Source organism: Mangifera indica, chromosome 4 (genome assembly GCF_011075055.1).
Source record: "Mangifera indica cultivar Alphonso chromosome 4, CATAS_Mindica_2.1, whole genome shotgun sequence".
NCBI lineage: Eukaryota > Viridiplantae > Streptophyta > Magnoliopsida > Sapindales > Anacardiaceae > Mangifera > Mangifera indica.
This window is the reverse complement of record NC_058140.1, coordinates 16661177-16935530: the sequence shown is the minus strand read 5'-3', so window position 1 is coordinate 16935530 and position 274354 is coordinate 16661177. Positions and strand designations below refer to the sequence as shown.

Here is a 274354-nt window from a genome sequence, read left to right as displayed (position 1 = left end):
GAGGTTCGGTTTATTATATCTGAGCTGAAATCAATTTCAATGTAATGCCCGTCCAGAAATTTCCAGTCAGAGAAGGAAATGTCAATTTTCATGTGGACGAAACACCAGGCTACTCTTTCTTCTTTCTGTTTAACAGACTTTGACAGTTAAAAAAAAAAATTAGCAGCGGGCAACTGAACAAAAAGAATTGCACAACTAAAACAAAAAGAATTGTGCACCAACATAAGCATGTCTACACGCACAAAACTAAAACATAAGCATATTTGCACAACCAATATACAAGCTCGGTTGGTTTTACTGGCTCCGAAAGCAGAAGCAGCCATGCTTATGATGAGTGTGGACGTCAATGGCTTCAAGCATGGCAACCACTTCTTCCATCTCTGGTCTTTTGTTGGGGTCTGCGTCCCAGCATCGCCGCATCACTTGTGCTAGAGCTTCCGGGCAACTTTTGGGTATTTCTGGCCTCAAATTCTGAAGTTACAAATTTACATTTTTGTCAATTTTTTTCTCCGTAAAGTCTTGCCAAAAAGAATAAATACTTATGTACCTGATCCACCACAGCTGTTGTCAATTGGAAGTTGAAATTATAATAAGGCCTGTGACAACAATAAATCTCCCACAAGCAAATTCCAAAACTGTACACATCACATTTCCTGTCGTATGGTTCACTATTTAGAACCTGTGACATAAAATTTGATGTCAATCAATGTTGACAAAGGGTTAAAAAATTCTAATCCTTAATGGTTGATTTAATAATACCTCTGGAGCCATATACCCAATAGTTCCAGTATTGCCTGTCATGTCATTAGGATTTACAGCTTGAAATCGAGACACTCCAAAGTCAGTTATTTTGAGTGTATGATTCTTGTCAAGAAGCAAATTTTCTGTCTTTATATCTCTGTGGACAATCTTCTTGGAATGAAGGTAACTCAAGCTGTAAAAAATTTGGTACAAGTCAATATAATGAGCTTTATATATTGTATTGAAAAGGAAAATCAAAGTAATGATCAAATCACAAAGATAGAAGAAGGACCCTCTTGCAAGATCTAGACCCAATTGTTTGAAAATCTTGAAAGGCAATTTCTTTCTCCGGTTCTTTATCAAGTAAGACCTCAAAGTACCTCCAGGAAGATACTCAGAAACACAATACAAGTTATTACATGGAATTCTAATTTCATCATCAATCCGAGTATGAAGCTTTGATGCGCCCATCGTAGCACCTATGAACTGATTATCAGGACAAATAATCAATGAAATTCTCACACAAAATCCTTGTAAGTTAGGAGGAAGCTAAGGTTTTTATTACCTTTGTAATGTTAGGATGATTAAGATTATGCCAAAGAGAAACCTCCTGTTTGAAAGCCACCCTTAGTGATTCTATTTTGTCTTTCGTCCTTGGAACCTCCTCTCCCCAGTCAATAATTTTAACTGAGACAATTAAAAAAAATATATATATATATATATATATATATATATATATATATATATATATATATATATATATAAATTATGAAACTTAATTATTTTGACGTTGTAAAGATGACAAGTGATCACGTACCTGCAACTTCTTGGCCATTGTAATGGCCTCTGTGGACACAAGCATAGGCGCCTCGACCAATGACTTCTTCTATGATAAGTTTACTGGGATCAATTTCCCACTCTTCTTCGAGTTTCCCTTTCTGTCTAAACTCCTCCGAAATCTCTGTGCTTTTCTGTAGTTTCCATGGCGTTCGGTTATAAAGTCTTGAAAGCTGCTCATCCATCTTCTTCAGATCAATCTTCTCCATAGCTCTTTGTTTCTGGTTGGCTTTGTTTGTTCGTTTGTGGTATATTTGTACTGCGACTCAAATACCAGCAGTACAAGGTATCTGTTTCCAACTTAAACCGAGATTTGATTTTAGTCAATCAGAAAATCATTCGTTATATATTTTCATCCTATTCGAATTCCATGGATATTACAGTAACTTGAGAAAATTATAAAAATAAAAATAAAATCCATGCTGAAAAATATAATAACTTATGGAAGGCGTTTATAATTTATTTATGTAAAAAAAAAAAAAGCATATATTATTTATATATATAAATCTAGATGATGCTTTTATTATTATTATTTTGTACAGAAATTTGTTATTTAAAATTACTTAAAATTTGTATGAAGTTGTAAAGCCCAAAATAGAATAAAGTATAAAACCTAACGTAAATTATTTCCATAAAAAATTGAAGTTAGGTGGTGGGCGGATTATGATAAAAACTTAGAAATTTGATTAACGTACGTATCAAGTCTTTTGAATTAGAATTACCATTACAACAACGACGTAAAAGCCTTTTTCTCTTTATATTATTATTTCATAGAACAATATTTTAAATAATTGGCAAGTTGTACAAGGTTATTTTTGTACTTACACATCAGTGGTGTTCAAAATGACCATGCATCGTATATTTTATTATTATAATATTTTGGTAAAAGAGAGAATTAAATGTTGTTCACAGCGGTTTCACGTTAAAGCCAATATTTTTTTATTTTTCTAAATGAAAAGCATACTCATAAATTGGAAAATACATGGATTAAAAAAATAAGCCAGGCATCAAAGTTTTAGATGATATATCATACATATATGGGTTAATGCACAATCCCATAGCACTCATACGTACGCATATCACGTGTGTGTATATATACAATTCTTTAGTTTCTTTTTTTCAGTTTTTATGACAGTCAATGGCGAATATAATTAGTGCTTGTATGTATTTATACATTTACTTGGAGCTTCTCAAAGGCCTCTATAATCAATAATCAAGGAAGAAAATCAGTATATACTATAATCAAGGAAGATCTGTTGAGGAGAGGATCAGTTTACAAATATATTGTGGGAAATTAGGAAAAAATCAATTATAATTACTGGAAAATCAGTTTGTAATTATTTATTTTCTTTTCTATAGAAATGATGTTGTTATGTATAAACTGATACTAAACCAAGGGTAATTAATTAATATACACAATGAAACAAAGTTTTCTTCTTCTTACAATTTCTTCCCCTTAATATGTTACCGAGGAGCAATAGACTCTCTGCCCCTATTTTTTCTGGACGGCAAAGCTAAAGAATGATTGGCAGAGGGACCAAAATGAAGATAAGGATTTGTTTTTTGCCGCAAAACAAAACAACTACAAGATGAAGGCAACTAACTCATCAAGCCAATCTCCTATTACCGGACTGACAAAAGCGCAATATGATGAACTTCTCTCCCTTCTTAGGGTTAACACCATGTCTACTCACTCATTCGGCCAAATCTTGCTGGTGGTTCTTGGTTTGACTTACTAGTCAATATTCCGGTTCCCATTTTATTTCGAAGAAATACATTTTAAAATCATTTTCTGATTTAAGTTAATATTATGGTAAAATGTTCAATTACATGCAGGTTCTAGTAGTTTCAGAATTGCCCTTGCTCGTTAAATAAAGCCAAGAAAGATGTTTTAATAAATAAAAACCATACTCATGACCATACAACACCTACATGTTTAGAGAAGAAGTGAAAAATAAGCCAGACATCAATGTTATGTTATAGATGCACATAGATGAATATGTAGTAACAAACAAGCCCCTAGCAGACATATATGCATGTTAACATTCACTGAATTTATACACTTTCTATTGTTTTTTGTTTTCTTTTTTACTTTTCTTTGACAGTCCATGGTTCTATATGTATAGACTATAGAGTCTGTATATATTATTTATATTAAGCAAGGTAGACAAAGAATTGCAGCAATTATTTATAGTCGGCGTTTCTTCTTCTCAGGAGTATCATGCACCTGTGCTTTCATACCAAACATTTTTAACTGGAGATTCTCAAAGGCCTCAGAAACGGCTCCCACCTGTGTTGATAATTAAAATTCCTTCATTCATGGGAATAGTTAAGAATGTTAAGTAAATTGATATTATAACCATATAATTTAAATAATAATTTTTCACAAACCAGTTCGGGCTTCTTAGAGTATGCCCTCACAATCATGTCTTCGTAGCATGCAGGCAGCAAATGACTGATGTGATCATCCTGAATGGGAAACTTCTCATTGCAATCATAGTCCTGATTAAACAAAACAAAAGCTATTCAGATCTCCAAATTGTAATTAATATTTCACCTCTACTTTATTTCAGATTCAAAATGTTTTTTTAATTTTTAAACTCAGTCCTAAATATCACTAGTTCACATATATTTGTCAAACTCCCTGTCTATTTAAAAAAAGCAAGTTATTTGTCTCATTCATCGAAGAATTTTTTTTACAGTAGTCAACGCAATCTGTTCAGGATTGAGAAACTATTTTTTTACTTAAAAAAACTCCAGGTAATCCTTCTTTGTTGAAGTATGGTGATTTTATTATAGTATTTTGTAAACAACTACACTGTCATCTGCAAACAGAATGTAATGCAGAAAGGAAGTGAATGTGTACCTTGAAAAAATTGATGCTGCATAAAAATATACATACACAAAGGAGAGATCACAGTCAAAATCTATTAGCAGAGAAGCATATGGATCAAAAGGTTTAAGGAAAAATACTAGTCCTCCATCATGATTACTTTGTGTCTTCCTTTCTCATGTACCTTTCAAGGGGGTTCTTCCTTCCACGAGTCAAATTAATCCTAACATTGCTCACAGCAACATCTTCTTCTTTTAGTGAAACACCACCAGCTTTCTGATTGACAAATCACTCTTTGAGATACCGCGACTCCATGGGGCAAAAAATATATAAATACACAGAGTATGTCTACTACACCTGAGAACAAACAATATCTTGTGGAGTGATGCCTTTGAAGTGCTCTAGCTTGGCCTTTGGAACTGAAAATTCATTGCAGAACTGAAAAACATATAAATTGCTATGATTATACCGCATTTAAACCACGGTACAGCATGCTGAAAAGCTTCAAAGAAATAAATTACTTTTTTTTATTGACACAGATGAAAGACTTAACATCATACACTGTCCCGACAATAATACAAAGATACCTGGTATATTTCCCTTCTCCGAATACGAAGGATTAAATCTCTTGCTTTCTTGAGCTCTTGTCGGGGATCAATCAAAATTGTTTTCACTATTAAGTCATCTAACTGTACGTTGAGAAGAATAGTTAAGTGTTCACACAATCAGTATAAAGAAATTTTAAATTATTTCATGCTAAACCTTCCAAAATTCAGATGGCTGTTGAATTGAGGACGAAATGTCAAGATATTGATTTGCTTCTGACAGAGCATCAACAAGCATAAGTTCTACCGCCTGAAACCAGAAATATAGTCCAACACATTGCATTTACCATTCAAATGCAGATTAAAAATTTACTGACATTCATACCACCACTACATATGACAGAAAAGATAAACCAATTGAAAATAGGTACCTTTACTTTTGCATGTGTATAGACTGTCCGATGTAAATCAGCACGTGTGGAAAATAATTTGTGAACAGTAAGATCTGACCAGAATATCAAATTTTAGGTAATATAATACACTTACTTTTAATCAGATAAAATGTTTCAAATTATACTAACAATCCTTGGCTCGGTAACATATCTCATCACCCATGACTCGCATACTTTCCATTAACCTGCCAAATTGATTAAAAAAAGGTACAAAGATTTTATTTACAGTGCATGACAATAAAGCAAAAAGCTTGATTCCAACCTCTGGACGTTCACACACATCACGATAATTTGAACTTAAACTGAAGGATGAGCATTATCATGTATCTGCCATAAGGTTAAACCTCCAGAAGAAATTGAAACATACCTTTCAAACTGAAAATTGCAGCCAAGACCACAAGCCCGGGAATCACGTACAATGTAATCAAACCTATAAACAAATGAAGTGCAATGACTTTCTGTAGTCAAAACCATGTGGATCTATCAAAATAATTATCACAAAGAGATGAGAAAAATTAGTGGCCTCACTTGTCCACATCAATTCCATTTCGACCATTTGCAACAATATCATATAAAAACTGCTTTTCCTTTGTACTCTACATACATCAAAGGATAAGAATTTAGAACTACTAGCATAAGCCAAGTTAAAAAGGTTGGACAATTAGATGAATTACCCTGTCAGAAGTATGGCTAGCAACAATCATTTCCTGTTAAGAAATCAAATATATATCAGAGTCCATATTTCTACATGCAAATTCTTATTCATGTGTGCATAGAATGCTTGGATAAAAAACCTTCAGAAGTCATTGTAACCAAAAGATGCTAACATGAGAGGATATCAACATTTTGACAAACATACGAAAGCATACATTGGCCATGTCTAAGGGCATGATAGCTAGGATGCAAAAATGATAAGAAAATCATTCCAAATAAGACTGTCTGCCAGCTAGGTATTCTTGGAGCAACATGCTCGTAACATAAATATCCCAAAACATAATATAAAATTCTGCAACTTTCATCTTCTGTATCATGATGGAACTCCAATGGATAGAGGGGTGCTTATGAGTATGAGTTTATCGAGAGAAAAGTGAAAGAAGAAAATAGAAGGTTAAGTAATGTAACCTTTACTCTCTTGATGCTTTCAGAATCAATCTCAATATTGTGCTCATCAACAATGTAGTCTATCATCTTTGCAGACATGTCCTCATGAGACCTGACAATATTTAATTAGATTAATTACTCAAAAGCAATGTATTAAATCTCTAAGTACAAGGCCTATAAAAATTTCACAAGGGCAGCTCAGAAACGAAAAGAATATTATGTTTCATCAGCCTAAATAATACCACTTGATGGTAGAGAAGTTTTGCATTTTAGTATATAACACCTAGAAGAAAATCAAATTATCTTATTTCTTCTCAACCATGGAAATGTCTTTGAAAATCTTGTTAAAATATAACTACATAAATTATATCGAATACATATTGTGAAAGTAGAGAGCACTTGTATGAAAATTTGATAATTTTGTATGTCTAAGAAATATAGAGTTCTAAGATGGCATTCTAATAGATATTCAAAAAGTAGTCGTCTCAACTTACATGGTGAGAGAACAAACAGAAAATTACATGACTATTGAGGTCACCATACATTTGCTTCAATAGATATAAACAGTAATTTAAAAATGAAATCTTATTAATTAATGTAAGCTATGATTCTAAGATCTTTATTTGACGGTTGTCACCATTGTTACTTTATCCACTGACACCATTAATAGTATTAAGTTAAATCGAATTATGCTTTGGTTGTCTGTTGTGAAAGAGAACAAAACATATAATCTATTGAAGAAAGTTAATCACCAGTTGGATCCGTTAAGAACTCGCGGAAGAAACTCGCGCTCAAACGTGTGACTAAATGGTCCATGTCCAATGTCATGTAGAAGTCCTGCATAGAAAATAAACAAAAGAATAAGACAGATTCAAACTCACAACTAAAAGACAAAGAAAGTCTGCTGATGAACACAATTCATTACCAGCAAGTTTCACAGTCTGTATATCAGCACGATCAATATCAAACTCAGAGCCCTACAAGGATGGCATGCATATAAAGAAAGATTTCCATGTGATAGGTAGAATGAGGATAACCAGACAGAAAGAGAAGTTGTTACATGGAAAGCTTTAATTGTCCAAACAGCAGCGCCGGCCAGCCAATAAACCCCTAATGAATGTTCAAATCGAGAATGTACAGCTCCAGGGTAAACCAAGTATGCTAGACCTGGACAAAAAAAACTTTTAGGTTACACATTGATTTTGAGCCCACAGGCAGAAGTGCACTTGGAAGCACCTTGTCCACATGGAGAAAATATAAAGAATATTATGAATGTAGCACTCTTCAATTGATTAGACATATTGTTACACATTTATTCAGCATGCTGAACTTAATCAGGGTCAGAGGAACTCAAAATCACTTCTATCTTGGCTGTCAAAAACTACCGTACTAACAAAGTAAAATTCTTCATATCACAATATTTAGTTATGGTAACCGTTTACAGAAGCATATAACATAAATGTACATCCCACCATATTGGAATTCACAAGTGATGAAAGATAGACCAAAGTTCACTATTCTGCCGTAAACAATGCAGGGACCAAAGCAAATTCAGTGGTCATAAGTTTGATAAACCTTTAATTTTAAAGAAATTTCGGTAAAGTATCGCAAGATCATGAGATAGAATATTCTACAATATTAAACTATTATGAGGACCTCAATACTCACCAGGTTGAACCATATTAAATGACAAATTTCTTAGTAGTTTAGTCTAGAAAACGTCATTACTCACCAAGTTGCTTTAGATCGCGAAGTCTGTAAATTATAATAAAAGATTATCAGAAGACAATCTTAACACACAATAAAAAGTAAAGACACAGAAATCCTTTCAAATCATTGGACCCTTTAAAACTTGCCTCTGAAATTGTTCAGTATCAATAAACTTCAAAGACAGCTGCATTTAGAGAAAAGTACTAATTAAGTTTAAATTAGCAACATAATTGTACAACGATGAAATGCGTGCAAGGCACTTTAAGTGACATGATACGTCACATACAGTAAACAACCACTCAGCACTTTCCAGGATTGCACGGCAACGACCATGACGAACAATTATAATTAATGTTGTGAACTGTAAATCATTGTAACGTGCTCTGGTTTTTTTTTTCCTCTCTTTTTTAAAGTATTTCCTCATGTTTATCATCTTCTAAGGTCATATCTCCAACTTAAATTAATAAATAAATTATGGATCCAGAAAAAGAAAATTGAAGTCGAATTCAAATTCAGTTCTACTTGATTCAAATTTAAACTCAAATAACGCATAAATAATTCTTCTTTTTTTTGGTAAGTGCGTAAATAATTCTTCAAAGTTCTACAAAAAAAAAAAAAATTATGCAAATAAATTAAACGTTTCAATCAGGTAGCTACATCAAATTGCAAAAACACAAAGAAAATCATTTATAGAATCAAAATAACATATAATTCAAAAGAAGAAGAACAAAATAAATGTAGAATAGAAGCTATTACCTTATCTAGATAGATGTTGCCGTGAACATTATCATGAACATGCTTTGAGAAGCGGCGGTCACATAAAGGCTCCAAAGTGTGCAAGTACGAGAGCTGGTCATCCGCAGTAGTTCCCATTGTGAGCTCGATGAAACTCTGAACACGAAGAGTAGAAAAAAATAGAGAGAATGAACTTCCGAGAAAAAAGGAAAAAAGAGAAAGAAGTAGAGAATTGAAATTCGATACTCACAAGCTATAGCTTAGGGTTATAAAGAATGGTTAACGTGTAACGTGTGGGAAATGAGAGAGGGAAAAGGCAGTTATATAAAGGAATGCCGGGAGTTTGTGACGTGGAATGCACCAGGCGATAAGGAATAGAGCGTTACGTGGTGGTAAATTGTTGTAAATTCTGGAGGGGAGAAACGTTATGGAAGATGAATGGTTTAATATGAACATTTTATTAAGGCAGAAGCGAAAGAGAAAGTGATAGTTGAAACTTGAAAGCTTATGAAACTGCCAAAAATCAAATAATGAAGAAAAAAATGAAAGGGAACAAATATTATATTAATTTATAACTGTCAGTAGGACACATGTCTCCCTCTTCCCTTCTTCCTCTCCCTCTGTCGGTTGATGGATCAAAATGATCAATCATTACCGCAGTTATATTAATTTTGCACAGCAATTATTATGTTTACTGTTAGAATTAATTTGAGTATTAATGATTATTAAAAAAAAAAAAAGGCCAAACGGCTATTTCCCACCCCACCCAAGGTTTGATGATTTCTCAAGTTTTCACTTTTTAACTATGGAAACATCAAACACCTATTCATGATCGGTTAGATTTAACAAAATTCTAATGGTGGTAAATTTAATCTCGTTTTTCTCAGTAAAAGTTTAAAAATTAACATTTTTTTTTAAAGCTAAGTTTGAAAATACCTCATTTCCCCCCCCTAGGGTTTGAAAATATCTTATTTCCCCCCTAGGGTTTATCTCTCTGACGCCATCACCGGCCGTCTTCCCCTCCCGACGGTTTTTCTTCCACCGACGGCCGTCCTAAACTCTTGCACTACTCATCCGACGTAGAGATAAGTCGTCTGGGAAGAGAAATCGTCTTCCTAGACGACGAAGACGAGATCTCGTCTTCGACGACGATCGCAGTTGAAAGATGAAGATGAAGATTAAGTCCGATCGCAGTTGGAAGATGAAGACAACGACGACTGGGAAGACGAAGAACTTCGTCTTCCTCGACGAAGTTCTTCATCTTCCACGGCTTCTCCGACTCCGATGGGAGGTCCAAATGAGAGGAAAGAGATCGTCGGAAGGAGAGGATACTTCGGGAGGGAGAGACCGTAGGCAATGGAGCCGGAGATGTCGCTGGAAATTTCAAAAAGAAACCCTATGGTGAAACTACGATTTTTTAAAACTTAGACTGGGGGAAAGTTTTAGTTTTTAAAGTTTAGGGGGGTAAAATAGATTCTATTTAAGTTTATTTTTAATATTATAGAGAAAATGATGATTTTATCTTTATCACTGATAGAATTTTGTTAAATCTAACCAGCCATGAATGGGCATTTAGTGTTTTCCTAGTTAAAAGATGAAAACTTGAGAAAACATCAAACCTTAGGTGGGAAATAGTCATTTGGCCAAAAAAAAATGAAAGAAGTTTGGTCCACATGGAATGGAACGATGGATAATTACAAGGAATTTCACCACAGACTGGTGCCACCTGTTTAGATTGAGATGCTCTGTGACGTAAAGCAATCAACTCTTACCAAAAGGAAAAACAGAATCTTCTTCCACCACAAAAGAGAAAGTTAAGGCTTTAAACAAAGGAAAAAGTATTTCGCCAAATGATCCACGTGACCAAGAATATATATAAAAAAATTTAGGCCAAAAAGGTAAAGTAAAATCTCACCCTTTCATCCATTTGTTTTTTAAAACTCAAATATTTATTTAAAATTGATTAAACCTTTTCAATAAAATTAAAAATAAAACTATTATCTTTTTGATAATATTAAAAAATTATAATTTTATCATATTTCTTTTTTTAAATTTTAAAAACTAACAATTTTATCTCTAATTAAACATTTCAAGTTTTAAAAAATGATAATTTCTCTTCACTTAGGTTTTTCATATCAAAACCCTCCAATCACCACACCGTCACCGACGCCACTGTCTTCCCACCCTCACCATCAAAATCATCAAGAAGGTTATTCGACGATTCCAACAGTGAGGGCAAGAAGAGGTTGGCACCTATGATGGTGTGATGGTCAAAGAGTTTCAAAAAGAAAAACTTAGAGGGAAGGAATAATCATTTTTTAAAACTTAAAATATTTAGTAAGAAATAAAGTTGTTAGTTTTCATAAACTACGAGAGAAATAAGATAAAATTATAATTTTTTTAATATTATTAACAAAATAACAATTTTAATCTTGACTATAACAAAAAAATTTAATAAATTTTAAGTAACAAGTGAATATTTGAATTTTTGAAAATTTAAAGATGTGAATTTGGGATTTCACAATACCTTGGGTGGGAATAAGTCTTTTGGCCAAAAATTTGTTTCTCCGCCTCAGCTAAAATTAAAAAAAAATATACATCCATCCAATTTTAACTTAATTATATAAAATCCGAAAAAGATTTACACGTCTTCTGGTTCAAATGAAATGCTTGTGTCTCAAATTTGACATAGTCTGTCTTAGGTGATCATAAATCATAAAGATGTGTTTAAAGCCGTTTGAAATTGTTCGGGAACACGGAGTAGAGGGGCCTGTATTACACCAGGCTTTCCCAGCTGACCACATGCAGCCATCTGATCATCACCTCGACTGAGTCGCAAGAAAACAATGCACCCTGCCTCAGCAAGAACATTTCGAAACTCAATCATCTTCTCATAACTGGTTGGCCTAAACTGTGATCCAGAATGAGGATTGAATGAAATGAGGTTGATTTTACAAGGAATGCCCTGAACTAGATCAATAAGCCTCTTTGCATCATCCAAGCTGCAATATAATAGACACTGAAACTCAGTGACTCCAGATTTAAACATATTAAGTCTCTCACAAACAGATGAAAAAAGAAAATGGATCAAGGTCATGATTATAGCAGGTTAACATACAAACTACCAGCAAACTTTTTTCTACTATCAATGTGCCATAGATAATAAGAAAGGTTTATCTAACCTGTCGTTAACTCCTGCAAGCATTACATATTCAAACAAAACTTTGTAATTATGTTTATAACGTAGTTCCTCCCGAAGGGTCTCAAGAAGCAACCCGAGTTTATACTTTCGATTAATTGGCATGATCCAGTTTCTGACCTGCATATTTTGTCAAAAGGAGGTCAATCCTCTCTATCTGCCAATCAAGCTATCAATTATTTGTTTCAACCAAAATAAAGCTAGAAATATAATACCTCATCAGTTGTAGCATTCAAACTAACAGCCAAGGCACAATTGGACTCATGGAGAAATCGTTTCAGCTGGGGGACAAGCCCACTTGTAGAAACAGTGACCTTGCGAGGACTGAAGTGAAGGCCCTGCTCATGTACCATAATGTCGGATGCTTTTATGACATTTTCAACATTGTGAAGTGGCTCTCCCATTCCCTACATAAGAATTTTCATGCCAATAATTAGAATAGACCACATAATATAACCGGTCCATGCTAAGCAATAGAGAAGATGAAAATTTTAAAACCTCTGCTCAACAGTATATCAGCGTGTAATGATCAAAAAATGGTACAAAGTTACGACCAATTGGAAAAAAAAGCATGATAGTAGTGAATTATAAGACTATTTTTCTCATTTCTGTGTGTGTATAAGTGTTGTGCATGTCTGTGAGAAATTGCAGTCCTCCAAAAGGATTAACAAAGTACATATTAGAAAAAGCCAGACATACAAGAAAAAAAATTTACTGAAATCTAGTAAAAAGATATGCATAAACATCTTTTGGAAAACCATGCCAAAAAAAATAAAATAAAATTATCGATCGTTGCAAACTATATCTATGTCATAAATACAAAAACTGATTTTGTTTCCTTAACAACAGTTTCTGAGGAAATCATTGGGGTTAAAATTGAATAAACAGGGTATTAGAAATCAAAGTTTGGACATCTGTACATGAAAAATAACACATAACTTTTTTTCTAATATAAAAAGGAAAAAGTCATGAAACCACATTGAGCATGTTAATAGGGTCTATTGTTACAGGACCAGGAACAAAATATCGCTCCACTTGAAAAGCCCCAGTAGACTGAAAGGTTACTTCTGAATGTGCACTTACCATAAATACAACATTAGAAATTGAACCAACTTCATTTGAGAGCAGGCGCCGTGCAAATACAGCCTGCTCTACTATCTCAGCTGTGGTCAGATGTCTCTTCAAACCCATCCTGTAAAATGAAGACATCATGTTATGAACCTTAAATAAGGGAACAAAACCAAGACCAACATATATTGTGAAGCTTAGATGCAAAACATTATACTTGCCTGCCAGTGTAGCAGAACTGACAGTTCATGGCACATCCCACCTGACTTGAAACACAGACAGTCGTTCTACCTCTATCACATGGAATGATCACTGTTTCTATCACCAATCCATCATCCAGCACAAATAAAATCTGAAACCTCCTGTGAGTTTCAAAATCAATGAGAAGATTCTCAAAGTAATGCAATGTTCTAGTCTAAATGTGAAACATCAATGTCAAATATCTGGCACATAGACAATTACAAGGGATAGTAACTAATAAACATAACACAAACAAAAAAGATTATTTCTACCTTCTTAGTTCCATCAGATGCTGTGAAAATGTCTTTCAAAGATAATGCCTTGAATTCAGCATGTTCACTCAACATTTTCTTGAAATCCTTGTTCAAACCTACATGATGTACAATTCTTAAAACCCATATACAGGAAGGTACCCAATACAATCTCCCCACAAGAAGTTGAATAGCTGAATTTATGTGGTAAGTCTATGACAAATAAACTCCAACAACCAAATAATAGTACCTTCCATCTCGTCAATACAATGTGCCCAGATGTTGTTCCCATAAAGGCGCTTCCACAACATTAAAGCCTGACCTGATCTGAACCCATATGACTGAACCCATTGCTGTCAAAGCACACACTCATAATCATAACTTAAAAAATTGTGTATTTCATTCATCAAGCTAAAGCAAAAGATCCAAATCATCTGGTCTCATTAAAAAACACCGTTATATCACTTATAACAAGTTTAAAACTTGCAATGCAAAATAAGCTCATTAAGTGGGAAATAAATGATAAAAACTGTAAAAAGTTTATACATACTTGAAGCTCAGTGTATCTCATTCCCTTAAGAAGCACCTTCGAACCCTTCTTTTGTGGAAAAACATTCCCGTCAACACAGTTTCCTTAAGAAAAGCAAAGACTCGGTTAAATTTGACGCCATACATATGTAATAAAAGAAGAGATTACGAAAAGCTTACTGACCCGCATCCGAGCAAGACTCATCAAAGGAAATTACAGAATTCGGTGCAGAACGAGCAGAAGTAGAAAGGGGGCGACTAGTGGGAGAGAAAATGGAAAGAAAAGTAACAGGTGGAGATTTTAAGGATGGGGAAAAGGGAGGACGAAAATAATGACATGGAGTTGTGATTGTTATTTCAGCAGACGCAGAGAGCGTTGGAGGTTTCATGAGAAACATAGAGTTAGCTCCTGCTCGCATTCGCCTCATCCACATACACCCCCGTTTCTATATCGTCTATTTCTCTTAACCGAAACGAAAGAATCAAGTTGATAGAGCTTCCAGTAGAACGATTGAAACGACGGCGTTCTCTTATCAATTTAGGTTGTGCTAAATGGCTCAACGCCCACTATTATTTTGGCCAAATAACTATTTCCCACTTTAAGGTTTGGTGAAATCGATTATAACCCTTTAGTTTTTAAAAGTTATAGTGAATTTTGTTCCATGAAATAATTAAAAAAAAGATCGTTTTAATACAAACTTAAAAACATAAAACATAAAATTATCTAAACAATAAAATTATGTGTACCCACTTTAAGTACACAAATGTGTACACATTTATATATGTCATCATGTGATTGGATGATTATGAATTAAAAAAAAAATAATAATCAATCATACGATGACATATATGAATGTGTATATATTTATGTACCTAAAGTGGGTATACATAGTATTGCTCTTATCTAAAATGTATAATATTCGCCAATTCACAATTTTTTTATAATAAAAAAACGAATTATTATTTTGGAGGCTAAATACATATTCATTTTCTCATTTTTCTAATATTATTTCTTTTTCTTCTTTTACTCAAAATATGTCAATGTAACATCCCTCCCCAGAAGTACTACCCACCGAAGGAGAAATGTTACGAATTAATATTCGGAGCGTCTATGTATTTTTTTCTTTTTAAAAATACTTTAAAATAAACGCATCATTAAAAGTGTTTAGAAAGTATTCTAAGAAAACTGAAAATCTGGAAGCGAACAAAAGATGTATATACTCATATAAAAAAACTCATCTGAAAGCATCTGAAAACAGGGAGTAATCATATGCAACTATACCATAATCTCAAAAAGTCAAAAGTCGACAAGAACATGCCACTGTATGCATATAATATAAATCAGAGATAACCTGCTCCAGTCGGATCTACCTACGTTGACCTGACCTTGCCTCGTAGCTACCTCGATCACCTGTACCTGCAATCAGGAAAGAAAAGGGAGTGAGTGATAAGAACACTCAGTAAGGGGAAAGAATCAAGTAAACTATATCTTTTCCTGTTCTAACTCACTTTCGGGACTCAACCTCACATCCTAACCTCTATAATAAATTGAGGTGGTAATCTAGTTTATTCTTTACTATTTGGGTCATACTTTGTCCCATCTGGTGTCTATTTGATACTTTTTGGAAGCTAACTATAGGGATTTGACACTTTTCTAAGTTCAAGCTCTCTTTCTTTCACTATACTATTTCTGAATCTGAATTGAGCTCTACTGCGAGCGGACCCTACTAAGGGTCTATGTCCTACTACAGACGTGCCCTACTGCGGACGGTGTAGTGTAAAGTGCCCCCTCATAGTTTATAGCATGCATGTGGGTCTTATATCTTACAAATTTTGCTTCCATATAAATTTATTCATAACTCACCAGACATTACTCTTAGGATGACCCCTAAATCTTGAGCCCCAAATTTCTTTTCTTGCTTTTCTTTCTTTTTCTTTTCTTCTTTTCTCTTTTTCTTTCCTTTCCTTTCTTTCCTTTACTTTCCTTTCTTTTCTTTTCTTTCTTCTTCCTTTTCTTTCTTTCTTTCTTTCTTTTTTTCTTTCTTGCCCAGAACTACGAAAGTATTTCGCAGGGCAGCCTTCATTTTCATACAATTTAACAGCCCAAACAGTTTCTAATTCATACAAGCTATATATCATTAAAAAGATGATTCAAAGATCTTTCCAAAAAGCTATAATAGCACTCATAATTCAATAGATAAGACAGTCAAAACGTGAGATAAACTCAGTGACAAAAACTGTCTCCTCTGTTTATTTGGTAAAACAATCCTTGTGGTTCATGCAATATTTAACAATCCAAATGATTCTCAATTCATGCAAGCTTTATATCACTGAAAAGAGAATTCAAAGAGCTTTCCAACGAGATATAATAGCACTCATAATTCCATAGATAAGACAGTCAAAACGTGAGATAAACTCAATGACAAAACTGCCTCCTCTGTTTATTTAGTAAACCAGTCCTTTCGGTTCATACAAATCTTTAACAGTCCAAATGATCTCTAATTTATACAATCTATATATCATTGGAAAGAAGATTCAAAGAGCTTTCCAAAAAGATATAATAGCACTCATAATTCATCAGATAAGGCAGCCAAAACATGGGACGAACTCAGTGGCAAAAACTGTAAATATCATGCAACTTTCTGCCATAAACAAAATAACACACATAGACATCCCAAATGGCAAAACAACATTCCTCAACTTCAAAATCATTATTTATAACATAGATCCAAGGAACCAAAAGTCTAAAACATGCAACATATCAAGGATGATTCCCCTTACCTTGTTTCAAGCCAAATCTTTGCAAATTGACTTCCTTCTCTTTGTTTTGCTTCCTTTATCACCAAGACCACTTTAAATCAATACCAAAACACACTAATATATTCACATAACATACATATAAACATAGATAAAAGGGAAAGGAAGGAGATCTTTGGTTACCAAAGCTTCCAAGTGCTTCCTTTTTTTTTTCCTTCCTTATTTATCTTCCAAAAGCCTTCCAAATCACCAACTTTTCTTCAAATACACAGCAAAGAAAGGAAGAAATTGCCTCCTCTGGAAGAGACGGGAAAATGATCGAAAAAGCAAAGGTAAAGTTTCTTTCTTTCTTTCTTCTTTCTTTTATTGACTTTTGGAACATATATATTAACTTTTCTTTCTTTTATATATATATATATATATATATATATATATATATATCTAAAACACACACATATAATTGGAAATGTCTCCAAACAAGGTTAAAAGATGTAATTATCCTTGAAACATGCCTGAAGGTATTACAGTCAATCTCTTTCTCCCACTCATTTCTCATTACCTCTTCATCCTCTTCTCTCACTCATTTATTTTTAATAAAAATATCAAACTTTTTTTTTCTTTTTCTCACTAATATTTCATTATTGTCTCTTCTCTCTTATTCTCTCACTCATTTATTTTTTATAAAATGTAAATTTATTTTGTCGTCTTCTTTGTCCCACTCATTTCTCATTATCCTCTCTTCCTTTTTATTCTCTCCTTAATTTATTTAAAAGAAATCTCAATATATCTCTTCATCTTCTTGGTTTCACTCATTTTTTTTCAACTCAAGTAAATATTAATTTAGGGTTTTTGAAATTTGTTTCTAGGAAATCAAAATATGAAATAAATTGGTGAATATGATAGAAAGAGAAAGATGATCGGTGGCAAAAATGATTGAAGGATGTGTAATGGTTGGTTGTAAAGATGATTAGAAAAGATGAAGGATGTTGGCATGGTGTTGTTAGTGAAGATAAAAGGAGAAAAAGAATGGTTGATGGTGGGTGGTGAACATGACGGTAGGAGAAGAATAAAAGAAATAAAAAATAAAGAAAAAATATTTTTTTTTAAATGGGAAATAATAAATTATAATTAAAATTATTGGAAAATAAAATAATAAATTATATATGTTTAGAGGATAAACTGATCAATTAATCTATATGCTTGCCAAGGGTAATTTTGTAAAATTAAAAATATATTAATAATTAAAGTTTGTATTAAATGATAATAACATTTTCATTGTTATATTAATAAATGATAAAACAATAATTTATACTAAAATCACATAAAATTCACTAAAAAGATGTCGAGCCTTCGCTCTAGCCTTTTGATTCATCTAATTAATCTTTTTGTTTATCTGTAACCTTTTGAAGAAAATCCATCGAGAGGAATGAAGTAGACATAGATCTTGTGAAACAAAATTCAAATATGAATCAACGATCCATTGAATTATAAACTATGGGGGATGCAGAGGGATGAAGTAATAAAAAATGCTACCTATAAATACCTGAACATAATCCTCAAAGTACGCATAAGCAAAGTGTTAAATTATTACATGGAGGGAGGGGTTTGGTTGATTATATATAAAAATTATTTTATTTTTTTATTAGTAATAAAAAATTTTAGTAATATTTTATTATCAATAATGATATATCAAATAATTTAAAAGATATTTTTATTAGTATTTCCAACTTAGTATTTAAAATTATCAATGTATTATTAATTTTGTTATTACTTATTAATTTTTTAAAACAAAAATATTTTTATTTTTAATTAATATAATAAGAAAAATAAAATATATTTATAATAATTATATTCAAAGACATTTAAGTAAAATATTATACTGATATTATTTTATTACCTCAAATCAAATATAATAATAATTTATATCTATATATTTTTATTAAATTTTATCAAATATAATAAAAATAATTTATATTTAAAAATCTTATAAATAATTTATTTTTAAAATAATATTTTAATTTTAATAATAAAATACTATTCAAATAAGATACACCCAAAGGGAAATTGTAAACTCTAATTTGTTTTGGGAGCCCAAATGTTTAGGCCCATTGAAATTTATTATGACTCAGACAGGTGGTCCAGTTGGTACTCAGTGTCCCGGGCGGGCTGTAGCTTTGTGAAAAATTGTTATGTCCTCTTGAAGTTGTGTGTGATATGGTCTGGAGGTGTAAATGTATAGGGTGCCCATTGGGCCCTTGTACAGTTGAGTTGAAGGGACTAATTGGAATGCGTGGCTCTCGTTCACTGACAATATTGCTTCTCGGAAACCTGGAAGCAGACGTTCCCCACCGAAGGAGCTCCTAGTACCGGCATTAACACTGTCGTCCTTGAATACTCTCCCTTTTATCATCGCTGACATAGTTTCAACAGGACTGGGCCTCTCTTTTACTGGTGTACATTGATCAAAATCCAAAGGAGTTGGCTTCAGAACCATGGGAGATGAGAACCCAACAACCCCATTTTGTCCCCAGGAACCTCTTCTTTGACCTGAAACCTTTGAATCCTTTTAACAGTTAAAGAATCACCAAGAACAACGGTCAAACTCCAGATACAACCTAATAAGGATGAATTTCATGCATCATCTTTGTCGATGATGACGCCTAGGAGGGGAAGATGCCGCATGGTCGGAAAGAGGAGACGCCGGGGAGGAGAAGACATCGGTCTTCGCTGAAAAATTTAATCCGAAAGTTTAAAAACCCTAGGGGGGAATATTATTTTTGAAAACTTAGATTGAGATAAAATTGTTAGTTGTTAGGGTTTAGGGATAAAAAAAAGAATAAATATAAGTTTATTTTTAATATTACAGGTAAAATAAAGATTTTGCCCTTGAATCCGTTAATCTAGTTTTTTTTTAACAATTCATGGGTAGATAAATAGGCTTTTCAAAATTAACTGGGAGGAAATGTTAGAAAAAGCATAACTTGGGTGGGAAACAGTCGTTTGGCCGTAGAATAAACCTTCCGTGGGAATAAGTCTTTCGCCTAGTTATTTATGATGCAGTTAATTGGTGCATCAAGTTTGGGCTTTAAACATAATAATGACAAACACTCGCCATCATCAATTCAAAATTTCAAACGAAGGCAAGCGTGAATGGTAACTCAAAACTCGATAGAAAATTACAATAGCATTAAAGTCACTTCAAAGTTTTGGTGTTTGTGATTTTTCCGTAAACAAATGATATATACAAATTTCGATATTGCATAAATTAAACTATAGTAGTAATAATTAGAATTAATTAATTAATTATATTATTTATTATATAAGAGTAATAAATAATATATACAAATTGAATAAAAAAAAATTTTAACTTAGTTCAACTCATTATTTAAAAGTTTACACTCATATTTATATTATTGACAACTCTGACAAAATATTTTGACAAAGTATAAATTGAATTTAGAAGAACGATTATTCATAGAATGACTTGATATCGGAGAATTATGATAAACATGGTAATTAAAAGATTAAAAATTTAATATGGTGATTAAGAAGTATTACTTGTTAACAATATTCATTAATTTTCTTTGATTTAATGTATGTTATCGCCATTAAGTTTTCTTGCAGTGGTTCCTGTTATCCTGCAGCGGAGAAGAAAAGTTGAGTCCGAAGATTAAATGCATCCAACTAACCAAAGGCCTCAAGCCATCGAAAGTCCAAGCACTTGAGTTAATTATGTGGAAAAGATGTAATGTCATTCATTGCATGGTGCAAAATGACAAGAATAACTGTTAAAATATGTTTACAAAGTAACTAAACATGTTCTCAGTTGAAAAAGAACAGCTGTCTCAATTTTTGGTAGGAATAATTAACCTTAAATACATCAAAATTGTCCTGATCGTGTGTCCAAGTTTTTTCAAATACTGAAAAGGATTTTAGTAGGTGGCGGTACCTGCATGAGTTTCACGGCTCCGCTACAGATAAAAGAATCTCAGAGGATAAATCAGAGAGACATTCCATTACCATGTAGTTTAATATAACTTCCATCTTTCCTGCATGTATATTTTGTTCCAGTCAAGATTGGCAGCCGCCACTCCATTAATATTCTTCAAGACTTCATCATCCAATGTTTTTTTTACTTTATAATCTTGATTATAGAAGAAGAAAAAGTATACATCCTGACAATAACAAGACAAGCCGACGAGAGTGGTCGGTTTGGTGGTTATTATAGTTTACTACAAAGGCAGGCATATCTAAGAGTACGAAGGTGACAGCTAGCGGTAAACGGCTTCTTTCACATGGCGCCCGCGGCCAAAGTCCAAACCAACAATAAATTCATTCCGGACATAAGAGTGAATTATGGAAGCAATTCAATTCATTACATTAAAGGGGTGTTTGGTTTGGATAACAGCTAGCGGAAAACAGTTTCTTTCACATGGCGCCGCCGGCCAAAGTCCAAACCAACAATAAATTCATTCCGGACATAAGAGTGAATTATGGAAGCCATTCAATTCATTACATTAAATGGGTGTTTGGTTTGAGTAATATTTTATTACCAAAATAGAAAGATTATCTTGAAGATAGAGTATTTAAAAGATTACTGGGTATAAATGATCACTATGTTTAATAAAATTTGATAGGTATAAATAATTATTATATTTGATGAAAGATAATAAAAGATTATTAGTAAATTATTTTACTTAACTGCCATTGAATATAATTATTTTTAAGTATTTTTTATATTATTTGTCATATTAATTAAAAATAAATTTATTTTTGTCTTCAAAACTTAATAAATAATAATATAATTATAATAAAATCAAAATTATTTTGATAATCTTTAAATATCTAAGGTGAAGGTGGTAATCAGATTACCACCTATATTACCTACCACGTCAACATTGGTAATAGAAGATTATTGTAATATTTTATTACTGACAAACCAAATAAGAGAATAAAAAATAGATTACCAAGGTAATTTATCTTAACTGAAACCAAACGGCCCCTAAGGGGCATTTGGTTCAAGGGTTAGGATGATTACTGTGTTAGTTTATTTTTTATTAATTATATTATTTTATTTGATAAATAAGTAATAAAAAAATTTAATAATCTTCTATTATAAAGGGTGATGAGACAGGTAATATAAAGGTAATTTGATTATCATATTCACTTTAAGTATTAAATATTATCAATGTAATCTTGATTTTATTAAAATTATATTTTTATTTGTTAATTTTTTAGAGTAAAAGTAATCTCATTTTTAATTAATATAATAAATAACATAAAAAATATTTTAGAATAATTAAACCTAAGGACATTTAAGTAAAATAATATGTTAATATTTTTTATTATCTCTAACCAAATACAATAATTATTTATACTTACTTATTTTTTAAAATTTTATCAAATATAGTAATAATTTATATCCAATAATCTTTACGGTAATCTATCTTCAAAATAATTTTTTAATTTTGATAATAAAATATTATCTGAACCAAACCCCTCCTAAAAGTGGGTGAAATTTTTTAAATAAGTAATGTAACGAGTACTGATAGATGGTATTGATTTAGTGCACAAACTGATGTGGGAGGTGACATTTTATCTACCACATCGGTTAGAATATCAAAAAAATTATAAATTAAATATTTTATTTACATCAGTCCGTGCAGTGTATTGGTACCATCTATCGATATTTATATTATTATTTTTTAAATAAGCGTATACAATCTTTTTCTAATTTATAATAGGCAGAACACTCAAGGTTTGATGAAATGATAGGTACCTTTCTTTAAATTTGAAAAAATCATTTTTTCACCCTTTTGGTAATTTAATTATTAAAATCTGTTCAATTTTTTTTTATAAAATTGTTGAAAAGATTAAAAACTCTCAAGCTAAATAATGTTTTGCCTCCTAAATTTTATTAAATAATTTTTGTACATCTAATTTATATTATATTATTTTTAATAAAAAATAATAAAAAGTATAAATATAAATAGAGGTGTTAATAACATATAATAGCATGAGAGTGAACATAATTTTTGAAAATATTAGATGTATTAATATAAATTTGAAGAGGTTTTCGGAAATTCAATGAAGGCTATAAACAAATCACCACAAATTTGCAAAATATATAAGGGTGGATTTGACTTTGCCTACTAAATAAAACAAAAGTTTTGAAAAAAATTAAAAACCCTTTAACTTAAATATAATTAAAGAAAACATTTAAGAAAATAATAATAATAATAATAAATCAAGACTTAATTAGAAAGTTTTCCTCCATAGATGCATGCATACAGCTAGGGGCGAATCGAGGTGGGGTCAAGAGAGGTTGACACCTCTTAAATTTTAAAAAATTTTAATTTGATGTATACAAAATGTTATTGATTTCCTTAGATTTTGAAAATTTTTTTATTTATATATATAAAATATTAATATAATTATTAAAATTTTACATTAATTTTTTAAATTTATTTACTAATTTTAATATATTTTATTTTTATTTAACATTAACTCTTTTATTTTATTTGTGATTCACCACGGTATGCAGTGACGACAAAGGAATAAATCTGAGATTAAATAAGCTGGGAAAAGGTAACTAATATTATTGCTGATGGGTCATCTCTTTCAAATGTAGCAACTTAGTTAGCAGCCACATAGCTAAGCTAAGCTAACAATGACTTTCATTGTTGTTTAAATAGATATAATGCCGATGAAAAATCTCATCAGGCTTTTAATTGCACGTAATAATGGTTCCAACAAATGGTGGCGTTGGTAGGCCAATTCAAAGTAATATCTTATAATAATAATATAATAAAAATAATATATATTATAAAATATATAATAATTAATATGATAGGATAGATATATTATATAATATAATATATATTTTATAATACATATATATTATCAATATAAATCAATATATTTTTTAGTAAAAATAATGATATAATAAAAATGTATATAAAATTTTTGTTGATATTTTTTAAAATAATAATATATTAATTATATTTTTTAAAAATTTTATGGTATAATATAAAACGGCCTTCAATATAAAATACGGTACACGGTTTTAAAAAACAAGCCCACAGAGACGTAAGTTGATTGGACAAAACTTCGTATATTAATGCACCATGCAAAACATCTCTGTCACGTTGATTTGAATATATATGCCATAATTTCACGAGTTCAAGAATATTTGTTTCCACATTGACGGAAGAGCAAATTCGATCAGTTTTCCTCGTTGAGCGATGCTAGAAATATTCCGGTTCATTGAAAAAAATTTAGAATACTAGGGGTCATATTTATACATTTGTATTTTATTTTATTTTTTTTAATTCTTTTTTCTGTCATATATTTTTCTATTAAATATGATTACAAGTTATTGAATATAATAGCAACATAGCGATGCCAGTGTCTCAAGACAATAACTGTATTAATAATTATTGCTATATAATTATTAATATTATTTAATTTATTTATCTATTTCTATAACACTTTTTAATCTCATCTGTCTCCATTTCACATGGTTCTTCTCTTATTATTATTATTTTACAAGCTTAGAAAATTACATCAATAACGTCTTTTTTAATCAAGCAAGGAATAAAATTATATAATTATGTAAAAATTTTGTTGTTCTACTAATATCAGAGGAACCAATTTCAAATATATATATATATATATAGGGTTGGCAATTTTTTATTCGACTCATTTATAAGATACGATACGAAGTTAAGCAAATTAGGGTTGATGCTTAAAAAGATAATTTACAATCCAAAAAAAAAAACATTAGATCCGATTAAACACATGATAACCTGTTTAATTAAATGGGTTAACACATTAACCTAAATCTATTTAACCCGATTATATATAAAATGACCCATTTAACGGATTTAATATTTTTAAAAAACTAATTCATAATAATTATATTGTTAAAAAAAAAAAACTGTAACATTGTGTGATATTGTGATTCAAAGTTTTAGTGCTTCATTATAAGTATACAATATAGTTAGCTTTATCTTTTTGGGTGGGTAAACTAGCTTCACTAATAAAATTTAGAAGTAATAATAATATTAAAAGAGACCTAAGTGTTAATTAGTAATGATATTTTAAGGATTTTTGGTTCAAAGATCATAAAGGTAATTTATATTGAAAAGATTAAAATAGTTCATTAAGGCAATATCTTTCTAATGTAAAATGAAATTATTTTAATCCATTAACATGATATGATTTATATATCTAGTGAAAACCAGTTAACGTAAACAATTATAATACATCAACTATATCGTATTAATTATAATACATTTCATTATACGTATCATTTTTCATCTGTATCGTATAATATATAGAATATGTATTGTGTATCATAAGATATTGATAACTATAATTATATGTACAAGAAATTTTACTTAAAATACAAAATAATTTAAAAGGAAAATTTTTATAATTATAATATAAATAAATAAATCATATTAGTAATAAATTTCATCAATATATTTTATAAATATAATTAAAAGAAATACAAAAATATAAACAACCATTATTGAAAATAAATTTTGAAAAAAGGAAAAGAGTAGTTAAGACTCAAGAAATAGATAATATTTTGTCATAAATCATATTTTCATACAAAAATATTGATTAGTATGGTATATATTAATCATATTTTTTGGTAAATATAACTACATTGTAAACATTTTCTTAACTTACTTTTAAAGAATTTCAATTTCATAAATATATTATATTTAAAACTTTTTTTTTTTACCATATATAAAATGAAAATTTTTTATTTGATAAATTTCATAATTTTTGGGATATTTTATAAACTAAAGATATGTAACAATCATGTTGTGTTTTTAAACCATATGACCTGTCACATAATTAGAATTATTTACATTAATGTAAAAATTTTTAGATTTGATTAAAGTTGAGAAATTTTAATATAATTCTATTTTAAATTATGTTGTGATTGAAGGTTTTAGACTCAAAACCCGAACTCATATGATCGAATGATATAAATTATCATGTTAGAAAGTTATTTATTTATGTATTTAAATCTAGGTAGAAGCTGTAAATAAGTTAAACTAACTATTCCTACGTTAATTAATGTTTTAAGTAAGAATATAACAATAATTAATATTACTATGGTTATAACAAGCAGAAGAAGAAGCACTGTGCTGTTATGAAAGGATTGCTAAGCCGAAGAAGAAGATGCCATGAAAGGTCTGAAATACTTCAACTTCTTGTGCATGTTCTACATAGTTGAACGCATCATCCGCGAACTCACACAACATACATTTATTCTAAATTAAAACCAAGTTGATTTATCAACAGGTACCTAGTAATATCACTTTACAACTGATTATTTAGATTACAGAACACCAAGGAGCGGCAGGGTTCATCTTCTTTAAGACTTTTTGTTCCACAACTTCTGGCCTGATACATATCAGAAACATAGATCCTTTATTCTCTGACGAATTCTTGTAGTTTCCACTCCAATCCTTGGACTGATGGCCTGTAAATATGGAGATATATAGACAAAGCATTGAAACTTACATGAATATACTTTCATGGTAACTCATTTTCCTTTCTGGTAAACGGTGCATTTGACAAAACGCAACGTTTTGCTACTGAAGATATTTTAGATTGGGTTATTGAGTAAACCCTACCAGACTTGTCTTCTTCAGACAAGACACATCTCGGTCTTTCGTTTTCATTTTTCTTCTCCTTCTCTATCTCACAGTCAAGACTGGTTTTTTCATATCACTTTTCCAGTTATGGAAGGCTGATTTTGTGTGAAGATTCGACGTTTGTAGTAGGTGAAGTTTGATATTTTATGTTAACAACTGCAGACAGTCTATCATTTTTTGATCTTGTAACCTAAATCATTCTTTAATGAAAATAGAGGTATCATACAGAAATCTCTCTTAGTTTTCCGGTCTTTTTATCATTATTATGTAAATTATTTAAAGTTACAGAGATAAAACAAAGCACTAGGAAGCAAAATTAGCTAGTAATGACAACTCTTCACTTTATAATCTTATGAAAAAAAATGAATTGAAGGAGATATGCATGACATTTAAAAAGCTGGTAAAGAAAGAGATGAATATATATACCTGGGATTTAACTACGTATATGACTCTATCGCCTGTATTATACTGAGTAGAGCTGATGACTTCGGCTCCTTCTTGCTGAAGAATACTGATAATGTCATGCAACATGAAGTTCTTCTCCAACCCACAGATCAGATTTATTTCCAAACTAGAATCTGAACAACTTATGTTGAGCACAGGTATTCTTGATCCGCTTGCCTTCTTATTTTCATCACCACTAATCTCTTTCAGTAGTAATGCTCTTCGGCGCCTTCGCTCCTCAAGTCTTTCTTGCAGTTGCTTTATATGATTGGTGGCGTTCTCTAACAACTCAGTCGCTGAAACCTAAAATACAAAACACAGATATCTTCATAACTTCATCTGAAAGTAAAGAAACTAGAAATTAATTAAGGATACACACCTTAGAGGATTGTAGAGGAGTCAAGAAAGCAAGCTCGGAGAGAAGCTCCTTCATATGCTTTCTTCTGACTCTTTCCTTCATGTTTCGCTGAAGTCTAGATGCCCCTGATCCATTTCCATTGCCCCGTTCCATATATATTACTCTTTTCAAGCTTTCTCTGCCAAGCGATTCACACACACAAACAAGGACGCAAATGAGCCACGTCGAAACGAATAAATATATACCAGCTCCTCGACTAGTTATACCCAGAGAAATAAATTCTTCATAGATATTTTAGAATCATTGATAAAGACAGGTTACTGTGATAATTACTGCAAGAGAGAGAGAATTTCCTTTGAAAGAAGTTAGCTACCGTTGTGCTCATGTGCTACATGATTTTAGCATAGACTATACTATAACTACCAACATGAACAATCCCTGACTCCATACACAAACACAAAGTCTTCTCCTTTATGTTCAGATGGAAACAAACAGTATATATATATAAGGGTAAGTTTAACATTATTTTCTCTCCAGAATTTACAGGGATCCTGTTATGATGCAAATGCATGCATAACAAACTGTGAGTGATTTGACAAAGATTTACATCCAAAGAACGAAAGTTAAAGACAGAAAATTTTATTAATCAACAAAAAAGCTAGAAATTTATGATGTTTTCTAGTTCAAATTCCAGAAAACCTCGCAAATAAAGTATTATTATCATCACCTGACCTCGTTCCTCGCTTTTAAATAGTGAAAAATAGTGGGAATGATAATAAATAAATGATACATAAATGGAAACCTGATAACTACCCCCCAAAATATTAAATACTCTACTCTATGGAAAAATAATAATTAGATAATATTAAGGATGGTAATAAGAAAAGATCGGATAAGACAAATATATCTTTATCTTTGACTCATTTTTTATTAAAGAGATTTTTTTTGTTTTTATTTTTATTTTTATCAGAAAATTTTTTCTTCGTTAAGATCGAAAAAAATTTATAATCTCTAAATTCATTAGATCAAAATTATCATAATAAAACTTTTGATTTGATAAATGTTAAACCACTGAAATATTCTGTGGTGACAATGGATAGCAGACATATGGGCCTCGGTTTTAAACCGAAAATGAGAGAGAGAAAGAGAGATTCAAATGAATTAGTTGGGTCCTTGACACTGACCACTATCCAACTTCATGCCAATTGTAAGTCAAGAGTCAATATAAAAGATTGGCGACAGCACGCTTAACCAGTGCTCGCTGGGACCAGAACCGAGAAAAACACCCTAACGTGGCTACTGTTTTCATACCAAAATGTTAAAACAAAATAAATATCTTATTATAAGTTCCGTGTCTGAATGATCCTTCTGGTTTAAGTTCTTTCATGGGAAGCATATCACACATGTTTTTACTAGGTTTATTTGGATGTTTCCCTTGACAAACAAGCCACAAGTCAGATTTCTTTTCGAATAATTTTTGCAAAATAGCAGACAGATTGTTGCATAAAATAGTTGGAGTTAATTTTGTTAAACACAAGCCCATTTGCCTTTATCATACTAGCAATATTAAATATACAAACTTTTCTTTCTTTTATATAAATAATATATTATTATGTAATTAAATATTATTTTATATTTAATTTAAAATTATTAAATTACATAATAATATATTATTTATATGATCAAATTATATATAAAAAAATTTACCTTTCCATGTTTTCTTTGATTAAACAAAAAAACAAATGACAAGATAATAAAAACCTTTGGGTGTGGATGTCATCCCTTTCTCTGACCATACAATCATCAAAAGTTTGATTTTTCACACTAAAAAATGTGTGATTGTAAGCAATAATTAATATCAACCATAAAGGGTTTGAGTGTCTAAGTCAGAAGGTAAATTTTTCCTTTTTTTTTTTAGCTAGTGTGAAGTTTGATGAGTGTTGCTTTCACTCAGAAAAACCGGTAAATTTTCCAAATTTTATCAGGTATTTGAAGTTCTGAATTCAGTTGATACTGGAGTTGTTCTAAAGATCAGATTGATCAGACGGAATAAATATTGACTAAGGATAGTCATGTTGAGACAAAATTGATTAATCATGAGCCACAAGATGGTTAATAAAATGGTGGGTTGTTTAGCTGTTGTTCAAAACAAAGAGGAGGTTTTGGTGTTTTGCATAAAAAGAGTGAGTTTCAGCCAACACTCACCGTTTCATGCTAAAAGAAGAAAAAATTTAGAAAGGGATGTATTGTGGTCCATTTCTTCTCCTCTTTCTATGGAACGATCAATGTAAATTTCTGTATACGTCTTCTCGAAGAAGTATTCTAATAAAATAACCTTTTCTCGAAGAATTTTATTATAAAAATTATAAAAAAATTCATGGCCTGAGAAATCAGAGATGTTTGTGTAATTAATTATTTTATAATGCAAAAAATCTTGTCATGTGTTTCATGGGACGGGCGCTTCTGTGCATTAATTATTATTTCTTCAAAACTCTAAATACTTGTATTTTTTATATATATAAAAAGCAAGTGAAATAATCGTGCTTTTTGGCCAAATGAAGCACAATTTCATTTCAAAAATATATTGTTTAATATGTCTATTAAATTTGTTAAATTTTTTATAAATTATTAAAAAGATAAAGAAAATTCAACTAAATAATATTTTATTAAATATATTTTATCTTTAATTTATATTAATTTTAATTAAAAATAAAAAAAATAAAAATAAAATTAATTATTATTGATAACACTCATTTATTGACTATTTTGAAGATAATTATCACTGATGACAGTGACTTTTAAATTTGTTTTAAGTAAAATGAAAAAAAGAAAAAAAATAAAAAATTTAAAGTTAGATGTTATTTGTTTATATTATTAGAAATATAAATTAATGATTAATTTTTATAAATAGATGAAAAATTAAAAATTTCCAAATTAAAAAAAAAAAAGGATAAAATAGGAATTTAGCCTCCCAGACTAGTTGTTTGATGAAGAACTGAAGAAGTTTACAGAGAGCCAATCCAAGGCGTGTCGTGTCCGCTGGGGCGAAATTCTGATTCCTCAATCTAAGCATACGTCATTCTAGGATGCCTCATACATTTTATATATCAAATAAATGTCTTATTTTTATTATTATTATAATTAATAAATATATATATATATATTTGCATAAAATATGAAATAAATTAGAGGAATAATTAGAGAATTATATCGTTTTTCAATTGAAAGCGGTGGCCCATGATAATGAAAAATTCCAAATGTGAATAGGCAGAACATTTCAAACATATTAAATGCGTTTTGACTAAATGGGATTAATTCAATTGCCTCATGGAAGACTTTTTACATGCTATGCATAAATAATAATAATAATAATAATATTATTATTATTATAATATGCTAATTCATAAAATCATTTTGAATCGATTTAATTTACCAATGAGCAGGAGACAATGATTGTTTTTATTTTCTACATCATGCAACATTTTATTTGTGATATTTGAATTAATAGCTAATTTGACCACGTTACTTAAAAAGGACTTGCTATGACCATAACTCAGACTGAGCTGCGGTTACACCAAAGGTCGAGATCAAAGCGCATCACTCCGACAAATAGGGATTTGTTAAAATTGAAACTTGTTAATAGATGGACGATTGAATGAGCATAACAATTAACGACATAAATTTGGAAGGAGATGCATATACACTTTCTGATAACTTTGAATTCTATCGTATTGATTGAATAGATAAATCTAAAACATAATGATTAAATCTATAATCACTAAGATGAGATGGTTTAAACTATAAAATCAGATCGAACTATTTAAAAATTATAGTTTAATTTGATTTGTAAAATCGTTTAGTTTAAATTGAGAAATTCTTAAAAAATGGTTTTCAATTTTCAAACCATGTACGCCCATGGGATGAAGAGTCAATAAGATGAGGTGGAGACAGGTCTACTTCTCCTCTGGCTAATTGATGGTGAAAAATGTGACAGAATGGACAGTCAATATATTAACATGTGATCTTTCATTACTTAAGTGGGGTATTATTTATTGGAGGTGCTTGTATTTTATCTTATATATATTTTTTTTATAAGAGTTTTTCACCAGAACAATTCTATATATAATATATTTGAAAACCCACCAAACATTCCCTGTTCAAGCTTAAAGAATTCTTTAACACAACTGAGCATTATTAAAATTCAACAAAATGGTAATAAATTAAATAAATAAATAAATAAACCCATATACTGACAGGGAGCAATCTGGAAGAGATGACAAGCAACTGAAACCCTCAAACAAATGGTTTGTTTCTATGGGCTACCTCTACACAAGAGGCCCATTTCTTCTAAAACTATATACACCTCTTCATTTATTGGCCCGTTGTAGTCAATTATTTGGGCCTTCATAATTTCTACTACAGTTAGAAAATAGAATAAAATATGGGTCTTCGTAATACTTCATTATTTATACATAAAATTATATACATAGCATTGGAAAAATACTAATGAGGGCAGACTTGTCATTATAGTATATACTTGGTTATATCCGAATAAATCTGTTGGTTAAAATTGTACAAACGCGCTCCAATACAGCTAATCTAATCAATAGCCCAAGATTATACAACATATTGCTATGCAATAACACATATTTAATTATAAGTATAGTAATTGAATCGTATATTGTATTGTATATCAAAATTCTAATTTTCTATATTATATATTATATATTGAGTATCGTATCGTATGTTATAATTTTTAAAAAATAAAATAATAAAAAAATCTAATTGATATGTCATTATTTTAAAAAATATCACAAATAATTTTAAAAATTTAAAATTTTTCATTTACACTCATATTATATCATTATTTTATTCTAAAATTTATTAATTTATATTAGTAATATATATCGTATTGTATGATACATCTATTATATTATATTAATTTGATATATTTTATAATATATATTATTTTTTATTTGTATCATATCATATCATAAAATATTGATAAATATGATTATAAACAAATTATGTAGTCTGTATTGAAGTGATGAGATATAGAAATGCATGTACAACCATAAATTCTTTAACACGAATGGCCGCCAAGTATTTGTCGTATCTTATGAAACGTACTTTCACAGTTGTCCCGGGACCAGTCTTTTGAACACGCACAGTTGGAATGATTCAAAGCCATCTTCGTCCTCAAGGAAATTACACATCCCGTGAGAATGGCAGAATCCGTAATTTCATTTTGTTTTTTCCGCTAATGATAGGCTTGGCTTGCTTTCTTTCGGTTTTTAAGACTTGTTTCAACTTTGATTTTGTTTTAAGTTCGGTGATAATTCAGACAAAATCTATTATTACTTTTTTTTGACATAAATTTTTTTTAACATATCACAGCCTTTGTATTGTGCCCAGTGACTTCAAATTCAGTTTTAGTTCATCGGTTTATTTCTTTAAGAATTTAAGATTCAAATCAATTCACCCTCTGTCCTCCTTTGGCTGCTTGGTTATTGTTGCGTTTGAATGGAGTTTAATTGCATATAAGCAAACTCTATTTTCATGAAATAGAAGAGCCAAATGAGGAGGAGCCGTCATCAGCTAAGTTTATCTTAACAAACGGCTGGAACCCAGATGACCCAGACGACTACAATATAACCCACTTTAATCAGCAGTGGTCCAAGTCATATCGTTCTCAAAAATCCAATGGCAAACCTCAATTCGACCCGGACCCGAACCCAGAGCTAAGAATGCTCCATGGGTGGGGCTCCACGCCGACGTATCCAAATGACAGATGGCAACGCCTTGGTTGATCTTTGCCTTGAAGTTGGGATCTAGGATGCCAGCTTCGTACACCCGAACTTTTGGAACAGAGTGGCAGTAATAAAGCAAATAAGGGAACAAACTCTGGTGACAAGACACTGATTTAGTAATTTTACCACCGTTGATTCCTTTGACTGATCCTATCATTATCTTCTTCTTCGATCCATTCAAGTTCTCCGTCGTTCGGACCACCACGTTGCGGCCTAAGATTGAGGTTGCGAAGTCGATCATGTCCTCAACCGAACCTACACATCGCTTGGTCTCGCCGGAGCTGGGAGCCCTCTCGCATTCGCTCAAAGCGTCCTTAATTATCGTCTCCATGGCGGAATTATAAGTGGCGTGGAAGATATGCTTCAACCGTGAGATTTTAGAACTGGAAAATGGTAATTTCGAAACAATGGTTCGGGGCAAAAAGGACCTTTTGGGCATTTTATCTTTGATGTCCGGCATTGGCATTACAGTCCCTTTCTTCAGCATGGACTCTCTAAAGAATTTGCCTGGCTCCACCCATCTATTTACCAAACTGCCACTGGTGACTGCCATTTTAGGAGAAGTTGAAGAGCTACCATTGTTGTACTTGGCAAAAGTCACACCAGTTTTGGCGTAATCTTTGAAAGTGTTGTTAACTCCATACGTCTTGAATCCAACCGCTTGGCCTTTAGCGCCCTTGCCATATCCTTTAAAGATGTCTGTACCTTCATTAAACGACTTGCCATAATTCGAAAATTTGACTTTTGCAGAATTTGAATTCTTGGCGTAAGATTGAAACGAATCCTCACCGACATTGGATTCGTCTCTGTAACTGGAGAAACTTTCCACTGCGGCATTGCCGCCGTCGCCATAATTGTTAAACCTATTGGTCGGAACATTGCCTTCGTCACCGTAAGAAATGAAAGTGTCATTAGCCCCATTGCCTCGCTCGCCGTAACCCGAAAAACCCGAACCCATTGCATTTGATCCTTTTCCGTAACTGGAAAATACATTGGGGGATCCGCTGGACTTCTTTCCATAAGCGGTGAAGTCCTGATTGCCTGCGTTAGCGTTGTCGGTGTATGCGGTGAACTTATTGGTCCGGCCGACTGCATCGGCGGAGTAAGTAGTGAATCGGAGATTAGGGACATTGACATCCCCGCCGTAGCTGCTAAAATCACCGCTGCTACCGGTGGCGCCGGTTCCGTAGGTGTTGAAGCTCTGGTCTGCAACATTGGCGTACAGTGCATAACCAGAAAATCGATCCTCATGACCACTTGAATCCCGGCTGTATCGACGGAACGAGTCGACCGGAAGATTCTCTCCATCGGAGTAGTTCTTAAAGGAGTCAACTCCACCAGGACGAAGCGTACCGTAATTGGTAAAGTTCTTGTCGGAATAAACAGCAAAGTTGGCGCCAGTGTCATGCTTCTCGAGACTGGGAGATAAATCGGGGAAACAGAAGAGTTTAGCGGCAGAGCAAAAGGACGGAAGGACGGAAGAGAGAGTGTTGTGAGCAGCTAGTTTGGCAAAATGAGAGGAGTCGACAGCATTTAAAGGAGAAGCCTTAGAGAGAAGAAAGGTAGATTTTGGTAAATTGGTGTGGATCTCTTTGTCCCAGTATCTAAGCAGATAAGCTTTCGGTGTGAAAGGATTTTGTTTGGCAATAATTTCACTGGAAGAAGCCGAGAAATTGACCTGCATTGCGAAAGAAATCAAAGTAAGAATCCATTATTAAAAAAGAGAAGAAAAATGGGAAGATTAAGTATAAGTAACTTACATTGAAGAAGAGGAGGAGGAGGAGGAAGAGAGCAGGAGAGAAGAAGAAGAGATTAAGTTGTTTTTGTTTAAGCATTATTTATATTATTAATTTAAACACCGAGAGAATGTTGGCGAGCTTGTCTGTGGCTACATACAAGTATTTATAGACGAGAGGGAGAGCGAATGAGTTTGTGTTAAAGGTGATTAATGAGGCTTGCTGGCAACGCGAAAGCCTGAGTCAAATTTTGTTTTCGAGTATGAATCAATTAAATGAGTCATTTATTTATGGTATTTATTTCTGGGATTTGAGTCATTGTTTGAAGAGGGATAAAAGGAGAATTGGCAATTTGGCATGTCTTTCTTTGGTTTTGATTGACAGCCATGTCATGCAGAGGAGAGTTACGAGTTTAGCAATAATTATAGATGAATTAATTAGTAGATCCTTTTCCTGCATTGCATTCAACTTTGGTTTGGTTAGTCCTCTCTCTCTTTTCAAAATCTTACAACTCCACTACTCTTTTTTTGGTATTATATATAATTTAATTTCATTCCAAAAATAAAATCTTGATTGATGTTTATGAAGACTAATGTAATGTATATTAATTATTATATCAACACAGGGTTGCTAATTTCCAAGGACCTTCGTCCCCTTAGGCCTTCTCGGGTGATCCGAATGCTGTAGTTATAGTCATATAACAAAGCCTGTTCTTTGTTGTTCTCAGCCATGCCATGTGTCTCCACTCTAGTTTGGACATCCCCATTCCCCATGCCCCAAACCCACCCTTTGTTAGCTCACAACTTCCCCGTAAAAATTCAAAGCCCTATACTATATCATTCTCTCGCACATGTAGAATTTAACATGAGAAGTACTTCTTCAAAGCTCTGAATTATCAAAACCAATGACTAGGTAACGCTTTAGCTCACCCATATCAAACATCTGTCTAGAACTGATCATAGGTAGATTTTCTAATATAAAAAAACTTCTTTTTAGCAAAGAATTTGTTCAAAATCTTCTAGATATCCTCATTAGTAATGACAATAGGAAGCTATTTGCACCTTCCCAATCGAAATATTTTCAATATTGTAGAAATGCCTTTTAATTTAGCTAAAATAAAAAAAAAATCATTAGAATCTTATTTGAATAATTATGAATTCTCTAATTATCTTAAATTGAATGTAACTTCTCCTCGTCAACTCTATAAATATGAAAGACTATTCAAGGAACGGAGATCAAGAGATAATAATTAGAGAAAAAAACCTAGAGTCGAGTATTAGCATTCTAACACTCAAACTCGTATTGTTTATTGTATTAATCATTTATAAAATACACACCAGTTAACAATTATACTGTGGAAGTAAACATTTTAATCATCATATTAAAACACGTTAAAAATCTTGTTTTAATCTATTTTTTTGAAGTCAATTCAAATTCCAAATTGTGGTTATCTTAGTTTATCTCGTTTAAAGCTCTAAATTATATATTGTTGCTACCTTGATCCATCTTATTTAAAACTCTAAATTATATACTTAAATGGGTGACAAAAGATTGGATAAACACAAGAGGTATAATTAATGCACCAAATTAAGATAGGTTTACTCCTGCATCACGTGAAGGTCCTGTCATAGAAACTAAGAAATAAAAAATTGTCTCAATCAGTGAACAATTTTGGAGTGAATGCGATAAATGCATGATAATTATCGTGTGCCATTCATTTGTGCTTTCCCGCGTATTATCCAACTGTAGAATATGAAGATTTTTCTATTTTCTGGTATCTAATTTACATAGATCTACAAATTCATGCAACCAGCCAACTTCAGATGTGAATTCCAGGATTGCTCCTAATAATAACATGCTATTGCGCTGTGGTGGTTGATATGCTGCCTACCCCATTTTCGCCTCTCTTTCTATCATTGTCTTCCCTTCTTCCATCACCGACTCTGATGATTTCCCAAAAAGGAGAGATATGGTTCTTGTTTCTCAATATAGTTTGAATGGAGAATAATATCCTTACATAAATTGCCATTGCTGATTCATGCTTTTTTTAAGCCATTCGACCATCTTTCATGTCTGTAAACCATGTGAAGAATAATGCAATATTAAGTAAACCGCATGCCCAATTTTTTGATAAGTTTGAGAACCGACTTAACAAAAGATGCATCTTGTTCTGATAAGATCAAAATCCCAAATCGCGTTTTTATTTCTCTGTGCAAACTCTGTTCAATTCTGATCACATCCAGAATCTTTCTAGAATGTGCAGCAAAAAGAAGCAACTTGTTTTAGTCCCCAACCATTACAAGGCACCCTCATGACATCATTATAAAGTTAATTTGTTACTTAAACTAATTGATAATCGATGGTGATTGATGATAAACATAGGTTAAATGCGAATTTGCAGCAGGATGCTGAGCTTAATCATGTGTATTTTCAACATAAGAGTCTCAATGTTACAGGATTTTTTTTATGTAAATTTTCTGGAACAAAACGCGGTAGATAGCTATTGATTTCAAACTTCAAGTGGTTTCCTATGATCATGTGCTTCCACATTTGGACAGCCATTTTTTGCAAAGGTGGTAATTAAGTTAAAAAAAAAAATTAATTAAGATAAAATTTTAGAAAAATTCTACAAACTCCAGGAATTGTTCCCACATAAAAAATAGAAATATTTTTATTACACTTGGGTTTTCTGCAGAGTATCGCAGTGAGCTGATGTCATTTGTCAAAGGAAGGCACGTGTATGACAGACAGAAAGGGCAGGAGCCCACCCTTTTCTGTACTTTGATTCCTTCTTTGCAGGTTTCGGTTACTAGTTATAAAGCAAATATCTGGAGTTTTGTGACTGCCCATTACCAATGCGGCTTTAGCCTTCAATACAAAAGCAAAATCAGGTGCAGAAAATTTTCATGATGATGTTTTAGTGTAGGTGGCAGGAACTTTGGAATTGGAATGGCCAAACTTTTTAGGTTATTTTAATCAATTTTTTTTTATTAGGGCATTATGGATATTTGTTCTAGGCCTTTATTGATGTGTGTGCAGCCGGCAAATTTGATTTGATAGATAAGAGAAACATCAGCTTTGCAGTTGTTTTGGGGGGCCGGAAAGACTCAAAGAATTTTTGTGATTATAAACGACAGTCTTCAAGGGAGGAATAAATGACAAGTGTAATTGAATATTGGGCGGGTACTGACAGATTCCATATCAAATTTTGAATCCAATATTATCAGAAATCTTTTATCAGTTCAATAGAAATGATTCAAAGTGAAAGCATTTTCACAAAAAAGTGGACATAAAATAAAATAGATAGTTTAAGTGATAATAGAACAAATTTTATTAATAAAACAATATAGGTTAAAATCTTTTTCAAAGACATTAATTTGCCTTGGAACTTGTTATGCCATTGAAATTAACTTGCTCACTTGATTTCAGAACATCTATTTCTCTAAGCCTGTTCTCTGTCTTCTATATCCTATACTAGCATCTACAGCAAATGCATGAATTAGCTGTGGTATATGACCTCGACCACATTTTCAAAACACATATTTGTAGCTTTTACATCTAAATTAATTGGGCATATTAAAATGATTCTGTCATGAATTATTTGGATTCCCATTTCACCTGATCTTCGATTTCCAGTACTATATGCATAACAGTAATGGAGAGATAAGTAGACCATAAAAATAGATAACTTAAGCAGGCCCAGACCACACTTAATTATATAAAGTACAGAAACATACATTTCATGATATAAAATCTCTTCAAGCATGAAGCAATATTGAAACTCAGTCTAACTTCCAAAAATAAATAGGTCATAAACAAGCCAAAACCAGTTCTGAAAGCTGCTTTAACTCATCAACTTACAGCCATCACCACCTGTTTGGAGATCCAACCAAAAGGTTCAACTGGATCTGCTGCAAAGTTAGAAAGCAACTTGGGTACTACCAGCTTCCAGATTTCTTCTTCCTAACAGTAAAGCGTTTTGGACATGAGATGCCATATAGACAACAGTACTATGATACGCCGGTGTTATTTATTCTTTGGTCACAAGGTAGTAAGTGATCGCTCTCCAAAAAGTCACTCTTCTACAACATTCACAAGTTCATATTCAATCAGTGAGAGGTTGTTATCTTCCTTCACAGTGAAACTAGCAGGTTCAGTAACTTCAACCCGACCCCACTTGTCCACAGCAAGCCTCATTGACCCTTTAAACATGTCAATTTTTGCATTGCGCAGTACTACAGTACTACCCTCTTTCATCAAGTCCACTAACCAACAATGAACAACATTTATAAGATTTAACAGATATTAAGGAGTCCACAACAAATACCATAGTTTTGGTGGCTACTTTCACAACATAATGAAAGCAAGATGCATAAATATTAACTACATCTAGTATCAAGTTTTAAAATCATAAATAGGCACAGTTAACACTTCAAAACACGGACCAGACAACTTCAGATGTTTCAACCATTTGCATCTTGCAAAATGCATTTAACTTAAAATCACTCTTGGACAGAGTACCTAGTATGACTCAAGGGAAGTTCAAAACACAAGTCATTAACACTATTGTTCATATCAACAAGATTCATGAACCTCATTTATATGACTGTTAAATTGTGTGGTTATCCTGTTCAATGGTTGTACTGGTATAGCATTATTCCTTCTCTCATTCTTAATTTTAGCAACCCTGAGAAAAGCTGCAATATCCAATCCGACTGGATGCACTTTTAAAAATATTATAAAGTTCTGACATGATCAATGGATTTGACTAGAGTTTTCTTTTGTCATTACATAATATCCTATCTGTGCTGATAAGTAGCAAATCAACTTCAGATTTCCAAGGACATCATATATTCAATGGTCGTACTAGCATACCATTATTCCTTTTCCCAGTCCTCAGTCCTCATTTTAGCAATACTAAGATAAGAAGCACCATCCAATCAACTGCATGCACTTGTAAGAAGATTATAAAGTTCTCACATGACCAAACACATAATATCCTATTTGCACTATAGGATAGCAAATCAACTCCAAAGTTCCGAGGAAATCTTATATTCAACGCACAAGCATGATAAGCAGAAATGTAAGCTCCCAAGTTGAAATACAATTCATGAAACAGCAAAAAATAGCAATTGCAAAATAATACACAGAGCTATTAACTAAAATAAAAAAAGTAACTATTGATTGTCCCCCGTAATATTAATATTAGTCAAATGGTCAAGATTACATGTCACATGAGTTATTCACATTGCATATTAGTTTTCAAGTCAAATGTGTTCTCAAATGCTGAAGTTCAATTGGTCTAAAAGCTTCACAATTTGTGCATATGAACTTAACTAGAATTATCCCATTAATCTATACATACCCACACAAGTATAGGAGATACATACCTTGATCATTTCTAGCAGTGAAGATAACCATCGCAGTCTCATCTCCAACCAGGCATTCAGCAATTCTCATCTGACGTACTTGCGGACCATCAGCACGACCCTTCTGCAATACCATCTTGGTACTAACAACCTTAACAGTGAGAGTGTGCCCACTAGTGCCTGGACGAAGTTGCTCAACCTTAGTGAAAACTGGTTTCCTCAATCCTGGTTTTGATTCAGCCATGTTTAATGAAGCTATGAAACCTGTCAAATAAAAAGAATTAGTAACTAAAAAACAAATTCAAGAAGATGAACCAACAAATAACACAAGTCAGAGGGACCTAAACGGCTACACTATCTTCCATCCAATCAATGGGACACAAAACTTCAGAAAATAAATAACACAAATTTAGACAAATACAAAAAATAGGGAAAGTGCAAATCTCAAAATCCTTCCAATAAATATCTCAAAAGTTCCTTAAAACAGTAAACAAAACTCGTACTTCGGACACTTGGTTATTGTGGAAAACAAAATCCTATATAGGCTTTGCAACTTTTTTCAATTTCTTTACTTTCTCAAACTCACATTCTCTCATCAAAACAGAAATTCCAAGAAGGTCATGTTAAAATTAACTTATCCAAAAAAAGCATGAATGAAAACATATATTCATGGATCGAACATAGGGATTGTGTAAATCTCGTAATTATTTTAAGTCAACGTAGACATTGTAGATCACCATCTATTAAAAGACATAAAAATCCCTAAATTTCGTTCCATATGTTGTATATAAACTCCATATAAACAGATCAGAAGAAAGAATGATACATAAACACTCTCACACATAAAACATTTAAATTTCTAACAAAAATAATAAGCAACTAGCACAAAACAAGAATAGAAAATTAAAAAAAAAAAGCTGCGAATGAGATCGAAAAACTAGGGTTGAAAAAACCTTTCTTTGCAGAGAAGAGATGGCTTGAAAATTGAATGTGGAGAGGGTGAGTGAGTGAGACTTTATTGATTGAGAAACGTAGCCGTCAACTGTCAGTAGGGTGTTGATGGAGACAGATTGTATTCAATATAGACCGTCGATCTTGAATTTATTAAATTAATCTACTCTGTACACGTGCGTTTCGCCTGAAAATTGCTCGGGTAAGAGATAAAGTTTGCATGCTATTCGAACACGTGCTACTGGTTCTCTTAAAGTGACTCAAGAGTAATGAAACTGTTGACATTTTCTATGAACCAATCCCAGCGGGTCTAGGGTGTTCAAAACGGATAACCGAACCGGTCCTCTTTTTCTTTAACTGAACTGGAAATCGGGTTTGGAGCTGAACCGGTTTAAAATCCAATCAAATAAATTGAATAAAAGATAAGTTTTCATTCTAGTCGAACACGTGGCTGCTGCTTCAAAGGTGACACTGACACTGACACAGACTATCAAACGCTGCGTTTCGATAACTGATATTTGTGTGACACGTGGCGCTAGAAAATATGAAGTTGAAAGGCAAGACGAAGATAGCATAAGAGATAAGCTGCTGCAGGCACAACCGTTAGAACCAATGGAAACCATACTAGCATCAGCACCTTCTAAATTCACAAGCTTCCACTCATTTTCTCAGAGGTTCTCCCTCGCCTTCCGGGAAAATAGAAGGAAAAACGTTGTCAACGTTAACGGAGCGTCATCGTCTTACCTTCCTCTAAGAGTTAGAGCAAATTCACAAGCTGCTCCTGCATCCACTGAGGCCACCAAGGTGAGTAGTGTACCCAGTGAAATGAAAGCGTGGGTGTATGGAGAATATGGAGGAGTCGATGTATTGAAATTTGATGAGAAAGTTTCTGTGCCTCAAGTGAAGGAAGATCAGGTGTTGATCAAGGTTGTTGCTGCGGCTCTTAATCCTGTTGATGCTAAGCGAAGACAGGGCAAGTTCAAGGCCACCGATTCTCCCCTCCCGGTGTGTTAATATTTCTTCTGTAATGCGTATTTGAAGTAATTAGAGACAGTCATAGCAATATAGAGCTTGAGAATTTGGTATTTTTCATTTGTTATGTTGTAGCAATCTAGAGCTTTATCCTGTCATGTTAAATGCTTGTTGAGTAACTGGTGCTATAACATTATGTTGTGACAGATATTCTAGTATCTTTGATAACTGATATTAAAATAGATGTTAAGTTGATAAACAAGTATAATATGCATTCAAGGGTATATTGCTATTTTGTTTGCTAATGCGGTTCTTCTTTAACTTGGTTTCTTTATAGACTGTTCCAGGGTATGATGTAGCTGGTGTGGTGGTCAAGGTTGGCAGTCAAGTGAAGGAATTTAAGGAGGGAGATGAGGTATATGGGGACATAAATGAGAAGGCACTGGAAGGGCCGAAACAATTTGGCTCCTTAGCCGAGTACACCGCAGTTGAAGAAAAGTTATTGGCACTGAAACCAAAAAATTTGGATTTTGTTCAGGCTGCTGGCCTTCCTCTTGCTATTGAGACGGCCTATGAGGGTCTAGAAAGAACTGGGTTCTCTGCTGGTAAATCTATTCTTGTTTTGAATGGTTCTGGTGGTGTTGGAAGCTTGGTGATTCAGGTAAAATATATGTTGGCTAATGCTATGTGATTACAATTGAAACTATCAAAAAAAAATTTCCTGACTGATGACAAGTAACTCATTTGCATCAGTAATATCGGATAATTTCTTTGTAGTTAGATGATGTCTTCTGTCAACACCCATTTGCTCTAGATACAGGATTGAACAGTCTCACTCATTTTACATATGATATCCTCACCATTTTATTCCTTCATGTTCATTGCTATTTATGCTACATATTAATTTCTCAGATGGGTTCGGTTTCACTTTGTTAAGTTCATCTAACAACATTCCTCCATCTCTGGTAGTTATCAAAAGTTTTGATTCTTTTCATCTTCACCTGAATCTGGCTTCCCTTAACACATTCTGGGTTAACTTTCTCCTAGTTAGAGTTTGAAAGCATAACAATTGTGATGTCTTAAGTCTTTCATGTAAACCTAATGGATGGGAGTAGCTTATTGTGATATTCCACATCCAATTGTACCTCAGATTTTAATGAAAGATTGACTTATTGTATATGTAAATGATGATGAAACAATTAGTAAACTGGGGCAGTAAATTTAATTGGTTTTGCCTACTTTAAATGAGCAGTGAAGCATTTAGTTATCAAAATTTTTGAATGCAATATGGAAACATATATCCTATACTTTTTATATACCTTATTCAACTTATAATATTTTTTCTGATTGTCCAGCTAGCAAAACAAGTATTTGGTGCTTCAAAAGTTGCCGCAACTTCAGGAACCAGAAACTTGGAACTTTTGAAGAGCTTGGGTACTGATTTGGCTATTGACTACACCAAAGAAAATATTGAAGATTTGCCAGAAAAGTTTGATGTGGTCTATGATGCTATTGGTAAGAATTTTCACAAATTGCTTCTTGTTGGTGGGCAACAGCTTTACTTCTATCGGCAAGAGATTCTCAAAGTACTTGAGTTTTGAGTTTTCCCCTTGTTCTCTCTGGTTTTCTGTTAACTAGCTTGGTCATGAAACTGTAAACAATATAACAAATATGAGAACGAAGATTATAAGTACTCAAAGAATGAAGAAAGTCATGCCACCATATTTCAAGATTTTGAATATTGAATAAAGTGAATATAGTTGAACCAGTTACGATGTTCCCATTGCTAGAGTTAACCTATTATCTTATTTTAAAGACATCAACCTAAATCAGTCCTCAAAATGTATTTGTAATCTCTGTTATACTGCCTTAGATTTACTTTTGTTGTTCATCATTATATTAAGGTTTCCTTGTTGCAACAGTTGATTGAATATTTTCCTTTTATTCTAAAAAATGACAGGGCAATGTGATCGAGCAGTAAAGGTAGTGAAAGAAGGGGGTGCTGTGGTGGCCCTAACAGGTGCTGTAACACCTCCAGGCTTCAGATTTGTAGTTACTTCAAATGGAGCTGTTCTGAAAAAATTAAATGCATTTCTAGAGAGTGGAAAGGTAAAGCCTGTAATAGACCCCAAGGGGCCATTTCCTTTCAGCCAGGTTATTGAGGCTTTCTCTTACATTGAAACGAACAGAGCTACTGGAAAGGTGGTTATATACCCAATTCCTTAAAATGTCAGATAAGAAAAAAAACTCGGCCATTTTGTAATGTATATTATCCCTCATCGAAGAGTAGAAATCTGTAAGGATAGTGTACAACATATATGAGGTTCATTAGTGTTCATCATCTTCCTTCTTTACTGTGGGAAATAGTTTACAGTTACTAGTTACCTTTTGTAATTGACTATGCTATTTTAGAACCTCGAAGAACAAATGGAAGCACATACTTTCCAGTTGAGGGATGTAAAATTACTCTAACCTTCATGTTCTAGGAAATTAGCAAGGAATCAACTATCAGTTATGTGGTGAAAGGCCTATGGTTCCCCTAAATCAATGTTCCCATGTGCAGCATCTTCAGCTGAAATCATGGAGAATTGTCAAGTTTAGAATTATGTGGTTTGCTCCAGATTGTTGCATTTACAAATGAGCAATAGTAAAACTTGCTTTCTGCTAATCTGAAGTCAGAAAGGCTTCATGTTTTGTTTGCATTCTGGAGTGTGCAGTACATGTCTCACATAAACTCAAAATCTTACCGAGTTTGGCTTCTGGGAACAGTGCCCCTGGAACTTCCTGGTTGGTAGTTTTGCAATACCACAGTATTCTTCTTCCTCTTTACGCCTGAATGAAAATTGTTTCGCCAGCAAATAGTAAGTGAAAAATCTGGGGAAATTGCTAATAATGCATAAATTGCAACACATTCAAGATTTGTGGTCTCACATGTATGCATCGCAGGGATAACCATGGTCCAAATACCTTTGGTTTGTGGTCCAATTATGCATTTCTGGTCCCCTGACGGAGTCAGTCAGGGACTTTCTGTGGATTTTGCTGATGAAGCCACTTTCATATACAAAAATATTATAAGCATTTATGGTAATTAACTGGCCTGCAAACTTTGGCACAAAAGATTTGGGTTGTCGAAACTAGTAATGGTAACTAATTTTAGAAGAGGGGTGGCGAGAAACTATCACAAAAATTGTGAGGGCATTTAATGGTTGTAATTGCAGACATTGAAGATGTGAATGTAACAAATTTATTATTGATTTTTGTGGTAAAGGTTGCCTCTAAAATACTATGATTCATTTCTCTGAATCCTTTATAACTCAAAATACAAGCTTTTGGCTTAATGAAATAATAAAACTATACATGTTTATTTTGAGTACGTAAATAAATGCAGTTATGATGTGTGTTATCATATAATTGGATGATTTTGAATTAATATATGTATACTCAAAATAAATACGTATAATATTATTCTAATGGAAAATGACAATTGTTTTAGGATCACAACAAAGGGTTAGTCACTGGTTATATGTCATGCATAAGAAATCAAGAAAATCCAGCCAGTCGTACAAAGTTGTGGGCACTATTCCACTGATAAATCACCACCATGGCGGACATGGCAGGAGAACAATGACACCATATGTCATCTCTAAGTCACATGCATCCTCCCGATTAGGGGAAAGGGATAAATAAAGATTAAAGAGGAGCCCATTGAATAAAGAGAATATTAGGAAAAGGCACTTGAATGTTGATGTCATTGTCAAAAAAAATTTAACTCACTTTCAGGTAACCCTTGACATCTTTCACATTAAAATCTAATTATTTGAATGGCCATTGAAAAGCAACTTTACTATTTTCCACAGCTTTAACACAGTACACATTTGATAGTTTACTGGGTTGCTCACTTTGCTCGACGTTGAAGGCCAGTAAAAGCCAGCAAAGAAGACAGGTAGTCAGGATCGATGAGGCCGTGAGTGAATAAGGTGAAAAAAACAATGAAACAGCTTGTGTGCCATCTGTGCTGATAGCTACGCACAAGCAATAAGCCAAATTTAGAATTGAAAAGGCCAAAGGACTATGTCCCACCAAAGTATGCTGCATTCCCGTTTCCCCCTTTAACTTTGATAATTTCAAATACCCATCCATTAGCAGTTAAAATTAACGGAATCCTAACTTCTTAAAATTTTATCTATTTTTGCCCCCCTAAACTTTAAAAACTAAAAGTTTCTCCTAGCCTAAGTTTTAAAAAATGACAGTTTTCCCCTAGGGTTTCGTTTCGAGATCTCCGGTGCCATCTTCGACTCCATTGCTGGCACGTGCTTTCCTAAATCCATTTCACCGGGGTCGAGTGTTCTTTGCATGTCCTGAAGCTTCCTCTTCCTTTGACAATCTCTCTCCACCCATTTAGACCCCCTATCGGCGTCGGAGGAGTCGTAGAAGACGAAGAACTTCATTGAGAGAGACGAAGTTTTTCGTCCTCTCAGACGAAGACAAAGCTGTCATCTTCGTATGAGAAGACGAAGACGATTGTCTTCCCAAAAGAAGACCTTTAGGAAGACGACTGTCTTCCCAGACGAAGACGACCTTGGTCTTCGTCTGGGCTTCGTCTTCCCCAACGAAGCTCTTCGCCTTCCATGGATCTTTCAACACCGATCGAATGTCCAAATGGGAGGAGAGAGAGTACGCTTTGGGAGGGAGAGATCGCCAGCAATGGCACCGGAGATGACGTTGGAGATCTCGAAACGAAACCTTAGGGCGAAACTGTCATTTTTTAAAACTTAGGCTAGGGGAAACTTTTAGTTTTTAAAGTTTAGGGGGGCAGAAAGAGATTATATTTTAGTTTATTTTTAATATTATAGAAAAAATGATAATTTTACCTTTACTACCATTAATTTTAATTGCTAATAGGTGGGCATTTGAGATTATCAAAGTTAAAGAGACGAAACTTGGGAATGCAGCATACCTTGGGTGGGAAATAGTCCTTTGGCCAATTGAAAATATACTGAATGATTCAGTGCAAAATAAACAGCAGTTTTAGGAGGCAAATGAGTTGTTATTTTCACAAGGTTCACGAATTAAAAGGGAAAAATAAAAAGAATGTCCAATTTAATAGAGTAGAGAAAGGTGAGTGGTCGACAGGATTTCCACTTACAAGACGAGGATGATGCCAGGAGATCTATCTACCCAAGGGACATTGCCATAAATAATTGAGGTAGTATTCTTGTAGCTAGCTCTACAGGATAAAAAAAAATTAAGCATGCCCCAGGTGAAACTACCCAAAACTAAACAAAGAGTTAAAAAATCCCAGGGCCTTCCAAAGAGAGGAGAGCTAGTTGAGAACTCTCTGCCAGTGAAACTAAAGATGGTGGCAAGGAATGAGTATAAGAAAGGGCTATGGACAGAGGAGGAGGACAAGATTCTGCTTGAACACATAAGGCTGCATGGAAGAGGGCACTGGAATCGCATCCCTAAGCTGACTGGTAAGGAGTGTCAAGAAATGTCACATTTAATAAAGTTATGAACTTGAACTGTGTATGTTATTTAAAGTGCTGTAATATATGGAAGATATATAATCTCTGGTTTTTTTTTTTTGTTGATGGATATGTTACATGGGGAGAAGGTTTGAGGAGGTGTGGGAAGAGCTGCAGGTTAAGGTGGTTGAACTATCTGAGCCCCAATGTGAAACATGGAGATTTCTCTGAAGAAGAAGAAGACCTCATTATAAGACTCCATAAGCTCCTCGGAAATAGGTTTGTTCTTTTCCTCCTTTGTTCATCCAAAGTAAATAAATTACAAGTTTATTGTGTAGCATTACAGTCTAAAATAAGCTGTTAACCGATTAATAATGCTGTTCAGGTGGTCTCTGATCGCCGGGCGGGTGCCGGGACGAACAGATAATCAAGTAAAGAACCACTGGAACACTCACCTCCGCAAGAAACTTGGCATCAAAAAGCAAGTGAGCTCCTCGAAAACAGAGTCATTCCAGACAGAAGACACCCACAAAATTGAACATATGCAAAACACTGCTGAAATCGTGGAGAATCAAGATTCTACTGAGGCATCTAACTGGGAACCGGAAATGATGAACAACAACTGCTATAAAGAATCGCTGTTGTTTCCTACTGAGTTCTACTTAAATCTTTACAGCCCATGTTTTATGGAATTTCTAGATGAAAACCCTCTTGATCAATTTTTTCAAAACAACTAGAACTAGTTTCTTTCCAGGAACAAACTGGTTATTGTCATTAATTAATTTAATCTGATGGGTATTTGCATTTTATTTTTGTGGTTAGCATTACATATTGTTAAATTATCTTCATGGTCGCTTTCAACTATAAATAAAGACTATAAAAGTATTTCACATGCATCCTAAATTAGTCTGTATTTGGGTATTGTTTCCATTCACGTGAAACCTCAAATAATTTAAGCCAGAGTGAGACTCCAAATTTGTATTATCGTTTTCAAGGGTGGGCTGGTCAGTAACCTAGTTTCTTGATAAGAGAACTAGAAAGATGCTTGGATTTGTAAAGACCAATGCGGAAACCAGAACGTGTGTAATGAAATTCCCAAGACAGAGTACTCAATCCATGACCAGACACCCTGGTGGAATAGTTTGAATTACAAATAACAAAGTTTAATGTATAAAAGAATATAAAATTAAGTTTTTTTTAATGATATATTAAGATAAAATTTATTTATCTGATTCAATGATTATGAATTGATGAATGAACACTAAATTTATTTTGCTCTGTTAACGCTGGCGAAAATTTTCTTACTTTCCAGTCGGCAAATTTTTAAAAACAGTACAAGCAGGTAAAGACTAGAGGAAGCAGCCATGCCAAGATTTTATGTTGTCGCGAGAAGAGTATCATTAAATGGCCTTTGCTTTGCATTAAATGTCAATGACTCAAATTCGATACTTTTTGAAAGCTGCCTCTCCTGCTTTACAGAGAGAATGTGCCCTTTTGCTTCTTCTTCTTTTCATTTTCTCATGTTTCAACGGGCAAATTCATCTCTTGCTGCTGCTTTTAATTTTCTTATTTTCCAGTCGGCAAATTCATCTGTTGCTACCAAAGGATGATTTAATATCACCTTTACAACATGAATTTACACCAAATTATATACCTTCCTAAAGTGAAAAAAAGAAAAATTGCCTTGTGAGAAATTTAAAAATATTGGTTCCCGTCAGGGACCAAACCCTATCTGGAACCGACCATCTCGGCTCTAAATAAGAATTTAACCCTATCTGAAACCAACCATCTCGGCTCTAAATAAGAATTTATTATAAAAAGGTTTAGTTCCAATTCTTATTTTCAAGAAATGATTGATTTCGGTTTCGATTTCTATTTTCAGGAATAGACCGATTCCGATTCCGAGTCTTGTTCCTTAGTTTTTAATTAAATATTAAGAACTGCTCACCCCTAAATTTTACTATCCAACAACGGCGTACAAACATACATGTAGCAAAAAAATAAATAAATAAATAAATCCAATGGGATTGGAAACATGGAGAATGAAGACGTAACAGAGGTTTTTGGCACCATGTATCATATGGATTGTAATTGCGCCCTCAGACATTTAATTTCCTTGTCTTGGGACTGAAAAGGAATCTGCAAAGCAATGCGTGACACAATGTTATTATGAACTAACTTCACAACACTCTAATTTGACCAAAGAACTGTTTTCCACCCAAGGTTTAACGTAAAGACAAATATATATTCATAGAATTTTAAAAATTTAAATACTCATCGATGAAATAATTTTAAGGTCACTAATTTAACCTTAATGGAGCCATGTTCATACCCCTTATGATATATATAAAAAATGATTCGATTTTGAACATGAACCTTGCAAAAAGTTGATAAATATTTATAAGAGTTTATTTATCTAACTATGGGTGAGTATTAAATATCTAAATTTTGTATCTCTTTATCAATCTCAGTAATTACATTTGTAAATTCAAAATTAAATAATAACTTTATGAGGCATCGAAAAGTTTTTCTCATGAGACAACAAATCAATTGTATTCTCTAAATCAGGCATATCTATTTGCAAGTTGAGATGCAAACTACTTCTTCTGTAACTAGTCATTTCTCGGAAAGATACTTGGGCAATAGTGGTTTGCCGCATAACACTGGCAATTCTGAACTTGGACCAGCTCTATTACACCACCAGACATCATCTCGCTGAAAGAGCAACAAGTAAACAAAACTTGAAAGATTGCAATAAGATTTTTCCTTTTTAAAGTTACATTTGAAAGGGGAAAAGCATGCAATTATTCAAGGCAAATACAACCCAGCCTACTATCTTTATCTTTTGCACAACATTATTCAAGACGAAATGTACAGTAACACTGTAAGCAAGCTACGAAGTAATTTAGGGCAAAGACTACAATGTTGAATGCTCATGCGGCAGTAGTTGGTGAAATTTTGATGTCAAGATCCCAAAGCTCGAAACTTCCATGGACAAAATCGTAATGTGCACCCTTCAAAGCCAGGGTCTTCTTCACCACTCTGTCTCTCACAAATGGATATGTCAACAGGTTGCCTAATGATACATTCACAGCCTCCTGCATTTTGGTGGCATTTAAGCACAACATTAACACTGTAATAAAAAAGAATATGATAATGTTCAGATCAAATTCCCAACTTCATGGATCTCAAAACCAACAACTTTTTTTAATATTTTTTTGTCTTTTTAAGCTGTGAGGTACATATGCATGTGATCTTGTTTAGTGTTCCTTCTATCATGCCAAGTTGTAAATGAGATTCAGTCTTGTTCTACGTTCCACATGGCTTACTATCAACTGCAATGTCGAGAGAAATTAAATTCAAGCCAAGTTGTCGGTAGATTATTAGCAGTGAGAAACCAAAGCCCACAACTTAACTTAATTAAACTACTTTGGAACCCGTCTTCCAAGAAGCTTATACAGGGACCTAGACTAACATAAACCTAAATTCAAGATGGACAACATATACAGTCCAGTTTATAATGCAACTTACCTTTTCACAGTTTTTGCACTGCTCCTCAAAACTCAAATCGCTGCACTCTGTTTTCACCTTAGACTTTGCAGATGAACAGATTTTGACCCAATCCTCAATGAAATCACTGAAAATGTAACATATAGAGCAAATGTTAGTAAGTTTCTGAGCTCATGCTTAGGCTTTAGCCCCTATTTCTAGTTGAATCATTAACTTAAATTATCCTATAAAAAAGTTGGTTCCCAATGATGGGAATTCATATCTGCTAAACTCCATACAGCCATGTTAAGATGTTGATATTTGAAAAGAAATTTAGGCCTTCTTTGTCATTACTCTCGGAAAAGCACTTTCATTGTTAAAAAAGATTTGGTTAGGCGAAAAATAAAAATAAAGTGGTAGGTTGGCGCACCTCCAAAATTGCTTCTAACTACTAAATTAGGTGACAAAACAAAAGGGTAACAACTAATAAATAAGTTTAAGGCATGTCTCTAATATCTACAGGGCAACCAAACACAGTACAAAATATTTTCTTAAGTCTAAACTTGTTTATTATTAAGGCCAACTCAGTACCAAAAAGAAAACTAAAAAGAAAGATTACAATTTGTCTCCTTGCTTTAATTTGCTTTCTGGATGCCCCCAAGAATATGGTACCGCCATGCACAAAAAAATTGCTCTTATTCAACTTTAAACTAATGTCAAACATACTCATCAATTAATAATTAGTAGTCATGAATAGGGTGAACAACTTCACATGGGAATGCAAAAGCTTGCTCTGAAAGATCAACCTAAAATAAGAACTACTTGATTCTTTAATCCTTTCAAAATTACTATCATTTATTTTTCACATGAACCAACTAGGTTTGACAAGATGGAATAGAGTTGTTCTTACCTAGCAGTGGTCCCGTCATCTGGGATAGACATAAGCCCTTTTATACCACCGCAGCAACTGTGTCCAATGACCACAATATTCTCCACCTGGTGAGTACATCATACATTAATTCTCTTTTAAAACCAGTTGTAGACGGCAAAAATAAGAGAAAAAGAAAGCAGGAATATTCACAATATGTGGTCATTCTATAACTGAATGCACCATTTAGACGTTATTTTCAGCAATGAATTATCAATTTATCAATAGATAAGGTAGATCTATTGACCATCAAACTATAAACAAAGAAAAGAAGGTTGTTTTATATAAGTTTATCTTGATTACAAAGCCGTGTGGGGCATTCTTGATGAGTAGACATCACATTGCCTCCACCACTCACCGTCCAACTACCAAAAAGAGTCAACCCTCCTATATAAAAAAGCCAATAATGTGTAAACTTAGTTGAATACAATGGAAAATATAAGTATAATATATGAACCTTCAGATGCAACACCGCATACTCAATGGCCGCCCCCACTCCTGTGTATTTTTTCTGTAACAAGAACAAATTATTCCAGTTAACCAAACAGATCAGTAGGTGTGACCGCGTGATGCATGCGCATAAATTAAGTTGTTAAACCTGGTCATAAGGTGGGACCATGCTTGCAATGTTTCGAACCATAAATGCCTCCCCTGGTTCAAAATTAAGAACATGCGAGGGGCACACTCGGGAGTCTGAGCAAGCAAATACCATAAACTGTATACATATTGGAAACAAGTTAGCTCATCCATTGTCAAGGATTATAAAGTTAACCCATTATCAAAACGGGGTTTTTAAAGCAACATTTCTTTATAAAACGGCACGGACAAGTGAAAGTCTTTTCTTTCTCTATCAAAGGCAACTTTACATTGACCCACAAACCACAAAAGTGGTTGGCGTGTATGGTTTAAATTCTATGACATTTAGCTACCCCGTTAAAGCCACCAATTTTGGACCCCTCTAATGGCCAAATTATCAAACCACAAATAATTGTGATTTGCACGACGGACCATGGTCAACTTTAAGAATTGATTGGTAAATGTGAATATATGTTAGAAGACTTTCAACGGTCCGCTTGATATTAATTTTACAATTCATAAAGGAATGGCATGGGAAACGGAGACTACTTCTCCTCAATATCATTCAAAATGTGTAAAAGAATTTGTCAAACCATAGTTACCAACCTTGGGGCTCTGCCCTTTGGCAAGTTGAGCGAACAACTCGGGATTTTTCCTGTATATAGTATCACAACATCAGATTCTGAATATAAGCAGTACACGTGGCAAAGATCTACATAAATTTGGTAATTATTTTATTATTTTCACCTTCTGAAAATATTTGATATGTTTAAATAATATTTACGAAATTGTTCTCATTAATGAAAACACTGATAACCATTTTGGGAACACGAAAGGGTAATTACGGTAAAAACGTTCAAGTGAAAAAAAAGTTAAACAGCATATTCTGGGACCGGCGAAGAAGGTTCCGGATCCAGTACCAACGTATGTTACGTATCCACTTACTCATATTTCTCCTTCTTAAAGAGATTGAACCCGGTTTGAATCCTCTCATCCGGATTGAAACCATTCGAACCGACGGTCTCTAACTCCGCCGTTAACTGCTTGATTTTTGCGGCGGCGATGCCTTCGAGGTTGCTTTGTTCACTATAATTGACGAAAAATCAGAGCCGTCAGTCAACAACGATAACCAAGTAAAAAAGTTGAACTCCACATAAGAAACGGCTGATGATCAGCTACGCCCGGAGAGGACGTAAAGGACACGAATTATTCCGAATTTCCGAAGTAACAGTATGGTACCTGAGGAGCTTGCTCAGTGCTGCAATGGCCTCATCGTACGAGTCTTTCCCCATGTCTTTTGTCTGTGATTTATTAGAGATATATTAGTTCACTTTTCAATATAAAAAAACAGTTTAGACAATTTCTTTCACCAATCGATTTCCAAAAGAACTATTCTTCGAAATTTACCAGAGATGAGATAGATAATATAGCAAAAAGTTCAGATAACAACAATAGTTACTCACACGGTTGATGAAGGTTAATTGAAAGAGAGAGGTTAACTTTAAGAAGAAGAAGAAGATTGATCGTGAATGGAAAGAAAAGGAGAAAGTGTAATATTATATATACAGAATGATCAGAATCGGGATCGACGCAAAAGGAACCTTTTTTTCTCCGAGATTCGGCTGGCTTTGAGTTGTTGCTGAGAAATAACTAACCAGTTATGGCACTCCTTTTCACGAGCCCAAACAAAACTGAGTTTTGAGTGTAAAACCTATGTTGCGGAACAGCCCTATTTATATTGATGAAGTTGATCAGTTATGGCATGGAATGAGGACTCAATCTTCATTATTGCGGGTTGAATCCGGACAAGAGACTACTACTTCCTCAGGTTGTCTTCTGTCTAGACGTCCTAATTATATTTAATTAAAATTAAACTATAATTAATTTAAACTCGATTTAGCAATTAAGAAGGAAGTGGCCATTGGATTATGTTGTTGAGATGGGCACTCAATGTTTTAACCTCTCGGTTATTTAGGGGATTAAGTGAAGGTGTAACTGAAAATATAGAAAAACAAAACAGCAGACCCCATTTATGAGTTGTTAGCGGGGATTACGGCGTGCGATGGCCACGTGTTGAGATCTAAGCGGTGGCATGTGAAGATTGGCGTTGATTATTTCACGCATGACCTCCTTACCAAACAATCTATTAATGCATAGTTTCGGCTTCTGTCTTTTCCGGCACGTACGTGTGAGAAGAGGAGCGAAATATGAACTGTAAAGTCTCTTTATGGTAAGAGTAAAATTGATGAGAATTAGATATATTTGAGATTTCGTAATCTTGCTTGACTGATAGAATTTGATGATGTCCCTAATTTATACCAAGTTTAGATGGAGTTAGTGAAATTGTTGAACAAAGGGTGAGACTAAAGATGATAATGAAGAGAGTTGAGAAGAGACATATAAAATGTAAAATGTAAAGTATCTTTATTTTAAAAATAAAATTGATGAATTGAAAAAAAAAAGTTTAAGAGATAAAAAGAAAAAATTTCAAATATAAAATAGTATTAGATTTATCTGAGAATCTCCTATGATAGATAGAATTTAATTATGTCTCAATTTTTTACAAATGTTGAGATAGGGTTAGTGAAATTGTTGAGGACAGAAAATAGAAAAAAAATAAATAAAATAGATAAAATATGTAGGATGAAATTATATTTGTTTGTATTTATTAGAAAAATAATTTATTATGGTCTATAAAGTAATAAAATAAACTTTAATTATTAAAATTACTATGGTTGAATAAATAAATACTTTTTAATTTAAAAAAAAAAAAGAAAATGGTGATACAGTCATTTCTCCTTTTAATAAATGAATTCGCTTAAAATATTTTCAACATTTTCTGGCAAAAAGGAAGCAATGTAGAAAAGAGTGGTGCATTTTTACGCGTTTTGGCCCCAAAGACTGCTTCCGGATTGGAGAAAGTAGAAACAAGTCTCGGCAGCCAACATAGGCCGGTCCATTAAATGGGCAGTTCAGATTTTACCAGAGTTTGAGGTCCTGGTGAAGTTCCCATCCCAACCTTCACCATTCCCAATTAAAATAAAAGTGTTTTTTATATGAAAATTGTGCAATTTCTAGACATCATCAAGCAAAAAAGTCAATTAGGTCCCGCTAATACGTTTTAATTAATCATTAATTTTTTTGTTCTTATTTAAATTTCTTCTTCTGGGACCGGATGAGTTGACCACAACCCATTATCTTCAAATCAAATGCAATTAAAATCCATTAATTAAGGTAGCAGTTAGAGATGTTACCGGGGGCGAGGGCTTTCCTACGCAGCATAGCATCATACACCTGCTGAATTTTGAGGCCATCTTTCTCTTCTATATCCTTCCTTTTCACCTGTTCAACACACCAGAAATTCAACTCAGTAATAATCTTCACTAATGAGAGTTGGAGCTTGAGAAATATATATATATATATATATATATATATATATATATATATATATATATATATATATATATATATATATATATATATATATATATATATAAAAATATTATTTATTCTGTGGGAATAGAGAAAGAGGAGAGGAAAAAAGTGTACCGAAGTGGAAGCCAAAAATGGCTGGCCTTTGATGGATGGGCCAAAAATTGGTCACAGCCGTCATATTGGATAAGAATTTAACCGAAGAATTGAGAGGGTGAATGCGAACAGCACGTCGAGGATAAAGAAAGCGAAAGGTGTGTTAACAAGGGCTTTTAACTTGTAGATGGGAATCTCTTGCTGCAGGTTGAAGATTACTTCATCTTCTTCGTCGTCACCCTCACTCAAAATAAACTTCTTACTTACAATTTTAACAATTTATAATTTGAGAATTTCGGTAAAATCTTTAATTATGTTGCTAATTTATTTTTTATGTATTATTAAATTGACATGTCAAATAATAGGGGTAGTAAAATACATTTAGTTTGCATAGTTATTATTATAAAAAAATTAGAATAAATTAATTATAATATTATTATATATTAATTATAAAATTATTATTATATTTATTTAAATTAAAATATATAAATAATTATTACATTTAATTGAAGTAATAAAAAATATTAAAATATTATTTTATTTAAATACTTTTAAAAATTATTTTATGTATGTTTTAAAAATATTTTCTATGTTAATAATATATTAAATTTTTTTATATTATTTATTATTTTAATTAAAAACAATGAAATTTTTGTTATAAAAATTTAATAAATAAAGATTAACTTATAACAAAATTAAAATTATCAAATTGATTGGTAATAAAAATTTGTTACAAGTTTTATTACTAAAAGATATATTTTTTTTGGTAAGTCATTAAAAGATAGATTTTTGGGATAATTAAAAAATAAAGATGATTTCGAACCAAATGTATTCTAAAAGATTATTTAAGTAATATTAATATTATAATTTTTTTTAAGAACAAATAAGTTCTCTTATTCAATTAAATTATGATTATTTTACTCTTTCTCGAATAATTATTGAGTTGAAAGTACATTTATTTTAAATTAAAATTATCCTTCCACCGTTTCCATCACCACGCACTATCACTTGTCAACACTACCACCAAATTGCCACCACTAGCCAAAATTGTAGCCCACAACAATCTACTGACCACCACTTGCCACCACCTATCAACAGTCATGGCAAACGATGATAAAAAATCTCAAAATAGCCACCATAACCATTGTCAATTTGGTCTTGTATGATTTTTTCTTTTTTTGTTATTCTCACCCTTTCGTTTTTCCCCAAATCACCATTTTCATCCTAAATGTATCATTCTTTATCTAATCTTACCATCACATGTTTGAGATTAAGATTTTCAAATCATTTTTATTTAGTTATTGTGGATTCTTATTCGGTTCTTATGTTTATTTATATTTCAATGTTATTTTATTTTTATGAATTAAATATAAAAATTATTTATATACTAAATGAAGATCTTTCGGTTGGTCAGATGCATGATCAAGAATAGGCTAAGTAGGGCATTATTTATGGAACATTAGTTCAATCAACAGCTGATATTAATCTCTCTTCGTTGTCCGAAGTTGGAAAGATTTCATCATTCCAACATGTCATCAAGTACTTTGTTTCATGTTCCTAGTAAAATTAAATTGCCAATTAATTTTTAGAAAATTGAAATTTTTATCTTTTTTTTTTTACCGTGTATACATATATATCATTAATTTTAAAGTTTAAACAAAACAACTACAATAGTATAATATTTTTCTAAAATACCCTTATTGATATAACTCATACAGAAAGAGAGAATATCATCTCTCTTTTTTTCTTCACCCTTCCAGTAAAAAAGAAATCTATGTAGTATGGAAAAAAAAATTCTTCAACAAATAAAATATATGATTGAATAATAAAACTTATATGTTATGTGTTTTCTTTATGAATAATTGAAAATCAAATAATGTATGATTGATTCATGTGAAATTTAATTTTGTTGTGATTTTATGTTGTTAGATTATTTAATACTATTATTTTTATTGTTTAAAGTTGTTATAATATTATATTAATGATTATAAAATACAAAATTTTAAATTTGAAAAATTTTCAGACAAAGAAGGGGTTGGCGTCCCCAACCCCTTGGCGTTAATACGAACCCTTGGCGGCAATGCCAACACTTATTGACTTATGTTTTTTTAAAATTTAGTTCATTGTATAAAAGATTGAGTTCACGCCAACACCTATATAGTGAGTTCTATTGAATTTGAAGATTTTTTGATTCTCTTTCATATAATGGGGTTCACTGCATTTAAAAATTTTTTAATTTTCTTTCATAAAAATAATATTTCAACTTATATGACCTCATCATATAAAAAATACTCAAAAAATTTATAGCAGTAAAATAAAGGAGTTGGGGCGTCACCAACCCTTTTTAGTTTTACGAGGCCAACCCTTTTATTAATGACAGCCATTTTATTTTATAAAATGGCGGGCCCTTGCCAACCCTTTTTTAATTGAAGGGTTGGCCAACGCCAATCCTTTTTAATTTAATGTCAATGATTTTTTAAATTTTTCTATAACTTTTTTTTTTAATTAAACGTTAACTCTTCATTTCTTTCAATTAAATTCTATCAAATATCTTATTTTACTCATCATAATACAGTTTTAAGATTGTAAATAAAAAGAGAGAGGATCTCTTTGCACGAATCCTCATTTGAAAATTGAGGAAGAAGAGAGAATAAATTTTCAAAAAAAAAAAGAGAATCTCAATATAGATAATTTAAAGAGGGGTATTTTAGAAAAGTAAATTACTGTTGTGATATATTTGTTTAATTTTTAAAATGAGTGGTATATATGTATACACAAATTAAAATAACTGTAAAAATTTCAATTTCCCTTAATTTTTTATCCTGGAAGGAGAAAGCAATGAAGTAACTTAAAATTAGAGAGAACGGCAAAAAATTCTGTACTCCTTAAGAGAAAGCATGGTATTCTCCTTAGACTAAGATGGTCTTCTCTCTCTCTCTTTTTTTTTTTTTCTAATACAAAACATAATCTGCCCGATTTCAAGAGCCCTTGTTCGGCCCAGAGAAATTGTTAGTTGGGATATACCCGCCTTACACCGTACTTGAGGTGGGATCATACACCCAACAAAGCGTAGTTAGTTGCAGCAGTGTGTACGGGGCAGATGCTTACACCCCATCCCACTCATCTACCACCACAATCAAATATCTATCGACTAATCACTGTTTCAGGTATGAGTTTCTTTTTCTTCTCATGAGTCTCTGATGATTTTCTTACTCTTCGTTTATCCTTTTCCCTCTTGTTTTTTGTAACCAGATATCGTTGTCTTGTCCTAATGTCACGTGTCTGTTTTTCGTAGCAGTTGAGTCTGTGAATTGAACCGGCAAATTAACTTCTTTTATTATTAATTTTTCTTTTTCTGAAAGAAAATGAACCTATAAATGATTTCTGATTTCAACTCTGGCTTTTACATGCCATTAACTGAATTGTTCTTCTTCTCCAGGTCAGGGCTCAGTAACTCAGTCAATTCTACAAAACAGTGTTATTGTTACAAGGTATAATACTCCATATCCTGGTAGTACGTTTTAATGTTAAACGTCATGAAAGAATATAAAGGAGAAATTTGGAGTTCATTAGTATGCTGGAGACTTTACTCTATCTTATAATCACCTAATAAGTTTTCATTGGACAGAAAAAGAAAACTGCAAAGGAAACACAATTTTCAAATTAGAGTTTAAAATTGCTAAAACTAGAATATCTTGCCACATGATCACTGATGATTTTTATCAATCTTTGTTTAGTAGAGTATTGGCTCTTTTTTTCTTATTTTTGTGCGGATGGGTTATTTGAATAGTTGTAATTTTATATTTTTGTTCAGATGTACCAGTTAGTTAAAGAAAAGGAACCATCTGCTGGCAATGATGCAGGATCTCAGAAAGTTCATAATCATTTGGGTGTAACTAAGAGGAAGGTAAAAGTACACCTGTTGCTGTAGATTAGTTTTAACTGAATATTAATTACTTTTAGAAGTAATAAAAAAATGAATAACTTCAATGTTTTATGATATAATTAATCAAAGAAAACCATCGATCAATGGCTTAAATTCTTCCAATTTATTTTAATCTTTTGAGTTCCATATTATTTCATCAATTTTCCAATGTCTTTTTCTCTATAATCCTCATTTCTTGTAGTAGGTATGAACAACCTCATCTTTCTTTTGTCATTTATTTTTCTTGAATTTGATTGGATAAAATTATTTATTTCCAATGTCAAATGGTTTAAATTTTACGAAAGCATTTTCAAAATTGTTGTGCTAATTATGATTCTTTTGTACTTGTTCAAAATTCCTTTTTGCTGTCATCTCTACCCGTTCTAGAGGTCTGAACAACCTAACCTAATACTTAATCTTAATCAATTTTGGAATGTTGAGAGTTTCTTAGGGGTAATATTTCTTCATCTCTCATTCTTTTTAGATGTAAACAGACTACTCCTCGCTATGATTTGTAGGACTGTTTTTCAAAGTTTGGTTTATCACACAGGTTGAAAGTTGTGAGCTTGTGGATCTCAGATTTTTCATTTTCTGTGATTTATCACACAGGTTGAAAGTTGTGATACAGCTGAAACCACATGTCAAAGGTATTGCATGTCTCTTGTTCTAGATTTGTATGTCAACTTGCAGAAATTTAATGATTTCCTAAGTTGATTGCTGTGTAGAAGCTTCTTCATCTAGTAAACCAAATGTTCTGCTGTCCTTGTCTTCTTCTCAGCTTGAAGATTATAAATAATGATAAATCTGGGAGCACAAGGCAGAGAATCACTGTTCATGCTGTTACTCAGTCACATCCTTCTCCTGTACTTTCCCTTGTAGAGAGTGTACCTCAAGGTGCACACATTACACATATTAAAGTAGACAATTCGGATAAAAGGGCGCACAATGAGCCATCGTCATCTAAAGTCCTGCAAGATGTACATATAGTAAGAACTCAGGAACTTTACTTTTTACTCGACTTTTTTTAACATCACTGGTCTGGCATTTTAACTTGTTCTTCATGATGGTAGGTTTTATTCTAAACATTTTAACTTATCTACAATTTTACTTTTTTTATTTTCCAGCTCCATATGTTTCTTCCTAGAAAAGGAGCATCTGGAGTTCTGTATATTTTACTTCAAAAACTGATGGCTGATTAGCCAATATTATGTTTTTTTATCAGTCTGGACAGTTGATGGAAGATTTTCTTGAACTTGCAAAAGACAACACAGATAAGGATCTGGAAACCTGTGGGGTTCTCGGTGCTTTTCTTGTAAGAGACACACTTCCTCTTATGCAAATTTGAAATGAAGTTCATTATTTTATCTCATCAGTGTTGCATGCAGTATATTCTCAAAGAAAGCTTAAATATTGGCTCATTCATTCAATAAAAAAATTTATTTATAGAAGAAATGGATGCTTTTCTTGGCTAGGCTTAGGTAATAAGTCTGCTCGTGGTCTCTTTAATCATGATATTAATTTTGTAGATTTTACTTACAGTTTTAGAACGGTTGAAAATTTGACAAAGGCTTTCAAAAATAAAGGAATGTATAAGGATAATGAGTCAAGTAAGTAAACTAGTGTTAGCTGTTTCTCGTTGGATGCATTTTTGTTAACTAAAAGCTCAAATGATTTACTCCAACCCAAACATGAGAGGAAAAAAAAGTTTCAGATCAAGCCTTGAATCATGTCTGTGTAGAACTTTGTAATATGTAACATGGACCTGGATTGGCACTGATGTTATGCATACACTCTAATCTTCAGCTCAGCTTTCAACTCTGATTGATGTTATCATTGATGAGCCTTTACCTGAGTAAAATTTCCATGACCTGTATTGTATTAATCACTGATCTTAAGTACCTGATTTATAAATAATTCCAGTTTTCCTATGACCAGCATAACATCTAGGTGGCTTTGTTAAAATTATATACGGTGCCTACTCATTATCAGGGTTCTTAAATTTCTTGCCCTATGCAAATGAGTTTGTCCACCAAACAAAATAAGACTAGTTGTGGCCACGAGAGAGCAACTTCTATGTTTTTTGGCTTCCAATTACTCTAGTTCAATTAATTTGATGGTATGGATTATTTACATGAAACTACTACTTCATGTAACCAGGAAAACAGGACTTTCTATGTGACCACTCTGATAATACCAAAACAGGATTCAACTTCCAGTTCTGTGAGTACTTCAGAGCTTTTTCCTTATTTATATTGAGAAAATTTCACTGTCAGTGCTTTTAGATGACCTTAATCTCTATTCTGCTGGCTGCTAATTTAACTATGCTAAATGGCAGTGTCAAGCTGTTAATGAGGAGGAAGTTTTTGCCATACAAAATGAACGGTCTCTTTTTCCTGTGGGATGGATTCATGTATGCCTCTCTTTCTATATTTTTTTCCCCCATTTTTACATCTGATCCTTCCCATTTTGAACTTTACTGTCTTCTTTCAAATGCAAGATTCAGAAAACTGCCTCAACAGAGATGAACTCTTCTGTCTTTTTCATTTCTGTTTTTCAGACACATCCTTCTCAAAGTTGTTTTATGTCATCAATAGATCTGCACACTCAGTACTCATATCAGGTAACCAACCTCATCACAAATGATCCTTATCATTGATTAAGGAATTTCATATTGCTCATTTATCTCATCTTTTCCCTTTTTGAGTATCTCATCTTGTGAAAGGTTCCCATATATCAACATATAGAATATCAATTTGTAGGACAAAAAACTATTAATCCTCTATTTTCTGAATGCAAGTAACATTTAAAATGCAGATGATCTAGTAGTTATGACATGACACCAGTAATTTTCTAAATGACTTCTCTACTTATATTGAGTGTATGATCATTTGTTAATTTCACAGCAAGGTAACTGTTTTATGAACATTACTTCCTGAAGTGACTTTTTTCATTTCCTCTAATTTTAACTTTGTGGGAAATGACCGTGGTGTTGGAAGCAGCGCCTTGGAATAGACCTCTTCCTATTTATTGGAAGATGATAGCATAATCGGTAACTTTTAATGTTTAGTCTAAATTGTGGGTGGACATGGAAAGTGTGTGGGAGATTTATTAATATATACATCTGGGAATTCCAGAGTCACCTTGGTTGTTTACATATCAGTTAATTTGTCAATTAGTCAACTCATTTTTTGTTTTAATACTGAATCTTTATTTAGAAAATTTATCAGTACTTTGCATTTTGTCTGAAATAATAAACTACTGCCAGTGCAAGGTAAATTGAAACAGTAAACTTAAGACGTACACAATTTTAAGGTCTTGCAATGGACTAATTATAAAGATTCAGTTTCAGAATAGCTTTTCCTTTTAAGCTAATGAGCTAAATTTACATTTTTTTTCCTGTGATAATATATTTTTCCCTTTTGGTCCTTTCAGGCAATGGTACCTGAGGCTTTTGCTATTGTTGTGGCTCCAACTGATTCCTCAAGGTGCGCAACTGTTACACTGTAGTTCAGTAGCTATCAACTGTATCATTCATCTTTTATCTGCTTAAATCCCTAATGAGGCCATAGCTATGGATTGAAGGTCAAGCATGTTAGTTTTGTTGTTTCTGTTTTCACCGCTCTGAAGTGTCATATTTGAAATCCCCTTCAGTTTTGCTTTCTCAAAATATTATGTTCCAGTGATCACCCATTCATGCGATACCAAATTCAAGATTCTATTGACTGCTCAAATGCATTCAAATCTTTTTTCCTAGTACATGGTTTCTAATTTTCCTTTTACTAAAACTTTAATCTGCATTTCCCTCAGAAGCTCCGGAATATTTCGGCTTACTGATCCTTGTGGTATGAGTGTACTGAAAAACTGCCAAGAGGATGGATTTCATCCTCACAAAGAACCAGCTGATGGGAGCCCCATTTATGAGAACTGCTCAAATGTCTACACAAATTCAAATCTGAGGTTTGAGATCTTTGACTTGCGCTGATTCATTAACATGTCAACAAATGCAGGTGTGCTTGTAATATATACCATAGAAGATTAATCAATACAAGTGAACAGGGATTTGCCATAAGTTACTTCTGACCAAAGTTTGGTGGGGTATTGGTAATATCTTAATGGTGATGTATATAACTTGAAAACGAATAACTATGACGACACTCTGTGTTATGCCTAGTTTGCTTTGTAACTTCACCTGAAAACAGAGTCACTGGGGCTCGGTGTACTATATTTCTGATACACAAGTCTTGAGAGGAATAATGCTCTCTAGAAGTATTTGGGGAGAATGTAAATACAGGTGATCATCATGATAATAAAGAGGCTTCACATCTGTTGTTCAAGAATCAAGTTATTATGCCTGATTGCATTATAATTACCTTATCATGAGAGCATTCGAGTACTTGATGGTTAAAGTTGGGTCTTGTGCTTGTGCATGTAAGACCGCCAAATCATTGAGAGGTAACATAAACACCCACAGCTAATATGTAAACGGAGATTGAATATTATTTAGCTGACTGGAATCGACGTTGGATACATCTCTGCAGAATTTATGAAAGTTGACGAAAAGCAGAAAGATTTTACAATCCTAATGAAGAACATATTTCCATCCCAAGCAAACCAGAAAATTAACAATGGAAATGAAGGTGGAAACTGTAATATATGTTAATTGTGAGTTTAGTGACAAAAATACAAGAACCAGTTTATATTTTGACCAAGTTCAAGAATCTGATAGCCAGCTCTCTCTTGACAGACAAAAGCCTCCCTTAGAAAATTCTTAGCTGTAATCTTCCTCTTGTTAATTCACTCTTTTTATTCTCTTTTCCTTCTTAACTCTTAATTAATTTTTTTTACTCATTTGCTTGAGCTGTCTCATAAACTGCTGCTCCATATAGCCGGTGGTGGCCCATTTCCACAAACTCCGCAAGAAGTGTTTTTTAGAAGGGCCAAATTACAAATTCCCGTGTATTAACTTTAAAAAATTAAAATACTTACTCATATATTAAAATTTACTATTATAGTTAGAGGTAAAAATATTATGTAGCAAAACTACTTAAAAAAAACTAAAAATCTATCATATTCTCTTTATGTTTAAAAATCTCATAATTTTTTCTAACCCAAGATTTAAAAAGTGATTGAATCCCTCTTATAGTTTTCTTTTCCCTTCTCCGACAACCACCTTGATCTTGACCAACAACCAATCTTCATTGTATCATCCTCTCCCACCAGAGATTAGAAGAAAACATGCATTTTTGTTTTAGCCAAAGATTGGCATGCTTCAATTGAAGAAAAGGAGTTTAGAAAAACCGATCATCAAAAAAGGAAAAAGAAACCCTTAGGAGGGGATTCGATCATTTTTAAACTTTAGTTAAAAAAAAATTATTAATTTTTAAACTTATAAGAGAATTGTGATAAATTTTTAAATTTTTTATTTTAATTAAATAATATTTTTATTCTTAATTTTAATAAATTTTTAAAATTAACAAATGAAAATTTATCTCTTCATAAACCTGAGTGGGAAATAGTCCTTTAGCCTTTTAGAAGAGGTAACTAGGGCTGGATTTGAGCCGAGTCAACTCGAGCTCGAGCTCGGCTTGGCTCGGTTCGAGCCCGAAACGAGCCGGGCTCTGCTCGGCTCGATCGAGCTCGAGTTGGCTCGGGTTAGCTCGGTTGATTTTTTTTAAAATTTTTTATATAAAACGACGTCGTTTTGATTTATATATATATATATATATAAAACGATATCGTTTTGATATAAAAAATGAGCCGAACCGAACCGTAAACGAGCCGAGCCAAACTTGAGTCGAGCCGAGGTCAGCTTGAACCGAACTCGAACCGGCCATAAAAAAACCGAGCCGAGTCTGAACTGGTTGCGAGTCAAACTCAGCTCAACTCGAATCTAACCCTAGAGGTAACTCTTCTCTTTTATCTATTTGTTGCATTTGACAACTCCTTATTTGTTTTCGAAAAGGAGGAAGAAGAAACGAAGTTTCATCTTTCATGATTTGACTTGACATTCTTAAGTTTACACTGAAGCCGCCGCGCTTCATGCTTTTCATACGTCCATGGAACCAGCTTTCCCAAAAGCGCTTGCCGACACCTGACCTCAGCACCTTGGCTGCTATAAATGTCTCAGCAAAGCTCGAACAAAGTTTGAATACATTTCTTAAAATTGGTGGAAGAAAAATTAGACTTTTAGGCTTTTAACTTTCATGGAAATTGAGGGATTTCTTTATTTTTTATTTTATGTCTAACACGTCATACATCCACTTTCACCAAAAACCCCAAAATTCATACAATTAATTTGAGTAATTGCATAAAAATAAATAAATAAATAAATACATTTAAGTGCAAAATCTCCAGCTGACCCGTAAAAAGTACCGATCTATCTTATATATATATTAACAAATTTCCGTGTAAAAATCAAATAATAATAATAATAATATCCCCCAAAAAACAAAATTCCAAAATGCTTAATATGGATGAACGTTCTTGCTCAAGCCATTAACGGTGGTGAAAAAGCCAACCAGATCTTGTCGATACGGCGAAGACGATTTCCGTCTATCACCTTCTCTTTTCAAGTAATGCTTCTCGTACATTGACGACAACGGTTCCGCCTTCACCTTCTTCACTTTTTCATTTTTATTCGTTCCACTTGTTTTCTGATCCTTGGTTGTGCTCACTGAAGATTTCTCTTTCTCACCCTTTTCACTTGAATACTTACCGCTATCCAAAAAGACAAACGCGTCTTTACCATCACTGCTACTTCGAACAACGAGATCTCGGAACCTCCAAAGTTTAGAGAATCCTGTGGAGTTGCTCTTCTTGCAAGAATCCGGTGAAGCTTCCTTCACCGTTTTACTAGACCTCCATTCACAGAACGGACCGGCCGGTTCGGCCTCCGGATCAGACTGCTCTTCCACGAAAAGTTTCTTTAACGGAGGTCGTCGAGACGTGGATGAGCTGGTTTTTACTTCACCGTCATCATTAACGTAATCATAGAGCAGACTTTGATCAAATATCGGAAACATCGTCCGGATCTGGCCGTTAGAGAAAGCTTCATCCGCTGAAATTGGAGAATCAGGATTCACACAAACGAAAGAAAACTCCTCTTCATCTTCATCTGGTTCAGGGTGTTCTTCTCTCTGTTCAGTAGGGTTCATTTTTAACTTTTCGGCGAAATCTTCTGCAAACTGATCGGAAAGATTGGTGTTTTCTTGAGTGGAAAGGCGAACTTGCATCTTGCTTTGGTTTGGGAGAGAGAAAAGACTCATAAGAATCTGAAGTTTTAATCAGCCCTTTTCAATTTAACCGCCATTTATAGGCTCCGAGTCAAATTGGAGCTTTGAAAGCTGCGGTACTTGAAGAACAAGGAACACCAACAGGGACGCGTCAATCCTTGCTCATGAAATCCCCTATAAGCTGTACACGTGTGCGTGTTAGTTTTCATTTCTAGAAGGTCTCTTATCTTAATCTTAACGTCTAGAGAGTTGACGGTCCTTGTTTATTGATAGAATAATCGGGAATTGAGAGGGAGAGAGACATCATGGCTGATGTAATAATGGCTGTTTTGGGGTACAAGCAAGTCAATAAATTAAAATGTTGGCGAAGCTAATTTATTAAATTTTATATATATATATATATATATATGGTAAGAACGACATGATACAAACATTAGTTTTCCAATAACTGAAAGGCCAGATGACAATTTCTCACCCCTTGGTCGGTGCAAACTAAATTTTTTATCGGTTAAATATAAAAAATGTAAATAATTTTTTGTTGATTAAATTTTATTTTTATTATAAAAGATAAAATATTATTTAAAGATTTTATTTAAAAAATATTTTTATATTAATTTTAAAAATTAATAATTTTTTTTTAATTTTAAGATTTTAAATTTAAAAATTGACTTCTTCTTTCAAGTTTATAGTTTGTACACCCTCTATTTTATTATACTAAAACTACCCCCAACCTTTTAAAACATTTGGTTTTACCCCCACTTCACCTTCAAATTGTTGTTGACAGCTTTCTCCCTTTGTTTCTAACATCTCTATTATTGAGTATAAGTCATCAGTGTCCATCTCTCTATCATATCTCTGTAATTTAAAGTAAAAATTGATAAAAATCAAGTGAAATCTTTCGCTCAATTTTGCTTCAAATGGCAAAGATATAGTAAAAAGATGAACATCGATGGCTCATATTCGGTGGTAGAGGAAGAAGGTTGTTAACGACGATATGAAAATTTAAGATGAAGTGGGATGAAATTTAAATTTTTTATAAAGCTAAGGGCAGTTGCCAATGAAAAGAAATATGAAAGTTGGGCAAATCTTAGACTTGGAAGGGAAGGGGTGGAGAGAATCAATTTTTAAATTTAGAAAATTTGAGATCAAGAAAAAAATTATTAATTTTTAAAATTAAGATTAAATAAATTTTAAATAATAATTGTATTTTTAATAATAAAAAAATTTAATAAATTAATAAGTATTTAAATTTTTAATAATTAATGAGAAGTTTACATCAAATCCTCCGTGGTAAATAGTCAATTGGCTTAACTGAAAAACAGTACAATTATATGGCTCCAGTAGAATCAAATAAATAAATGAGATTGAATCATGTTGATGGGGTACTGCGTTGGAAGGTGGGCCACCAAAATTAATATGACTGGCAATAGTTCGTTGGCAAAGTCCTAATAAAATGTTGATAATAAAATACTTTAGGTTTATCTTACATAGTTTAGTTCACTTATAAAGTCATTACTTTTAAGAGCTTTATTCATTGATTCACCTACAAAAGTGAATAAACCTTTCACTTCAAAATAGCAATAGAAATCTCACCAGATGAAACATTTTCTTGATATCAATCAAAATCTCATCAGATAAAATATTTTCTTGATATCAATTGAAATCATATTTAAATTAGAAATATCTGAATTCTATTATTTAAATATAATTTATCCTTATTATCCTATAAATACAAAAAACTAGCAAAAAAAGAAAAAATAGAAGATATATTGTTTCAAATTCTTATTCAAAGTTACATCATTAGGGGGATTTCAATCATCATGTCAAATTACGTTAAAAAGTTTTAATCTCTTTTTATTATTTTTACATTTAATTTATCTTATACCCAATAGATATTAATTTTTTAGTTATCGATTGATTTTGTAGGTATGATAATCAGGTTATCGATTATTTTTTTTATTGACTTTTTAATAAGTGGTTATTTTATTTTATTTAATAAACGTGCTAATAGGATTATATTAGATTGTTATCTTGTTGAAACTTAATAAAAAAGAGTGGTAAACGCCCAGCTTCAAATGGATGGAGGTGGAGGTGGTGATATGTTACTCGGGAGGGAAGACTTTGAAGAGAAAATAATTTAAGTAGGAAGAAGAAGAAAAACGTGGGCAATCGTTTTGGTAAGCCATTAACAAGGAAATGATTGATCCGGTCTTTATTGTGTTTTGAGTGCAAAAGAAGAGCCAATGCCTAACTAAAATAATTGGAGTCCAGTCAAGCAAAGGCTAATCTAGAATGACGACGGGACTGAGTCACGTGTGATGCAATTGCAATGCAAGAGTTGACGTCGAATCAGAGTTTAATGTGAAAGACCGTTGGTGGATCCCACGTTCTTTCTAATTTGGTATGGAAATAAATATGGGTAGGTAGGCACCTAACGAAATCTGAAACTTCTTTTTTTTTTTTTTTCGATTTTAATTTAAATAAAAAATAAATTCCAAATTAATTTAAATATATTATTTAAATTTATAATTTATTAATAAAATAATATTATTTTATAATTATTTAATATAATTTAAATTAAATTATAAATTAAATTCAAACTAAATTAAATTATCTATTTAGTTTGTGAGTAGAATTAAACTAATTTCTTTTTAATTCAAATTTGTTTTGATATTAAAACAAACAAAATCTTTTAATTCAAATTTAATTTAAACTTAAATTAAATTTATTTGAATTAAGTTAAATCAATTTGATTTGGATCTAATACTATAAATAAAGATAAAAATAAAATAATATCATATATACATAATTTTTAATATATAATTAAATATATAAAAATGTGTTAAGATGATATTTTATTATTAATTAGATATTAACTAATCTAATAATAATGAAAATTAATTGTGTGTTTGAAAGGGAGTTTTGTCGTTTTGTCTTTGGTAGGTGGCTGAAATTCATCCCAGACCTTCCTCAATCTTTGACGGTCAAAACTAACATATGGTTTATTACCAAATCACTAAACCAATGGAATTGCAACAAACTCAGTTCCTCGGCCAATTGCTTTATTTTCTTTTCTTGGAAAATCATCTAAATTTTTCACAACGAAAAGTAAAACAAGAAACTTTCAAGTCAGATCGAAGCAAAATAACTGGAAACTTACCATGATTATTATTATTATTATTATTTTAAAGAAAAAGGCTGACTTCATTCAAAGTAAGCCCTTTCCAAACATTATCCCCACAATAACCATTAGATTAGAGACATAGCCGATAATTCATTTTCAGATAGATTAATACATTTTTTAAATATGCTTGAAAAATTATTATCACCCCTTTTTTAATATGACAAAATTGCAGTAATGGAAAAAGAATACATTAACACTATAGTATTAACTTCCATTCCATACGAGAGCTTATAAAAAAGAGTTTATTTGGCTAAAATTTATGAAAAATAGGTACATATAATTTTATTGTATGAAAAAATTGTTTGTTGTTGGGTTAATAGTGATGCACGGGGCACAGTTTGATTGGGCTCTCAAGCCCAACCAGGCTTTTGGGCCATTAAAGACGCTGTGTCAGTAGTCATGCTATGGTACTGATAAATTTCATTTCATCCAAAAACCAAACCATAACATGAGATGTGTGATTGTTGCAGGTGTGGCACTAACAGTAGGTGAAAACATGAGAATGTTGGTGGACTGAGGCGACGGTAGTGAGCGACATTGATGGTGCGTGACGTAGTTGGGAGCGGCGCACAATGGTGCGATGGTTGAGAGAAAAAGATGCAGAAGTTGAAAGGCAAATACGACGTGAAATGAAAGTCGAAAGTTGGGAAGTGAGAGGGGGAGAGATGGTTGGGGCCGGTGGTGGTGACTGTTTTGGAATTTGCCGCCGGTTGTCATGGCTACTGGACTGGGTCAATCACATATTTCTTGATTATTTTCATACACCTCCCTCAAAATATGGTATTGTATTTAGAGTTGGATTTAAGCTCGAACTCATCTTTAATAGTTTGAGAGGAGTTAAACTCATGTTCAGATTAAGTTTGATTTCGAATTGAATTTTAACTTAATTTGATACTAAAATAATATTATTTTGATATATATTAACTAAAATAAAATTATTTTAGTCGATTCGTATTAAATTGATAAGCTCACAAATTTGATAAATGAAAATTTTTAAAGCTCAAATTCGAGCTTGAAAACATTAAACTTTCAAACTACTCATTTCAAACTTATTCAAATCAAACTTGAATAAATTTGATTTGAAATTTGAAATGCTAATTCAGTGTGGTGGGAGACTGGTTGCTTATTGTGAATCAATGATCCACGTGGGTTATCAAAAATATATCCTAGTTATAAAATTGTTTATATGAATGGTTTTTTGAAGAAGAGGAGAATAATGTCAAAGGAGGGAAAATAAAATGAAGTGTTAATAGAGAAAAAGAAGAGATAGTTTACTTAGAGCCCAGTTTGATGTGGCGGGTAATGGGCTTTTTATTAACCCGAAATTGATCCACGTAACCCGGAAGTCAAGGAGGGAGAGGTAGTTAATTAACGGAAGCAGGTGATGCTACCTCAAATTGCAGGGTGGTTGTTTATTGTTGTCTATTTCTACGGTCTCTCTCCCTCCACCCAAAATTTCTCCGATTTGTCAACATCCAGGTTCCATTCTCTCATTCAACTCATTCCAGATTTATTTACTGTTTGTTTCTACGGCCATTTTGAAGAAACACAGAGACATTTTCTCTACCAGGAGGAACAACAGCTTGAAAAACAAAAGATAGAAGTTACAGAGAAGAAGAAGAATAATGTCAAACTCGGCGGAAGCGCCGGGTAAGGGAGATAACTCGCCGCCGGCATATTCAAAAGCACCTCCGCCGGGTAATAATAGGAATAATAATACTAGTAGTTCTAGCAATAGCAACAACAATAATAATAACGGTAACAACAATTCTCCGCCATCTCCTCAAAAAGAGAGCAATCAGTCACGATCTCCTAACAAGTCTTCATCTTCACCACAAAATTCTCCTCCTCGTCAGGAAAAAAATTCACCATCAAATGCGGCCCCATCGAATGGAAACGCTGAACCGGGAGGGACCAAATGGAGTCCGCCATCAGCACAAACTTCCCGTCCCTCTCCATCTTCATCAACTACTCCTGGAATCACTCAGCCGCTCACTGATTCATCACCAACTGCGCATAGTCATCCAACATCATCCGGCTCTCCTAACACCAAAACGACGCCAGCATCACCCTCAGACGGGCATTCTTCTTCCAGTTCCGAGACATCCAGCTCTTCATCAACAAGTTCAGTTGGTCATAGCACCATTGTTGATGCAACAGTAGCTGGTGCGTTTATGGTCGCATTTATTGCCATATTTTTTGTGGCGAGGCGGAAGAAAAGGAGACAAGACATTTATGCCGGCCATTACATGCCCCCTCCCAGTAACTTTCCTCAGAAACCAGGTAAAATATCTGCTTGTTTTGCATGTTTTCATTGCAGTATGATATGGTTTAATCGATTTTCTTCCTTTCAATATTTCTCATATAGACGGATATTACTATCCTCAGCCATACATGACGCCACATTCTGGACCAATGGATCCCTACTATGGCAATAAAACCCATCCATCTCCAATGGGAAGCTACGAAGGTCAAATAGGAACTGGTTACCCTGCAGGGGGATTGGACTCTGGTGTTTTCAGCGGATCGAAGAGCTTTTTCACCTATGAAGAAGTGATGGAAATAACAGATGGATTTGCTTGTCAAAATGTTATCGGCGAGGGAGGTTTTGGATGTGTTTATAAAGGAAAACTGCCAGATGGGAAAGAGGTGGCCGTCAAACAGCTCAAGGCAGGTAGTGGACAGGGGGAGAGAGAATTCAGGGCTGAAGTTGAGATTATCAGTCGTGTTCATCATCGACATTTGGTGTCTTTGGTGGGATATTCCATTGCTGATCGTAATAGATTGCTTATCTATGAGTTTGTTCCGAATAATACTTTAGAGCATCATTTGCTTGGTAACACAGTCTTTTCAACTTATCAAATTTGACGTTCTCATATAACTGGCTAAGTTAGATGTTGATTTGTGTTATCAGCTCAAACTGTGTTGGATTGGAGCAAAAGACTCAAGATTGCTATAGGGGCTGCAAAGGGTTTGGCATATTTACATGAAGATTGTATGTCTCTAAGTTTCCTTTGATTCTCTGTTTTCTATTTCATAGCAAATGTCTAACTATACCTGCCATGTTAATCATTCTTCCAGACTCACGAAATCATTTCCCACTCCATAAATCATATAGTAATGAAACTAGTATCTTTCTTTCTATGCTTGGATCTGTTAATCCGTTTGGTGGTGGGTCAATCGATGAAGACAGTTCAATTGTGCGCATAACTGTTACCTTTAATTTAATTCCCTAAATTTAGCTACAATGACATGACTAAGGTTTATTTTTAAAGCTTCGAGTTAACATAACTTCAAAATCTAAACTAGCAAAATATGTTCAATTGATTTGTAGGTCATCCGAAAATCATTCATAGGGACATTAAGTCAGCGAACATTCTGTTGGATAATGAGTTTGAAGCAAAGGTTAGTACTTAATCGTTTCTTTGTCAAATTATTTTCACTTTCTATGCTTCTAATGATGCTTCTTTTTAGGTTCTTCCTGTATAAAAAATTCTATGTTATAATGCGAGAATTGCTTCAAATATATAGGTTGCAGACTTTGGACTTGCTAAACTAAACGACACTACTCAGACCCATGTCTCAACTAGAGTGATGGGGACATTTGGGTAGGTTTAAATTGTAGATTATACATATTCTGTTTATTTGATGTCCTCTTCCCTCTGTTTTAGGGCACTTGGAGCTTTTTGCAACTGCTAATAACTAGTGCCAGCAATGGCAATAATTAATGGTAATTATAATTTTATCTGGGTTTCAGGTATTTAGCACCAGAGTATGCAGCAAGTGGAAAATTGACTGATAGATCAGATGTATTCTCATTTGGAGTCGTGCTCCTAGAACTTATAACTGGGCGTAGGCCAGTTGATCCGACTCAGCCTCTGGGGGAGGAGAGTTTAGTTGAATGGGTACGAATTATTTGGTTCTTTCATCATCTCTCTTGATTATTTTTGGTTTTCCGCAGGACTTTTATTTATTTAGCATGTAGAATGATGGTTATATTTTAGTTATGTTTATTTATGAAATTGTATTGTGATGATTTTGGCAGGCTCGTCCTGTACTTGCTCAGGCCCTTGAAACCGGTGATATTAGTGAATTAGTTGATCCAAGGCTTGAAAAACATTATGTGGAGGCTGAAGTGTTCAGAATGATCCGGACAGCTGCAGCCTGTGTCCGTCATTCTTCTCAAAAGAGGCCTCGCATGGTTCAGGTGAGTCTTATCTTTGTCTCCGCTATTTTTATTATGTTATGCTGAAGACATTCTTGTTTTGTCGATTCTCTTGTAGGTTGTGAGAGCATTGGACAGTGAAGGAGAAATGTCTGATCTAAGCAACGGGGCGAAATTTGGTCAAAGCACTATTTATGATTCTGGTCAATACAATCAAGACATGATGATGTTCAGGAAACTGGCACTTGGAGACAGTTCTGAATTCAGTGGAGATTACTCTTCCGGGGAAATGTCAGGAATAGCAAATTCAGGCATGAACAATACTGGAGAGTTTAAAAATAGTGGACCTCAGGGGCAATATGGTGGCCGGCTTTAATTCCAAGGGATTTCCTGATGTGTCACCAGATAAATTCCACTTCTAACTTCACTAATTTTCTGGTACATATACTGGGAAAGGCCGTATCAATTTGAGCTGCCTTTGACTGACTTGATTCGAATTAATCTACTTTCATGTGAAATAGTGTTGCATTCTTTAGTTCCTTAAAAGAATTTAGCACAGTATCTAGAATCTTGTAAAGTATGAGTCTAAATCTGGTTTTTTGGGTGATTAAATCTATAGGCGTTAGACAGGTCTTTCAGTTTGAACGACTTCTTGGGAAACTTCGGACTGTGATGTGAAGTTTGATTTGGCAACAACATGAGACTATTCATATTACTCCATTTATTTATCTTTTTCTTTAGGCCATTTCCTTCAAGCATACAGCAGTGGAAAATCTTTGCCCACACAACTCTTTTATCAGCCTGGCATATTCAAGGGTTTGCATTCTCAAATTATGGTAAAAAACAAGAAGGGAAATCTCAATATTACTCTCATTAATATTGGAATTGGTTAAGTGTCCCATCCCTAAAAAGCCAAAGAAGAGTATGAAATTGTTATTTCAGGTCAGATTGAGAATGCCCTGAACTTCTGAATAAATGAAAGGATAATAACAAACGTTGCATACCAGACCCAGATAATGAAATAATGCTCCTCAAGAAACCTACAAGAGGAATTAAAATCTACCAAAGTTCATCGACCCATTGTTTCAACAAATAAAATTTAAGTTGTGTTACATCAAAGTTGTGGGAGTGTTAAATATTTTAACTCGTATTTTAAAACGTATATTCTAGATATCTAATTGGTGTTCTAATATCAAAACTAAGTGTTTTGATGAGATGAATGAACATTTCACCTAAAACATTAGTTTTACATAAATTAAGTAATGATTAGATGAATAATTTTATTTCTGGTTTGAACGATTATAATATAGGGTCTCAAAATAAACAATTTCATTGAATGAAATAACTATTCCATCTTAAATGAACGTTCCATCAAATGAAATGGTTATTCTGTCGTGGATATAAATATTTACTGTTTACAAATTTTAGTTTTTACGAGAGAGACTTAAGTGAGTGGTTAGAGTTTTATAGTTTCACATTTAATAGTCAAAAGCGTTATCAATGTTCAACATTCATCTCGTAATTAAATTTTAATATAGTAAATTTCTCTATTCTTTAACTATAATTTTTTTTTTTTTGGATTTTCATGTAAATTTCTTTGTGTTCTCTCTCTTATTTTATTTGTGGTTTGTTTACTTGTTTTCTGAGTTTTCACATAAAAATTGGTATCATAACATATGTTTTAATGATGTCTATTTCAACTATGGTTAACAAAATCGGATTGGACCCTCCGACTCATTCGGCCGGACCGTGAACCAGTTTATAAAACGGATATTATAATTAAAAAACTATTTTAAATTTATATTCGGATTGAACCGTGACTATTGACGGTTTATCACTGGTTCACAATTTATTACAGTTCAAACAGATCCGGTTCATAAAATAATTATTAATTAAAGTGAAAAAAAAATTAAAAGACATTAAAACATAAAACACATTTGATTTCTTTTTCTAGAATTGTAGTTGCATCACGTCGTCGTTGTTGCTGCTGTGGCCTAAAGTAACCGAACCCAGACGAGTTGCTAATGACTAAAAGCTTCAACTTCGATGAGGTTTGACTGTTCTCTCTCACCACACACGAAGGCAAGTCGACGACAGAGGATAGCTTCTTCTTCAAGTTCAATTGTTTCTTTGATAGACGGCTGTTTCAAGTTCGGCTATTCTTCTCCAATCGACAACAGACGTCTGTTGTTTCTTTTTCTGTTCTTCAAGGCGAGTTGACGTTTGGTATATCTGAATTTGTTTTTTAACTTTTTACTTTTCAATGCTCATTCCATTACCCAATGTAATTTCATTCGCAGTTCATGAACATCCTGTATTATTAATTTATTATATTTATAATTTTTATTATATTATTATCTAATAAATTTATTATAATTTATTAATGGCCAAAGACTATTTCCCACGCAAGTTTAATTTTATGCATCTTGTTATATCATGTGAGTAATTTGTATTGTTTGCTCCAGTTTTAAGCATATTCTAGTTTAAGTATAATTTATTTGTGTTGTAACGATTATAATTAATTTATAATAGTATTTTACCGTGTGTTTTGCAGGGTTTAAATAAAAAATGTATAGATTTAAATTGGTGTATAAAAAATATATAATCGGACTAAATTTTTTTTACTCTTATACAAAACCGAAAATTCAGTTGAACTGGTTGGTCAAAACGGTCTATCCGATTCAACCAAAATCAAACTTTAAAACGGTTTATGATCCGATTCGATTTTTAAAACCTTGATTTCAACATCATCAATTAAGGTTGAAATTAAGAAGTTTGATGTTACAACTAATTTTGTAATTTGGTAAGTACCATGAAGTTGTATGTGTTTGTTTTATAGACTTAAGGAAGGTACCAACAAAGTTTGATGACAATATAGACCAAGGTACTAAGAAGGTGTTGCACGAAAAAGCAAAACAACCTGAGAATATGGACGAGATGATGGATGGATGGATGAACAAGCACTTTTTGTTAAACCAATTGGCTTTTCATACCAATGTAGCGGAAAAGACTGTTGCATATCCTTGGAGAGAAATTTGCACAGTGAAATTTTAATAACCCTCTTAAGCCTGATGAAACTTCAATAACCCCCATAATGTATAGTAAAATTACATTTAACCCCGGTTAAACATTGGCTTATTTGATTTATTTAATTAACGATGAGATTAGCCAATTAAGAATATAGTATATCAACCTAATAATTACAAGCACAATCAATCAACTAATGAATAACGAAATTTAAAGTTAAAAGTCATCTCAATTTCTTAATGTGATGATCTTTGTTACTTGATTTCGGATTTTATGTGAAAAATATTACCGACGAAGCTATATATTTGATAAGTTATGGTTTATTTATGATTTTATTGGAATGATAGATAAAAGCAATAATTAATTTAATTTTGTTATTTGATTAAATGGGTAAAAATGATTATTGGTTATCCATATATATATATATTTTGCGCAAGAGAGAAAATAGTTTTGCCTGGTTACGCAGCCAAAAACCTGGCAGAGGAGGATTGGAAATACGCATTAATCAATTCATAATTAATAAATAATTGCATAATACAAAGATAAATAGTTATACAATAACTACGTTTGATCTGAGGAGTTTAAATGAACTTGACACCATCGCAGTTACCCAAGCTAGCTCCTCATGACTCCATTATACGCCTCCAAGCTTGGGTTCAAACTTGATGTCTCCATTTCCAAACTGTTTGAAACCTCTGGTTTGTCCATTCCCAGCAGGTTTCGAAGCTGCAATATTTTTATCGAACCCAAACTCTATGTCTCTTTCCCTTTCTCTGGGACGAAAGCCGTGGCTTTGCTGCTTATGGAACTGTATGTTCCCCACTTGGCCTTCTTGTGGGTGAGAGTTGTGGCTTTGTTTGTGGGGTTTATGTTTGGGATGGCGTCGGTTGCAGAGACGCCCAAGACAACAAGCTACAGCTGATATAACAACAATAACAGCCAGAATGATGAACACCGTCCCAAACGATCCATCCGACGAGGGAGATGCAGGGGAATTGGGCGGCGGTCTTGTGACTGCGTTTGGGTAAACGACGCCGCCAACTGCAGGTTGTTGGGGTTGAGAGGACATTGACATGTTTTAGATTGTTTGAGAGAGTGGGGATGGTGGCGGTTGAAGCAGGGTTTTACTAAGAGTGTTGTTCTTTGAGTGCAGAGAAAGAGATGGTTTGGGAAAAACTCATGAAACAAGTAAGAGTTGCCTCCAAGGAGAAGTTATGTATAATGGGTTTAAGTTTTAACTGTGCTTAATTTTCCTTTTTGGTTCAATTCAAAAATTGAAAGAAGTTTCTTTATTAAAGAGACAATTAAAGATTATTCCTTGGGTGATTTTCTGAGGCAGAAGGGGCACTTGCATTTGCTTTGTATGGAGAGAAAGTAAGATTTTGGAGCTTTAGGACAGCATTATTTCATGGCCCTCAATAAAAAAGCAGAGTTCTAGTTTTTAGTACAACTACAAATTACAAGGCACTCCCATCCAATCAGACAAATCTGTCACCAATTCGAAAGCATCTGGTTAATTATTCAAAACTAATCAATGGCTAATAATTTTGTTCACAGGGGTCTGCACAGTAAGGTTGATTAAACAATGGAAAGCCTTTGCTTTCCCAGAAAATGAGATATTTCTGCAACTGTGTGTTGGATCTTAATGCGAGGAACTTTAGGAATAGTAACTGGTCAAAGTAATATGGCTGGCAGCAATTTTAAGAAGACAAGATATGGTTCAACTTAGGGATCTGTGTACCAAATATCTTACTCTGCATTTTCCTATGTTGGCCGAAGCTTATCAGTTTAATGGGGCCATTGTCTGCTTAATTGTCACCTTCTTTATTCCTTTCTTGCACAAAGAAGATTCTCCTATATTGGACCTTTTTATAATTAATGTTAATAGTAGAGAGAAACAAGACGTTTAGGGAAGCAAGCGGTTTCAGAATATTATCTGTGTTTGTCAATGTAAGACAATGTTAAGTCGTCTACAATAGGAAGGTATAACTAGCTCACTCTAGGACGCAATTCTACGAATATTGCCCAAGATTTATTTGTGGGACTCAAGAAAATTGGGTATCTAGGCAAGTTTAAAAAATTGGAATATTATTTAAAAAGTAACTTAAAAGAAACGAGATATCAAAGAGAATACTTATTTAATCGTAAGTTATGTTTTTATCACAAATCATGACAGATCTATCATAAAACTATTTTGTTGATGAGATTGCAAGCTTTATTACAGGTTGTCCCAAAACAAAGAAAGAGGTTTGGACTCAAATTAAACTAACATCAAAACACAACTTTAAACTCATTTATACCTACAAAATAACATCCTTTCAACACAATAACTATATAAACAAGTTCTATATTAATTCACTCATCAACCCATAAAAGGCTAGCTCAATTTTAGTTCATAAGCTAAAATGTGGGGTTCAATGCTATCTCAGCTATCACTCATTTTTATGCTTCTTCCATAGTTTCTAACAGGTGTTGCACCAATTGGAATATGTTATGGGAGGCTGGAGAACAACCTTTCACCATCACCTACCGTCATCAACCTTCTCTAATTCAATGGGGTAGGTTTAGATTATGCATTTTTCAAAAGCAAAGAAGCATTTGAAGATGGAGGTTTAACCTACCATAATCTTTTTGACGCAAGTGTCGACGAGTTCATGTATACAATGGAGAGAGAAGGGTTCAAAGGAGTTGTGATAGTGGTGACAGAGACGAGGTGGCCGGTGAGCAGTGGTGTGAAGGTGAGTGCAGAGAATGCATTGGTGTGTAATGAAAATGTGGTGAGAAGTGTTGTGGGTTGTGTTGGGATGCAGAAGAGGTTTGGCTAGAGAGTTGAAGTTCACTTGTTTGATCTTTTTGATGAGAATGGGAAGAGCAGGGAGGATTATTAGAAGCACTTTGGGATTTTCGAACTTGATGGATCACGAGTTTATGACATCAAATTTAATTGGTTTTATTATCATGAAATAATTAGGATTTTCTATTGGAGTGTTTGGCATGTAACCTACGGTGGACTAGAAAACATATTATGCATGTAATACATTAGCCTAGAATATTGAAATGCATTGATTTACAAGAAGAAATTAGAAAATTGAGGTCATAAGTTGAAGGTCACTCGTGTTTTAGATTATAGATGACAACATTTGAACGTGGGCTCTTGCTTCATGAACCAAATTTCTCTAAAACTTCATTAAAGAAGATTATAGATGACAACATCTGCACATGGGCCCTTGCTTCATGAACCAAATTTCTTTGAAACTTCATTTAAGATGTAATCTCAATCAGCGTATTAAATAAGAAGACAACCTCTCTCCCTCTAATGATTAGGTATAATTTAATAGGTTTTTCACTGACATTTTAGGTTTCTGAATTGTATATATTATTGTATTTGTCCTATATTATCAAATTTATGGCCTTGACTATGGTTTTGTAGATTTAGATATACAAGACCTTGGATAATCTAAGAACTTTGGTGTAGTTCAAGAAAAGATCAAAATTCTCTTAGATGGTCAAATAAAGGAATAGAAACACCTCTACGTGGGAAGATGCAAACAAGATATTGATTGGAATGTATGTATATAACTTAAGAACATTTCAAGTGTAAAGGTTTAACTTCTTATTAACATCTATTACCAGGCCAAAGTAAATGTCATACTACTTATGAATGTTTTTAAAAGTAAGGTAAATTGGTATGTTTATCCATTGGAATTCTTGAAGGCACTTGAACAAACAATTGATGTGTCAGCTCTCTAGTATTTAACGATGTTGACTATGACAAAGAGATGAATTCAACCATCTACCCTTGTTCCTAAATAGATTCATGTAGCTAGATCATCCCTTGTATTAGAAGTAGCAAAATCCAATGAACTAAATGTTGTCATATTTGATGTGAACAACATTTTAGATTGTGTTCAACAAATGTTGGCAAGTAAAATATACTTTTTTGTAACTTGATTAGCAAATTTCAAACACACTTTTAACACTCAGATAAGCAAGTTAGAGGATGTTGTCATAACCTTACAACATAATTGGACCAAAGGTTATGTAAGTTGTAATTCCATTTTGTCTATACTTAATATTCTTTCAATTTATATTCATTTTATACTAATATTATATCTTTTAACACTAATATTTAAAAAGAAATTTTAATTAAAAAATGAGATAATAAAATTTGTGAAAAATTAAAATATTTAGAAAGAAATCCTTAATTCGGATTTTTGTTACGTTTATAAAATTTTTTTAATTAATTACTTACCCAAAAACAAAATGTTAAAATTGAGTAACCACATTTTCAAGAGTAGACAACAAGCACACCGTGGGGCCATATTCAACTCTCAACAAGAATATGACCACAAATCCATATGAAATTTGGCCCAAATTTCTCTGAAACTTCCTTGAAAATGACGCAATCTCAATCTTTGTATTAAATTGTAGAGGTCAAGGCAAGCCTAAGTTTTTTGTCAAGTTGCATTTCTGTCCAAATTCAAAAAGATTCGTTTTCTTCGTAATGCTTTTAATTAATGTTGAGAGATTGGGATAATGATGACGACTATCTTTAAGTCAACAAATATCAAATTACCATTTTCCACCCAAAATTTTCCAGTTAACTTTATTCTGTTACGGGTATAACAGTAATTAAAAATGCTAACCGGCAATTAATCCATCAGTGGTGGGGGCATTTGGCCGTCATAATTGACCTAAAGAGAAAATTACAAAATAAAATTATAAAAAAAATATTTCACCATCCAATTTTTCTACCTTTCTACGGCTGTATAGCCCGGGTAGGGGAAGATAATGACCCGGAAAGTTTGAACTAGAAATTAAAAATAAATCATGATTTTATGATAATAAAGAATATAAGAACGCATTAAAATTCATTAAACCAGAAACAACAAAATCTTTGAAGATAATGGCTTAATTTATCATGATAATTTTAATGCAGGGTTTGGGGGAGTCCCTATGGCGGTGATGGAGACTGGACGGGCGTCCAACAGGTGTGAGAAGAGGGCTGACGAGGGAGTTGAACTTAACTTCTTGTTTGATTGTTTTTATGGTGGATCTCATTATTCAGATTATTAATAAATAAATTAGAAAATTGACGTCAAAATTGGAACGTCACATTCCGACATCATTTGAAAAGGGGCCTTGGTGAAATTTCAAAGAAACATCCTTGAAAGTCAATATTGGCGGAATGACTATGTCCCACCATAACTTTGATTATTTATTCCGCCCTTTAAAGTTCAAAATTTTCTTTTTACCCCCTATCTATTCCCATCAATGGAAACCATCACATAAAATAGTAGAAAAGTCATATTTCCTTTTCATCTCAATTTCTTCTCCTTATATAAAACATCTACCTGCTCTTCATTTTACTTTCACTTTTGCTTATAGTAGTTGCAAATTTTGTTTTCAACTCCATTATATTCTACTATTGTCAATAATTCTTTCTCATTTAAAACGTTATTATAGCGAATATCATTTTTTTAATACAAAATATTATCATTATTTATGTTTGAAGATGTCATTTTTCAAAATCCATCACTTAAACACAATCATTCCCATCACTTTTGTTAAAAAATATTATTGTTTTCAAAGCTATCACACTCTAAGACAAAAAAAATGTCATCTCTCATGCAATGGAAAAACCAAACATCTCCCATCACATTGAGATGCTTGATAGGATTTTCACTCACACTCAAATTTTGTAACTCAATGCTTCCATCTTTCTATTGAATTAATTCATTGTCCTATTTCGCAAATCATATGTTTTCATTTGAGATATGACGATGATTATTTCAAAATCATTAAACATTAAAGAAAAAGATTTTGTCAAGAGGTTTATGATCAAATTAAAAGAGAATTTATATTTGCTATGTGCACTCTTTTAGTGTTTTGTTTGGCTTCTACGAATTTGAACATTGACACCTTCAAAAGTTACATTGCCCAAGATGTTCACCGTTTTTGGAATTCTTTTGGTCTTAGTCTTGTATTAGTCCATTTTGGCAACAACATGGGAAGGAGTTGAGTAAGTTGAGAAATGAGGGGAGTGATTTGATAATACAATTATAGTAAATAAATATCAGAAAACGGTGAGCAAGATTCTTTGCCCAGTTGAATAGTAAATTGCCTTTAAATCCTCTTTGTACACGGTTGATGTATATTTTACCCTTTTGGTTTGCCATTCAAATGTTAGAAGTACCGTAGTGTTTATATTTAAAAATAATTAAAATCTAAAAACAGTATTCAAAATCTAAAATTTAATATTTCAGATGCGTTTGATTTATGTAATTTTTTATTATAAAAAATAATAATTATTACAAAAATAGATTATTTTAAAAATTATTTGATTTATTATTAGATTTAATAAAAATAATAAATATAAATAATTATTATATTTGTTTGATTATAAGTTAAGATATTATTTTACTTAAATATATTCAAATATAATTATTTTAAAATAATTTTTATATTATTTTATTTTAAATTAAAATAATAATATTTTTATTAATAAATGAAAATATAATTATAATAAAATCAAAATTAACTTAATTTCATATTAATTATCATATCACTATAATAAAAAATTACTAACATATTTTTTTATATGACAAAATTAAGGTAGTGATAAAAAAATAAATTATTAAAATAATTTTTGATAATCTTATCCAAACGCTGCATGAAACCAAAAGCCCATAAAAAAACCAGGACTGAGTTAAAACAAATTACGCCAAACTCAAAATGGGGTAAGTGCAGGGGTGTGCATGTAATTTACTTATAAAAGAACGGCAAAAAAAAAAAAAAAGCCCTAAGAAACTACCGACACGTTTCAAGTCTTATCTCTTTCGACGGACTCAAACTATTTTTGTTTTTTTAAAGTAAACCGGCTCAAACTAGTCTTGGTCTTGAGTCTTGATAGTTCATATAGGGCCAAACGACTATTTCCCACCCAAGGTTTAGCGTTTTCTCAAATGTCCCCCCTTTAACTATAGAAACACCAAACACCCACCCATGACCAGTTAGATTTAACAGAACCCTAACGCCTAAAAATTTAATCTTATTTTCCCTCCTAAAAGTTTAAAAACTAACACTTTTTCCCTAAGCTAAGTTTGAAAAGATTGCATTGTCCCCCCTAGGGTTTATTTCCAAACCCTTCTCCGTCGCTTTCTTCGGTGCCATCACCGGCCGTCTTCCCCTCCCAACGGTTTCTCTTCCACCGACGACCCCTCTAAACTCGACCTCAACGCATCCGATGCAGAGAGAAGCCGTCTGGGAAGAGAAATCGTCTTCCCAGACGACGAAGACGAGATCAATCGATCTCGTCTTCGTCGTCTAGGAAGATGATTGTCTTCCCAGATGAAGACGACTCGTCTTCCCAGAGGATGACGAGTCGTCTCGTCGTCTTGTCTTCGTCTGGGAAGACGTCGTCTTCCCAGACGACGACGACGACTGGGAAGACGAAGAACTTCATCTCCCCGACGAAGTTCTTCGTCTTTCACAGCTTCTCCGACTCCGATTGAAAGTCCAAATGGGAGGAAAGAAATCTCCGAAAGGTGAGGATGCTTTGGGAGAGAGAGACCGTCTGCAATGGAGCCGGAGACCATCGGCAATGCTTCGAGAGGGTGAAACTATGATTTTTTAAAACTTAGGCTGGGGGGAATTTTAGTTTTTAAAATTTAGGGGGACAAAATATATTCTATTTTAATTTATTTTTAATATTCTAGAGAAAATGACGATTTTACCCTTATCACCGTTAGAGTTTTGTTAAATCTAACCGGTCATGGGTGGGTGTTTGGTGTTTCCATAGTTAAAGGGGGGACATTTGAGAAAACGCTAAACCTTGGGTGGGAAATAGTCGTTTGGCCGTTCATATAGACTTGTAAAAGCAGGAGTGGGTCAGACGCATGTGAATAGCACAGACGCAATGCTATAAACTTTAATAATACATGGTACATGGGTGTAAAAATACAGATAACTTAATAATACGAGGGATACGTATGCGGAGACCTTGACTTGGCTCCTTCTATAAGTATACCCCTCCAGTTAATCCGATTCTCCAATTACTCAAAACAATCATCTCACTAGTTCAAACCAACAGAAAGTAGCTATGGCTGACACTCAATCTACTGATACCCAAGCAGTTTTTCACGATGTTCATGCCATCCTCTCATCTTCTGAGAGAGACTTTCTTGTTCGCAACGACGGTAACCAGGTAATGATTTCTTCAATTCTTTTTGTTTTTCTTCTGCAAGTAGATTAGGGGATTTTAGTTTTTTGTTTATTTAGGTTGTGATTTGTTGTGTGATTGAAAAGGGAATGAATAGTTTCTTTTTTTTTTCCTCGGGAATTTTTATTTTACAGGTTAAAATTGAGAGCTTGAAGGGAAAGAAGGTTGGATTGTATTTCTCAGCATCATGGTGTGGTCCGTGTAGGCAATTCACGCCGGCTTTAGTGGAGGTTTACGATGAACTCTCTTCAAAGGGTGATTTTGAGGTTGTTTTTGTTTCGCGTGATAAGGATGAAGAGGCATTCAAGGGCTACTTCTCAAAGATGCCTTGGCTCGCGATCCCATTCTCTGATTCAGAGGCGCGTGATAGCTTGAAGGAGTTGGTCAAGTTGAGGGTGATCCCTTACCTGGTGATTCTTGATGAAAATGGGAAAGTTTTGACTAATAGTGGAGTGGGGATCATTCGAGAGCATGGAGTGGAAGGGTACCCATTCACCCCTGAAAAGATTGCACAACTTGCTGAAATAGGGAAAGCGAAAGAGGCAACTTAAACCCTGGAATCAATTCTGGTTTCTGGGGATCTGGATTTTGTCATTCGGAAAGGTGTAAGCAAGGTATGATACTTTTGACATATTTAATGCTGCTACTACTAATATTGAAGCAAAAATTGAGGAAATGGCAATGTAAGATAGTGTTATGGGGTCTCTTCAAGGATGTCGACTACGATAGGAAGGTATAACTAGCTGACTAGACGCGATTCTACGAATTTTGCCCAAGATTTATTTGTGGGACTCAAGAAAATTGGGCATCTACGCTATGGAAGTTGAATTATGTACTATGTGTATCAAAACTCTTATTTTATGTGATATTATATGATGTAATATTTAAAGAATAAATTAATAAAATAATAAAAAATATAATTAACACGTTATTATTTTAGAAAATATTATAAGAATTTTTAAAATTTTAAAATTTTTCACATATATATTTATTACATCATTATTTTTTTACAAAGTGTATTGTTCTGTATAGTAGTATATATATATCGTATTATAGAATATGTATCGTATTATATGATATATTTATTGTATTGTATTAATTGTGATTATTTTTTGATACATATTGTTTTTTATTGTATCATATTATATTATATAATATATATTGTATATCGTAGGATACTAATAATAATGTTTTAAGAAAGTTTAAAAAATTTGAATGTTGTTTGAAAAGTGATCTAAAAGAAAAAAGACGTCAAAGAGAAAACTTGTTCAATATGAAGTTACCTTCTGAACGCAAACCATTCCAGATCCATAATGGAACCATTTTGTTGATGAGATTGCAGGCCTATAATAGGTTACACCAAAACAAAGAAAGAGCTTTGGAATCGAAACAAACCAACATCAAAACACAACTTTGAACCTATTTATACCTACAAGATAACATCTTTTTAACACAATAACTATATATACGAGTTCTACATTAATTCACTCATCAACCCATAAAAGGCTAGCTCAATTTTAGTCCATAAGTATGCTTCTTCCATAGTTTCAAACAACCGCTGCACCAATTGGAATATGTTATGGGCAACTAGAGAACAACCTTCTACCACCACCTACTGTTATTGACCTTCTCCAATTTAGTGGCAGATTAAAGTAAGTATGTTTAGATTACACATTTTTCAGAAGCAAAGAAGCATTTGAAGACAGAGGTTTAACCTATCGTAATCTTTTTAACACAAGCGTCAATGGGTTTGCTTATGATATGGAGAGAGAAGGGTTCGGGGGAGTTGCAATAGTGGTGATAGAGACAAGGTCACTGGTGAGCAGTGGTGTGGCAATGAGTGTAGAGAATGCATTGGTGTGTAATGAAAATGTGGTGAGAAGTGTTGTGCGCTGTGTTGGGATGCAGAAGAGGCCTGGCCAGAGAGTTGAAGTTCACTTATTTGATCTTTTTGATGAGAATGGGAAGAGTGAGGGGGATTATGAGAAGCCCTTTGGGATTTTCGAACTTGATGGATCACGAGTTTATGATATCAAACTTAATTAGTTTTATTATCATGAAATAATTAAGATTTTCTATTGGAGTTTTTGGCATGTAACCTATGGTGGATTAGAAAACATATTATACATGTAATGTGTTACTATGGAATATTGGAATGCATTGATTTACATGAAGAAATTAGAAAATTGAGGTCATAAGTTGAAGGTCACTCGTGTTTCAGATTATAGATGACAACATTTGAACATGGGCCCTTGCTTCATGAATCAAATTTCTTTGAAACTTTATTAAAGAATATTATAAATGATAACATTTGACATGGGCCTTTGCTTCATGAACCAAATTTCTTTGAAACTTCATTGAAGAAGATGTAATCTTAATCAACATATTAAATAAGAAAGCAACCTCCCTCCAATGATTAGGTATAATTTAATGGGTTTTTCACTGATATTTTAGGTTTTTGGATTGTATATATTATTTTATTTATCCTATATTATCAAATTTATGACCATGATTATGGTTCTGTAGATCTAGATATATAAGACCTTGGATAATCTAAGGAGTTTGGTGGAGTTTAAGAAAAGATCAAAATTCCCTTAGATAGTCAAATAAAGGAATAGAAACACCTTTACATGAGAAGATGCAAACAGGATATTGATTGAAATGTATGTAACTTAACAATATTTCAAGTGTAAAAGTTTAACTTCTCATTAACATCCATTACCAGGCCAAAGTAAATGTTACACTAGTTACGAATGCTTCTAAAAAGAAGGCAAATTGGTATGTTTATCAATTGGAATTCTTGAAGGAACTTGAACAAACGCTTGATGTGCCAGCTCTCTAGTGTTTAATGATACTAACCATGACAAAGAGTTGAATTCAACCATCTGCCCTTGTTCCTAAATAGATTCATGTAGCTAGATCATCCCTTGTATTAGAAGTAGCCAAACCCAATGACCTAAATGTTGTCAAATTTGATGCAAATAGGGTTGGATTCGAGCCGAGCTTGGCTCGACTCAAGCTCAAGCCCGAAACGACGTCGTTTTGATTAATATATATTAAAAATGATATCGTTTTGATAACGAAAAATGAACCGAACCGAGCTGAGCCGAGTCGAACACGAGCCTAAAAAGAGTCAGCCTTAGTCGAGCTCGAGCTGAACTCGAGTCGCTCATATATGAACAAAGCCGAGCTCAGCTCGGCTCGAATCCAACCTTAGATACGAACAACATTTTGGATTGTGTTTAACAAATGTTGGCAAGTTAAGCAAACCTTTTTGTAGCTTGATTAGCAAATTTCAAGCACGCTTTAACACCAGGTAAGCAAGGTAGAGGATGTTGTCACAACATTACAACATAATTGGGCCAAAGGTTATGTAAGATGTAATTCTATTTTGTTTATACATAATATTCTTTTATACTAATATTATGGCTTTTCCTAGTAGGAAATTGGGAATAATGTTAAGATTGACATTTGCAAAGAAAATTCAATAAAAAAAATGAGTTAGTAAAATTTGTGAAGTATTAAAATGTTTAGAAAAAAATTTTTAGTTCAAATTTTTGTCACATTTGCGAAATGTTTTTAATTAATTACTTACCAGAACAAAAAAAAGTTAAGATTGACTAATCTCCTTTTCAAGAGTAGACAACATATAAACCTTAGAGGGCGTTTGGTTTGAGTAATGTTTGATTACTAAAATAGAAAGATTACCTTGAAGATAGATTACTTAGAAGATTACTGAGTATAAATGATTACTATGTTTGATAAAATTTGATAGGTATAAATAATTATTGTGTTTGGTTAAAAGTAATAAAAGATTACTAGTAAATTATTTTACTTAAATGCCCTTGAATATAATTATTTTTAAATATTTTTTATATTATTTGTCATATTAATTAAAAATAGATTTATTTTTATCTTAAAAAATTAATAAATAATAATATAATTATAATAAACTCAAGATTACCTCAGTAATATTTAAATACCTAAGGTGAAGGTGGTAATCAGATTACCACCTATATTACTTGCCACGTTAGCATTAATAATAGAAGATTATTGTAATCTTTATTTTCTTTTTTAGTTTATCATTAATAAAAGATAGATTATCAAGATAATTTTAAAACCTCTAATCAAACGCCCCCTTACGATCATAAATTAAGAGGGTACGAAAGAAATAGACTAACAGAGGTTTTAAGAAGGATTATACACAACTCTCAGCAAGAATATGATCACAAATCCATTTGAAATTTGGCCCAAATTTCTCTGAAACTTCTTGAAAAAGATGCAACCTCAGTCTGCGTATTAAATTGTAAAGGTCAAGGCAAGCCTAAGTTTTTGTCGAGTTGTAATTCCATCTAAATTCAAAAAGATTTGTTTTCTTCGTAATGCGTTTCTCAAATTTTTTTCTGTTAATTTTGAAATTTTTATTTATTCACTTATGAATGATTAAAATTAACTGAGTCTATTAGGTATATCATTTTCCTCTTTAAACTTTAAAAATTAATAATTTTTTCTCAAGTTTTCAAAAACATCATTTCTCCTATAAGTTATCTCTGATGAAGACAAATCATTTTTGTCCAAAAATAAAGACGACGTCTTTATAGATGACAAAGACTCTTTATCAACAAAGAGTTTTCACCTAAGTTTTTGTCAAGTTATATTTCCGTCTAAATTCAAAAAGATTTGTTTTCTTTGTAATGCTTTTAATTAAGGCCAAAGGACTTATTCCTACAAAAATATGCTGATTTCTTAAATTTTTTTTTGTTAACTTTGTAAATTCCATTTACCCAACGATTAGTTGTTAAAATTAATTGAGTCCGTTAGTTATATTATTTTTTCCTCTTAAACCTTAAAAACTAATAATTTTTGTAACTAAAGTTTTCAAAAACAGCATTTTCCCCCAGGGTTTCCAAACTTTCAGATTGAATTTTTCGATGATGACCGATGATCTCCAGGTGACATTTCTTTCTCTTAGACATCTCCTCCTTTCGGCCGTGCTCCTTCCTGTCCTCCTCGGTGTCGTCCTGGACGAAGACGAGTTGTTGTTTTCGTTGACAACGACACCGAGGAGGATAAGAAAGAGTACGGGTGGAAGGAGAAGATGTCAGAGAGGAAAAGACATCGTCTGAAGATCATCGGTCATTATCAAAAAATTCAATCTAAAAGTTTGGAAATCTTAGAGGGGAAAATGTTGTTTTTAAAAATTTGGGTTAAGAGAAAATTGTTAGTTTTTAGGGTTGAGAGAGGAAAATAAAATAAAATTTAAATTTATTTTTAATATTATAAATAAAATGATGATTTTATTTTTAAAACTATTAATTTTAATTATTTATAGGTGGACAAATAAGATTTTTAAAATTAATGAGAGGAAATTTGGGAAATCAGCACCTTTAGCCTTTTAATTAATGTTGAAATTGGGATAAGAATGACCACTATTTTCCGCCTGCTGAAATTGGGATAACGGCAACCATTATCTTTAAGCCAAAAAATATCAAATTACCATTTTCCATCCAAAATTTTCCAGTTCACTTTATTCCATGAAGGGTATAATAGTAATTAAAAGATTCAAAAAAATTCAAGGATTTAGTTAAAAATATCAACCGGCAACTAATTGGTGGTGGGGCATTTGGCCGTCATAATTGACCTAAAGAGAAAATTCTAGAAGTGATATTAAATTTTCTACTACTTTTTTTTAATCTCTCTTTCTCTGTCTATATATATATATATATATATATATATATATATATCAAAACTTAAATAAAAATATTATAATAATAATTGATTTTTTCCAAATACCTCTACTAATAAAATCTATATAGAAAAAAAAATAGTAATCCCTCTTTTTTTTTTTTCAATCTGTCAGTAAAGAGAGAAATTTCTGCAATATAAGAAAACAAATTTTTAATAGAGAAAACACTTTTAATTGAATAATAAAACTCATAAAAAAAATTATTATAAAATATTTAACTTAGATACAAAAGAGGGAGAGATAAAAATTATCAAATCTTTTTAGAAAATTCATATTTGTTACGAAAATTTTATAACAAAATCATCCATATTTAGGACAGTCTTGATTCAAACCTCTTATGCTATATATTTTCTTGTTTAGTAATTGAAAATCAAATAATGTAAAATAAATTTACGTTTAGGATTTCATGTGAAATATAATTTTGTTGTGATTTCATGTTGTTGATTGTTTAATATTATGATTTCATATTATTGTATTGATTAATGTTGTAGTGATAGTTAACAAATAAGAAAATTCAGTTCTGAAAAAAAAAACCAGACGAAAAACAAGTTGGCGAAACATCAAGGGTTGGCGTGGTCCCACATGTTTATACATAGATATTTTAACGTAGCTATTTAACACTAACGTTAATCCATTGCACGCCTTATAACGCCCAAGCCTTATAACGCCAATCCATTGCATCGAATCAAATTTTGTACGATATAATTATGTTTCCATTTTATAAAGGAAAACCTCATTTGTTGTCCACCATTGCATCGTCGCTGTCAATCCAAAAAGTTTTTTCATGCACGAGAAAACACTTCGATGAGCTCTTATGCTATATTATATAATCTTCATAGGAAAGCAAGCAAATATGTATGCTTTTACAGAAAATATATGCAAAAACATGCATATATGTACATTCACATAAATAAACACATGGAAGCAAACAAGCATACAAAAATATTATTGGAGGCAAACAAGCATGCAGAAATATTATTAAGAATATATTCTTTGCAATATTTTACGTAAAAAATATATTCTTTGCTTCTTTGCATATTTTATATTTCTTTTTTTATATGTCTCACGTCAAGGCCTTTAATATTAGATTATTTTTTATATTAGACCACATACTCTTTACAGGTGGTTTATTAGAGTATTTTTTTTATATGGTGCTTTAATATTAGATTAACATCAATCAAAATTTAGGAATGTAAAATCAAATGAGTTTAAAATTTTTTAGATTTAATCACAAACAACAAAATTTTTGAAGATAATGGCTTAATTTAGGCCAAAGAACTATTTCCCACCTAAGTTTAGATGTGATCCTAAAATTACACCCATGAGGTTTAAAAAATTTGAAGTCCCACTTATGATGTAGTTGCCGTTAAAATTTTTTGTTAGAGGTAGAGGTAAAATCATCATTTTATTAATAATATTAAAAAAATATAAAATTTATTACATTTTTCTCTTCTAAGTTTTAAAAACTAACATTTCACCATTCCAAAAGTTTTTTAACTTTGAAAAGTCACATTTTTCCTCCCAAAATCTCAGAATTTTTTTCTTCATCTCTCCGACCACCATCTCCAGTGCCAATAATCTCCCCTCTCCCCTAGGCCATTGGTTGACGCACGTAAAAAAATTTGAAACGGATCTCTTCATCATTTCAGATCTTTTTATCAACGAAGAGATCTAGAGTTCAAATCTATTTGTCGAGAAAGAGATCCAGATCTATTTGTCAAGGAAGAGATCCAAATCTCTTCGTCAACGAAGAGACTTTGTCGTTGTCTTTTCTAGAGAGTTGGAGGGAAACAAATTTTAAGATTTTGGGAGAAAAATGTGATTTTTTAAAATTAAAAAATTTTAGGAAGACTGAAATGTTATTTTTAAAACTTAAGAGAGAAAAATGTAATAAATTTTATATTTTTTAAATATTATTAATAAAATAATAATTTTACCCTTACTTCTAACAAAAAATTTTAACCGTAATTAGACAACGGATAAGATTTCGAGTTTTTCAAATCTAATAGATATAATTTTCAGATTGCCCCTAAACTTAGGTGGAAAATAGTCCTTTGGTCCTTAATTTATCATGATAATTTTAATGCCGGGTTTGGGGGAGTTCCCATGGCGGTGATGGAGACAGGACGGGCGTCCAACGGTGGGGAGAAGAGGGCTGGCGAGGGAGTTGAAGTTAACTTCTTGTTTGATGGCTTTTACGAGGAGCACTATGGTGCATTTCATTATTCAGATTATTAATAAATAAATTAGAAAATTAACGTCAAAATTGGAACGTCACATTCCTGCATCATATACAAAGGGGCTTGGTCACACTTCCCGGAAACTCCCTTGAAATTAAATATTGACGAATGACTGTTTCCCACCAAAACTTTGATGAATGATTTCCGCTCTTTAAATTTAAAAATTTCTTTTTTACCCCCTATCCATTTTCATCACATAAAAAAGTAGGAAAGTCATTTTTCCTTTTCATCTTAATTTCTTCTTCTTATATACAATATCTACCTGCTCTCCATTTTTACTCTCACCTTTGCTAATAGCAATTACAAATTTTGTTTTCAACTTTATCATTTTCTACTATTGTCAACAACTATTTCTCATTTGAAATGCTATTATATTGAATATCATATTTTCGACACAAAACATTATTTATATTTGAAGACGTCATTGTTTTAAGATCCATCACTTAAACACAATCACTCTCATAATCTTCGTTAAAAGATGTTATCGTTTTCAAAGTTATTACTTAAACAGAAGCACTATCACTATCATTATCTAAACCTTACACCCGATAAGAAAAAGAGAAAGTCATCTCTCATGCAATGACAAAACCAAACATCTCCCATCATATTGAGATCTTTAATGGAATTTTCACTTGCACTCAAACTTTGTAACTCAATGCTTTCATCTTTCCATTAAATTAATTCATTATCCTATTTCACAACTAGATATTTTCACTTGAGATATGATGATAATTCTTTCAAAATTATCAAGCATTGAAGAGGGAGGTTTTATCGAGAGATATAAGATCAAGTTAAGCGAGAATCTATATTTGCTATGTACACTCTTTTTGTGCTTTGTTTGGCTTCTAGGAATTTGAAGATTGACACATTCAAAAGTTACATTGCCCAAGATGTTCACCATTTTTGGAATTCTTTTGGTCTTAGTCTTGTATTAGTCCATTTGGCAACAACATGGGAAGGAGTTGAGTAAGTTGAGAAATGAGGGGAGTGATTTGATATTGCAATTGTGGTAAATCAACATCAGAAAGATTCCTTGTCCAGCTAACGTCCACGTGCAGTTGCGTCAAAAGTCTCAACACTGACACTGAGAAAGATTCTTTCTCCGCCGGCTTGAATAGTAAATTACGTTAAATCCTCTTTGTATATGGTTTATATATACTTTACCCTCTTGGTTTCTCATTCAAAGGTTAGAAGCATCATAGCGTTTGTATTTAAAAATAATTAAAATCTAAAAACAGTAATCAAAATCTAAAATTTAATATTTCAGATGCGTTTGATTTATGTAATTTTTTATTATAAAAAATAATTATTATTATAAAAAAGGATTATTTAAAAAAATATTAGATTTATTATTATATTTAATAAAAATAATAAATAAAAATAATTATTATATTTATTTATTATAAATTAAGATATTATTTTATTCAAATATTTTTAAATATAATTATTTTAAAATAATTTTAATATTATTTATTTTTAATTAAAAATAATAACATTTTAATTAATAAATAAAATATAATTATAATAAAAATTAATTTAATTTAATTACATATTAATTATTGTATCACTATAATTAAATAATATTAATATATTTTTTATATGATAAAGTTAAGATAGTAACAAAAAAATAAATTATTAAAATAATTTTTAATAATTTTAATCTAAACACCGCTCGAAACCAAAAGCCCATAAAAAAAACCAGGACTGAGTTATAAAAAAGTAACACCAAACTCAAAATGGGGAAACAGCAGGGGTGTGAATGTACTTTAGTTATAAAATAATGGCTAAAAAGAACTAAGAAACAACGGACGCGTTTCAAGTCTTCTCTCTTTCTACGGACTCAAACTTTTTTTTTGAAGTGAGCCGACTCAAACTAGTCTTGACTCTTGATTCGCGTCTTACTTAGTACTTAAGCAAGAAATATCTAGAAAATTATTTTGCTGGGCCCTGACTTGGCTCCTTCTATAAGTGTCCCTCTCCAGTTTGAAGTGAGCTGACTCAAACTAGTCTTGATTCTTGATTCGCGTCTTACTTACAACTTAAGCAAGAAATATCTGGAAAATCATTTTGCTGGGGCCCTGACTTGGCTCCTTCTATAAGTGTCCCCGCCCAGTTGTTCCCTTTGTCCAGTACTCAATAATCATCTCACTAGTTCAAAACAACAGAAAATGTCCACGGCTGACACTCAATCTACTGATACCCCTGCAGTTTTTCACAATGTTTCCACCATCCTCTCTTCTTCTGAAAGAGACTTTCTTGTTCGCAACGACGGTAATCAGGTAATGATATCGTCGATTCTTTTTGTTTTTCTTCTACTAGTAGATTAGGGGATTCGGTTTTTTTTTTTTTTTTTTTAAATTTAGGCTGTGATTTGTTGTGTGATTGAAAAAGGAATGAATAGTTTCTTCTTTTTTTTTTGCTCGGGATTTTTTATTTTACAGGTTAAAATTGAGAGCTTGAAGGGAAAGAAGGTTGGGTTGTATTTCTCAGCATCATGGTGTGGTCCGTGTAAGCGATTCACGCCGGCTTTAGTGGAGTTTTACGATGAACTCTCTTCAAAGGGTGATTTGGAGGTTGTTTTTGTTTCGGGTGATGAGGATGAAGAGGCATTCAAGGGCTACTTCTCAAAGATGCCTTGGCTTGCGATCCCATTCTCTGATTCAGAGACACGTGATAGATTGGATGAGTTGTTCAAGGTGAGTGGTGTCCCTTACCTGGTGATTCTTGATGAAAATGGGAAAGTTTTGACTGATAGTGGAGTGGAGATCATTCGAGAGTATGGAGTGGAAGGGTACCCTTTTACTGAAGAAAAGATCAAGGAGATGAAAGAGGAAGAAGAAAGAGCCCAAAGGGAACAGTCCTTAAAATCTATCTTGGTCACCAAATCACGGGACTACGTGGTTTCATCGGATGGAAAAAAGGTACTTTTCAAGGCAATGATGCTTTCTTTTGAAAAATTTAAAGCTCGCACCATCTTCTTGAAATGAATTGTTTCCTCATCTGATCTGAATTTATTATAAATTTGTATACAAGGTACCTGTCTCGGAACTTGAAGGGAAGACTGTTGGTCTGTACTTTTCGTCGCATTCATTCAAGGCCTCTGCTGACTTTACTCCAGAGCTAATCAAGGTCTATGAGAAGCTGAAAGAAAAGGGGGAGAGCTTTGAGATTGTGTCAATATCACTTGATGTGGAGGAGGAATCTTTCAAGGAGAGCTTATGTAGCGTGCCTTGGCTAGCATTGCCCTTCAAGGATAAGAGCTGTGAGAAGCTGGCTCGGTTCTTTGAGCTCTCCACCCTTCCCACTCTGGTGATTATTGGGCCAGATGGGAAAACTCTCAATTCCAATGTTGCTGAAGTTGTCAAAGAACATGGAGTTGAGGCATTCCCATTCACCCCTGAAAAGTTTGCACAACTTGCTGAAATGGAGAAAGCGAAAGAGGCAACTCAAACCCTGGAATCAGTTCTGGTTTCTGAGGATCTGGATTTTGTCATTGGGAAAGAAGGAAGCAAGGTATGATACTTTAGAGATATTTAATGCTGCTACTACTTTAATAGCCTATTAGCCATGTTAGACTTTTGTTCCAATCGACCTCTTTACTCATGATGACTTCTATCTCCTGTTTCAGATTCCGGTGTCTGAATTAGTTGGGAAGACCATTCTCCTGTACTTTTCAGCGCATTGGTGCCCTCCCTGCCGGGCATTTTTGCCAAAACTTACAGAAGCATACCACAAAATCAAGGCAAAAAATGAACCATTTGAAGTGATTTTTATTTCTAGTGACAGGGACCAAGCTTCCTTTGATGATTTTTTTTCAGGAATGCCATGGCTGGCGCTTCCCTTTGGTGATAGGAGGAAGGCATCTTTGAGTAGGAAATTCAAGGTCTATGGCATTCCTATGCTAGTGGCTCTTGGACCAACTGGCCGAACCATCACAACAGAAGCAAGGAATCTGATTTCAGTCCATGGAGATGCTGCTTATCCTTTTACCGACGAACATGTGAAGAATATTGAAGCGAAAATTGAGGAAATGGCAAAGGGGTGGCCTGAGAAGGTGAAGCATGCACTTCATGAGCATGAGCTTGTTCTTACTCGCCACATGGTGTATATCTGTGATGGATGTGATGAAAGAGGACACACGTGGTCATTCTACTGTGAAAAATGTGACTTCGATCTACATCCCAAATGTGCTTTGGAAGAGCATAAAGAAACCAAAGATGATGATGCCAAGGAAGATAAACCCAGCCAAGAAGGATGGATCTGTGATGGGGATGCCTGTCACAAGGCTTGAGATATCGGCCTTTTGGTGCTGACAAGAATGAACCGTTTGTGCTATGAAGTGTCTTTGTTGTGTATGTCTTTTTATTAAGGAGTCATGTCTATTTCACCATCAATAAACTTGATCATAAGTACACCTTTGCCCTATCTATCTATCCATATATATATATATATATATATATATATATATATAGAGAGAGAGAGAGAGAGAGAGAGAGAGAGAGAGAGAGAGAGAGAGGGTGGATGGGTATCAGCTTGTATTAAAGGTTGACGTATTTTCACTGGTACTCTATGCGCTTCATCAATATCAACTAAGTGCTCGCAAAAGATTTCTTTTTATTCAACTAGTAACTGTAGTGATAAACAAGTGAAGGATGTTCAGTTGAAAATATGGATAAGCATGAGTGGACGGAGTCGATCAATTCAATATGAGCGTATCAAATTAGTAGTCATTAACATCATAAACCAATTAAAAGACATTAGGGTTTTAAAAACTAAAAGATCAAAATGGTGATATTACATAACCTTGTACATATAATCAACAATTTTCTTCTTTGAACTATTTCCCACACTTTTTTAAGCACTGAAATTATTGGTCCCCTACGTTTTCAACAAAGCTCCATTTTACACGTATTCTAAGCTTTCGAAGTTGCAGGTTAGCACTTTACCAGGTTTGGCATGCCATATCTGTATGCAGAGTCCAAAAGGGAAAGGCTTCAGATGCTAAGCTGCGTCGAAACCACATTCTATACAATTGGTGTCATACAAGTCCCCAATCAGTGGGCAACAAATCTTACTTCCTGCATTGGTTCCGCTGACTGGATATCTTTGCACTAATTGATGGGTTGATAAGTCATCAAGACTGAGGTTACCATAGCTCATGAATGCACCCAATGCTGTTGTTCCCAATGAATCTCAATAAATCTGTCCTCATTAAGCAAGTGATAACAACTAGTATGCTATAGAAACAAAGTTTAATATGCCGTTATAGCTTCTAAATCTTTAAAGCAAAAGATAACATGCTTTCATTTTTTTCAGAAGAAACACATAAAAAAAAAAGGAATTGCCCATGGAACATAAATGAGGTAGACAGACTGAGAAATGAAGCCTCACAGTATCATTAAAAAATGTTACCCAGAGTAAAAGGTTTCATGAAACTTTTGTTGTCCAAGACATTGAAATTTTACCATATGCATTAGCATTCTTAATTAACTTCTGTGTCCTGGGTCCTCTTCTCATTTTCTGAGAATGAGGGTGAAACAAATTGCATATTTCTATATCTATTTAAGTAAATGTCTATGATCCTTCACAATGAAAGTTTATATAAATGTAAGTTCACTTGGATGGTTGTCACTGGTACTTTGTTGACCATGCTTGTGGCAATGATTCATAAGCACAAAGTTACTCAGGAGTGTGACCAATTGCAGTATATAACTGGGGCTGAAGGGTCTCTTAAGTATTCATGCACGCAAAATCAGTGCTTCACAAGTACATTGCTGTGTGATTAAGAAAGCCAACTGTGTCACTGAAACTGACCTGCCTAACATTATTTGAAATCAATCTCAAAGTGGACCGTGCTACATCTTCAGGTTTGTAATCTTCCAGTTCTTTTTTATCAGAAATTGGCTTACCAAAGCTAGAAGCAATGGCTGTTGATAAAAGACCAATCTGTCACCATTATAAGATCACAAGTATGAACACAGAAAATCAATGTAGTTAACTTTTAACCCATCATGTCTACTGTATTAAAATACATTTATATTCGATTTTCTTACCAATTATAACTCAAAATTAAATCAGTCTTATATAATTATATAGATTTAAAATAAATAAAACATTCTAAAATATAAAATTAACTGCAGATGAAATTATAAGATATAGTTAACTTTTATTAATTAATTTTTAAAATTAAAAATAGGTATTAAATTGATATCTTAATTATGACTGTATAATCCATGGTATGATTAATAAAAAAAATTATTTTAGTTAATTTCTCTTCATTTAGTATTATAATTAAGGGTCAAAGGACTACTTACTTTCCATCCAAGTTTAGTTATGTTCTCAAAATTATATCCGTAAGATTTGAAAATTTTAAAATCCCACCGATGATGCAATTGCCAATAGAATTTTTTTTTAGAGATAAGGATAAAATTAACATTTTACTAATAATATTAAAAATAAATAAAATTTATTATATTTTTTTTCCTAAATTTTAAAAATTAATTACTTCACTCTCTACTTAAAATTTTCGTAACTTTGAAAAATTATATTTTCTCGCTTTCAAAAATTTCTTTTTACCTTTTTTTTTTTTTTTTATATCAATGATCTCTTCTCTTCGTTTTAAACCTTCGGCTGACGACATTTATGTCGTAAAAAAATATGACTTTTCAATTGGTCTCATAATTAGTCTTCTATCGAATGTCTATGTAAGAAATTGATAGTTTATTTAAATTTCCAGTCAAAGGGCCTTGAAGGTTGAAGATTGAAATGGCAAGAATTAGAATCTCTTTCAGACCTAAGAATTGTCCTGTATATTTAATAGCATGCAAAGATAAGATCATTATATATATTTGTAAGTACATAATATATTAGACAAAATTCATACAGTCTGGAAGACATGCATCCAAGAAAATTAGATCAGACTCATTACTAAGAGTCATATCATAAGGTACTTTATGAACTCTCGCAAGTCACAGCAAAGAAAGGCCGACCGGCCTAATAAAGTGTATAATATATCTGCTAGTAATACATAAACGACTTTTCAAGCGGCGGAGGGAGCCGGAATGTAAGAAATGGCAGATTTTGGCATAGTAGACATGATGGATGTTCTCGAAAATGTCTCTTCTTCTGGAGCATGATCTTCTGCCTTGAAATCAAGGGACTCATCGTTATAAATATCCCACCATTTTTCCACTAACATCTTTATGTCTTCTCTGTCCATATTAACTTCCTTTCCAGTGTACCTCCAGGGCTTTGAACCCTATTTTAGTTTACGAAAGAAGGAAATTAAAAGGAGTTTAATTAAGCTTCTGAAATAGGTAGATTCTGAAAAACAAATTTGAATTATTCGAGAGTACTCACAGCAGCGCAATAATGCACCACCTTTACTTTCTCAAGCTCCACATTCTCTGGGTGGCGCCAAATCATCGCGAGAACCAAGTTGTAGGCCAAGGGAATTGGTTTGTAAATCTTTTGGAAGAACATGTTCAAGAAATCCTGTCAAATCCATACGGCAAAAAAATTAATACAATAAAATCAGAATCGCCTGGAGTAACTTATTAAAAATGAACTCACTTGCTCAGCAAATGGTGTTGGTGGAATGATTTGGAGAGTCTCAAAAAGACTTTCATAGGTTAAACGGCTAGGCTCGAACACAAACATTCCAGCATTGAAGTACAGAGGAGGAGGAGATCCCATCTCGGCAGGCCATTTAACTTTATCTGGGCACTGCTGGCAGTAGCCAATGGAGTATTGGGGTGAGTGGCTCCAAGTCTTCTCACAGAAGCAGTCCATTACAGCGTAGAAATACCCGTCTGCCGTGTCGAAAAGATTGTCAATATTCTCGAACACTTGAATATCAGCATCCAAGTATATCATCTTGCTGTACTCCTCGAACTGTAAACATACATTAACCCAACTATATATATACGAACTTGTGCTGAAAAAGAGAAGTATTAAGTATATATGCTTGATTTTCATATTAAATGCACGAAGATGAGATATGGTTTTGATAGAGGCCTAAAGTGTATCTTTGTAATTCTTTATGCACAGTATATACTTATCTGTATGGTGTTAAGGTTCACCCAAAGAAAAAAAAAAGTGAGAATATTTTTGTGTTATAATTACTTACATTCCATATGCGGAGCTTGGAATAGTTGATGACATAGTAGGCCATGGCAAATTGAATCTGATTTTCTGGGGGGTAAATAGGCTCGATTTCTTGAACGATGCAGCCCTGAGACCTTAGGATCTGACGGTGCTCATCGGGGACATCGGGCAAAATTGCAACAACTAGAGGGTATGCACTTTTCACCTTGCGCAAACCCTTAGCCAACCCAACCACTCCTTTAACATAATCGCCATTGCCGGCTAAAAATGTCACGTAGGCTCTTTTTGAATAGCCCTTGTTCAACGTAGAAATCTTGCCACTGCCCGAGAAGACATCTACAGGAACTTCTGGGGCCATTACTTTGGTTGGAATGCTGGAGATCACTGGAAAATGTTGAGTGATTTAAGGAGATTGGTGTTTTCTGGAAGCTACCTAACTGAGCTACATTGGCAAACTTGGCCTCCTTAAATAGACCTCATCAAATGAGGTCTAAATGCATGTCAAATGAACTCTAAATGAAACTGAAATATTTCAGCTTTTTTATATATTTTCTCTTGGATGTTTTTAGTAATATTCCTTGTTCAAATCCAGGTAGGTATAAATTAAAGTAAAAAACAAAAAATTAATGAATATCACTTCCTCTACAACCCACCACTCTGGCCTTATCATCAAAATGGACGGATGAGATTTGATAGGTGGTGGTGATAGTATATTCATAAATATACTTAAAAACCAGGAGGAGACGTAAAGGCATGCATAAATCGATAGTGGGAGTCATTTTCCTCTTTTTCTGTAAAATATAAACAAGAAAAGAAAAGATATAGCATGCATCTGTGGATTGGAAAAGAAAAGAAATGAAATTGTTGGCCTACATGGGCCCGTGGAAATAATAGTAAGAGAAGCTGCCAAATTTAATTACGAGAGACGAACAAACGGATTCAAATAAACTATAGAAACTTATTTATACAATCAAATGAACAACGTTTGAGTGAGTCAAGAACATGCTATTCATAGCCAAATTTAATGTACGGACTCAAACTATTTATTTATTTATTTATTTTTAAGTGAGCTGACTCAAACTAGTCTTGATTCTTGATTCGTGTCTTACTTACTACTTAAGCAAGAAATATCTAGAAAATCATTTTGCTGGGGCCCTGACTTGGCTCCTTCTATAAGTGTCCCCGCCCAGTTGTTCCCTTTGTCCAGTACTCAATAATCATCTCACTAGTTCAAATCAACAGAAAATGCTCATGGCTGACACTCAATCTACTGATACTCATGCAGTTTTTCACGATGTTTACACCATCCTCTCTTCTTCTGAGAGAGACTTTCTTGTTCGCAACGACGGTAATCAGGTAATGATATCGTCGATTCTTTTTGTTTTTCTTCTACTAGTAGATAAGGGGATTCGGTTTTTTTTTTTTTTAATTTAGGCTGTGATTTGTTGTGTGATTGAAAAGGGAATGAATAGTTTCTTCTTTTTTTTTTGCTCGGGATTTTTTATTTTACAGGTTAAAATTGAGAGCTTGAAGGGAAAGAAGGTTGGGTTGTATTTCTCAGCATCATGGTGTGGTCCGTGTAAGCGATTCACGCCGGCTTTAGTGGAGTTTTACGATGAACTCTCTTCGAAGGGTGATTTTGAGGTTGTTTTTGTTTCGGGTGATGAGGATGAAGAGGCATTCAAGGGCTACTTCTCAAAGATGCCTTGGCTTGCGATCCCATTCTCTGATTCAGAGACACGTGATAGATTGGATGAGTTGTTCGAGGTGAGTGGTGTCCCTTACCTGGTGATTCTTGATGAAAACGGGAAAGTTTTGACTGATAGTGGAGTGGAGATCATTCGAGAGTATGGAGTGGAAGGGTACCCTTTTACTGAAGAAAAGATCAAGGAGATGAAAGAGGAAGAAGAAAGAGCCCAAAGGGAACAGTCCTTAAAATCTATCTTGGTCACCAAATCACGGGACTACGTGGTTTCATCCGATGGAAAAAAGGTACTTTTTAAGGCAATGGTGCTTTCTTTTGAAAAATTTAAAGCTCGCACCATCTTCTTGAAATGAATTGTTTCCTCATCTGATCTGAATTTATTATAAATTTGTATACAAGATACTTGTCTCGGAACTTGAAGGGAAGACTGTTGGTCTGTACTTTTCGTCGCATTCATTCAAGGCCTCTGCTGACTTTACTCCAGAGCTAATCAAGGTCTATGAGAAGCTGAAAGAAAAGGGGGAGAGCTTTGAGATTGTGTCAATATCACTTGATGAGGAGGAGGAATCTTTCAAGGAGAGCTTATGTAGCGTGCCTTGGCTAGCATTGCCCTTCAAGGATAAGAGCTGTGAGAAGCTGGCTCGGTTCTTTGAGCTCTCCACCCTTCCCACTCTGGTGATTATTGGGCCAGATGGGAAAACTCTCAATTCCAATGTTGCTGAAGCTGTCGAAGAACATGGAGTTGAGGCATTCCCATTCACCCCTGAAAAGTTTGCACAACTTGCTGGAATAGAGAAAGCGAAAGAGGCAACTCAAACCCTGGAATCAGTTCTGGTTTCTCAGGATCTGGATTTTGTCATTGGGAAAGATGGAAGCAAGGTATGATACTTTAGAGATATTTAATGCTGCTACTACTTTAATAGCCTATTAGCCATGTTAGACTTTTGTTCCAATCGACCTCTTTACTCATGATGACTTCTATCTCCTGTTTCAGATTCCGGTGTCTGAATTAGTTGGGAAGACCATTCTCCTGTACTTTTCAGCGCATTGGTGCCCTCCCTGCCGGACATTTTTGCCAAAACTTACAGAAGCATACCACAAAATCAAGGCAAAAAATGAACCGTTTGATGTGATTTTTATTTCTAGTGACAGGGACCAAGCTTCCTTTGATGATTTTTTTTCAGGAATGCCATGGCTGGCGCTTCCCTTTGGTGATAGGAGGAAGGCATCTTTGAGTCGGAAATTCAAGGTCTATGGCATTCCTATGCTAGTGGCTCTTGGACCAACTGGCCGAACCATCACAACAGAAGCAAGGAATCTGATTTCAGTCCATGGAGATGCTGCTTATCCTTTTACCGAAGAACAAGTGAAGAATATTGAAGCGAAAATTGAGGAAATGGCAAAGGGGTGGCCTGAGAAGGTGAAGCATGCACTTCATGAGCATGAGCTTGTTCTTACTCGCCACATGGTGTATATCTGTGATGGATGTGATGAAAGAGGACACATGTGGTCATTCTACTGTGAAAAATGTGACTTCGATCTACATCCCAAATGTGCTTTGGAAGAGCATAAAGAAACCAAAGATGATGATGCCAAGGAAGATAAACCCAGCCAAGAAGGATGGATCTGTGATGGGGCTGTCTGTCACAAGGCTTGAGATATTGGCCTTTTCGTGCTGACAAGAATGAACCGTTTGTGCTATGAAGTGTCTTTGTTGTGTATGTCTTTTTATTAAGGAGTCATGTCTATTTCACCATCAATAAACTTGATCATAAGTACACCTTTGCCCTATCTATCCATATATATATATATATATATATATATATATATATATATATATATATATATATATATAGAGAGAGAGAGAGAGAGAGAGAGAGAGAGAGAGAGAGAGAGAGAGAGAGAGAGAGAGAGAGAGAGAGAGAGAGAGAGAGAGAGAGAGAGAGAGGGTGGATGGGTATCAGCTTGTATTAAAGGTTGACGTATTTTCACTGGTACTCTATGTGCTTCATCAATCTCAACCAAGTGCTCGCAAAAGATTTCTTTTTATTCAACTAGTAACTGTAGTGATAAACAAGTGAAGGATGTTCAGCTGAAAATATGGATAAACATGAGTGGACGGAGTCGATCAATTCAATATGAGCGTATCAAATTAGTAGTCATTAACATCATAAACCAATTAAAAGACATAGGGTTCTAAAAACTAAAAGATCAAAATGGTGATATTACATAACCTTGTACATGTAATCAACAATTTTCTTCTTTGAACTATTTCCCACACTTTTTTAAGCACTGAAATTATTGGTCCCCTACGTTTTCAACAATGCTACATTTTACACGTATTCTAAGCTTTCGAAGTTGCAGGTTAGCCCTTTACCACTTTTGGCATGCCATATCTGTATGTAGAGTCCAAAAGGGAAAGGCTTCAGATGCTAAGTGCCGGAAATATAAATTAGGCTTACAAGTGTGAAGATTGAAACTTATGTTACACAAAACCAATTGGCTTCTGTTAAGGTCCAATCCACAACACTTATATACCACTCATTTTACTTAAGTTTATTAGATGTGAGACTCTCTTTATTTTTTATTTGAGTCTCCAACACCCCCGCTTAAGTGCAAGCACCTAGGGTATTAGACCTGTCTTTTTCGGCTCAGTCGATTTTTGACTGGGTGCATTGTCACTTGTATCCAGGAACACTTAGGCTGTTAAACCCGCCGTTTGGCTCGCGCTCTGATACCATGTCAGAAATATAAATTGGGCTTACAAGCGTAAAGATTGAAACTCATGTTACACAAAACCAATTGGCTTATGTTAAAGTTCAATCCACACACATATATACCACTCTCTTATGTTCTATTTATTAGATATGAGACTCTTTCTTTATTCTTTATTTGAGTCTCTAACACCCCCGCTTAAGTGCAAGCACCTAGGCTGTTAAACCTGCCTTTCAGCTCAGCCGATTCTTGGCTGGGTGCATTGTCACTTGTATCCAGGAACACTTAGGCTGTTAAACCCGCCGTTTGGCTCGTGCTCTCATACCATGTCGGAAATATAAATTGGGTTTACAAGTGTGAAGATTGAAACTCATGTTACACAAAACTAATTGGCTTCTGTTAAGGTCCAATCCACAACACTTATATACCACTCATTTTACTTAAGTTTATTAGATGTGAGACTCTCTTTATTTTTTATTTGAGTCTCCAACACTACGCTGCGTCAAAACCACATTCTATACAATTGGTGTCATACAAGTCCCCAATCAGTGGGCAACAAATCCTACTTCCTGCATTGGTTCCGCTGACTGGATATCTTTGCACTAATTGATGGGTTGATAAGTCATCAAGACTGAGGTTACCATAGCTCATGAATGCACCCAATGCTGTTGCTCCCAATGAATCTCAATAAATCTGTCCTCATTAAGCAAGTGATAACAACTAGTATGCTATAGAAACAAAGTTTAATATGCCGTTATAGCTTCTAAATCTTTAAAGCAAAAGATAACATGCTTTCATTTTTTTCAGAAGAAACACATAAAAAACAAGGAATTGCCCATGGAACATAAATGAGGTAGACAGACTAAGAAATGAAGCCTCACAGTATCATTAAAAAATGTTACCCAGAGTAAAAGGTTTCATGAAACTTTTGTTGTCCGAGACATTGAAATTTTACCATATGCATTAGCATTCTTAATTAACTTCTGTGTCCTGGGTCCTCTTCTCATTTTCTGAGAATGAGGGTGAAACAAATTGCATATTTCTATATCTATTTAAGTAAATGTCTATGATCCTTCACAACGAAAGTTTATATAAATGTAAGTTCACTTGGATGGTTGTCACTTGCACTTTGTTGACCATGCTTGTGGCAATGATTCATAAGCACAAAGTTACTCAGGAGTGTGACCAATTACAGTATATAACTGGGGCTGAAGGGTCTCTTAAGTATTCATGCACACAAAATCAGTGCTTCACAAGTACATTGCTGTGTGATTAAGAAAGCCAACTGTGTCATTGAAACTGACCTGCCTAACATTATTTGAAATCAATCTCAAAAGGGACCGTGCTACATCTTCAGGTTTGTAATCTTCCAGTTCTTTATTATCAGAAATTGGCTTACCAAAGCTAGAAGCAATGGCTGTTGATAAAAGACCAATCTGTCACCATTATAAGATCACAAGTATGAAGGCAGAAAATCAATGTAGTTAACTTTTAACCCATCATGTCTACTGTAAACAATGTCTACTGTATTAGGAATACATTTAAAATTAACATTTTAACCAATCATGTCTACTGTATTAAAATACATTTATATTCGATTTTCTTACCAATTATAACTCAAAATTAAATCAGTCTTATATAATAATATAGATTTAAAATAAATAAAACATTCTAAAATATAAAATTAACTGCAGATGAAATTATAAGATATAGTTAACTTTTATTAATGAATTTTTAAAATTAAAAATACAGTAAAATAGATATTAAATTGATATCTTAATTATGACTGCATAATCCAGGGTATGATTAATAAAAAAAATTATTTTAGTTAATTTCTCTTCATTTAGTATTATAATTAAGGGTCAAAGGACTACTTTCCATCTAAGTTTAGTCGTGTTTTTTTCAAAATCATATATGTAAGATTTGAAAAATTCAAAATCCCACCGATGATGCAATTGTCAATAGATTTTTTTTTTAGAGATAAGGATAAAATTAACATTATACTAACAATATTAAAAAAATAAAATTTATTATATTTTTCTTTTTAAATTTTAAAAATTAACAACTTCACTCTCTATTTAAAATTTTCATAACTTTGAAAAGTTATATTTTCTCTATTTTAAAAATTTCTTTTTACCTTTTTTTTTTTTTTTATATCAATGATCTCTTCTCTTCGTTTTAAACCTTTGGCTGACGACATTTATCTCGTAAAAAAATATGACTTTTCAATTGGGCTCATAATTAGTCTTCTATCGAATGTTTATGTAAGAAATTGATAATTTATTTGAATTTCCAGTCAAAGGGCCTTGAAGGTTGAAGATTGAAATGGCAAGAATTAGAATCTCTTTCAGACCTAAGAATTGTCCTGTATATTTAATAGCATGCAAAGATAAGATCATTATATATATTTGTAAGTACATAATATATTAGACAAAATTCATACAGTCTGGAAGACATGCATCCAAGAAAATTAGATCAGACTCATTACTAAGAGTCATATCATAAGGTACTTTATGAACTCTCGCAAGTCACAGCAAAGAAAGGCCGACCGGCCTAATAAAGTGTATAATATATCTGCTAGTAATACATAAACGACTTTTCAAGCGGCGGAGGGAGCCGGAATGTAAGAAATGGCAGATTTTGGCATAGTAGACATGATGGATGTTCTCGAAAATGTCTCTTCTTCTGGAGCATGATCTTCTGCCTTGAAATCAAGGGACTCATCGTTATAAATATCCCACCATTTTTACACTAACATCTTTATGTCTTCTCTGTCCATATTAAATTCCTTTCCAGTGTACCTCCAGGGCTTTGAACCCTATTTTAGTTTACGAAAGAAGGAAATTAAAAGGAGTTTAATTAAGCTTCTGAAATAGGAAGAATGAGTACTTACAGCAGCGCAATAATGCACCACCTTTACTTTCTCAAGCTCCACATTCTCTGGGCGGCGCCAAATCATCGCGAGAATCAAGTTGTAGGCCAAGGGAATTGGTTTGTAAATCTTTTGGAAGAACATGTTCAAGAAATCCTGTCAAATCCATACAGCAAAAAAATTAATACAATAAAATCAGAATCGCCTGGAGTGACTTATTAAAAATGAACTCACTTGCTCAGCAAATGGTGTTGGTGGAATGATTTGGAGAGTCTCAAAAAGACTTTCATAGGTTAAACGGCTAGGCTCGAACACAAACATTCCAGCATTGAAGTACAGAGGAGGAGGAGATCCCATCTCGGCAGGCCATTTAACTTTATCTGGGCACTGCTGGCAGTAGCCAATGGAGTATTGGGGTGAGTGGCTCCATGTCTTCTCACAGAAGCAGTCCATTACAGCGTAGAAATACCCGTCTGCCGTGTCGAAAAGATTGTCAATATTCTCGAACACTTGAATATCAGCATCCAAGTATATCATCTTGCTATACTCCTCGAACTGTAAACATACATTAACCCAATTATATATATACGAACTTGTGCTGAAAAAGAGAAGTATTAAGTATATATGCTTGATTTTCATATTAAAAGCACGAAGATGAGATATGGTTTTGATAGAGACCTAAAGTGTATCTTTGTAATTCTTTATGCACAGTATATACTTATCTGTATGGTGTTAAGGTTCACCCAAAAAAAAAAAAAAAAAAGTGAGAATATTTATGTGTTATAATTACTTACATTCCATATGCGGAGCTTGGAGTAGTTGATGACATAGTAAGCCATGGCAAATTGAATCTGATTTTCTGGGGGGTAAATAGGCTCGATTTCTTGAACGATGCAGCCCTGAGACCTTAGGATCTGACGGTGCTCATCGGGGACATCGGGCAAAATTGCAACAACTAGAGGGTATGCACTTTTCACCTTGCGCAAACCCTTAGCCAACCCAACCACTCCTTTAACATAATCGCCATTGCCGGCTAAAAATGTCACGTAGGCTCTTTTTGAATAGCCCTTGTTCAACGTAGAAATCTTGCCACTGCCCGAGAAGACATCTACAGGAACTTCTGGGGCCATTACTTTGGTTGGAATGCTGGAGATCACTGGAAAATGTTGAGTGATTTAAGGAGATTGGTGTTTTCTGGAAGCTACCTAACTGAGCTACATTGGCAAACTTGGCCTCCTTAAATAGACCTCATCAAATGAGGTCTAAATGCATGTCAAATGAACTCTAAATGAAACTGAAATATTTCAGCTTTTTTATATATTTTCTCTTGGATGTTTTTAGTAATATTCCTTGTTCAAATCCAGGTAGGTATAAATTAAAGTAAAAAACAAAAAATTAATGAATATCACTTCCTCTACAACCCACCACTCTGGCCTTATCATCAAAATGGACGGATGAGATTTGATAGGTGGTGGTGATAGTATATTCATAAATATACTTAAAAACCAGGAGGAGACGTAAAGGCATGCATAAATCAATAGTGGAAGTCATTTTCCTCTTTTCTGTAAAATACAAACAAGAAAAGAAAAGATATAGCATGCATCTGTGGATTAGAAAAGAAAAGAAATGAAATTGTTGGCCTACATGGGCCCCTGGAAATAATAGTAAGAGAAGCTGCCAAATTTAATTACGAGAGACGAACAAACGGATTCAAATAAACTATAGAAACTTATTTATACAATCAAATGAACAACGTTTGAGTGAGTCAAGAACATGCTATTCATAGCCAAATTTAATGTACGGACTCAAATTATTTATTTATTTATTTATTTTTAAGTGAACCGACTCCGACTAGTGCTGAGTCGTGATTCGCGTCTTACTTACTACTTAAGCAAGAAATATCTAGAAAATTATTTTGCTGGGACCCTGGCTTGGCTCCTTCTATAAGTATCCCCTTCCAGTTAATCACATTGTCCAATACCTCAACAATCATCTCGCTAGTTCAAATCAACAGAAAATACCCATGGCCGACACTCAATCTACTGATACCCAAGCAGTTTGTCATGATGTTTACACCATCCTCTCTTCTTCTGGGAGAGACTTTCTTGTTCGCAACGACGGTAACCAGGTAATGATATCGTCGATTCTATTTGTTTTTCTTCTACTAGTAGGTAAGGGGATTTAAGTTTTTTTTTTTTTTTTTTTCAATTTAGGTTGTGATTTTTTGGGTCATTGAAAAGGGAATGAATAGTTTCTTTTTTTTTTTTTGCTCGGGATTTTTTATTTTACAGGTTAAAATTGAGAGCTTGAAGGGAAAGAAGGTTGGGTTGTACTTCTCAGCATCATGGTGTGGTCCGTGTAAGCGATTCACGCCGGCTTTAGTGGAGTTTTACGATGAACTCTCTTCAAAGGGTGATTTTGAGGTTGTTTTTGTTTCGGGTGATGAGGATGAAGAGGCATTCAAGGGCTACTTCTCAAAGATGCCTTGGCTTGCGATCCCATTCTCTGATTCAGAGACACGTGATAGATTGGATGAGTTGTTCGAGGTGAGTGGTGTCCCTTCCCTGGTGATTCTTGATGAAAATGGGAAAGTTTTGACTGATAGTGGAGTGGAGATCATTCGAGAGTATGGAGTGGAAGGGTACCCTTTTACTGAAGAAAAGATCAAGGAGATGAAAGAGGAAGAAGAAAGAGCCAAAAGGGAACAGTCCTTAAAATCTATCTTGGTCACCAAATCACGGGACTACTTGGTTTCATCCGATGGAAAAAAGGTACATTTTTAAGGCGATGATGCTTTCTTTTGAAAAATTTAAAGCTCGCACCATCTTCTTGAAATGAATTGTTTCCTCATCTGATCTGAATTTATTATAAATTTGTATACAAGATACCTGTCTCGGAACTTGAAGGGAAGACTGTTGGTCTGTACTTTTCGTTGCATTCATTCAAGGCCTCTGCTGACTTTACTTCAGAGCTAATCAAGGTCTATGAGAAGCTGAAAGAAAAGGGGGAGAGCTTTGAGATTGTGTCAATATCCCTTGATGAGGAGGAGGAATCTTTCAAGGAGAGCTTATGTAGCGTGCCTTGGCTAGCATTGCCCTTCAAGGATAAGAGCTGTGAGAAGCTGGCTCGGTACTTTGAGCTCTCCATCCTTCCCACTCTGGTGATTATTGGGCCAGATGGGAAAACTCTCAATTCCAATGTTGCTGAAGCTGTCGAAGAACATGGAGTTGAGGCATTCCCATTCACCCCTGAAAAGTTTGCACAACTTGCTGAAATAGAGAAAGCGAAAGAGGCAACTCAAACCCTGGAATCAGTTCTGGTTTCTCAGGATCTGGATTTTGTCATTGGGAAAGATGGAAGCAAGGTATGATACTTCTGAGATATTTAATGCTGCTACTACTTTAATAGCCTATTAGCCATGTTAGACTTTTGTTTCAATTGACCTCTTTACTCATGATGACTTCTATCTCCTGTTTCAGATTCTGGTGTCTGATTTAGCTGGGAAGACCATTCTCCTGTACTTTTCAGCGCATTGGTGCCCTCCCTGCCGGGCATTTTTGCCAAAACTTACAGAAGCATACCACAAAATCAAGGCAAAAAATGAACCATTTGAAGTGATTTTTATTTCTAGTGACAGGAACCAAGCTTCCTTTGATGATTTTTTTTCAGGAATGCCATGGCTGGCGCTTCCCTTTGGTGATAGGAGGAAGGCATCTTTGAGTCGGAAATTCAAGGTCGATGGCATTCCTATGCTAGTGGCCCTCGGACCAACTGGCCGAACCATTACAACAGAAGCAAGGAATCTGATTTCAGTCCATGGAGATGCTGCTTATCCTTTTACCGAAGAACATGTGAAGAATATTGAAGCAAAAATTGAGGAAATGGCAAAGGGGTGGCCTGAGAAGGTGAAGCATGCACTTCATGAGCATGAGGAAGAGCATAAAGAAACCAAAGATGATGATGCCAAGGAAGATAAACCCAGCCAAGAAGGATGGATCTGTGATGGGGATGTCTGTCACAAGGCTTGATATATTGGCCTTTTGGTGCTGAAAAGAACGAACCGTTTGTGCTATTAAGTGTCTTTGTTGTGTATGTCTTTTTATTAAGGAGTCATGTCTATTTCACCATCAATAAAACGTGTGCGCGCGCGCAATTGGAACTAGTTCTTGAATGCTGAATGCTGATAATTTAATAATTCAATCGGAACTAGTTCTTGAATAAGTGGCCTTTTCTCTGCTTCTGGTGTTTGCAACATTCTCAATGAAGAACTCGTGCCTTAAATATTATCAGATTTAAAATAAAATTTGTTCAGTACCTTGAATTGAAGCAACAGGTTGAGTAGTTTTAGAACACTCCGTTGAAAATTTGCAGGATGGGAAAACCAATAGTCAGTACCAAGTCCAAATAATGACCAGAAATGAACACCGACATAGATTGTGTCCATGGTATAAGCAAGAACATCGAATAAAAAATCCGGCAAAAAGTATCACCTTGAGCCCAAATTGTAGAGTAGTCAAGTAAGTAATCTGGGAACAGAGAAGCTAAACGTCATTTTCAGGTGGAATTAGAAAAGATAATAAATATGCACGATAGCAAATCTTGGACCTAGACCAACAATTAAAGCAAGTATAAGAAAACACATTCTAAATTTTGCTGCGGAGAGAAGAATTGTAACAAATTACATCCCAATGAATCTCAATAAATCTGTCCTCATTATGCAAGTGATAACAACTAGTATGCTATAGAAACAAAGTTTAATATGCAGTTATAGCTTCTAAATCTTTAAAGCGAAAGATAACATGCTTTCATTTTTTTCAGAAGAAGCACATAAAAAACAAGGAATTGCCCATGGAACATAAATGAGGTAGACAGACTAAGAAATGAAGCCTCACAGTATCATTAAAAAATGTTACCCAGAGTAAAAGGTTTCATGAAACTTTTGTTGTCCAAGACATTGAAATTTTACCATATGCATTAGCATTCTTAATTAACTTGTGTGTCCTGGGTCCTCTTCTCATTTTCTGAGAATGAGGGTGAAACAAATTGCATATTTCTATATCTATTTAAGTAAATGTCTATGATCCTTCACAATGAAAGTTTATATAAATGTAAGTTCACTTGGATGGTTGTCACTTGTACTTTGTTGACCATGCTTGTGGCAATGATTCATAAGCACAAAGTTACTTAGGAGTGTGACCAATTGCAGTATATAACTGGGGCTGAAGGGTCTCTTAAGTATTCATGCACACAAAATCAGTGCTTCACAAGTACATTGCTGAGTGATTAAGAAAGCAAACTGTGTCACTGAAACTGACCTGCCTAACATTATTTGAAATCAATCTCAAAAGGGACCGTGCTACATCTTCAGGTTTGTAATCTTCCAGTTCTTTATTATCAGAAATTGGCTTACCAAAGCTAGAAGCAATGGCTGTTGATAAAAGACCAATCTGTCACCATTATAAGATCACAAGTATGAAGGCAGAAAATCAATGTAGTTAACTTTTAACCCATCATGTCTACTGTAAACAATGTCTACTGTATTAGGAATACATTTAAAATTAACATTTTAACCAATCATGTCTACTGTATTAAAATACATTTATATTCGATTTTCTTACCAATTATAACTCAAAATTAAATCAGTCTTATATAATAATATAGATTTAAAATAAATAAAGCATTCTAAAATATAAAATTAACTGCAGATGAAATTATAAGATATAGTTAACTTTTATTAATTAATTTTTAAAATTAAAAATAGGTATTAAATTGATATCTTAATTATGACTGTATAATCCATGGTATGATTAATAAAAAAAATTATTTTAGTTAATTTCTCTTCATTTAGTATTATAATTAAGGGTCAAAGGACTACTTACTTTCCATCCAAGTTTAGTTATGTTCTCAAAATTATATCCGTAAGATTTGAAAATTTTAAAATCCCACCAATTATGCAATTGCCAATAGAATTTTTTTTTAGAGATTAGGATAAAATTAACATTTTACTAATAATATTAAAAATAAATAAAATTTATTATATTTTTCTTCCTAAATTTTAAAAATTAATTACTTCACTCTCTACTTAAAATTTTCGTAACTTTGAAAAATTATATTTTCTCTCTTTCAAAAATTTCTTTTTACCTTTTTTTTTTTTTTTTAATATTAATGATCTCTTCTCTTCGTTTTAAACCTTCGGCTGACGACATTTATGTCGTAAAAAAATATGACTTTTCAATTGGTCTCATAATTAGTCTTCTATCGAATGTCTATGTAAGAAATTGATAGTTTATTTAAATTTCCAGTCAAAGGGCCTTGAAGGTTGAAGATTGAAATGGCAAGAATTAGAATCTCTTTCAGACCTAAGAATTGTCCTGTATATTTAATAGCAAGCAAAGATAAGATCATTATATATATTTGTAAGTACATAATATATTAGACAAAATTCATACAGTCTGGAAGACATGCATCCAAGAAAATTAGATCAGACTCATTACTAAGAGTCATATCATAAGGTACTTTATGAACTCTCGCAAGTCACAGCAAAGAAAGGCCGACCGGCCTAATAAAGTGTATAATATATCTGCTAGTAATACATAAACGACTTTTCAAGCGGCGGAGGGAGCCGGAATGTAAGAAATGGCAGATTTTGGCATAGTAGACATGATGGATGTTCTCGAAAATGTCTCTTCTTCTGGAGCATGATCTTCTGCCTTGAAATCAAGGGACTCATCGTTATAAATATCCCACCATTTTTCCACTAACATCTTTATGTCTTCTCTGTCCATATTAACTTCCTTTCCAGTGTACCTCCAGGGCTTTGAACCCTATTTTAGTTTACGAAAGAAGGAAATTAAAAGGAGTTTAATTAAGCTTCTGAAATAGGAAGATTCTGAAAAACAAATTTGAATTATTCGAGAGTACTCACAGCAGCGCAATAATGCACCACCTTTACTTTCTCAAGCTCCACATTCTCTGGGTGGCGCCAAATCATCGCGAGAACCAAGTTGTAGGCCAAGGGAATTGGTTTGTAAATCTTTTGGAAGAACATGTTCAAGAAATCCTGTCAAATCCATACGGCAAAAAAATTAATACAATAAAATCAGAATCGCCTGGAGTAACTTATTAAAAATGAACTCACTTGCTCAGCAAATGGTGTTGGTGGAATGATTTGGAGAGTCTCAAAAAGACTTTCATAGGTTAAACGGCTAGGCTCGAACACAAACATTCCAGCATTGAAGTACAGAGAAGGAGGAGATCCCATCTCGGCAGGCCATTTAACTTTATCTGGGCACTGCTGGCAGTAGCCAATGGAGTATTGGGGTGAGTTGCTCCATGTCTTCTCACAGAAGCAGTCCATTACAGCGTAGAAATACCCGTCTGCCGTGTCGAAAAGATTGTCAATATTCTCGAACACTTGAATATCAGCATCCAAGTATATCATCTTGCTGTACTCCTCGAACTGTAAACATACATTAACCCAACTATATATATACGAACTTGTGCTGAAAAAGAGAAGTATTAAGTATATATGCTTGATTTTCATATTAAATGCACGAAGATGAGATATGGTTTTGATAGAGACCTAAAGTGTATCTTTGTAATTCTTTATGCACAGTATATACTTATCTGTATGGTGTTAAGGTTCACCCAAAGAAAAAAAAAAGTGAGAATATTTATGTGTTATAATTACTTACATTCCATATGCGGAGCTTGGAATAGTTGATGACATAGTAGGCCATGGCAAATTGAATCTGATTTTCTGGGGGGTAAATAGGCTCGATTTCTTGAACGATGCAGCCCTGAGACCTTAGGATCTGACGGTGCTCATCGGGGACATCGGGCAAAATTGCAACAACTAGAGGGTATGCACTTTTCACCTTGCGCAAACCCTTAGCCAACCCAACCACTCCTTTAACATAATCGCCATTGCCGGCTAAAAATGTCACGTAGGCTCTTTTTGAATAGCCCTTGTTCAACGTAGAAATCTTGCCACTGCCCGAGAAGACATCTACAGGAACTTCTGGGGCCATCACTTTGGTTTGAATGCTGGAGATCACTTGAAAATGTTGAGTGATTTAAGAAGATTGGTGTTTTCTGGAAGCTACCTAACTGAGCTGCATTGGCAAACTTGGCCTCCTTAAATAGACCTCACCAAATGAGGTCTAAATGCATGTCAAATGAACTCTAAATGAAACTGAAATATTTCAGCTTTTTTATATATTTTCTCTTGGATGTTTTTAGTAATATTCCTTGTTCAAATCCAGGTCGGTATAAATTAAAGTAAAAAACAAAAAATTAATGAATATCACTTCCTCTACAACCCACCACTCTGGCCTTATCATCAAAATGGACGGATGAGATTTGATAGGTGGTGGTGATAGTATATTCATAAATATACTAAAAAACCAGGAGGAGACGTAAAGGCATGCATAAATCGATAGTGGGAGTCATTTTCCTCTTTTTCTGTAAAATATAAACAAGAAAAGAAAAGATATAGCATGCATCTGTGGATTGGAAAAGAAAAGAAATGAAATTGTTGGCCTACATGGGCCCCTGGAAATAATATTAAGAGAAGCTGCCAAATTTAATTACGAGAGACGAACAATCGGATTCAAATAAACTATAGAAACTTATTTATACAATCAAATGAACAACGTTTGAGTGAGTCAAGAACATGCTATTCATAGCCAACTTATAATATTCGGCCTTGAAGATTAAGAAAAGCATATATAAAAAGAGAAAAAGAAGAGAAAGGAGAAGGAATAATACTACATGGATGAAAATGCAGTGAAGAGCAAGGAGATGTGACAGCACAACATGCCGTAGTGTTCACAACAACGATAACAAAGATTCTCAGATCTCAACCTGTTTTGTGAAGAAGACGTACTGGTTTTGAATGGTAATTGGGAGAGATTCACTGTTAGCTTTGTAGCTTTATTATGTTTCATTGTGCTCTTCTGCTACTGCTTCCTCCTTTTCCTTTTCAGCTTTCACTGCAGAATTCTTAGCATCCCTATACCTTTAACTAAATGGATGTTTTGCGCTCCACAAAATCCGTTAATTCTGTTGGTCTTGGGATTTCCTTTCATTATTTTCCTTTAAACTTTTGTAAAGCTTAGAGCCAAAGAAATAATATTCTCAGAGCCACAGATATATAAGAGTATATGACATGCAAAATTAAAGATGTTCCCCAGAAAAAGGAAAATTCATTCAAATCTGTAGGAGGATTGTGAATTCGTTTTCAAATTCTAAATATTGATAAAAATTTTAGGTTTATTTAATTTTTGGTCACAACAATAATTAATCTTAAATAAAGCGACATCATAAGCTTCAGCGATAATCACATCGCTGATTCTTGGATTAGACTAAAAATTGAAAACGAGATTAATGTAATGGGTATTTATATATATATATATATATATATATATATATATATAACTTTAAAATATAATTTTTTCCTGGTTACGAGGCATCAGGTTTGACGTCAATAGATTTTGTACAGAATAAAAAAAAAAAAATCCAATTAAGAAAGCAACTTGCTTAAAAATCATGATTACATTATATTAATTAAATTTAATCAAGTATTAATTAAACTAATGTCATTATCTAGTCTTTCTTCACATGTGACCAAAGCAAAAGGTCCCTCAAATGTACATTAAATTGCGGAATAAAGAAAAGCTGAAACTGACTTTTACCGAGTAAAATACTCTTCCTTAGATAGATAGTAATACAATTACATAATCCAAAAAAGTAAAATTATTTGTATATATTTTTAAATTAAAGATGAAATAATATTTAATTATATATTGATATATTATTTATATATTTAAATCATATATATATATATATATATATATATATATATATATATATATATATATATATATATATATATATATATATATATATATATATATATATATATATATATTATTGTATGAAAAAAGGGCATTGATGATGAATCAAACACAAATCTTAAAAGATAAAGTGAAAATGCAAGCAACTAATTAAGATATCAAATAGCTTTTGCGTTTTTAATTCAATATTTGTTACTGTGGGCTCAGCAAATTTGATTTTATTTATTTTTAGTTAGGAGGATAAGAAGTGTATATGACAGTGACTGAGCTATTATCTTAAGGGTGAGATTAAAATTGTTATTGATAACCTAGTTGATTTGATCTGTTGCAATGAAAGTAAAAGGTACTATTAAAACCCTTCACTTCACTCAGATGCCAATCTTGATGGAGGATCAAAGGGTGAGATGGGGTGCATATTGAAGGGTTAGAAAAATAGAAGACTTTCATTTTGATGTGAGTAAACGTTTATATCATGTAGAGCGATTCCATGCCGAGTTTACAAGTGACTGACTATAATCAATAACCAATAACCAATTTTATGAGCATGAAGCTTCAGTAAGATCTTACATACATGATTACGCCGGTAAAAGTAAAACTGCTTCTGAGCCTCCACAAATTGATGAGGAATAATCTGGTGAATATATATTTAATTATACCATATAGAATTAGTGAACTGAGTTCAGGTAAGCCGTAATCCCGAGATCTGCCACTTTTTCGGTCTTGCGCCACATTGAGCAGAGTAACGGGCCCAGAAAATAAATCACGGAGACTGCGAGAAGCAAAACTAAAACATCTTATTTGTCAAAACACTTAACTTGCACTTCATAACAAAGCCAGGGAATTATTAGATGAGGTAGTTTGACGAACTGCTATGTTCAAAAACCAATTACACCGTCTTACTCTTACCATAAATATCACCTCCCCGTACGCCAGCAACAACATAAACGCATTGAAAGAAAACAAAATTATATGGGGATGTTGCACCAAATTAGTTTCAATTACAGATAGAAGCACCACATCTAAACCCAGCTGAAGGCTCAAAAGTACAAGTATTTAACCAACCATTCTTCTATTACAGTATAGTCATAAGGTCCTAAAAACAAAAAACAAAACAACCCAACTGTCTCAAGCAAAAAGAAACTAAAAAAAAAATAGATAATATTCACCCCTGCATCCAGAATTGCCAGTCCGCAAAAGATCTTTAATGGCTTCATGCCTACAATTCAAGAAAAATAGAGGAATTCAGAACAGAGAAAAACGTAACAGCAAAATTCCACAGTGCAGCTCAACATATTTTGAAATCAGAAATTTTGACTGAGCGCAGCTTCATTCACATAATTTTTTTAGAAATTTTGCACAAGGGGATGCTTTCTCACCTTGTTAGCAATGTTGTTGGAGAGCCAATCCAGACCTTCATAAAGACCCTCACCAGAGGTTGCACAGGTGCTTTGAATGTACCTGAAAAACGGAAGCATATTAGAACCCATCCAAAACATGACACTGACAAAATAACAGCAAAAAGCGGTCAATTTTACCAGTGACGCTGCCTGAGCGAGTGGAGGCCGAGTTTATCAGTAATCTCAGCAGCATTCATTGCATTTGGAAGATCCTGTTTGTTAGCAAATACAAGCAAGACAGCATCTCGCAGCTCATCCTGAAACCAATGAGGCTTAAGATTAGCAAACCATCAAAGTGCATTAATTAAAAGGCGATGCCAGCTAGAATAGTTGGCAAATAAATATTGCTGTTTCATACAGATAGGACATTTTGTAGTATAGGCTTAGACTTACTATTTGTAGAGTGGATTTTGAATTGATGAAGACATAATGCACAACAATACAACATTTGCTATCAGACCATGCTAGAAATTAATATAAAAATAATGACTAGCATCAGCAGATCAGATTACCATTTAATTGTCAAGCATTTCATGAATCTGAAACAAAAAAGATTGCATATCATTTTACATTTGAATTATGCATTATCATTTTTCATTTGATTAATGTGTTATGGTTTGGATGACCACAACTTATTGCAAATTTCGATGGCACACAATCCAGCTGTTCATCACTATTAATTTCAATGCAACTACAGTTGGCTTATTTCACTAAATGATTATAACAGTAACAGCACTGGACATAAACAAATTAAAGTCTACTAGGCTAAAATACCAAAATACCTCATTCAACATCCTATGCAATTCATCTTTTGCCTCACCGATACGATCTCTATCATTGCTATCCACCACGAATATCAGGCCCTGAGTATTCTGGAAATAGTGCCTCCACAAGGGACGAATCTGTGTGAAAGTAGACATCATTGTTAAAGTATTACAAGAATTAATAACTCTACTAACAAACTCTTTAAGATGGAATTTAGAGAATCAATAGTCCAATTAGTAAACTTAAGTTTTGCTGAAAAGACAGGTGCAAGAATAATCAATAGACACGCATGAGATGCCAAGAAATTTTAGAAGTTCATACCTTGTCCTGACCACCAACATCCCACACTGTGAAGCTAATGTTCTTATATTCAACAGTCTCCACATTAAACCCTGCAAATAAGACATGTAGGTATGACTTCCATTGCACACACTATTGCACAAAGCTAGGAAAAGCAACTTTGAAAAGCCAACAGAAACAAATAAATAAAAAATAATAAAAATGAAAGTATGAGTATTCATATGTATCTAAAAATTGTTCATTTGGTGCTGAATTGTTTAGGCTGCCTAAATTTTGGATAATAGGAAACTCAAAACCATCATCTTCAATACATGAACTCTTTTTTTGGTGTAGAAAATCACACTTCGAAAGAAAGTTGGCTGCTTCAAATTTACCAGTACTAAATCATATGAACAAAAATATAAATCAATAGCATGGAGTTAAAGCAAGGTTTTGAAAAGATCGTCAAGCTGAATCTTGAGCCAAGACAAAACAATTATGGTCTATGACCTTCCTTGTGAATATGCCACTTCCTCTAGACAAATCTGGCATTTACTAATTAGCAATACGAGACACAATCTGATAATATCATTAATAATTTATCAAATGCAGGATGCATTACAGTACATTCAGTTAAATGATAAAGTAAACGAGATAACAAATGAACAGTGATTGGAAACCAAGCACCCACAAAGGACAAGAGAGAAAGAGTTTAGCACAAATTCAGGTTATATTAAGAGAGTTTGAAAGCAGCAAGGCAAATCCAATTTAAATTAAAAAAAATACTGATTGATAATTTCAAAGCAATCAATAAACTGACCCTGGCATGATCACCCCTCCATCTCAACAGACATACATAATCAAACTCACAAACCAACTAAACAAGACTTAGAGAACTTACCAATAGTAGGAATTGTGGTCACAATCTCTCCCAGCTTGAGCTTGTACAAGATGGTGGTCTTACCAGCAGCATCAAGACCAACCATAAGAATACGCATTTCTCTCTTGGCAAAAAGCCGGCTGAACAGCTTTGTGAATGTCAGCCCCATTTTTCCTGTCTGTGAACACCAAAAATCACCACACCAACATCACAATAAACCGATTAAACTTACATTTCAAAAGAAAGAAATCAAACCTTACAACACAAATAATTTGTGTTTCAAGTCAATGACACACAAGAAAGTCGCACAGATACGCGGCAGCTTTAAAAAATAATAAATTTCTGATTAAATAAAAAACGACATCTGAGATAAAGATTTCCTGTGAACATGATATATGAGATCAGATAGATCTGGCAGCAAAATGAAAAGCTTCGAATAATATTCAGTGAGATCAACTCTTAATCCAAGAAATTCAAATCGCCAAGCTATAACACGAAGAGAAATACAACAGATCTAAAAGTCTAATCGCACGATCATCAGATCAAGAAGGAAACCTAACAGTACTTCTGAAATTGATCCATTAAACAAATGGAAAATAACAAAATTAAATCAAAATAAACTTTAAAATTCACAGAAATTGTGTAAAATTATCGAATCACCTTACACCGTCAAAAAAGAAAGAATAAACAGCATGCAAACCAAAATCTTCAGTACAAAATCAAAATAAAATAAAATAAACTAATTTAGCAAGACAAATGAATTTTTAGATTGAATCGAATAGTTTCAATATTGAAGAATAGAATATAGATTAGGATTTAAGAATTTGAAACCGCAGATTTGAATTTACCTAGAGAGGAAGAGAGAGGAGAATGAAGCTTAACAACAACGAGACAAATGGGATTGGGATGAGAAATGTGAAGCAGGGAGATTTATAAAGGGGTAGAGGAGGGGCAGTGGAATTGTATAGAATAACGAAAATACCCCTGGCCTCAGTGTAAATGTTAGATTGTGATCTACGCTACCAGTGACTGCTGGTGCCTATTCAATATTGATATATGAGGTACTGGACTTGTTCTGTTCAACCAATAGATTATTACCACGTGGTGAAACTTGCAAGCATGTGACGAAAGGAGTCGTTGATGGTTCAAATTCAAAGTCAGCGGTAAATTTTAAGGAGAAAGAGTGATTGAAATTTTAATTAGGCGAAAGGACTATTTTCCACCCAAAATATGCTGATTTTTTAAAGGTTTTTTTCTGTTAACTTTAAAAATTCTATTTATCGATCTACGATCATTTAAATTTATTAATTTTAAAGATAAAATTATTATTTTATATTTAATATTAAAAATAAACTTAAATATAATTTTATTTTCCCTCCTAAATTTAAAAAATTAATTTTTCTCTCTTAAATTAAGTTTGAAAAAATTATATTGCCTCCTTAAGGTTTAGTTTCAAAATCTTGTCACTTTTTCCAATGTCATCGTCGGTCGTCTCTCCCTCCCGATAGTTTCCCTTTCTCCGATACTTGCCTCAACTCCACCTAAAGCCTTTTGGTGTCGAGAGAAGTCATCTAGAAAGAAAAATCATCTTTTCAAATGAAGACAAGTTATTTTCCTAGAGGAAGACGAGTTATCTCATTTTTATCTGGAAAGACAATTTCTCTTGACACTGAAGGGCTTGAGATAGAGTTGAGGCAGAGTGTCAGAGGAAGGAAAACTGTCAGAAATGAGAGATAGTCGACGATGATGTCGGAGAAAGTGATAGGGTTTTGAAACTAAATCCTATGGGGAAAAATGATTTTTTAAAATTTAACTTATAAGAGAAACTATTAGTTTTAAACTTTTAGGAGGAAAATGAGATTAACTTTTCAGAGATTAAGGTTTTGTTGATTTTAATTGATCAAAAATAAATAAATAAAATTTCAAAATTAAAGAAATCAGCATATTTTATGGGGGATATAGTCCTTTGGCCTTGTAAATTAAAAAACACGAGGTGGTGTGTGAGCCATTCAATAATGTTATTGTGATGTGAGAGGTTACGAAATAGACTAATTAATTAAAGTAATTATAGTTGAGGACATCACGGTAGTAAATAATTCCATTAAATATAAATTTATGCTTTTTTTTTTTTATAACTCCAAGATTCTTCATCTTGAGTTAATTGTAACTTTTATTTTTATTATCTTGCATTTTTATTTGTATAATTCATATTGAAAAACACAGTATCCAACAAGAAAAATCATTAATATCATACATGGAAGATTAATATCTATTTGTTTTTTTATTTTTTATTTTTGGGTCTATATTAATGTAGAATTGTATTATTACGGAAAATGAGTAATGTTGACAGATACACTTGCTATAAGTAATTATTAAAATATATAATATAAATTTGGTTAGATAAAACACACGTGTAAAATTAATTAATGTCAAATCTCTATAATATTTTTTTTACACTGATTTTTTCTTCTGATGTCATTATAATGACATCACTAATGAATAAACCCGGATTTTATCCGGTCCAACAACTTGAATTGCCCAATCTAATCTGGTTCAATCCAGTCCAACTCCTAGGGAAACAATTTGTTTAACTTCAGAGGCATACATTGAAGCTGAAACTAAAATTTACATATATTTACACTTAATCTGACATAATGTTTAATCCAAATCCACAATGAAGCAACAGACAGCTTAACAATAATTAATTATATACAGAATTTACAAATTTCATACTTCTTCCCCTCAGCCCACCGCACTTCTTCAGAAAGTGTCACACTGAAACAAGAAGTGAAAATAAAAAGGAAATTAAATTTCTGAGAAAGTTTTCATAAATGATGATCCTGGTTTGTATGCTCATTTTAAATTTCAGAATACAAATTTAAACAAGAGCCTTGACAGAATCAGAATAGTAGAAATATTTACCAGGTCCTGTAAAATGGCATATGATACGATACGATATACTTAATGTATTTCTTTAATCAGCGCCAGTATTGAGCCCACCGATGAATAGTTTCAACCATTTGAGGGAACAAAGCACTGACACTCTCATTTATGAGATCCTGGAAGAAATGCACACAGGCCTCATCATCCAAGTCCAACCGAAACTTCTCTTGAAGCTACAAAAACAACACAACGTCAGTCATATAAAGAAACACAAACATGTCTACAGATTATAAACATTATGGTTGGTACCTTAAGAATGCCTTTCTCAGGATCAGAAGCTATGTTAGAACCCGCCAACAGATGAAACAGATTTAAGATAAGATTACTAGATTTCCGCAGGATGTTGTATGCTTCGCAACAATAGGATTTGAACCTTGTGTAATACTGGCTGCAAGGACAAAGTAATCATTTATGGAATCTATGTTAAGATATCTCCCCCAACTCCCAAGTGCTGATATAGTCCAGCAAATCAGGAGAAACATGAAAAGTGAAACAAAGTTTGAAAATAACCTTTCTGCTCCACCCATAGCCTCAACCATTTCTTTACAGAGCTTCATAGGCGGCGGGAATGGCTTGGGATCTCGACCAAGAATATAACCAAAATCAACATGGAAAAGACGTCCATCATCCCTAAGCAGAAGATTATCTAGATGCCTGCAGACAAAAACATGTTAATTCATTCAGAAGCACAATTTGTATATACAGTAAACAATAAAATTTCAATTACTAACCAAAGGCCATAAGTTCGCAACACAAGAAAAAGAATTACCTGTCTCCAATACCCAGTATGTATGTGATAACAGAATAGCCAGCACAGCTTTTTATAAATGTTTCGAGACAGAAGGCTGTAATTCCAAATGGTCCATGTTCATCAGGATGAAACTTTTGTAGATAGCTTATAATGCTTCGATGCTCTGAGAGAATCTGAATATGGAAACAAAATGCTTACTCACTGCATAATTATATGTTAGGAAAAAAAAAAAAGATAGATTATCAAGTACATTTGTGAAGCCATTGTGAAAATTGAATCACACCAGAAAAACAAATGAATCAAAAGATTCCAAAGAAAACTAATACGGCAACTTATGGTTTCTTGTAGGAGAGCAAAAAAGGTGGAATATTGAATATGGGTAAGTTTATAAGCACCTTTAACTAAATGATTTTTAACTCAAACATCTCGGTAAACAACATGATGATTAAAAACTGAATGCATGAACTTCACTTTTCAAGTGACCAGTCAAAGAAAAAGATATAATACCAAAGCTAAAGAGCGAGATGGTATGAATTCCAGCATGCCCTCATCTTGTCCGGTTGCAAGCACCTTATATGGAGTTAAGTGCAGATCAAGATTTTCCAACTTAAGCAATCGATCCATGAGTGACACCATTTGGACAACCTAGAATAACCAAACATCAAAATTTGAACAACTTCATAGGATTTCCATCCACCTTCTTCCTCACCCAGATTACCAGTTAGGAATAGAATAAGGAAAAGCGGGAGAGAAAAATTAGATGGAAAGAAAAAACTAAGATTTTGCTCTAAGGAATTGCAGCAGTTTAGAAATTTACTAATTGATCCTGCCGAATATCATCACCCTTCTTAAAAATAATCTTGCAAACTCCACCATTTTCTGTTCTGAAAGTCAAACGCAAAGGATGCAATGCACTTTTAAATATCGATGACTCCGATTGCACAATTCCAGTAATAAGGACATGTGGAGCCAGTGGAGATCGAATTGGCTGGAAATATAACAGACCAACAGAACAATAGAAAACAATTGGTGAAAGTTGACCAAAGAACTGAATAGATGTGAAACATCAAATAACCCATAGAAGATCATAAAGAGCTCAATTGACAAGAAAATTCATATTAAAGAACTACCTCTTCAAAATAAGTAAGTTCACTAAGAAGACCAGAAAGAAGCTGTCTAAGCTTTTCAATTTTCTTCTGGTATTTGCCTCGTACATTTCCAACATCTCTTGATATAGAACCCAATTGAGCCGTCAACTCTGTCTGGCGGACCAAACTGTGCCACAATTTAGATCCGTCTTCTCCATTCAAACCAGGCGCCAATTGCTGGACAGTGGATTTAATTATTGAACAGCAGGAAGTTCAGTATCAAACAACTTATCATTTAGAAGCAATTTGTATGATGCTTTATCCAAATTGTGGAGGAATCATTTAGATTGCACTGTATTTCGAGAAAGCAATTCTCTTAAATAAAAGGGATGCATGCTTCATGCACTCAAAGTAATACACTGAAGTTGTACAATTGTCTATCCACTCTTGCTATACTTCAGAACCATACTTGGTGAAATTCAATGCAAATGGGTACCCCAGGAGAACACTGTACTTTTAGAAAAATTATCATAATTTTATTCTTGGTTGGTAAGGGAGGGGATTGGGACACTCAAAACAGCCAAAAGTTTTCTGAAAATTTGAATTTTCTCATTTAAATTCACAAAATAAATGCATATTATATATAAGACAAACAAGAATGATAACTTATACCTTAGTCATATTTTCTGCCAGGATCTCATGTGTGGAATAAAAACGTTTGGCATGGACGGGGTCATGAAATTCAACAAAAACATACCAGCGAAGAAAGCTAGCCAACTCAATGTTGCTTGATGCTGTAAAGTTCAGGAATATTATCAGAAGCCACCAAATCAACTTAACAATAAATAAAATGTAGCCCTTAAACAAGCACATACTGCATATGCACTTATATGTGCACATGCACACATACACACACAATATCATTTGAACTTGAAAAGTGCCTACAGCGTTGTACAAGAAATTGAGAAAGGCAAGATTTATCCGAGCGTTCAAATCGAAGAGCTTGAACTAGTTGCAGTAAGTAAAACTGGAGCTCTTCATCGTCAGCTCTTTCAAGAATACTGACAGCATAAGCACGGACCTGTTAAAAAGGGATTCCAATTCTTCATTATTCAGTCTGTTATAGGATGTGCAATTTGTCTATTTTGATGAATAATACATCTAAATTCCCACTGCATAGCATTTATTAGTCTAAACTCAATAATATATAGCAGCAGGTTTATAGGGAGCCAAAGCAATCTGAACTTTGAAGGTTTTCTAGTATATTCTACCAAAATAAATATGTGAGTTCAAATTACAAGTTTTGAAGTTTCATCTCCACATGCCCAACTATGGGTAAAAACTACCCAGTGAGGTTTACTGGCAAGATACATAGCCAGGCACAATAGTGCTGTACAAAATTAAAATTTTGGATGAAATCTTACAGATGACTCACTCAAAGTGAACAACATCCACAAAATAACCTAAACTTGCACGTTTCTACAAAGCAAACACTTCAACACAAATGAACAGAGTACAGATTTTATTCCCTGATTATAAAATTGTTAAAAAGTTGGGATTAGAATTGCTCTCAGCATCTGGATTTGCTGGTTTCCACACTTCCATATAACAGGTCTACCTGGTCTAGGCACCTCCAACTGCAGCCCTGGTTAAACCAGAGGGAAGCCTGCACTTAGATAGCAAGACTTTTTGATGTACGAGTAGGATTAGACTAGGGTTATGTTTATCTTTGTTTAATAATATTAAGGATTTAATTGTCAAAGCTTTTTAGAGTTCTATTTCATCAATGAGTTCTTTTAGGTTTTGTTTTGTGCTTTGATTAGGCCTAGGACTCAATTTCTTAAGCCTACAAATAAAGGCTTCCAATGTTATTGTGGACGTGGTTGATTGATTATGATATATGAACAATAGTTTCTACCCCATGGATAATTGGTTTCATTTTAAGTCTCTAATTCTTCCGAATTTCCACACTTGCTTGGCTGTGCTCCCAAATCTATTCTTCTATTTTCCCCCTATTTCTCTTTTATCTATCTTATTCTTCATGTGGTTCTCTATAAATTTTTGGTTAAAAGGTTAGACTACTATCTTTCTTTTCTTCTAATTAAGTTATAATGAAAGATTAAAAAAATATGAGATGAATTTAAAGATAACAATTATCTATCACAAAAGCAAAAATCCATTGAGACCATGAAGCTTCAAGGTCAAAACACAGAAATATAGTTTTGTAGTAGCAATCCCCACACAAGTACCCACAGTTAGGTAGAAATATTTATATTTTTTTTGAAAAAAAAATGAAAGACTTCTCATAGAAATTCACTTACCTCTTCACTTTCAAAAACAGGTGACAGAAGCTCCAGTGCATCACAGACGTCAATCATTTCCCACTTACTCATCAGTTCCAATGCCTGCTTCACTTCCTGTGGGTTGCATCAGCAAAAATAGAGAAAGGTGAGCTAATGCATCCTAAAATGACACTATATCAAATATGGCATGGGATCTATTAATTTAAATTTATGACTTAGATTGAAATACAAATTCATAACCATTGGTTTATTGCAATCTAATGGCTATTAGATGGAAGATGGAGGTGGTTATTTTCATTGTCACCTCATCAGCTTTTAAACTGCTGGTTTAGCATGGATCAACAGTTGAAAATTTATGTCAACAATTTAAGTTAAAATATCCAAACTCACCAAAAATAGAAATAAAAAAATATAAATTACTCAAATTCTTGTTAAGTTTAGAATACTGAAATATTCATGAATTAACATAACACAATGAAATTTGGGAAGCGAAATAAGAAAAGCAAGATAGGAGCAATGTTCCACTTAAGAGGCTGATGCATTAATAGTTACAATAACCAGAAAATGCTGACCTGAACATCGCTCCATTCAACACTTCGGAGAAACTTTGTGAGGGCCCTCTTCTCAGACATTAATGAAAAACGGAATTTCCAAAGAAGCTGTTTTTCATCTCCACTCAAAGTCCTTGTAGGTGGGTATTTTAGAATTCGTTGTATTGACCTGCAATAGATAAATAGGAAAAATGATATGCTTCCTGATCCAAAACAACTGAGCAATAAAGGCATAGGAGGGAAGCATTGCTAAAATATGGAACACAAGTAACATAAATTAAACCATAGAACTAATAAGCAGTCAAGACCAAAAGAACAAAAAGTTATGTCACTATAAAGAAAGCTAAATCCACTTGGAAGAAGACATGAGACTTCTTGGTGGATCTCATATATTTCCAATGCAGAAGGGTAAACCCCATTAATTGGCATTTTCTTAAACTTAATAATAAAAATGAGAATGTTCTGGTATAAAGCAAGTAAGTTTAATGCAAATTCAACTTCAGCATAGAAGCTCCAAAATTTATGAGCCATGGCAACCAAATTCTAATTTTATATGCAAGTGAAATGCAACAGCTTGATGAAGGAGGAAATTGTGGAAGGAAAACATAATATAAACTAACTTCTCTCACTAAAGCTAAGAAATGAGAATTTTATATCCAATAATAGGATTTTAGGCTTACTTCCGTTCAGTAGAACTTGGTTTAAGGTCCCTATCAATGATACCGCGTGTTAAACTCCGAGCTAGCTTTAGTTGTTTGTGCTCAGAGGGATTCATCTTTCCGACTTCTGGATCCCAAACTGTAACAAGCTCATTTGTTGAAGTTATGGAAGGTGGCAGTAAGAAATTTGCTCCTGATTCCTACATTTCAAACAATAAGAAGTACCACCACTTCAATATATATGTCAATCAATTTTTAATACTCTTAACATGTGCATATGAAAAAATAATGGTTGATAAGACAAAAGGATATACATGATTAGGGAAATGAAAAGGAACTAAAAATAGAAGAAGAAGAAAAAGAGAGCAACAAAGAGAAAATAAAATCAATCGAACTACCTGGAAAACAACTCGGTGTTCAAAACCACAGAAATCAACAACCAAATATAAGTAAGAATTTCCATTTCTACAGCTTTCATGCTCCTTGATTCTCTCCATAGCTCTGAATGTGAGACGGTCCAGCCAATCAACATGTTGAATCTGCCCATGTTCATACTTATTTACAAGCTTTTCCAAGCGCTCCAACTCTCCACGCTCATTCCTGGGGACCTATGGAAGGATAAAATGCAGTTTAGTATCAAGATTAGCTATGTCATATAAAGTAATAATGAAAGTTTAAAATATTAGTTCCATAATTTTATTAATTGATGATCAGGAACCTTTCCCGGTGTAGCTGTTGGCAATGATCCATCTGCCTCTTTTCCTTGCCAAAGCCTAAGCTTTTGCTTCCCCGTTTTAAGTTGCTTTTTGTTGTTAAAGAGAAGTATGGTAGCCCCACCAACCAATCCGTTTTCTTTCTCACATGAAACATCCCAAACCTGAATTTCCAAGGAGATCAACAATGAATGTAATATCAGCTCCTACAAATGTCAAAAAATTCCCACTAAATCCAACCAGACCACAGCTTAACACAATGCGCTCCTCTCCAAAACCCATAATTTAACTCTTACAAATAAAATCAATTGAAAAGAGATAGGCATAAATTTCTAACTCACTGTTAAAGCAAGTTGGGAGTGTTCAGTTAAGTCCCGATATTTAGTACTCAAGGTAATAAGTTCATTCCAGCAATAGAAAGGTCCCATAGATTCCAACCTGTCATAAAAAAGAATCACTGAAGTATCCCCGGTATAGGAAACCAAAAACATGATAAGGAATAGAAAAGTAAATGAGTGTGTAAATATGACACGGGAGATTAAATCCAACTTGGGTTTTGATTTGGCATCAGCAAATTCTTCAAAAACTTGAATTGAATGAAGTGGTGAAACCTTGTTCTTGTTGGAAGGCCAAAGGAAGCACCATCAATGTACAATGCACACTCCACATACAACTCTGGTCTTCTCCCTTCAGCAGTGGAATCAATTCCTGAATAATTGCTCAAAATAAAAAAAATTACTAACAATCAATTGGGAAATTTCGCAAACGAATGTCGGAAATAAATACTTCGTCAAATTAAATCATAATTTAAATTTAGTTAAGGATGTGGAAAGATACCCGAATTGGAAGAATTGAAAGAAGGGAGATTTCCTTCTAATCTCTCGACTCGAAATGTCACAGGGAGATTGATGTCACACGACAAGAAGAACCGGAACTCGTTACCACCCATGGATTATTACTCTGCAGTTTACGAGCTCTGTACTTTTCTTAATTTAATTTAGGGTTTCGAAACACTGAGATGTCGAATTGAAGTTCCAGGCAAGCAAGCGTAGAAGACACAAACTGAAATCAACTGTTCTGTTTTCAGAGAAAAGAGTAAACCGGACTTTATAGGAGTGCCACGTGGCAGTTGTGGGCCAATTGAAGACCGATGACGGATCTGGCTCCATCTACAAAACCTACGGTCAAGCGCGCTTAAATTTAAATCCAAATTTTACTCAAGTGTATAGGATTAGAACATATAAATAATATGTAATTATATAATTAAGTAATTAAAATTTAAAAATAAAATAATATTTAATTATATAATAATATATTATTATTCAGATACAAAATTTTTTATATATAATATTATTGATAAATTTATTATTTAAACTTATTCAAAAGGGGTTGATGCTCTAATTTAAGTTGGTCATCTACTATTTCATTTTAAACGGCATGCAATTGAAGTATGATCAATGATAAATTTCTCTATTAGTGAGGGAAAATAATTTTTTTAAAAATAATAATGTAAGTTATATTATTTTAATAATTTTTAAATATTTTATAGTATGGTGAAAATATCTTTTACATTTAACTTTTTTATATAAGATAAAAAAATATTATTTTTTAATTTTAAAGGTGAGCATTTGTTGTTTAGACATATTTCATGTGAGCTAAGGTGGAAAATAAATAGTCGTTTGCCTTAATTTTTTTTTATTTACTTTTGTAATTAAGCATTTGATTAGTAATATTGTAATGACTTTTTTTTAATAAAATTATATGTATTTATTTTGAAATATATATATATATATATAAAATATCATAATGTAATTAAATAATTTTAAATTGATGATAAAATATAATTTAATTATATAATGATATATTATAGGTGTATTTATTTATACATATAAAAGTGTATATATATAAAATAATATTATTTACCTTTTGTTATACTTAGAGATGAATTTTAGAATGGTACAGCCAACTGTGAGACTTTATTGACAAAACATTATTCCTAACAAGACTGTAATGTGCACTGCACGTTATTCAAGGTACTCAATTTTTTCTCCATTATTAGCCACAGGCGCGGCAGCCAAGTAAGTCTATGTCAATGATGAACTAAGAAGATAGAGTAACTCAAGATTAAGGTCGTCGAGGAAATTTTGAGAAATCTGGGGGCCTGCGATCCACATACGCTGTTTTTCCCTCATTTCCTTCCTCGGTGCCATAAAATAAGAGTGTGGCATCTCCTCCAAGTGCCTGCAATGCATTCGATATGAAAGCAATGTAAATGACTCTAGGTCTTGGGAAATAAAGGATGTCACTGCTTAATTTCTTCTTCCACATTTTGCAACCTCTTTGGATAAGGGATAAAATATCATTCAGGACATCAATGCGTTAAAGATACCTGGAGTCCAGTATGGCCATCATCAACTGCATTTAAAGCTGATTTGAGAACTCTAATAGCGGTTGGGCTATTCCTTAGGATCTCTCTGCACCATTTAATGGTTTCACTTTCTAAATTCTCAAGCTGGACAAACAAATGGAAAATTCATCCATCAAAGTGACTTTAACCACTGAATTGTAAAGTAAACGATCACCAATGGAAAAGAATAGGGATGCAAGGGAAGATAAGCATTATGTTGAGAACACAAATTGTATCACAAACGAACTCACAGGTACAACAGTGTTGACAAGTCCCATTTTCTCAGCTTCAGCAGCTGTGTATAATCTTGCTAAAAACCACATTTCACGTGCCTTTTTAGGTCCAACCTGTGAACCAAAAATAAAACCATGTCCAAACCAAGAAAAATGAGAACTTTCAAATATATTCTGCTCTAGAAATTTCACATATTGAAGTACACTGTTGACCGATCAACCACTTACAACACAAAGAAGAAATGACATTAGGATTTTCAGCATAATAGAATGTTACTTGATATGAGCACCAACACAATATCACAGATGCGCTTATCTCTAGGACTTACCAAGCGAGACATGATGGAACTTCCATAACCAGCATCAAAACTTCCCACCTGCCATATGCACAAAACCAATGTGATTGCAGTATCAACATTATTGAACTCAGTTAGCAGGACATCTCCTGCAAATCTTGCTATTTTTTTATAAGGTCTAAGCACCTTTGGACCAGTTTGGCCAAAAATAGCATTGTCTGCTGCAATGGTGAGATCACAAACCATGTGAAGCACATGGCCTCCTCCAACAGCATAACCTGCAACCTGGTTCAGGATTTTCATGATAACAAACAATTAGGAAATTGGTGATTTTCAAACAGATTCAAACCCATGGTAAAAGAACTGTGGACAAACATACATGCGTCCTGAAACCAAATAGAGCTCATTAGTGTCCAAGAACTCTTATTTACACATCTAATTACCACAGAGAATCTGTGAGATCATTTGTGTGGGGAATTTAGAAGGTATACCATTGCAATTACAGGTTTAGGAAGACGCCGAATTTGTACCTGCATCATGATCAAGGATGAAGTAACATAATATGATTAACTAAAATTGAAAAAAGAGAGGAAAAGAGATACATGGAATGCAGAGGCATCCTCATTCCCTAGACTAGAAGGTGATGAAGTGCTAACAATCGATAGAGGTAGCATTTAATTACACTAAAAGGAAAAATGATGCCTATTGGGATGGTGAAGTAGTTCAAGCAACCATCCACCAAATTTTGGTTGGGAGCGAGGTCAAGTTTTATAAGAGTAAATTTAATACCTGCAAATCCAAGACATTAAGACGACCAAAATTTTCATAATCAGCATAACCATCTGTGTTTCTCAAAGCCTGGTCACCACCACTAGAAAATGCCTTGGTTCCCTACAATAACATTTTTTTTTGAATAATTATGAATCAATATAGGCTTCCATAGAAACAGAAAACAATTATCTAGAAGGCTAAAAGACTATTTCCCATGCACGGTTTGATGCAAACTTAGCTTTTCACTCACCAACTATTGAAAATCCAAATACCCACATGTATATTAAATTTCACTTTTACTGTTAGAGGTAAGATCGTCATTTAGAAATTTTGTTTAAACTCATATTTTAGAATTATCCTAAAGTTTTAATTTTACCCTTTCTCTTTCCTTTAGTTTCCAGATTTGATCTTCGATGACCATTAGCTATTTTTGGCCGATGACTCTCTCCCTCCTAGCCACTCTCCCTACCTTATGAACGGTTTTTATCTCCGAAGAAGACAGCCGGAGTGGGAAGAGAGAGCGACCAGCAAGATGGGAGGGAGAGACTGACAACTAATGGCAGCGAATCATCATTGGAAAGAAGAAGACTGGGGTGCAATTGAAATTTTATAAAAATTTGGGGGCTGGCTATAATGGGAAAAAGATGAGAGTTTAAAATCCTAGACTTGGGGGGAGATCAATTTTTAAAGCTGAAAAATATGAGGTTGGGGGAAAAATAAACATTTAAAAATTTTAAGGGAATCTGAAAACATGAGTTTAAATAAAATTTTTAAATGACAATTTTATCCCTGAAAGTATCAGTAAAATTTAACAGAAGAGTAGGTATTTGGATTTTGAATAGTTAGCGGGTGGAAAATTGGGTTTGCATCAAATCTTGGGTGGAAAATAGTCATCTGGCCTATCTAGAAATATGAAACCGCTGTTCAGATGGTTGCGGTTTCATTGATACCTGGTATACATATCCGCAACTTCACTTGGAAAATGCAAAACATACAATCAATTCCTAAATTAGATTTTCCATTTGACAATGCAAGAGCCAAGAATTTCAAATCCTAACATGGGAAAAAAATGTACTTTTAATATATACAGAGAATAGAGCTTTGAACATTTACTAATTACTTTACAACTTTACAAAGAGTAGGCGAATATAAATGCAAATAGCCGGAAGCATAATTCAAATACAAGTTAGGCTTACAACAAGTGAATATATAAGCAATGAGCATTACCTGCCCAGTAAGAATAATGACTCCAATTGAACTATCATCTCTAGCATCGTTAAATGCCCAAATAAGCTCTTTAATTGTCTGTGGCCGAAAAGCATTTCTTCTCTCTGGCCTATTAATCGTAATCTTATAAACACCAAAAAAAAAAAAAAAACAGTAATTAATAAACTGTTTTAAGTTAATTACAACACACTTACTGCTCATAAGTCCCCAAAAACTTATCTACGACCTTACCTTGGCAATGCCTTCACCAACAGCTTTCTTATAGATAATGTCAGTGAATTTCTTGCCGGACTCATCGCATTCATTTCTCCAAACGACTTTATGTGTCGGAACTTCACCATGTATCCGGTGATAACTATCATTCATTGACGCATCATTCAACACAATATACTGGCAATCAGAACTTGAAATAACTGGAACAAGATGGTTGGCAACAGTGGCCGCTCTCCTTCTCATTGAATTCAGCTCCTTCTCCGAAACTTGTGCCATAGGATTTGAAAGGTGAGAAAAATTAAACTAGGATAGTTGGGTGAAAGCTTAATTTATTTCCTTGAATGCTTTTGAAAATGATAGAGAGGGCTTGCAGTATTGAATTTGATTACTGAAGTCGAAGATGTTTCATGTTTATTTTATTTTTCATTGTTTCTGAGTTTCCAGCCACAAGGATAAGATAAGGGGAAGCAGAGATCTGTGTCTGCGTCCCAAAATGGACTGAAATAGGACTAATTTAAATCTACGTTAATTACCAACCACTGACAGGTCCATGCTGAGTTACTATTAAAATAACCCTCAGTTTCAAATTTTGGTCGAGTAACCATCCCTAAACAGATGCCGTTTACTATTTCTGTTATGACCAGGGATATATTTGTACTTTCAATCACTACCCAATAAAAAAAAAAACAATTAAAAACCCTAAAAAGCAAAAGAAAAAGTAAACCCAGAATTTTCAGCGCGTCGTTGTCACTGCCCAGGCTTCTAAATTATTACATGTACCAGGCTTACAAAAAATTCCCATATTCCAATTGGTTATACGAAAGAAAATAATAAACAAAGAAGAAAATCAAGTAAAATACTCAATATTAAGAAATTGATCTCAGCAGCTGCCACCCTCCTTTGAGTCCTCTCGCAGAGAATGGCGATAGGACTTTGGCCGTCCACAATACTCAACATTCTCACCCCTCGCTAATTTGAAAGACAATAGAGCTTATGGAATCGTGAAAGGTCAGGCAATGTTGAGTAAAAATAATATAATAAATATTAATTTAAATATTAATGATAATATATCATATAATTTATAATTTTAAATTAAAAATAAAAAAATATTTAATAATATAATAAATATGATCATTAATATTTATTATAGGTATATATATCTTTACTCAAAACCAAATATATTTTAATGAGATTTCTAATTTTGAGTGTGGATAAGGTTGAGCTAAACGTATAAGTCGAGATGAGCTCTAGTGTAACGATAGTACAATTTGTGAACTTTTAAACTTATAGTTTAAATTGAGTAAAATATAAACAAACCTTTAAAAATTTTAAATTTTATATTAACACTTTAAAATTTTTATTTATTTAATTTAAATATAAAAATAATTGATAAATATATAAATGATGAGATTTAGTAATAATTTTAAAATATAAGAATTAAAAATAATTTTTAAGTTGAATTTAAATCAATCAAACTTATTTTGAATTCTATCTAAAATTAATTAAGTTGAATTCAAACTAATCATTAATCAACTCAGTTTCATTGCTAACTCTATCTTTGCATAAGAGTAACTAGACTAAGCGAAAGAAGAGAGGAATAATAAGAAGCTTAAAAAAAAAAAGAAATTTAAAAGAAATCCGAAGTCAACTCCTAAGGTTAGAGAGTAAGATAGTATGAAAGTCACTTCACATTTTATTATATGACGAAAGTTGTAACAGAAGTTACAAAACTTAATCGAAGGTTGATATTTTGGAAATTTTTGAAACATCAAGGTAACAAAAATCGGTTATGTTTTATTCAATGTCTTAAACACATTAAACTATATAATTTAGTAATAAAATAATTGAATAAAATTAATACAATACATTGTAATCTTGTATTGATAGAAGGGAGATGTAATTCAACTGTTTTTGTGTTAAGACTAATGGAGTTAGCTAACATGATTTTATAATTATTTTTGTCTTTTAAACTAGTGTGATAATTATGTTGTACCTCAAGAAAGTAATAAAAATTAATTTTATAATTGTTAAATTAAATATGTATTGAAAAATCTAAGGAACAGGAGAAAGAAATAAAAGAGAGGAAGAGAAGGAGAGTGAAAGGAAAATATAAGAGAGGAGACATTTAAAATGTGAAATACTAGAGTAATAAAGCAACTGTAAATTATATATCTTACTAGCACCTTATATATAGTGTAGCCTCGCTCACACTTTGAAGACCAATTTAAACCAAGTGAAAAAGAAGAAATTCTATAAACTAAACTGCCTAAATATACTCCCTTTATCTAATTAACTGAAGGTGTGAGAGGGGCAGCAATCATGCCTACCGCACAAATTAGTACACCATAGTTGATTACTCTTGGTCTATGTTCAGCATACATCGTGATCTGACTGAGGCCGGTTGCTCGATGGCTTGCCAATCTGTAAACAGGCGACTGGGGGGACAATAGGGGTGGTTAATAATCCAAAAGTCTGCCAGCAGAAGGGATCATACATGTGGTACTTTTCTTGCTGTGGTTTTAGCTGTATGAAAGATAGAGTAACATCAATACATGGTAGGCTGTCACTGCAGGCAAAATGAACAGGTTTTACTGTGTATGTCCCTTTGATTCTTTCGTAAGTGATTCCTGATAGAGACACAGCAGATGTTTGGTTCTTGCATATGCTTTTGTCACAGTAGAATTGATCGATAATAATTGGAAGTTGGACCTCGGAGACTTGTATGTTTGAGAAAAGTACCCCTTGCACAGAGCCTGATCCACCCTGCAAATGTGAAATTCCAACTTCTAAGAGAAAATACAATAAATAGCTTGAAAGTGTTGTAAAAATGTCAGAATTCATGTCTATATTTACTTTCATGTTAATTTAACTCTCAATCCAGTCAACAAGGCATTACTCGCTAGTTAATCACCCCTAATCCTATGTTCATCTAAACCATCACTCTGAGTCTCAGTTCCATTATTTTAAACATTCGGAGTTCCTTGTTAGCTTGCCATTAAGGATTTGCTTTATGAGATGCTTACAACTAGAAGAATTTTCTTATGGAACCTGAGATTGCAAGTTGTGTCAATACCTGCCATGTCTTGATTCTGGCACCATACATTGTGTTGTGCATGATAACATCTCGAACGGTGATGTTTGAGACACAAGCTTTGGTGTTATCTTTCCCCAGACTTCCAATGCTGATTCCATGTCCTGGACCACAATTCACATTGTGCACATACACATTTGAGCATCCGGTTTGGATAGATACACAGTCATCTCCTGCAAAAACCAGAACATTTAACAAGCTTATTTTAGCCTAAACACAACATATGGATCTTTCTCTATTAAAATGTGATGTGAATTCAAGATTGGAATCACATCGTGCTATCTATATCATACTAACTGGCTTTAGTTGACTTTGAGCTAATTCTCTATCCTGCTTGCTGTATGTATGCCAGAATTAAGCTTCCAATTTTACACATGCAATACATTGAAAGGCATTAGGATTTCACTTAAGCAGAACTGGACAAGACAAGAAGATAGAGACAGAAGATCATGTCACAGATGAAGACAAAAGCAAACTTGGAAGGAATACAACAACATGACGCTGAAAAGCTCATCCCAAATTGGTCCATCCCTTGACAGTCTTGCAATATATGACAGGCAACCAATAACTAGTGGCTGAATGTTTTTTTCTTTTTTTTTTCCCCTGAATTTTGTAGATAGCCTTTGCCACGGGGATAAAATTACCAATGGTCTTGAATTTTAAGGATCCTAAACTAAGGTCTAACAATTATGCAACACTATTTTGTATATTGAAAATTTCTCATCCCAAAGAAACAAAAATAAACTCAATTTTGACTTCGAGGTCAAGTTCAAGCTGCAGCCCGCAATTTTAAAGTTGAGTGTGTGATGGAAAAGCAATGTTATTAAATTTGTGTAAAAAATTACCACAAGCAAGACTGCTGCTATGAATTAGCACATATTTGGAGTTCTGGAGGTGGATTCCATCGGTGTTGGGACTGTCTCCTGGAGATGAAATGCTAACATCATGCACCACAACTCCCATGCAGTTATCAAACTTGAGGTGGCATTGTGGGCTGTTTTGAATCGTTATGCCAGTCACAGTTGCATTGAAACTCCCGTAGAACCTCAGTGCCTATTACAAGACAAAACCAAACAACAAATCATCTTCAATAGCTGCATGGTCAACAAATTCAGCAAAAATTTCAGTGTTACTAAGTGGTCCTTACAGTTGGCTTTATGCTTGGCATTTTCCCAAACAGTTCACTTCTTATCTACCACACAATTTCAATGAGAAATGAAGATTAGTTGCTGGACATATTGCATATTAAATTTAAAAAAATTATGGCTGGAGTTAATTGTTACCGGCATCGGCGGCCTCTCATTTACAGTACTGTTTAATGGGATAATGAGTTTGGTTTCATCATCGATTGGATCATCATAAGGCGAGCCCTGCCACCAGACAGAGCCTCTTCCATCGATTACGCCCTTTCCTTGAATCGTAATCCCACTCAGCTTTGAAAATTCAATCCACCATAATAGACCTTTCCCCCAATCTTTGTAGCTTGTGGGAGCAATGATCTTCCCATCCAGCTGACCAAAATTAATCAAACAGAATCTCTTTAATGATTTTTGGGTAAATTAGTCACTGAAAGTTCTGAAAAATTATATACTAATCGACACCCACATCCACAACAGAGAAGCAGATTTCATTGTAATAAATTCCCGGAGAAAATTCTGCAAATTACCTGAAATAAAATGTTACGCTGACAGTAGGGACCGGAGAATGAAATAGGTCCCACAAGAAATACAAATTGCGCCGGAACATTAACTGTTGATGCTTCAACTTTACACGCAGCTGCCCAAGCAGCTTCAAACGCCTGCATCACATCACGTGATATACAATGAAAAAGTTAAATTTGAATACGAAAATTAATTTCATTCATAGAATTACAGTTGGTGCCTTCACTGGCTGAAAACCATATTCAATTATGGTTGGTGCTGTGGATAAAATACTCTGCATTAAAGAGAATCAAATTTTATCAGGAGAGGAGGGACCACTGTTGTATTGTGTGCTGAGTTGCCTTTTCACTCATACTTAGTTATTTACTTTTACAATAAAACTATTTATGTGTTATTAAATTTTTTAATTAAGAATAAAGTAAGATAATTAAAATAAAAATTATTAACATATGTCAAATTTAGTTATTGTTGACCATATTATATTATGCATTAAACTTAATGAATTTCAAAATGAAAAATAAGAAATGTTTGGAGCTCTGCATTTTGAATTTTTAATTACAAAATGTTTGTACCTTGGTGTCGTCAGTAATTCCATCACCCTTAGCGCCAAAATCTATCACGTCAAACACTACAGAATGGCTGCCGCCGTAGCCTTTCTGCGGCGGACTTGGCGGCGGAATATCATGTCCTGGCTTAGTAACTACCGGAGGTGAAGGTACCGGAGATTTATGAGACGGCTGTTTTGGTTTTGGTTTGTAATTGTGGCTACCGTGACTAGAATGATGAGTTGTTCTTCCTCTGTTTTCGGACAAAGAAGCTGCAAAGCTTCGACTCTTCCTCCAATGCCTGCCTCTTCTGGCATTGCAGCTCTCAAAACTTGAACACCATAAAAGAATCACAATAAGGATCACAAATGCGAGCCCTCTGCGACTGAATCCTCTCATTTTTTTAATGCAGAAAGAGAGGCTTTCAAAATTCAGTTGGGCAAAATATACTTATATAGGCAGAGGGGGCAAAAGAATAAACAGTTGTAATCAGAAATTGCTTTTGATAATGCTATGCATTTATGTTTCATTCTAGTTGTGATTACTTTAGGTCTGATCACAGGGCCCATCTTTTGCCACATGTCACAATGTTGCTGCATGTAAAGCTTTTCCTTTATTACAGTTATATTGGTTGTTATTGTGTCGTTTGCTTTCTTGGAGATCTCTGTGGCCTTCTTCTCAATTGGTTCAATATTTTAATATAAATTCAGAAAATAATGTAAAAGGCAAAAAGGCACACGTGAGTGGGTCTACATGGTGTCAATGGCACTGATTATAACAGCTCCTTATGATCACATGCAAACCTTCACGGGCTCCGTTTTTGTGCTTTGTCTTCATAATCCACAAACGATGGCTAACCTTTCTCATCTTAAATCAAATTTGCTCTGCAGGAGAATAACATATGTCGATGGTCCCTTTTCTATGTATAGATTTTCTCTGCTTTTTGGTGAAATTTTGATCAGTTTTGATGAATTTAATCTAAATTTTCACTATTGAATTTGAAACCTGACTCTTCTGATACGTAAAAAAATCTGCATTTGAAGTCACACGGACAAGAGAGATTTACTGTAGAGTCATATGCATGTATAAAATATGTTGTCAGACAGAAACTGCTGAAAAACCACTATACGCCCACAGTTTTCGATCATCTAAAGTTATTTTATTAGACTAATAAAACAAGTACAAGCAACCGTACAATTTGTATCTGAGATTTTCAGAAATACAAGATTATGATCAGATAAAATGGATTTGATGTGGCCACCCCAGGATCCAATGAAATGGTTCATTATTGTTATTATTATTTTGAATGAAATAATGGTTTGAAACAAAACAAGAACAAATGAAGTAAATATAATCATCTCTGAGTGAAAATGATTGAAAACCAGTTGAGATGAGAATATTTTACATCAGAGTTGTTCTGTTTGTTTACTGAGAATCTGTAGAATATTAGATGTGAGGTACGTGGCTCTCCTTGAGAAAATTTGTCTCCACCACATTTACAGAGATGGCATTCATGGCCAGTATCACCCACCAAATAAATTAATATAATGTTTATCTGAGAGTCTTTGACCTCTTCCCTCAAGTCTCTTTCTTCTTTAAAGATTTGCCTTTGTCCATCTTCCAAGCATCTCTTTCTAGTTCATGTGCTATGTTGCAGCAGGTAGTTAGGCATATTCTTTGTTCAATCTCTGTCGTAGTTATCTACCAGCTGCTATATATGTATGTATATGTATATATTATACAGTAAGATAAGACAATAATCTTCCTAATAATGAATTCCCAGCTAGAGTTTTCTGGGTTAATTTAAGCAAATGATAAGAAAATTATGAAATAAGTTAATCTCCCATACCTGAGGAGATTATAAACAAAGGCCACATACGTATAAAAAATGAAAAGGAAAATAAGAATCACAAACATTAATTTAGGTTTTTTTTTTATGTTACTTTTGGAAAGGATGAAGATGAGTAGGACCTTCTTGTAGCCGTCTTTTAGTGGATACAAGCAAGCTCGTGAACTTTGAGTTCTTCATCTCGTGAACCCCATGCGTTAGAGTTGGAGAGATGATTATTAGGGTTTCTCTGCTCCATTATTAATTTAGGTGAATCATTTGCCAACCAACCCGGGCATCAATCTTCATGCTGTATTTTGACTTATTAAAAATCTGCAGTCTCCATAAGAAAAGACCGTCATTCAAAGTTCATTCTGGATAGAATAAATAAAGGATGCAAATTTAGATCTGATTCTCGACATACAATCACTTTAGCTTTAACAATAATTATTTCAGAAAAGAGCAAGTTCACATATTATAACCCAAAAGTTAGCAAAATTGAAGAAATTTTACATATTCCAAAAAGAAACTTTAAATTTGAATTTTTAATACGTTATAAATTTTTGACTTATTTAATATAGTGATTGTATTTTCATCAATATATTGTAAGTTTATCTGTCCAATTAATATAGGCCGGATTTGAATTACAGGAAAAAAAAAAAACAGTAATTATTATTATTGCTGGTTATAGTTAGCCAGTTAGTTGTTGTGCATGTGAATCCATCAGTGAGTTTTCTTCATTTTTATTCCTACTTTGAGAAAGGCAGAACTGCTTTTGTCGCCACTACTTTTGTTTCTAGCTACTATAACAAACGCCCCTAATTCATGGCCTACTGTTAACAAAATAAAGCCACCATATCTCAAGCTTACCAGTGTCACGGATCATTGATTTCAAACCCTGAGATTCGCTTCATTATTTTTTCATGATTTAAAAAGTAGGGGACACCAATGCAACATCTCTCTTCTTTCCACCATTATTGATAGCAAATGGTTTTTAAAGGCAGAATTGTCCCATCATGTACCTCAATTTCTGCCTTAATAAATACAAAATTATATCAAACTTGTGTTTAATTTGGAAGGTGTGTGATATATGAAATTTATTTTTGCTAGTTGGAATGTTCTTTCCTTATAAGTTTATGGGACCCTAATATAATGCACAACTCCACAGTGAATATGAGAATTTATTTGTATTTAATGATGTATGGTACAAAATATTATATAGATGAATCAGGAAAGGGGATTCTACTTCAATTTTTTCTTGATTATTATGTTGTTTTGTTCTTGGATTATGTTAATTATGAATGGACTACCACGGCTTGGCAGGCTCCATTTCCACCCAGTTGATGATTTGTTTTGTTAGCCACTGTTACACAGATAAAAAGACTACAATGCTTGCACATTCATTAACAAGTAAAACAGTATAATATAAAGTATTAATTCATTGTTTTCTTTAATATATAACTGCATCTTATAACCGCCTTTTGTTTTCTGTGTATGGTACATAGCATCCATGACTTTCCATAAAAATGTTTACTTGGTCACCTCAAGCCTCATCAACCTACACTAGTATTATCTACCCAGATTAATATTCTCTTACTTAATTATTTCAGTGGCTATAGGAATAGAAGCTCTCAGAGCTCAGTGTGAGTACCGTCTGTCATGACTTCTGCTAGCTTGGCATAATTGTCCTGGGAACTAATGTTGTCCATTATGGATTCTGCTAGCTCAGCATCTTTGTTGTCCTGGGAACTTAGGCAGTCTGCCGAAGGATGCACAATGCCATACCCAAAACCTTGGGCAGAATTGCAGTAGGTCTCAACTGTTCCATCCTTTTTCTCTAAGTTGACATTGCTCAAGACTATGCTGCTGCAGGGGACAGTGTCACTACACGCGAATTTCATTGCGTTTGAGGTCTTTGTAGTTCCAGTAATGTTCCGGTACATGATCTCACTTATTTTCACAGCTGATGTCTGTCAAATAACAAAAGAACAAGAGTGCACAATTTTCAGGATTCTGACTGGATGGCTAAGATGGTTATCACAAGTTTGCCAAGTTGAGACTCCATGTTTCAATTAGCAGTCCAGTGGCTTTTAGAGAAGATAAAAGGGAAACTGGAGAAGTACCTGGTTCTGACAGGCTGTTGGCGAATCACAGTAGAACTGATCGATAATTATGGGATTTGCTACATCTTCCATCCTGACATTTTCAAAACGTACCCCACGAACATAACCAGAGCCTCCCTGGAGCACAGAGCCATAAAGAAAGTTATTTATGCCAGTTTCAAAGAGAAAATTAGCTTAATTGCAGTTAAGATGGGTAGCAGATTTTTTACATGTAACCCTATGAAATGTGTTCTATCTATAGCTATTGAATTCCAACACAAAATAAGCACATTTAGCGACAAAAGGGCTCTTTTGCATCTTTGAGGGAAAATAATAAGCAATGACTTTTTGCAATAAAATTTTAAAATAGAAAAAAAAAAAAAAAAACCCCTACAGTTGAACTTGAAACAACATTCAAACACCATCATTACCACTCAGAAGAGTTATTAAGCACTTAAGTGGACATGATGTAGAAAATAGTCTCTTTTTATGTTTAGAAAGATGAAGTCCCATTTAATCTTTTTCTATAATCTCTTCCAAAGTAGGTAATTTTATAATGTCCTAATATATGATACTGACATTGTAATATGCCCATTGTGATAGAAAAATATCACCTGCCAAGTCTTAATCCTGAGGCCATTTGCAGTGTCCCTAAGGAATGCTGTATCCAAGACCACTTTTGTGACTATGCCTATTGAGTTGTCCTTCCCAAGACTTCCGATACTATGAAGCAGAATTTCACAGAAAAATTTAAAAAAGAAAAAATAGAGGTAAATTTTGAGTTTCAGTGTTCTATGCTGTAGGGACAGAATACTGATCAAATTCTGCCTGGGTATCTTTACAGAATGGAATATCAAACTACACATACCTGATTCCATGTCCAGGTCCACAATAAATTCTCTTCATTTTGATAGCAGAGCTACCATTGACAATTGAAATGCAATCATCACCTGAATGTAACACAAAGAATCACCATAAAAGACCTACCTGTCAGAATGCTTCAGCATTATACCAATTGGAAGACTTTGGTACACCTTATATTTACAAAGATTTGTTATATATTTGAGAATTATGTGCAAGAATTGTATAGAAGGCACCATTTCAGCTATCCTTTGTACATTTTTCCAAACATGATGCATTCTTTTGGCCCTGTTGATGACTAACACCAGTAAAGCCTAACCATCATTGGGCTTCTATATCCATTTCAGTTATCATTATTTGCAAATTGAAGAGTGATCTAACCTGTTCCAATCTTGCAGTCTTGAAGTATTACATTAGTAGAACCAGTGATATGGATTCCATCAGTGTTTGGACTGTCTCCAGGAGCTGAGACCAGTACTTCAGATATTCTCACAGATTGAGATCGGGAAATGACAAAATTCATCTGTTGGCTGTTCTGAATGGTAAGGCCATTTACCCTTACAGCTGAGCTTGAATCTATTGTCAATGCCTGCAGCAAACTCTTATATTAAGTCTCACTCACCATATATGATCTGGTAGTTTTAGTTTTAAAGAAAAACTAAAACAATGAAGGAGAGATCCTTACTGTTGGTGCCACTCTGCAAGGCTGTAAACAAGGAAGAAGGGACAACACATGTTAAACTTTTATCTTTTGGTTGAAGAACAGCAGACTGGAACATATATAGAGTAAATGCAGAACAATTACATTTGACTTGTTCTTTTTGCAGGACGCAGCCCACCATTTACTGCCTGAGCCATCAATGACTCCACCCCCTTGGAAAAGGACCCCTTTCAGCTTTGAGAAAACAAGCCAGAGTTGTGGGAGATTTGGATCCCAGTTTTTAGGTTCATCTGGGGCAACTATAGTTCCATCAATCTGTATAGCAAAAATAATAACATAGCAGTAATAATGCTGATGATATACAACAATCATAGATAAGCATATTGTTATTGAATGATCATGTTGATGAAAATTTGTGCAGCAGATAATATGTTAAATAAACATTTACATGCTTGACTTGATAGATATTGAAAAAAACCTGAATGATCAATCTGTCAGCACATGGCCCCTGGAATCTTGTTGCATTAACTAAATAACGGCATCCTGAAGGAACCAAGAAAACTGAGTGTGGTGTGGAGCAGGCTGTGTTCCATGCATTTCTGAAGGCCTGATGATAACAAATAACATTGAAGAAGATAAAATGCCAACTTAAAATAAAAGAATGAGCATAGGTGCACATTGTAGTTGATGATGAAAAAGAAGAAAACAATGCTGATAACAGAAGCTATTGAATTAGGACCACTGTTTTTGTTAGACACCTATGTTTAGAATAAATCAACCTTTATATTCATGTTTTTTAAGAATAAATTTAAAAACACAAGCATGCACCTGGGTGTCATCAGCCACTCCATCTCCAACAGCACCAAAGCTATCCACATTTACAAGCACCTTGCTACCACGGGTACTTATCATATATGGCATATCAAAAAGTTCCACTTCATCATCTTCTTCAATGTCCAGGTTCTCAAGCTCTCCAAGCATGACGATATTGTCAAGTACGATGTTTCCTGCAGCTGCATGCGCAGCTATTAGCAAACCAAAAATGGAAACCAAGAAGAATTTATCCATGTTTTCTTTTTCTGTTCTGGTTGTTCCGCAAGATTTGGTTGATATGTACAAATCTAATGGAGAAATTGGGTTTTAATTTATAAGTGCACATTAGTTTGAAAATTAAGGGATTTGTGGGCATGGCTTAGCTTACAAGTAGATGAAGGTGCTACAAATTCTACATGCCCACACTTAAAGTGCAAGGGACTTTTTTTTTTTTTTAATTTCTTTGCTTTACTCTTCAACCAGTGCAGGAGAAGCAAACTTCACAAACATGGCTCAGCTTGTTCCTGGCCTTCATTTAAATGATTAAAACTTCTTCTATTTGAACAGGCAGTCTTTTGAGATGGAAGATGAGGCGATCAGTGTTTGTTATCAATGTGGATACCATTTCCTGTCAGTTCATATTGCCAGCTAATTTTTGAGGTAGCACTCCATATACAAGTCTTGGCCTACAGAGTTAGCAATTAATTTCTTTGATGGTATGTATGGAGCACTAATGGAAATCATTTGCTTCGATTAAACTATGACCGATGTCCTGTGTCACTTTTCTTGTCAGAGCAACCTCTCTAATTTGCATTGACAATTCAAATTCCCCAATTTCAGAATAAAAGTTTGATACTTGTAGATAAACTGCAAAATCTTCCGGCTCAAGATCCATCAAGTTTTTTGCTACTCTTCTACCGACAGTTTCATTGCCGTGAACCCTACAACTACGCAGCAAAGAAGTCCACATCACACAATCACCCTTTCCTGTTGTTTGCTGCAGCAACTCTTCAGCTTCATCCAGAAGACCTGCACGGCCCAACAGATCTATCATGCATGAATAATGTTGCCGTTCGGGTTTGATGCCATAAACAGAACTCATTGAGTTAAACAACATTCGTCCCTCTTTTACCATTCCTGAATGATTGCATCCGGAAAGCACACACAAAAATGTCACTCCATCAGGAACCAGCCCCTTGTGGATCATTGCTTCCAGCATGCCAAGGCATTCTCTTCCCATTCCATTCCGAGCATATCCATTAATAATTGAAGTGAAACAGAAAACATTGGGTGTGATATTTTTGTCAAAAATTTGGCGAGAAAGTCCAACTTGACCGCATCTTGAATATGCATCTATTAGAGAACATGACACAGCAGTTTCAGATTCAAAACCCGTCTTTATTGCAAAACAGTGCAGCAATCTACAGCTACTCATGTTTGCCCAAGCAGAAAATGATAGGGCTTTGAGTGTTGTGGACAAACTAACCTCATCAAGTCCAATTCCTTCAACCACCATCAAACCAAAAAGCTCAATTGCATCCACAATGATCCCACAGTGTAAAAAAGAAGTCATTAATGAATTACAACATTCCAAAGTTCGCTCAGGAACAGCCTCAAAGACAGCCACTGAATTCTCAATGTCATAGCACTTCCCATACATATCAATCAGAGCAGATTGAGTGTGGATGCTCCCACGATCAAAACCCATTTTCAAAATATAACAATGAATCTGTTTCCCAAAATCAATATTCCCAGTCCCACTAGCTAATTTCAAGAACACAATGAATGAACATATCGATGGTCTCTGCCCCCAAAATTGCATCCTAGAAAACAATTCAAGAGCATCAAATACTAAACCATGATCAGCAAGAACTGAAACAATTGAATTCCATGAAATAATGTCATCCACCGAAATAGCCTCAAATGATTTTCTTGCATCGGCCAAACTCCCACAAGCAGAATAAAAATCTACCAAAGAATTGGCAACAAAAATACGCGCATCCACCCACCCATTCTTAATCATATCACAATGCAGTTGCTTTCCTTCACTAAGAAACCTCTTATTACTAAGCCCACGGATCACATAACAATAACTAAGCTCACTTGGCTTGACACCATAAAATTTCATTTCACCATATAATCTTAACAACTCAACTGACCGACTCGCTTCACAAAACCCTCGTAACATCAAATTCCATGTTGCTAAGTTTCTCTTAGGCAATTCATCAAACAATCTCAAAGCTTTAACATCCGATTCCATACGCATATAGAGACTGATAAGTGCACTGCCAATATATAAATTCAATTCAAATCCGAGTGAAACCACCCTACAATGAAACTGCATTCCTTCCTCGAGGAACCCAAAGTTACTACAAATACTTATAACAGAAGAATATGTGGACGCACTTTCTTTGATTCCATGTGAGACCATTTCATTGTAAAGATAGATAGCCTGTTTCGGGTGGCCATATTTACCGTGCCCCGATATAAGCAAGTTGTAAGTAACAACATCACGAATAGGCATTTCATCGAACCGTTTCTGGGCAGAGCTCAACCGACCAGATTTAATTAAGTTATCAATTTCTCGGTTTTTGCAGTATGTATACAATTGAGGATCGGACTCACAGTATGAATCTAATACCAAACAAGAGGTTGCTGGGGAAACAATAGTTTTGCCCTTTGGTGTTAAGGATGTTATAGAGCGCAGTAATTTAGTGCTTAGCATTGGCTTTGAGATGGGTTCTGCAGATTATTAACAATGGATATCACCAGCTTTCAGAGTTTAAAAAGAATTATATTTTTATTCTTCATTCGTCCGAACCAAAGATTGTTTCGTCTCAGCCAAAAGAGACAAGGAAATTGTGGCAATGGTGGCTCTGGCAGATATACTTCCTTCCATTCAATTGACAGTTCTCCTCATTTGCATTTTTCTCCTCTTTCAAATGACAGTTAACTCACCTTTAAAAATTTCCACAAAAATGGTGGAACTGAAACTTCTTTTTCCTCTTTTTATGTCAACGACACAGAAAAGTAGTAGCAGCAATGATTCTTCAATCTTTTGCTTCAAGGCAACAACAGGAGGAACCGGCCTTGCAGAGATTATTGAATCTGAGGGTCCACAATGATAACATAATTCAACTCCTGAATGGTATTGGTACCGACTCCCAACTATTCTCTCGATCTTGCGTGCAGAGAACACGTTGCGTTAAATCTCACGAAGACTTGCCACTGTGACACAGTCCCACAGAAGGGTTATTAACTTAAATTGACATGGTTTCAGGGGCTATACAAAACGCAAAACTTTTTATCATGCAGGACGAATTTCGATTTGCTGTTAGTTCAAGATTTTTCCATACTGATTTCATTTCTGGTCAATTTGCAGTGAGAAAGAAGGAAAATTAGACTAAATTTCTTTCCTTTCCCTCCAAATTTCTCTTCTTTGTTTCTTCCAAAATTCATTTTTTGCGACAGTTGGAGAAAGAACGGATTGATTTTTGTTTTTATGGCCTAAATTGGATTTAAATAAAAAGTATTTCTGTTAAATCACAATCTTTTAGTCATGAAAGTTTAATCCTTCAAGAATTAATTATTTTTAATACCCCTCAAAATATGATTATTTTTTAATAACCACTCACAAAAGAATCTCCTCCACTTGATTCTGTTTTTCAAATAGAGAGAAACCAATGGTCAAAATTCTGGCAGTTCCATCCTTCCAATGTTCCATAAAGAAAGAACAAGAAAAACAGCAAGAAAAATAACAAAACAGGCTAAATTGCGATGACAGCAGATCAATCAATTCCTTACAAAGCAAGCAGCAGTGCAGAGGTCTTAAATATTTATTTTATGATCTTATTGACAAGGTTAATATAATAGCAGTACCATATGACTGGCATGCGTGGACATTCAATTAATCATACAGATCAACATTATTAACATGTTGATGCAATAGCCTCCAGAAGAGAAGCTGCAAATTGCATTTGAGTTTCTTCATCAATTCTTGAGAAGAGAGGAACATGGACAAATAGAGATTTGTGGCCATTCTGCTCAGCAAACCGAAGAGAGTGATAGTAGACATAATTGCATACAAAACGACCTGCATCATTTGATATTGCGACATCATAGCCTTTCTTCTTCAAGAACTTCAAGATTGACCAAGTGGAGCAGGTAGTCTTCAAAAACCAAAGATGAAAAAGTTAAACATTGGGCAAAAGATATACATGACAGTGACTATTTTACTGTGTAGGATAAACTTGCAAGATTTATAAAGACAAATTATTTCTGCTATCCCACAGACAAAGTCAACTACTGTTTAGCTTTCATACTATTTGAGTCATAACTCATTAGATTAAATCCAGCCAGCTACTGCAGCCACTCATTAGATTAAATCCCTCTCTATTCTTTAGTTACTTAACTCTGAGAAAAATAAGTTACACATACCGTAATAAATGGCGTCTTCTATCATTGTGCTTCTCTTGATTCAGAATTTTAAACAATTGCATAAAGGTAACAGTAAAAGATAAAGACAATTCTAAACCCTCTATCTAATTATTTGTTAAAATACTGAAAAAAAAAAAAATAACTAGGAAAGGTACCTGGGAGAGCAATAGTAATAAAGTGAATTTGCTGAATTATAGAATAATCCAACAAAAATTATAAGAAAATACTCCAATTAATATATTTTGGCAATATCTATTTTCTAATGTCTCACAAGAAAAGTTGCTGTTGGGGATATGTATACATGTTTAAGGGCGAAGGGTGTTGCTTAAGTTACCTCTCTCGTCCGGGAGATACCTCCATCTTCAGGAACTATTGGAACTAGCTGGAAAACAGCCAAAACAAGATCAGTATAATAGATTTTAAGGAAGTTTACTCAGCAAGACCCAGGAGTGTATTTCTCTGTTTTAAAATGAAGGGTTTTCACATATTTTGAATTTGCAGATATAAATTAACCAAAAAGACTTTATGTTATAGATTTGCAAGGGTACTAAATCATAACTGCAACTTTAAAAGAGAGACCTTGCAAAAGGTTTGAAAAGGAAAGCTCTTTAAATGAAATGAAGATACAAATTTACCTTAGGTTGCCATCCTAGTTCATCTGGACAACAGAAACTGGCTTCATTTACTGCCTGCTGCTCAATGGCAAACTTTGAAGCCCCACTATTCACCCCAAAGTGAAGCTGAAGAACAATAAAATTGAATCTTTTAGATCACCAATGCTTTAACTTTAAAAAACTACACACTGTCGGCAGCATCCCCTCTTATATTATCAATTTCCTCTGTTCAAAGCCTAACTAAACCTCCATTTCTAATCAACTATTGAAGGGTAAATGGTAAGAGAAGTCTAAGTAATGGTTACAATTTTCATCTCATGCCTACAAGTTCAGTTACTTTAATGTCAAATCTCACACACACATGTAGCTAGCATAGCAAACATGAAATAGACAGACAACTTGTAACAGTTCAAGATCAAACACAATGGAAATATAGAACAAAATTGAAAAGTAAAAAATTCGAAGAAATATTCTTGGTAAAATAATCAAAGTATGCATGAAAAAAGACAAATGAACTTTTTAAAAGTCCAACAGTTTTTTATGTGCAACTCAATTTAAAATTTTCAGGTCTGCCTCATATCTAATGTATCGGTGGAGGCATCCTGAGAACTCTCATGAATATTTACTACTATTATTATTATTATTGGAGCTGCTGAGTTAAAACTGCCACAACTTGGCCTCATTGAATTATTGTACCCCAGTTCATAGGCCCCAGGAGTCCAGGACAGAAGTTCTTACGAAACTGTTTAATTCTGCAAAGTAAATTTCCGCAAGTTTCTTTCATCATATCAACTACACATAGCAAAATATTAGCGACTGTTAAAATTATTTCAAGTTGCATAAAGAAAGCTAACCCATAAGACTTGTTCATTGTGAGTTGAGATCCCTGATTCAAAGATCTTGTAAAGCACTGGAAGTGCACCTTTTCCAGCAACCTCAAGAATAGTGCAACTCCCTAAAGTAATGCCAGTAGGCAATCCTCTTTTTTCAACAAAGCCCTTTAGGTTATTAACTAAGATCTCTGTTGGATTTTCAGCAACTCCTTGAAACTTCTTAAATCCAGTGACATGAATGGTCACAGCATTCGGTGCTTCAGATCCCATCACCTCACTCCGGATTAGTATACAGTTACCAATTTTTGATGGATGTTGTCAGCAAATCCTGTCACTGGACCAATCCCCAGCCTTTCTAAAACAACAAAAACAAGCAAGAAGGCACCATGATCAGATTTCTTATACAACACATAATAATCCAATATGAAGTTAAATTTTCTTTGGCCACAATTTGCCTAACAAGATCGCTGAATATATAACTTCCAATACAGTCCTAACCTACTAAATTTCCAATGAGGATTGCCCATAATGGCCCAAGGTCCACTTCTTAGTACACGTCTATGCCCCCTTCCCCCCCTCTCCCAAAAAAAAACCATAAAAATGGATTTCTTATATACAGTAACTAGGAAGAGTGCTTGAAAACCTCAGGTTAAAACAGAGGAGTGACTTCAACCCTTTTTACTCTTTCCATTAAAAAGAAAATCACTATTCGTACCAGTCACTCTCATATTATAAGGGAAAGGAATTCAATGCTCTAATATGCATTCAAATGGAGCTTAAATTCATTAAATTTCTTCGTTCTAGTTCCTTTTGTTCTGTTTGACATGTAAAAAGAGGCCAACATCTTGGACTAATGGAACATCAGGAAATCCAGTTTTACAAAGAATTAGGCATCCTATACTAAACTTACCATGTCCTCATTACAAAAAAACAACAAATTCCACTCAACCAATTGCATAAACATAAAAAATAGCCATATCATGAAAGAATTCCCTCACAAATGCCACTTTGAATTCTCAAAACAGCAAACATATTTGCAATGAAAGTTATGAATATTTCAGAGCAATAACAACTTACCCACCACTTCACCTAGTAGTAATTCAGAATCATGTTTTCTTTTTAACATCAACCATTTACTACACCCTAAAAATTAATATCTATCACAATTAAAAAAAATCCACAAAAGTAAAATAAACAAGATATATACAACAGCTTGGAAACATAACATCAAACAATTGAAGGAAAAACAAAAGGATTATCAACTGAACTGAAGTTAGTTCAGCATCATTTAAACATAATATCTTGATTCGGAAATTAACCTTCAATTGAAAGCAATAAGAAGTTATTTTTGAAGATAATTATTACCTGGATATCCAATCCGGCGACAAGTCGTCTGCGTTAGATTCTTTTGTTCTCTTCTCTCGTATTGGATTTTACAAAATGCCCTTGGGCGGATGGCTTAAGGCCTTAAACGAAACCTAACACTGTTTTTGTCAGAACTCGAGGATTAAAAAAAGGATGATTTCTGCCGCCAAAAGGCCGAGCTGGCGGTGAGGTTTGTCGTTTAATGAACTGCCAGTACAGTGGCTCATGAAAAAACGTGGCGTTTACTCATTGGTCAAAGAATTTGAAAGTCAATAAATGCTTCCATGCTACGAAACTTTTGTTTTTGTTAACACAGGTGTAGGTCCAATGATCTAGTTGGATCAGAATACCCTTCAAAATATTTTTTTTTAATTGAGAATTTAAATAAATAATAATTATAAATTACAAATAAAATTATATTAATTTATATGAAGATTGGTTTATAAATTAATAATAATTATTAATATATATGATTTCATTTCTTAATGAAATATTTAAATCATTTTCGTAATGTATTATTTGAAAATATAAACTTTAAATTTAAAAATTGTAAGTTTAAAAATTTAAAATAAATCTCAAAATTAAAATTTATACGATCAAAAACTTTAAGATATAAAAAAAAATTAATCAGAATGATAAACATATTTTGCCCCCGAAATAGAAAATATCACTCTGCTCTCAATCTCTACCTTTTGAAATTATGTGGTGGGAAACTTTTAAAAACAACAGTCACCGCAAGCTCACTTTTCCATTTTGGGGGCAAAGAATGATTCTGTGTGGTCACTTTTAAAAATCGACCACACTTTGCATATTCATATGTGAGAGGACACACTTTTCCCCCAGCACATACCGGAAGCTCACTGTTTGGAAACTCATTTTTTGTCCCCCAACCTTGTAAATTTGTCAGCTGCCAAGGTTTGAAAATTTCACATCACCTCCCCAAGGTGACGCCAATTTACACAATATGAGATTTCACCGCTCAAACTTTATTTTTCAATTCTGATTTCATCATAAATTAACTCTATTATATGTATTTTAACACAAAAATCTATGAAAATTAATCTAAAAAACTAATGAATCAAATCATTTTATCAAATTATTCAATTCAAAACCCTAACCAAAAAATTATATCCAATTACTTAAATCTTTATACTAAAATATATAAAACATAATAAAATTACTTTATTAACCTTTTGAATCAAATCATTTTACCAAACCTTTTAATTTGAAACCCTAACAAAGAAATTATATCCAATTACTTAAATCTTTATATTAAAATGCATAAAACATAATAAAAATTTATTTATTAACCTTTTGAACCATTTTGATAATAAAAAAATGATCAAAATCAATCGAAAATTGTCGCGGCAGGGAGATGTTCGTCGCGCTCTGGGTTTGCACGGATTTGAAAAAATTTCCGACTTTGAGGTATTTTCACTAGATGGGTAATTTCGTCTTTTTACATTAAAAGGGCTTTTTTTCGTATTTAATTTAATATCCTTCAATATATTACAAATAAAATTACAGGGAGCAATAATAAAAAATTAGAATTCATATTTGGTTTGTTTTAGTTTTTCCTACCAAATCCCGTAACCTTCCTACCTTGCCCGATTCGCTTTCCAGCGGCCAAATGCGTTCTTCAATTTGAAGATTCAAGATTGCTGTTGTCCAAGCTTTTGCTGTATGCCCAAGCCTTCTTCAACCTCTATTCAAAGAATCATCGGTGGAGTTCAGGCCTCTTTCTCTTTCATCGCTCCCACTTCTGCCGTATTCCATGTGAGGTCTTTTAACTCTCTTCTTCTCTTTAGGCTTTTTTTTTTTTTTTTAAATGTAATTTCACTTAGACTAGATCCACCAACGTGTTCCAATCAAAGAATCAATGGATTTTTGACCATTTTGAACTAGATCCACCAACACTTAATACCTTAGACTTACGAAGGGAAAATCCATGATTGGTACTTAATTAAAAACTAAGTTAAGTGTGAAACCAATATGAAGAAGTGAATAATATTTTGTGTATTTAACTAACAGATAAAACAAGGAAGAAGAAACTGAGACAGACGGTCGGATGGTTCAGTGTAAGTTACGGGATAAAAAGAGAAGGGGCTTAACTGGAAAGTTTGGTTGTCTATTTTTCCAGGGACAGAAAGGAATTATGTGCTGGTTGGATTATTATAGTTACCCCTCAATGTTTGGATAAAGTGCAAAGATACCCTCAAAATTGATAAGTGCCAATGAAATGAATTGTTTTTCTTTTACTATATAAAGTATATGGGTGAGGGACCAATGATTGCGGAAGATGGTGGAAGGTGTCGTGATTGTGGGTGAGGGTGAGGGTGAGGGTGAGGGAGGGGAAAGGGTCGACGATTGTGAGGAGGAGAGATGACTTGATAGGGGCAAAACCTATTAGTTTTCTGACACTACTAGGATGGGGAAGACTTCTGTGTTGGATTGAGGAAATGTTGGGGTGTTGTTGTAATTGGGAGAAAGTGGGGGTGATCCTATGTTTAAGCAAAGATGTGGAGAAGATGTCAAGAGAAATATTGGTGATGACGGTGAATCCGATGCAGTTCTAGATATGGTTTTTACTAAGTTTGGAGCTGCTGAAGATTACAAAGATGGAGATTTTGTCTGGGTGGATATTGGGGTTGACGTGGAGTGAGACGTAATTGTCGAGGTCGTCAATGATATGGTTGAAGAAGTTGAAGTCGATGTGAGTTTGGCAATTGTTGCAGGGGAAAAAATCTTGATAGAGAAGGATAGAGAAAATGAGAAGAGGAAAAAGGAAAAAGAGAAAAATAAATAAGAGAAACGGAGGGCTATACAGTAATTTTGTAATAAAAAATAACTAAAGATAATTTATTGATCTTAAAGAAGATATAAAATGTTTTCTTTCATTAACTGCATTATATTTTGGATAAATAAGTTTGATTCTAATTTAATTAATATCCCTGCTGTATATATGTGATTAATTTCCCTTTTGGTCTTCATTGGAAAGATAGATGGTAAAACAGTCACAAGACAGAACTAGTGATTGATCAGCAGCTCCTTGATTGCAGATCAAGTGTTGCACTGGTAATCAAACAACTCTTTTTCGAAAGAGATTTCATTGTGAAGTCATTCCATTGTGGGATTAGCCTCTAATGCTAATAAAACTGGTGTGCCTCATAACGTGTCCTTTCCTGCCCAATCAATGCCCCTTCTGCTTTATATTTATGTACCGAATTCAGAGTAAGAAATAAGAGAAGTTCTCACGCTCCAATACTTCTGTTCTATTTCAAGTTCATCCCTCTAATTTTATATTATAATATTTTATGACATCTTTTTCAATATATTGAATGGCGCGTTTTGTCTATTTTATCCTTAAACTGTTAAACACGAAATTAGATGAAATTATCACTAGTTGAATATGCTGTTTGTCACTGCAATTTCACTAAACCTGGAGAGAATCTGATTAAGTTAAGTTGTGGAAGGTATACAGACAGATCCCTAGAGTTTAGGAGCAAAAGATGCGTCGATACAAAGACGAGACTCCTGCAGTGCGCGTATACACCGTCTGCGACGAATCTAGGTCTCTGCTTTAGTAACTTGCTAAATCTTATTATTTTCTGTTTGTCTCAACTTTTATTAATGGTGAATATACTTTCCAGATATTTGATTGTGAGAAACGTTCCAGCATTAGGATGTGGTGACGATTTGATGAAATTGTTTGCTAACTACGGAGACATTGATGAGTAAATAAGCTATCTCTGTCTTTATTTGTTATAATTAGTTTCTGTACAATGTAATATTAGGTTAAATCTTGGTATTTGCTTGTTTAGATGTAAGCCTATGGATGCAGAGGACTGTGAGGCATTTACTGATGTTTACTTTGTCAAATTTCACCGGTTCAGCAATGCCAGGTGAATAAAACTAGTTTACTAGTGATCTTTTTGTGTATGATGTTATATATTAATCATAATTTTTGTTTCTAGTTTAAATAATTTTGTTTGCTGTTGTTCAACTTGATAGATTTGCAAAACGAAAACTGGACAAGTTTGTTTTTCTTGGAAATAGACTGGAGGTTTCATATGCTCCTCATTTTGAGAGTGTGGATGATACCAAGGACAAGTTAGAAAACAGGAGAAAGGACGTTCTAGCTAGACTGAACTGTAAGTTTAGGTTTCTATTCATTGAAAAAACTGTTTACTTATGAAAGTGAATGGATGGCTGTTCTTGTATCTCATGCAATTTTTATTTCTCTTTTTTTCTCTTTATGTCAGCTGGAAGATCCAAAGGGCCAACAGTTCATGATTCAGGCAGTTTAAGTGATTCATCATTGGTTGCAGCTCCTTCTCAATTTAACTTAGCTTCACAACAAAGAATGTGTGAAAAAATGTAATGTGAATTTATGTTGCTTTTCGGTTTGTCAGAGTCCTGAATGACTGTTTTTGTTTAGATATGATAAATTGTTTTTCCTTTTTGTAGGGACTTTAGAGAATCACAATCTATTTGCCAAGTGAATGGTTCTTCCATTGCTTTATATGTGGACTCTAGTAAATCACAACATATTGATCAAGTTAATGATTTGCCAATCACAAGAGTTTCCTCTGATAAGGTATGTTCCTCACTTTTCTTTACTATCATGCCAAAGAAAACGAGTGAAGTTGTTGTACAATATAGCAATGGTTATTGCTGTTGTATTTTTCAAAATTAAGGTAGTCAGGTTTGGGTAGATTAGTTAGTTTGGACAAAGAGTAGCTCAGCACAGATTGGAGATTAAGGCAGAACTCAACTATGTTCTGGCTATGAGGTCATGTTGCTGACACCAAGTTGGATTGAACTAGATCAGCATTGAGTGCATAAGTTTCATCTTACGCTCTGTGAGTGCATTGTCTTTTCTTATGAATGTATGATTTAACAATGTCTAGTCGGTCATGTTCTTTTTAAAAAATATTATAAAGGATAAGATATAAAAGTAAGTATTCTGGAAATCTGAAACATTCTCTGTAATATATTTCATAAAAGAACACAGCTTTTATTGACATGATTATGTTTAATAACTTTTACTTTTTAACAATGCATCTAGCTTACAAAACCATCATGATAGAAAATTTCGGTTGCACTTTTATATTGGGTTGGGTTGATGCGTTTCAGCTTAATTGGGTTGACATTCTTCAAACCCAAGTCATATATTTTCTTGAATTCAGTTCATTCTTTTGTCCTTTTGGTTTGTAAATTGTGCTTAACTAACTGAAATTGCAGCCATAGTTGCACACTTACGCGTTCTAATATATTACCTATAACTGGATGACATTTGGTCCTGGTAGTCAATATCTCTTCGTTTTATTATGCAACACTGTATTGAGTTGTTTATTCAATTTCGGCATTTACTTTTCTCTTTATACTGATGGGCATAGATATTTGTGAGTGTTGGATGCCAAGGTCCTAATATCCTGCTGCAGTGTTGTACTAACTTCAGTATCTTGTATTCATCTTGCTTCACATTCAGTGTATTGAAATTAATATCACTAAGGGTTTGTCATGGTTAAATTGAAGTTATCTTTAGTTTGTGTCTTTTAGGGGTCAGCCACAGCATTTATTAGGGCATGATACAGATATAAATATTAGTTGACAGTGAAACCTTAACAATATACCATGTCACATAAAGTTTACTAAGTTGTTTGATGTTCAATGGCCGAATGTTTATATTTACTGTAATTGATCACAGGACTATTTTTCATCCCAATCAATGAATCAGACAGTTCGATTTGTGAGGGAGAAGTTGAATAAGGTGATACAAGTTTTACAACATTATGTTATTTCAAGGGATTTAGTTACTATTTTATTTTGTGGAATGTAAGTTTATTCTATTTCTTCCTTTTTCTTTTCCTTGTTTCAGATCGAATCAAGTACAGAGCACCTACAAGTTGAACCTGCATCTAAGAAAATGAGAGTAGACAATAGGAGGAGAATCTAAGAACTCCTTCTGGCGAAAAGAACCAATCAGATTTTTCAGTGTTCTTCATTCACCATTATTATTTTGCTTCTGTAACCTTCATGGATTAAGTATATATACCTTAGAAGGCAAGCACCTGTAAAGTATGCTTTAGTTCTTGATTCTTGACATAACAGATTTTTCCATTTGGCTTCTTTTTTCTTTTATTTCGAAACCGAATCAAACGAAACTTATTCTGTATATTGTTGAAATATTGCACACTAATGTACAATTTGGTCTTGTTATATATATAGAGAAAACACTTACTACCATTTCATTAGTATTTTGTTGACCAAAGTTTCGTTGTTTTTTTTTAATATGCCTTTTGGGTTATCTCTTTGACTAAAGGGACCGTTTCTTCGGCTTATAAGTTATAATATTGGCACTGTTTTGCTCTTTAAGTTTAACCGTTTAACAACATATTCCTACAAAGATCGAAATGGTTTAGCAAACCTGACATTCTACTATCCACTCATACTTCACAAAAGTAACCTACTGCCTTATTTATGACAGCATACAGATGCTAAACTCTGAGTTAAAATAATGGCGAGAAGGGCAGCAAAAAACCAGGATAACCTGACTGCAGACAGATGTCAAATATACAAAGAGAAATTAACCAAATTCCATTTTTTAAAAATCTTTTTTACAATTCATAGTTCCAAGACAGTGCCACCTCTCATGCAAGTAATTTTTCATTTTCGAGTAATTTGCTTCATCATTTAGGACAAGTAGACAGGGACACTAGCATTTTTCACAAACTGGCAGATAGGACAAACATTGACTAACCCATCACAATCTTTACATAAACAAAGGTGCCTACAGGGCAACAACAAAATAGAGACTTCCCTTGTCTTGCAGGCTCTGCAAGTCATGTGCTGATTCCCGGAACCTGATTTTGAAGATCCACGGGGAATGCTTAGATAGTTGTTTGGATCAATGTATGATGTGGCATCATCAGCTTCATTGTCTCCGAATCCTTCCTTCCCTTGGTCAGCTCCCTGTGAAATTGCCTGCTGCAGGTTGTTCTTTAGTAAATTAATAACAGACTCATTGTACTTGGCTCTGTAGTGCCAATTTTGGGCTTCTGAAGCCACCTGCTTTATTTTCTCGATCAGTTCCCTATTCTTGCGATTCATGCTTTCTATCTCTAAGTCTTTCTCTTGCAGTTTCTTACCCACACTTTTCTCTATAGCTGAAAGGAATGAAGCCACGTGTCTCTGCTTCAAGTCCCTAACCCCCTTGGCTAAGTTTTCTTCCTGCTTGAAATGTGCATTAAACATTAATGCCAAGGCGCAAACTACAACAAGAAGTCATTCCAAAGATCAAAGCTCTGACTGGTTCATTACTGAGTTTAACATCCTATGAAGAATGAATATGGGTTGGATTCTGCCTATTATAAACTAAAGCATCCTATTTCTAATATAGTGTAATCCAATCAAAGATATCATACTAAGTTTACCCAGAAAATATTAAGGCAACATAATGGGAAGTTAGGAAGATGCATTTGGATCCTCTCGAAGAGAGAATATGTACCTGAATTTTGATATACTGGTCAAATTCTTCATTCTGACGATCAAGCTCAGTCCTAATATTGTCACCAAGAGACAAGATGATTCGTGGTGCAGCATTCAAACTACCACTTGCAGAAGTTACAGATGAGTTACGTTCATCATCATCATATGATAGCTTTAACCCTGTTGATACAGGGTTTGGCTTCGGAATACTTGCAGAACGATCAGCTTCATCTTGGCAGATGTTTGAATTCAAGGATATCTGCAACTTCTGCTGCCTAGAGAAATCTTCCATTTCCCTGCCTCGTTTATTGGGCCGAAGCATATGAGTAATATGCTCATTTCCAACATAATTTACTGGATTGATGTTATACCCAACCGGTACTGAGACAAGAACATTAGCAATAAGAAGTATGACGAAAAAGAAAGAGAAACAGGACTGCACTCAATACTCTAATCAAGCAAAAATCTGACAAAGTAATCCAAAACAGAATATGTTAAAACAGCATGTCAGGGGAAAGAAATGCAACCTAGGACCAACCAAGCATTGTAAATTTCCAATGACTACAGTTGACAAATACAAAGGAACACACTGTTGTATGCAAAGCATTGTAAATACATATCAGAAGGATTTCATCAAAGAGAGAATGATAAATTGAATAACTCAATTATATGAGAAGAGAACCCACAATTTCCAAATAACTGCAGTTGATTCGATTCATTTGTCTGATACTGAAAACGATTCTCATCCAGGAAAACTGGAAGAACAGGATTGCCACTATTGCCTCCCAACATTTTCTCTAGTACTGAAACTAGTTTACTCTAAATTATATGGCTTGCAATGGTTGCTAAATTACCTGCAACAAAAGGCAAGGAAATTTAAAATGTGAGGTAAAGCAGAAATTGCAATAATTTATGAAGAGTGCCAGTAGCAGCCATATTTACTGGAAACATAAATAAGTTTCATATGCCAAAAGACCCTTGTCCCACTAAACAAACTTGACAAGGTTTGACTCAGGGCACATTTAGGACAAAAATTATTTCAAGCTCCAACTTGGAAACCGGAATGCTCAAGAGTTAAGACCTCGAAAGGTAAGAAATTAACCATATGAATGTCTCCTACCAAAGTATGAAGGTTTAAAAAGAATTAGGGACATCAAAGGAAGAAACATCATGACCGGTGGTTATGTACTCAAGAGCTTAGTTAGTAAATACAAGAACAGGAAAAAAAAGGATACTAAAATTATACGGATATAATACAACGAATGATAAAAAATATGTTTATAAAAAAATGTCATAAAATTCAAATACAAAAAAAATATGAAATGTATATATACGAGTTTAATATGATACACCATCAAAAATACATTTCATAAAATACGGTAGTATCAGTCATAAAATTTTAGCACTTTTCATGGATCATCTTATTAAAATTAATATAATAATTCAAATGTAAAATATTTAATTAACTATTAACCCTAATATAACACAATTTAATGAATTAACATACACACATAACTACTTCGATGGAAAGCAACAAATATTTAGAGAAATTCAATCTTAAGTAGATTGATTTAAATTTATTTATACCCCACCAACCAAATAAACATAGAATGTTAGCACCAATTTAATTTCGTTTTTACAAAAAAATTCTAATTACACACACACATATATATACCAAGATCAGTGACACAAATATTCAAATTACATAAGGTTTTATTTTAAAACTTTAGAAAATCTACTTACGAAGAATCAATATACATACATAAATACGATTATAAGACAGGGAGATTCCCCATGTAAGCATTGCCTAGATTACAGATTTTTATTTTTATTTTTTTGGTCAAAAATACCTTTTTAATAAAAAAGAAATAACAGGGGTTTGTGGTCAAAACCCAAACTTTTATTTCTGCTGAAATTGGACCTAACCTCCAGGGTGACTTATGCAAGTCCCATAGAAAATATAAAATCATGAGCCATAAAAGAAATATTGATATTGGGAACTTTGAAAAGAATAAACAAGGAGGAAAATGCTTATAAACAATAAAAAAAAGGGTTTATTGCTTGTGAGATGGGAACTGATACAACAATGGGATCTCCAGGTTCCTTCAATAGGTTAATCTTAAAAGTATTTTTCCCAACTCCATCTTTGACTACCAAACATCTTGTAAGGATGTTTACTGGAGTGATGAAAGAGAAAGAGGACTGAACTCCACTGGATGATTCTTTGACTGGAGATTGAAGAAGGCTTGGTTGTACTGCAAAAGCTTGGAGACTTGGACAAAAATCTTGAATCTTCAAATTGAAGAAGACTGAAGACTCGGGCGTTTCGCTAGAAATTGTGCAAGGGAAAGAGGTTAGGGATTTAGAAGGAATTTTTTTAAAAAATTTTATAAAGCTATGACATTATGATAATTAATTAAAAATGGAAGGGGCACTTTCATACTTTAGGCTTGGGCATTAAAACGATGTAGTTTTGGATTTCTTTAAAAATCATAAAAAACTCCAAACATAAAAAACAACTGTTTAATATGCGTTTAATACAAGAAACGTGTTTAATACGTTTTTTATTCATAAATTCTTATCAACACGTTAAAAGGCGAATTAAACGGGAATGCAAATTAAACATGAATAATTCTCATTTTTACTAATTAGGCTCAAGAGATACGATATTTAGACAAAAAAAAAAAAAAGGCACAAATAAAAAACTGTAAAGTAAGTGGCCAACTGTAACACATTGTTCATGTTAAAACACATATCATAAACCTCAAGAAGTAGCTTCGGTATGTAAGAAATTGGTAGCAAGGTTTCACAAATTCTTAGAATGGCTATTAGTCAGTTTGACAAACAAGAGAAATAGGAGCAAGATCCACAATAAAGAATGAGAATACAAAGTAACATAAAATACTGATATAGATTATAGAATATAGTAATTACATGACACCGTCATTGTTATGTCTACAGATTCAAGAAGGAACACATTCAAACTCCGTCTATTCAGTTCACAGTTCACAGTAAACACAATGTAATTTCCATCAAGTTCATATAATTTAAACATAGAGGGAATATTTGAAGATGCATTATTCATTTGCAACACCTATAAAAGGTTTAAACATAAAGTGACCGAACAAAAGAGGAGAAAGACAAAAAATTTATCTCCAAACCATTGAAACTACAGATTGAAAAGTCAAGAGCAGGTAATCCAGTATAAATAGCCAAAAAAAATATGCTATTGACATATAAAGGGATGCCTGAAAATTAGAAAAAAAATAAAAAGAGCATGCAGATATCCAAAAGAAAGAAAGGAACAGGAGCAAAATCAAATGCATCCATAATATCCAGATAGAAAGTGAAGAGAATAGGCAAAGAGGTACATGGATTGAGATGGCATAGATAATTTTTTTTTTTAATTTTTGGGCTTTGAAACACAGAAAAAAAAAATTGTAATCATCCGAAGATGGTGAGATAATCATCATCAGAAGAAAAAAAACACAAAGAGAAAGATATTTATAATTTTGAAAAAATCAAATATATTAGAATGCAAAAAAATCATCAAAAGTGAGAGACTTAGATCTCCTTGAACCCAAGATTAAATAATAAAAAACTAATACAATCACTAAAAAAAGAACCAAAAAAAAATACAGAGCGATCAGACAAGTTACCAGCAATATACTGAAAACAAACTTTTTGATTCAGTGCACGCACAAAAGGATCCTGCAAAAACACAACCAAACGTTAACCCAAAATCAAGAGAAAAATAGAAATAATCCCAAGAAAAAAAAAAAAAACCTTAAGAAAGCGTTCAGATGGAATAGAAAAGCGGAAGCGATGATGAAAAAGAAAAAGAAAACAATTGAAAAGATTGAAGGAGGAGGTGCGGTGGGAGTGGGGATGTGGTGGAAATTATTAATAATGAAATAAATGGAATGAATAAATGAATCGGTGGAGGCGTTGCTGTTGTTGACAAACTCTTCCTTGTAAATTGTGGCTACGCAAACTGATTTGTTTTTATCAGTACAACTGCTGTGAAAGAAGTAAAGTAATTTATCACTACTACTACTAGTAGTAACTAATACTTTTCTTTCTTTATTTATATATTCAAATTCCCATCGGTTACCCCAACTTACCTAACATATGGACATTTTTGCCCTTCGTTTTCCATCCTCTTACTCCACTAGAAGCTTACAAAAGGCAACAACACGGCTTATCCACTTCAGTCAATGTGCCTGTTGAGCCAATCACGTTGGGCTCACAGGGGTGACCAGTGAAATTTATTTCCCATTGCGAGGCATGTGATAGATTAGAGCTCTGCTTTCTTCTTTCGAATATTTATTGTCCTAATATGATGGTGATAGACAATGTAACTTAACCCTAACACATAGTAATATCCATTTAGGACATGAATTATCATCGAACCTCATGAGTTTACAACACATTTACTTTGTGTGAGTCCTATCCATACACAAATGTTATACCATCCTTAGAGACAATTCACACTTTATTGTCATGCACGAGCAGTGTGAACTAAATTTTGAATGTTAGAGATCAACGCTCTTAATGTGAAAATATTTTTTTATACATTAAATATCAATCATTAACTTTCTATAATGATTTATAACTTTAGTATGTTAAAAGATAACATCAACCTGATGTTTTTTTTTTTTTTATTATTTAACTTTGATGCTTTGACCACTTGATAGTAAAGTATATTCTAAATCTATTGAATAAAATAAACATTATAAGATATTCATTGATATAAGTTATGTTTTATGTGTTTAAGATGAATTTTAAGAGTCTATATTTTGCCACATTCTCGAGAGAGACTTGATGAGAATTCAAGTGGTTGTGCTGATTTGATATATAGGTCTATTAATTGATTTTGTTTCACATGTTAAAATTAATCACAATATCAATATTTGGAGTGGATGTTATTCTTTAATTAAACTCTTACTCTATATGTCGAGAGTTGTTTTCAATATCTGAAAATTTAATATAGATATAATTGTAATGCAATTACAATTTTATAATAAATATTTAGTTGTTAAAATTAAGACGGTATTCAATTTGTTTATTGTATTATTTCAATAATAAAAAAATAAATAATTATTAAAAAATATTAAAAAATTAAATATTATTTTATTTTTATTTAAAATTATTTAATCATCGAAGTCGACTTAAAAAAAAATTATGAAATAATCACGTCTTAACAGGAACCCTTACTTTCTTGCCGTCCGTTAATAATTCTGTGTGATCAAGTTTCAGGTGATACGGTGCGTTTTGGAGCGGCCGAAATAAAATCGACAAGCGGTACAGTCATATCGGCCTGCGCGGAGAAGTAAAACCCCAACAGAGCCCTCTAGAGCGCGAAAACAGAAAAAGCCGCAGAAGACGCGACCTGAGAGAGAAAGATGATAATTCCAGTTCGTTGCTTCTCCTGCGGCAAGGTAACTTTCAGCTTCAACTCTCACTGTTTAGCAGCTTATTGTATGTCTATTTGGGTGACGTGTTTCTTCCTTCAGACCGTTCTAGGGTTTTGATTAATTTGTTTTCAGGTCATCGGAAACAAGTGGGACACTTATCTTGACCTTCTCCAGGCAGACTACACTGAAGGGTTAGAACTTGATTTCTTTTTTTTTTTTTCCTTGTTTAATTTCTTCTGTATTGTTTATGCTTCTGTTTTATATTTTCCCAATTCTGTTCAACCAGTTAAACTCTTTCCCGTGAGAGATTGTTACTGGCTGAAGATTAAAGTGGTCTAGCTGTGAATACATATTGTACATTGATGCATAATCTATCTTTTATGTTTCTTTCTATTGTACTTGGTTTGAGCGGTTTTAGTGAAAAAAAAAAAAATGATTCGCGCTTGCTTGGGTTAGATTTAAAAAAAAAAAAAAAAGCAAAATTATATGTTAATATAAATGAATAATTTATCATATTTTACTTAACCCATTTTATTTTTATTTAAAAAAATCTATGATCTTAGTAAAAGATTTTATCTATCTCAGTTATAATCTAAATGTATATTGTGTTCCTAAAACGAAGATAAAATGTCTAAATAATAAATTGAACCTTTTTTTATCTTATAAAAATTTAGAAAAACAGGAAAAAAGAGGAAGTTTGGTTAATTATAATATTAATGTCCCTATATTGTCGTCTTTGTTATCAAGGATCATGGCTTTGACATTTATTCATGATTAACAGAAGGCGACTAATTCAGTATGGGTTATGTGGTTTCGCCCCCTATGGTTTGGTACCGAAATTTAATTGTGATAGGAATTATTTTTAGTATGGGTCATGTGGCTTACCTGTCTTGTTTTGAAGAACATGTATCCTTGAGAATTGCAATGAATTGATAGTTGATCAATGCAAGTTGTTTGGTGTTTTGTTAATTTTTAGCATAGCTGTTTACGGTTTGTTGGTGTAATTGTTGACATGTGGTTTTGGAAATACACGCACTCTAGAAGCGTGGAAATGAATATGTGTAGTTAATTTGAGTCTAAAATATGCGGAGAATTGTAGCTATAATATGTGTTCTCCAAAATGTTCATTTTGAATTACTTTATTTCTTCTAAAAAAAGGAAATGTTGATTCTTTAGCATGACTAATGATATCACCATATGTCAACATATATACAAGCACTAGACTCATTTTATGCATACTTTGCTTAGAATACTAACTTGTAACTTTATGCAGAGATGCACTTGATGCATTAGGTTTGGTCCGTTACTGCTGTAGACGAATGCTTATGACTCATGTGGACCTCATTGAAAAGCTTCTCAACTACAACAGTAATCTTTCTTTCCGTTTTCCTTCTGTATTCCTATATATATGCATTTCAATGATTTCACAGCTGGGGGGTTTGCCTTCACTGTCATTTCATTGTACTGATTTTGGACATTGTTACAGCTTTGGAGAAGTCTGAGACCAGCTGAGGGAGCTGACGGAGTGACTTGAAGTTGATTTTCTCGTATACACTGTTGCCTTTGCTTGTCAGCTTCTATATTGTAATATCTTGTTAACAGTTACTGTGTTTACTGAGTTTTGTTTAGGATGGGGCAATATTACAATCAGGTCAATGGGACTGGCTGTGCTTATAGATGTTGCCATGTTTCATGGATATTATGTGTAAGAAAAGCTACCTAAGAAGCTGAAATATCAAATGCTTGGGATATTGTGTTTCTGTTTGATTTTTTTGTTGCCTGATGTTTGTTGTGATTCAGATTACCGTCATTGATCATGGATTTGCATGTTATGAGTGCAAATATGTTTGTGTATTGTAAACAATGTTGACCTTTGTATATTAGTTTCTAGTACAGGTTTGATGAGCTGAATTGATTGTGTTATTATATGCCAAGACCTTATTTTCTATTAAGGACAAATTTTTCATAGTAAAGGTTATAGATAACCTTGTATGTTGAATTATTTAATGAGGATTAACAGTTGTTTTGTAAGCTATTTTATCCTCATCTTTGTAATATATAACCCTAGGATTCTCTGAACCATAGTTTATACATACTAAAATATATATTATTGGTATAACCTTTAATATATTATCTTTCTTGGGTAATTGCTTCCAGTTTGAGGTCTCACAAACAGGTGCAGCATGACTAGGATTTAGGTTTGGATCATGTTGATGTTTACGTGAGCCCTCCCCATGGAAGATGCATTTGGCATGTGTTGAAAGAGTTCATTTCTGAATTAAATTTCTTCTGCATATTTTTCTCTAATAATATATGGCTGATAAATCTTAAAGACGTTATTACCTTAAGCTGACATCTTCAGGTGTTTGTGGTGGCATTGGCATTTGGCAGGCAGGCCAAGTTATGTTCTTCCTCAAGAATAATTAGGGGAAAAAACCTGTCTCTCGAGCGGGACATGGGGAGTGTTTATATCCAGCAAGCGGCTTTAAAAATTAAAAAAAGAAAAAATCAGAAGCCTGTTATCTCCTGAAGATGGGGTGAATCTATCATTTAGATTTCTTGTGATTTTTGGGGCCTTCACTTGGATATCTGTGGATGACTCTCAACTTGATACTAGTTTACTATGTAACTTGCCTAAATGTATATCTCCTCTTCCTTTCACTTTTCATTTGTCTGCATTCTCTCCCGTTCTCTCTTCATCTGTTTCTTTCCTCCTTTGTTCTGTTTGTTTGTCCATTTGTGTATGATGGCGCTTGAAACTAAAAATGTATCGTAACAAGCACTTCTCTCCTTCTTGTTTGCATTGCCACTCACATGGCTACATCAGGATAATTAGCGAATCCTACTCTCTCAGATCCTCATACCGTACATGCAACTTCACACAAATTAAAACTTGTATAATTGGAGCACTCAAGGATTAAAATTTTGTAGTCTTTTCTCAATTTGTCGTTGATCACACTGTGTTACGCTAATGATTTAGCTTGCATGGGGTATCATACAGCTTCAACATCAATTCTCTTATATATCTATGTGTGTGCACGTGTACGTGCTCTTGCGCGGATGCTTTGTTCATTCAAATACACGTGCCAGCCCACCCGCACAAATTATAACTTAGTCCTAATCCAAGCAATCAATAAACCTAATTAATTAAGCCTAAGAAACTTTTGTTCAGTTGGATGTTAACAATCTAGTTTAACTAAATTCCGTGAACTTTTTTATATCAATAAACCTGTGAAAGCTGACGTTTTCTTTGATTTCCAAGAGCATCGATCTCAAGAGGCAAATGATTTGAATACAACCCTAACCCTAAAAGAGATATAGCCCGTTCATATATATATATGTATAGGTGTCTTTGCTCGCATGGAACGCCTTGGGGTCTTTCTTTCGAGGAAGCAATTATTGGCTTCTACTTACACAGACCTGTAAATTTTACAACAGTAAGTCAAGCACTTGTTTTAGTGGCATAAGTTTCCACAAACTTACTAGAGTTAACACTGTCTTAGCTGTCTCTTCAAATACCGTAATGGGTAACTCATAAATTTTCCATCTAGTAGTAGTTGAACATTTATGCATGCTAGCTCATGACTTGTTGATTTTTATGTCATTAAATGGATTCAAATTCTGGTGGAGGGATATGCATAAGTATATGTTAATCAAATTGAAAATGTCATAAGCTGATATTTGTTTATAAATGGTGGATATTTAGAGGGCAGGAAGTGGGAACATAAGAAACAGTTTTGACAGAGTCTTGGAACAATTATTTTTTCTCATTATGTACCTGATCAGTGTCGATGGCATTAGAGTTCCAAGCTGCCTTCTCTTGTTCCTGATGACCACAGCTTTCTCTATCTCCTTTGTAGTGAATTGGAGGAAATTGAGCCCACTGAAAACACTCAACCATGTCCATAAATTTATTTAGTTCTCTTCTCTTTCCCTTTATTGTAATTATAATTTCACGTTAGCTTATTGATTAAATCCTGTAACTCTTGGTTTGGTCATGTTCTAGTGCTTACATTTTTTGCAGCGGTACTGAAAGCTTCCTTGTGAGCCATGTTTGGATTTTCAGCCTTCAGCCTTCTGATTTCTTCCCTGCCATATAGATTTTTATCTCGATGAGAACTCCTGTCATATCTTATGGATGGTAGTCTACTTTTATAGATATTAAAGTTTGATAATTACTTGATGAAACTGTTATAAGCTGATGGAGCTCTTTGTCTCTTCTCTGGAGCTGTAGAGAATCAATTAAACCACAATAATCAAGGGTAAGCAGAACAAAGTTTTCTCCAAACTAAAAGACAAGTTAGATAGCCAAACGTTTGTTAACGATGTGATTCACACTGGACTCTTCTTCATTGTCAGAAGAAGTCATTATGGAAGGGCTAAGCCTGTTCAAGGCCTTCTTGGCATCCTCTTGCTCTTTTGGCTGGAAAAGATCAGCAAGTGTATGAGGATCTTATAAAATCAAACTGTATGCATGTTATCATTTAGTGTTAGGGCATGCTAAGAAAACGAGCTGCAAATAAGTGTATATGGCAATTATCATTGATGAAATGGGATTGATTCATTGACTTGATTTGAGTTAATGAAGAGACAAAAAGAACCCAGAAAAGGGGATACCTCATCACCATTATGGCTAAGAGAAGCAAGAAGATGAAGAGGGAGAAATGACGCTTTCATCATGTTGACAGAGAGAAGGCTTGTGCAGTGGCCACATCTCACCGTTACCACCATGGATAAGCTACCGCAGGGAACACATACCTGCATATATGGTTGAAGACAAGATCAAATTAATTATCCTAGATAAATAATTTAGCTTCTTTTCTAACTTTGTACATGGATATTGCAAGGATTACCAGTAAAATGGTGGTGCAGAAACTGCATTGCACATAGCATATCTGTTCAGGGAGATCAAAGAGACAGCTGACTGTCGACATATTTTGTCTGGTGACGAGTTTAGGCTTTGTGTTTGTGTTTGTTTGAGAGATGAAGGCAATTTGGGGCATGTGGGTCTCATCACTGAAGAGGGCTCTTTATAGATGTTAAGGCAGAACTAGAAGTTTTCTTTGCCAAAACTTTGTATCATAATTCTATTACTTACAAAAAAGAACTAGTATTAATAAGCAACGGTTTCAGAATTTTTTGTTAATCTGTTTTTGATTCATTCTAAAAAGTGATGAAAATTACACTTGCAAAATTTTGAGGTAAATTTGCAAAGGTTCAAAGTTCAAAGGACAGCAAGTACAGTGACTAATGCTGATTTGTTTCATGTGCTGTTTTCCGAGTCATTTACTTCAGCTATATATTTTTGCTCTAATGAAAGTGAAAGTGAAAGTGCGGTAAATTTTTACCATTTCGGAGGAATGGAGAAACTACTAGATGTATGGAGAAGGAAAAGTGGAATCTTAAGTTTGTCTTTCCTTGAACAAAGTAAATATCATTGGCAATCAGAATTGGGTGAATGAATCCAATTTTGTGTATTTTCTTGTTCATGTCATTTCAAAGCTTGTTGATAGTTAATGCTAATAACTACTCTCTTTTTTCCACCATCATCTGCTAGGCTTTTCATTGTTGTTGAACTTTCAATTCAACTTTTGCTGCTTATATATGAATGTTTCAAGCTCAAATTTTCAGGTTCCTTTGATCAATGCACAACAAGGAGAAGATATTTTGTCATACAAAGAGAAGCTCCTTAGTCATTCCCAACCAAAACTATCATTTCATAGGTTATTTCTTTGGTCGTTTCATCAACACAAGTAACGCAAAAAGTTAAATGGCCAAAGCAAATGGAGACACTCCTGGCTAAATGATTATGAGTCAAGTGTAGAATAGACATTTCCTCAAAGGAATTACCGTTCCATCGGGTCTAGAGAAATTTAATTTGGAGGAGTTGACGTTGTAAAATTTATTTTAAATCAACTAAAAAAAATCCATCAATCATCAATCTTAATCCACGTAATTTATACATAGAGTATAAAATACTAAAATAAAAATTTGAGAGTTATTGAATTACCTAAAACATCATACATTTTGAATTTATAATACTATAGAAATTATTTGTATTAGAATATTTGATATTTTACTATTAAAACCTATTTTGAATAATAATTTTTAATAAATAAAATTATATTATATAAGTTTTAAAAAAGAAAACTTAGTCGATATATAATAAGTTATTACATTTTTCTATTCAAAGTTTAACAAACTTAAACTAACGTTATCGTTGTTTAAATTATAATCTTTAATTATATTAATTTTTTATTATAATTAATTAACGTTGACGGAGGTCAATAAATTTTCTAGTACACGTGAGCCAAGTTTAGATAAATCCACTCAATATTGTTCTTTTTCTTGCAGTTCTTAATTTCGTGCAATTACTTTTATTGGCCAACTTGTTGAACTAGGTCAAAATACCATTTTGCAATCTCACAGATTTGATAAACAAAATATGTTTATGTCACATTTTCTATCGTATAGGAAAAAAAAGGAAAAAAATATCATATAGTTTTCTTCAAGCCAGCCAAAATTTTGATTATACGATACCAGATGGATGTCGGCAAGGTTTATATCAGGCCAAAGGACTATTTCCCACCCAAGTTTAAGTGTTATCCCAAAACCACATCTATGAGGTTTGAAAAATCTAAAATTTACCCATCCATTAAAAATTTCAGTTAGGATTAAAGTTAAAACTGTCTTTTAACAAAAAAATTAAAATTTTATTATGTTTGCCCCTCCCTTAGCTTGAAAATTTCACAAATCCCCCCACCTAAAACTTGAAAAATAAAAATTTTCCCCCTAGAGTTTGAAAATCATCATTGGACATGACAAACTTCGTCGTCTCTAGTGGCATCGACTCTCACCTCCGGCTTAACTTTCTTTGTCAATCACTTCTCAGCCACCGTCGAAAGCTAATTCCTCTGATGAAGACAAAATTGTCTTTGTCGAGTTGTCTTCGTTAGAAATGAAGACGACCGTCAGAGGTCTCAAACGGTCACGTCATCTTTGTCTGAAACCTCCAAGACAAAGATAATTTCATCTTTGTCGAAAGAATTAGTCTTCACCGGTGGTTAGGAGGTGATCGACAGGGAGAGTTAAGTTGAGAGGGAGAGCCGACGCTATCGAAGACGACCATCTTTGACGACGTTTGCAAACCCTAAAGGAAAAATTTTGATTTTCCAACCTTCCGATTGGGGGGAGGGGGATTATGATTTTCAAATTGTGGGAAACAAACATAATAAAACTTTAGATTTTTAATTTTTTTATTAAATGATTATTTTACCCCTAACCATAACTGAGATTTTCAATGAATGGATGAGATTTTTTATTTTTCAAACCACTTGTGTGACTTTAGAATAACACTTAAACTTAGGGATGAAATAATCCTTTTGGCCTTTATAACAAGGCAAAAAACTATTTCCCATCTAAGTTTATAAATTTTTAAGATTTTAAAATTTAATAATAAAATAACAATTTTATCTTTACTCTTGATAAAAAATTCTAATATAAATTAACTTGTAAAAGAGTATTTAAGTTTCTGAAACACCATATATGTGTTTTTTAAAATGGGCTAAAACTTGAGAGGGATATAGTCTTTGGCCTTATATCGATGAACACTCTTTGCTTGACAGACAATTCAATATAAGCAAAAAAAATTTCTTATTTTTATCATTTTTATAGTTAACAAATAAGTTTCCCGGGAAAACTAGCTTTTTAATATTCAAGGTAACTAAAAAAAATTAAGATTTAAAGAGAATTTTAGAGCACGCTATTTCCATCTTCTAAGGCCTATCCTTATTCATCACTTGGGACTAATTTAAGCACATTCATGAGTCCCACACCAACTACAAACCGTCTCATCTCATGTACGATAAAAAATTATAATCCAACTAAATCATTAAACCATCACCCAAGTTTCCATATGAAGGAATAATGTTATACTTACTATAGACAAACCCTAGAGCGGCCTACTCCTAAGCTGCGAATGTTCTTCAAAACTATTAAAACAGGCAAGTCCATAACAGTTTGTGGAAACCTATACAGAGCTGCAAAACTGTTCAACAACCAATGGCTATTAAACACCAGAAGAAAAAAAGATGATGCAGGTAATCAGGCACTGCATCATTCGAGCACAAGCTCTTTTATACACAAGCTAAATATAATTGCCATTTCTTAGAAAGCCACTTCAAAAGACTTCGGAACATATTTATTATATTTTCTACTGCAGAAGATGGTGATAGAGTAGAGCTGAGGAAAGGAAGACTGGCAACTAGATACAATTTCTTAATCAAATGTATAAAGATTAGTCACACTCTTGAGAAGGGTAAATAACTTGACAAATTGCTTGCTCGTATGCTTTTGAACAAGAGCTTGACTTAGGACTTGCTACACAGGTAATGGGCATTGGAACAGGGAAATAAAGATGTGTCCAAACAGGGAAGATTTACAAAGAAAAAAGAATGCAGCAGGTGAAGAAAATAATAGTCTATGGCATCCATCTTTTAACAAAGAAAAAATGCCATAACTTAAGCAACTTAGAATACCAGATAGATGATGATGACAAATGACAAACCTATTTGATCTAAACTGAAAACTCATCCTAAATCATAAGCACCAGATGCCTAACAAAGACTGCAGGAAAACTCAGATAAATTATGAATAGTCATACAAGCAAAACAATTCATGCATTACTAACATGCCACCAAGCAATACTATTCACATATTACAAATAAGGTGAACGAGCAAACATCTCATCTGAAAAAGGCCCTTTGACAAAATTCAGAACAAAGATTCTCCATTATGCTGTTGCATTAAATATCATGTATAGAGAACAGTACCACAATCAAATAGGGTACCAAAATCAAATTCAATAGGTAATGTCAGCAACAAAGATATTAAATGAAGTAGTCTACAAACAAGAGAAGAAGAATGGCGTATTATTTTCCATAACCTAGTACAAGCTAAAAAAAATTTCTTTCCATGATCTACAGGTGAGACAAAGGAATTTATCTAACATCACCAACAATTAAAAAGAACTTGTACCTATCAGATTCCTCTATCTTCTTTGCAATAACCCATACACGCACAAACTTGCATGAATAGAATTTGAAGAGGCATTCTCACAAATCTCTAGGATAAAAGAACTTAACTGAAGGATTAATTTTTTAATGCTTTCATCGGATTGTTGAATAATAATCGCAACAACTATTAAAACATTAAACTAAATTCATAATACTCAAAAGAGGAGAAATTCTACCAAGTAAATAAAACATCCGAGTTTCACCAATCATTATAGAGAACCATTAGAAGCAAAACGCTCCAACATCCAGTATAAAAAAGATTAGGGAATAATAACAAAACCCTATAATACGGAACTCATAAAGCACAAAATCCATCATAATTTTACTCATAATAACATCAAAAAAAGGGTAGAACAACCTAATTAATCACCACCAGCCTTCTGGTAAACATAAGTGAGACCGCACTTTCCACAGTAGTGCCTGTCAAAGTGGTTAGCCATGAAGGTCCCGGCTCCACATTCGGCGTTCGGACACTCCTTCCTCAGCCTCTGAACCTTTCCAGAATCATCCACCTTGTAGAATTGCAACACCGCGAGCTTAACCTTCTTCTTCTTGTGCTTGATCTTCTTTGGTTTGGTGTAGGTTTTCTTCTTTCTCTTTTTGGCGCCTCCACGAAGGCGGAGGACCAGGTGGAGAGTCGATTCCTTCTGAATGTTGTAGTCAGCTAGGGTTCGGCCGTCTTCAAGCTGCTTGCCGGCGAATATGAGACGTTGTTGGTCCGGAGGGATACCTTCTTTGTCCTGGATCTTCGCCTTCACATTGTCAATGGTGTCGGAGGACTCAACCTCTAGAGTTATGGTCTTGCCGGTTAGGGTTTTGACGAAGATCTGCATGGCTGCAGAAGAAGGCGGTGAAACGGCAACTCTAAAATGAGGGGAATTGTCAATTGCCTTGTAGAGCGGCTTTTAATAGGGGATGCTAGGGTTAGAGACGTGGCCGATTACTAAAATACCCTTAGAGTTGCACTATTTCTTAAAGCTCGACCCAGCGTCATTCTTTTTATTAATATTAAACGACTACATTTAAAGGGGTGATATATATTTTCGAAAACTTCCGCTCTCATTCTCAACGGCGTCGTTTGGTGAACTCAAAAAAAATCTTTTGGCACTGGAACCGATCGACACTGCAGCAGAAAAACCAGAAAATGAAATGAGCTAGGAGCTCACCATCTCCACGAACACGTTATCCAGTAAACTCATTTCCTCTTGAATGGCGATCCTTGCTTCTCTACCAGTTATTAATCCCTTCTCATCCCTCCCTTCAAAGCCACCACCAAACGACCCCACCACGCCTTCCACCTCCACGTCACCGCCCATTCCCATTCCCAAATACCGTCCAAAACCCAGAAATAGCCCTCACAGTCCCCGGAAATCCCAAGAAAACCCAGCCCTCAAACTCCCTCACCGTCAAACACGCTACTATAAGCCGTTAAAACCCGGAGTCATATCCTCAGATGGGGATCGTACTGTCCTATTGGGTGAGTCTGGCGTGTCCTATCAACTCCCGGGGGCGCCGTTCGAGTTTCAGTACAGTTACTCCGAGACTCCCCAAGTCAAACCGTTAGCGATTCGGGAGCCGGCTTTTTTGCCGTTCGCTCCGCCTACGATGCCACGTCCGTGGACGGGAAAGCAACCGCTGAAAAAGTCAAAGAAGAAGATCCCTCTCTTTGACTCATTTATGCCGCCGCCTCCGGGGAAGAAAGGCGTGAAATTTGTTGAAACGCCGGGGCCATTCCCTTTTGGGAAGTATCCACAGGAAGGGAAAACGAGAGAAGAGATTTTGGGAGAGCCCTTGAAGAGGTGGGAAATTGATATGCTTGTTAAGCCTCTTTTGAAAAATAATCGTCAAGTTAATTTGGGTGAGTTCTGAGTTATGTTTATAGAAGTTGGATTGGTGATCTTTGATTTGATTTGATGAAGAAGTTCTGGTCTTCAACTGGTTTAGGGAGGGACGGGTTGACGCATAATATGTTGGATTTGATACACACGCATTGGAAACGGCGTCGTGTTGTAAAAATTAAATCCAAAGGTGTTCCTACTGTTGATATGGATAATGTTTGCCGCCATCTTGAGGTATTGGTTTTGTATAGTTATTTTCGCTAGCTTTTTAAGTATATGTACTATGCTTAATGCCCGCTATAAGTTTGAGTTCTTTAACTAATTTTATTGGTATGGTAACAATATGGCTGTTTGTAGCTTAATTTACTGAGATAATCTCCTGGCAAATGTTGCATTGAATGGTCTCCCATGTATCTTCATAGCCCATATTGGTCTGTAAGTAGGCCAACTATGGCGTTGCTCACAATTTTGTATATCGGTTAGTATAACTGTTTACATCAACATAAATTAGTTCTACTGATTTCTAAATAGTATGGAGACAATTCTTTCTGTCACTTTCACTCCAAAGCATAAATTGCCTACAGCACAACTTCCTAAAAACAATTCTACTTATAAGTAGTTGTGCCACTAAGCTTCATTCTAAACAAATCTTAAGCACTGAACTCAGAGTCCTTGCCATTCTATCGGTGAGCCATTGAAATTTAATGTTCTGTGTCTGCAATCTTAATTTTTAATGTCAGGATAAAACTGGGGGGAAGATCATTCATCGAGTTGGTGGTGTAGTTTATCTTTTTCGTGGCAGAAACTATAACTATCGCAGTCGTCCAGAGTACCCACTGATGCTCTGGAAACCAGCTGCTCCAGTTTATCCAAAACTTATCCAAGAAGCTCCAGAAGGCTTGACAAAGGCTGAAGCTGATAAGCTTCGAGAAAAAGGGAAATATCTTTTGCCCATATGTAAATTGGGTATGCTGTTAATCTCTAATTCTGATAAGTGATCATAGGTCATGGAGAAATAGAACTTGTGCTAGTGCTTGATGATCTAACATAGTTATGTTACTTTGTTATTTTGAAGTGTGACTTTTGAACAACCTATTTCTGCTCCACACTCCTCGACTGCTAAAATTTAGAATTAAACTGTCAATAGCTTAAAACATTCTCAAATCCTAATTTTGTTCATACTACGCTTTGTAAGGCTTGGCCTAGATTAATTTACTTGGACAACTAGTTGCCCATTCCTATTTTGTTTGGACCAAGATCTGCTGAATTTGATCGTGAAAATCTGACAACCTCTTACCCACTTTTAATATTTCAAATGAAGCCCCGAAAATATTGCATGTAGTTTGATTTGTTAATTTAGCTTTTTCTTTAGTTTGACATTTGTGAGATGTACTCATATGCTTTGTGCCTTTTTAGGGAGGTGTGTCTACATCATTATGGTTTCATCTTATATGGTTGTAAGTCGAACCACTAATTTTCCTCTTTTACATTGCAGCGAAAAATGGAGTGTACCTTACCTTAGTGAAAGATGTTAGGAATGCTTTTGAAGGAAGTCCATTGGTGAAGATTGACTGCAAAGGATTGCATGCAAGTGATTACAAGAAAATAGGTGCTAAACTTAAGGTCTGTGCATCTTTTTTTATTTTTTTGTGGATATCTAACTCCCTAGGCTTTCTGTGTTCCATGATTTTGATACAAGTAGATATGGGAAGTTGATGGAGGATAAAATAAATTCATTAAAATGCTGCTTTAAAAATGGCAAATCTGTGCAAGCTTTTGTACAAATTTTGAAGCATTATGGCAATTGTTTGTGGTCTTTTATATATCAAGTTCATTACGCTCTTGGCCAGTTGCCCCTGTGGTTAAGGATTCCATTTTCTCTGATCTCTAGCCCTCTCTTTTTCTTGTTTTTGACAGGAATTGGTCCCTTGTGTGCTATTGTCTTTTGATGATGAACAGATTTTGATGTGGAGAGGAAATGATTGGAAATCAATGTATCCAGAGGGTCTTTCAGCTTCAGTGCCTAATAACTTAGACACTGTGGGTGGATTCGATGGTCTAGGTACGTACTTGAGTAAGGGTAACTGAGATCTCAATAAATTATTTCCAGCAAAGAACCTCTAGTCTTGCTATGATTGACAACAAAGCACTTGATTTTGATTCAAATAGTTCTCCTAACAGTTAATGTGATTCTTAGATGATATTGTCGATCATTTCATTGTCCGCAAATTACGAAGACTGTAATGACGCATTTAGATATTGTTTAGCAGGATAATCTAGGTTTCTACATAGCCCCACCATAGGCATCACCAATAGTAGATTCCATATACAAAAAAAAGGAGTGGCTGTATGATTTTAGCATGTTTTAAAACAAATCAGGCTTTTGTTGGCTACTGGAATCTGGAAAGAACTAGGAAAATGTTATTTCAGAAAAGTCGAAATAGGTCCATATCAAATGTTGCAGCAGATGTAGTTTCTAGGAACTTTCATCCTCAAGTGCGACCACGTTGATTATGACCATTTGAAACCAGGGAGCTTATCATTCTCAGCTCTCCTTTTTATTTTTCTTTTGTTCCTTAAATAACTTGTTCACTGCTTAAGTTAGGTTGGATGGTCATGGTGTCATGTGACGTTTTATGATTGGCAGTAGCCGGTTTAATGAAATTATCTCTTTTCTTTTCCCAAAGCTATTTTCAAATGTGCTACTTTCTCATGTACTCAATCTTTAAGATGTTCCTCGCTGCTGTTTGGTAATACTTTGATTTGATTGATGATTAATTTTGTTGTGTAGCAGCCTTTGTTGCTCATCGATGTTTTCATAATACCTTACAGGTGATCCTAATGATAAGCCTGACCCAAAAGTTGTAAGATCAAGTCCTAAGATGATCTCCCTCTGGGAGCGTGCCATTGAATCGAACAAGGCTTTGTTGCTGGATGAGAAAAATCTTGATCTTGGTCCTGATGATCTTTTGAAGAAAGTTGAGGAATTTGATGGTGTTTCACAGGCCACAGAGCACTCCTATTCAGCCCTGGTTTTGTCAAGTGAAGATGGCACCAGTTGTTCAATGGCGGAAGGGGAAGTTGATTCTCAAAGTGATAATTATGATGAAGATGATTTGTATCCTGAGGATGACATATATTACGACACTGACTCGTCTGACCTGGACGCCACTGTCCCCGTAGGATCGTTACCAGTTGATGAAATAGCAGAGAAGCTAAAGCAGAAAAGAATATAAAAGGAATATCATACTTTATTGGACCGCGATGTCAGTTATTGTTTTTGGCATGATAAGTCGGAGAAGCTGATATGCAAGGATTAGTATTTTTTATGAATCCCAGTTTGGCATCCATCACTTTGACATATTTTGTGATGAATGGTATGATAATGTCACATAAGAGACAAACGTATGGAGACAAATTTCGGGATATTACTTGGAATCTTATAAAATTCCATTTATTCATTACTCAAAGAAGAAAAGTGTATGTTGGAATGTAAATTTATGTTACAGATTTATTCTTTCTTGTTTGGAAAGACTGGTGTAAATCTTTGAGATTGCTTGTACATTGCATTCATGTATTGCGTAGACGTTAACCTGCTGATTAACAAGATCTCACTCTTCTCATTTCCCCATTCTGTCCGTTTTCAAATTAGAAAAGAGAAATGCACAAGCTTACTGATATTGTACAATAATTCTAATAGCATCTTAAAAGACTCGTTCATAAATATTTTCGGTGGAGCCGCGTTCCTGGAGCCCGATCTGAGATGAGCAAATGGAGTGGTTAGAATGTTGGCGGCGTCGATAATAGTGAGGTCTCCATGTTAAGTAACTTGTTAGATGGGACGGGAGAACCGAAGTATTAACTTGTTCTAAGTGGAATAAAATTATGAGAATTAATCTTTCGCAGCTCCCTTTTTTTTGTCTGTTTCGTTAGGTAGTTAAGAACGTCATCTTCTCAAAAACGCTCTCCTCTAATCTTAAACTTGTAAAATTTGACAACTTTAATATCCCATTTTGCCAACCATAATTTCCTTACACTTACCAGAAACTTCCTCTTCCTCATTGTCTCTGTTTCTTCAAAAGAATCAGAAGCCAGAGAAATTGACTCAATTTGCTGGCGTACTCGCTTGCTTTCACTCTCTGTTTCTGTAGAACCCGTCCAAAGGAACTGAATCTATTTGCTGGCTTACTCAAGGTTAGGATTCTTCCTTTCTAATTTCTGAAACGTTGCTGTTTAAAGCAATTGTGGTTTTGAGCTAAGATACTTACGGATAATTTAGTGACAACTCTCCAAAAATCTAAAGAATGAAGACGACAACCTACCCGATTTAGAATTATCTGAGTTTTCACACAATATTTTTTTCTATAAACAATCCATGGATATTCAGATCACATTGATTCCCCTTTCCCTTTTTCAGATAAAATTGGCAAATAAGACAACTGACAGTTTGCTCAGAATAAGGAAAACTATTTGAAGGATTGTTTTTTTTTTTTGACGTGGATAGAATTGTTTTATTTATTGCCTGTTCATATTATTATATTAATATAAATATGGTTAGCCAAGGCGCAAAGCCTTTGTCATTTCTTATAAAGCGCAAAATAAAACAATAATAAATGTGACAGCAGGTAGGTGCCCCACGAAAAAAGCATGTTTTGTGGCCAATTTTCACTCAGTAAGTTCCTTTAGCGTCCACAATTGTTAGGTAGATCTGATAAAGACGATAAAGCACACTGGCGTAGCTGCAACTGTGCACTAGTTTCTCTTCATCTCTTTACGGTTTTGAAGAAGCAGCAAAGCTTTTGCTTTTACGTGGAGTCACCTTCTATGCATCTGTGTTTCACTCGTGTGAAGCAGTGAGTGAGTAAGATAACTCAATCCTTTTATCTCAGTTTGATTTCGTTACCGCGACTCTGTTTGTATGTATTCATATGTCTATGTTACTCTTTGTTCTTGTATTATAGAATTATGGCTTCATATCTCAGTATTCATGCGAGAATAGAGATTGTGATTGGTGTTTTTATTTCTCAATCAACTTTCCTTTTATTAAAAAAATATATTTGTAAAATTTTCTCTTTGAATTTCTGTTCTATTAAGATGAACTAATTAGAAAGCTCACTTGACCTCGCAGTCTGGCTTTTGAGCGTCAGTTGAGTGAATATTTTAGTTCACGCAGTAAAACAACTATCACCTTGAGCTCGCCATTTGGATTTTCTGTCTCAATTATGTGAAGATTTTAGCTAAATTTGTAAAACAAACTAAGCCTTTAATACTTTCTAATGTTCAACATTTCTTTTCTTCTAGAAAGAACACAAATCTTATTTGAATAGTTCATTTTTCCTTTTGTTCTTTTGTGTATCTTTTGACACTTGAGCATCAAATTTTGTACACCTCTCTTCATTATAATAAATTTCAGCTGATTCATTTAGTATTACGTTAGTTCATTATTGTTGTTGTTATTATCATTATTTTGGAGCTTTTCTCCTCATCATTCCTCTTCATGTTAGAAACTATCCATTTCTTTTAAAAAATTCAGCATGGGGATATAAAACCGAAAACGCAATGAAATATGTAGTCTGTAGTCAGTAAAAGTAATATCTTGGGCTTCTTAACAGGATCTTCAAAGCATACTCAGCAGCCTGTCATGACTGACGATACAACCTCATTAAGTTACTGGTTGAATTCAAGGTTCTTCCTCTGTGCTTTATGGATCCTATTTGCCATCGTTGCTGCATCAATTATAATATGGAAATATGAAGGCTCCAAGAAATCAAAATCTGACTGGAGAGAAAACAAAGAAGAAACAGTTGGGTCTTTGTATGAGGATGAAGCTTGGAACACATGTCTTACATGTATCCATCCTGCTTGGTTGCTTCTTTATAGAGTGACTGCTTTCACAGTTCTTTTTGCGTTGATTGCTGCTAACATTGTCACTGCTGCTGGAGGTGTTGGTGTATTTTACTTTTACACTCAGTAAGTCGTCTATTTTTATGTAGTTAGTCTTTCTAATCTGTAGATACTTCAAGTCCTCCCTTTGTTATAGAATTTTCCTTAGGCCATTTGTAAGAGGCAGACATATATATCAACTCATGCACTCATGGATAAGAATTCTCCTATGGATGTTTGCTTTTTTCTCAAAATCCACACCTTGACTCATGAGTGGACAAGTGAAGTCACTAAGAGTTGATAGGAGTATGCAAAATCATGTTTCTTTTAGTGCTTACTTGGATGAAAAGATAAGATTTTGCAAACTCCTATCAGTCCATGACGCCAAGAGTTACCTCATCCACTCGTGTTAAGAAGTGAATTTGAAATCTACATTGAAGGTTTGGATCTCTGTGTGTGTGTGTCTCTCTCTCTTTATATATAGGGAGAGATACATTGTTAACTTTAATTTTTATGAATGCATTACCATAAAAAGTTTTTGAGTACCTCACTGAAGTCATAAAATAAAAGAGGGGGAGAAAGAAATGAAGAACTCATCTGGTTGTTTGTAATTACGAGATGCTATTGGATAACCAGGTTTCTTCCTGATTACTAATAAAAACAAATGCTGCTTTTGCTGAGTGCTCAGTTTGTGATTTTTTTTTTATTTCATTATGTTGAACAGGTGGACTTTTGCTCTGGTCACAATCTATTTTGGGGTATGTCTCACATCAGAGCTAATTATACATTATATTGAAATTTGATGTTAGCTGTATTTTTTTTCTTAGAAACCAAATTCTGATTGTCAGAAATTGGTTGACCACCAACAATGTTTCAAACTTTTACTTGTTCTCAAATTAAAGTAACCTATATTTCAAATTACATGAATGTCTATCTGGACAAATTGTTCATGCTCTCAGCTTTTATGTTGTAGCTTGGATCCTCAATGTCCATATATGGATTATTATGCAAATCCCATGGCAGAGATGGTGATGATCTTCCGAGCTCCAATGTAGAGAAACACCACTACATACCTCCCATGGTCATGGAAACTGCAGATGTAGTCAATATCTCCAAAAGTCCCAAAACCCTAGCAGAAACTTGCACGCGTAAGTCTGCTGGTGTATGGGGCTATGCCTTACAAATAATTTTTCAGGTATGTCTTCTCCTACCAACTGTAAGGAGGCAATCACAACTGTACCTACACATACTTGTTCATTGCCTAAAAGACAAACTTTTAAACTTTATGTAAAATCACCTATCAGGACTTCCATTTTTATCTGCTCCATATATTTGCTTAATGGCTTAAAATATAAATAATTTGACCAAATAGCAGTGAGACTAGGATTGCCTTGTCTGTAGATATTTTAAGTTGCGATGACCTTATTTTGGTTTCACAAGAACACAGCACATGTAGTACTTTGTGCAACAAGAAAGTGCTGTGAAGTTTTAATGAATTTGTTTTGGTGATCGATGAAGTGAAGAATGCTCTGACAGCAGACCTGCTTAGATGTACTTGAGAGGGTATGGCCAACATGCTAGTGGGTTTTTTTTCTTTTAGTTCTTATAAGTTGAAAACTTCTAATGAGGTGATATCAAATAAATTCACATTCATAGTGGCTATGGTGCGTTGATCTTATACAGTTTATCTAAAACTGGAAATCTTTCTTACTATCTTCGTCGTTAAAAAGCTTGTTGGATATAATGTCCTAAATAGGTTGCCTGAAGGGAGTTAAAAGTCTTGGGCTCTTTGTTATTGATTGTTTCCTAAATAATTTTATTTATACTGTTGGCTACCCCTTCTAAATGCTCTGTTTTGTCATAGCAGAAGAACCACATTTTAGGTGGTTTTATATCACATTTCATACGTAAGTTTACAAAAATTTTCTGGGTGGGGCCAACACTTCAGTGGCTTTGCTCTGTTAGTCCTTATAAGTTTAAAAATTGTTAATGTGGGTGGCATCAACCCCATGAATTCTTATCCAAAATAGCTATATGCATTGATCTTTACATTTCAGCTTGAAACTAGGTATCTCTTGCATTTTTTGTGTTTTGACTATTTCTGAACTGAGATTTGTCAAGCCTCAGATGTGGGAAATAATATTCAAAGTTTGTCTACACAAACTGACAAGTGGAAATGTGAAAATAAAAAAGTCGATGTAGTTAGTAGGGATTTGATGGTTTTGAGAAGGAGAGAACTTTTCTCTCTTTTTTCTTATTCATTTCAACAATTAGAGCACAAATTTTATACAAGAAACAGGACCCAAAAATTGAAAGAATCCGACCGCCAACTGCAAAATTAAATGGCAGTTGCATAATTACAGCACATATTATTCAGTGAGGTCACGCTGTCACAGATGAGGTCATAATTTTACTGAGAGATCAAGATTCTACCCAGTTTCTTCTCCTACTCACACTTCAATGATGGCCAACAAATCTGTTGAGAATTCCTTGATCCTCCACCACAGAGAACCTTATGAACAGGTTTCTTTCTGCGAAGAGTTTATTATAGCTTGAATTAAAACTCTGACTGTGAGAAAGGTGGGAAGTTTTCTTCATCTCTCTCTCTCTATATATATATATAGATGAAATTAAACGAAACTAATAAAAGGAATTCCGACAGTAACTTCTCAATTATAAAAATTGCTTAGGAAAATACATTAAGGACATTAGCAGCAAATCGATAATTTCCAACAACATTATTTTAATGGTATAGCTTGATTGGTGGTCTCAAGTGATTCTCCAAAGTTCCATTGATCATGGAAGTATTCCGATGGGGACAGTGTGACAATGAAAGACTAATATCACATTAGTTTGTTTACAGGAGTTGGGATACATATTTTTATGTATAGTGCTAGTCAAGATAACTTGAACCTTTGACCTTTTGGTTCTTGACCGTGTACCAAGTAATTCCAGTTATATTGTTGGCTGCCCCATTCTACATGCGTTTAACTGGAAAAACCATATTTCAAGTGGTTTTATTATCAATATTTTAGATTTAAGCTGATCAAAATTCTTTCTCATTTGTGCTATCAACAGATATGTGCCGGAGCAGTAATTCTTACTGATATTGTATTTTGGCTCGTTCTTTATCCATTTCTATTACCAAGTGATATTGATCTAGATTTGGTATGTACCAACCTATCAACCCATTTGCTTGTTTTCTTCTCTCTGCTGTACTCCTTATTAGCTGTGCATGTACTCGAAACACTTTAATGTCTCATTGATTGCAATGTTACAAACTAATGCCACGTTGAATTGCCAATTTAACTGTATTGTTATTTGAAAACAATTTGAGCACAAATTGGGTAATCATATATATTGAAAGGTGATCATAAATCACAGGAGGGTTTAATTAGTTTACTTAGCTGTAAATTGCCCTCTAGACTTCATATCTAATCCCAGGAATGAAACTCAAAATACAGTGCCTTCATTGAAGTTATTGGTGGCTGAATATGGAGAATATTTATCCTCTAACCAAGTCTTAAACCCATGTGAAAATATATAGTCTAGATTAACTATCTCTACACATATTAGGTTACTCCAGTTATTGAACTAGTAAACCACTATTCTGAAATGAGTAATTCAGAATTTACTTTAGTATTTTTTTAAAGATATTTTATTTTCTTGTTTCAGAAAAGAAAGTCAGGCTGAAAAAAACACGACTGCAACCTGGCAGGGTTATTAATGTCATTCTTTATTCTTGTATCATGAGTTGGATTGCTTTCCTTTTTAACTGAAAGTTCCTTTCAGTTGATAACTGTTTCAACCTTTTTTAACTGCAGATTGTTGTTAGTATGCACTCACTCAATGCTGTTCTCCTCATGGGTGACATCATTTTAAATGACTTGGTATGTTGGCGTCATTGATGTTTTCAGAAGCTTGATTTTCTTTTCCTTAATATTTACAGTGTATTTTTTACTTCTTCAGCGGTTCCCTCTATTTCGAATTGCATATTTTTTCTTATGGACGGCAACATTTGTCATTTTCCAGTGGATCATCCATGCTTGTGTAAACCTTTGGTAAAGTGTGCCTTCTAATTAGATTTTTTTATTTGTTTTATTGCATAAGGAAAATTAATTTTGGTTTATAATGATGATACTCCTTTACACAGGTGGCCATATGCATTTCTCGACTTATCATCACCCTGGGCTCCGTTATGGTATGTGAAAAAAAAAAAAACTACAAATTTAAATTTGATTTATGACTATATCACCTTTTAATCTTTGTGCAAACGCCTGTATCCATCTTCCAGTATGAGAGAAGGTTAAAAAACGTTGCTCATGTTAACCCATACTTGCACCCTTCAAATGCAAGACATTTACTCCAATTATACGGTGTATTTCATTTGTGTTGGTGTTCAAATATCTGCAGAACTCAGGGTTATGGTGTTTGAAAAGGAAAAATTTAGTAATGATCATCAGTTTGTCTCATAAACTGTTATTCTTTTCACAAATCACAATATGGGTCTAACTTTATTTTACTATTCATTGCCTCACCCATCCAGCAAATATACAAAACAAAGACACGATATTGTTCTTTCTTACTTGAAAAAAATTCTACTGTTCAGCTTTTTTGCATTGTTTAGATCTAATTAATGTAGATTCAGATACAGAGGCAGTCTTTTCTAAGGCTAGCAACTACCTCTAGTTCATTGATTCATTGATTTTTAGTTGGTAACAACTGAAATCAGAGAAATGCAACCAAAGATTTAAACCATGTTTCCCGTGGCTTCTTACCCTACTGGGTTGTTGTCCTGAGCAGGTATCTTGGGGCAGGGTTGCTGCATCTCCCTTGCTTTGGCATCTTTGCTGCAATGATTAAGCTGAAGCACTTTGTGTTGTCAAAATATTTCCCAGACTCTTATCGGTGTTAACACGAGAAGAAATGAGACTTTACCCATTGGCATATTATCCATACAGATTCTCTTGATGGACTAAAACATGCATCTTCTTGATGCATTGCTGATGATGGTTATATCTGAAGAAGCATACAACATTGAATACCAAATGTAGGGATTTTCACGTACAATTTCTATTCATGTTATAATGTTAGTATCTGTGCTTTAATTAAATATGCATGTATACGTGAACTGACCTAATTTCATAAAAGCCAGTTTGCTGTCTGTTTATTATTTTAAGATCACATGGCTTTCCCTTGTATATATTAACAAAACTCCCATTGGTGCTGTTTCAAGCAGGAATTGAGTCACTGCAATTGCAGTATGGTAAGATGAAAAGAACTAAATAATCTAGAAACAACAACTGAATCGATACAATTAATCAAATAATTAGTTGTAATTAAATTAACACCAAACCATGTCATCTCTCATTAACCAAATCCACTGCTCAAACACTAGAACCAACAGAACTAGGTTTCTCTACTTTATCCCCATAACTCTTTTCTCCATCCTACTAATAAGTAAGTTTCTTCAACCTCCCTTCTCTCTTTTGAAAATGAATGAGGCTGTACTTGTAGCATAGACTTCCTAAATTTTTATCTTATGGCATAACTGCCACCTAGGGTTTCACATGCTCCCTAATAAACTGCTCTATCTGAGATATTTCCCGGGTCAAACCAGAAGCTTCTGCCATTGTAACTTTGTTATGGCACTGAGAGAATGCAAACGCCTCTCCTGCCATCCCCAGAGTGTAATCACTGGTGACATCCGCCTCTGAAATTGCACTTCTTGATGCTCGTAGCTTATCACTGAAAAATGATTGAAAGAGATGGGACAAAAAGTAAATAGTAAATTGAACATTTTACAAAAAACTGATTCAAGAATGTGTAGAGAGATAACAGTTCCCAGAATATATCGCATGACAGAATAAAACAATACTCAATAAGCCAAAAGAAAACATCACTCTGTTCAAGATGTTATATGCATTTAATTGAGAGTGTCTTCTTTTAATATGTCAAGGATGATGAACATAATTATTTAAACCATGCAAAGACTAAATTAATCAATAACAATAACCTAGAAATAAAAAGAACTCATAATCATACATTTCCTTCTCCAGTTGTTTTCTGATAAACTCTTTGGAATGTGCCGTCACTTTGTCTGTCTTGTTACAACAGATGAGAACTGGAACTTTCTTTTTTACAACAATCGACTTTGTCAAGATATCATACAGGTATCTGTCCCACATAAGCCATCAAATATTAGTATCTTCACAGGCAACATATCTAATCAAAGACCTTGAGTGCACGTGTGTGCAGATGTGGCTGCAACCAGAAGCTACATAATAAAGCTTTTAATTACTCTGAAGCTGAACGGCAGTTTGGCAAGAATTCCAAAGCATCCACAACAAACACTATGCCAGCTGCTTGAGGCAAAAACTCTTCTAATTTGGGTCGGAGACGGGAATGCCCAGGAACATCAACAAGATGTACAGGCTTTACTTTGCCCTTCTGTAAAAGCATAAAGATGACAATTCAAATTATGTTAATCATTTAAATTTGGTTCACAATCAATAATCCGAAGGTAAAAGTGATGCAATTAACGAATCTTCAACTAGGAGGCCAAGTTGGGCCATGTCCCCACTTTATAAGAAAGACAGCATAATATTGAAAAACATCAGATTCCTTTAGCAAGTGTTTCAATGAGCTTATTTTGGTATATATTTAAGCACAACAATTATGATAAACCACCTCGGTAATTTCAGTATGCAGCACAAAAGTGCCCTCATTTGGTTCCATTGATGTAACAGTACCCTGGTGATAAGAACCATCCCGAAGCTGAAACAAAATAAATGCCAATACTCCATTATCAGATTTTCCACAACAAACTCACAGGTATCAAAAAAGACTTTCTAAAAGCAGACCCAATACTCCCACACACTTACCTGATAGAACAGAACTGTTTTCCCACTCCCACTTAGCCCAGTTAGTACAATGGTATTAGATTTTGAGTGTTTGAATAATTTAACTGCAATATAAACCAAAAATATAGATGAATACAATAAGTACAAATTCAGAACTTCAATTAGTAAAATAGGGAAGATCTGATTATATTGTGTTAACTAAACTCAAAATATCACAGCATGGCACGGAATACTGATAATTAAGGATCACTAATTTAGATCAACTTGAAGACTGCACAGATGAAAACAGAAACACAAAATGAAAGTCCGCATTTTGTTCTTCTACATCCATCACTCTCAACAGCACATTAAGCAGTAACTGTTGACAATATTGGGGTAAGAAAATTCAGAAGGAAGCTCTGGAGACACTTCCTCCAGTATAAACACCCAAGTGTGTATGTAGGGTTCGCATAGTAGCCATATCAAGAATTTCCAAATTCCAGTGCCTCAATTTAGGAGGTATAAAACAGCATTTAAGTGGTACAAAACTATCATATATTCGATCTGTTCACCGTTACAGCCACATAATTTCAAATAATCTCCACTAAGAAGCACATTTTGCATCAAATTTCATTATAAAATAAATTAATAATAGTGGCATGACTCACAGAACAAAAGAATGGTGGTAAAGATCAAAACGCCGACAGCAGCATATAATTGAGTCGGGGGAATTTGACGAGCAAATTCAATTCCTTGTTGCAACAATTGGTCTAGTTCAATCTTCCATTGCTCCATCCTTTCCGTTAACTTGGACATTATAAAATAGCCAATCTACAAAATTGGCCAAAATTCAGAATCTAAACAAACACAATCAAATTTCTTTATGTAGAAGCAAGAAAAGGAGAGCCTGATGGGAGACGTCGACGGTCCACCAGTAAATTTAATTGATAAACGCCTCCCAAGCGAAGGGAAAATTTATGAGGGTTTTCACGAAGGCCTAATTTATATCCTCACCCAATGTTTGTTCAAATAAATATTAACTTTGCTGGTTTGGGTAATATTTTATTATTAAAATAGAACGATTAATTTAAAGATACATTATTTAAAAGATTATTAAGTCTAAATAATTATTATATTTGATAAAATTTGATAAATATAAATAATTATTGTGTTTAATTAAAGATAATAAAAGATTACTAATAAATTATTTTACTTAAATAATCTTAAATATAATTATTTTTAAATATTTTTTATATTATTTATCATATTAATTAAAAATAAATTTATTTTTATTTCAAAAAATAATAAATACTAATATAATTATAATAAAATTAAGACTACCTTAGTAATTTTTAATAATAAAATTATGTGTATATATTTTTTATACACAATTTATGTACACAGATAAAGTATTATCACATGATTAGATATTTTTTTATCATATGATGATACATGTTTTAAAATTATCTAATTATATGATGACACATCACTGTATACAAAAAATAAGTACACATAGCATTGCTCAATCTTTAAATACTTAAGGTGAAAGTGAGAATCAGATTCTCACTTATATTACCTATTACGTCAGTATAGGTAATAAAATATTACTATAATATTTTATTACTGACAAACCAAATAAAAGAATAAAAGATAGATTACTACGATAATATTTAAAACTCATAACCGAACGACCGCTTAAGATTAAAAATTATATTTTTCTATCCCCCTATCAAAGTTAGTCTTCGTAATTCAATTTAACTTTAGGGGCATTTGATTATAAAATTTAAATATTATTTTAATAATTTATTTGTATTATTTTATTTAATTTATTAATAATAAAATATTACAATAACTTTTTATTATTAATATTAAAATAACAAATAATATAAAACTTAATATTAATTCTATTATAAATATATTATTATTTATTAATTTTTAAAATAAAAATAAATTTATTTTTAATTAATATAAAAATATTAAAATAAAATAATTTATTAATATTTATTATATCTTCAATCAATCATAATAAATATTTATATTTATTTAATTTTATTAAATATAATAATCATCTCTACACCGCCATCTTTTAATTAATCTAATTTCACGATATCCTTTCTATTTTGAGCCAAACGCCTGTACACATATAAACTTCTTTAATTCTGCGTCATTTTGAATCGGGATGCCTTAGTTGCCAATTCTGATTCTTGAATCTTGGAGCTGCGAAAGATTTGGTCCTGGCTACCCGAGGCTCTAATTTTTGTTTCGGGTTTCTGAGGAGTATTACAGTCTTTTCGGCCCTAATTTAGGTTACCATGAACAATTTTCAGGGTTTGAGTTGTTAATATTATTATCCGCCTCCTCCGTTTGGTTAAAAGATAAAATGGATGAAGACATCTCACGATGGGTAGTGGAATTTCTTCTTCGGCACTCAACATCCGATCAATTGATCAACAAAATCCTCGTCCAACTCCCCATATCCAACAACGATAGCAAGTTTAAGAAAACCCTTCTTCTCCGTTCAATCCAAACACAAATCTCCGACGGTGTGGTCTCCGAAACTATTCTCGATACGCTTCAAACAATTCAAGATATGGATAGCAAAGAGGGAATCAAAACTACTACTTCAATGAAAGCGGCATATCGGGCGGTAGCGCTGGAGTGCACGGTAAAGTACTTGGGCGGCTCCCTAGACAAGCACAATAAGTATTCCCAAGCCTTGGATAGGATTTGGAGTAGCAAAATTGAGAATTTGCTGGGTTGTGAGTTGCTTACGGAGGATTTATCGAAAACGAAGGATGAATTAGAGGCAGCGATTGGGGACGATCACCTGCGCAGGAAGTTGCTGAAGATGAACACCCGAAACGATGCGTTGCAATCTCTTAGAGTTTATCTGGCCGAAGCATGGGCCGTCATGGGACCCACGTTTTTAGAATTAGCAGTGGCGAAGATGAACGAGCAGAAATCCGGCGGTGGTGATGATGTTGGACAGAGAGATGCATCAATACAGAAAGGAAAAGGTAGGATACTACTGATGAATGATGAATGATAAATGATGTAATTTAATGTGTTTTTTCATCTCTCGTTATGATTAGGATTTATTATTAAAGAAATTTAGTGTACGAATGATACATTTCTCAAGAAAATAATGAAGTTGGAATTTTCTCAAGTTTTGAACGCAATCCTTTCAGGTATTTTAAACTTAGAGATTATCATTTTTTTTTTTTAAAATTCTTTTGGGTGATATATTATCTGGATTATCTAAAAAAATTGTATGACTATTTTAGGGAACTTTCATAATAGCAAAGTGAAGCCCCTTGGTGTTTTAATATTGGAAATATTAGATTTGGGAATTTTATTAAGCCAATTAAACTACTGGTTTTGCAATTTCCTTTTATGGACGCATTCATTGTTGGTTTTTAAATTTTTGTTTTGCTAAGTTTGCTATTAGCATGATGTAGTTGATATGGGTTCTTATTACAATAAAAACATGCATACATTACTTTAGGAATTCATGGGGAAGATGCAATTTTTTTTAAATGTTTTTCTTGGTATGGATTGTTCTTATGACATAACATGCATACTTTGCTTTAGGATTTCAGGGTGGGAATGTGCTGCAAAAATGCAAACACATTGCTTTACATAGACGTATCAGAGGACCAATTAAGATATCTGAAAATGAGGAATTAGACACAGATGCATCATGTGAAAAACATGGCACCATGCCCACCCCTGAAGTCAGTAGAGTGCAAGAAGCACTTAAATTTAGTACTTTGGAGTTACAAGCAATGGTGACAGACCCTCTTCCAGATGCTTTACTCAGGGCTGAAGCTGTGGTATCTGATATGGCAAGGGAAAAAGAGAATCATGAGCCATCAGTAGAAAAGCAGAATAATGTGGACAAAGATGAGATGAATCCATCCATGAATACCAGTGCTGAACCTGTTCTAGCTAATAAGGATAATCATAGAAATCAATCTTGCAGCCATCAGAATAATGCACCCAAACCCAGCTTGATGGAGCGGAATAGTACTGCACAAACCTATGAGGTGTGTATTTGTGCTTTGGTTTATTCTTTTGTCAGTTTATTCTGGCTTTTGTATTCCACCATGCTATAATGTGTTTATATATGTTGTATGTCATTTTGAGTGCCTTCATATGTTTCCCCTGTCAAATTTATCTGTTTTAGACCCATCTTATTTATGTGCAAGCATATGGTTGGCCTGGAATTATACTGACACTGTTTATCAATCCATTCATTTATTTATTATTTCCTGTAGAGAACCATTCCGATTTATTGCTGTAGAAATGCATTTTTGTGCTTGTTTTTTTCTTGTTGTAGGTTAGTGTTTGATACCGCTTGTGATTTTAAAGGGTGCCTATCTGAAAGTGTCCACTTGTTAGATTGTCTATTTCTTAATTTTTTAGATTGTCAACTTAAACTCATTTATGCTTAGGTACATTAATGTGAACTTGAGCTCTTTAAACAAGGAAATTACCTTATTTAACAACCATTCACTCAACAAATTAAACATTAGCCAACATTTGAAGCTCTTGAAAAAATATCCAACTAACTTTCATAGTTCCTATATACCCTTGGATACATATCAGAGCTTCATTCTTTTTATTCAATAATTTTCTTACTTTTGGACTCTAGTCTCTCTCAAATTCCACTAAAATCAAAACAAGATCTTTTTGTCTCCCACTATTTCTCAACATTTTTAACTCAGTCCTCGTGTAGTGAAACAATTACTGGTGACACATTCATTGAAACGCTAATCCATGGAGTACTCGTAATCCTGAATTTTTCCTTCTGCAATCCAAACTAATATTATTTTCTCAATTTTAGTTATTATCTCTTATTCATTATGCGTGAATATGTGCAGAAATACAGTGAAGAATATTATTGTTTATGGACAAAAAATATTGATTAAAGGAAAATTCTAATAATCAAGTTCAATTGAAAAATTCACCAATACTTGTTGCACCAAAATCAAAGGCATTAGAATGCCTGAATTAAAAGAAAATTTTTAAATCTGACATGCCAAGTCCAAGAACAAAGTTTTCAGCCTATAAAACGACTACATAAAAAATGAGTGAGAAAATAATAAAACAATGTGATAGCATAAAGGTTTGATGTAGTCAATTTGGCTTGTCTTTATTCTTCAATTGCAGGTTCCTTTTTAAGGATCTTGAACATGGGTTGTTAGCTTTTGCCTTAAGCTTAGGAATCATGGGACACTTTCTTTGTAATGGGACATTTTCTTGGAAATTGGGGCATGTTTGTGATAATGATCCTGTTTACTTGCATAAATTCTATGATTTCCTCATGCTCGTTTAAGTTTTATGAGTGAAGGGGAACTTTCTCCTTGAAAATAAAAGCAAAGAAGGGGATCATTTCCTGCTTCTTGTAGTTTTTGAACATTGTTGCTTCAACTACTTTGATTGTTCAATGGATCTTTAGGGAAAGAAGAAAGACATCCTTAGAAAATTGAGGAAGGGAAGTGAAAAGAAAGTGGAAAGTTATGTTATTTTTTCTATTCATACTTATACATAAGGATAATTGGTCATTACAATGATTAATTGGTTAAATTTTCAGGAGTTCAAAAATTTTTGTGTAATTTGTTGTGTGAATGTGGGTTAGATAAAATATTTTCCCCTTTAAAATGCATTGTTGTGAATAAAGAAATGGGGCAAATTTCTTGAGTGCTCTGAAACTTTTTTGCTCAATGATTTGGTGAGGTAAATAGAGACAGATTATTGCGCAAGTAGGCTTTTTCTTGAGGATAATAATAATTTGTCAATTGCTCATTAATACTGCTTAAAGAAGTAACTCATGAGAGAAATTAGTTTGATGTGTAATGATTAGTTCCTAACTTCTTTTTAACTGAGTATACTTAAGGATCTTATCGTATATTTACTCATTGAGCATAAGTGTGGTATTTACTTGTATGCTTTGGATCAGAGATTTCTTCAACAAGTTTTCCTTGCATGAAGGAGTTTGTAAATCTTTTTTTTTTTTTCACTAATGAAGATAATTAGATCTGCCTGTGGGTGAATGATATTTGGAGATTTGGAGAATGACTGCCCCTTTGTTTGCTGTTCTAAAACTTTTTTTTTAATCTATATGATGTCGTGTTGGTGTGTTTTTTTTGTGAAGTTGTTTTGTACTCTGAATCCACAGTTTTCTATATTTTGTATGTTTTAACTTATAACCATGTTGAACTTTTTGTAGTGGAATGATTCAATTGATAACTCACCAGGAGGATCATCCAATCATGTGAATAGATTTCACTTACCTAGCCCAAAAAGAAGGGCTGTTTCTCCATTGAAGAAGCATGAAATTACAAAACTTGCCAAGAGGAGAAAAAAGAAAAGATGGAGTTTAGAAGAGGAGGAAGCTTTAAGGAAGGGCGTCCAAAAGTATGTTTTTCTGTTTAGGCCAAGCAATGAAAAATCTAAATTTGTTATTCATTTGAGTTTTATTCTTTTCTGTTGGAAGTCATTCGACTCTAGGTTTGTTCCATAGCTCAGTATGTTTTTGTGTGTTCTGTGAGAAAAGTATGGCAAGGTGACTGGTGCAGTTGTGGTTAGTTACTTCTGAGTGCTGATTCTTGTTTTTGCTTTCTGGTGAAGGTTTGGCTCAGGAAACTGGAAGCTCATCCTGAAGTCCAACCAAGACACATTTTCAGAGAGAACTGAGGTAATCTTGCTGTATATCGATCTTTAACGTATCTGTTTGCTCCTTCTTCTTCAATTTTTTTTCCCTTTTTATTGATGCCAGACTTCATTATATTTAGGTTGATTTGAAGGACAAATGGAGGAACATGATGCGGTGCTGATAATTCTAAACGATTCTACGGTTATTGTGTTTATATTCCTGTAAAATATCTTCTCTCGCTTTGCATTTTCTCTTTATTCTTTTTCATTCCATATCCCATCCTCTGTATAATTTTGTGTAGATTATGTCTGCATTAATGAATCTGTGTAGAGCAAATTCGATACAAGCTTATATTACTATAGTTGGGGTAGTACTCAAGTGAGCCTGTGTATTAATATATTTATTTTTACTTTTCAACTTGGTGCTTTAAGTAATGGACCTAGTAAACTCCATTGCATGAAAAAAGAACATTGGGCGAAAAGATTGAATTACCCTGAAATCATAAAAATAAATAAATAAAGAAAAAATTGAATGACCCTTAACTATTAGTTTCTCTGTTTCTCTTACATACAGCCCCATTGGAGTCTTTTAGAAAAGAAATTTTTGCCGAGAATCATTAACAGGAATCTGATTTCTACCCAGATTCAAACCCTGTTTCTCTTTCATCTTTATTCATTAACCAAACAAAACTAAATAAAAGCAAATCCATCTCCTTGTACAACACGGTTCCTGCAAATTTCAACGCAGAAACCAAAATTCCATCTCCATGTGAGCACGACACGGCCAAATTGCACATTGTGAACAAATTGGTGCTTCTCTTTCTTATTCGCCTCCCCTTTTTTAGTCAAAGCACAGTCCCAGTAACTTTCTTTGGAATACCCCTTTAAAACGCTATTCTCAGAAGTCTTGTCCTCAGAGATTTATATATATATATATATATATATATATATATATAGCATTAGTTAACGGTGGATTGCGTGATAAAGAAACGTTTCCTTTAGTATCTCTGGAGTTATTTGGTGTTGATCTCTCAAATTTGGGTTATTTTATTAGTTTCCCTCATCCCCGGACAAATTACTTTAATTTGTACCAAAATTTATCTCACCATGTCAGTACAAATAAGGCATCATGAGTGCGAAGAAGAAGCCACCATTTTTGGCATATTTTGAACGCAATTCACAGTTACATATCGGGTTTTTTTTTCTACCATAATCTCCCAGGCAGAAATAAAAATATGAGTAATATCAGACAGGGAAACATGAGCAAACATCATTGACAATTGCAGTTCACCATACACCTCTAGATTAGTTGTAAGAATGGAATAATTTATAAATAAAAGAGGTTTTGAAATGGAATAAGAGCCTAGTAGTTGGTGTGGGCAGTTGGTCCACCATTACAAAATTACGGACCCATATTCAATCATCTTCTTCGCAACCTACAAAAGATTTTTTCCCACCCAACTTATAACGAAATCTTATATCCATACTGATCAATTTTTAAAACTAAAACACTCATTTAATAGTTAATTTTTATACAAATTTTTTGTTAAAAATAAGAATGAAATCATTATTATACCAATAATATAAAAAAAATTATTATTATTTTTTTTTTTTCCTCAGATTTTGAAAACTAATAATTTCACCTCAATCTCAAATTTTCCAATTTAGAAAAGTGATTTTTTTCCCAAAATCTCTAGGTTTCTTTTCTGTTTCTCCAACGATCATTTGATAATAATGACTATTTAAAAATGAGACGATAGAGACAAAAAGATGTCGATGAAGACATCTCTTTATCGACAAAGATAAAGAAACATCTCTTCGTCTACGTCATTGTCCAAGAAGGGACAAAGTTGGAGATCACTTCGTCTGGATGATGATGACATTATCCAAACAATTTGTTTGGATGTTGGTGCATCTAGACAATTAATTTGGATTCGTTAAATACAGAAGAGTGTTGTTTAGATAATGAGTTTCTAGACTAGGCGACGAAGAGATCTTATTAGACAGATGAAGAAAAAAAAACTTCGGTTTGAGAGAAAAATATGATTTTTTTTAAAATAAAAAATTTAGAGAAAAAATATAATAAATTATATATATCTTTTAATATATTATTAAAATAATAATTTTATCTTTCACCGGAAAAATTTTATCAAAATTTGACTCAAAAATGAGATTTTGGATTTTTTAAAATTGATGGGTATGAATTGGAATTACAATACACCCTGGGTGGAAAATAGTGTTTTGGCTAAAATTCCTTTGCTTCCTTCAACCGAAAATCAAACACAATCCTTCTGTCACCCTGTTCAAACCCACTCTTCTTGATAACTTTTTTCTTGGATTTCTTTTTTCAGTTTCATAATTCAAACACTGTATTTTTCCTCTTTCTCATCCCCTTTTGCGATGGAAAAAGGCATCAACGAATCATGCTGTGTAGCTCAATCAAATCTCATCGCCTAGGGTTTGGTGTCATTTGGGCCCATCCACTTTCTGTCTTTTCTTTTTCAACTACAAAAGAAAAAGAGTGGTTAATATATAAAAGTATGGGGGTGTACATGACATTTGGAGGTGGGTTTTCAATTTTCATTCTCCCTAACCCTAAGCGACCAAAATAATGCCCATTGAAATTGATTGGGCGAAGATTAGACTTGGAGAATATTCAGTTTTCCCAAAGCGACAAAAATGCTCTTCGTTTTGGGGTTGATTCTGAATTTAATGTGTGACTTTTTACAATTTATTCTAATATAATTGAATAGTGTTTTTACTGAAAAGTAAAAAAAATTTGAACCAGAAAGAGGGAAAGTAAGTTGATGAAGATAGAGATAAAGGGAGATAATTGTCCTTAGAGATTATTCGCTCACGCTATCCAATAAAAAATCAAAAAAAAAAAAAGAAATGGCTATGATGTGGCATGGCTTGCGCCTGTTTTGATACAGTTTTAATCCGGTGCATCTTAGCACACAACATTCTCCCTAATCATTCCCTATTACTGCATTTATTATGGAAAGTAATTTATAATATAATCTACCTAACCCAAATTATTACCTTAAATAAATTAATTAAAAATCAATGATTATTAGAAATTAATTTCTTTTATATATTACCCTCTTTTAGATTGAGTTGAGCATATTTAAATAAAATTTTGATTTTATTGATTGACTGATAATTATTTTATTTAGATTAATTAAAATTTAATAAATTTTGATTTAATACTCTCATGTTCAACCATTTCTTTCATGATAATCAAATTACATATCATATTATGTATTAAAAATATATATTTTTATTATAAATCATATTATATAATATATTTTTTAAAAAATTAAATGTTAAATTATTAATAAAATAATAAAAAATTTTAATTAATATATTATTATTTTAAAAAAATCATAAACAATTTTAAATATTTAATTTTTTTTACCTATATTTTTATTATATTATTATTTTCTGTATTAGTACGTACGTAGTTCTACTTCATTGCATGGATTATCCAAACTAAGCTAGGCCTTCCAACAATTGAGACTTAAAATAAACAATTGGGGCGCATTTTAGCAGAGGTGGGCCATCATTGCAGACAAGGCAACAAAATTGAAGAAGACAATACAAGCACGTGACCTGGCAAAAGGCATCCCATTCTTTCTTCCGACACTAGGCTCTACATCCTTCCAGTTCACTCCATTTTTACTAAACCCAAATCCAATGCAAGAAGATATGTATCCACTCTTCTGTGTTTGTAAAACCCACATTTTTGCTGGTTAAGCTTGCTTGCATCTGAGTATTTGTGTCAGTTGGGCATTTTGTTTTCACTTGTGTGTTAAGTGAGATGGAGTGATTTTTCATTTGGTTTCTGGCTCTGAATGTTTAAAACAACAAAAAGCAAAGAAGATAATGAAAGTAGTTGTGGCATCAACAGCACAGAACGAACAGAAGAAAGAACAATAGCAAAGATAGAAACCTACAATTAAACCCACATGGAATTTGTGGGGATCACCCCTAAACGTTTTTAATTTCAAACTCATTGTTCTCAGATCTCTAGGATCTCAGAATTTCAGCCTTGATGCTTGTTTGTTTCTCAAGAAAATTAACTCTTTCCTTTCTCTACTCACCTTCATTCTAAACAACTCATTGTTTTTGTAATTCGGGTGTTTGATTTCTTCATTTTTTTTTAGTCAAGAAGAGAGCTGTTTTTTGGTTTGAACAAGGCAAAGATGGACATTAGAGTTTTAAGTTGATGTGAGAATAAGTACTGGATAGTTGTTGTATATACGAAGTTAAGTTACTTTTAACCCATTAAAGACTATGGAATACAAGACTTTCATGCTGTGGAGAGTGGGATTTCTTCTGGTTTTCGCTTTAATTGAGATTTCTTCTGCTACACTTTCTCCTGCTGGCATCAACTACGAAGGTTAGTTTCGCTGTGTTTTTATTTATTAGTCTTTTTTCCCTGTTTCTGAATTGGGATAGTTTTTTTGTTTTTTCTGAGTAAATGCTTTGATGGTCTGCAAACATATCTGAACTACTCCAATAGCGTCAGAATTATGGTTTATTATTTCTCTTATTTAGTGCTAAGACATTTTCTTTCTTTTATTTGAACAATGTTTTTTGGCTTCGAAATCCTTGTTTTACATTTTTAAATCTATTTTTTTATTAGATAATTTATATTTGGGAAATGAACTTGTGTTATTATGAAATTTTTGTTAGAAATGACTTCTCATTTTTATTTTTTTGTTGAAATTTGAGCAGTGGTAGCTTTAGTGGCCATAAAAAGCAATCTACATGACCCATACAATGTTCTGGAGAATTGGGATATTACCTCTGTAGATCCTTGTAGCTGGAGGATGGTTACTTGCTCTCCTGATGGCTATGTGTCTGCTCTGTAAGTTGTTTGAATCTCTTCCGACAAAACAAAATGTTGTTATTTGCAAAGGCTACTACAATTCTGAAGCACTTTATTTGAGCACATCTTTAAGTGACGTGTACTTTCTTTGAATAGGGGTCTTCCTAGTCAAAGCTTATCAGGGACTTTATCCCCTTGGATTGGAAACCTTACTAACTTGCAGTCAGTGTAAGTAATCACCTCTGCTTAACTAAACTATTTAATATCGGGGTTGCTCAGTGTTGGACTTAAAGTTGGGGTTATTTCTCTGCTACTTGTAAATTTCTTGTGAATTTTCACTTTGGTTACCTAATGCAAAAGCTATTTAGTTGAGGTAGTGTTTATTCTTTGCATGAATGTGCAGGTTGCTGCAGAATAATGCCATTTCGGGTCCTATTCCTGCTGCACTTGGAAAATTGGCAGAGCTTCAAACGCTTGATCTCTCCAACAACACTTTTACTGGTGAAATACCTGATTCTTTGGGGAACCTTAGAAATCTGAATTATTTGTAAGTTTCGAAGTCTTTATACTGATTTATTGTCTTGTAATTTCTAATTTGCATCAAGCTCTAGCTGTCATGCTAAGTATGCTTGGGATTGATTCTAATTCTTACATATTCTCAGGCGGTTAAACAACAATAGCCTTACAGGATCCTGCCCTGAGTCTTTGTCCAAGATTGAAGGTCTAACCCTTGTGTATGTATTTGAACTTCTGCACTCAATCCTTTACTTTTTCATGAAATGAAGGAGAAAAAATATATTGTTATTTCTATGTGCATACCTTAGTCATTCTGTAAGCAAAACCTATCTGCAGGGACCTTTCCTATAACAATCTAAGCGGTTCATTGCAAAAAATATCAGCAAGAACCTTCAAGTAAGCAATTCTTTCCCTGGCTTGAAAACTGTTTTTCTATTTTCTGTTTGAGTTATCTTATTGGTGCTCTCTGTGATACTGATGCTCTTGATTTACTTCAGAGTTATAGGAAACCCTTTAATTTGTGGACTGAAGGCCAACAACAACTGTTCTGCTGTCTTTCCAGAGCCTCTTTCCCTCCCTCCAAATGGTCTGAAAGGTTTTTTTTCCTCTTAGCTGTGTTAGAATAGTTAATAATCAACCAGTAAACTCTCTGCAGTTGATGACTTTTGTTAATTGACAGAATCCGTGATTTTGTAGATCAACCAGGCTCTGGAATGAAAAGCCATCGAGTGGCAGTTGCTTTTGGCGCAAGCTTTGGTGCCGCCTTTTCTGTCATAATCATGATTAGTTTACTGGTTTGGCAGCGACATAGACACAAGAAGCAGATTTTCTTTGATGTCAATGGTTAGTTTCTTTTATGTTTTGTTGTTTGGCTTTTCTATAATTTTATGTTTTAATGATTATGCATGTTGATCGTCAACAAGGACTAGTATAAGAATAAGGTGTCCTAATTTTCATCTGCAATATTACTGGATAGTAGTCTACTTAAAACATTCTAGTCTAAAATCAGTGAAATTAATAATGTGATTTGCATCTCAGAATGTGGATACTTCACGTAAAGACACATTAAATCACATGCCATAAACACAAGTATCAATTATGTTATGCTGCCACTGAAGTTTCAATAAGTGGGGCAGTGATGATCTGACAACCATGTTTTAATAAAAACATTAGAACAGCTCAGCCCCCACGCCCAAGTCCCAAATTATTTATTTTTACCATTTTTAAGGCCATGCCACAATCTAGGCAATAAAACTGTTGGTACTTAAATTTTTTTTTCTAATTATACATAGCAATTTGAGCTAATACTCAGCAAATTTATTACAAATAGCTTGGAAATAATTCTATGGGAAACAAACTCTGATATTGGAACTCCTGAAGTTCTTCATTTCCAATCAAACGAGCTTCAAAGTTCTAACCACAGTTTGTAAAGATGTGCATAGTAAAGTTAATCAAACACTTCTATCTGATCATGACTCTTACAACTTGGAGAGTTAAAGCTTTTATTTTGCTCAGATTCTTTTTTATCCATGCATTCTCATACATGATGCTTTATGTAGCAGATCAATATGACCCAGAAGTTGGCTTGGGCCATTTGAGAAGGTATACCTTTAAGGAGCTCCATGCTGCAACTAACCATTTCAACTCAAAAAATATTCTAGGGAGAGGGGGATTTGGTATTGTTTACAAGGGTTGCTTGAATGATGGAACTCTGGTGGCTGTGAAAAGGCTGAAAGACTACAATATAGCTGGCGGTGAAGTCCAATTTCAGACAGAAGTAGAGACAATAAGTTTAGCTGTCCATCGGAATCTTCTAAGGCTCTGTGGGTTCTGCACGACTGAGAATGAAAGGCTCCTTGTTTATCCCTACATGCCAAATGGAAGTGTAGCATCTCGATTAAGGGGTACTGAGCTTTCTATTTTAATTTTAGTTCAATTGGTATAAATATGATATTTAATATTAATAAGATCAAAAATCAATACAGATCATCTTCATCCAGAAGTCATGTTTGTTAAATAACTTTCAAACATGATACTTGCTTATTGTTTTCTGAAAGTCACAAGGGTTGTTTCACATCACAACTCTCATTTATCCTTCTTAATTAGTCAAAGTACATTTTTCTATGCAAATAGTAAATTTTTGGTATATGTTGCTTTGATGTAGAAATAAGTGTTATATTTCACCTGCCTTTCAACTTCTCTATCTGGTATAAGTTCTTCCAGGATTTGGTGTCCACCTTTCGGTAATTTCATCTGTTGTGGATTTTCAGATCATACTCATGGTCAGCCTGCTTTGGATTGGGCAAGGCGGAAAAGAATAGCATTGGGTACAGCCAGGGGCCTAGTTTATTTGCATGAGCAATGTGATCCTAAAATAATCCACCGGGATGTCAAAGCAGCCAACATTTTGCTGGATGAAGATTTTGAGGCAGTTGTTGGGGATTTTGGATTAGCAAAGCTTTTGGATCACAGAGATTCCCACGTGACCACAGCAGTGCGTGGTACTGTTGGCCACATTGCTCCAGAGTACTTATCAACAGGCCAGTCTTCGGAAAAGACTGATGTGTTTGGGTTCGGGATTTTGCTGCTTGAGCTAATCACTGGTCAGAAGGCTTTGGATTTTGGACGAGCAGCTGGCCAGAAAGGTGTCATACTTGATCGGGTATTTTCATCTCTCTTTTACCATGCAGCTTTGATATTATAAATTCAATCCAAAATTAAATTGGTGAAAGTTGATTGTATTTGGACTAGGAAATACTATGGTTTGGCACCTGAGATTCTGTCAACTGGCCTGCTGTATGATTTGATCATACCGCCTGATTGCATCATTGCATGCATGATTCATTGACATTCACTTTCCATTTCTCCACATAACGGTAGTTCAATCTTCCTTTAAATCTTGGCACAAGTGTTTGAGTAACATGATTTGCTAATCTCTCAGTAGATACCATTATTGCAAATTCCAAGTATTCTACATGTGGGTAAGAGTTGATAGAATCTGAAGAGTCTAGTAACTTCCCATGGTCTGTAAATAATTCAAGTTCCGTCATAATTTATTTTGCAGGTAAAGAAGCTTCATCAGGAGGGAAAGCTAGGCCAAATGGTGGATAAGGATTTAAAGGGAAATTTTGACAGAATCGAGTTGGAAGAAATGGTTCAGGTGGCCCTCTTATGTACTCAATTTAATCCTTCTCATCGCCCAAAAATGTCGGAAGTATTAAGGATGTTGGAAGGAGATGGTTTAGCCGAGAAATGGGAGGCATCCCAGAAGGTGGAGTCAGGGACACCAAAGTTGAGAAGTTGTGAAAGAAGATACTCAGATTTTATAGAAGAATCTTCACTTGTGGTAGAAGCAATGGAGCTTTCTGGTCCCAGGTGACATTATTCCAATGTGAGAAATATGAAATTGGTGTTTAATGGGAATATGCCATATATTCATTTGTAAAAAGGAAAAAGAAATTCAAGTATAAGCTTCTTCTTGTTCTCTGTTGAAAAATCAATTGAGTTGATTGAGCTTCTTGTCAAGAAAATTTTGGAATGCATCAGACATATAAATGTAGTTTGCCTTATTGTACTTTTGGGTTCAATTAATTGGGTGTTTAGGGACAGAATGATTATGCTGATAAAACAGTGATTATTGTATGTAATGATTTGTACAATAATATCATAATTAACCGCCTAGGCCCAGGCTCTAAACTCTTAATTACTACTGTTAATAGCTTAATCTTTGTATAATTACTTTTCAGTTTTAATCAATTCAATACATAATTTCCCCATCCTCTTCCAAAATGACGTAGTTTTTAATCCCTCAGTCGGAAAATGTTCCGGTGTTGCAAGGGGAAGAAGGGGAGCATACTCCTGCCATCGAAATTGAAAGTGCTTTTATATTTATGTTTGGGCCAAAAAACTTGTTTTCACCCAAAAGTACGGTGAAATTTTAAAGTTTCATTTTTAAATTTTCAAAAACTTAAACACTTATTCATAAGATAATTTTTAATAAAAATATCAATTAAGATTAGGGGTAAAACTGTTATTTATTAAAAAAAATTAAAAATTAAAATTTTATCACATTTTTCTTTTTAAGTTTAAAAATCTCATAATTTTTCTTCAATCTAAAGTTTGGAAAGTGATAATTTTTTCTTTAAGGTTTCTTTATTTTCTCTCCGGTGAAGATTTGTATTCACCAACCATCATCCATACTCCCTCCTGTCTTATCTTTCCCTCTTGCTCTCTCTCTCTTCTCTTCCATTTTCTAACTCTAATTAAGATTTTTAATAAAAATTAGATTTTAAGTGAGTTTTCGAAAATTGGAAAGTAAAACTTTGAAATTTCACTATACTTTGAATTGGAACAAGTCTTTCGGTGTTTATGTTTTGAGGATTTTCTTACTAAAATTATTTTTGAAGCCAAGCCATAAAGAAAGATCCTTGTAATAAATAACAGAGACCCAAAGATGAAAAAATGGATTGAACTTTTGATCCATGAAAGTTTACCAACAGCCCAGATCATTACATGGGCTGGGTATGAGATCAACATGACTGTTCAGGTCAGCTCTTGCTGTGCATATTTAAATATGTAAATTAGTTGTTAATAATTATTTTATTTTGACTTTTCCATGCAATAGAGCTAGAGCACAAAACAAAAAGCTCCATTGTTAAATAAGTGATTATACTCTTTGATACTTAATTAATAATATCTTTTGGGTTAGGTCAAAAGATTTGGAATGAGAATGATGTTCCTCATATCAAATAAATGATGAAGGGAAACATATCCCAACACCCTACAAGTTTGATCACTTCCATTTTTGTCTCCCAAAGTGCTTTTAAAAAATTATATCTTTTTCCTAAATAATGCCTAAGAGAATCTTTCCTCCACCTGACCACAATTGGTCCCTTTCAAGGTTGTCTTCTTCTCTACCCATCCCAAGTAGGGTAATATATATATATATATAAAGAAAATGGGATAATAATAAATATAAATAAATTATAATATTAATTAATTTTAAATTAAAAATAAAATAATTTTGATGGCATATTAATATATTTATATAAATTAAAACCCGATTGGCTTTAATTATAATAAAAATAATTTATAAATAAAGTTTTATTTGGATAATACTATGTATAAAAATGAACCACTTTAACGGACACAAACAAACAAGATATTACTATGAATTGATATGTCATTTTATCTTATATGTTAAATATAAATAAATTTATTTAATTTCTATAACAAGATTTACGAGTTGTTTATTTAAAGTTTCAATATATGAATTTTTGTAAAAGAAGGTATAACTTTAAAATAGATTAAATATAGAAACGATAGAGATGAAATTTAAAAAAAAAAAGAAAACTGAATCTTGGAATTTTTTAAAACATTAACAAAGTTGGTCATTTGACCATTAAAGTGAAACTCAAATGACCAATGGGGGTAGTAATCATGGTGATTAAATTAGTAGATTGTGAAGGAACATTCAGGATATGAGAATTTAGGTGGTGCCGTGCTTTACTTAGACAATTTCTCAAAAGTTAAAAGGGTTAAAGATACCACTCAAAAAATCAGCCAAATGGTGAGCTCTGGAAATGCTAAACTTAGCATTAGGCCATGATTTGATTAGGCAATTCCAGGCATTTCATTTTTGAAGACTTGGTGAGCCAATACTTTCAAAACATGTGCACAATTCAACTGAGGTTATTCAAGAATCTCACAAACATTCTGTCGGGTTAAGGTGTCTGCACCTCCACAGTGTGAACGAACGTGGCTTCAGATTAATCGTGATTCTTGCTCAACTCAACTAATTTTTAAGCCGAATTACTATTTCACACCCAAACTTTTATGAAATGACTTTGACTTTCAAAATTTTATATGACTCTGAAACTGGTTTTTCCCAAGGATGAAAACATAGAGTCTTGGGTTTACAGGACTAAATTGACAAACCAAACGATATCCAGAGAAGATTAATCATATTTTTGGGCTGGATAAAAATTATATATATATGTATATATTTTAAGACAAACTAGAAATTAAAGTTTTAAATGACAAAAAATTAGATTTTTTATTTTATATAATTATGATATTATAATAATTAATTAAAAATATAAGAGACATTTTTATATTTTAAAAAATTTATAAAAAATAAAAAAAAATAAAAATACGTGTTTGATAGGCTTTAAATTCAAAATAATATATTTAAAATACAAATTAAATAACAACATATATAATTTGCGTTTTTAGTACTCTGGCTGCCCTGCCGTTCTCACAGGCATGAATTGCTCCTTTTAAGGCCCCATGGGGATCTCTTGGTAATGAGACTGTGTTGTGCAAGACACGTATGTTTGACTGTCATCTTTCTTTTAAGTTTTAATGGTTTTGTGGTTGTGGAAAGCCTGTTCTCTGACCAATAACTAGTGCTTTTTAAATGTTATAAACACGTGTCAGTAACTTGCTAATATTTTCATTTCAACCCCCGACGAGGTTCTTTTTCTATTAATAATCGGGCAAGCGAAGTTGCTTCTTTTGACATGAACCATAGAAAAAGGAAAAATATTGATCAAGAAAGTTTTGATAAATGAAGAAGAAAAACCCGAGATTGGTACAGAAAAAAACTTTTGCCTGGGCGAACAAATAAAGCTATAACAAACATCAGAAACATGGACCACATGGTGCTCTCACAAGGCACAACTCTTCCTTTCTGGTACACCTCTGTTTGTAATGCCAGACAATGGTGCTACTTATGGGTGAATGAGTAAAGAAAAAAAGCTAACAAATTTATACAGTGGAAGACGCACACGTGCACATTTAATACATTTTTACAATGCCAAAGGTCTATTTTCCTTCCAAGTTTAAGAGCACTCTCAAAATCATTAAAGTTTGGAAAGCTAAAAGTCTTACCCATCCATTTAAAATTTTAGTTAAAATTGAAGATAAAACCGTTATTTAATAAAAAAATTTTTAAAATTAAAGTTTTATTATCTTTACCTTATTCAGTTAGAAAATCTCATAATTTCTTTTTATTTAAAGTTTAAAAAATCAACATTTTCTCCAAGAGTTTGTAAATTGTTGCCAGAGACGGTGAAGTTCACCATCTCCAACCACGCTGACTAGGGCTGGACTCGAGCCGAGCCCAAAACGAGCCGGGCTTGATCGAGCTCGAGCTGGCTTGGTAGATTTTTTTTAAAATTTTTTTATACAAAACGACGTCGTTTTGACCAATATATATTAAAAACAATGTCGTTTTGACAACGAAAACGAGCCGAACTTGAGCCCGAAATGAGCCGGTCTTAGCCGAGCTCGAGCCGCCCATATATGAACCGAGCCGAGCTCAGCTCGATTCGAATCCAACCCTAACGCTCACTCTTATTTCTGGTTTTTCTCTCTCTATTAATCAAATTTCAAGCATTGAAGAACTCGATTTTCTTTGACAAAGACGATTTCATTTTTATCCAAGATGAAGACAACCGTCGAAGGTCTCAAACAACCACGTCGTCTTTTTTTGAAACCTTCGATAATCGTCTTCATCTCAGACAAAAACGATTTCATCTTCATTTCGAACAAAGACGATTTTGTCTTTGTATGAGAAAATAAGGTTCTTTGGTGTTTGAAATTTGATCAACAAGAAGAGATAAGTTGGAAAAGAGAGTCAACACGGTCGAAGATAGTTGTCTCTGACGACAGTTTATAAACCTTAAAGGGAAAATGCTGATTTTTCAAACTTTGAGTGAGAGAGAATTATAAGATTTTCAAACTGAGAGGATAGACATAATAAAACTTTAATTTTTAAATTTTTTTTATTAAATAATAATTTTATCCCTAACCGTAATTGAAATTTTAAATGGATAGGTGAAACTTTTGATTTTTCAAACCTTGCAAGTATAACTTGAAAAATATATATAAACTTTGGTGAAAAATAGTGCTTTGGCCTTATAACAAACACTTTGATGAAACTTGGAAAATTCCTGTTCATGATATCTTAATTAAATATTCTTACTATATCTGGGATTGGTTTTTTTTTTTTGTAAATGTTTGCCGTTTTGATCATGAAACTTTTTTTTTTTTTTAAAATAAAGGGGCGACTGATTCGTAGGGCTGGGATTTTTAACCATGTATATAAAGGAGTCGAGGTTGAGGTTATTCTTGATTACTCTGTTTTCCTTGCTTGTGCTTCCATTCACTAGCACAGGCTGAAATGTGAAGCACCGAAAGGGTTAAATTATGCCCATTTCCACTAACTCAACAAGCAGTGCTGCTTTGAAGCGGCAATTCTGATCAATTTGCGGATAAAGCTATCAGCCTCTGGTCCGTGGTACGTTCAAAACTTTTTTATATTGCCTCGTTAATTACTTGTTAAAATAGAAATGCTAGGGTGCGTACTAGATGCTCGACGAAATTGGTGTGAAGCGTTTGATTGTTCTTGGTAAAAGTGAATTGTGACGTTCGAGGGTAATCCAAGGGTAGAGATATATAATAAAAGAGTAAGTTGTCAGGGTGAGGCGTCGAAATAGGAGGATGGGTTGGCTTTGGCTTTGGGGTTGCTTTTGACAGTTAATTTGCCATCAAAATGACCAGCCATGTTGAATAGTCAATCAATCAAATCAAATCAAACCAAACAGTTGCCTACAAGCAACAAGAGATACGAGCCAAGAGCAGGAAGAAAGCCTGATTGAAATTTCAAAGTTCACAAAGCATGATCTATGTACTGCCTTTGCAGGCTTTGGTTTCTTTCTGTGTGGGCGGGGTGTGAATTTTTTTTTTTCTTTTTTAAACAAAAAAACCTTACTCGAATAGGATTTTTTTTTTTTGAGACCAAGTCAATGAAAGTATAATTTTTATATATTATCAGAGAATTTGAACTTAAATTCTCTATCTAATCATTACTTTCTTCCTCTTCTAATTATTTTAACACAATCTGCTTTTAATGAGAAGGAGATAAAGGATTAACAAATTTGTACATGAAATCAAAGAATTAGTAGTTATAATAATATAAGTTTGTTTTGTGTGTATAGGTTAGATAAAGCTATAGTCATAGATAGAAGTGGGCTAGGGATTGTCTACTTGTCCATGCCCATGTGCACATGGGTTTGAGGTTTCTGTTTAGGTCGAAAGACTTGTTCCCACCCTAGGTTTATTGTAAATTTAATTGATATCTATTACAGATAAAAAATTCAAACTCCTACCTATTGACGGTTAAAATTAATAAACTTAATTAACTTTAAAGGTAAAATCGTTATTTAACTATAATTATTAAAAATAATAAAATATTTTCTCATTACTCTCTTGTTTAGAAAACTAATAATTTCTCTATAGATTAAATTTTAAAAAGTTACATTTCTCATTTAGGGTTTCATTTTTACCAAAACTTCTCTAGTGTCAGAATCTGACAACCATCTCTCCTTCTCTGCTATCGATGATTAACCTCCCAATAAAATCTCTCTCTTCGCAGTGATTAGAGGATGAAGATGATTTGTCTTCATCAAAGATGAGGAGGCCCTCTTTGTCATCCGGTCACCATGGAGAGAGAGGTTTCATCGAGAGGTTGACCATCAATGACAGAGAAGAAAAGATGGTCACCGGACTTTGGCATCAGAGAAGTTTGGGAGAAAATGAAACTCTAAGGGCGAAAACATAACTTTTCAAAGTTTTATTCAAGGGAGAAAATTATTAATTTTCTAAACAAGAAAAGATAGAAAAATATTTTATTATTTTTAATATATTATAATTAAATGGTAATCTTATCTTTGGAGTTAATTGAATATGTTAATTTTAATTGTCAATAGGTGAAAGTTTGAATTTTTCATATTTAGCAGGTACCACTTTGGGTTTGCCATAAACCTTGGATTGTCCTTCTATTTGTTTAGGTAAACAGATAGGTGTGTTTAGATGACTTTCTTTTCCTTCAAAATATAAATGTCAACCTTCCTTATTATTATTATTATTACTAACAGCCTATAAATGATCATAAAGTTGATATCAATCACTTTTTAAGTTTGGACCTATTAGTTGTTTTGTTTATACCTCTCGAAACTCGGTTAGATTTGATTTATTTAATTCACATTCATTTAGATAGAAATCGTTTGTATGATAGGATTCAAATCTTAATACCCAATAGGATTTGCATTCCTCGGTCATAAAAAAAATGCCAAAAGGTTTATTTCCACCCAAGGTATAATGTAATTTCAAATTCACATCTATCACCAATGAACTAATTTTTGTTAAAATTTTTAGTTAGGTTAAAAGGCAAAATAATTGTTTAACAATATACCCTTAATCCAAAGTATCCAAAGTTTTAGAAAATTGGATTCTCCCGCCCCCCCAAGATACATCCTTGTTGTTCAAACGATAGTGATTTGTCTGGACAATGCTTTTTCAAACATTGTCTGTTCAAGAGAAAAGGTTTCATACGGAGAGAAAACGCTAAAAGGAGAGACATCGTCAAAAGCAAGAGAGAGCCATTGTCATTCGTCGAAGAATTTTAAAACTTTTGAAGGACACTATAAAAAATACTAGTTTTAGTGAAAAAAATAATAACAAGGGAATAATATCCTGTTGTTATAAATGTTTTTTTCATAATTTTAACAACCAATTATTTATATTATCATTAAAATCAAAAAAATTTATGACTTTAACGATAAAAAAATAGTCATTAAAAATCTATTTCTCATTGTTAAAAGTTTTAACGGCGGAAAAAATCTTGTCGTTATAGTTTTCGCTGTTAAAAATATTAATGACTGAAATATTAAAAATTTCCCCCATTAAAACCCTTTTTTTTTGTAGAGAGAGAAATACATTTTTGAAAATTTAATTATGAGAAAAAATTGTTAATTTTTTAAATTAATAAAATAAATTGATAGCTTTTATTTTTTAAAATATTACTATTAAATGACGATTTTACTCTTAATTCTAATTAAAAATTTTAACAAAAATAAATTTATAAATAAGTATTTAAGTTTTTAAAAATTAACAAGATAAGTTTATCCGTTGTTTTATGAGAGTATGTACTCATTGGTGGCAGTCACTTCTATCTCTATCTAAACACAAAACAGCAAGAGGTTCAAAATTCAAATATGATGATCTCTAAGCTATCGGATGTAATAGATTATTTCCTCCCCAAGCGAAGTGAACGAGCATGCTTGCAAGTTGCAACATCCCGAAAGACCTTTACCCTTTTCTTTCTTCAAAATTAAAACTTGAGGCAATCCTTCTTACAGTATCTTTTCTCGTGACAAAAGACACATTCATCTTTAGTCCGCCTACCTCTAAGCTCAGACTTCTGCTTCTATCACCAAGTTTCTTATTATGAGATCAACCTTCAACTGTTAAAGCTTGGTCTTATGAATGAAAAACCCTATTTCCCCTTTTTTCATAATTTAATAGGGTAGTACAAACAAATTCATAGGATACTTTATCCATCTCGTGAATCGAAGTAGTCGTTGGGTGCTCAGACTAATCAAGCTAAACATAACATCATGACAACTTTACTCGTGTCTTTTGCGACTTCATCTAAATTTGGAAGATCAATGACTATTTTGTTGAAAGCATTTTTGTGATAATTCATGGATGTACTTGCTCGGTAATAAATTGAAAAAGCTTCTTCTTCAAGTATAGTCCAAACTCTACTTGAGCTTTCATGGTGATGTCTCCTTCATGTAAAGATACTTTTACTCGCTAGTGAGACATGGATGAATTTTTCCACATGCATGCTTATTGATTTTCTCATATTGCGCCTCTCATATCTCTTGGTTAATTTCTCTTCCTTAATGGTTGCCTGTAATTACTTACAACACAATTTGTTTTCCACTTCGTATTGCGAAAATACTAAAGAAATCAAAATTTCCACTGCTCACAATTTTCCATGAGGACAATGAAGATTCAACCATCTTCTTCATTGATTAAAACTCAAAACTCAAATGTTGAATTTCAATGGTCTAGATTGAATTTAAAATAAAGAACACGTGCAAAATTTTCCTGATAATTTAGTAGTTCCTATTCAATGCTAAGGAGTAACCATAGTCTTCAAATATCGATCAACAAAGATAAACCGAACTGGGGTATTGGTATTTATATAGGAAAAAACAAGTAATATGTTTATGGCAAATTTCCCAAGTTGGATCATTAAAATTTCTGGGAAAATGTCTTCGAATATCAAGAATCCCTCTAACTATTCATCAACGAAAAAAAAAAATTTTCCCAAAGTTGGGCCGTACAGGGTCCCAGGATGGACTTCTTTGGTTTACCTCCCTTTCTTTATCAAACTGAATAAGTTATTTGAATAAGATGCTCGTAATTTGTTCCTCTACAAAATGAAAAAACAGGCCAAAAGAGAGAAAAAGCTAAACAAGGAAGGAATTAATTCCAGTAAAATTAGTTTGTGAGTGGCAATTAGCAATGGAAGCTGTTGCTAATTTATAATTAAAAATCAAACTGTGTTGAACACACGACTTGGCTTCGGGACTTCTCCTCTTTTCTTACTAAATTAATAAATTAATCCCCAATGAGTTAAATCAGAATAAAAGAACTAAAGAAACGATAAAAACAGACCAATTACAGAATATAAAGGACCTCCGCACCACTGCAACTGAGCTTGAAGTTGAGGCTCACACAAACAACACCCAGAGACCTTTCGCAGTCTTTTCTCTCCTTGTTTTTGTTTGTTCGTAAAAAATCAAACCCCCAATACCACTACCGCTTCTTCTCTGCCACTGCAATTCTAAGCAAATCTAATATTTCAGTGTAATTATATATGTATATTTTATGTATTTACTCATATATATTTAGTTGTATATGTATTGCATATATATACCATTTCTATCATATAGAGCGAGTTAGCTGTATGCCTCTTGCCAGTGACCTGTATCATTTAGTTATAAGCATTAATCATATTTTCATTTGAACATCTTTTTTTTTTTTTTTGGGTTTAATAGTGAAAGAAGAATCATATTTTTCATGGATGAAATGTGTGGGTTTAACTCAAGTGGTGATTACCCGGATAAGGCGTGGTTGTCACCGGAGAATCAACTGATATTTCCTTCTGATTACTCCTCTCTTCTTTTTACGGGTCGGATTCCCACCTTCGGATCCGATGAGTTATTATCTGCCGCCTCCGTACCCTCGGAAGCTCCTCCAATCAGACCTGAGATTCAGCGAGAAGAAGATATGTCTACTATTGTCAAAGCCAAAATCGCTTCTCACCCATGTTATCCAAGACTTCTTGAAGCTTATATAGATTGCCAGAAGGTGAAAGAAAGTTCCATAATTTTTCTTATATACGTTGAGATATGCTGTTCAACGACCATCAAAGTGTTTGTTTTGAATTTTGTGGGGCTTCAATCGTGGTCTTTATCTTGTTCTCCTTCTAGTCATAAATCGGGAGGTTATTTCTCTACTGCTGTAAAGTTATTTGTGTCAGTACTCCTGGTCAAGTACACAGGAGCTGGAAGAGGAAAATCAAAGTACTCTTCACTTGCTTGTGCTTTAAATTCCAACCTAATGAGCGTTTCCATTATCTTTTTACAGTCTGCTTCAAGTTTGAGCTTTCTCTGCGTCTTTTGTGGAGGATGTTTTTCTTTCCTTTCCCCTCCTGATCTCCAAGATCCAAGATTTTCCTTTTTGTTTTCTCTAAGGAAACAATTAAAACACTAACATAGTTTTCTTGCTTGCTTCACAAGAGCTCTAATGAAGAAAAATCTTAATAAGGAAATCTAGATTTTGATGATCACCATCAGAAAGAAAATTTAATTAACCATTCATGTCATTTATCTGAAATTTGTTGTGAAATGAAGGTTCGTTTCTGGGATTATTTGTTCTTCTTTTTGCTGTTGCCCTTCTTTAAAGCAATCGACTTTCATGGATGCTTTTAGGTCGGGGCACCTCCAGAGGTAGCATGTTTATTAGATGAAATTCGGCGAGAGAACGATCTTTCTAAGCGAGACATTGTGCCTACGTGCTTGGGAGCTGATCCTGAGCTTGATGAGTTCATGGTTTTACTATCTATCCCCAACTACTTATCTTGTTTTAATGAGTTTTTGTTACTCTCTAAATTAACTTTCATGTTCTCTTCGACTTAGGAAACCTACTGTGACATGTTAGTGAAGTATAAATCTGATCTTGCAAGGCCGTTTGATGAAGCCACTACCTTTTTAAACAATGTTGAAAAGCAGCTTCGCAATCTCTGCACTAGTGCCTCCGTTAGAAGTCTTTCTGGTTAGCCTTTCTTCTCTCTCTTTCTTTCTGTAAGTTTCAATGGTGTTTCAAAGAAACCCTTTGTTTCTTTTTTTTTTTTTTAAGTTCATTGATTTTTGTGCTAAACACATTGTTTTATCTTATTGATTTTTCACTGCGTGGCTGCACGTTACTCTACACCGCTTGCAGAAAAACGAAAGCAAAAAATCACTCTATGAATCTGCATAGAATCCTCATAGTATCATGACTACGACCAGCAGGTAAATTCTGGTGGTCGTTCATGGTGTACGATAGCGTAAATCCTGGTTCATGATAGCACATGAAAACCACAAAAAGCGACAACCATCGCTGTCCTAGTCGTCACTAGGCCTATCTTTTTATTTTCCTGTATCTTCAAAGTACCCTTCACTAATTGAGAACAACAGTAATACTCAAAGAATAATCAGGTTTCAGGTAGACTTGTACAAACAACAAAGACCCTAGAGACGATACAGACCCTTGTGTTGGATTAGTGACTGTTTCTCTCTACGCTGTACTCTTTTTTTTTTTTTTTAAATGTATATTTTAAGTCCGAAAATGGTTGAGTTGCTGTATTGTTTGAATGTCTATGATTGCATGTTCATATCTCTCTTTGGTGTTTTTCCATGGAAGAGTAAGAGAAAAGGTCAAGATTTCTGCAGTGTTGGTCTTTGTAGCAATCCTTTTTTCCCTTTTAAATTCATATTTTCTTTTTTCCAAAATACGGAGCTCGGTTTTATTTGCATTATGACAGTTTTTGTTGTTTGTTGTGTTTGTTTCTTTTAATTCCCTTTTTCTCTTAGCTTCAAAGTTAAACCTTTGATTTTCAGAGATCAGTGATGATATAGTTAAACCGGCTTCTTGTTGATTTCCCATGTCAGGCTGTTTTCCACTTCCTAGTTACTTACCAGTTTCGTGATTATAGATTAATACAGGACTAATATAGGTTTATTCTCACTCCTTGAAGTTAACTGTTAGCATAAAATTTGTGATTCTTCAACCTGGAACCATGTGTGAAAATCATATATACCAACAGCCGCATGTTTTGACCCTAGGGGTTAGTAAATTGGTAAAGTATTATAACTTTGAGAGAGAAGGATTGAGTTCGAATGTTATAGCAATTGTGGGCTCGATCACTGTATATAGGGTTTACCTATCCAACTAAAATGGGCAGAGTCTCCAGTTAAAAAAAAAAAAGCCACATATTTTAGAGTCTTTTCGACTCATTGTTGATAAATTCTCTGAAGACCTTCCAGTAACCTTAGATAAGGAGAGGATATAATTCACTAATCACATTGTCCTCTTTTCATTTGGTGTTACATAATGTTATCCCTCGCTATATCTCTCTTCAACCAGAAAATTAGAATCCAAGTTGAAATCAGCCCAATGAAAATTTTATATCTAGAGAAAGAAAATTTGTGTATTTGCTTAATAGGTTATCCGTTGGGAAATAATTGACATAGTGTTTGAATTAAAAGTACTTTCCTAATTTGGTCAACTGCTTAAATTCCTTATTTTATCTCCTATTAGAAAGATACTGCTCCTCTTGTACTTCTTTCATTTGCAAAAGTTTTAGTTTAAACTATTCAAATAAATATTTCAGTAAGTATTTTCTCCATAATCATCACCTACCGAAGTATCTCATATTGGGTTCTTCAATTTCATTGAATTAAATACAATAGATTTTTCATTTCCAAACATTATTGAGTTATTGATGTAATTTATTTGTTAAAATAAATGGAGTTAGCTGCCAATTTCAAGTGGCTGACAATGGCCTGAAAAATGATGTCTGAAATCTGAATTGCTGTACTGAGTTTCAAGTTCCAACATAAGTAATATTTGTGTGTGTGTATATGTATATATATATATATGTTAATTTAGAATAAAGTAATGTTTCCAGTTAGTCTTGGAAGTTGTTTTGGGTCAGTTTAGAATGAATAAATGGTTAACTTATGCTTTGCGTAATTCATTTTACACACTTGGCATTCTACCTTAAACTAAAAGACTCTACTTTTCACGTGACCATACATCATTTTGCCTTTCTGAAAGATTTTATCTCAATTAGTGCTTAATGGTGTGCGGTCTTTTGATCATTTAAATCTTCTTCTTTTGTTAATACGCTGTCGGTTAATTTATTAGTTCCTTTATTTAGTATAAACTATAAATGTAAGAAAGTGGGATGGATTTGTTCTTTTTAAAACTATCTGTCAGAGAGAAGCTATTGTTGCTTTTTCCATTTGCACTGTAGTGGAACTCATGCAAGTGAATGGAAACAGCAGCCTTGTATATTCTAAGGAGATCGACCATGATTTTATTATTAATTATATTTGCTTTGCATAAACAACTTAGTTTGTAGATCACACACAGTACTTTGGCTGATAATAGTGGCAACTATTATTATTCAAATTTGATAGTACAAATCACCATTTCAAAAATGTGATTAACATGTTTAATTACTTTCAAGTTCCCCCTTTCTTTTCTATTATACTTCAGTGGGTTCTTCTTACTCATCTTTTTAAAAACCAAGAATTCTTTATATTAACTAAAGAAGAAAAGAAGTAATTAGATTCGTTAGGCATGCCACCATTGCAGACTTCTTGTAAATTGTATTGTCATAAATTCACTTGGTTGGATTGTGTTAAGGTGTGTATTTTCCAGGCTGCTACTCTTACTTTACAATGGGGATCAGCTTTTCATTATGTCCTATCATTTTGCTTCATTTAATATATATAGTTGCCTCATTCTTGGACGATTTTAATTGGTACTTTCTCTCAATTAACAAATGTTTCTTTTGGGTACTTCCTCCTGATGATTTTAGTTCCAGATCATTATAGATGGACTAGCCATCCTTTTAGTGATTGATTCAAAGGTCTGTAGATTTTGTTATTATGGTTATTACCCTTTCTTAGGTAATTTCCTTTATAAATTGTCTACTTTTGCTGGTCTTCAACTACCTTTCTGAACTTGGAACTAAAACTTGTTGTGCTGTAAGATGTGTGTTCTTGCTCCTTTATGTGAATTAACTTCTTGTTAATAGTGATGCCTGATTGTGTTCTTGCTCCTTCTCTTAATCTTTTAAAATATTTAGCTTATTTTGATGTTGGGAAATTACAAAGAATGTCTTGTGGATTTGTAACCATAAGTGCTTGAGATGAATGTCTTTGCGTGGCCTGATTGCATGCTGATCATGTTGACAATGCCATATATTATAGATTGCGTTAAACTTTTATTATGTTGTTTTTAAATTGTATTAAAAGTATGCTCTTGTTGTATGTGGATATCATGGGGTCTTGTTTTCCAGGTTAGTTGAACTCATTAACTAATAATTAGGGAGAAAGTAGTGGCCTAACAGGGATTTCTCATAATTTACCCTTAGTTGTTGGGACCATCTTCCTCCCAATCCGGTTTGAAATAAAGATGTTAACGTTTTCGTACTAATCACAGTAGTAGTTATAGTGGTTGTCCAACGGCTATAAGACTATTTGACTTTAGGCAGGCCATGTGACGACGGGGTTTTTTAGTTTAAACAAATTTCAAAGAAAAAGCCTGGAGTATGGATGACAGGATGAGCTTTGACCAGAGAGATGAAGAAAGACTTATTAGACAATCCCCGTTAGGCGGGTGGTCGGAGTTCACATGGACTCCCGTTGTTGTTGCTGTGAAATTCACCAGCTTTTGAAGAAATGTATAAATCAAGTGGAAAGATGGCTCAATGTTATACTCTAATCTTCAGTCTCGACTCTTCACAGGGGCTGTGATCATCTGCTGCCTGCCATTTCCATGAGACAAATTTTCCCAGTTGTGGGGCTCTGTGCTTCATTATATCTATGCCATCACACGTGTCTGACCCATGTGGGTTCGACTCTAGTTCTCTTTCCGTTTTCTCGTGGTCCTCGGCTTCACTCTAGTTCACAACTCCTAATTCTACGCTGTGGACATTCACGCTCCACAGTGCCATCTCATAATGTTTTTGACCCGTCTATTTAATGAATTCTCACTTGAATCCAAATGCCTTATCATTACACCTACAGAATTGAATTGGCCAAAAAATTTTCTTTTCTTTTATCGAATTAAAAGTAAGGCGAATGCATAATAGTAATGGGCTAAAATTGGAAAAGAAAGAGAAAAGTTGGTATGACGTTTGGCTGATAGGGTGAGTGTGGAAGGGAAGGGCCAAACGGTGGAAGATGGGCGTGAGTTACCTGTCATGTTGACTTTCTTTCTCCTTTTAGGCTTTTATCTATCTGACAATGGACATTACTACACACTGATACAATTCCCACGTCTGCTTTTGTTGACAGTGAGCTTTGTGCTGTCCAGTCTAGCCCTTCCTCCATGTCTCAACTGTAGCTATTTCTATTATATTCTTTAACTTGTGGGTCCTCATACTATACCCCATCAAACCTATATTTATTGCTCTTGATCCTTGAGCTCCTTGCAAATTTCGAACTTATTCAACTTCAAATTATTGAATCTTTGGAAAATAACGTTTTAGATTTTTTTCTCCCTCTGAAATCTGTATAGTGTAGGTTCGCAAGCACTCTTGGGTTCCTCTAAAACAGAAAAATAAGGCTGAAAGAAACACTTTTACACATTAAAATCTGAGTTTTTAACCACTCCTTTGGCATTGTTTCATGTTGTTTCAAGTGCTGAAACCCATTTCGTCCAGATTTCATTGATCAGTTTAATCATGGCTATGCCACTGTGAAGCTGAGATTATATGCTCACAAGAAATTATCTTTCTAATATGTGTTTATGAAATTTTTGTGTTGGTTCTAAACAATGTTTGATTGGAGACCAAATAAAAGGTAACTTCTAATCTCCTAGAACTTTAGTTCTCTTCCAACCCATATTTTGATATTTGTTTTATTTTTCTTTTTCTAAGTGAGTCATGAGCTTGAAATTATTCAATTGAAATGTGTAGCTTAGAGTGAGAATGGAAGAGAAAAATGCCTTGAATCACTGAAATTAAATTGAGTATAATGATGTTGGCAGAGGAGGGTGGTGCATCATCGGATGAAGATTACAGTGCTGGGGAGACCGAGGCACCAGACTCTCAAATTCGAGAGGAAGATAGAGATCTTAAAGATAAACTTCTACGTAAGTTTGGAGGTCACATTGGCTCATTGAAGTTAGAATTCTCAAAGAAGAAGAAGAAAGGGAAGCTCCCAAAAGAAGCTCGCCAACTACTACTTGAGTGGTGGAATCATCACTACAAATGGCCATACCCAACGGTAATTACTTAACCAGTTCTCTATTCTCATACATCTATAATAAACATTGAAATATCTAAATTAATCGGGTGCTCTGTAAATTATGATTACACAGGAAGGAGACAAGATGGCGTTGGCCGAATCAACGGGGTTAGACCAGAAACAAATAAACAATTGGTTTATAAATCAAAGAAAGCGACACTGGAAACCGTCGGAGAATATGCAGTTGGCAGTAATGGATAACCTATCGGGACCATTATTTACAGACGATTGAATTACATTTGAATTGCATGCATGCATGTACATTCTCCATTAATTCTATCTTCTCATCCATGAATCAATGGCTGTGTAAACAAGCTTTCTGTATATTCTAATTATATGTGAACCCAGCTCTCCTGACTTTGAGACATCCTATTTTCATCATTATTCATAAGCAAATGCTTAATTTTGAGGTTTTTGTATTAAACGTGGGTATCAGTGTCATATAGAACATGATATATATCTTATGATATTATATAAATAAAAAATAATATGTATTTTAAGATATATTAAATTAATATAATATACTGTAATGTATTATACGATATAATATATATTGTGAATATGAATTGATACATTTTTTTATAAAAAATAATAATATAAGAAAAGGTGTGGGAGAAATTTTAAAATTTTAATGGTGATTATAATATTTTTTAAAATAATAAAATATGCATTAGAATTATTTTATTATTTTATATTTAAAGAAATAAATTTTAAATAAAAATTAAATTTTTAATATATAATATAATATATTATTCTTTTACCATATATTTAAGTAGAAAAACATGGACAGTGCTGGCAGGATGTACACCTTTATTAGGGCTCAACTTGCCGTGTTTAGGAATATAATCTTTAATTATAAAAAAGGAAAAAGTAATGGATATAAAATGATTAAAGAAAGAGGCTTTATATACGAAAGAGTTTTATAATTATAAAAATATTTACAATATTAATTTGAAAGTATAATATTTATAGCTTTTTTCAGGAAAAAAATCCAAAATTTCTGAAGATAATTATTTTTAGGTCTCAAATTACGGCAATCCACAAGTTGTCTTGAATACGTATATTATACTAATTTATTATACTTTTTTTTTTTAATTATTTCAAATCATTTACTATTATTTAGGGTTTAAGATTTCGGTGAGCCCAAAATAGTACGGGCCAGTCCATTATCAGATGGGTCAGTCGAGGAAAAGTCTAAATCTAGAAATAATGAAGAGGATAAAGTACTGATGAAGTGAGCTGCCAGAGTAACAATGGCTTCTCTTCAGCTCGGTCTTCCCTTCTTGTTGGCTAGCCGATCCAGATACTGGCCGGTTCTTTGCGCTAACGAGCGGCAGGTTCTTTTTAACCGCATTGCTCCTGTGTATGATAACGTGAGTCAGCCTCACTTGTTCGTTTCGTTGCACTTTGCTTTTATTTATATGATGGTTCCTTAAAAATTCACTAATTTTTTTTTTATTGATATTGCAGCTGAATGATTTACTTAGCTTGGGTCAACATCGAATATGGAAACGAATGGCTGTATCCTGGAGTGGGTATGCAATTTTATATGTTTATAAGTTTTTGTTAGCGAAATTTTATTTTGAATATTGAAATTTTGGGACAGAGCAAAATCTGGAGACAATGTTTTGGATATATGTTGTGGAAGTGGGGATCTGACATTTCTTTTGTCTGAGAAGATTGGGCCTCATGGCAAGGTTTGCTTCTGAATCGATTGGCAATCAAATGATTTTATTTTTCATATCAAAATTTAGTTTCTTTTTGTAAGCTTTTGTTGCAGCATTAGTTACATCAATATCGTGTACAATTGAGGATAGGAACTTATGTAGTCTTGATAGGAACTCGGAAAAATTTTGAATAGTGCTCGAATGTAAGATGTGCATGCGTGTAAGAATATAAGTATTTTGAGAGGAGAGGAAGAAAAAAATATGTATATATAGATCCTATTCCTCAAATATTATCATGAACTTAGTTTCAGTGACAATCGATGTAATTATATTTGACTTTCATTTGAGGTACTTAGAGCTACATTTTTTTCCTCCCCCTTTTCAAAATAAAAATATTCTGATTTGCTTGCTGATTTATACATGTAAGTATTATTCACCTTTTACAGGGTTCATATTGCATAGTAGGAATTTTTTGTGTGATTTTTATTTTCTGTTCATAATTTGAAGGTTATGGGTCTTGATTTCTCAAAGGAACAATTATCAATGGCTTCATCTCAGCAGATGTTGTTCAGAAAGGCCTGCTACAAGAATATAGAGTGAGCATTGGTAAACTTAGCTGTTAAAAAATTTAAGAACACCATATAACTGTTAAATATAGAAATTATATTTCATGTCTATTAGTCATGACTCGTGAAGAATGCCAAAGTTTATTGTCTATGCGAAAATTATTATAAAATACTTAAAAATTTCATCTGAAACTATTAAAATTTTATCTCTTTTAGTAATATTAGTCGGAGTAACTGTCCAAGGAATAATATTTTCATTGCATGCAGGTGGGTTGAAGGTAATGCTCTTGATTTGCCTTTTCCTAATTGTTTCTTTGATGCTATTACCATGGGTTATGGACTACGAAATGTAGTAGATAAATGTAAAGCCTTGCAAGAGATATTTCGAGTTCTAAAACCAGGTTTTGTCCAATGCCCCTTCCTCACTGTAGAAATAAGAAATAATAAGAGTAGAATGCAGTATGATGACATTTTGCCTTATTGGGATTTGCAGGCACCACAGTCTCTATCCTTGACTTCAACAGAAGCACTCGACCATTTACTGCCATGATTCAGGTATTCAGTAGAAATAACAAATGCTATTGTTCTATTGGTTTTTGACTCACCTCCTAGCTTGTGATACCAATTTATGGTCTGGCCTTTTGTATATTATTTAATTCAATCAGGACTGCGATATGATCTTATTTTTGTTGGATGCATGGTCCCGAACTAATTTTCATCAGTTGCAAACATGTTAAACTGAACATTTCTTTTCTTTTCTCAAGGAATGGATGATTGATAATGTTGTTGTCCCAGTGGCAAGTGGTTATGGCCTTGCTAAGGAATATGAGTATTTGAAAAGTTCGATCAAGGAATTTTTAACAGGTTTGTTGCTGCTCAATATCTGTTAGTGACATTTCTTTTCTTTTGTGGTGTCATGAGATAATCAATTTAAATATACCAAAAGTATCTACAATACCTCATGTGCTATCTATTGGTGGACCATTTATCTAGGTTTCCTTGTACAGAAATTCTTGACTGACTATATGCTGAAATCTGTAAAAGAAAACTCTTTGATTGTAAAATTTCTTGGTAATTTCTCATAAATTTTTTTGGACCTGTTATTCTGGTTCATTAGCTTATACTTTTTTTTCTTGTTTTTGTGTTTTATGTAGGCAAGGAGTTGGAGGAGCTTGCTCTGGAAGTAGGATTTTCTAGAGCCAAACATTATGAGATCAGTGGAGGCCTCATGGGGAACTTAGTGGCCACTCGGTAGCTTCATTTTATTCCGGCTGGTTTCCACAGTTGACTTCTGATCAAGAATCACCATTTCTTTCTATAGCTATATGCCAAATGTGGGTTTTGAGCTTGTATCAACCATATTATAGGTTTTTCCCAAGTTGGGAACAGTTTTAGCAACAACATAAATTCAAGTGTTTCTTCGTGTCTTGGATGAAACTAAGTGGATCACTATAATATCATGTACTTAACTATTTTGTCCCATGAATTTCTACGAAGTTTGATAACCTGGAAACATAAGGTAATATTGATCTCCTATTCATTGTCAAATAATAATTTCATAACAGAACACGGGAAGCAGGTGACTGAAGATTGCATCTATATTTAAGGATGGATGATGTGTCATTCACTTTTTTCTAAGGCGGATGCCTTCTTACATAACCTTTTTATGGCTAAAATGTTCGATGAAGTGTCTCGTTTTTCTCTATCCGTGAATGACTTCCATGGTGATGTTTGGATCAGATATCAGTCACTGTTTTCATACATGGATGATGAATTTTTTACCGTTGGCATTACTATCCTCAATGTAAAATGTACAAGACTCTGTTGCCAGTGTTTCATATAGATGCTCACACGTTCCTGCAATATGCCGCCATGAAGGTCTGCTAAATGCTGGGAGTTTGAGATTTGTGGGGCCATCTAAATTCTAATTAACATCTGTAATGCTTCTGCGTTGAGTGAAAATTCCAACTTCTCTTTGTTTGACTCACCTAGGATAGAAGGAACTATGGGTGACACCGGCAAGAGATGCAGAAGCACGAGAATTCAAGGGATGGCTTGGATTCTCGCTGGTGTCATTGAGTTCCATGGTTGTTTCATCTGTAAATGGGGGACTAGCGGGTGCAGGGAGGTGTTCTTCCTTCTTTCGTATCATCTGTAGCACCTTTGACATTGTTGGTCGCAATGGTGAGCTCTCTTGGGTGCGCAGAAGTTCTATCTGCACCACTCTTAACAGTTCATCCTTAGTACCACTGTTATCTGAGTCATTCAACATGAGGTTTCTGCCGTAAATTTCCTTAGCTTTCCCTGCTTGAAACCGCTTCCAAGTCTGTCTTGCCATCACGAATAAAATTGATTGAAAATTGTTAGTTTAGTATAATCTGGTAAAAGTAAAAAATGGACTTCAGACAAGCAAGATATAACAAGAAATAATCTGCAGGCTCCAGCTACCATGTCATATATAATAGACTTTAGACAGGTTCAGATTTTTGTGTAAGAGTGTATTGCTATACGAATGAGAAGAAAATGTTGATCAAAATAGTGCATGTTCAACAATAAGCCATCTTTGCGCTGTCAAAATTCTCATTTATTGATTTATTAAAGACTAAAGATGAAGCTATCAAGGCACTTGTTAGGCAGGAATTCATAGACAAGAAGGCTTTCAGGTCTTGAAAAGCTGCATCCCCGAGCAATCTCACCAGATTTTTGTGCCCTACGCTGCTTATAATATCAACTTCATTGTGGAAATTCGCTACCTTGTGTTTGTTGTTATAGAAAAGCCTCTTGACAGCAATTTCTTTTTCATCAGGCAGTACACCCTGCAGTGAAAAAATAAATTTCAGCCGAAATAAGGTAGTCTTCTAATCTTTTAAATTGAAACAAAGAAAAATTATTGAAATTATAAGAAATGGTTGCTTGCAAAATTACACGCTGTATCATTGTCAAAACTTACATAAATAAGCATGTAAATTTGTTATCTCTTACCTCTGTTGCTTCCATTTCCCAGTTCTTTGTTAAGGAAATTTCTGTCCGAATACCTTGAGAAACACCCGGTATTCAGTGCTCGACCCTCTGACCAAGGCACGCACTCCATCACAGAAGCAGGGGCATTCCCCAAAGGATGTTACTTAGAAGAAAGTTTTGACAACACCTTGTCAAGTGTGAAAATATGGTTAATTCATTATCTGCAACAAATTAGTTAAAAAGCAAGGCCCGGAAGCCGGAAGCCTTTTAAGCCTTTGTTTCGCACTTGGTCTGGTATTAGCTTCCGCAATGAAGGCAAAAATTTGCCATAAAATTTACAACACCTTTAAATTGACAGATCCAAATATTATTTAAATTAGATAAAGGACCCTATAAAGAGGCCAGAGTCCAGAGGCGGCTGTACGTTAGGTTGAGCGGGACCAATTCATGACGGCATCGGTGATCCTTATGAAAGCTTTCTTTATATGTTACCCCTCTAATTATTTCCTTAACCCCGTAGGCGATAGAATTCGCTCTCTCAAAAATTCGTGGAATGATGATAAGATTTAGGGCCGTTGGTTGTTAATTTATTTTTTATTATTTAATTATTTAATAATAAAATATTAATATAAATAATAAAAAATAAATGATAATATTTTATTATTAATAATGATATAATAAATAATATAGGTAGTAATCAAATTATCACCTTCACCTTAGATATTAAAAGGTTATTGGCTAATCTTAATTTTATTATAATTATATTATTATATTTTTTTAAAAAAATTTATTTTTAATTAATATAAAAATATTTAAAAATAATTATCTCTAAGAGTATTTAAGCAAAATAATTTACTAGTATTTTTTATTATTTTTAACTAAATACAATAATTATTTATACCTATCAAATTTTATCAAACATAGTAATCATTTATACCCATTAATTTTTTAAATAATTTATCTTCAAGACAATCTTTTTATTTTAATAATAAAATATTACGTAAACCAAACACTTCCTTAGTATAAAGAATGTATGAATATAATAGAATTTTTAATATGGGTCATCCTATGATTTAGAAATCTTCATTTATGGTTATGTTTTTTATGTTATAATGTGTTATATACAAAAGTTATTGATCTTCTAAGACAGTAAAATTTTAAATTTATAAAATAGATAAAGGTTTTATATACATATATATATGAAAAACATTTTTCAAAAATTTTGATAAGTATTGTTATTATCAAAAAATTATATAATCTTAATATTATAAAATAGTAATTTTTTTTAATTATATTTGTTAATGTCCTATAAAGTAATTTCATAATATTACGAATGTGCTATTAAATATTGGAGAGAGTATGAGAATTGAAACTTACCAACTCTTTTGAATGGAAAAAAATTATGTCGGTACTTTGAGTCAGCTTTTATACTAATGATGTTCTTAATCTTTGATTATATAATTTATTACTATTTGACAATTAATCACCTTTTTCAGTGCCGAATAATTGAATTTGATAAATAAAAGTTTGACCTGAATAACAACCACCCTATCAATAAATATGTTAAGTCTTTTAAAGTCTCCCGAAATTTTGCGTATATACCCCACTCACTATCGGCCACCTAAGCGTATATGCAAGCTTTATATAATGCAGATTTAAATATTCTTCAGCATCAAAAGAAGCTGAGCAGCCAATCAAAGAATATTTGACTGATGATTAATCTCCAGTTAAACGATTCCAGCTACTCTATCTTTATGTCTGCGTAACTGATCTGAACTGTTAACATTAAAAAGGAAAATGAAGGTTGATACGAGTTTAGTAAGAGAGGCGTTACCTGTTTGTGCGTGGATATTGAGTTGGTGAAGCTGTGAATTTTGAGTGAGATCCAGTGCAGGGAATCGCAGATTGCGCCAAGACGAAGCTAATTATGAAAAAAATACCGTTGAAACACTATTTTTTATCCAAGTTTTAATGTAAAGATAAATATATATTTGTAGAGTTTTAAAAATCTAAAAATTCACTATAATACAATTTTTGTTAAAAATCTTAATTAGAATTAATAGTCAAACTGTAATTTACTAAAAAAATTTTTAAAAATTAAAATTTTATCATATTTTTTTTACACAAATTTAAAAATCTCATAATTTTCTTTCATTCAAAATTTGAAAAGTGATAATTTGTCTTATACGGTTTTTTTCTTTTCTCTCAAGTGATGATTTATTGTCATTGGCTGTCAACCATCCTCTCTCCCACATTTTCTCTCCTTCATTGTTGGAACGGTTGGCCGGCGTAAGATGAAACGACTTCGTCACACGTGTGTTCTCATGGTTAATTTTTTTAACTTTGTTTTTTTCTTTTTATACAAATTATTGTCCATTCGATTCCCTTCTGCTATGTTTTTTACTGTGTGAAGGTGATGGTTTGTAGTAGTAATTCATCAAGAGTAATATAATTTAAATAATTTTGGGTGTTCTAATTTGTGTTTAACCTATTTCAACCATGTTCATATGTTTAATAGTTAAAGAAATAAAGGTGATGACGGTATAACACATCAGAAATCCACCCACGCCGTCAGCACAGTTGAACCCATATCATTATATATGCTATCTTATAGAAAGTGAGCCAAGTGATACTGATTAACTCCGATTGATATCAATGTTGATCATAACTAAATTTGTTAGTAGAAGATCTCATACGGTGTACACCATGTGATGTTAAGTTGCTAGCTATCTTTGTCTCTGTCACTGACGGGGTGTGGGTGTGGGAGAGAAAGGCTGCATTCTTTCCGTAAAAGAAAGGGAAGAAAGCACAAGGCTTAGGATAGTGGGTAGCCGAAACTAGGGTCCTGGGAAGCACAACCATTGACCCTTTAATCCTTTCTTCGACACACCGAAGAATTTGCAAAAGTTTCCAGACTAGGTTGACTCAATTTTTACCGTCAGCCAATGCCATAAAACAGTGGTTACAGGTATATTGCTCGAAATTTCCTTCAAATATTTGAGAAGAAATAGTTTTTTTGTCTTATATTTTTTATTTATTTAAGATGATTTCAATTGCCGCATAAGATGACAATGGGCAATGATCAATTCATTATTCTTCACTAGACCCTGTTGCATTAATATTTATATATGATGAAACGAATTATTGCAAATTAGTCCCGGATATGCTTCATGAGTGACATGGAGAAGCGTATTTTGATGGCCCTCAGTAGAGCTTAGCAGAAGTAGAGAGGAGGGGTAACTCAAAAAAAAAAAAAAGTTCCCTAGTTTGACATTTTGGAAGTTCTTCGGGGAGGTTAGAAGCTCTTTTGTGAGGTTGCTAGCTCCACCAACCGCCCAGATTACTATGAGAACATGGATAATATAAGGCTAAGTGATCAAAATGCTAAAAATTGTGTAACAGAGAATGAACCAGTCATTGGGTGAAAATCTTCCTAGATCCTCATTCATCAAATGATCGAAAGCTTCAATGCCCAGATGAAGAAAGAAAGAGGATGTAAATTCTATCCATGCTTAAAAATGTTTTTAAAACTAAGTCAATAATTGAAGTGATTATCTTACTAATTTATGATTCGATCAGTTCAACCAAATGATTCAATCGATTCTTAAATTATAACGTGTTTTTTTAGCACTATTAAATATTTATCATATTTTTTTAAATATAAATAATATGTATGTAAACAAAGTGATCTAATGCCACTCATATAACTTTCTCTTATTAAAAACACTTATATAAATAATTAACTTATTTCAACCTATCAAAATCAATTCAATTTAATTATTCTCTTTGATTAATTTTTATTTACTTTTAATAATTATTCTCTCTCTAATTAATATTTGTTTATATTATTTAACTCTTGATTAATTAGCAATCATACTCTTTTAATGTTATTTATTATTACTTTAATTTTTTTAATAAATATATACATAAAAGCCAAAAATTGATGTTTTTAGGTAAATCCAATTAGACTAAGAACTGTTTATAGTCAAACCGATTAAACTAACAAATCCAATCCGATTTTAATAACAAAAGAAAACTTGTTATTTGGTAAAATTTTTCATTGGTCAATCTCACGAAAACCAGTTAAAAGGTAACTAATCAATAATAAACTATTCAGTCGATAGCCTACACATGCCACAAATCACTTAAAGACAAGAAAAACTGTACTTAATAAGTCATCCTCGACCCAAAGCACACAATTTTGGCACGATCCAAAAGAACACGGCTCACCACGGTTATACCAGGGCCATGAGCCGGCTCGCCATTGTTTATGGCATAATTAAAAAAATTATAATATAAAAAATAAGTTAATTAAATCATAATTATAATATAAAAAATTATATATATTTATAAGAAATAAAAATTTTACACTTATAAAATGAGTTGAGCTCTTTACATCAATATCATATGTATAAGATAACTAAAATATTTGTTTGAAATATATTGTTTAGTGTTTATTTATAATGAATAAAAGAAGTGAATAATTTTATTTTTTTAGATATAGAACCTTTTACATAATATAAAAATGTAAATGCAAATATGTCTCATAAATAAAAGAATACAATTATTCACTCTTTTTATCTATTATAAATAAAAATTAATGAAAGTGAATGTTAAATCAAACTCAAATTTTGAATCTCATATTGGTGAAATTATCATGAAAACTCAATTTGTCTATTATAAATAAGTTTGTTATCTTTTTAATTATAATTTAATTTCTGAACATAATTTTTTTATTAAAAAATATAATTTTAAAAAAATTATTTTTTATTAAAATTAATAGGTTGGCACGATAAAACTCATAGGTAAGTCTGTTATTATAACAATATAGCATAAGCCTATGTTCATAGGGTCACGTCATGAGTCTTATGTTTTTTTTGGGTTGACTTAATTTGAAGATCTGTAATTGTGTGAGCCTTAGCGCGATATAATCCCTAATCCTAGTGAGCCACACTGAAATTGGTCTGGCTCAACCCACTAACACTTCTAGCCACGGGTTATGTAACCACTGTGGTCAACAAGCCCAAACACCTCGGTATCAACTCTGTTTGGTAGGTCAAAGAAATCTACTTCTATAATTCCTATAATAAATAAACACGACACAAAAGTAAAAGGGAAGTGGGCTATTTAGTACTGACCCATTAGTCTAAATGCTCTTTTCTATTCTACCAATGAGTGAAGCTGGACCTTTATAACTTGGCTTCCCAAATATAGATGGCAACGAGATGCGCAGGGAGGGGATTTTAATCTCTGTTCTTGTCTTGTATCTGACCCATCTTTATTATGGAAGTAGAAGTGATTTTTTTTGTCTCTTCTTTACAAAGGAAAATCTATTTTTCATCTTTTTTTTTATTTTGATAGAAAAAAATCTTTTCTTCAAACTTATAAAAAAATGTCTTCTCTTAATATTTTTTATACATAATATAAATATATTAATTAATAAAATTAAGTAAAATTAAAATCAACTTATTATTTCAAATATCATAAATATAATATATTAACTACTTTAATATATATAATAAAAATCTAAATAAATTAAAAAAATATAAATAATCTAAAATCATAAAGATGTGTTAATATTTTAAGTAAATATATTAATATAAAGGGACAAAAAAGAGAGTGGGATGGGGAAAGGGTGGGGCTAAATAGGAAGAGAATATATGTATCTTTATCTTTAATTGTAAAAAAATTTTTTATCTTCTTTTTTCTTTCTATCAAAAAACTCTTTATTTCGTTAAAGTTAAAAATAGTTGAGAACCCTACAAATCGAAATTATGGTTGCCGGTTGGGCCGGTTCAATGGCTAGTGGCCCAATCGGGAAGGATAATTTCGCCATTCTGTCTGTTCTATAATTTACCGCCCTAGCTTTCGTCTCTCAGTGTCAGTGTCAGCCCTGGGGTTGGGGTACCAGCGGCTAGTATCCATGGTTCATTTCTATTCCCAAATCACAAGTTAGAATTACGTAGAACTCATGATATTAAAAATTGTCACCCGATAATACACAAGTCAAAAGGTGGTGCTGATATCGAGATTTATGTGCAAATGCAACGCAAGGGCAATCAGCTACATAATTTTTTTTAAATATCAAATGTATTCAAATTGGAGCTCTAATTTCTGAACCTTTTGCATCGTGGATTTATTACCAGAGGCCACGAGTTGTTCATCCAAGATCAATCGCGATACCACACACTTACTTTAGGTCCTGATTTCAATTATTTCTCCCCTAATCAAAGCCAACAAAGAATCTCTCTTTGGTTCTTGTTCAGACCTCCACTTTTCCCGGGTAATTATTCAATCTTTCAATTATTCGTAGAAATGTTTTTTTTTTTTTTTTAAGTAAAAGGCCAAATCACTATATTCCACCTAAGTTTTGGTGCAACCACTTTTCACTTGTTAACTATTAAACTAAGTATTCACCCTTTTGATAAATTTTATTGGTACGGTGAGGGGTAAAATTTTTATTTTACAAAAATATTAAAAAACTAGAAATTTATTACATTTCCACCCATAGATTTAAAAACCTAAGAAATACCCTCCACCCAAAATTTGAAAAACTTATATTCTCTTTAGGGTTTTCCCAACCACTGTCATTGGCAATCGATGGCGGCGACAACCATGTTCTCTCTCCCATTCCATTCCTAGCCATCACCGACTCAAGAAAGTTATCAACGAAGACACGACTCGTCTTCGTTTGGAGAGAATGATTCGTTTTCGTTGGTTGGTTTTGTCGACCGATAGTAGTCTAAAATAAAGTGTGACTAAGAAAGAAGCCGAGAGGGAGAACGCAGCAGACACCGTTGACTCTAGCCACTGACAATGTGCTGGAAAAACCTTAGAGAAAAATGTAAATTTTTCAAACTTTGGGTAGGGGGTATTTGTTAGTTTTTAAATTTGAGAGTGAAATGTGATAAATTTTTAGTTTTTTAAAATTTTTTATTAAATAACAATTTTACTTCTGATAATAATAATAAAATTTAACCAAATAATAAATATTTAAAATTTTAATAGTTAACAGATGAGAAATTATGTTTGTACAAAACCTCAAGTAGGAAATAGTCATGTGGCCAAAGTAAAGGTGTACGTTAACACATAGGAAGCAACGAGCCCTTTAAAAAAGGGTTTATAGACAGCCAACGCTCACTTTTTCTTATAGAAATGATAGTTCCAAAAACAGCTAATGTCTGTACAACTACTACGTATGAACCAATCATCATCCATTTTTTTAAAGGGAAAAAGACTATTTTCCACCCATTTTTTACTTCATTCTCAAACTTATACCCACAATAGATCAAAATCCATTTTTTCACACATGACCAAACTATTGTCCATTTTTTTGTTAAAAGGAAGGGTAAAATAGTTATTTTACTATTTATATTAAAAAATTATAAAATTTATTACTTGTTACCCCCCATAGGTTTTAGAAACTAACATTTCACCTTTACCTAAAGTTTTTAAACTTTAAAAAGTAACATTTTCACCCCCAAACCTAAGGTTTCCATATTTTTCAAAAAGCAACCTCCCCCCATAACTTTCAAAAATAGTAGCTTTACCCACATTTTTCAACTTCATCTTCCGATGTTATCACTGACCTCCTCCCTTCTCTTGGTGTGACGACGGTGGTACGCCGAAAAGATCTTCATCTCCCCATCGCACGGTGTGACGAAGAGACAGAGATCTCTTCATCGCATGATGCGACGAAAAGACGAAAATCTCTTCTTCGCTCTACCCAGACGACGAAGGACGACGCTTCATCGTCCTTCATCTGTTCTTTCAAATCTGGACAACTTCATCATCCAGATCTGGGCAATAAAGGGTCGTCCTTCGTTGTCCTTTTTCGTCGGAGATGCGAGATAGATGGAATGCATCGGCCGTCGGTGGTGGCCGGAGAATGAAACAAACCCTAGGAGTGAAATCTAAGCTTTTTAAACTTTGAGGATAAGTTGAGGTATTAGTTTTTAAAACCTGGAGGGAGGAAATGGTGAAATTTTAAAGTTTTGAGGTTTTAAATAGTAAAATATCGATTTTACCCCTGTCCCTAACTGAGAAATTGGATAGCAGTTTGGTCATAAGTGGGAGAAGTGAATTCTAAAAGTTGAAATACCCTAGAATGGTAATAATCGAACAATTCTTCGAAAATCTGAAAAATACAAGTTGATATATCCTAAAACGGTGAAATTCAAAAAAACAGAATTGAAATTTGAATTCTAAAAGTTGAAATACCCTAGAATGACATCAATCGAAAAATTCTTCAGAAATCTGAAAAATTCGAATCGATATATCCTAAAGGGATGAAATTCGAAAAAACGGAACTGAAATTCAGAATCTAAAAGTTGAAATACCCTAGTATGGCAACAATCGAAAAATTCTACAACAATCTGGAAAATGTGAATTGATATATCGTAAAGGAGTGAAACTCGAAAAAACTTATAATTTCAATTATAATGCGCCTACCATGTTTAATATGAAAATGCGCCCTAATTTTAATAACATTTCATTTGACATTTTAGAAAAAGTAAATAAATAAATAAATATCAAAATGCCTTTATAATGTAAAATATCTAAAAACCCCCCATATTTATCCTAAATTACATTTAACCCATATACTTGTGAAGCATTGCATTTAACCCCCATATTATGGCATAAAAACTAAACTTAACAAATGAAATTAAGTTTTAGACTAAGATTGACATAAATACCTTTTTTTGATAAATAGTGTTTTTTCGAGTCGAACATAGAAATACGAACTTCTTCCGTCCGAACGAATCCCTATTAATTGATCTTGAATAAAAATGAAAGTGAGAGTGAGTATTTGAGTGATATGAGAAGTGTGTGTAAATAAAGGGAGTGAGAAGGGTTTATATAGATGAGAGGAAGGGTAATTTTGACATTTTAGAAAAAATAAATAAATAAATAAATATCAAAATGCCTTTATAATGTAAAATATCTAAAAACCCCCCATATTTATCCTAAATTACATTTAACCCCTATACTTGTGAAACATTGCATTTAACCCGCATATTATGACATAAAAACTAAACTTAACAAATGAAATTAAGTTTTAGACTAAGATTGACATAAATACCTTTTTTTGATAAATAGTGTTTTTTCGAATCGAACACAAAAATACGAACTTCTTCCGTCCGAACGAATCCCTACTAATTGATTTTGAATAAAAATGAAAATGAGAGTGAGTGTTTGAGTGATATGAGAAGTGTGTGTAAATAAAGGGAGTGAGAAGGGTTTATATAGATGAGAGGAAGGGTAATTTTGATATTTTAGAAAAAGTAATTAAATAAATAAATAAATAAATATCAAAATGCCTTTATAATGTAAAATATCCAAAACCCCCCATATTTATCCTAATTACATTTAACCCCCCATACTTGTGTAACATTGCATTTAACCCCTATATTATGACATAAAAACTACACTTAACAAATAAAATTAAGTTTTAGGCTAAGATTGACATAAATACCTTTTTTTGATGAATAGTATTTTTTCGAATCGAATTCAGAAATACGAACTTCTTCCGCCCGAACGAATCCCTACTAATTGATCTTGAATAAAAATGAAAGTGAGAGTGAGTGTTTGAGTGATATGAGAAGTGTGTGTAAACAAAATGAGTGAGAAAAGTTTATATAGATGAGGAGAAGGGTAATTTTGATATTTTAAAAAAAGTTTGAAATAAATAAATAAATATCAAAATGCCTTTACAATGTAAAATATCCAAAAACCCCCCATATTTATATAAAATTACATTTAACCCCCTTAATGAGTGAGGAGAGTTATATAAATGAGGGGAAAGGTAATTTTGACATTTTAGAAAAAGTTTGAAATAAATAAATAAATATCAAAATCCCTTTACAATGTAAAATATCCAAAAACCCCCCATATTTATCTAAAATTACATTTAACCTCTATATTGAGTGAGGAGAGTTATATAAATATGAAGGGAAGGGTAATTTTGGTATTTAAAAAAAGACATAGGCATTTTTTGTTTGGAAATAGTGATTTTGGGCATTTTGGCTTGGAAATAGTGATTTTGGGCATTTTTTAAAATTTCCCTAAAAATAAACAGCAGTTGCTCCACTACAATATCAAACGTAGCCCCACCACCAGACTCTTAAACGCAGCCGAAAATAACAGCTGCCTTGGCAATGCCATATCTTATCGCCATTCGAAGTTAAATCACTTAGTTCACTACAAGGCCAAGCAATCTTAGAATCTGTTCTTGAAGTCGTGAAGAAAGTAGGAGATCATACAGAAGAAAAAAGGAACGTTCTCACTACAAGGCCAAGGAATCCTAGAATCTGTTCTTGAAGTCGTGAAGAAAGTAGGAGATCATACAGAAGAAAAAAGGAACGTTCTCAACATGACTTGCGGTTCATTCATTCCAATTTTGCTTCTCCTCCTCCTCCTCCTCCTTCTGAAGGAGCTTATTCTTCTTCTGCTTAAGGAGCTTATTCTTCTTCTTGTTCTGGATCTTGTTCTTGTTCTTTTAATTTTTTTCCTCCGTGGTTGAGTAAGTATTGTATTATCTTTCATGTATCCATTTCCTTTTAATTTAATGAATTAAATCTTATATTTATTCTATATCCAAAGTGATTATCATTTTCCATAAATATGTGCACATAAAATGAACAAAACAAATTAATTGAAAACCGTATAGCAATTTCATGAATTTAAAGATGTCTATACATCAAGTTACACTTAAATTTCATTGTACTAAAAGCACGTCTCTCAATTAGTACTAGATAAGCTTGAATGTGACTCAAGCCAGCCCAATTTCAAAAGTTAGCTTAGTTTGATATAACTCAGTTTGAGTTTATTTTTAATGAATTTGAACTGAATTTTAATTATAAAATATAACTTATTTAAAAAATAAATCAAACTCAGATCAGGTTAAGATGGGTTTGAATCGCGTGAACAGGATCTAGTGGTTAATAGTAAATCATATTTAATGACACAGCCTTCGGCAGTAAAAACAGATCCCCTTTTTTCTCTTCTTGTTTGATCACTCTCTCTCCACCTTTCTCCTCTTTTCAAACATTTTCTCTCATATTCTCCGTCTCTTTCTTTCAACCAAACAGATCACAAAACCATCAAACAAATCACAGAACCATTTTCACATGGACTTAGCTCTGTCTCTAGTCTCCTTTGTGGTTATCTTCACTTTGAGCATCTATTATGAGACTGAAAACAATCCTGAAGTTTAAATCAATCTCCATTTTCTCTTCTTTAGATCTTCCTTCTCACTGTCTCTCTAGTTCGCCAGTAAAGGGTTCACCTCAGCTGGCCAAGCCTCCAATTACACACCTCGTATATCTGTAAACAGTGCACCATATTTCATCTTTAGCGGTATAAAAGTCTTTGTTTGTTATCTTCAGTATTACTTTTATTCAAACATGTCTGAACTTCTTAATTTATGAGTATTACTTTATTCAAACATGTATGGGCTTCTTAATTTATGGCATGAAATATTTTATCGAGGGCGTTTGGGTTGAGTTTTTAAATATTATCTTGGTAATCTATTTTTTATTTTCTTATTTGATTTATCAGTAATAAAATATTATAATAATTTTTTATTATCAATGCTAACGAGACATATAATATAAGTGATAATTTAATTATCATCTTCACTTTAGACATTTAAAAATTACCGAGATAATCTTGATTTTATTATAATTATATTATTATTTATTAATTTTTTGAGAAAAAATAAATTTATTTTTAATTAATATAACAAATAATATAAAAAATATTTAAAAATAATTATATTTAATGACATTTAAGTAAAATAATTTATTAGTAATCTTTTATTACCGTTAACTAAACATAATAATTATTTATATCTATCAAATTTTATCAAACATAGTAATTATTTATACATAATAATCAATTTTTAAGATAATTTTTCTATTTTGATAATAAAATATTACCTAAACCAAACGCCTCCTAAATGGTACTATTTTTATTCAAAACATGTATAAAGATATGAATTTATGGTGTGAAATATATCTCTCAACAGAACTATTTTTATTCAAAACATGTATAAAGATCTGAATTCATGATGTGAAATGCTTCAGGCAAAAACATAAATCGAGCCATTTGACCCTGAAAATTAAATTTGAGTTACAGATTCAAATCAAACTATAAATTCAAATTATTGATTCGAGTTACAAAATCGAGCTAAACTCAAATTGAGTGATTTTTCATTCGAGTCAAATTCAAACCGAATTTAATTTTGACTCAATAAACTTGAATCAAATTTACGTCAAACCATTTTTTATTCGAGTCAAATCCAAACCAAAAGGGTCTTTGGGTTCTTCCCGGTCCGTATCCACCCGTAAGACTAGATCCATATTTGAAAGTAGGCCAAATTAAATAAGATCATGGAGAACTTAGTGGCTACTCGGTAACTTCCTTTTATTCCAGCTGGTTTCCACGTTCGACTTCTGATTAAGAATCACCATTTCTTTCTATAGCTGTATGCCAAACGTGCGTTTTGAGCTTGTATTAATCATATTATAGGCTTTTCCCAAGTTGGGAACAAGTTTTAAATTCAAGTGCTTCTTAGGGTTGGGCTTTTGGGTCTCTTCCAGTATAGAAAAACCCAAATTTATTTAATGAAAAAATCTAACTCACTATATTCATAAATTAGAACAAATAAATGTTAGCATAAACATATAAATAACATACTAAAGTCATAATATAAAAAAGAGAAGAAGAAAAAAACATCGTTTTGATTTTTTAGTACACGTCTGTGATAGATTTTCAATTCTCTAAATTTCATCATTAGATCGTTCTGATTTTTTTACTACTGATAAAAAATATATTGTTCTTTATTCTAAATGATGAGATCATATTTTGTTAAACAATTATTTGTGTTGAAACATGATTGATTGTCTAATGCAATTCTGTTTAGACGATTATTAGAAAAATGTCTCTTTCTTTTTTATTTATTGTTGGATTACTTTCAAATTTTGATAGTATTTTAAGAACGTTTAATGCTATATTTTAAACAATAGAGATTTGTTTTCGATGTTTGTAATTTGAGATATAGACTTTCGGTTATGTCTTATCGTTGCAATTGGGATCAGCTTTTCATTATGTCTTATAATTTAATATATAAAGTTGCCTCATTCTTGGATGATTTTAATGGTACTTTCTCTCAATTAACAAATGTTTCTTTTGGGTACTTCCTCCTGATGATTTTAGTTCCAGATCACTGTAGGCGGACTAGCCATCCTTTTAGTGATTGATTCAGAGGTTTGTAGATTTTGTTATTATGGAAAGTATTACCCTTTCTTAGGTAATTTCCTTTATAAATTGTCTACTTTTGCTGGTCTTCAACTACCTTTCTGAGTTTGGAACTAAAATTTAAGAAAGTGATGGTCGTTGTGCTGTAAGATGTGTGTTCTTGCTCCTCTTTATATGAATTAATAGTGATGCCTGATTGTGTTCTTGCTCCTTCTCTTAATCTTTTAAAATATTTAGGTCATTTTGATGTTGGGAAATTACAAAGAATGTATACCCACTAATTTTAATATATAAAGTATGCTCTTTTTATACGTGGATAACATGGGGCCTTGTTTTCAGGTTATTAAACTCATTAGGCCGAACAACTTTGCCGACCCAACATTTGATACAGATCTAAACTTATACCCACTATTTTTGTAAAACCCAAAATCCCATCCATTAAGAGTTAAATTAAACAGTTTCTGTTAATTATAATTTAAATTACTATTCTACCCCTTATCTAGCGAAATTACCAAAACACTCTTCATTTAAATGATTATTTTAAACTTTCTTCCAAAAAAATATCAAAATATCCTTTACCGTGTAAATAAACAGTGCTCCTCCCACTGTTGTATTCGATAATGTGATTGGTTAATTATGTTAATTGCATTTTAGACTAAACAAACGCCTAAATTGTTGGATTGCATGAAGAACTGGATTTATATATCTTATTAGCTTGCATATATGCTGCATGGTTTACAGTTTCAAACTGGACCTAGATATGCTGTAAATTATATATCCTGGAAATGCATAATTTACAGGATAAGAGCAGTTGTCACATCAACATCTACCTTCTTTATAAGATTAAAAGGAAAAACTCATTAAATGAGAATAAATTTTTTTGACAATAGTGGAATAAAAAAGGAATAACAACAGTTTCATTCACGTACGGAATACAAAACCCCTGAGGAACAATTTTTTTTTCATTTAATTTTAAATGAGCATAATAATACACAAACTAGATTGATGGATATTGAAGTGTCAAAACCTTAACATACCCAAACTTTTAGCCCTTAGAATAAGTAACAACACTTCTATCTAGAGAACGAATTTTTTCTTTTAAATGAATAGAATAATAAAGATCAAAACACAATAAACTACGAACGAATCACGTGACGTTTTATAAAATTAGCCTGCATAAATTTGAGAAAACATCAAAGCTTGAGTGGGAATAAGTCCTTTGGCCAACTTATTAACTAATAATTATGGAGAAAGTAGTGGCCTACTAGGGATTTCTCATAATTTACTTTTGTCTTTAGACAAAGAACAGTTTTTATCGATTGGTTTTTTTAATCGGTGATGATAAAAAATGGAACGAGACTGAAAGAGAAATCGGGATGAGAGAAAACATTACCATGCCATTGTCTCTGGCCATTGGTAGTGTGCTATAAAACCCATAAAGGAAAAATATAAGTTTTTTAAACGTTTGATGAGAAAATTTGTTAATTTAAATCTATGGGATGAAAATATGATAAATCTTTAATTTTTTTAAATAATAATTTTACTGTTGATTATAATAATAAAATTTAATAAATAAATAAATATTTGAGTTTTTAATAATTGACGAATGAAAAGTTAGACCCGCGCCAAACTTTGGGCGTACCTGAAATCATTTACTATTATTTAGGGTGTGAGATTTCGGTGAGCCCAAAATAGTACGGGCCAGTCCATTATCATATGGGTCAGTCGAGGAAAAGTGAATATACAAATAATGAAAGTGATGACGTACCAATGAAGTGAGCTGCCAGAGTAACTATGGCTTTTCTTCAGCTCGGTCTTCCCTTCTCGTTGGCTAGCCGATCCAGATACCGGCCAGTTCTTTGCGCCAACGAGCGGCAGGTTCTCTTTAACCGCATTGCTCCTGTATATGATAACGTGAGTCAGCCTCGCCTGTTCGTTTCGTTGCACTTTCCTTTTATTTATATGATGGTTCCTTAAAAATTCACTATTTTTTTATTAATATTGCAGCTGAATGATTTATTTAGCTTGGGTTAACATCGAATATGGAAACGAATGGCTGTATCCTGGAGTGGGTATGCAATTTTATATATTTAAAAGTTTTTGTCAGTGAAATTTTCTTTTGAATATTGAAATTTTGGGACAGTGCAAAATCTGGAGACAATGTTTTGGATGTATGTTGTGGAAGTGGGGATCTGACATTTCTTTTGTCTGAGAAGATTGGGCCTCATGGCAGGGTTTTCTTCTGAATCGATTAGCAATCAAATGATTTTATTTTTCATATCAAAATTTAGTTTCTTTTTGTAAGCTTTTGTTGCAGGATTAGTTGCATCAATATTGTGTACAATTGAGGAAAGGAACTAATGTAGTCTTGATAGGAACTCGGAAAAAAGATGAATAATACTGGTATGTAAGATGTGCATGCGTGTAAGAATATGGGTATTTTGAAAGGAGAGGTGTGTGTGTGTGTGTATATATATATATATATACACATATATATCTTATTCCTCAAATATTATCATGAATTTAGTTTCAGTGACAATTGATGTAATTATATTTGACTCTCATTTGAGGTACTTAAAGCTACATTTTTTCCCCCTCCTTTTCAAGATAAAAATATTCTGATTTGCTTGCTGATTTATACATGTAAAGGGGCGTTTGGTTTGAGGGATGTTTTATTACTAAAATTAGAGAATTATTTTGAAGAGTACCGGGTATAAATTATTATTGTGTTTGATAAAATTTAATAAACCAAGTATAAATAATTATTATGTTTGGTTAGAGGTAATAAAAAAATGTTAGTATATTATTTTACTTAAATGCCTTTGAGTATAATTATTTTAAAATATTTTTTTATGTTTTTTGTTATATTAATTGAAAATGAGACTATTTTTGTGTTAAAAAAATTAATAAATGAGGATATAGTTATAATAAAATGAAAATTACTTTAGTAATCTCTTAATATCTAAGGTAGAGATGATAATCAGATTATCCCTTATATTATCTGTCACATCATCATTGGTAATAGAATATTACCGGAATCTTTTGTTACTTACAAATCAAACAAAGTAATGTAAGTAATAAAAGATAAATTACCAAAATAATCTTTAATACGCCCTAACCAAATGCACCCTAAGTATTATTCATCTTTTACTGGGTTCATGTTGCATAGTAGAAATTGTTTGTGTGATTTTTATTTTCTGGTCATAATTTGCAGGTTACAGGTCTTGATTTCTCAAAGGAACAATTATCGATGGCTTCATCTCGGCAGGTGTTGCTCAGAAACGCCTGCTACAAGAATATAGAGTGAGCATTGGTAAATTTAGCTGTTAAAGAATTTAATAACCCCATATAACTGTTAAATATAGAAACTATATTTCATGTCTATCAGTCATGAAGAATGCCAAAGTTTATTGTCTATGCGAAAATTATTATAAAATACTTAAAAATTTCATCTGAAACTATTAAAATTTTATCTCTTTTAGTAATATTAGTTGGAGTAACTGCCCAAGGAATAATATTTTCATTGCATGCAGGTTGGTTGAAGGTAATGCTCTTGATTTGCCTTTTCCTAATTGTTTCTTTGATGCTATTACCATGGGTTATGGACTACGAAATGTAGTAGATAAACATAAAGCCTTGGAAGAGATATTTCGAGTTCTAAAACCAGGTTTTGTCCAATGCCCCTCCCTCAGTGTAGAAATAAGGATAATAAAAGTAGAAGGCAATATGATGGCATTTTGCCTTATTGGGATTTGCAGGCACCACAGTTTCTATCCTTGACTTCAACAAAAGCACTCGACCATTTACTGCCATGATTCAGGTATTCAGTAGAAATAACAAATGCTATTGTTCTATTGGTTTTTGACTCACCTCCTAGCTTGTGATACCGATTTATGGTCTGGCCTTTTGTATATTATTTAATTCAATCAGGGCTGTGATATGATCTTATTTTTGTTGGATGCATGGTCCTGAACTGATTTTCATCAGTTGCAAACACGTTAAACTAAACATTTCTTTTCTTTTCTCAAAGAATGGATGATTGATAATGTTGTTGTCCCAGTGGCAACTGGTTATGGCCTTGCTAAGGAATACGAGTATTTGAAGAGTTCGATCAAGGAATTTTTAACAGGTTTGTTGCAGCTCGATATCTGTTAGTGACATTTCTTTTCTTTTGTGGTGTTGTGAGATAATCAATTTAAATATACCAAAAGTATCTACAATACCTGATGTGCTATCTATAGGTGGACCATTTATCTAGGTTTCCTTGTACAGAAATTCTTGACTGACTACATGCTGAAATCTGTAAAAGAACACTCTTTGATTGTAAAATTTCTTGGTAATTTCTCATAATTTTTTTTGGACCTGTTATTCCGGTTCATTAGCTTATACTTTTTTTTTTCTTTTATGTAGACAAGGAGTTGGAGGAGCTTGCTCTGGAAGTAGGATTTTCTAGAGCCAAACATTATGGGATCAGCGGAGGCCTCATGGGGAACTTAGTGGCCACTCGGTAACTTCATTTTATTCTGGCCGGTTTCCACATTTGACTTCTGATGAAGAATCACCATTTCTTTCTATAGCTATATGCCAAGTGTGGGTTTGAGCTTGTATTAATCATATTATAGGTTTTTCCCAAGGTGGGAACAGTTTTAGCAACAACATAAATTCAAGTGTTTCTTTGTGTCTTGGATGAAACTAAATGGATCACTATAATATTATGTAATTAACTATTTTGTCCCATGAATTTCTACAAAGTTTGATAACCTGGAAACATAACGTAATATTGATCTCCTATTCATTGTCAAATAATAATTTCATAACAGAACAGGGGAAGCAGGCGACTCAAGATTGCATCTATATTTAAAGAGGGATGATGTGTCATTCACTTTTTAACGTAATATTGCCTTGTTGCTTAACCTTTTTATGGCTAAAATGTTCGATAACTTGTCTTGTTTTTCTCTATACATGAATGACTTCCATGGTGATGTTTGGATCAGATATCAGTCACTGCTTTCATACATGGATGATGAATTTTTTGCCGTTGGCATTACTATCCTCAATGTAAAATGTACAAGACTCTGTTGCCAGTGTTTCATATAGATGCTCACACGTTCCAGCAATAGGCCACCAAGAAGGTCTGCTGACTGCTGGGAGTTTGAGATTTGTGGGGGCTTCTAAATTCAAATCAACATCTGAAATGCTTCCGCTTTGAGTGAAAATTCCAACTTCTCTTTGTTTGGGTCATCTAGGATAGAAGGAACTATGGGTGACACCGGCAAGAGATGCAGAAGCACCAGAATTCAAGGGATGGCTTGGGTTCCCGCTGGTGTCATTGAATTCCATGGTTGTTTCATCTGTAAATGGGGGACTGGCGGGTGCAGGGAGGTGTTCTTCCTTCTTTTGTAGCATCTGTAGCACCTTTGACATTGTTGGTCGCAATGGTGAGCTCTCTTGAGTGCACAGAAAGTCCTATCTGCGCCACTCCTAACAAACAGTTCATCCTTAACACCGCTGTTATCAGAGTCATTCAGCATGAGGTTTATGTCGTAAATTTCCTCAGCTTTCACTGCTTGAAAGTGCTTCCAAGTCTGTCTTGCCATTACAAATAAAATTGATTTGAAATTTTTAGTTTAGTATAATCTGGTAATAGTAAAATATGGACTTCAGACAAGCACGATATAACAAGAAGTAATCTGCAGCTACCATGTCATATATGATAGACTTTAGACAGGTTCAGAATTTAGTGTAAGAGTGTATTGCTATACGAATGAGAAGACAATGTTGATCAAAATAGTGCATGTTCAATAATAAGCCATATTTGCGCTGTCAAAATTCTCATTCATTGATTTATTAATTACTAAAGATGAAGCGATCAAGGCTCTTGTTAGGCAGGAATTCCTAGACAAGAAGGCTTTCAGGTCTTGAAAAGCTGCATCCCCCAGCAATCTCACCGGATTTTTGTGCCCTACGCTGCTTATAATGTCAACTTCATTGTGGAAATTCGCTACCTTGTGTTTGTTGTTATAGAAAAGCCTCTTGACAGCAATTTCTTTTCCATCAGGCGGTACACCCTGCAGTGAAAAAATAAATCTCAGCCAAAATAAGGTAGTCGTCTAATCTTTTAAATTGAAACAAATAAAAATTACTGAAATTATAAGAAATAGTTGCTTGCAAAGTTGTTATCTCTTACCTCTGTTGCTTCCATTTCCCAGTTCTTTGTTAAGGAAATTTCTGTCCGAATACCTTAAGAAGCACCCGGTATTCAGTGCTCGACCCTCTGACCAAGGCAATCACCCCATCACAGAAGCAGAGGCATTCCCCAAGCATGCTTCACATGAACTCTTATTGTGGTTCTTCCAGCTATTAGCCAACACATAGGCTGGCTCATTGGAACCTGAAGCACTTGTCTTAGCTCGGGCATAATTTCTATGACTAGGTGCAGAAGCAACTGCATGCATCACAGCCTGCCTAGCTGATTCTTGAAATTTTGAACTCTTTCTTGTTGTATTCCCACAAACTGCCAGGTCTCCTGGACCTTTATACTCTTCAAAGAAGCTATAATTCTCTGATCTCATGAAGCATCCATCAAGGTAAATTCGACCTCCATTGTTGGGGAAACATTGGGAAAGAAGTGTACGTGCTTCAGCATGGCATAACAGACAATCTAACAAAGTGAGGTCTCCGTAACATTGTGCAAGCCCATAGTTTGCGTTTGGACCTGAATCTGTAACTGCCTCTCCAAAGCCAGCTGATCGCATTTGTCACTGATGTTTTTCTTTGTAGTGGCAAAATTAGGCACAAAAATAGTTGTGTTTTGCTCCAATTGGTTTCCGCATATAATTTTGACAATTTGAGATCTTGGATCACCCACAGCCTTTACCGGTAACAACAAATATCCACATAGTAAGAATAAAATACATTGAGAAGGGACCAATGTGATTTCTCTCTTCATTTTTCTTCAGGGATGCATTCGGTTCGGACTTGTAAAACCTCCTTAGAACTTCATTATAAATCTGATCAATAAGGACTTCCACATTACATATAAATGTCAAGTAACCATCAGGTGCCAACCAGTCAACCGGGTGTTAACTCAAATGAAAGTCTGACAGAGAGAACAGAACTAACTAGAAATTTTCAAGGTAATTCAAGCGAACAAAGAGTAAACAAAGAAACAATATTTTATGGTTTCAATTCTGAATGAATTTTGGCTTTTCGGCTTCAATGATTGAAAAAAGGGACCACAGAAAGGATGTTTCTAAGAAGAAAGTTCTGACGACACGTTTTCAAGTGTGAAAATATGGCTCCTTCGCATTTGCAACAAATTAATTAAAAAGTCAAGGGCCGAAAGCTTTTAAGTCGTTGTTTCACGCTTGGGCGACTGCTTTCAGGAGCTAGTTCCACAGCAAGCCACGGTATCTCACGGTCGAGATTTTGACTTGAGTGGATACTCATTTCAATTATTTGGTGTAGTATATGTGTGTATATTTTGATTATATAAAATGAATATATAAATAAAATATTATTATATAATTAAATAATTTTAAATTAAAAATAAAAAATATTTAATTAGATAATAATATATTATTTATATAATTATAAATTATTTTATTTTTAATTTAAAATTATTTAATTATATTATAATATATTATTAGTTATATATAAAATTATATATTTTATTTATGTATATAATATTACACAGTCGAAAGGTATTCAAAGTTACACTCCAAAATTGACGGCACCAAATATTATTTATTTATATTAGATAAAGGAGACGAAAAATGGGCTGGCCAGCGGCCGCACATTGGCTTGAACGAGACCAATGCATGATGTCATCGGTTATCTCCTTGTGAATGCTATTATACTATTTACCCCTCTATTTATTTTCTAACCCCACTGGCGATAACACATTTATTGATTGATTTAACAGAAATATAGCAATTTTACAATATGCATTTCATAATGTAGGTCCTCAAACACAAAGTAAATTCTTGAATTTATAATAAGAAAATTATATACATAACTGAGTATATAAAGTATAATTTAGGATCTTGATAAGTATTCTTATTATTGAAAAATTATATACTTTCAGTATAATAAAAGAGTTATTATACTTTAATTATAATTATTTATATTATGAAAAATATTTTTTTCTTCTAATAGAAATCTACTCTACTATTAAATATTGGGAAGGTTGTAAAATACAAAATTGTCAACACCTAACCTTTGGATAGAAAGGTATTCTATCAACAGTTATCCAAAGGCATTCTATCAACAGTTTATGTCAACCCATATATTAGCGATGCACTTATCAATGATCATATGAGTAGTTACCATTATCTATCTTACGGCTGGTGACTTTTCAAGAGTTTTCCCTGCTATACATTAAACCTTTTGATGTCTCTAGAAATTTTGCCTCCCAACTCATTATCAGCCACGTAAGTGTATATATAAACCTACTGGAAAGCCAATTCGCACAGAGATTTAAATATTATTCACTATGAAGAGAAGCAGAGCAGTCAATCTAAAAATATTTGAATGATGATTAATCTCCAGTTCAAAGATTCCAACTACTCTCTCTCTCTCTCTCTCTATATATATATATATATAAAACTGATCTGAACTATTGACATAATAAAGGAAAATGAAGGTCGATATGAGTTTAGAATAGAGGTGTTACCTGTTTGTGTGTGCATATTGAGTTGGTGAAGCTGTGAAAGTTTGAGTGAGATCTGGTACAGGAATTCGGAAATGTCGCGAAGACGAAACTGATTGTGAAAAAAGACTTAAAAAAAAAAGGAAGTAAAAGTGAGGACGGAAGTGCAAGGCAAGATTATTCTAAATCTATAGCTGGAAAACGCGGCCTATGACCCAACCATTTTCTCTGCAACATAGTGGAATTACTATTATACCCTTGAAATTTTGTTTAATAACTTAGGATTCAAGTATTTGATTGAATTGAACGCAGTTCAGGTCAGTTTTTGGAGCATTATTGCCCTGTCTTTCATACATCTAAGAAGAGAATTCTTGAATGTATTCTCTTGGCTCACCACGAATGGCATATTTCAAGGAAACAATATAATAATGATTGAAATTTCAACCAAGAAATTTTATGCGTGCAAGACTTGACTGATGAAATTCAGCGGCTGTCCTATTTGATAAGGGATGGAAATGGATCACGACATGCAGAAGTTAGAACAGTATAAAAGAACCTTCATCTTAATACAATTTTTTATAATTACTTACAGAAAAAATAACATCCAAATATGACTATATTTATAATGCTGAATGCCTGCGTGGCTTTATATCCCCCGATGGTAAACTGAGACATAGAGCGACACTGAAACAGCTCAGATTATAATTATGTACAACTGTTGAAGGAAACAAAAGGGCAAGTGGTGGTGGTGTTTTTAGAATAAGGCAATAGTGTACTGACGGCTTTAGAATTAAATTGTAATACTCATCTGGGTTCTATCCAACTTTCTGAGGTGCTAATCCCTGGAGACTGGGCGTAAGATTTGGGTTTAGAATTGTAGGTTGTAGGAGTGGTTGGCGAGCTAATTTCCACACTAGTAGGACAAAGAAATGGTGGCTGTGTTGGCTGAGGTATCTCATGATTATGTGTGAGCATTTTCACAACAATGGACATTGATGGTCGAAGTTCTGCAGAGGCTTGTACACAGAGTAGGCCTATTTGAAACAACTGTAAAACTTCTTCAAGTTGAAAATCACCCGCTATGACCGGATCAACAGCTTCGTGTAGTATTCCTTTGACATAAAGGTCCCAAACCTTACAAAAAACAGTCAAAGAGGGAAGGAGACGAGTTTAATAAGTTGGGAGACTTGAAATCAGAAAACAACCATTTGATGTGCCAAGTGAGAAGAATTACCATTTGTAGGAGGGAATCTGAATTTTGAGTTAATGTGTTGGCCCTCTTTCTGCAGACAACTTCAACAATAACAACGCCAAAACTATAAACATCTGCCTTCTCAGTCAGCTTGCCAAGAACAACATACTCTGGGGCCATGTAACCTCTGAAAATGCAAATAACATACATCAGTTTTACTAATAGATTATGACAGCAAATTACTACCTATTATGGTTTCAACTTACAGGGTGCCAGCAATGGCTGTGCTGATGTGAGTCTTGTCCTCTGGAAAAAGTCTTGCAAGGCCAAAATCAGCTATCTTTGCGTTAAGGTCTTTATCAAGCAAAATATTGCTAAGTTTTATATCTCTATGTATGATTCTCAAATTCGATTCCTCATGAAGATAGGCCAAGCCCTCAGCTGCACCTAATATGATTTTATATCTCAACTCCCACATTAGAGGCTCAGGATTCTTTTTATCTGAATTAAAGCAATAACATTAGAGAAGATAAACAAAAAGACCATAGTGTTCTCTAAATAAGAATCAAAGATGAGATTATCAACCAAAGAGGATATCCTGGAGGCTGTGATTTGGGACATATTCATAAACAAGAAGACTTTCAGGGCCTGTAATGCTGCATCCAAGTAGCTTTACAAGATTTTTGTGATCGATGCCACTGATTAAATTAACTTCATTGAAGAAATGATCCACCCATTGTTTTGTATTAAAGAAAAGCCTCTTTACAGCAACAGCCTTTCCCCCTGGCAGAATTCCCTAATTGACAGAAAGAGATTTATCCTGTGAGCTCTATCAGAGTAAAGGCATAAATTCTATTCAAGGAAACCAGAGGCAAAATTTGACATTACTTTATAAACCGAACCAGATCCTCCCTGCCCCAGCTTCCTGGAATCGTCAAAGTAATTTGTGGCCTTTTCAAGAGTTTCATAGCAGAAATTGAGCTTGGAGTTATTCACAGAGGCCAGTAAAGCTCCTAGCAGCTTCCGCTCTTTGACAAATTTCAGATCAAAATAAACGTGAATTTAGCATCAATATCTGAGACAAAATTTCTTTGGATCTTAAATAGCAAAGATAAATAAATACCTCTCTTCTTCTTCACAAGTTTTTTATTGACAAAGAAAACAACCAATACAACAATAAGGAAAAGAGCCGCCGCAGAAGATGTTCCCGCGTAGATAGCTGTCCTGTTGCCTGGTGGTAGCCATTAAAACACTATCAACAAAATATTTCAAGAAACGCAACTTGCAACAGCAAAAGAACAGAATAGAGAGAAATTAAACAAAACCAAACTCACCTCCGATCTCTATTCTTTGCTCAATTATTGAATTGTTATAAAACTTTTGTGTCGAATACCTCAAATAGCAACCAGCATTCAAGGCCCTCCCCTCTTCCTTTGGAGTGCATGAAGCAATCCTCGACACCGCATTCTCCAAACAGTTCTCACAAGCACTTCCATTCACAAACTCCCAACACTGAGCCAACCCATAAACGGATACATTCCCTCGACTCACGGACCCAACAAAGAATCCATCATTTTTAACAGCTTGTACGCTCAAATTCCTCACCAATTCAACAGCATTAGCTCCAAAAATAGTCTTGTTCCCTCCAAAATCTTTAGCCCCACATACAGTTTTATCCGTTGAACTTAAACTTTCATTAAAGAAGTTATAATCATCATACCTTAGGTAACACCCATCAAGGAAAAGTCGGCCTCCTCGTGTACCTCGCTCAAAAGGAAGGCACGCTGTGATCTGAATCTTGGACTGAGCAAAACAAAGGTTACAATCATTAAAAGAAAGATCTTTCATGCATTCACCAAATGTATACACCGTGGTGTTGCCGGTTCCATTGACAACGGCTGCATATCCTTGCCTGACCATCAGTGCAGTCGCCGGCTCCATGGTGGCCAAGAAGTTTGTGACGAAGGGTTGACGGTCTAAAACCGCAGTCCTTTCGCTGCATATTAGAGCTGCTGGTGTTGCTCTTGGATCACAAAGAAAAGGTTTAGCGAAGGTCGAGAGTAAGATTATAAGTAAAAGTAGGAGACAATTATGGTTAAACATTGATTAGTTTTAGTCGGTTATGGGATGTAAGATATGCAAGAAAGGAAATATTCTACGAAGAAAGAAGATCTCAGAAGAAACATGGGGAAAAAGAAGTTATGAACATTACTTCGGAAAGGTGTGAAGTCTGCTATTTGGAATTGTAATACTTGGACCCACTAAGATAATATATTTCATTGGAGATTTACAAAGGCAAGGCGAGAGAAACCGATAGAACGAAAGAATTTTATGCCGGTGGGATCAATGCAAAGGTCTGAGCGAGGATATGATTGGCTGGCTTACTGAAAGTCCACTGTGAAAAATGAAAATGATGACACTGCCTCTGGTTAAGTCAAGTTATAGATAGAGTCGATAGGAACGCGTGAGAAACAGGGTAAGTTAACTCTGTAAAAAACTAGAGATTATCTTCCTCTTCTCCGCAGGATTTCTGGCATTTGTTGTAAAAAAATCAAAACGGAGAGATGAAAAGACAAAAATGGTGGAACATGAGACTATGACAATGCTTCGACATAAATAGTTAAATACAATAAAATTCAACTTAGACTGAATGCAGAGTTCCTCCCTAATCAACAATATTCAGGTTTCTTCCTAATCATAACGATTTGCTATGCATGGACTGTGGACCATCCAAAAACTGTCTAATGGTCAAATCAAATGTGTAACCATGGTGGTCTATTCCCAATGGCAGATGATTGGGGGCCTGGGGCTCTATCACTTGATATATCGAATATGTCACTGTGCCGAGATAGATCAACTTTCCCATCAAGGTTGGGAAGCGAAAGGGGAAAGTGACTTTCTCTGCATAATTTTGTAGGGCTTGTGTATCACTCGGTACCTCTTGAAAGTGGGGCTCATCCAAGGAAAGTGAAATTTGGCTCCCTTTTTACCCTTTTTTATCTTTTAAGCCTTATATTTACCGTTAATAAAATCTTTAAAATAAATTTAAATCGATAAAAATTAAAATATGTGACAAAATCACAATCTCAAGACGTTCACAATCAAATAATCACTTCTAAATTTCAATTTGAAATAAGAAAAATCTAATATTGATTTTCAAGAATGAATTCGTTTTTCTTTTTTTTTTTTCAAAGAGTTTATACGGTACAATTTTTGTGTTCACATCTGGGATTTAAGTTTTGGTTTTAATGTCTGGGTTTGAGATTTGAGTTTTGACTTTTATGAATATCACTATTGATATTCTTACCCTAAAAAAAAAAAATCAGTATTGATATTTGAAAATTTTATAATATTCTTGAATTTTTCAAATAATTTATTTGATATATCTTTAAGTATTCAGGAATATAATCGAACAAAATTTAGTGTGTAAAACACTATTTTTAACTTTCAATTGATAGTTTGAATAATAAAAAATGAGATTATCTGTTTCATCGGTCACTGAATCTAAAATTTATTTTATTTGGTATAATTGTTTTTCGACTTTTTTGCTAAAAGAAAAAAACAATGTTTTTCATTTTGAGATTTTTAAGCAAGACCCATATTTCATAGCTGGTGGTGAGTGGACTGGAATGGAGCTGAATGTGTGAATGTAATCAAATTCTTTCAGCCAAACCCAACACGCAAAGAAAAAGAAGTCCTTGATTCTTTTTTTTTTTTTAAGAAATATAGTTTGTGTTTGACCAGATGATATCGTGCTCCACTATGACTGTTTATCACATTTCTAATCCAATCCATTACGTCGTCAAGGTCAGTTCATTAATTTAATCAATTTTATTCGAATTCACTTTAATATGTTCAACCATTGAAATGGAACAAATTTGATCAAAATTAAATTAAATATTTTAATTAAAATTTTCTCTTCCTCCGAGTCTAATCACAGAAGATTGTGCGGAAGCCCAGGTTTTCGGCTCTGAAGCTGAAACTAGGCACTCTGTAAACCCTTACGGGCCCGTAAGATTTAAGAGCACAACTTGATTCGTCTCATCTCAGGAGCCACCGCGTGAATATAGGCCTATCGTTTGGCCCAATTTCTAATCCTTAAGTATAAGCTACCGGCCTTTAAATGATGCACAAAATATACCCTATAATACTCTATAATATAAGTATAATTGATACATATAATAAAATTTATTAAATTAATACAATATGATATATATTTTATGATGTAATATGTATTACTAATATAAATTATATATAAAAATTTTTAAAATTTTTAGGGCGTTTATAATATTTTTAAAATAATAATATATAATTTATAATTTTTTATTAATTTATTTTTTAAATGATGTATTATACGAAATAATATGATACACAATACACGATATTGAATTATGGTGGACAAAGATTCCCCATCCATCCAAATTAAGTAGAAAATACCTCAATCGTGAATCCACCAGCACCAGCTAGAAAGCAATGGCGAACTGCCACCGACCAGTCCCATATTTGGCCGCTCGATGACGGCCTGCTAAAAGAAGACAGCCACGTACATAGTTGCCCATACATACAAAAACAAGTTTAATTATAAAAAAAATTGCACCAAATGAATTAGATTTATCCATCTGCATTTAACAATAACTTGGTTTCTAATGGCTGTCGATCCTGCTGGGTATATTATCTTATGGTATAGGCATTAAACGACAGCATATATGTATTATATAATAGGGAAGACTGAGTGAGCTATGGAGTGGCCAACTTTCATTTGTCTGGGACTTAAAAGCCTACTTATCTACATTATACCTAATTGTTAGTAAAGATAGTAATAGGTAAGCATCTCACGAGGTGGATGGATGCAGTCTTTCTTCATTAATATATAAAACTTGGTTGTAAAGACTCTTTTTCTGGGGGACGAGATAAGGGTTCATAATCATTTTATATATATACATATGGTTAATGGAATAACATTATTTATTAGGGTTAAGAATGGAATGACATTATTTACAAAAACAATAAAATTATATATACATATTTTGAATATACGAATTAATATACGTTTACATGTGTCATTATGTAATTATGTAATTAGGTGTTTTGTAAGTATATACCTTTTTGTGTACATAAAATAGGTACATATATATTGTTGTTTACAAACTTTTACAAATGATCGAAATATGAGGAATGACAATTGAAAATGCATGTGAAATTATTTATAATGAATAGCCACTTTGTAAAAGAGAATGGCCATTGTGCTTATTTGCAACTCATGATCCACTCAATCAAAAACCCTAGTTTGGAATTTTCTATTTCTAAGATATATCCGAGGCATTACCTAATTTATTTATGTATGTGTCCACTATCCACTACGAGTGAATGGCGCCTTGCAAATGACACTTAAAAACAGGGCTATTCTAGTAATGTTCCACTGCATAACTGTCTGTAACTACTTCACTTCCATGCAAGATGCCACATATAAAAGCACCACCTCAACCTGAAGCCTGAAACTATATACCTCTTGTAATAGAATTCTCTCTTCTTCACACAGTTAAGTTGACATGAAGAGAAGCAAGAAACCATCTCTTCTGTTCGTTTTGTGCATTCTGTCCGTCAAATTTTGTATAATGTTGGTCGCGGCAATGAAAGATAATGGAAGCTCTGCGGATTCAGGATATCCTGGACCTTCACCAGTCCCTGTTCCTCCTTATGGTCCGAATCTTACTAGGTCAAAAATTTTCGACATTTTGTCATTTGGAGCTAAGGGGGATGGAGTCTGTGATGATTCAGACGTAAGTGAAAGTAATCAATAGGATAAACAAAAAGTTTTTTTTTTGGTGTTTGAGTAGATACTATACGTTAACTTTTCTTGAGAATTTCAATCAAACAGGCTTTTCAAGCAGCATGGAAAGCTGCCTGCAAGGTGCCTGGTGCTACGTTAGAAATCCCATCGGAGTTTAAGTTCCTCATCAAGCCCATAACTCTGCAAGGGCCGTGCATGCCTCAATTAGTTCTTCAGGTTAGCGCCTGATGTCGTTGCATTAAGAAATTATAGAGTCAAGGAGTATATATTTATAGTTTTCTACTTGAATGCTTAACACAAAGGACTAATATAATTGGAATTCCAACAGATAGATGGAATCCTCTTGGCACCTGCAGAAGTAGGCTCATGGCCAATATCCAGTTTGTTTCAGTGGTTGAACTTCAAATGGGTCCAAAACTTCACCATTCAAGGCACTGGAACTGTTGATGGTCAAGGCCCTCAGTGGTGGACCGTCTCTTCGCTCTATTACACTCAGGTAATCAAGAATCATCATTGTTTCATCCACATTCCATTAATTAATTTCTTAATATTAATTAACTGCTTCTAAACTTCATTGCTTTTAAATCTTTACAGAAGAAACTCAAAAACATTCTAGGTTTGAAACCAACTGTAAGATTCCTTAAAAATCCCTCTTTTAACTCTTTTTTTTTTTTTTCCGTTTCACAAGACTGAATACGCTTCCATTTCAGGCTATGAGATTTTATGCAAGCTATAATGTCACAGTTCGAGATATCAAAATCATAAACAGTCCTCAATGCCATTTGAAATTTGACAACTCCAGGGGGATCAGAGTCGATAATATAAAGATTTCTTCTCCCGAAAACAGCCCAAACACCGACGGCATTCACCTTCAAAATACACAAGAAGTGGAAATTCAGCATTCTGATATCGGATGCGGTACGTTTCAACTAACCGATTCACCTGAACCAAAGTTTCTTCTTTTAAATTTCTTCAATAAACTTTAGTGCGTTTTGAATATTTAAAGACCAGACCAATCTGTAGTTAATTACCTTATACGTGGCTATGACTGGTCCACCATTATTTCAGTCGATGGTGCACGGCACGTTAATATTGCAGAGCAAAAGTTATCTGGTATATATACATATATAACTGTCACTAGCTAACTAACTTTATAAACAAGCATGAACAAAAAGTATCTGCGCAACTTTTTCTCTTGTTCTCCGTGCCCCACCTTTAGCAATAGCTATTTAAGTATGTAATTTATTTCTTATTTTCCATGGTTTTATACACTAATTGGGTTCTCTTTTTTAATAGGAGATGACTGTGTATCAATACAAACTGGTTGCTCAAACATCTACATTCATCATATCAATTGTGGCCCCGGTCATGGTATAAGGTATGCTAAACAAGAACTAAATAGATATGGATATTAATATTATAATCTTGATCATTGATTTATTTTGGTTTTCTTATTGAAATACCAGTTTAGGAAGTCTTGGGAAAGACAGGAGTGTAGGCTGCATTTCTGATATCGCTGTGGAGAAAATCTCGGTGCAGAATACATTAGCTGGAGTTAGAATAAAGACATGGCAGGGGGGTATTGGATCCGTCAAGAACGTGTCCTTTTCCAATATTCAAGTCTCTAATGTGAAGTTCCCTATAATAATTGATCAATATTATTGTGACAAGCATTTCTGCAAGAATCAAACTGGAGCAGTGGCGATATCTGGAGTTAAATATAATCAGATAATTGGAACTTATTCTGTGCAGCCAATCTATCTAGCATGTAGCGAGGATATTCCATGCACAGATGTTGATCTAATCCATATTCAGTTGAAGCCGTCCCGCAGATATGGTGGTTCACACCAGGGTTTGTGTTGGAATTCTTATGGAATATCAAAGGCTCCTTTGGTTCCTTCAAGTATCGACTATTGCTTGAGAAGGGATAGTGGTTCAATAGTGAAAAGAATAGCAAGATTTCTTGAGCACGTGTGTTAGCATTAGCATTACCCCATGGCTAATTATTTTAACTTTTTTTTTTCCCCTTTTATACAATTGTTAGTGTATGTGCTTCCCTTCTGCCATGTTTTTTACTGTGTGAAGGTGATGGTTGGTCGTAGTAATTTAATCAAAGTGATATAATTTAAATAATTTTGGGTGTTTTAATTTGTTTTTAACCTGCAACTGGATTTTATGTTTCAACCATCATCATATGTTTAATAGTTAATACATGTTAGTCCCAGACAATATGTCTGTCTCTTTCATGAGTGACATGGAGAAGGGTATTTAATTTGAAGGCCCTTAGTAGAGCTTATTAGCTAGAAGTAGAGAGTAGGTATTATGTTAGGCACATTTACACCAACTCTAAAAGAAAGTTCCCTAGTTTGGCACTTTCGAAGTTCTTCTGGCTCTTTTGTGAGATTGCTAGCTCCACCAACCAGCCAGATTACTTTGATAACACGGAGAAAAACAAGGCTGAGTGATCAAAATGCACCAAATTGTATGACAGAGAATGAACCAATCATTGGGTGAAAATATTCCTAGATCCTTGTGTTATTAGTAACCATACCCAAAATAACAAGATTGAAAGCTTCAATGCAGAGACGAAGGAAGAAAGAGCAATGTAAATTATATCCATTCTTGAAAACTATAGAAAAAAACTTCTTATGAGGCTAAACTCTTATCTGAACAAACTCACAAAATTAATAACACTCAAGAGGTCAGATTGCCTAGAGATAACTATAAAAACGTCACTTGACAATTTATTTTCTCAGCATTTAGGTGGTTACCTTCCTATTCCATCCGATGAATAAAAGAAAATTATCATCCCTTATCAAATCGAAATCATTTGATAGATTCACTATATACCAAAACATTGTTTGCTTGTCTTACCAAATTGTAGACGTTTTTGTTTTCATGTCGCAAAGTGGCTTATGACAATTACCTCCTCACAGTTTGGCTTAAATAAAAGCAGCCAAGGATTTCGGATAATAGCAAATGCATTAAGGATATTGTTCAATTGTTGACAAGCCACTGGGAAATACATATTACCATTCAAAACCATTGGGTACTTTAGTTAGCCCAAACTACAAGGGCCAGGGGGAGTGTAACTCCTCTAGGCAAGCCCAAGCCGAAGCCCACAAACATCTCAGTATAAACTTTGTTTGCTAGCACGTCAGTTCATTTGAATGGTTAAAGATATCCCTACTTTTATATTTTCCTATAATAGATAAATATGACACAAAAATGGAAGCGAAGTGGGATATTCTGTACCAATCCATAAGTTAAAATGCTCTTGGATCGATTCTATCAATGAGTGAAGTTGAATCTTTGAACTTGGCTTCCCAAATTACAAGTTAGAATTATGTAGACCACATGAGATTAAAAATTATCACTTGAAAATATAAATATAAAAAAATAGTTTAAAAACTAATCAGATAATTTAAGAATTTGTTTTTAAAATATAATAAAAAATATATATACTTGTATCTTTTTATATATAAATTTTACTTTTTATCGTTTCAATGTCTCTGTCTCTTTCCAAATTCAAGGAGTTGAATCCTATAAAGCTTTACCTCAGTAGTTTGTGTGGTTCTCAATGTTTCTGAAGAACTGGGTGGCGTCAGTCATGTCGTCTCGTAGCGTTGGTCAACCAGCTTGAAACACCACCACGAAAAAGAGCAATTTGATTAAATGGACCTACACATTAACTTTTATAGATTTGGGGGAGTTTGGCTGACCCATTTAGCTAAATGGATTTATCGTCAGTACATGTGTTTAATGGGCCGCTGCCGCCGACAAAAACAACTGTAGCTCCAACTTTTGAGCTCCCTTTTCTGGGTTTCTAATCACGAATTGCGCCATGTACATCACGCTCTAGACTGAGATTCTTGACTGACTAATTTACACTATTATTACACACTAAATAATAAAAGAAAAAGAAAAAGAAACCCAGAAGTGACCTTTCATATGCCATTCCACTCATTCACTAGAGTCAATGCAAAAAAAAGGTCAAAAAAGGTAACTTTGGCTCCCACTATCAAGGGTCAATTACAATTTACATTAGAGAAATACGTTTCCGTCTTATGTTAACAGTTATCTAGGTCTATAATCGTCAAATTGGTGCCACCATTCACGTCAGAATTAGGAATGTTTACTTGATTAAGGGCTAGAATTAATGCATACATTGGTGCAAATTAAGGCTTTAAGTTTAAGAGCCCGTTAAATTTACGTCATACAGCTATCACATCACCCATCACCTTCTTCTCCCTGAAAATAGGCAATTATTTATTTCATATATGCTCTCATTTAACATCAATTCCTCCTCTTTCTTGCCTCAAAAAGAATCGAACTATACTTGTAAGAAAAGAATAATACATATGGAACCTTTTGAAAGATCTCGAATCAGTTCCAAGAAAATAGATGTAATCTGAATTACTTTCATATGCAGCTGTTGGGTTTGCCAGCTGATGCTAGATATCTATTAGAATATATGATAACCAAACAGATGATGATGAAAATTTTGTAGTTCAGAAGTTAGGTAAGAGATTATACTAAAAACCCCTATGCACAGTTATTAACAAGTTCAGTTAAACAAATTTACATCATAATTGATGTCTGCTCCAAATTGCAAATGGAATTATATACAGTGAGACACATGCGTGCTCAACTGCACATGCCTGATCTGGTTAATTGATGACTGTACTGATTAAGCATAAGGTTTTGTCTTTCTTTTAAGTTCTTCATAATTATAAGAAACCAAACTTTGAATGTTGTTGTTGTTGCCCCCTTACAAACCACCAGCTTTTTGCCCTGAAATTGGCATGATTTAGTTAGTTTTTAAAGCGTTAAACCCAGTCGGTGATATTTATTTATGTCCAGTTTCCGCCATAAAAGCAGACCAATGCGCAGTGTTTGATTTTCTGTAGGCTACGCCATCAAAATTAATAAGCCATTTGGGGACCGCTGAGAATTAATGAATTGAGAGTAAACTGAAAGAAGGATGTTATGGTCCCATTCATGTATATTATATTACATTAAAGAAGGCCATCCATGCATGCTATGAATTATGCATCTCTTGTTCTCGAGAGCTGGTTGAGTTGATGTTATTGGATTCTATCATAATCTTTACAAAAGCTTAAACATACATGGTATTATAAATCAAAATCCCGATACGATTTAATTAAGCTAAAGAAGAAAGAAATGAAAACACAGAGACATGGAGCTATGGGGCGCCTAGTGAGAAAGCAAATCTTAATTATATCTGCCAATGGAGTGGTAATGAGAATGACAAGTGGTGGGGTATTTTATGTTGTTTCATTGGCAGCAGAGGTGGGTGAGTTAAGAGTTTCATAACATAACATATACGTAGTTTAATTGTTTAACAATTTTTACAAACATGTATGTGTTAATTACTGTAAAATTTGGAACAGGCCATGTTTTTTTATTTTGGTCAAATTATCCAAATCCCAATATCGATCAAGAAAAAATCAAAGTAATATAAATAGCTGACACAGAGAACATCTAGGGGAGTGAGAAAGAGAAGCACCCAAAGCAAAGTAATTTGGAAACCCAGAATCGAGTGAAATTTAAAATTCTTATGAGTCCTCCGAATCAAAGCAAAGAATAATAGAAATCAGTGACATTTTGCCCTACAATATTGACACAAAAGCTAAAGTTACAGTCCCTGTATTGGAGACTGGAAACAGACCCCTTCCTCACCTCTCTCTCTCTCTCTCACTCTTTCTCTCATAAATCTTTTTCAAGTTTTTTAAAATTTTAACCATGATTTCATCACTATCCAATATTCAATCACCACATCCACATGGATCATGGTCAAACCTTTAAGCAAATCCTACCATTTCTGAGTTTTTAATTAGCTCTAGCTTACAAGTTCAAGGTGTCAGAATAGAAGAAAACCAAAGTATTTTAGAAGCTATGAGATAAGAGAGAGAAGTGGAAGTTTTTCTTTGTTATTCTTGGAGTCCAAGAGCCTGGAAAATGGTGAGTTGCTTGGAACGGTCATTTTGTTTTGGATGAATTTGATGGGAGGTGTGTTTGTATGAAACTAGGCGTAAATGGTGCGATTTTAATCACAGAAGAAGACAACATCAATGCACACAAGCACAGACAGAAGAAACAAGGCAAGGAAGTTTCTCAATCATGAGTTGCAGTTGGTGTAATATCTCGCTAGTCATTCCCATTTTTGTTTTGTATATCCTTGCTTCTTCTTCAGTTTTTCCTGCCTATTCTCTGGCAGCCGGCGGTCAACAACATGAAACTTCAACCAATCAAACTCTCCGTCCTCAGGAAGAGTTACATAAGTTGAAGATGATTAGAGCTCATCTCAACAAACTCAACAAGCCTGCCATCAAAACAATACAGGCATGCATTTTACTTTGTCTCCAATGCTCCTTCTTCTTCTTTTTCATCTTCATATAAGTATATATACACATATTTCATTCCTCTGTTTCTGGTGCAGAGTCCTGCTGGGGACACCATAGATTGTGTTGAAACTCATCTTCAACCAGCTTTTGATCATCCTAAATTGAAAGGAAAAAGACCACTGGTAAATAAATTTATTGCATTCTTTTAAAGACTAATTTAATGGATTTAAATAAGAGGGTTTATGATAATTTAGTCGCTATTGAATCTACAGGATCCACCAGCGAGACCAAGTGGCCATAATCCAACTGGTATGGTAAGTGAAGACTTTCAGTTGTGGAGTATGTCGGGTGAGTCGTGTCCAGAAGGAACAATTCCAATCAGAAGAACAACGGAACAAGACATGCTAAGAGCCAGTTCCTTTAGAAGATTTGGAAGAAAATTGGGACATGTTAGAAGAGACACAAACAGCAATGACCATGAGGTAATAACCTTAAAAAGAACAAAACATAATACTGCAAAAATATCTTTCTTTTCTTACTCATAATCAACTAAACAACTCAAGAGAAGTTGATCAAAAGAGTGAGAATACAAAACAGAGCTTTTAAACTTTTTTTCTTTTTTTTTTTAAAACATGAAGCAGATATACTGATTCTCTGTTCCGTTTTTCATTCTGATCGATTTTAACGTGCAACTTTCATCAAAATGAACTCTTCTTGTCCTCCATGAAAAGGAGAACCTTCCCTCCTTTTTTTTTTTTTTAATAACTAAATTTTTTTGTTAGTTACTTTACTCTTGGAGCTTGCTGTTCTTTATTTCTACAACTAAACACAAACAACTGCGTAGTTGCATACAGTATTTTCATTTTTTCTCTGAGCGTTTTTCCACCTATTTCAGTGCAAAAAAACGACAGTTCTCTTTTTGGTTCAGGCCATCTAAATTTTACTTTTCAGAGACATTTTATTCCTTAAAATTATACCATGTATGATGGTGAGTTGAAAGAATGGAATTTAAATTATTTCTTTGAGCAAATTAACCGCAAAAAGCTTAAGAATATCAAATTCTGAAACTTCATGATATGTTGATGTATTGAAAGACAAATACCATATTCATCTTGCTTTGGATACAATGAATTTATTTTCAAAACGGGAATACAGCATTCAGTTGGATATGTGACGGGAGATCAATACTATGGAGCGAAAGCCAGCATCAATGTGTGGGCACCAAGGGTAGCTAGCCAGAATGAATTTAGCTTATCACAAATGTGGGTAATCTCAGGCTCATTCGGAGACGATCTTAACACAATTGAAGCTGGTTGGCAGGTAAGAAAATAACTCTTCCATCAGAATCAATAATGTTTAGATATTAATATCATGGTTGGTGCCAAGCACTCAACAGCAGAGACCTGTGGATTAGCCCTACATAGCCAATTAATAGATAAGGAACAACGATTGCAACCTATTAAACTCTTTGAAATTAATTTCATAACTGTCCCTACTTCCCATTTTCAGAATAAATAATGATGCCATGGATACTAATTCCTTTATTTGTTTGCAGGTAAGCCCAGAGCTGTACGGAGATAACAGCCCCAGGTTCTTCACTTACTGGACTGTAAGTATAGCACAAATTTGCTTATTTTCTGTTCGTTACCTAAACCCCAAATCCTACCTTGAAGCAAATAATAATATGTGGCAATATTGGTCTATAGAGCGACGCTTATCAAGCAACCGGATGCTACAATTTGCTATGCTCGGGGTTTGTGCAGACTAATAATAGAATCGCCATTGGGGCTGCAATCTCTCCAGCATCATCATATAATGGTGGCCAATTTGACATTAGTTTGCTGGTTTGGAAGGTAAACTCAATCACAACATTGAATCTCTTTACACCTCATCCTCATTTAAATCTCAACAAATACAGCCAATCCCATTTCATATTTTTTTCAAAAACACAAGGGCCGTTTTGAAAGCTAATCGAGGCCATCTGATCTGAATACTTTGTCCTGAACCTGGAAAGTTTTATCGATAAAGCTCAATAAAGATATAGTGGGGAAATGGTGGAGCCTCCCCACTACGGAAGCTGAGGGAAAGGGGTTGAGTTATCAAGAATGAACAAAGAGAAACAAAGTGGTGGAGAGAACTGTTAAGGGCATAAGGTTTAGACAACATAATTACTCGGCAACCAAGTCTTATTTCTACAATATACATGGCTGTGAAATAGGCAATGGATAAGTATATTGGCCGCGTGCACTGCTTACTTCAAATAATGCCTGCAATTTCTTATTGCTTTTCTGCTTTATAAGATTCTCTTCTTTTCCAAGTAAAGAACTTTGAGCACTGACCCCTCCACTCTTTTCATTTTCACTTTGTCAATTTTTCTGATAAAATTCTTCAAGAAAAAAACCCAACAATGAACAAAGAATCATCTTCTTTAATCTTCTTTTTTACAATTCTATAATTTGCAGGATCCAAAACATGGAAACTGGTGGCTAGAATTCGGATCCGGGGTTCTAGTTGGGTACTGGCCATCTTTCTTGTTTACTCACCTTAGAGATTATGCAAGCGTTGTACAATTTGGAGGAGAAATTGTAAATTCCAGGACAAATGGCCACACATCAACACAAATGGGGAGTGGACATTTTGCAGGAGAAGGGTTTGGAAAAGCATCTTATTTTAGAAATTTGCAAGTTGTGGATTGGGATAATAATTTAATCCCATTATCAAATCTAAAAGTCCTGGCAGATCACCCCAATTGCTATGATATTCAAGGAGGAATTAATACAGTTTGGGGCAATTATTTTTACTATGGTGGACCTGGAAGAAATGTCAGATGTCCCTAAAGGGATAATAGGTAGAAAATTGGAAGGGTCTTTTTTTTTAAATTTTCAAAAAATTCTTTCTTCTTCTTCTTGATGGGTGATCCATTTTTTGTTCTCTTTTTAAATCAGCTCACAGGCGGTCCGATAATTATAGCAAATATAGGGTCTCTCTTTCTTTTTGTAAATCTGGAAAAGGAATAGTGAATATTATACTATGGTTTGTGATTTCAAATTCCTTGTCCTTCCCTTGTCAACTAGATTTTCCTTCAAGATTTCAGAAGTTGGCATTTGATTTTATGACAGATTGAATTAGATGGTTTTATTTTATTTACTTAAGGGACTACCAACTCCTCTAAATGTAGTTACTGTCATTATACATGGATTATTCTTCACATAACGTGCCTTTATCTCTCACTAAATAACATCTTTATTATTCAATCTCAGATGAATTATTATTCCAAATTTAAGATTTTTTTTTTCACATAAATCCAGAAATAAATCAAATTAATGATCAACCCAGATGATAATATATGCACCTTCTAAAGAATATCAAATCAATGAGAGTTATATAAAACAAAAACAAATATATGAGGAGAGGGCTATTGCGATTGATGAAAATGTGTATGTGAATTAGACATAGATTGCTACTCAAGAGCCTACATCCATAATTATATTACTGAATCTGGGAAAGTGTTTCAGTAGAGTGTAACTAGTGTTTACAATAGAGATTATGTTAAGAAGAATTTGATTTTGGAAAGATGTCAAAGGAGGATGGTTTATCTTTATGTATTCTAGTGCGTGCGATCATACATTGCTCATTTTTTTAATTATTTGGAGATAAGATAACAATTGTGTCCCGATTTGATATTAATGAATTATTTTCTCTTTTCAACATAAGATAAAGAAGGAATGCAAGTTGGCAAGGCCTTTCCTTTAGGCGAGAGATGTCAATCTGTATGTCAAATTGTTGGTTATTGTTCTTATAAGTGTTCAATTCTCTAAATGTCGCTATGTAAGTTAGGCCAAAAAGTTTTAGTATGAAACAATTGTCTTTAGTTTCTAACTTTTTAGAATATAAGCAAAAATTCAAAAACTCTTTACGTTTCTACAAAGATAGATGACACGTCAAGATTTTGAATCCGTGACGATATTTTATTATAGTAATGTTTCAATTTGTGTAATTAATATTCCTGTATATTGTGCACAACTTAAGTCGTTTACTTTGATTGAATACATTTTGTTTGCATCACAAAATGGTCAATACATGTTTTAAGGATGACTTGGACGATCATGATTGCTTCTTGTTTTGTCTCAAATTGTCTATAAATAAGAATTTTAACTCCCACTTTCTTCACACCTTGAAAGTTTTTAAGTATTCAACGACCTTTATACTTAAACAGTCTGTTATTAAAGGTTGATCACAGAGTTTCTATATTGGCTTGTATTGTTTGTCTTATAGATTGTTGATGATGATTTTGAATATATTTTGTTTGTTTGCTAAAGTTTATTATCTTTTATCTAGACAGATGAAAAAAACTGAAATCGTTTATCATACATCTATCCATAACATAAGAGAAAATTTGAACTATGATTCTTCTTTTAAAGAATATATTTCTACAAACATATATCCTACAAGTTTTCTAAAATAGTTGATATCGAAAAAACATCTCTTTAATATCATGGTGGATAAGGGCAAATATTCCATAAGGGTGGACAAGAGAATACCATATTGTGATGATGTTCCAAGCGTGACCACGAAGAGTAACTTGATAAAAGCTACTTGATTGCCAGAGAGGTCATGCATTCTTGTTCTTCTTCCCTCTTCCTCTCAAGATTGTGGTCAAGAATCATGGGTCAAGGCTAAGCTTGGCTTTGTTTCAATGATAGCATGGTTGACACAAAGATACTCAAAAAAACGACTTTGAGAGTTTGCCGCATCTACAAGAGTTGGAGATCTTTGTTGACTGAAGTGTTATTGTAGATCCTCAAATCTTTGATATTGCTTGCTTGATTGTTTTCTTGAATAGTCATGACTAACTATTATTTGCAATTATAGCTTCGGGACATCTTTCCTCTATTTTATAAGGAGACTTAACATATACTCTTAAGAGAAGAGCAAAGGAGCAATTGATGTGGCAATGTAAATTTTGTCAAAAAGAAGTTTTACCGTATAAACCATTCTCATTACCAAAAAAGAGAAATAATCAATAGAAATTATATTTTTTTTACTTCATCTCAAAGACTCCTGAACTTTAAATCCATATGTTGTCCATACATGATTAAGCATTTCGATATTTCTAGTATTGTGTTCCCACATGAGTTTGTAGCTGTACATCCATGATTTCCAGCTATCTTTTTCTTAAAGTTTACGCCACCATTTATTGCTCATTATTGTAATTGAAATACCAAATGCAATTAAGGTTACATAATAAAGCTTACTAGTAACAAGAAGACCCATAATTGACTTGGATGCGAAGATGGTGGTTTATTATTGATAAGGCACATAAAACTTAAATACATTATATTAAGCATTTTAACTTTGAACCCACCCAATTATTCAATATTTCAGAATGATACAACTGAGTGCCCCGGGAGGTATTGGGCCCATGGACCACAATGACCTGCCGCTAAAGAGGTTGACTGACGGCATCTTATCAAAAAAACAAAGATCAAATCAGAGTTATCTATTTCTGCTCGGAGGTCAAGCAGACATGCCCACTTGATCTTCTGGGAAACTAAATTCTTCAGTAGAAAATTCTTCTCAAAGCTAATCACCCATTTTCCCGACCTTAAAAGTCGGTTCATAGTATAAACCTAATATAAGTTGAAAGAAATCTTTGAATAACATCCCCAAAAGTTTTTCTTTTCAAGAGTTCAAAATAATGTTAATGGTGGCAATGATACCGTGAGGATGCGACGAACAGGTTAATTATATATAGAAGGGTGGAGCATGAGCTTCACTTTCACTCAACAAATGAAAGAGTTTCAACCAGCTCATCAACTGTTTATGAGTCGAGTTAAATTTGAAATGTCCTTCAATTCTTATTTTCATGTTTGAAATCTCTCTTTTTTGTCACTCAATCTGCTCCTCAGCCTGCCCTTTGAGAGTAGTGTGCAATAACTTCAGTGACTAAATAGTTTGGATAAGTAGAAAGAGAAACTGAAGCAGAAGGAATATGGCAGTCTATTAGACGTATGACCGTACTAGTCGGCCATACACCAAATAAGGGAAGCTAAAATCAGTAACATAGTTTCGACATTTAATCAATTCTAGAATTAGTGCATGTTTCTCACCGGTGATGAAGGAAAGAGGGAAGAGGAGCAAACACTCTTAACCATACTTACAAAATGATTGAGACCCAAGCCTCATATCAATTAGCTTAGACGAACCGAACAGGATGCTCTCAAATAATTTAACAAATCAAATCAATGTATACAGCATAGCTGACCTATGATTAACAACTATCCAAATGCTAGCCGAGCACCCAAACTGGACAAGAAAAATTTCCAGATTGCTGCTGCAAATCAAAGTTCACAACCTGTGGGTCTCATGCTCAAAAATTCATACACAAAAAGTAATGTATCTTCAATATGAATGATGAAATCAGAATACAGTGCTTAGATGAAAATATCTCACTACTGTGACAAACATATGGAGAGCATTTTATTTCCAAAACATGATAGCAGTCATTTAAAATGGCTCACATGGGGATTGAAACTCCAAGAAAAGATTTACTCCACACAAATCGTGTCAAGCAACTTCTTACTTGCTTCATTCACCTCCAACTTCTCCATCTTCAAACGTCGACGCATCACAGGGCTTGTCCTCCCAGCAGCTGCATAAGTTCTTATCAATGATTCAAATACCTCCACCCCTATGTTATCAACAGCCTTCTTCAGAATCTCCACAAATCCTTCTGCACCATCAACATCCCTTTCTCTTTCAAAATGCCCCATCAATGTCGTAATGGTCTCAGATGATGGGACCCACTTTTCACCATTTCCTCTACCAGTATCTATTGCTTTGGCCAAACAATCAACTGTCAATTTTATGTCTCCATTCTTTAAATAATATTTTGAAAAGATCTCCCAAGTTTTTGCATTAGGCTTCACTCTTCTCCTGCGGGCCCTGTGCTTGAGTTCTTCAGCCTTTTTAAGCCAACCCTCCTCAGCATAAGCTCCAATGAGAACATTTACAACTCGAATATCATAAGTTGAACAGCCAGATTCCCATTCCCTGAAACATTTCTCTGCACCCAGTAAATCTTTCAATTTAACTAACACCTGTATCATGTTTAAGTACGATATGTTTGCAGTTTTAGGAAAAGCCAGTCTCAGAGATCGCCATATTCGATAAACTTCAAGCAAGTTGCCCGTCCGACCATACAATGTAATTAAAAATTGGAATGCAGAAAGGTCTTGACCAGCATTTCTATCCTCCAATTCCTTAAGAACCTTTTCTGCCTTCACAAGATATCCAGCATCAACATAAATTGCTGCCAAGTTACTGTATGTTGTCCAATCTGAAGCAACTCGGCCATCCCTCTTCATCTCCTCAATGGCTCGTTCAACCCCAGAAATATCATTGGCAGCAGCCAGACCCCTCATCCAGACATTGTATGTATACGAATCTGGCATTATATTATTTTCTTTCATTTCTTGTATAATGGCTGGTATCTTTTCTGGTTGGCCAATTTTCGTGTAAAGGGTCATGAGGCTGTTATAGGGCATGGAGGTTAAACCAATATTGAGTTCCTTCATCTTTTCCATGAGAGATTCTGCTTTTTCAGTCGCCAATTCCTTGCAGTAACAGTTGAGAAGGGCACCATAAGTCAGATGGTTCTTTGATGTTTCAGGAAGATCAACAAAATAATTCTCTGCAGCATCAATGCCTCGAGTTTTTGCAACTAGATCAAGATGAATAGCTTGATCACTGACTGTCTTGTTCATGCCCCTTCTAGCCATAGCTTCTGAGAGCTGTGAATCAAAACTTTTAGTGAAGTTCAACTCAAAAAATAAATTAAAACCAGCAAACACATGACCAAATGAGTTTATTAAACCAAGCAAATGCAGGCTTCTGAACTCCTCAAACAATAAGAAAAGGCTTGGGAATTATTTGGATACTAACGCCAAGACAAGCAGCAACTTTGTTAGACAAACTAAATGAGCACGTTTAAATATGGAATGATGCAATGCTACAGTTTCACAAAAGTTGATATTTTTCTTAATTGTAGTGAAAAAAAAAAAAGAGAATGAAGTCAGATGCCAAATGAACATCAACTATCAGTAGAACTCTACATGCTTCATTTCTAGATAAAGTCTAAAAGCTGTTACTCCAAGCTTGATCCATAAACCAATCATAGCTATTTTACAGAATCGAATAAATTTCCCAGCGAAAATACAAGTCTTTTGGATTATTCTGCACAACAACATATATATCAACAAAATAAGATCTGCAGCTAGCATTTTACAGACAACAAAGATCAGAAGCACAATCTAACAATCTAAGACCACTTCTATTAGTCAGTCCTTCCTTGTAATTGATGAAGTAGGTAATATCGAAATTAGTCCATTGGTGTATGTCTTTTGCTGATTCAAAATCTTCTGAACAAACCTACTTCATTTCTTCAGACACAATAAACAACTCTACAAAATTTTTCCAAGTTCTATAAATCAAAAAGTTAATAATTTACTTACAAACAAGCACTGTGAACATTTATAACCATCTATGCATTAAATTATAGCAATTTTCTCAGAATTATAGCACAGGGACTAAAGTTATTAACGTCTGTTTTTGCTAGTAATGAAGAGTTTTAACCTTGAGGGCAGGGTAATAGAGCTTGCGATCGCGAAGCTTCTTGATAGTATCGCCCACTTCCCATTTGTAAACGCGTTTTGAGCTCTTAAGAAACTGGTTCAATTGCTGTCGAACGCTGACCTCGGAGCTGCCATCTTTAAAGAGCCTGTTATAAAGCGCTTCTTCCAAGTACTTGCTTGACCTCTTAGCTATGCTCTTGGTTCGTCCACATCGTTGCAGCATCGCCATTTTAGAACTAATTTCAATCTGGCTTGATGAACAGAGTGAAAGAAAACAGTATAAACCCTAGGGTGTGTTATTTTTGTTCAGTTGAGAGTAGGGTTTTGCCTAAAAATGAAAGAGACAGTGTTGAGACTTGGGCTACTACTAGGTTGTCTTACGAAAATCTTATGGGCCCCGAGCAGACCCAGTCAATAAAAATAAATATACAAATACGTCTAAAATAAAATTAATTACGTAAATAATATATATAATTATATATATAAATATATATATATTTATATATGTTATTATATAAATTAGTGTTATTTTATTTGTTATTTAAAATCATTTAATCATATAATAATATATAAATATATATATATATTTGTGTATCTGAAATAAGTGAATATAATTTTATTGTGTTTATATATAAATAATGATATATTATTATATAATTTAATATTATTTTTATATTTAATTTAATTTAAAATTATATACTCGTATAATAACATATTCTTATTTATAGCCAAATGACTATTCCCCCCCGCCCAAAATTTAGTGTGTTCTCAAAAGTTACACCCATGAGGTTTAAAAAGCTAAGAGTCTCATTCATACACTAATTTATGTTAAAAGAGATAAGAGTAAAATCGTCATTTAATTAATATTAAAAAAATATAAAATTCATTATATTTTCTCCCTATAGTTTTAAAAACTACCCACTTTTGCTTAAATTTTTATAACTTTTAAAAATAACACTTCTTTCTCCCCCCATCCCCAAAAAAAAAACCTAGAGATTATTTTCCAAACGTTCTCCAACCACCATCTCTTGCAACCGACGACAATATTTCAACCCACTATCTCGTCAACCATCAGATCTTTACTCTCTAATTGAAGAAGAGGTGATGAAGACCCGTCAATTCGTTTAAATCAATAAAATCTTTGTCAATTTCAAACGAATTGACAAAGACCCTTGTCTCTGTTGATTCATCTAGAATCAACAGAGTCGACAAAGATGATTCTTAATCGATTTTTCTGAATCGATTCTTCTAAAATTGATAAAAATACGTCTTTAATGAGTCATTTGAAAGCTTCAAAGGTGACCGATAAGATAATGGGTTAAAGCTCTTTCTCTAATGGATGGAGAACATCTAAAAAACAAACTCTAGATTTTAGGAGGAGAATATTATTTTTGAAAATTAAAAAACTTTAGATAAAGATGAATTTATTAGTTTTTAAAATTATGAGAGAAAAACATAATAAATTTTATGTTTTTTACTGTTATTAAGAAAATGATACTTTATCTTTATTTTTTTAATAAAAATTAATTCATAGATAAGATTTCTAATTTTTTAAATTGCATTGATATAATTTTGAAAATGTACTGGAACATGGAAGGAGGGGATGGTTAGGTTAGTAGTCTATTTATTTATTTATATATAAAATTATTGGTATTATTTGTGTACCTAACATCACCCTTGT

General features: G+C 33.5%; 44 protein-coding genes, 1 long non-coding RNA gene and 1 pseudogene across 86 annotated transcripts in view; 19 read left to right on the top strand and 27 right to left on the bottom strand.

Annotated features, from left to right (window-relative positions):
* LOC123214570 (ubiquitin-like-specific protease 1D) overlaps positions 1-102 on the top strand; it is an 8577-nt gene extending 8475 nt beyond the window's left edge. For all 5 annotated transcript variants that reach the window (XM_044634424.1, XM_044634423.1, XM_044634426.1 and 2 more), the window contains one exon: positions 1-102. This exon is cut by the window's left edge and continues 501 nt beyond it. The gene's annotated coding sequence lies outside the window, so the exon portion shown is untranslated.
* Positions 103-174: 72 nt separating this feature from the next.
* LOC123214571 (serine/threonine-protein kinase STY13-like) lies at positions 175-2024 on the bottom strand. The gene is made up of 6 exons (XM_044634427.1): positions 1559-2024; positions 1307-1428; positions 1034-1227; positions 760-934; positions 548-679; positions 175-471 (listed from the first exon to the last, which is right to left on the bottom strand). The coding sequence occupies exons 1-6, from the start codon at positions 1785-1787 to the stop codon at positions 295-297; spliced, it is 1029 nt and encodes a 342-aa protein (XP_044490362.1). The 5' UTR covers positions 1788-2024; the 3' UTR covers positions 175-294.
* A 1502-nt stretch (positions 2025-3526) lies between these two features.
* LOC123214492 (deoxynucleoside triphosphate triphosphohydrolase SAMHD1 homolog) lies at positions 3527-9472 on the bottom strand. 3 transcript variants are annotated; one of them, XM_044634284.1, is made up of 20 exons: positions 9205-9472; positions 8976-9110; positions 8366-8403; positions 8242-8264; positions 7570-7676; positions 7435-7486; positions 7262-7346; positions 6531-6621; positions 6083-6115; positions 5937-6004; positions 5776-5838; positions 5538-5593; positions 5388-5461; positions 5174-5266; positions 4999-5100; positions 4769-4849; positions 4596-4687; positions 4445-4460; positions 3970-4080; positions 3527-3868 (listed from the first exon to the last, which is right to left on the bottom strand). In XM_044634284.1, the coding sequence occupies exons 2-20, from the start codon at positions 9090-9092 to the stop codon at positions 3767-3769; spliced, it is 1404 nt and encodes a 467-aa protein (XP_044490219.1). In that variant the 5' UTR covers positions 9093-9110; positions 9205-9472; the 3' UTR covers positions 3527-3766. The 3 variants fall into 3 exon arrangements, with proteins under 3 accessions (XP_044490219.1, XP_044490220.1, XP_044490221.1); XM_044634285.1 differs by having other exon boundaries at positions 7435-7450; XM_044634286.1 differs by lacking the exons at positions 8366-8403; positions 8976-9110; positions 9205-9472 and having other exon boundaries at positions 8178-8264.
* A 2081-nt stretch (positions 9473-11553) lies between these two features.
* Positions 11554-14740, bottom strand: LOC123214493 (dual-specificity RNA methyltransferase RlmN). Its single transcript, XM_044634287.1, has 9 exons — positions 14425-14740; positions 14263-14345; positions 13963-14065; positions 13734-13831; positions 13443-13573; positions 13237-13345; positions 12369-12560; positions 12137-12273; positions 11554-11956 (listed from the first exon to the last, which is right to left on the bottom strand). Exons 1-9 carry the CDS (start codon positions 14672-14674, stop codon positions 11668-11670), a joined length of 1392 nt encoding a protein of 463 aa, XP_044490222.1. The 5' UTR covers positions 14675-14740; the 3' UTR covers positions 11554-11667.
* Positions 14741-26199: 11459 nt separating this feature from the next.
* LOC123213358 (transcription factor bHLH167-like) lies at positions 26200-27659 on the bottom strand. The gene is made up of 3 exons (XM_044632775.1): positions 27501-27659; positions 27104-27424; positions 26200-26502 (listed from the first exon to the last, which is right to left on the bottom strand). Exons 1-3 carry the CDS (start codon positions 27630-27632, stop codon positions 26434-26436), a joined length of 522 nt encoding a protein of 173 aa, XP_044488710.1. The 5' UTR covers positions 27633-27659; the 3' UTR covers positions 26200-26433.
* A 5242-nt stretch (positions 27660-32901) lies between these two features.
* Positions 32902-35248, bottom strand: LOC123213600 (polygalacturonase 1 beta-like protein 3). Its single transcript, XM_044633073.1, has 2 exons — positions 35050-35248; positions 32902-34967 (listed from the first exon to the last, which is right to left on the bottom strand). Exons 1-2 carry the CDS (start codon positions 35122-35124, stop codon positions 33141-33143), a joined length of 1902 nt encoding a protein of 633 aa, XP_044489008.1. The 5' UTR covers positions 35125-35248; the 3' UTR covers positions 32902-33140.
* Positions 35249-38706: 3458 nt separating this feature from the next.
* LOC123213879 (uncharacterized protein At4g28440-like) lies at positions 38707-41496 on the bottom strand. Its single transcript, XM_044633504.1, has 3 exons — positions 41348-41496; positions 40416-40658; positions 38707-39290 (listed from the first exon to the last, which is right to left on the bottom strand). The coding sequence occupies exons 2-3, from the start codon at positions 40636-40638 to the stop codon at positions 39100-39102; spliced, it is 414 nt and encodes a 137-aa protein (XP_044489439.1). The 5' UTR covers positions 40639-40658; positions 41348-41496; the 3' UTR covers positions 38707-39099.
* A 431-nt stretch (positions 41497-41927) lies between these two features.
* Positions 41928-44789, top strand: LOC123213878 (NADPH-dependent alkenal/one oxidoreductase, chloroplastic-like). The gene is made up of 4 exons (XM_044633503.1): positions 41928-42350; positions 42655-42978; positions 43673-43832; positions 44278-44789. Exons 1-4 carry the CDS (start codon positions 41958-41960, stop codon positions 44541-44543), a joined length of 1143 nt encoding a protein of 380 aa, XP_044489438.1. The 5' UTR covers positions 41928-41957; the 3' UTR covers positions 44544-44789.
* Positions 44790-47389: 2600 nt separating this feature from the next.
* On the top strand, positions 47390-48591 carry LOC123213558 (transcription factor WER-like). Its single transcript, XM_044633017.1, has 3 exons — positions 47390-47791; positions 47932-48061; positions 48168-48591. Exons 1-3 carry the CDS (start codon positions 47569-47571, stop codon positions 48517-48519), a joined length of 705 nt encoding a protein of 234 aa, XP_044488952.1. The 5' UTR covers positions 47390-47568; the 3' UTR covers positions 48520-48591.
* Positions 48592-50513: 1922 nt separating this feature from the next.
* Positions 50514-56104, bottom strand: LOC123215056 (carbonic anhydrase 2-like). Of its 3 annotated transcripts, XM_044635110.1 has the most exons (10): positions 54377-54684; positions 54239-54274; positions 54015-54076; positions 53721-53861; positions 53382-53430; positions 52798-52914; positions 52657-52710; positions 52182-52267; positions 51314-51419; positions 50514-50880 (listed from the first exon to the last, which is right to left on the bottom strand). In XM_044635110.1, exons 3-10 carry the CDS (start codon positions 54065-54067, stop codon positions 50716-50718), a joined length of 771 nt encoding a protein of 256 aa, XP_044491045.1. In that variant the 5' UTR covers positions 54068-54076; positions 54239-54274; positions 54377-54684; the 3' UTR covers positions 50514-50715. The 3 variants fall into 3 exon arrangements, with proteins under 3 accessions (XP_044491045.1, XP_044491043.1, XP_044491044.1); XM_044635108.1 differs by lacking the exons at positions 54239-54274; positions 54377-54684 and adding an exon at positions 56030-56104; XM_044635109.1 differs by lacking the exon at positions 54239-54274 and having other exon boundaries at positions 54377-54682.
* Positions 56105-59211: 3107 nt separating this feature from the next.
* On the top strand, positions 59212-64565 carry LOC123213022 (AMSH-like ubiquitin thioesterase 2). 4 transcript variants are annotated; one of them, XM_044632339.1, is made up of 11 exons: positions 59212-59470; positions 59743-59794; positions 60118-60210; positions 60838-60875; positions 61007-61214; positions 61451-61540; positions 62386-62448; positions 62564-62638; positions 62726-62848; positions 63661-63713; positions 64036-64565. In XM_044632339.1, exons 3-11 carry the CDS (start codon positions 60118-60120, stop codon positions 64208-64210), a joined length of 918 nt encoding a protein of 305 aa, XP_044488274.1. In that variant the 5' UTR covers positions 59212-59470; positions 59743-59794; the 3' UTR covers positions 64211-64565. The 4 variants fall into 4 exon arrangements, with proteins under 4 accessions (XP_044488274.1, XP_044488276.1, XP_044488277.1 ...); XM_044632341.1 differs by having other exon boundaries at positions 59213-59470; positions 62732-62848; XM_044632342.1 differs by having other exon boundaries at positions 59214-59470; positions 62786-62848.
* A 2018-nt stretch (positions 64566-66583) lies between these two features.
* On the bottom strand, positions 66584-67593 carry LOC123212983. The gene has a single exon (XM_044632266.1). The coding sequence runs from the start codon at positions 67491-67493 to the stop codon at positions 66693-66695; it is 801 nt and encodes a 266-aa protein (XP_044488201.1). The 5' UTR covers positions 67494-67593; the 3' UTR covers positions 66584-66692.
* A 4676-nt stretch (positions 67594-72269) lies between these two features.
* Positions 72270-75185, top strand: LOC123214345 (proline-rich receptor-like protein kinase PERK12). Its single transcript, XM_044634092.1, has 8 exons — positions 72270-72927; positions 73013-73480; positions 73559-73639; positions 73979-74049; positions 74176-74252; positions 74402-74549; positions 74690-74851; positions 74928-75185. The coding sequence occupies exons 1-8, from the start codon at positions 72270-72272 to the stop codon at positions 75183-75185; spliced, it is 1923 nt and encodes a 640-aa protein (XP_044490027.1).
* Positions 75186-78470: 3285 nt separating this feature from the next.
* On the bottom strand, positions 78471-78911 carry LOC123214344. Its single transcript, XM_044634091.1, has one exon. It carries the CDS (start codon positions 78909-78911, stop codon positions 78471-78473), a length of 441 nt encoding a protein of 146 aa, XP_044490026.1.
* A 6876-nt stretch (positions 78912-85787) lies between these two features.
* On the top strand, positions 85788-98455 carry LOC123214554 (probable nucleoredoxin 1). 2 transcript variants are annotated; one of them, XM_044634389.1, is made up of 4 exons: positions 85788-86042; positions 96485-96964; positions 97077-97556; positions 97672-98455. In XM_044634389.1, the coding sequence occupies exons 1-4, from the start codon at positions 85938-85940 to the stop codon at positions 98332-98334; spliced, it is 1728 nt and encodes a 575-aa protein (XP_044490324.1). In that variant the 5' UTR covers positions 85788-85937; the 3' UTR covers positions 98335-98455. The 2 variants fall into 2 exon arrangements, with proteins under 2 accessions (XP_044490324.1, XP_044490323.1); XM_044634388.1 differs by lacking the exon at positions 85788-86042 and adding an exon at positions 96153-96322.
* Positions 98456-100886: 2431 nt separating this feature from the next.
* LOC123214557 (galactinol synthase 1-like) lies at positions 100887-102581 on the bottom strand. Its single transcript, XM_044634392.1, has 4 exons — positions 102172-102581; positions 101616-101936; positions 101403-101537; positions 100887-101301 (listed from the first exon to the last, which is right to left on the bottom strand). Exons 1-4 carry the CDS (start codon positions 102505-102507, stop codon positions 101083-101085), a joined length of 1011 nt encoding a protein of 336 aa, XP_044490327.1. The 5' UTR covers positions 102508-102581; the 3' UTR covers positions 100887-101082.
* A 758-nt stretch (positions 102582-103339) lies between these two features.
* Positions 103340-105632, top strand: LOC123214555 (probable nucleoredoxin 1). Its single transcript, XM_044634390.1, has 4 exons — positions 103340-103505; positions 103662-104141; positions 104254-104733; positions 104849-105632. Exons 1-4 carry the CDS (start codon positions 103395-103397, stop codon positions 105509-105511), a joined length of 1734 nt encoding a protein of 577 aa, XP_044490325.1. The 5' UTR covers positions 103340-103394; the 3' UTR covers positions 105512-105632.
* Positions 105633-108972: 3340 nt separating this feature from the next.
* Positions 108973-110646, bottom strand: LOC123214558 (galactinol synthase 1-like). The gene is made up of 4 exons (XM_044634393.1): positions 110236-110646; positions 109676-109996; positions 109463-109597; positions 108973-109387 (listed from the first exon to the last, which is right to left on the bottom strand). The coding sequence occupies exons 1-4, from the start codon at positions 110569-110571 to the stop codon at positions 109316-109318; spliced, it is 864 nt and encodes a 287-aa protein (XP_044490328.1). The 5' UTR covers positions 110572-110646; the 3' UTR covers positions 108973-109315.
* Positions 110647-111395: 749 nt separating this feature from the next.
* Positions 111396-113603, top strand: LOC123214556 (probable nucleoredoxin 1). The gene is made up of 4 exons (XM_044634391.1): positions 111396-111569; positions 111733-112212; positions 112326-112805; positions 112921-113603. The coding sequence occupies exons 1-4, from the start codon at positions 111465-111467 to the stop codon at positions 113467-113469; spliced, it is 1614 nt and encodes a 537-aa protein (XP_044490326.1). The 5' UTR covers positions 111396-111464; the 3' UTR covers positions 113470-113603.
* A 2216-nt stretch (positions 113604-115819) lies between these two features.
* On the bottom strand, positions 115820-117560 carry LOC123213275 (galactinol synthase 1-like). Its single transcript, XM_044632673.1, has 4 exons — positions 117136-117560; positions 116580-116900; positions 116367-116501; positions 115820-116265 (listed from the first exon to the last, which is right to left on the bottom strand). Exons 1-4 carry the CDS (start codon positions 117469-117471, stop codon positions 116047-116049), a joined length of 1011 nt encoding a protein of 336 aa, XP_044488608.1. The 5' UTR covers positions 117472-117560; the 3' UTR covers positions 115820-116046.
* A 2687-nt stretch (positions 117561-120247) lies between these two features.
* On the bottom strand, positions 120248-123620 carry LOC123215105 (ADP-ribosylation factor 2-like). The gene is made up of 7 exons (XM_044635164.1): positions 123468-123620; positions 122641-122797; positions 121782-121852; positions 121478-121597; positions 120834-120952; positions 120675-120756; positions 120248-120514 (listed from the first exon to the last, which is right to left on the bottom strand). Exons 2-7 carry the CDS (start codon positions 122786-122788, stop codon positions 120509-120511), a joined length of 546 nt encoding a protein of 181 aa, XP_044491099.1. The 5' UTR covers positions 122789-122797; positions 123468-123620; the 3' UTR covers positions 120248-120508.
* Positions 123621-125201: 1581 nt separating this feature from the next.
* Positions 125202-132702, bottom strand: LOC123213090 (phosphatidylinositol 3-kinase, root isoform-like). Its single transcript, XM_044632449.1, has 18 exons — positions 132465-132702; positions 132239-132335; positions 131969-132065; positions 131633-131791; positions 131313-131522; positions 130936-131114; positions 130277-130424; positions 129723-129818; positions 128347-128482; positions 128074-128195; positions 127444-127638; positions 127131-127301; positions 126821-126958; positions 126332-126486; positions 126073-126216; positions 125812-125950; positions 125542-125735; positions 125202-125394 (listed from the first exon to the last, which is right to left on the bottom strand). The coding sequence occupies exons 1-17, from the start codon at positions 132574-132576 to the stop codon at positions 125598-125600; spliced, it is 2436 nt and encodes an 811-aa protein (XP_044488384.1). The 5' UTR covers positions 132577-132702; the 3' UTR covers positions 125202-125394; positions 125542-125597.
* Positions 132703-133581: 879 nt separating this feature from the next.
* LOC123213369 (1,4-dihydroxy-2-naphthoyl-CoA synthase, peroxisomal-like) lies at positions 133582-137275 on the bottom strand. 3 transcript variants are annotated; one of them, XM_044632794.1, is made up of 9 exons: positions 136793-137275; positions 136562-136684; positions 135353-135454; positions 135055-135093; positions 134750-134848; positions 134597-134644; positions 134286-134381; positions 134017-134139; positions 133582-133868 (listed from the first exon to the last, which is right to left on the bottom strand). In XM_044632794.1, exons 1-9 carry the CDS (start codon positions 137048-137050, stop codon positions 133752-133754), a joined length of 1005 nt encoding a protein of 334 aa, XP_044488729.1. In that variant the 5' UTR covers positions 137051-137275; the 3' UTR covers positions 133582-133751. The 3 variants fall into 3 exon arrangements, with proteins under 3 accessions (XP_044488729.1, XP_044488730.1, XP_044488731.1); XM_044632795.1 differs by lacking the exon at positions 135353-135454; XM_044632796.1 differs by lacking the exons at positions 135055-135093; positions 135353-135454.
* Positions 137276-138898: 1623 nt separating this feature from the next.
* Positions 138899-142530, bottom strand: LOC123213378 (polygalacturonase At1g48100-like). Of its 2 annotated transcripts, none has more exons than XM_044632806.1 (7): positions 142099-142530; positions 141532-141663; positions 141149-141376; positions 141013-141057; positions 140711-140918; positions 139848-140038; positions 138899-139537 (listed from the first exon to the last, which is right to left on the bottom strand). In XM_044632806.1, the coding sequence occupies exons 1-7, from the start codon at positions 142468-142470 to the stop codon at positions 139145-139147; spliced, it is 1569 nt and encodes a 522-aa protein (XP_044488741.1). In that variant the 5' UTR covers positions 142471-142530; the 3' UTR covers positions 138899-139144. The 2 variants fall into 2 exon arrangements, with proteins under 2 accessions (XP_044488741.1, XP_044488742.1); XM_044632807.1 differs by lacking the exon at positions 142099-142530 and adding an exon at positions 141738-141855.
* A 632-nt stretch (positions 142531-143162) lies between these two features.
* LOC123212687 lies at positions 143163-144354 on the bottom strand. Its single transcript, XR_006501599.1, has 2 exons — positions 144043-144354; positions 143163-143779 (listed from the first exon to the last, which is right to left on the bottom strand). It is a non-coding gene; the product is annotated as an uncharacterized LOC123212687 (long non-coding RNA).
* Positions 144355-145325: 971 nt separating this feature from the next.
* On the bottom strand, positions 145326-149053 carry LOC123212871 (probable polygalacturonase At1g80170). The gene is made up of 9 exons (XM_044632099.1): positions 148352-149053; positions 148002-148130; positions 147668-147838; positions 147548-147568; positions 147244-147451; positions 146870-146951; positions 146616-146724; positions 146023-146139; positions 145326-145869 (listed from the first exon to the last, which is right to left on the bottom strand). Exons 1-9 carry the CDS (start codon positions 148589-148591, stop codon positions 145531-145533), a joined length of 1416 nt encoding a protein of 471 aa, XP_044488034.1. The 5' UTR covers positions 148592-149053; the 3' UTR covers positions 145326-145530.
* On the bottom strand, positions 148779-151793 carry LOC123212870 (pentatricopeptide repeat-containing protein At1g74600, chloroplastic). 2 transcript variants are annotated; one of them, XM_044632098.1, is made up of 2 exons: positions 149469-151793; positions 149171-149365 (listed from the first exon to the last, which is right to left on the bottom strand). In XM_044632098.1, the coding sequence occupies exons 1-2, from the start codon at positions 151059-151061 to the stop codon at positions 149306-149308; spliced, it is 1653 nt and encodes a 550-aa protein (XP_044488033.1). In that variant the 5' UTR covers positions 151062-151793; the 3' UTR covers positions 149171-149305. The 2 variants fall into 2 exon arrangements, with proteins under 2 accessions (XP_044488032.1, XP_044488033.1); XM_044632097.1 differs by having other exon boundaries at positions 148779-151793.
* Positions 151794-152091: 298 nt separating this feature from the next.
* On the bottom strand, positions 152092-155743 carry LOC123212702 (pyrrolidone-carboxylate peptidase 1). Of its 2 annotated transcripts, none has more exons than XM_044631835.1 (5): positions 155586-155743; positions 154242-154575; positions 153409-153513; positions 153108-153155; positions 152092-152505 (listed from the first exon to the last, which is right to left on the bottom strand). In XM_044631835.1, the coding sequence occupies exons 2-5, from the start codon at positions 154488-154490 to the stop codon at positions 152266-152268; spliced, it is 642 nt and encodes a 213-aa protein (XP_044487770.1). In that variant the 5' UTR covers positions 154491-154575; positions 155586-155743; the 3' UTR covers positions 152092-152265. The 2 variants fall into 2 exon arrangements, with proteins under 2 accessions (XP_044487770.1, XP_044487771.1); XM_044631836.1 differs by having other exon boundaries at positions 154242-154571; positions 155586-155739.
* A 1385-nt stretch (positions 155744-157128) lies between these two features.
* On the top strand, positions 157129-161831 carry LOC123214661 (RNA-binding protein 48-like). 14 transcript variants are annotated; one of them, XM_044634587.1, is made up of 11 exons: positions 157129-157361; positions 157617-157663; positions 158645-158816; positions 159059-159156; positions 159236-159319; positions 159407-159487; positions 159597-159736; positions 159848-159962; positions 160053-160182; positions 161296-161358; positions 161467-161831. In XM_044634587.1, the coding sequence occupies exons 4-11, from the start codon at positions 159095-159097 to the stop codon at positions 161542-161544; spliced, it is 753 nt and encodes a 250-aa protein (XP_044490522.1). In that variant the 5' UTR covers positions 157129-157361; positions 157617-157663; positions 158645-158816; positions 159059-159094; the 3' UTR covers positions 161545-161831. The 14 variants fall into 14 exon arrangements, with proteins under 14 accessions (XP_044490522.1, XP_044490527.1, XP_044490524.1 ...); XM_044634592.1 differs by having other exon boundaries at positions 158588-158660; positions 159067-159156; XM_044634589.1 differs by having other exon boundaries at positions 158588-158660.
* A 331-nt stretch (positions 161832-162162) lies between these two features.
* Positions 162163-167142, bottom strand: LOC123213874 (E3 ubiquitin-protein ligase BOI-like). Of its 2 annotated transcripts, XM_044633500.1 has the most exons (6): positions 166863-167094; positions 166736-166787; positions 165285-165405; positions 163763-163930; positions 163096-163457; positions 162163-162818 (listed from the first exon to the last, which is right to left on the bottom strand). In XM_044633500.1, exons 4-6 carry the CDS (start codon positions 163866-163868, stop codon positions 162282-162284), a joined length of 1005 nt encoding a protein of 334 aa, XP_044489435.1. In that variant the 5' UTR covers positions 163869-163930; positions 165285-165405; positions 166736-166787; positions 166863-167094; the 3' UTR covers positions 162163-162281. The 2 variants fall into 2 exon arrangements, with proteins under 2 accessions (XP_044489435.1, XP_044489434.1); XM_044633499.1 differs by lacking the exon at positions 165285-165405 and having other exon boundaries at positions 166863-167142.
* A 1127-nt stretch (positions 167143-168269) lies between these two features.
* LOC123213877 (DNA-directed RNA polymerases I, II, and III subunit RPABC5-like) lies at positions 168270-170260 on the top strand. Its single transcript, XM_044633502.1, has 4 exons — positions 168270-168517; positions 168626-168684; positions 169767-169861; positions 169980-170260. Exons 1-4 carry the CDS (start codon positions 168482-168484, stop codon positions 170003-170005), a joined length of 216 nt encoding a protein of 71 aa, XP_044489437.1. The 5' UTR covers positions 168270-168481; the 3' UTR covers positions 170006-170260.
* A 1465-nt stretch (positions 170261-171725) lies between these two features.
* Positions 171726-173667, bottom strand: LOC123213875 (axial regulator YABBY 4). The gene is made up of 7 exons (XM_044633501.1): positions 173347-173667; positions 173111-173251; positions 172808-172916; positions 172673-172721; positions 172507-172582; positions 172272-172376; positions 171726-171913 (listed from the first exon to the last, which is right to left on the bottom strand). The coding sequence occupies exons 1-7, from the start codon at positions 173494-173496 to the stop codon at positions 171890-171892; spliced, it is 654 nt and encodes a 217-aa protein (XP_044489436.1). The 5' UTR covers positions 173497-173667; the 3' UTR covers positions 171726-171889.
* A 4080-nt stretch (positions 173668-177747) lies between these two features.
* Positions 177748-178470, bottom strand: LOC123214234 (ubiquitin-40S ribosomal protein S27a). Its single transcript, XM_044634017.1, has one exon. The coding sequence runs from the start codon at positions 178398-178400 to the stop codon at positions 177930-177932; it is 471 nt and encodes a 156-aa protein (XP_044489952.1). The 5' UTR covers positions 178401-178470; the 3' UTR covers positions 177748-177929.
* A 153-nt stretch (positions 178471-178623) lies between these two features.
* Positions 178624-183032, top strand: LOC123214231 (CRS2-associated factor 2, chloroplastic). The gene is made up of 6 exons (XM_044634010.1): positions 178624-179425; positions 179512-179639; positions 180146-180371; positions 180901-181028; positions 181323-181467; positions 182238-183032. The coding sequence occupies exons 1-6, from the start codon at positions 178777-178779 to the stop codon at positions 182639-182641; spliced, it is 1680 nt and encodes a 559-aa protein (XP_044489945.1). The 5' UTR covers positions 178624-178776; the 3' UTR covers positions 182642-183032.
* Positions 183033-184003: 971 nt separating this feature from the next.
* Positions 184004-190467, top strand: LOC123214232. Of its 4 annotated transcripts, none has more exons than XM_044634013.1 (9): positions 184004-184262; positions 185018-185375; positions 186013-186046; positions 186262-186483; positions 188367-188456; positions 189113-189178; positions 189258-189349; positions 189442-189489; positions 190092-190467. In XM_044634013.1, exons 2-9 carry the CDS (start codon positions 185047-185049, stop codon positions 190201-190203), a joined length of 993 nt encoding a protein of 330 aa, XP_044489948.1. In that variant the 5' UTR covers positions 184004-184262; positions 185018-185046; the 3' UTR covers positions 190204-190467. The 4 variants fall into 4 exon arrangements, with proteins under 4 accessions (XP_044489948.1, XP_044489947.1, XP_044489950.1 ...); XM_044634012.1 differs by having other exon boundaries at positions 184004-184270; XM_044634011.1 differs by having other exon boundaries at positions 184007-184266.
* A 112-nt stretch (positions 190468-190579) lies between these two features.
* Positions 190580-193118, bottom strand: LOC123214233 (signal recognition particle receptor subunit beta-like). The gene is made up of 6 exons (XM_044634016.1): positions 192799-193118; positions 192173-192255; positions 191979-192065; positions 191590-191738; positions 191334-191465; positions 190580-191036 (listed from the first exon to the last, which is right to left on the bottom strand). The coding sequence occupies exons 1-6, from the start codon at positions 192944-192946 to the stop codon at positions 190847-190849; spliced, it is 789 nt and encodes a 262-aa protein (XP_044489951.1). The 5' UTR covers positions 192947-193118; the 3' UTR covers positions 190580-190846.
* A 1109-nt stretch (positions 193119-194227) lies between these two features.
* LOC123213822 lies at positions 194228-199205 on the top strand. Its single transcript, XM_044633427.1, has 5 exons — positions 194228-195147; positions 195722-196176; positions 198363-198550; positions 198764-198830; positions 198928-199205. The coding sequence occupies exons 1-5, from the start codon at positions 194511-194513 to the stop codon at positions 198967-198969; spliced, it is 1389 nt and encodes a 462-aa protein (XP_044489362.1). The 5' UTR covers positions 194228-194510; the 3' UTR covers positions 198970-199205.
* A 3206-nt stretch (positions 199206-202411) lies between these two features.
* Positions 202412-207840, top strand: LOC123213821 (protein NSP-INTERACTING KINASE 3-like). 4 transcript variants are annotated; one of them, XM_044633423.1, is made up of 12 exons: positions 202412-202497; positions 203081-203189; positions 203528-203660; positions 203778-203849; positions 204025-204168; positions 204284-204355; positions 204474-204533; positions 204635-204732; positions 204834-204980; positions 205697-206041; positions 206408-206799; positions 207202-207840. In XM_044633423.1, exons 2-12 carry the CDS (start codon positions 203084-203086, stop codon positions 207514-207516), a joined length of 1884 nt encoding a protein of 627 aa, XP_044489358.1. In that variant the 5' UTR covers positions 202412-202497; positions 203081-203083; the 3' UTR covers positions 207517-207840. The 4 variants fall into 4 exon arrangements, with proteins under 4 accessions (XP_044489358.1, XP_044489361.1, XP_044489360.1 ...); XM_044633426.1 differs by having other exon boundaries at positions 202434-203189; positions 204635-204723; positions 205700-206041; XM_044633425.1 differs by having other exon boundaries at positions 202434-203189; positions 204635-204723.
* Positions 207841-216678: 8838 nt separating this feature from the next.
* Positions 216679-223952, top strand: LOC123214724 (homeobox protein knotted-1-like 6). 3 transcript variants are annotated; one of them, XM_044634688.1, is made up of 6 exons: positions 216679-216863; positions 217055-217367; positions 217991-218110; positions 218198-218333; positions 223314-223564; positions 223659-223952. In XM_044634688.1, the coding sequence occupies exons 2-6, from the start codon at positions 217077-217079 to the stop codon at positions 223815-223817; spliced, it is 957 nt and encodes a 318-aa protein (XP_044490623.1). In that variant the 5' UTR covers positions 216679-216863; positions 217055-217076; the 3' UTR covers positions 223818-223952. The 3 variants fall into 3 exon arrangements, with proteins under 3 accessions (XP_044490623.1, XP_044490622.1, XP_044490624.1); XM_044634687.1 differs by having other exon boundaries at positions 216679-217367; XM_044634689.1 differs by having other exon boundaries at positions 216684-217367; positions 223326-223564.
* An 842-nt stretch (positions 223953-224794) lies between these two features.
* LOC123214645 (2-phytyl-1,4-beta-naphthoquinone methyltransferase, chloroplastic) lies at positions 224795-227300 on the top strand. The gene is made up of 8 exons (XM_044634555.1): positions 224795-224958; positions 225056-225120; positions 225192-225282; positions 225760-225848; positions 226086-226219; positions 226312-226373; positions 226583-226682; positions 226973-227300. The coding sequence occupies exons 1-8, from the start codon at positions 224839-224841 to the stop codon at positions 227071-227073; spliced, it is 762 nt and encodes a 253-aa protein (XP_044490490.1). The 5' UTR covers positions 224795-224838; the 3' UTR covers positions 227074-227300.
* Positions 227301-243799: 16499 nt separating this feature from the next.
* LOC123214644 lies at positions 243800-246776 on the top strand (annotated as a pseudogene).
* Positions 246777-247766: 990 nt separating this feature from the next.
* LOC123214643 (putative cysteine-rich receptor-like protein kinase 43) lies at positions 247767-250887 on the bottom strand. Of its 3 annotated transcripts, none has more exons than XR_006501867.1 (3): positions 250714-250887; positions 248227-249138; positions 247767-248107 (listed from the first exon to the last, which is right to left on the bottom strand). XR_006501867.1 is itself a non-coding variant. In XM_044634554.1 (2 exons), the coding sequence occupies exons 1-2, from the start codon at positions 248239-248241 to the stop codon at positions 247838-247840; spliced, it is 285 nt and encodes a 94-aa protein (XP_044490489.1). In that variant the 5' UTR covers positions 248242-249560; the 3' UTR covers positions 247767-247837. The 3 variants fall into 3 exon arrangements, 1 of the variants encoding a protein (XP_044490489.1); XR_006501868.1 differs by having other exon boundaries at positions 248227-249049; positions 250714-250885; XM_044634554.1 differs by lacking the exon at positions 250714-250887 and having other exon boundaries at positions 248227-249560.
* A 338-nt stretch (positions 250888-251225) lies between these two features.
* LOC123213222 (cysteine-rich receptor-like protein kinase 3) lies at positions 251226-254191 on the bottom strand. Its single transcript, XM_044632614.1, has 7 exons — positions 253216-254191; positions 253005-253112; positions 252770-252909; positions 252467-252677; positions 252148-252382; positions 251924-252068; positions 251226-251823 (listed from the first exon to the last, which is right to left on the bottom strand). Exons 1-7 carry the CDS (start codon positions 253982-253984, stop codon positions 251494-251496), a joined length of 1938 nt encoding a protein of 645 aa, XP_044488549.1. The 5' UTR covers positions 253985-254191; the 3' UTR covers positions 251226-251493.
* Positions 254192-257511: 3320 nt separating this feature from the next.
* LOC123214343 (polygalacturonase At1g48100-like) lies at positions 257512-259820 on the top strand. Its single transcript, XM_044634090.1, has 7 exons — positions 257512-257661; positions 257760-257888; positions 258001-258168; positions 258267-258302; positions 258383-258590; positions 258969-259050; positions 259139-259820. The coding sequence occupies exons 1-7, from the start codon at positions 257512-257514 to the stop codon at positions 259650-259652; spliced, it is 1287 nt and encodes a 428-aa protein (XP_044490025.1). The 3' UTR covers positions 259653-259820.
* A 3377-nt stretch (positions 259821-263197) lies between these two features.
* Positions 263198-267248, top strand: LOC123213479. The gene is made up of 7 exons (XM_044632913.1): positions 263198-264038; positions 264136-264222; positions 264313-264522; positions 265196-265360; positions 265596-265649; positions 265747-265893; positions 266503-267248. Exons 1-7 carry the CDS (start codon positions 263817-263819, stop codon positions 266875-266877), a joined length of 1260 nt encoding a protein of 419 aa, XP_044488848.1. The 5' UTR covers positions 263198-263816; the 3' UTR covers positions 266878-267248.
* A 3169-nt stretch (positions 267249-270417) lies between these two features.
* LOC123215110 (pentatricopeptide repeat-containing protein At1g60770-like) lies at positions 270418-273022 on the bottom strand. The gene is made up of 2 exons (XM_044635169.1): positions 272675-273022; positions 270418-271833 (listed from the first exon to the last, which is right to left on the bottom strand). Exons 1-2 carry the CDS (start codon positions 272900-272902, stop codon positions 270589-270591), a joined length of 1473 nt encoding a protein of 490 aa, XP_044491104.1. The 5' UTR covers positions 272903-273022; the 3' UTR covers positions 270418-270588.
* Positions 273023-274354: the final 1332 nt, after the last annotated feature.

Bases quoted from the DNA above. Each gene is read 5' to 3' on its own strand.
- LOC123214571 (XM_044634427.1), bottom strand. From the start codon at position 1,787: ATGGAGAAGATTGATCTGAAGAAGATGGATGAGCAGCTTTCAAGACTT. The intron at 1,429-1,558 runs GTACGTGATCAC...TAATTGTCTCAG, and splicing joins CAATGGCCAAGAAGTTGCAG to TTAAAATTATTGACTGGGGA. The intron at 680-759 runs GTATTATTAAAT...TTTATGTCACAG, and splicing joins TTGGGTATATGGCTCCAGAG to GTTCTAAATAGTGAACCATA.
- LOC123214492 (XM_044634284.1), bottom strand. From the start codon at position 9,092: ATGGGAACTACTGCGGATGACCAGCTCTCGTACTTGCACACTTTGGAG. The intron at 5,594-5,775 runs GTATGTTTCAAT...TCAATTTGGCAG, and splicing joins TGCAATTTTCAGTTTGAAAG to GTTAATGGAAAGTATGCGAG. The intron at 4,688-4,768 runs GTGTAGTAGACA...TTTGTCAATCAG, and splicing joins AAGATATTGTTTGTTCTCAG to AAAGCTGGTGGTGTTTCACT.
- LOC123214493 (XM_044634287.1), bottom strand. From the start codon at position 14,674: ATGTGGATGAGGCGAATGCGAGCAGGAGCTAACTCTATGTTTCTCATG. The intron at 14,346-14,424 runs GTCAGTAAGCTT...GCTTTTCTTAAG, and splicing joins TGAGTCTTGCTCGGATGCGG to GAAACTGTGTTGACGGGAAT. The intron at 14,066-14,262 runs GTATGTATAAAC...GTGCTTTGACAG, and splicing joins TGAGATACACTGAGCTTCAA to CAATGGGTTCAGTCATATGG.
- LOC123213358 (XM_044632775.1), bottom strand. From the start codon at position 27,632: ATGGAACGGGGCAATGGAAATGGATCAGGGGCATCTAGACTTCAGCGA. The intron at 27,425-27,500 runs GTGTGTATCCTT...TTTGTATTTTAG, and splicing joins CTCCTCTACAATCCTCTAAG to GTTTCAGCGACTGAGTTGTT. The intron at 26,503-27,103 runs GTATATATATTC...CCATATTTACAG, and splicing joins TATACGTAGTTAAATCCCAG to GCCATCAGTCCAAGGATTGG.
- LOC123213600 (XM_044633073.1), bottom strand. From the start codon at position 35,124: ATGCTTAAACAAAAACAACTTAATCTCTTCTTCTTCTCTCCTGCTCTC. The intron at 34,968-35,049 runs GTAAGTTACTTA...TTCGCAATGCAG, and splicing joins TCCTCCTCCTCTTCTTCAAT to GTCAATTTCTCGGCTTCTTC.
- LOC123213879 (XM_044633504.1), bottom strand. From the start codon at position 40,638: ATGGCTGAATCAAAACCAGGATTGAGGAAACCAGTTTTCACTAAGGTT. The intron at 39,291-40,415 runs GTATGTATCTCC...ATTGTTGGTTAG, and splicing joins CACTGCTAGAAATGATCAAG to TGGACTTGATGAAAGAGGGT.
- LOC123213878 (XM_044633503.1), top strand. From the start codon at position 41,958: ATGGAAACCATACTAGCATCAGCACCTTCTAAATTCACAAGCTTCCAC. The intron at 42,351-42,654 runs GTGTGTTAATAT...GTTTCTTTATAG, and splicing joins CCACCGATTCTCCCCTCCCG to ACTGTTCCAGGGTATGATGT. The intron at 43,833-44,277 runs GTAAGAATTTTC...AAAAAATGACAG, and splicing joins TGTGGTCTATGATGCTATTG to GGCAATGTGATCGAGCAGTA.
- LOC123213558 (XM_044633017.1), top strand. From the start codon at position 47,569: ATGCCCCAGGTGAAACTACCCAAAACTAAACAAAGAGTTAAAAAATCC. The intron at 47,792-47,931 runs GTAAGGAGTGTC...CATGGGGAGAAG, and splicing joins TCGCATCCCTAAGCTGACTG to GTTTGAGGAGGTGTGGGAAG. The intron at 48,062-48,167 runs GTTTGTTCTTTT...AATGCTGTTCAG, and splicing joins CATAAGCTCCTCGGAAATAG to GTGGTCTCTGATCGCCGGGC.
- LOC123215056 (XM_044635108.1), bottom strand. From the start codon at position 56,089: ATGGCCTCAAAATTCAGCAGGTGTATGATGCTATGCTGCGTAGGAAAG. The intron at 52,915-53,381 runs GTTGGTAACTAT...ATATGTATACAG, and splicing joins CCAAAGGGCAGAGCCCCAAG to TTTATGGTATTTGCTTGCTC. The intron at 51,420-52,181 runs GTAAGAACAACT...TTACATTTTCAG, and splicing joins GATGACGGGACCACTGCTAG to TGATTTCATTGAGGATTGGG.
- LOC123213022 (XM_044632339.1), top strand. From the start codon at position 60,118: ATGTACCAGTTAGTTAAAGAAAAGGAACCATCTGCTGGCAATGATGCA. The intron at 62,449-62,563 runs GTGAGTACTTCA...GCTAAATGGCAG, and splicing joins AGGATTCAACTTCCAGTTCT to TGTCAAGCTGTTAATGAGGA. The intron at 62,639-62,725 runs GTATGCCTCTCT...TTCAAATGCAAG, and splicing joins TTCCTGTGGGATGGATTCAT to ATTCAGAAAACTGCCTCAAC.
- LOC123212983 (XM_044632266.1), bottom strand. From the start codon at position 67,493: ATGAGTCTTTTCTCTCTCCCAAACCAAAGCAAGATGCAAGTTCGCCTT.
- LOC123214345 (XM_044634092.1), top strand. From the start codon at position 72,270: ATGTCAAACTCGGCGGAAGCGCCGGGTAAGGGAGATAACTCGCCGCCG. The intron at 73,481-73,558 runs GTAACACAGTCT...TTGTGTTATCAG, and splicing joins TTTAGAGCATCATTTGCTTG to CTCAAACTGTGTTGGATTGG. The intron at 74,050-74,175 runs GTTAGTACTTAA...TCAAATATATAG, and splicing joins ATAATGAGTTTGAAGCAAAG to GTTGCAGACTTTGGACTTGC.
- LOC123214344 (XM_044634091.1), bottom strand. From the start codon at position 78,911: ATGTCAATGTCCTCTCAACCCCAACAACCTGCAGTTGGCGGCGTCGTT.
- LOC123214554 (XM_044634388.1), top strand. From the start codon at position 96,212: ATGTCCACGGCTGACACTCAATCTACTGATACCCCTGCAGTTTTTCAC. The intron at 96,323-96,484 runs GTAATGATATCG...TTTATTTTACAG, and splicing joins TTCGCAACGACGGTAATCAG to GTTAAAATTGAGAGCTTGAA. The intron at 96,965-97,076 runs GTACTTTTCAAG...TTTGTATACAAG, and splicing joins TTTCATCGGATGGAAAAAAG to GTACCTGTCTCGGAACTTGA.
- LOC123214557 (XM_044634392.1), bottom strand. From the start codon at position 102,507: ATGGCCCCAGAAGTTCCTGTAGATGTCTTCTCGGGCAGTGGCAAGATT. The intron at 101,937-102,171 runs GTAAGTAATTAT...GTATGTTTACAG, and splicing joins CCAAGCTCCGCATATGGAAT to TTCGAGGAGTACAGCAAGAT. The intron at 101,538-101,615 runs GTGAGTTCATTT...TGGATTTGACAG, and splicing joins CAACACCATTTGCTGAGCAA to GATTTCTTGAACATGTTCTT.
- LOC123214555 (XM_044634390.1), top strand. From the start codon at position 103,395: ATGCTCATGGCTGACACTCAATCTACTGATACTCATGCAGTTTTTCAC. The intron at 103,506-103,661 runs GTAATGATATCG...TTTATTTTACAG, and splicing joins TTCGCAACGACGGTAATCAG to GTTAAAATTGAGAGCTTGAA. The intron at 104,142-104,253 runs GTACTTTTTAAG...TTTGTATACAAG, and splicing joins TTTCATCCGATGGAAAAAAG to ATACTTGTCTCGGAACTTGA.
- LOC123214558 (XM_044634393.1), bottom strand. From the start codon at position 110,571: ATGGCCCCAGAAGTTCCTGTAGATGTCTTCTCGGGCAGTGGCAAGATT. The intron at 109,598-109,675 runs GTGAGTTCATTT...TGGATTTGACAG, and splicing joins CAACACCATTTGCTGAGCAA to GATTTCTTGAACATGTTCTT. The intron at 109,388-109,462 runs GTAAGTACTCAT...AAACTAAAATAG, and splicing joins TGGTGCATTATTGCGCTGCT to GGTTCAAAGCCCTGGAGGTA.
- LOC123214556 (XM_044634391.1), top strand. From the start codon at position 111,465: ATGGCCGACACTCAATCTACTGATACCCAAGCAGTTTGTCATGATGTT. The intron at 111,570-111,732 runs GTAATGATATCG...TTTATTTTACAG, and splicing joins TTCGCAACGACGGTAACCAG to GTTAAAATTGAGAGCTTGAA. The intron at 112,806-112,920 runs GTATGATACTTC...CTCCTGTTTCAG, and splicing joins TTGGGAAAGATGGAAGCAAG to ATTCTGGTGTCTGATTTAGC.
- LOC123213275 (XM_044632673.1), bottom strand. From the start codon at position 117,471: ATGGCCCCAGAAGTTCCTGTAGATGTCTTCTCGGGCAGTGGCAAGATT. The intron at 116,901-117,135 runs GTAAGTAATTAT...GTATGTTTACAG, and splicing joins CCAAGCTCCGCATATGGAAT to TTCGAGGAGTACAGCAAGAT. The intron at 116,266-116,366 runs GTGAGTACTCTC...AAACTAAAATAG, and splicing joins TGGTGCATTATTGCGCTGCT to GGTTCAAAGCCCTGGAGGTA.
- LOC123215105 (XM_044635164.1), bottom strand. From the start codon at position 122,788: ATGGGGCTGACATTCACAAAGCTGTTCAGCCGGCTTTTTGCCAAGAGA. The intron at 121,598-121,781 runs GTATGAACTTCT...ACTTTCACACAG, and splicing joins ATGTTGGTGGTCAGGACAAG to ATTCGTCCCTTGTGGAGGCA. The intron at 120,757-120,833 runs GTAAAATTGACC...TCCGTTTTTCAG, and splicing joins TCGCTCAGGCAGCGTCACTG to GTACATTCAAAGCACCTGTG.
- LOC123213090 (XM_044632449.1), bottom strand. From the start codon at position 132,576: ATGGGTGGTAACGAGTTCCGGTTCTTCTTGTCGTGTGACATCAATCTC. The intron at 130,425-130,935 runs GTAAGCCTAAAA...TATCTATTGCAG, and splicing joins CCAAGTTCTACTGAACGGAA to GTCAATACAACGAATTCTAA. The intron at 127,639-128,073 runs GTATAAGTTATC...TCCACTGTCCAG, and splicing joins TGGCAGAAAATATGACTAAG to CAATTGGCGCCTGGTTTGAA.
- LOC123213369 (XM_044632794.1), bottom strand. From the start codon at position 137,050: ATGGCACAAGTTTCGGAGAAGGAGCTGAATTCAATGAGAAGGAGAGCG. The intron at 136,685-136,792 runs GTAAGGTCGTAG...GGTGTTTATAAG, and splicing joins TTGGTGAAGGCATTGCCAAG to ATTACGATTAATAGGCCAGA. The intron at 135,455-136,561 runs GTAATGCTCATT...ATGTTATTGTAG, and splicing joins TCATTATTCTTACTGGGCAG to GGAACCAAGGCATTTTCTAG.
- LOC123213378 (XM_044632806.1), bottom strand. From the start codon at position 142,470: ATGAGAGGATTCAGTCGCAGAGGGCTCGCATTTGTGATCCTTATTGTG. The intron at 140,919-141,012 runs GTAAGGACCACT...GTCTTGTAATAG, and splicing joins TGCCAAGCATAAAGCCAACT to GCACTGAGGTTCTACGGGAG. The intron at 139,538-139,847 runs GTATTGACACAA...TCACATTTGCAG, and splicing joins CCAGAATCAAGACATGGCAG to GGTGGATCAGGCTCTGTGCA.
- LOC123212871 (XM_044632099.1), bottom strand. From the start codon at position 148,591: ATGGATAAATTCTTCTTGGTTTCCATTTTTGGTTTGCTAATAGCTGCG. The intron at 147,452-147,547 runs GTAAGGATCTCT...AGTTTGCTGCAG, and splicing joins CTTGCAGAGTGGCACCAACA to GCATTGACAATAGATTCAAG. The intron at 145,870-146,022 runs GTACTTCTCCAG...GTTATTTGACAG, and splicing joins CAACAGCCTGTCAGAACCAG to ACATCAGCTGTGAAAATAAG.
- LOC123212870 (XM_044632097.1), bottom strand. From the start codon at position 151,061: ATGCTAAGCACTAAATTACTGCGCTCTATAACATCCTTAACACCAAAG.
- LOC123212702 (XM_044631835.1), bottom strand. From the start codon at position 154,490: ATGGGATCTGAAGCACCGAATGCTGTGACCATTCATGTCACTGGATTT. The intron at 153,156-153,408 runs GTAAATTTGTAT...GCTGTTTTCCAG, and splicing joins AACTAGGATGGCAACCTAAG to CTAGTTCCAATAGTTCCTGA. The intron at 152,506-153,107 runs GTAACTTAAGCA...TGGTTTTTGAAG, and splicing joins GTATCTCCCGGACGAGAGAG to ACTACCTGCTCCACTTGGTC.
- LOC123214661 (XM_044634579.1), top strand. From the start codon at position 159,095: ATGCGTCGATACAAAGACGAGACTCCTGCAGTGCGCGTATACACCGTC. The intron at 159,320-159,406 runs GTAAATAAGCTA...TTGCTTGTTTAG, and splicing joins AACTACGGAGACATTGATGA to ATGTAAGCCTATGGATGCAG. The intron at 160,183-161,295 runs GTATGTTCCTCA...AATTGATCACAG, and splicing joins CAAGAGTTTCCTCTGATAAG to GACTATTTTTCATCCCAATC.
- LOC123213874 (XM_044633499.1), bottom strand. From the start codon at position 163,868: ATGTTGGGAGGCAATAGTGGCAATCCTGTTCTTCCAGTTTTCCTGGAT. The intron at 163,458-163,762 runs GTGGGTTCTCTT...TTCTTGTCTCAG, and splicing joins ACTGCAGTTATTTGGAAATT to TACCGGTTGGGTATAACATC. The intron at 162,819-163,095 runs GTACATATTCTC...CATTTCAAGCAG, and splicing joins ACCAGTATATCAAAATTCAG to GAAGAAAACTTAGCCAAGGG.
- LOC123213877 (XM_044633502.1), top strand. From the start codon at position 168,482: ATGATAATTCCAGTTCGTTGCTTCTCCTGCGGCAAG. The intron at 168,518-168,625 runs GTAACTTTCAGC...ATTTGTTTTCAG, and splicing joins GTTGCTTCTCCTGCGGCAAG to GTCATCGGAAACAAGTGGGA. The intron at 168,685-169,766 runs GTTAGAACTTGA...AACTTTATGCAG, and splicing joins CAGGCAGACTACACTGAAGG to AGATGCACTTGATGCATTAG.
- LOC123213875 (XM_044633501.1), bottom strand. From the start codon at position 173,496: ATGCCCCAAATTGCCTTCATCTCTCAAACAAACACAAACACAAAGCCT. The intron at 172,917-173,110 runs GTATCCCCTTTT...GATCTTTTCCAG, and splicing joins TTAGCCATAATGGTGATGAG to CCAAAAGAGCAAGAGGATGC. The intron at 172,377-172,506 runs GTAAGCACTAGA...GAGTGTTTTCAG, and splicing joins TCAGTACCGCTGCAAAAAAT to TGGGCTCAATTTCCTCCAAT.
- LOC123214234 (XM_044634017.1), bottom strand. From the start codon at position 178,400: ATGCAGATCTTCGTCAAAACCCTAACCGGCAAGACCATAACTCTAGAG.
- LOC123214231 (XM_044634010.1), top strand. From the start codon at position 178,777: ATGGCGATCCTTGCTTCTCTACCAGTTATTAATCCCTTCTCATCCCTC. The intron at 180,372-180,900 runs GTATGCTGTTAA...TTTACATTGCAG, and splicing joins TTTGCCCATATGTAAATTGG to CGAAAAATGGAGTGTACCTT. The intron at 181,029-181,322 runs GTCTGTGCATCT...TGTTTTTGACAG, and splicing joins AAATAGGTGCTAAACTTAAG to GAATTGGTCCCTTGTGTGCT.
- LOC123214232 (XM_044634013.1), top strand. From the start codon at position 185,047: ATGACTGACGATACAACCTCATTAAGTTACTGGTTGAATTCAAGGTTC. The intron at 186,484-188,366 runs GTATGTCTTCTC...TGCTATCAACAG, and splicing joins CCTTACAAATAATTTTTCAG to ATATGTGCCGGAGCAGTAAT. The intron at 188,457-189,112 runs GTATGTACCAAC...TTTTAACTGCAG, and splicing joins GTGATATTGATCTAGATTTG to ATTGTTGTTAGTATGCACTC.
- LOC123214233 (XM_044634016.1), bottom strand. From the start codon at position 192,946: ATGTCCAAGTTAACGGAAAGGATGGAGCAATGGAAGATTGAACTAGAC. The intron at 191,739-191,978 runs GTGGTTTATCAT...ATGCTTTTACAG, and splicing joins TGCATACTGAAATTACCGAG to AAGGGCAAAGTAAAGCCTGT. The intron at 191,466-191,589 runs GTAATTAAAAGC...TATGTGGGACAG, and splicing joins AACTGCCGTTCAGCTTCAGA to ATACCTGTATGATATCTTGA.
- LOC123213822 (XM_044633427.1), top strand. From the start codon at position 194,511: ATGGATGAAGACATCTCACGATGGGTAGTGGAATTTCTTCTTCGGCAC. The intron at 195,148-195,721 runs GTAGGATACTAC...ACTTTGCTTTAG, and splicing joins ATCAATACAGAAAGGAAAAG to GATTTCAGGGTGGGAATGTG. The intron at 198,551-198,763 runs GTATGTTTTTCT...TTTCTGGTGAAG, and splicing joins TTAAGGAAGGGCGTCCAAAA to GTTTGGCTCAGGAAACTGGA.
- LOC123213821 (XM_044633423.1), top strand. From the start codon at position 203,084: ATGGAATACAAGACTTTCATGCTGTGGAGAGTGGGATTTCTTCTGGTT. The intron at 204,733-204,833 runs GTTTTTTTTCCT...GTGATTTTGTAG, and splicing joins CCCTCCAAATGGTCTGAAAG to ATCAACCAGGCTCTGGAATG. The intron at 204,981-205,696 runs GTTAGTTTCTTT...TGCTTTATGTAG, and splicing joins GATTTTCTTTGATGTCAATG to CAGATCAATATGACCCAGAA.
- LOC123214724 (XM_044634688.1), top strand. From the start codon at position 217,077: ATGGATGAAATGTGTGGGTTTAACTCAAGTGGTGATTACCCGGATAAG. The intron at 218,111-218,197 runs GTTTTACTATCT...TCTTCGACTTAG, and splicing joins CTGAGCTTGATGAGTTCATG to GAAACCTACTGTGACATGTT. The intron at 218,334-223,313 runs GTTAGCCTTTCT...AATTGAGTATAA, and splicing joins CTCCGTTAGAAGTCTTTCTG to TGATGTTGGCAGAGGAGGGT.
- LOC123214645 (XM_044634555.1), top strand. From the start codon at position 224,839: ATGGCTTCTCTTCAGCTCGGTCTTCCCTTCTTGTTGGCTAGCCGATCC. The intron at 225,121-225,191 runs GTATGCAATTTT...ATTTTGGGACAG, and splicing joins ATGGCTGTATCCTGGAGTGG to AGCAAAATCTGGAGACAATG. The intron at 226,683-226,972 runs GTTTGTTGCTGC...TGTTTTATGTAG, and splicing joins GATCAAGGAATTTTTAACAG to GCAAGGAGTTGGAGGAGCTT.
- LOC123213222 (XM_044632614.1), bottom strand. From the start codon at position 253,984: ATGTTTAACCATAATTGTCTCCTACTTTTACTTATAATCTTACTCTCG. The intron at 252,069-252,147 runs GTAAGTTGAAAC...TTGCATTTTCAG, and splicing joins ACAGCCATTGCTGGCACCCT to AGGTTACATGGCCCCAGAGT. The intron at 251,824-251,923 runs GTAATTCTTCTC...GTTTTTTGTAAG, and splicing joins CAGATTCCCTCCTACAAATG to GTTTGGGACCTTTATGTCAA.
- LOC123214343 (XM_044634090.1), top strand. From the start codon at position 257,512: ATGAAAGATAATGGAAGCTCTGCGGATTCAGGATATCCTGGACCTTCA. The intron at 257,889-258,000 runs GTTAGCGCCTGA...GAATTCCAACAG, and splicing joins TGCCTCAATTAGTTCTTCAG to ATAGATGGAATCCTCTTGGC. The intron at 258,169-258,266 runs GTAATCAAGAAT...AAATCTTTACAG, and splicing joins CTTCGCTCTATTACACTCAG to AAGAAACTCAAAAACATTCT.
- LOC123213479 (XM_044632913.1), top strand. From the start codon at position 263,817: ATGAGTTGCAGTTGGTGTAATATCTCGCTAGTCATTCCCATTTTTGTT. The intron at 265,650-265,746 runs GTAAGTATAGCA...ATTGGTCTATAG, and splicing joins GGTTCTTCACTTACTGGACT to AGCGACGCTTATCAAGCAAC. The intron at 265,894-266,502 runs GTAAACTCAATC...TATAATTTGCAG, and splicing joins TTAGTTTGCTGGTTTGGAAG to GATCCAAAACATGGAAACTG.
- LOC123215110 (XM_044635169.1), bottom strand. From the start codon at position 272,902: ATGGCGATGCTGCAACGATGTGGACGAACCAAGAGCATAGCTAAGAGG. The intron at 271,834-272,674 runs GTTAAAACTCTT...TTTGATTCACAG, and splicing joins TCTATTACCCTGCCCTCAAG to CTCTCAGAAGCTATGGCTAG.